The 231,150-nt window shown below is 37.7% G+C and overlaps 19 protein-coding genes across 34 annotated transcripts; 11 read left to right on the forward strand and 8 right to left on the reverse strand.

Moving 5' to 3' along the window:
- Nucleotides 1–4,988: 4,988 nt before the first annotated feature.
- On the forward strand, nt 4,989–6,155 carry LOC308682130 (G-protein coupled receptor 151 protein; the record flags this gene model as incomplete). The annotated part of the gene is made up of 1 exon (XM_081351620.1): nt 4,989–6,155. One exon carries the CDS (start codon nt 4,989–4,991, stop codon nt 6,153–6,155), a length of 1,167 nt encoding a protein of 388 aa, XP_081207746.1.
- Nucleotides 6,156–15,645: 9,490 nt separating this feature from the next.
- Nucleotides 15,646–24,584, forward strand: mavs (mitochondrial antiviral signaling protein). Of its 2 annotated transcripts, XM_081351237.1 has the most exons (7): nt 15,646–15,742; nt 19,728–19,793; nt 19,885–20,014; nt 20,132–20,312; nt 20,402–21,126; nt 21,747–22,525; nt 22,639–24,584. In XM_081351237.1, the coding sequence occupies exons 3-6, from the start codon at nt 19,892–19,894 to the stop codon at nt 22,515–22,517; spliced, it is 1,800 nt and encodes a 599-aa protein (XP_081207363.1). In that variant the 5' UTR covers nt 15,646–15,742; nt 19,728–19,793; nt 19,885–19,891; the 3' UTR covers nt 22,518–22,525; nt 22,639–24,584. The 2 variants fall into 2 exon arrangements, with proteins under 2 accessions (XP_081207363.1, XP_081207362.1); XM_081351236.1 differs by having other exon boundaries at nt 21,747–24,584.
- Nucleotides 24,585–24,595: 11 nt separating this feature from the next.
- pank2 (pantothenate kinase 2) lies at nt 24,596–31,051 on the forward strand. 4 transcript variants are annotated; one of them, XM_081351248.1, is made up of 8 exons: nt 24,596–24,765; nt 24,897–25,146; nt 27,167–27,519; nt 27,609–27,862; nt 27,980–28,156; nt 28,938–29,061; nt 29,272–29,397; nt 29,482–30,659. In XM_081351248.1, exons 2-8 carry the CDS (start codon nt 24,918–24,920, stop codon nt 29,530–29,532), a joined length of 1,314 nt encoding a protein of 437 aa, XP_081207374.1. In that variant the 5' UTR covers nt 24,596–24,765; nt 24,897–24,917; the 3' UTR covers nt 29,533–30,659. The 4 variants fall into 4 exon arrangements, with proteins under 4 accessions (XP_081207374.1, XP_081207372.1, XP_081207373.1 ...); XM_081351247.1 differs by having other exon boundaries at nt 24,641–24,799; XM_081351246.1 differs by having other exon boundaries at nt 24,596–25,146; nt 29,482–31,051.
- Nucleotides 31,052–31,173: 122 nt separating this feature from the next.
- On the forward strand, nt 31,174–48,429 carry loxl3b (lysyl oxidase-like 3b). 2 transcript variants are annotated; one of them, XM_081351233.1, is made up of 15 exons: nt 31,174–31,365; nt 34,170–34,505; nt 34,604–34,767; nt 35,055–35,272; nt 39,049–39,256; nt 39,366–39,546; nt 40,121–40,275; nt 41,436–41,606; nt 42,645–42,800; nt 43,824–43,983; nt 45,323–45,566; nt 46,618–46,733; nt 46,824–46,960; nt 47,059–47,170; nt 47,622–48,429. In XM_081351233.1, the coding sequence occupies exons 2-15, from the start codon at nt 34,178–34,180 to the stop codon at nt 47,693–47,695; spliced, it is 2,424 nt and encodes an 807-aa protein (XP_081207359.1). In that variant the 5' UTR covers nt 31,174–31,365; nt 34,170–34,177; the 3' UTR covers nt 47,696–48,429. The 2 variants fall into 2 exon arrangements, with proteins under 2 accessions (XP_081207359.1, XP_081207358.1); XM_081351232.1 differs by lacking the exon at nt 42,645–42,800.
- Nucleotides 48,430–49,055: 626 nt separating this feature from the next.
- Nucleotides 49,056–53,823, reverse strand: LOC308681917 (serine protease HTRA2, mitochondrial-like). Its single transcript, XM_081351242.1, has 8 exons — nt 53,098–53,823; nt 51,796–52,000; nt 51,399–51,593; nt 51,234–51,266; nt 50,896–51,004; nt 50,739–50,808; nt 49,679–49,774; nt 49,056–49,591 (listed from the first exon to the last, which is right to left on the reverse strand). Exons 1-8 carry the CDS (start codon nt 53,538–53,540, stop codon nt 49,426–49,428), a joined length of 1,317 nt encoding a protein of 438 aa, XP_081207368.1. The 5' UTR covers nt 53,541–53,823; the 3' UTR covers nt 49,056–49,425.
- Nucleotides 53,824–54,475: 652 nt separating this feature from the next.
- mrps26 (mitochondrial ribosomal protein S26) lies at nt 54,476–58,095 on the reverse strand. The gene is made up of 4 exons (XM_081351257.1): nt 57,626–58,095; nt 57,301–57,447; nt 55,826–55,949; nt 54,476–55,571 (listed from the first exon to the last, which is right to left on the reverse strand). Exons 1-4 carry the CDS (start codon nt 57,844–57,846, stop codon nt 55,440–55,442), a joined length of 624 nt encoding a protein of 207 aa, XP_081207383.1. The 5' UTR covers nt 57,847–58,095; the 3' UTR covers nt 54,476–55,439.
- A 456-nt stretch (nt 58,096–58,551) lies between these two features.
- LOC308681916 (piggyBac transposable element-derived protein 3-like) lies at nt 58,552–61,007 on the reverse strand. The gene is made up of 2 exons (XM_081351241.1): nt 60,963–61,007; nt 58,552–60,430 (listed from the first exon to the last, which is right to left on the reverse strand). The coding sequence occupies exon 2, from the start codon at nt 60,265–60,267 to the stop codon at nt 58,939–58,941; it is 1,329 nt and encodes a 442-aa protein (XP_081207367.1). The 5' UTR covers nt 60,268–60,430; nt 60,963–61,007; the 3' UTR covers nt 58,552–58,938.
- An 875-nt stretch (nt 61,008–61,882) lies between these two features.
- On the reverse strand, nt 61,883–65,358 carry neff2 (neuronal intermediate filament family member 2). Its single transcript, XM_081351250.1, has 3 exons — nt 64,241–65,358; nt 63,302–63,426; nt 61,883–63,139 (listed from the first exon to the last, which is right to left on the reverse strand). The coding sequence occupies exons 1-3, from the start codon at nt 65,219–65,221 to the stop codon at nt 63,079–63,081; spliced, it is 1,167 nt and encodes a 388-aa protein (XP_081207376.1). The 5' UTR covers nt 65,222–65,358; the 3' UTR covers nt 61,883–63,078.
- A 531-nt stretch (nt 65,359–65,889) lies between these two features.
- LOC308681929 (uncharacterized protein) lies at nt 65,890–67,184 on the reverse strand. The gene is made up of 6 exons (XM_081351261.1): nt 67,114–67,184; nt 66,874–66,966; nt 66,705–66,803; nt 66,594–66,612; nt 66,395–66,449; nt 65,890–66,115 (listed from the first exon to the last, which is right to left on the reverse strand). The coding sequence occupies exons 2-6, from the start codon at nt 66,941–66,943 to the stop codon at nt 66,005–66,007; spliced, it is 354 nt and encodes a 117-aa protein (XP_081207387.1). The 5' UTR covers nt 66,944–66,966; nt 67,114–67,184; the 3' UTR covers nt 65,890–66,004.
- Nucleotides 67,185–79,659: 12,475 nt separating this feature from the next.
- LOC308681912 (uncharacterized protein) lies at nt 79,660–89,408 on the reverse strand. The gene is made up of 18 exons (XM_081351235.1): nt 89,177–89,408; nt 88,779–88,822; nt 88,578–88,656; nt 86,201–86,385; nt 86,037–86,120; nt 85,875–85,943; nt 85,515–85,703; nt 85,270–85,425; nt 83,833–83,914; nt 83,671–83,761; nt 83,401–83,542; nt 83,192–83,296; nt 82,951–83,041; nt 81,537–81,687; nt 81,376–81,450; nt 81,185–81,287; nt 80,885–80,991; nt 79,660–80,463 (listed from the first exon to the last, which is right to left on the reverse strand). The coding sequence occupies exons 1-18, from the start codon at nt 89,202–89,204 to the stop codon at nt 80,340–80,342; spliced, it is 1,905 nt and encodes a 634-aa protein (XP_081207361.1). The 5' UTR covers nt 89,205–89,408; the 3' UTR covers nt 79,660–80,339.
- Nucleotides 89,409–91,544: 2,136 nt separating this feature from the next.
- alms1 (ALMS1 centrosome and basal body associated protein) lies at nt 91,545–106,924 on the forward strand. Its single transcript, XM_081351218.1, has 19 exons — nt 91,545–91,590; nt 92,476–92,635; nt 93,126–93,243; nt 93,347–95,225; nt 96,514–96,673; nt 96,791–97,765; nt 97,868–97,986; nt 98,643–99,585; nt 99,689–99,808; nt 100,505–100,630; nt 101,768–102,654; nt 103,311–103,431; nt 103,560–103,775; nt 103,871–104,130; nt 104,928–105,087; nt 105,220–105,277; nt 105,454–105,510; nt 105,894–105,993; nt 106,127–106,924. Exons 1-19 carry the CDS (start codon nt 91,555–91,557, stop codon nt 106,169–106,171), a joined length of 6,540 nt encoding a protein of 2,179 aa, XP_081207344.1. The 5' UTR covers nt 91,545–91,554; the 3' UTR covers nt 106,172–106,924.
- Nucleotides 106,925–107,564: 640 nt separating this feature from the next.
- bbof1b (basal body orientation factor 1b) lies at nt 107,565–114,808 on the forward strand (the record flags this gene model as incomplete). The annotated part of the gene is made up of 12 exons (XM_081351621.1): nt 107,565–107,605; nt 107,759–108,011; nt 108,995–109,060; nt 109,366–109,509; nt 109,681–109,761; nt 109,846–109,916; nt 110,039–110,183; nt 111,396–111,736; nt 112,571–112,711; nt 112,848–112,949; nt 113,297–113,350; nt 114,229–114,808. 12 exons carry the CDS (start codon nt 107,565–107,567, stop codon nt 114,323–114,325), a joined length of 1,536 nt encoding a protein of 511 aa, XP_081207747.1. The 3' UTR covers nt 114,326–114,808.
- Nucleotides 114,809–115,482: 674 nt separating this feature from the next.
- On the forward strand, nt 115,483–118,333 carry LOC308681923 (protein YIPF7). 2 transcript variants are annotated; one of them, XR_014029086.1, is made up of 7 exons: nt 115,483–115,589; nt 115,662–115,769; nt 115,899–116,032; nt 116,195–116,340; nt 116,468–116,649; nt 117,229–117,727; nt 117,813–117,881. XR_014029086.1 is itself a non-coding variant. In XM_081351254.1 (6 exons), the coding sequence occupies exons 2-6, from the start codon at nt 115,663–115,665 to the stop codon at nt 117,389–117,391; spliced, it is 732 nt and encodes a 243-aa protein (XP_081207380.1). In that variant the 5' UTR covers nt 115,483–115,589; nt 115,662; the 3' UTR covers nt 117,392–118,333. The 2 variants fall into 2 exon arrangements, 1 of the variants encoding a protein (XP_081207380.1); XM_081351254.1 differs by having other exon boundaries at nt 117,229–118,333.
- Nucleotides 118,322–120,283, reverse strand: grxcr1b (glutaredoxin and cysteine rich domain containing 1 b). Its single transcript, XM_081351260.1, has 2 exons — nt 119,773–120,283; nt 118,322–118,742 (listed from the first exon to the last, which is right to left on the reverse strand). The coding sequence occupies exons 1-2, from the start codon at nt 120,199–120,201 to the stop codon at nt 118,707–118,709; spliced, it is 465 nt and encodes a 154-aa protein (XP_081207386.1). The 5' UTR covers nt 120,202–120,283; the 3' UTR covers nt 118,322–118,706.
- A 1,572-nt stretch (nt 120,284–121,855) lies between these two features.
- On the forward strand, nt 121,856–125,374 carry pomk (protein O-mannose kinase). Its single transcript, XM_081351251.1, has 3 exons — nt 121,856–122,019; nt 122,298–122,587; nt 123,866–125,374. The coding sequence occupies exons 2-3, from the start codon at nt 122,312–122,314 to the stop codon at nt 124,631–124,633; spliced, it is 1,044 nt and encodes a 347-aa protein (XP_081207377.1). The 5' UTR covers nt 121,856–122,019; nt 122,298–122,311; the 3' UTR covers nt 124,634–125,374.
- Nucleotides 124,051–134,280, forward strand: wdr32 (WD repeat domain 32). 2 transcript variants are annotated; one of them, XM_081351239.1, is made up of 7 exons: nt 124,051–126,519; nt 127,338–127,451; nt 127,762–127,959; nt 129,778–129,980; nt 131,672–131,746; nt 131,909–132,054; nt 132,146–134,280. In XM_081351239.1, exons 1-7 carry the CDS (start codon nt 126,125–126,127, stop codon nt 132,515–132,517), a joined length of 1,503 nt encoding a protein of 500 aa, XP_081207365.1. In that variant the 5' UTR covers nt 124,051–126,124; the 3' UTR covers nt 132,518–134,280. The 2 variants fall into 2 exon arrangements, with proteins under 2 accessions (XP_081207365.1, XP_081207366.1); XM_081351240.1 differs by having other exon boundaries at nt 125,900–126,519; nt 131,675–131,746; nt 132,146–133,948.
- An 8,649-nt stretch (nt 134,281–142,929) lies between these two features.
- cpxm1a (carboxypeptidase X (M14 family), member 1a) lies at nt 142,930–155,630 on the reverse strand. The gene is made up of 13 exons (XM_081351234.1): nt 155,267–155,630; nt 153,780–153,889; nt 153,553–153,692; nt 152,927–153,011; nt 152,568–152,718; nt 151,353–151,441; nt 151,152–151,275; nt 150,424–150,620; nt 149,356–149,535; nt 146,585–146,879; nt 146,021–146,160; nt 145,815–145,917; nt 142,930–143,580 (listed from the first exon to the last, which is right to left on the reverse strand). The coding sequence occupies exons 1-13, from the start codon at nt 155,517–155,519 to the stop codon at nt 143,270–143,272; spliced, it is 2,178 nt and encodes a 725-aa protein (XP_081207360.1). The 5' UTR covers nt 155,520–155,630; the 3' UTR covers nt 142,930–143,269.
- Nucleotides 155,631–156,871: 1,241 nt separating this feature from the next.
- On the forward strand, nt 156,872–172,154 carry slf2 (SMC5-SMC6 complex localization factor 2). Of its 9 annotated transcripts, none has more exons than XM_081351224.1 (22): nt 156,872–156,996; nt 157,560–157,601; nt 157,779–157,865; nt 158,889–159,202; nt 160,089–160,298; nt 160,388–160,421; nt 160,534–161,510; nt 161,633–161,712; nt 163,770–163,880; nt 164,574–164,741; nt 165,043–165,145; nt 166,004–166,091; nt 166,175–166,316; nt 166,454–166,553; nt 166,673–166,849; nt 167,107–167,201; nt 167,340–167,427; nt 167,657–167,764; nt 167,884–167,961; nt 169,398–169,484; nt 169,583–169,651; nt 170,644–172,154. In XM_081351224.1, exons 3-22 carry the CDS (start codon nt 157,829–157,831, stop codon nt 171,172–171,174), a joined length of 3,597 nt encoding a protein of 1,198 aa, XP_081207350.1. In that variant the 5' UTR covers nt 156,872–156,996; nt 157,560–157,601; nt 157,779–157,828; the 3' UTR covers nt 171,175–172,154. The 9 variants fall into 9 exon arrangements, with proteins under 9 accessions (XP_081207350.1, XP_081207348.1, XP_081207355.1 ...); XM_081351222.1 differs by having other exon boundaries at nt 156,911–156,996; nt 158,820–159,202; XM_081351229.1 differs by having other exon boundaries at nt 156,911–156,996; nt 158,893–159,202.
- A 185-nt stretch (nt 172,155–172,339) lies between these two features.
- Nucleotides 172,340–211,474, forward strand: sema4ga (sema domain, immunoglobulin domain (Ig), transmembrane domain (TM) and short cytoplasmic domain, (semaphorin) 4Ga). Its single transcript, XM_081351231.1, has 15 exons — nt 172,340–172,461; nt 179,054–179,354; nt 194,169–194,317; nt 196,105–196,167; nt 196,242–196,340; nt 196,452–196,545; nt 196,663–196,776; nt 197,337–197,491; nt 200,217–200,392; nt 202,599–202,746; nt 204,250–204,472; nt 204,720–204,835; nt 205,012–205,166; nt 205,789–205,850; nt 206,455–211,474. Exons 2-15 carry the CDS (start codon nt 179,228–179,230, stop codon nt 207,366–207,368), a joined length of 2,595 nt encoding a protein of 864 aa, XP_081207357.1. The 5' UTR covers nt 172,340–172,461; nt 179,054–179,227; the 3' UTR covers nt 207,369–211,474.
- The last annotated feature ends 19,676 nt before the right edge of the window (nt 211,475–231,150 follow it).

The following is a 231,150-nucleotide window of genomic DNA, read 5'->3' on the forward strand; positions in this document are numbered from 1 at the left end:
CTTTCGTATGACATCCAGGCCCTAATGCGACATTTTCCTCCAGGAAGTGATTTTTTTGTTAGGGAAACCAAGCTAGTATTAGCAATGTGAATTCTAAAACATTCCATCCCATTCCATCAGAATTTCAAAAGATATTTACATAGAATTGACACCCTGTAGACATGTAAACTCACTTTGCAATGGAAAACTTAGTTCTAGGGGTGAATTCAGGTTGATTGGGCCACTTGATATGACTGGGAAAAAATGTCCCACTCAACCTGAATTCACCCCCTATATTTCTATCCTTTTAGGCAGCTGTTGGCATCCTGCTCATTTTCTTGAATTGTGTAAATGAACAAGCTATAATTTAGTATAATAAAGTTTAAGGGCTTGAGCTTGACTAGGGCATATTTCTGAAAGTTGAGTGTATTTTAAAGCAATATGGGAGGAAAAATAAAATCGTTAAGCTTAGTTACCACATACAGTGGCAATGGTTCACAGAAGGGCCTCAGTGTTTATATAGGGGACGTGTAAAGCAACAATCAGAGAATATTCAAAGAGTTTCAGGAAACGCATGCAGAGCGCCTAAGGGCAGAAAGCAAAGGAGAGGATTACCACAACTGAGCGTAGGAAATGACATTTAACTTGTTAATATTTCTAGCTTTAGATTAATGATAAATTGTCTATTATTTTTCCGTAAAAGAAAAAGATAAAACTGGTGTTTGGCCGTGGGCCCGAGCGCCGTTCGTATGCAAAGTGACAGCCAATTAATGAGCGCTGAGCTCGGCTAATGACGTCATGCCTTTCAGCGTCTAGTTTCGGGTAATGACTTTCAAATGAATCTACTGATTGAAATGTAACTTGCCTGGCCTCGGGCGAGCAGCTAGAAATAGCTAGAACAGAGGCAATCAGAAGATGGTTGAAGACAAAGGATACTCCCCTCCTTACAAATCAGTTTCTCCGTATAGAGCTGCAGCCAGCCGATGTTGGGAATCTATAGAGGAGATATGCATAGGCCTATATTGATGAAAAAATTATTACGCCACGGACTGCTTCCAGCAAACATGCATTAGCATATTCATAGTAAATATGAAGGCTGTTTACGATAATAAGGTCGGATTATTCAATTCAATGAATGTTAAATAGATGAGCAAATAGTGAATGCGTTATCTACAATGACTTCTATTTATTCTTCATCTCTTCCCAATTGAACTCTTCATTTCATTTAACTTTTCTCCTTTTTTAATTTCAGTCGATTTCTGTTTTTTTTTTTTTTTTTTTTTTTTTTTGTCTACCTAACGTCCGGGTTATGTGCTGAGTGTAGCTTATTTGTGGGAGAAAGCCCGGCCTGCGGCCAGCGCGCGGGATAAGCGCTTTTTATTATACACAACCACAGATAACCGTGGAGATTAGCGCGCGAATCCTGCTGTGCATAAAAGTATATGCGCGTGGATCAAGATAAACATTGTGCCATTTCCGCGCGTTTGGCGTCTCACTTTGTGTCACAATTACTCTGCAATTGTGTGAGGAAAGTTTTTAAAGCAGTGTGTCAAACTCAGTTCCTGCAAGAATACACTCTTAAAATAACCCTTTTTTTCTCAGTGTGAAGAACATTTTATTAATCAAAAGATTATTAGCTTATTAAAACCACTATGAAGAAACTTTTGTGCAAAGGTTCCATGGATGTTAAAGGTTCTTCATGGAACCATTAATGCCAATAAAGAACCAACCCGCTCAGAATTAGCCTACTTGAAAACAATGGCAAGTGGATTGGAGCAGGTTTGGAACAAGACTGTGGGCTGTGGCCCTCCTGGAGCTGAGCTTGACACCCTTTTTAAAGTGGAACTTGTTCTCTTGCCAAATGTAAAGAAAGGCTATAGCCTATAGAAATAGACCATGAGTTTAGCTAGGGTACTTCTGGGGCCGGTTACATACACCTCTAATATTAGTCTTAGTCATCACATTTCTTGTCTTTAAGACTGTTTAAACTGTTTTAAGTCAGTTACATAAAAACGTATTGGTCTAATTTGATACCAAAAAGTAAGACTTAAGAAGTCATAGGCCTACTAGTACTTAACACGGCTGTTTATGCAACTGGCTCCATTGAATATTTGTTCCAAGAAAAAAAAAAAAAACTTAGGCTACATTTGATTTAGAGCCATCATATTAGCACTAAACGGAATCCGAGTCAGAAAACGATGACCCCTCCATTTACCTCCTCAAAATAATTTCACATGCAATATTAAAATATTAAGGTTTATAGAGCCTCTAATGTAATTCTAATTACGTCATATGATAGTAATCTCTTACCTCTATGGTATTTGGCTTTATGGACTCTGCCTCCCTCTTCAGGATAACTACATGTATTACAAATATCTCTCTTTTTCATTCAAAATATTGAAAGCTGTGGAGATTTTAAACATTTGCAAATTATTGAATGGTTTTGTGTTGTTTAACTTGTTCTTAATGTATTGGTTATCATTTGGTGTAACCTGATAGTTGTTGCAAAATTGTCAGTATTAGGCCATAGAAAATCAGTTGGATAGGTTTTGGATTCATGTGATATATTTTATTTTAAAAATAATTATTTAAAGTCAATTGAATTAATTGTATCTTTATTTAATTGTTCATTATTTAGAGAACATTATGAAATATCAAATCTAATAAAAAAATAATAATACACTGAATGGTTTAAATTATTGTTTAACTTCTTGGCAGCATTATAATCACTAAGCAAATTTGCAAAATGGGGATTCAATCCCTTATAGAGATCACCTGTTAAAGTAAGACAAGTGAGAAAAGTGCTTTCGAGAAACTAAGTTAATATGAGAATGCTCAATATCATGAATGATTAATTTATAGCGCCTCAGTGTTGCTCAGTTATGTACTAGCATGTGTTTTTAATGAAAAATGGCAATAAAGGTCATGAATTAGCTACGAACCTCCATGATGGCTCAAGAAGCCAAAAAAACATAGCCCTATCAGTGGGTGTTTTTTTTTTTTTTGTTAGTTTGTTTACACTAAAAAATATATTTTATATTGAAAAAAGGAAAGTTAATTTAAAGGGATACTTCACTTTGAAATAAAATTTTGGTATGTTTTAGATGACCTCAAGGGCATCCAAGATGTAGGTGTCTTTTTTCCGCAGTAGTTTCAATTTTGATATTTTTAGGGCAAACTGTTCTTGACTGTCAGTCATATAATGCAGGTATACGGTCACTGTCTCAAAGAGCATGCACAGAGTCCAAATTAAAACAATTCCACATCGTCCAAATTAAACAATTCCCCATCGTAAGTACACATTGATGGCCTAAGACACGAAACGAGCGGTTTGTGTGAGAAAACGAACAGTATTTATATCGTTGTTACCTCTTGAACACAGCCGCGTCCAAATGATCTGAGGGCGCGGGCGGGTATAGATATATACACTAGATGTCGCCTTGGCTACGGTTTCGTTCCAATGAACTGCGTAGCCAAGGCGACATCTAGTGTATATATCTATACCCGCCCGCGCCCTCAGATCATTTGGACGCGGCTGTGTTCAAGAGGTAACAACGATATAAAAACTGTTCGTTTTCTCACACAAACCGCTCGTTTCGTGTCTTAGGCCATCAATGTGTACTTACGATGGGGAATTGTTTAATTTGGACGATGTGGAATTGTTTTAATTTGGACTCTGTGCATGCTCTTTGAGACAGTGACCGTATACCTGCATTATATGACTGACAGACAAGAACAGTTTGGCCTAAAAATATCAAAATTGAAACTACTGCGGAAAAAAGACACCTACATCTTGGATGCCCTTGAGGTAAGCTAAAACATACCAAAATTTTTAAGCACGAGTGTTTTCCTGCCTATGGACCAATACTCTAGAATAGGCTCCAGCATCCACACAATTCGGTGCATATAGGACCAGCATTTTGGAGAGATGAATGGGAAGTTTGATTATCTGTTTGTCTCAACCAGAGATCATATTTTGCTGTTTTCCAAATACATAAGAAACCTCTCGCTGAACCCCATTCCATTGAATATGCTGCCCTGATTTTTCACATTGTTTATGTCAAAGTGTTATTAAGAGATTTGTGATGCCACAGGGGCAATTACATACATACGTCTAAAAGCACTGACTGACAGCGGAGAGAAAAGGCAAGATTGTGCGTGTTTGTAGAATCTTATAAAAGCTGGTCCCTCAAGTAAAACCATTACTTTGACCGTCAGAGAAATTCTCAGAGAGGGATAAAAATAACCTCCCCGGCTGTCTTTGTGCACATTAAGCAAACATTTTTTGCTCTTTCTTTGTTGTTAGAAATTGCAAAAGCAAAGCCAAGGGCATTGTCAAGAAGGAAGTACATACACTGGACCTGAATTGTAAAAGCAGGACTGAAAGAGTGACTGTAGGGCCACAAGATTCCTGAATACAGTGAGAAAAAAAAGGAAAAATATGATAAAGCAAAACACCTTTTTTCAGTGGTAAGTCACACAGGAGATGCTATAGGCATGCTTATATATAAAGCAGACACTTTATTTTTATTTTTACTTAAAATAGTTTCCCCCAAATCCAGTAAGTTTTCAGACTCCACTGTAAACCTCAATTTATTCATAATTCTTGAAGTGGTAAAGATCTCAATGAGAGTTAGGCTATGTAGTCAATGTTTTGATAATTATCTGAACGGTTGTCTTCTCAAATGTTTTGTATTTATGATCAGTGACTTCAGTCACCATTTGCACAGTAAAAACACAATCCACAAAAGGTATAGCCTAAGATTTTTTGGGATTGTTTACTTCATTCAAGCTGCACTGGTGAGAAAAGGGGAATGCCATTAGTATGCTTCAAACACACAATAGGCAAATCTGGGTTTGTGTTTCCCTACAGCTACGATGACGTTTATGCTGGACGACAGTGAATGGCATCTCTTAAAATATCGTTTGTGCAGCCAAGCGCGCGCTCAAAAAGGTGCATCCACAGCCACAGCAGAGTAGTTCCCACTGGATTACGTCTGGCATTGGACATGGCAGCAAACAGCACATTTGTGAGCTTCAACGGTGGCATTCAGCAGTTAGAAGGTGAAGATACTAAAGTAATTGTACCGGCTATTCTCAGCACAATCAGTGGGCTTGGGATCGGCGGGAATTTTTTGGTGCTTGTGATACTAATGTACGTTTTTGCCAGCCAGAGTGCATCCGAGGCGTATATCATGCTCGCCAACTTGAGCGCCACTGACTTGTTAATACTCTCTCTGTGCGCTCCTGCGCGCGCTCTCACATACTACAACCGCTCTTGGACACTCGGACCACTGGCTTGCAGAACTACTGAGTGGATCCAGCATAGTTGCCTGGCGGTCAAAGCTTTCACACTGTTTGCGACGAGTCAAGCACGCCACGAGTTTTCCACCCATCCCGAGGACCAGTCGAATTTCCGTCAAAAGAACGTTGTGATCACCTTAGTGCTCATATGGACGGTTGCACTCGTCTTTCCAGCTCCTGATATCGTTTTTTCCAGGTTAAAGGAAGAGGGAAATATCAGTCTGTGCGTCTCTGAGTTAACCTTTCACTCCCAAGATGCTATGCGAGTGTTCAGTAAGATGCTACCATTGGGTATCTATGTTCTTCCCATCATCCTCTCTGCTGTGTTCCACATCAGGACCATCTTCCTCATCAAACCGAGTACCAACGAGGAGGTTTTTCTTTCCCGCCAATATGAGAATTCCTTGATGTATTTAAGTGTCATCGCCGTGAACACGCTCATGATGCTGCCTGAATGGGCCTCTTGGGTGTGGATGCATCATAGTTCTGGCGAAAGCTGCAAACCTTCAGCCGGTTTGCTGATTTTCTCTCAGGTGTGCATTTACTTGAGCAGCATGTTCTTTCCCGCCATCCTTCTCACCATGCATGTGCCGCTCAGAGAAAGTCTTAGCAATCTGTGTTCGCTGTTGGCTTGTCGAGGTGCCAAACACAGGCTGAAAATTGAGGGCAACGGAAATGAGATGCGCACAATGGTTATGAAGGTGTTGGATGAGCGGGGATGTGTGACCATAACTGAAAGGCATTCAGATGCATTCTGTCAAACTCTCCCAGATCTCGAGCATTTTTGGAGCGAACGGCGAAACACCACAGTAATGGAGGAAAGTGACCCGTTACCATGGGAACGACTAAATCAAAGTAATGTTGAACTCTAACCCTCGTTCCCCTGTTGGAAATTCCAGTTTAAGATGATCGCTGAATCTAGCTTGTCTAAAGGCATTAGCTGGTCCAAACTGGGAAACCATCAACAAACCAGCTGCCAAATGGTCATACTATCTTATGTTGGTCTTTGGAACATGAATAATGTAATTCTTTATTAAAAGTGATGACAGAAGTCTAGTAATATTTTGTACATATGACACCTTGGAAAATAAACTGTGCAGTCATATAGTGACTAATGCATGTATTGACTTTGGAAACCTTTTCTGCTTGCCCTGGATAGTTACACAAGGCCCAAAAGTTTTATTTTTATGAAATAATGAATGTTATTGTCATTAGTCAGCTTCTGTTTTGTCCGTTGTATGTTTAATTAATATATCATATGTTCTGACTCCAAAATGTTTTAAGTATGTAAACAATAAAAAAATGCTTTACAAATTATGATAATGTGTATCGTTTATTCCCATTGTTGGTTCATTTCAAATGCAACTTAGAATGTTGGCTAACATTTCAGAACGTTCAACATGATTTGTTGAAAAATGTTTCATAGAAATATTACATATTTACATGCATGCATTGCACTCTTTTTACCCATGCTAAAAAAAAAAATCTAATCCAGCATAAACCAGCATTAATTGCATGTCCAGGCTGGTTTATGCTGGTTAGAGCTGGTATAGTGCTGGTCTAACTGGTCAAACTGTTCTCAAGCAAAAACTGAGCTGGTGTACCTGTTCCACCAGAACTCCTCCTACCAGAAACCATAGCTTCCCATGCTGGTCCCAGCATGCAAAACATACCTTATATGCTGGTGACCCGCAATGCTTGAATTTTCAGCAGAGACCATACAGGTATATATATTTAATACTGAGGGTCTATATGTCTTTATTTGTGGTATCAAAATATGTGATGTAAAAAGATGAAAGGAAAGACTGTGGCCCACAAAAGCCATGTGATCATGCTGTATTATCAGTCAAGAGCTCACAGATGCTGTTTTAGTGGAGGCTCTATTAGTGCCGAATGGATGATTACCTTTAGGGGCTTTTTGCAAGAGAAGATTACGGTTCTTTCAGCTAAAAGCCTTCTTGGTTACTACAAAATACACTCTGACATTTACTCTTCCAGGGGTGAACATACTGTGCCAGCAATGAATGCTCACCACAAATGTGATTGGAATACAATAAGCAAATGCATATGTTTACTTAGAAGCTCTTCAGTTAGATGTGACCTTAACCAAGCTGAACTTATTTTGTACAGCTAATCTATAACCTATAGCAGCTTGGCAGATTATTATTAGGGCCCGAGCACCGATGGTGAGAGGACCCTATTGTTTTTGCTCCGTTTATTAGGGCCCGAGCACCGATGGTGAGAGGACCCTATTGTTTTTGCTCCGTTTATTATTATTAGGGCCCGAGCACCGATGGTGAGAGGACCCTATTGTTTTTGCTCCGTTTATTATTATTCTTCTTCTTCTTCTTCTCCAAAGTGAATCGCTTTTTAGAGGGCCTAAACATGCTCGAAAACTCATGAAACTTTGCACACGCTTCAGAAGTGGTGAAAATTTACGTGTGATATGGTTTTCAGAATTGGGGGGGGCAAATTCGGTAAATTATTGCCCCCACATTTTGCCCCGGCTCCTGGTTTCACGTACAGGTATGAAATTTGGTACATACATGTAATGACCCAATACCTACAGAAAAGTCTCTTGGAGCATAGCCCTAAACACAACAGGAAGTGAGCTATTTTGAACTTCCTCCTGGATTTTGGGCATTTTTCGTAATTTCCTGATGTTGTACTTTAACGAACTCCTCCTACAGATTTGATCTGATCCTCTTCAAATTTGGTGAGTGTAATCTTAAGGCCTTTGTGACGTTAAATTGCGAAGATCTAGAGTTTTCGTCGAAGGGTGTGCCCTCGGCGGCCTGACAAACATCTATCTATAAATTACAGGAACGTCTGTCTGTCTGTCTGTCTGTGTGTGTGTGTGTCTGTTCCTCGCATATCTCTCGAACCGTTAGTCCGATTGATTTCAAACTCGACAGGTGTCTCGCCACGGGCACGAGTAAGTGCAGTGCCAAGTTTGACATTGTTTGGATGAGAAATGCAAAAGATATCGTTAAATATATCATTTTTAGAAGGTTGTGGTTTAAAAATAAACATTCTGACATTAGAGAGTTGTATCGGTCAAAGAAGCCCCAAGAAGGTTGTGGTTTAAAAATAAACATTCTGACATAAACACTCAGTCAGCTACACTGTTTACTTCTGAATATTATAGTTTGGTTCCCGAACGTGATAAATCCATCTATCTATAAATTACAGAAACGTCCGTCTGTCTGTCTGTGTGTTATTCGCATATCTCTCGAATGTGAGATAACCACTAAATGTGTGAAAACCACTATTTTCTGTTTCAAACTTTCACATAGAATCTTTAGGTTATAACAACATTGAAAATCAAAATCTGGATTTGAATTTTTTAAGATTTATTATAAAAACGGATTATTTTTTCCCAAAAATGCAATAAATTCATGACTTTTTTTTTTTTTTCAAAATGCTATTAATCCATTGAATCAATATAAAGTTATTTTTGATCATATTGCCATCGCAAGAAATATCTCCTGAACTTTTTTGACGGCGATCAGCTCACAAAAACTGATTTTGCACGGGCACTTTGCACTGCTCCCTGAATCGAGGTGCTTATTCATTTGTGGATGTAAACTGAATCTGTAAGTCAGCTATGCTGTTAGTGTTTACTTCTGAATATTATATTTCATTCTGGTGCGCTTAACGTTGTCGCTACTGTGTAATAATAGCCTATGCTATTCACCAACTAAACATATCCTATTCAATGCGTTCACAGTCTCTTTCACGGGCATCATTTGTAGTTGCCTATTCACAAACTGTTTGCTCAAGCATAGCGTTTTCTCGGAGTTCACTGTGTGCTTTTTACCATGCACAAATAAAAATGTCACTGAACTTTTGCTGTGTAATTGTAACAATGAGCACACACCAAACCAACAATTACTAAAAACACACACAAAAACTGATTTTGCACGGGCATTTTTTGCACTAGTTCACCCAATTTCGGCCTTTTGGTGATATATGCATGATCAGATAAGTTCAATATTAATGTTGCTTGGAGTTCTGATGTTGCTAGGCAACCACAGACAGCCTGCAGTAACTCAGGCATACAATTTTCAATCTGCCCCAAACTTCACATGTTTGATAAGACTCCTGTCCTGAACACATGCCAATGCTCATTATGATTATAGCAATAGCGCCACCTGCTGGTAGCAGGAAGTGTGGCAAATACAAAACGTGCTCGAAAAATCATGAAACTTTGCACACGCTTCAGAAGTGGTGACAATTTACGTGTGATGTGGTTTTAAAAATTGGGTGGGGCAAAATGGCTAACTTATTGCCCCTACATTTTACCCCGGCTCGACGTTTCACGTACAGGTATGAAATTTGGTACACACATGTAAGGACCCAATACCTACAAAAAAGTCTCTTGGAGCATAGCCCTAAACACAACAGGAAGTCAGTTATTTTGAACTTCCTGTCAGATTTTGGGCAGTTTTTGCCATTTCCTGATGTTGTACTTTAACAAACTCCTCCTACAGTTTTGATCTGATCCTCTTCAAATTTGGTGAGTGTAATCTTAAGGCCTTTCCTAAAGGTGCCGGGTGGCGGTGGCAGGGGTGCGAGGGCCCTTTTCATCGCTGCTTGCAGCTTTAATTAGGGCCCGAGCACCGATGGTGAGAGGACCCTATTGTTTTTGCTCCGTTTATTATTATTCTTCTTCTCCAAAGTGAATCGCTTTTTAGAGGGCCTAAACATGCTCGAAAACTCATGAAACTTTGCACACGCTTCAGAAGTGGTGAAAATTTACGTGTGATATGGTTTTCAGAATTGGGGGGGGCAAATTCGGTAAATTATTGCCCCCACATTTTGCCCCGGCTCCTGGTTTCACGTACAGGTATGAAATTTGGTACATACATGTAATGACCCAATACCTACAGAAAAGTCTCTTGGAGCATAGCCCTAAACACAACAGGAAGTGAGCTATTTTGAACTTCCTCCTGGATTTTGGGCATTTTTCGTAATTTCCTGATGTTGTACTTTAACGAACTCCTCCTACAGATTTGATCCGATACTCTTCAAATTTGGTGAGTGTAATCTTAAGGCCTTTGTGACGTTAAATTGCGAAGATCTAGAGTTTTCGTCGAAGGGTGTGCCCTCGGCGGCCTGACAAACATCTATCTATAAATTACAGGAACGTCTGTCTGTCTGTCTGTCTGTGTGTGTGTGTGTCTGTTCCTCGCATATCTCTCGAACCGTTAGTCCGATTGATTTCAAACTCGACAGGTGTCTCGCCACGGGCACGAGTAAGTGCAGTGCCAAGTTTGACATTGTTTGGATGAGAAATGCAAAAGATATCGTTAAATATATCATTTTTAGAAGGTTGTGGTTTAAAAATAAACATTCTGACATTAGAGAGTTGTATCGGTCAAAGAAGCCCCAAGAAGGCTGTGGTTTAAAAATAAACATTCTGACATAAACACTCAGTCAGCTACACTGTTTACTTCTGAATATTATAGTTTGGTTCCCGAACGTGATAAATCCATCTATCTATAAATTACAGAAACGTCCGTCTGTCTGTCTGTGTGTTATTCGCATATCTCTCGAATGTGAGATAACCACTAAATGTGTGAAAACCACTATTTTCTGTTTCAAACTTTCACATAGAATCTTTAGGTTATAACAACATTGAAAATCAAAATCTGGATTTGAATTTTTTAAGATTTATTATAAAAACGGATTATTTTTTCCCAAAAATGCAATAAATTCATGACTTTTTTTTTTTTTTTCAAAATGCTATTAATCCATTGAATCAATATAAAGTTATTTTTGATCATATTGCCATCGCAAGAAATATCTCCTGAACTTTTTTGACGGCGATCAGCTCACAAAAACTGATTTTGCACGGGCACTTTGCACTGCTCCCTGAATCGAGGTGCTTATTCATTTGTGGATGTAAACTGAATCTGTATGTCAGCTATGCTGTTAGTGTTTACTTCTGAATATTATATTTCATTCTGGTGCGCTTAACGTTGTCGCTACTGTGTAATAATAGCCTATGCTATTCACCAACTAAACATATCCTATTCAATGCGTTCACAGTCTCTTTCACGGGCATCATTTGTAGTTGCCTATTCACAAACTGTTTGCTCAAGCATAGCGTTTTCTCGAAGTTCACTGTGTGCTTTTTACCATGCACAAATAAAAATGTCACTGAACTTTTGCTGTGTAATTGTAACAATGAGCACACACCAAACCAACAATTACTAAAAACACACACAAAAACTGATTTTGCACGGGCATTTTTTGCACTAGTTCACCCAATTTCGGCCTTTTGGTGATATATGCATGATCAGATAAGTTCAATATTAATGTTGCTTGCAGTTCTGATGTTGCTAGGCAACCACAGACAGCCTGCAGTAACTCAGGCATACAATTTTCAATCTGCCACAAACTTCACATGTTTGATAAGACTCCTGTCCTGAACACATGCCAATGCTCATTATGATTATAGCAATAGCACCACCTGCTGGTAGCAGGAAGTGTGGCAAATACAAAACGTGCTCGAAAAATCATGAAACTTTGCACACGCTTCAGAAGTGGTGACAATTTACGTGTGATGTGGTTTTAAAAATTGGGTGGGGCAAAATGGCTTACTTATTGCCCCTACATTTTGCCCCGGCTCGACGTTTCACGTACAGGTATGAAATTTGGTACACACATGTAAAGACCCAATACCTACAAAAAAGTCTCTTGGAGCATAGCCCTAAACACAACAGGAAGTCAGTTATTTTGAACTTCCTGTCAGATTTTGGGCAGTTTTTGCCATTTCCTGATGTTGTACTTTAACAAACTCCTACAGTTTTGATCTGATCCTCTTCAAATTTGGTGAGTGTAATCTTAAGGCCTTTCCTAAAGGTGCCGGGTGGCGGTGGCAGGGGTGCGAGGGCCCTTTTCATCGCTGCTTGCAGCTTTAATTATTCTTCTTCTTCTTCTTCTCCAAAGTGAATCGCTTTTTAGAGGGCCTAAACATGCTCGAAAACTCATGAAACTTTGCACACGCTTCAGAAGTGGTGAAAATTTACGTGTGATATGGTTTTCAGAATTGGGGGGGGCAAATTCGGTAAATTATTGCCCCCACATTTTGCCCCGGCTCCTGGTTTCACGTACAGGTATGAAATTTGGTACATACATGTAATGACCCAATACCTACAGAAAAGTCTCTTGGAGCATAGCCCTAAACACAACAGGAAGTGAGCTATTTTGAACTTCCTCCTAGATTTTGGGCATTTTTCGTAATTTCCTGATGTTGTACTTTAACGAACTCCTCCTACAGATTTGATCTGATCCTCTTCAAATTTGGTGAGTGTAATCTTAAGGCCTTTGTGACGTTAAATTGCGAAGATCTAGAGTTTTCGTCGAAGGGTGTGCCCTCGGCGGCCTGACAAACATCTATCTATAAATTACAGGAACGTCTGTCTGTCTGTCTGTCTGTGTGTGTCTGTTCCTCGCATATCTCTCGAACCGTTAGTCCGATTAATTTCAAACTCGACAGGTGTCTTGCCACGGGCACGAGTAAGTGCAGTGCCAAGTTTGACATTGTTTGGATGAGAAATGCAAAAGATATCGTTAAATATATCATTTTTAGAAGGTTGTGGTTTAAAAATAAACATTCTGACATTAGAGAGTTGTATCGGTCAAAGAAGCCCCAAGAAGGTTGTGGTTTAAAAATAAACATTCTGACATAAACACTCAGTCAGCTACACTGTTTACTTCTGAATATTATAGTTTGGTTCCCGAACGTGATAAATCCATCTATCTATAAATTACAGAAACGTCCGTCTGTCTGTCTGTGTGTTATTCGCATATCTCTCAAATGTGAGATAACCACTAAATGTGTGAAAACCACTATTTTCTGTTTCAAACTTTCACATAGCATCTTTAGGTTATAACAACATTGAAAATCAAAATCTGGATTTGAATTTTTTTAAGATTTATTATAAAAACGGATTATTTTTTCCCAAAAATGCAATAAATTCATGACTTTTTTTTTTTCAAAATGCTATTAATCCATTGAATCAATATAAAGTTATTTTTGATCATATTGCCATCGCAAGAAATATCTCCTGAACTTTTTTGACGGCGATCAGCTCACAAAAACTGATTTTGCACGGGCACTTTGCACTGCTCCCTGAATCGAGGTGCTTATTCATTTGTGGATGTAAACTGAATCTGTAAGTCAGCTATGCTGTTAGTGTTTACTTCTGAATATTATATTTCATTCTGGTGCGCTTAACGTTGTCGCTACTGTGTAATAGTAGCCTATGCTATTCACCAACTAAACATATCCTATTCAATGCGTTCACAGTCTCTTTCACGGGCATCATTTGTAGTTGCCTATTCACAAACTGTTTGCTCAAGCATAGCGTTTTCTCGGAGTTCACTGTGTGCTTTTTACCATGCACAAATAAAAATATCACTGAACTTTTGCTGTGTAATTGTAACAATGAGCACACACCAAACCAACAATTACTAAAAACACACACAAAAACTGATTTTGCACGGGCATTTTTTGCACTAGTTCACCCAATTTCGGCCTTTTGGTGATATATGCATGATCAGATAAGTTCAATATTAATGTTGCTTGGAGTTCTGATGTTGCTAGGCAACCACAGACAGCCTGCAGTAACTCAGGCATACAATTTTCAATCTGCCCCAAACTTCACATGTTTGATAAGACTCCTGTCCTGAACACATGCCAATGCTCATTATGATTATAGCAATAGCGCCACCTGCTGGTAGCAGGAAGTGTGGCAAATACAAAACGTGCTCGAAAAATCATGAAACTTTGCACACGCTTCAGAAGTGGTGACAATTTACGTGTGATGTGGTTTTAAAAATTGGATGGGGCAAAATGGCTTACTTATTGCCCCTACATTTTACCCCGGCTCGACGTTTCACGTACAGGTATGAAATTTGGTACACACATGTAAGGACCCAATACCTACAAAAAAGTCTCTTGGAGCATAGCCCTAAACACAACAGGAAGTCAGTTATTTTGAACTTCCTGTCAGATTTTGGGCAGTTTTTGCCATTTCCTGATGTTGTACTTTAACAAACTCCTCCTACAGTTTTGATCTGATCCTCTTCAAATTTGGTGAGTGTAATCTTAAGGCCTTTCCTAAAGGTGCCGGGTGGCGGTGGCAGGGGTGCGAGGGCCCTTTTCATCGCTGCTTGCAGCTTTAATTATTATTTTATTTTTATTTTTTTGGTGAACATGCCAATACTTTTGAAAATCTTAGTACGTATATTCATGCCAAAAGTATTTACTGCAGTTTAATTTAGCCTACAAATATTTATTCACTCAATGTATTTACTTTAGTTTAGAGAGTATGAAAAGGAACTGTTTGCATTGTTTGTTTTAACTAAAAATGGGAGTAGAACAGCTCCACTCTGTAAATGGCCATGCCCAATCTTGTGTTAACCCTATGGTGTTCTTCAGTCATTTTTGAACAAAAAAAGTTTTGTTTCTTTAAAAATTGTAACTTCATCGGAATGGTATGAAATTAAATGGCTTGTGGCACTTACACTTACATGTAGCTCCTCCTCCTCCTAGAGCTCCAGCGGCGAATGTAATTTGGGTCTAATGGGTGGAGCTAGAATATCCAACCACAACCTAACCCTACCCACAACTCTATCCCTCCACCCATAGAGCTCCAGAGAGCACGAGCTGGACTAATCCCTCCCCATTGGAGCTCCAGAGAGCAGGAGCTGAACTAATCCCGCCCCATTGGAGCTCCAGAGAGGAGGAGCTGGTCGTCATTTGACTCTGCAGAGAGCACCACTTGACTTTTTCTGTCAACTTTGCAAGCATAAACGCGCATGTCTGAAAACTCGCGTCTGCGCAGTGAGTGCACACACACAACCCGTACACAGTCTATTCATATCTACACATTTAATAGATATTTTTGATGGTATCTATCACCCGGGCCACAAAAACTTTGGCTTGAGGGACTTAGACCCATAACTGGAAGTAGCACGTTCAGCATATCTCTCTGTCGTTACCTCGGAGAGTTTATCAGTTTTTCATTGGCGTCTTTATCAGCTTTTACAGCTACCATACCTAGAGCTGTATAATTAAAATATGTAATCATGTATTTCAAAGTCTATCTGACCAGGCATAATTTTAGTTTACTTTCGTGTTTCGACCTCACAGTTTGTCCCCTCCATACCTGCCACCATAAGATAGCCCACAAGTAATAGGCTAATATTACGTTTTTAAAAGTCGTTCAATTCCAATAAGATTCCAAAATAATTTTATCGACACGGAAATACGAGAATTTAGTGGCGTAATGTAACAAGTTGAAACACAGTTCGGATATCCAATGAAAAAGACAAACAGCGTGTGATGACAGGGGAGGGTTGTGCCAAATGCTGAAAGGAAGACAAGCATATCGAAAGTGTCTCAGCCTGCGAAAGAATTGATAGACTGACCTTCCTCTAAAGGGTAAGCTCAAATACACTTTACATTTCAGGAATTTTAGTTGTTATGTGCGTTAATTATACTGTAGGCCGCCTACTTGTGTTTCATGTGTAAATGCATAAAGCTCGCGCACCAGTTATGCTAAGGGTTCTCCTTACAAACAGCCGGATTGTAGCCTAATACCCGTCGCATACTCAACATACTCAAAATGTTATACTTTTATGCTTGGGATTCAAAGGTTTGTTCCTTGTTGTTCTAAGTCAGGCACAATGTAGCATAGGCTAGCTACTTTAAAGTGTGGTATACTGCATATCAAGACAAGTAGGTGCTTCCTGGTCACCTCAAAATACTTGACAAGGTTTCTTCAAGATTTTACAGGGAAACGGTTCGGTCGTTTAGAGGACATTCCACATAAGTAGGTTTGCCAGTTTCCTTGAACAGAAGCCAATTAAGCAGTCTGTCATTGTGACCTCAACCTCGTGCTTTAAAGCCTATAATAATTTATTAAAAACTGTGAATAGTCTTGAATCTGGCTGGCTGCACCTGAATACTTGTCTAGTTTAGTGTGTCTTTATTAGAAGAGTGAATGGACCCTCATGTGCCTGTTATCATACAAGATGACAGATAATACACATGGCTCTGTTCCAGTTAAACTATTTCATGTTTGACCTTTGAGGGACATGAACTGTGGATTGACCTGCCAGTGCCTTAGTTTAGAAGAGCAGCACTGTCATTGAATCTGACAACAGATTATAATTGCTGAGCTGTTTAAGTGCAAACAGACCAAAGTCTGATGACCTGTTCCCACTTCACCGTTATTCTGTCGATTGAACCTGTAGTCTACTTGAATCCTCCTTTTGGCTATAAGGAGAATTGAAAACTAGATGCGAAAAGCGTGAACAAATCGCACTGCATATTGCCATGTGTCACAGATGGAGGTGATGCTTGTGTGACTTTGTCTGCTTTGGCAATCTTGTCTAAGGTAGGACTTTGGACTGTATTTGTGGGCTCTTTGGTTGGACTGGCTTCAGGTATGAATGTCAAAAGTTTGGTTACACATGACTGAATACTTTTTTGAAAAGTATTCACATTCCATCTCTGTTTTCAGTTGTTGACTTTCATTCTGTTATACTTTTTATATTGTATACTGTTATAAATTAGTATTATACATTACATACTATTATACTGTATATTTTTTCTATTATTCTATTGATATACTACTTATATACTAATAATCTAACGTGGAAAATAGTACTAATAATGAACGAGTACAGTAGGTGTGTCCTGGTAGTTTATAAAATGTTATATGGAGTGTATTGAATGGGAACATTTTTTATTTATTGCGAGTAAATAGGCAGACTGAACAGGTCAATGGTATATGTATCTGTTGAAGAGCAGGTCTTCGAGATGTCATTTTACTCCATTGGCTTTTGGCATGCCAGTTTTGTACATGATTTCTTTCCTACTAGGAACAGCATATATATGCGTAACTCGACATTTTGAGGGAAAGAGGAGCAATGGTTGCAGAACAGCAGTAGTTTATGCTTTGATGTTTAGAGATCATTAATTTTTCCACTAGCTGGGTAATGTCCAGGTCACATCAGTTTTGTGCTCTCTACCAAACAGAAATACTAAATTATTCATACATTTCAAGGTCACTTTGCTGTGTAGTTCTAGATAATATGCCTACTAATGACCATTTTAAGTGCAAATTATTTAAATGTTTAAATGGTAAAATGTTTAACACAAATGAAAATGATTTACAGATATACTGTACATGTGCTCAGAAGCTTAGCACACATATTGATTAACTAGTATATTATATGAGGTAGAGATCTGGGGCCTCATTTATAAACATTGCGTACGCACAAAAGAAGGCGTACGCCGCTCTCTACGCAATAATTGGTAGGCCTATTTATAAAAAGCAAACTTGACGGGAAAATGTGCGGTCCTTCACGCAAACTCTGACCCAGGCGTACGCACAAAAACGGGTGAAATGAGAAATGGCGACACCGTCGGCAGATGGAAAAAACACGTGAAAGTATGTGAAATTGTAGACCGTTGTGTAAAAAAAATGGCAATACTGCCTCTCATAAATAACATGAAGACTTCACAAAGCAAGTCTTACAATTAACAGCCTACACGAACACCCGCTTGATCGATCCGCAGTGTAAAACAAACAAAATCAAATGAAGATTACAACAGAAATGCAAATTAACACATATTTGCAAAAAGAAAAGTGAAATATGTTCTGCAATAATATTGGCATGTTATGCAATTCATCCTCATAACACATCTGTAGCTTGTCAGATGCAATCAAATGGATGGTAATAAAATGCCATGATGCCATCACAATGCGTAATGACCCACAATGGCTGATCTTGCACTCTTAGAAGATGTTTCTTGGTTTTCCTCTCTGTGTTTGCCATGATTTCACAATCGATGAATATTAACTTGTGGGCGTTTCACGGACTATTACCCATTAGACAAAAGCTGCGCTACATTTAGAATTGATTGTGATTTATTAAGGGAAAACTGCGTAGGATGTGCGTTTTATAAATCCAAATATTTCTGTGCGTACGCACGTCCTATGTTTCATCCGTACGCCACTTCTGACGCAAATCCTACGCAAAGTTTTATAAATGAGGCCCCAGATCTGTCTGTCCCAAAATAACATAAAATATATATGTCCTCTTTACATGATGGCACAATTTAGAAATACTTAATACATCCACATCAAGAACATCAAATACTTCATATTAGTCACATTACATTACAAAAGGGGGGGGCTGGAAGAAAAAGTTTGGGAACCACTGCAGTAGAGAAACATATTTTCATGCCCCAAACATGCACCCATATATAGACACTCTCAGACATGACCTTACTTGAAAAATCCTATAGGATTTATTTGAAACATTGTAATTTATACAGTACTACAACTTCTCAACTTCAATGGGCTTCTCTTTGTGTGATGTGAAGTCTCTAGGGCTATGTTCACGCTGTCCAATTATTTGTGTATCCGATTGGAATTTGATCTAAAATTAGACTGTCTACATTGTGTGTCACAACTGTTAAGATCCAATTTGTATGTCCCATGCTTCTTTAATTTCTATGGCAATAACGTTGCGTTGGTAGTTATACGCCAAAAACAACAACTGCAACATGGAGGGATTTGCAATGCAGATGTTGTTTATGTGTAGCCATTGGGCTGGACATTCATTTTGCTGTATTTCAATTGGATATACACAAAAAAATCGGATTTGGACTCACAGTGTGAACGTAGCCTTTGTGGCGTCTTAACATGTTTGGCTTCATATAGCCTACTGTCAGTAGCTAATATTTTGAGGTACACAACACACTGTGGTCTCTCTTCATTATTCACCGTTGTACTGGAGAATCATTTAATAATAAACTGCAGAGCAGCAGAGCCATATGTCACAGCAGTCTGAGGACAGCAGTCTCAGACCGGTTTTGGGGTGAAGCTTATAGCGTCATTAAGGGTAGGTTAAGTGGTTGGGTGGGGCATGGTGTTACCCTGGAATCCCAATATAGTGAATAATGTTGTACTCCTGTGAGTTTGGGCAAATATGGGGGCATTCAGGGACATCCCCTGTCCTGATGAGTAAATGTTGCAAAAATGATCTGCTTTTCATTCATCACATCTGCTCTACATTTCACAAACATTTATTTCTGGTTTAAGATTGCAGTGATGTCAGATGAATTCATTTTTCTGTTCTGTTCGAAAGCCAAATGGAAACTTAAGGATTTCCCTAAAATTCTCAATATACACCAGTTTCACTTTCACTTTTAGTTGAAAGCTTTCCTCATCCAGAAGTGCCATTCATGATGGATTATGAGATTATCATATTTCTAGCATTGTCAGTAGATTGTACTCTGCCTATCTGATGATAATTTAAGCCAATTCACAGTTAACCTTCACATGAAACTTTTTTTCAAAGTTTCACAACAAAGATTTGAATTAATAAAAAAAATCTAATTCTTTTCCCAGGGATAATTTGGAGTCCAGATTCAAGGAAACAAAGAAGAGGCTGTTGAATTTTACTGTTTAAAGCAGGTACTAATATTCAAGTATGTGTTTTTATTTAGTGTAATTGATGACAATAAATCACTAAATAAAACTCTTTTTCTATCACTCTCTTTCGAAGTGCAAAAATGTCATTGACACGTGAACAATTTTATAACAAAGCGATCAGGCCAAATTTGGCTCGCTTTTCATCAACGGTCAAAGTGAGAGATATCATAGTTCACCTGCCATGCCTCACACTCACTGATAAGGTAAGCCAGATCACATTAACCACAAATAACATCACCACTATAACCAGATATGCAAGAGTGAAAAGCTCAGTTAGCTAAATTGTTTTTGTTTACTAATTATAATTTTACATTTTGCAGGAAGAGATCGAAGCTAAGAGAGAAATTTCTGGAAACTTCACTGCTATGCAGACACTTCTGGACAATCTACGCAGACGAGAGAACTGGCCTAATGAGTTCATCACTGCACTGCAGAACTGTGAACATTGGGAACTGGCCAATGAGATGAAAACTGCTTATGACAGTGTCAGAGGAATCACAAGTAAGAGCTATCTTGCTTGTGTTCAAAGCAAATTTTGAAAGGATGGACATTTTTTATGAATGCCTTTTTTGTTTATGTTTTGTCTATAGATAATCCAGCTTCTGCTGCTCCTGTGCCCAGACCTGCACCTACTCCAGCTCCTTCTTATTCTCCAGCTGGTCTCACACCAACCGTAATCACAGCAACAATTCATACTGTCCCAGCGACCACTTCTTTGCTGATTCCACCCGCAGGAGACGTCCCAGCACATTCAGCTGCCCTTTCCAACATGGCAGCACCAGAACCATCTCCTGCTCCTCCTGCTCCTGCTCCTCCTGCTCCTGTTCTCGAAGTTCCAGAGACACAGCAAGTGCAAAAACTTCCTGCTCTGGTTCCAGCTCCTTCTCTTGAACCAGTATCCCAAGCTGAAAATGCACCTCTGGTTGTTGCTCCTTCCCAAACACCTCCCCCTGCTGAAGTCCCAGTCTCCAAAGTCCCAACCCACACAGGGCCAGCTGAGAACAAAACGCCTGTTTTAGATACTCCAGATGGCTTGGCTTTAACAGAACAAACCACCAACTCCTTATCAACTGGTGAAACTCTCTTCTCCACCTCAAGTGCTCAAGCATCCTCCTCAAACACCTCTCAAATTCAAATTACACAGCCTTGCACCACCTACCAGAGTTCTCAGATGTCAGAGAAGATCCAGGTGCCAATCGCAGTCAAGGACACCAGCACCTCTGTGAATGTCCCGGTCCAAGAAACGAATTCCCCATTGAGAGAGGAAAGGGCAATGCAGGGGCCTGAAGAGATCTCTGACCCAACTGCAAACGAGGTAATGCTCAAACCAAAGCAATCCACTGTTGTTCTTAGCCAAAGCTATTATATAGCAAGTTTGTTTTCAATTAAATTCACAATTATTTGTATAGCACTTTTCACAAAACATATTGTTTCAAAGCAGCTTTAACAAAAATCTACATTACGGTACAATTTAGAACAGGGGTGGGGAACGTTGGTCCTGGAGGGCCACTGTCCTGCAGAGTTTAGTTCCAACCCTAATCAAACACACCTGAACAAGCTAATAAATGTCTTCAGGATCACTAAGGCTACAGTCAGGTGAGTTTTTTTTTTTTTTCAGGGTTGGAGCTAAACTCTGCAGGACACTGGCCCTCCTGGACCAACGTTCCCCACCCCTGATTTAGAGTAATCTGCTATCAGATGTAAATGTGTGCCCAAATAATGCCCATATGTCAGAATGTACAGTTCTAAGATTAAACAAATCATGTAGTTAGCTAACATCATGTATTCATTTAGGCAGAAACAATGAGCTCATTAAAGCAATTATTACAAGTTGTGATCGTAATGATATAAAAAAACTTTCTCAGTAGGCCTTTCTCAGTTTTTCAGTGGTTAATCTGTTGTATTCTGTGCCTTAATCTTCTGTTTTCTCTGCAGCATGTTCAGAGGAACAACACTGCTGGATCACCAGTTTTTAATGGCCAAACAAATTCGACTAGAACAGGTCAGGCAACATCATCTGCACCTACTGAGGTGCACCCTCCCTCTTCCATCGACCAGGAATATTTCAGCAAACCTGGCATCCTTCAGCATCCAGAACCCCAGCAGAACAGAGTAGAGATTTTTTCTGTCTTGCCAGAACAGCCTTGCTCAGTGGTTTCAGGTGATTTGGAGATCAGCAGATCAACAGAGTGTTCCACAGAACCTCGACGGTCTCTTAGTCTTGCAGAGCAGAACTCCACTCCCATTGCTTCCCTTGATTCTGCCTCTCAGTCCTTAAATTACATTGCTGCTCCCTCGACACCTAACCAGCCTGAGGAAGACCACTACGAATCTGTATGTGAGAGTCAGACACTGGTCAATGTAATCCGGTTTTCTGAGGAGCCACCTGCTGAAAATTTTAATGGTCAGCTACCAAGCATGCTGCAACGTAGCAGAGACCAGCATACCCTGAACCATAGCGGCACAGAAAATGTAGTTCCTCTCAGTGATCCATCTGGGCATGATTCAGAGCCATCAGACCGTAAGAAGTCAGCCACCATCAACTACCGAGAGCAAGAATCTAATGCTAGGCCAGCAACTATTCTACAGCCAGAGCTGAGAGAAGAGGGCTATGCAGAGTTATTCAGGATAAACAACTTCCAACTCATTGCTGCTGCTGGGATTGCTCTATCTGCTGTTTTCTTGGCCTGGAAGCTCAAGCATTAACTGAAAAGGTCTTAAAATGATAGTTCACCCCAAAATGAAATTTTTGTCATTATAGACTCACCCTCATGTTTCATGAAATCAATATAATTATATATTTTTTTTTTTTTTTGAAACACAAAAGGGACTTATTAAGAAGAATGTCCAGGCTGCTCTTTTCCAAAGAACAACAGTGGATGGTAACCGCTGCTGTCAAGTTTAGAAAAGGACAAAATGTACCATAAAAATATACCATACCACTATAAACCAAGTATTTTAAAGCCGGAGCAGATTGAAATTCTAGTTACTCACTGAAAATCTTGCCTTCAATCCTACATAACTTCTGTCACCAAACTCTTTTGTGGTTTCATCCTTATGTATTTATTTTCATGTGCATATATTTGGGGCTATATATAATACTTGTCTGCCATGTGCCTAATGCATGCCTTGTATGCCAGGGCCGTTAATGAATTTCACTGCCGTTGCACCTGTAAAATCAGATTCACTAATGTACCTTTTAAATCAATTGGAAAAACTAGCTTGACAGGTGGTATTACATTGTACAACAATTGGTTGTATTGTCAATTGTAAAACATTGCAAGAATATATCCTGTGTGACTGACCATGAATATAAGGAGCTGTTGCATAACCCCTGTTGGACATTAATAGAAAGCTCATTTGGAGCACTTGCTCAAGCATTATGTAATAGACTGTACAATTGTTCCAACCCTCTCCGTTAGCCCCCTCACAGAAGATTCTGGAGCCGTGTTTGTTCTCAAACTTATCTTGTTTCTCATGAATCCTCATTCACAGACACCTTAGTGAACTCTCTATTTCATCACTGTCCTGTATTTTGAAGGCAGTTTGACCTCTGTGAGACTGTCCAACAGACACTTTCTGTTTTACTGGAACATCAAAGCATACACACATGCACACAGGAAGCATTTCACCATTGACAAAAATCTCATTTTTTTGGTGGGAGGGGGGGACTGAGTCCAGGGAGTGAATTTCAAGTGTGGGAAATCCATGAATTGGCCTCCAAAAGCTATTCAAATTTCATACATAAATGAAATAGGATTTTTCGGCATCTATGTATTAAAACTATACAATATGTCCCCAACTAGTGTCCCCTCAGTAAATCTTGGCCATGTCCACCACTGGCTGTAAGAGGTAGACCTACCTATAGCGGAGTAACTGTTAAGATGGATAAAACTAAATTCAAACAAAACCAAGTGCCTAATGTGTGGAGGGTAAAAATAGGTTAGGTTTATATCGCAGCCTTGATATATATAAGGTTTGTGTCTGTATACATGTTTATGTCCATTTTGAAGTATAGTTGAATAAGATAATTTTTGTCAAATGCATTTCTTACATTGTATATGTTTTTTGTTTGTTTTTTTAAATTCAGTTCACATGTTTTCTTGCATTAAAACTCATGTTCTATGGGGTTGCTAGTGGCATTTGCTACCGTCAGAGCTGGAGAATGTGATAAGATTCATGCTCATAGCATCAAATTATCTGTGTAAGAGTAAACTGAATTATTGTATGTAAACATTGTGAATGACTCTGAATGAACAGAGTACACTTAAATGCCCGGTTTCACAGACAAGGCTTAAGCCTGGTCCCAGACTAAAATGCAAGCTGTCTTCATTGAAAGCAGCTTGCACTGACATATCTTAGAATATATAAGTGTCATTGTTTTGTCTCAAAATGCACACAGTAATATGTTTTTCTAAGGTACGTTTATAAAAGCTACTTAAATGTTCTAATTTAACGAAGACCTAATCCTGGCTTAATCTAAACCCTTTCTGTGAAACCAGGCCTAAATGTAATATTTTAATCAGCAATTGCACTTGTATCTACACTTTTTGGTATGAAGTTTAGACATGTATGATTGAACATGATTTTAAATGCACTATGTGGTATTGTTACTACTGATCTTTTTAAGTATTGGTATTATCTCTGGGCCTTTATTTTAGGGGAATATTTATACTTACTAGGCTAAAGTTTTTTGTGTACTGGTCATTCTTGATGATGCGCAGTCTTAATGATTTCCTGAAATGCTTCTGAAATAAACTGTCCTACCTTGTGTCTTTCTGGTCAGTCATCATAAGCATATAAGACAGTAAGGGTTTTGACTCGATGATGCGTGTAGTAGTGTTGTTATTGTGAAGCGCGTCATCTGCTGGTTATGAAGAGAACTTGATCGCCAATGCCTGAGAACTTGATTGGCTCGATGCGATTTCAGTTGACAGGAGAAACGCATTCATTGGTGACTCGACTAACTGTGTTGTAAACACAGCGACGTAAACATTTTCTATATCGACCTAAATAACAAAATGAAATAATGACAATGCATTTATATGTGTTAACGGTTATTTTTCTGCTTGACAATCGATGTAGAGATTTTAGTCAAACGACATAATGGAGCTGAACGGCTTTAACTGTGACGGCGAGGGATGTGCCGAGGAGCAAGAGGAAGAATCGACAGCGCTCAAGCTGCCTCGATCAAAGACGGAGACGACATGTAGCATAATTGCTACACCGGGAGCAGACAGTGCAGCGGCCGGTGGCAGTGCACCCATAGAGCAGCGGATGTCAAAATCGACGCCGGCGATGCTGAGGCTCGATTCGCTGAAAAAGAACAGGCCGCGTAGGTGAACCATCTTGTGTTATTGCGATAAGTAACGGGGTTAACGGAGTTCATGCTCACATCACAGTGATAAAAAAATGTCGAATATAAATAAATAAAACCTGTAGTCAGATATGTGATAGCCAAGTTTGTCAATTTTGTACGCTCACACAATTAACATCGATTAACACTTGCTAGAATTATTTTTTCTTTTTAAATCGGAGGTTCCTTTTTATCGGCAAAAACAAAATAAGCATTAGTTGTGGAATTAAATATTGTTTAAATGATAGATGATGTATAATTGGATTTAGAAATAAACGTAACACAATTCAGAATATTTGCACAAGGAATTGATACAGTCTAATTTACAGTTGATGAATTTAGGCTAATAAGCAAATGGTTCTTAACTAGATTTTTTTCAGGTATTTTATAGGCTATTGGACAATAAGTGGCGACTCAACACTAAAGTAAAATTGTGCAGAAGTATACACAGTATATTCACACATACACATTGGCCACTTTATTAGGAACACCTTGTTAGTACTGGGTTGGAACCCATTTTGCCTTTAGAACTGCCTTAATTCTTCGTGGCATAGATTCAACACGGTGCTGGAAACATTCCTCAGAGATTTTGGTCCCTTGATATGATAGCATCACACAGTTAACGTTACTGCAGATTTGTCGGCTGTACATCCATGATACAAATCTCCTGTTCCACCACATCCCAGAGATGCTCTATTGGACTGAGATCTGGTGCCTGTGGAGGCCATTTGAGTATAGTGAACTCATTGTCATGTTCAAGAAACCAGTTTGAGATGATTTGAGCTTTGTGACATGGTGCATAATCCTGCTGAAAGTAGCCATCAGAAGATGGTACACTGTGGTCATAAAGGGATGGACATGGTCAGCAACAATACTCATGTAGGCTGTGGAATTTAAACAACGCTCAATTGATACTAAGAGACCCAAAGTGTGCCAAGAAAACATCTCCCACAACATTACACCACCACCTGCCTGAACAGTTGATACAAGGCAGGATGGATCCATGCTTTCATGTTGTTTACGCCAGATTCTGACCCTACCATCTGAATGTTGCAACAGAATTCGAGACTCAGGCAATGTTTTTCCAATCTTCTATTGTCCAATTTTAGTTAGCCCGTGCAAATTGTGGCCTCAGTTTCCTGTTCTTAGCTGACAGGAGTGTCACCCAGTGAGTTCTTCTGCTGCTGTAGCCCATTTGCTTGAAGGTTTGACGTGTTGTGCGTTCTGAGATGTTCTTCTGCACCTCGGTTGTAATGAGTGATTATTTGAGTTACTGTTGCCCTTCTATCAGCTCAAACAAGTCTGGCCATTCTCCTCTGACCTCTGGCATCAACAAGGCATTTTCACCCACAGAACTGCCACTCACTGGATATTTTATATTTTTCGGACCATTCTCTGTAAACCCTAGAGATGGTTGTACGTGAAAATGCCAGTAGATCAGCAGTTTCAGCAACCTCACCACTTTCAAATTCACTTAAATCCCCATGTGATTGGCTGCTTATATATTTACATCAACAAGCAGTTGAAATAGGTGTACCCAAAACAGCCGGTGTGTGTGTATGTGTGTGTGTGTGTGTGTGTATATATATATGTATATATATATATATATATATATATATATATATATATATATATATATATATATATATATATATATATATTTGTGCATCTGCCATCTCAGACGTTTTGATATTATGATACAATTACAATAATTTTAAAAATAACCTATTAAACTAATATTTAATTTTAATAAATTTGGCAATTTTACTCATTGTAGTATTGACATTGTCAAGTGCCACCATTCAACCCTGCCCAAGTGATTGTACGAATAACCATTATTTCTACTTAATTTATGAGAAATATAAGTTAATCATTAACTACAATTTATAAAAAAAAAAAAAAAAAAGCTTAAATAATCTTGTATTATTGTTTACTTGCATAAAATGTGTTTAGAAAATGCACAAGGTATTCAAGTCACTTACCTGTCATTGGTCCTCAGCTTTCCCATGGTTTGGCATGGACATTGGTGGCACATTGGTGAAGCTGGTCTACTTTGAGCCCAAAGACATTACAGCAGAAGAAGAGCAGGAGGAGGTGGAGAGTCTGAAAAGCATCCGTCGCTACCTCACCTCACACACCGCCTACGGCAAAACAGGTATTCGAGATGTCCACCTGGAGCTGACTGACCTATCCCTTTGGGGTCGCAAGGGCAGCCTACACTTCATTCGCTTTCCTACGCACGAGCTGCCTACCTTCCTGCAGATGGGCCGAGACAAGCACTTCTCCAGTCTGCACACCACCCTCTGTGCCACTGGAGGTGGTGCATTTAAATACGAGGATAACTTCCGTACAGTATGTCCAAGCTCACGTTGTTTCACTTTGACCTCTTCTATGCAATCTGTTTAACTAAATGGCTCACTGTGCTGTCTCTCTTCTCTTAGATGGCCAATCTGCAGCTGTTGAAGCTAGATGAGCTGGACTGTCTGATAAAGGGGGTTCTGTATATTGACTCGGTGGTCTCAAGCGGTCTATCCGAATGTTACTATTTTGAGCACCCAACAGAACCTGACCGTTGCGAGCAGAGGGCATATAACCTGGAGAACCCCTATCCTTTGCTGCTGGTCAACATTGGCTCAGGTGTCAGCATACTGGCTGTATACTCCAAAGACAACTACAAGCGTGTCACTGGAACCAGGTTGGTCATGGCTTTATAATTTTGCATTCATTTAATAAGTTTAACAAAACAGTTTAACAAAATAAAAATGGATTTTACTGTAAAGCTTTGGTCATTTTTTCTCAATCTCCCCTCCAGTCTTGGTGGTGGTACATTTCTAGGGCTGTGTTGCCTGTTGACTGGATGCTCCACCTTTGAGGAGGCATTGGCAATGGCCACTGAAGGGGAAAGTACACGTGTAGATAAACTAGTCAGGGACATCTACGGTGGTGACTATGAGCGATTTGGCTTGCCAGGATGGGCTGTTGCCTCCAGGTACAGGCATATACACTACAGGTCAAACATTTGTTATGTTTTTTTAATGTATTTTTTTTATTATTATGTTAAAGGGTTAGTTCACCCAAAAATGAAAAAAATTGTCATCAATTACTCACTCTCATGTTGTTCCAAACCTGTAAGACTTTTGTTCATCTCAAAACACAAATTAAGATATTTTCAATGAAATCTGAGATATTTCTGTCCCTCCATTGACAGCTACGCAACTACCACTTTGTCACTTCATAGAGTTCATAAAGAGATTGTAAAACTAATCCATATGAATTGAGTGGTTTAGTCCAAATCAGCAACATAAATTCATCAACTAACCATTCAGAAACGTCCTCTTGTCACTTCTTCTTGAGTCTCTCCATCATTCATCCGACTCCAGTTTAAACATAAAAGGCAGAACAGTTTCTGACATTTTAGTGCTTGTCTGCTGCTGACACACACAAGCTGTTGAAGGGACAACTTTAATATGCTGTACAAAATTATCTGTGGGGTATTTTGAGCTAAAACTTCACATACACTCTCTAGGGACAACAGAGACTTATTTTACATATTGTAAAAAGGAGCATTATACCACCCCTTTAAATGTTCTTCATGGAACCATAGATGCCAATAAAGTATCTTTATTTTTAAGAGTGTATACTACTAATACATGTAGGCCTATATGGCGAACAATTACAACGTTATTCATTATGTGATACTGTTATAATTTTAAAATGTTTCTGTTATGACACATATAATCAATATAATGTGTATGTATGTTTTTTTGTAGCTTTGGGAACATGATGTGTAAGGAGAAGAGAGACTCAGTCTCAAAGGAGGATCTGGCTAGAGCAACACTTGTCACCATCACAAACAACATTGGCTCAATCACACGCATGTGTGCACTTAATGAGGTACACATGTACACCCACACTATAAATCGCTATTATGTTGTCCTTGCCCTTGTCTGTCAGCCTCTTTACGGTGCTGCCTTGTGAAATCTGGATCAAGCAGCATTGTACAGGGCTATGAGAGACCAGGGGCCAATCAACTCGTTGGAAACTTCTCTTAAAACAAAATTGCATTTTCAGGATGAATGCTTATCATGAGTTTCTTCTATTTAGAACATTGAAAGAGTGGTGTTTGTTGGGAACTTTCTGCGAGTGAACACGTTGTCCATGAAGTTGCTCGCTTATGCTTTGGACTACTGGAGCAAAGGACAACTCAAAGCCCTTTTCCTTCGACATGAGGTGTGTGCGAGTCTGTATAATACCTCCAAAGCTCAAACAATATCTAAACAAATCACTCATAACCATTTTATTTTTGTTTTTCAGGGATATTTTGGTGCGGTTGGTGCACTTTTGGAATTAACAAACCCATTCTGATCTACTAATCAATCTTAGTTCATGTCTTTTACCAAAAGACATATTTATGCAAACAGACCAAAGTTGCCTTCAAATATCAGACCATGTCCTCAACTATAAAGACCAAGCCCTGTCATCTACCACATACCAAATATATTGTAGACACTATATTAATATTATACATTCAGGTCAAACAATCAGGATAAACCGCATGGCAATACTAGTTTTAGGAATTGCTGCAAGCTTTAAAAATGTTAAAGCCTTTAAACTTTTTCAACGTCTTATATTGTGGTATGTCAAAATCAACAGCTGATATGAGAATAAAGCAATAAGTTCTTTTTATATTCTGAAATGTGTCAGCTATCATCTTATACCGTTAATGGTTATGGATTGATTTTGCATCAAGCAGCCGTTTACTCTAAAGCATGCAGATTTTTCTCAAGCACTTTTTTTCTCTATTATTTATTTAACTGATGCAACGTAAATGCAAAATTAGTAAATATAATTGCTGTAGAGGTCTGGTTATTTTATGAGTGTTCAGAATCAGAATGTCATGGATATACGTAGCACATATTATGTTTGTAGAAAACAAGTGTTGTGTTGCTCGACAGCATTTTGCATAAAAAACTATTAGAGAGAAAGGGACCAGGTAAAACTTTGACCAATTATTTGGGAGGTTAACAAAAAATATTACAATATGGATAATTCTCCTCTTCAAAGATGAGAGCCTGACATATCGTTTTTTTGTTTTGTTTTTTACCTTTGGAATAATTTTGGTGTCCCTGTTTCTGTAACATTGTATGAAACAACACAAAACCAACATGTGCTCTGTTACCGTCTCATAGTCTTTTGTATATTACTTGCTTGATTGCTCATGTCTAAAAGTAATAGGCATTTTGTTCCTACATCAGTAAATATTTTGCCTTGCGTATTGTGTTCTACAACAAAATGTACTTTTTTAAAATCCAAATGATTGTACATTTTCTTTGTAATAAAAGATGTAAATCACAATATAATTAGGCTTCTTCATGCTTTTGACAGGAAGAAACATTTAAATCGAATTTATTACTGGTAACACTTTACAGTGAGTAATACATTTGTTACAGTGTATATTTGTTAGTTCAAAATAAACTGTTCATTGTTAGCTCATGTTAGCTCAGGTCCATCAAATAATATTTACAGATACAACTTTTGATTTTAATAATGTATTAGTAAAAGCTGAAATTTTAAAATGTTTAAACTAATGAATGCTTTAGGAGTATTTCTCATTGTTCATATAGTTAACAAATGAAACGTTATTGTAAAATGTTACCCTATTACTAGCAACATGTGATTTTTATTTTATTTTATTTTATTTTTTAAACAATTGCGCATTTGATTTAAATTTCATGAAGATCAAAATCCCTCCATGCAATTTTACAAACGTAAAACGTGTCTGACCAGAAGAACGTTCCGTTATGTGGACAGTAGGAAAATCTTTTCCTGAACTGTGAAAGGGCTATGTGTTTTTCCTCAAATAAATCCTGCCCCTTTTTCATTCGAGTGAAGTCGTCCACGAGTCAGCTCCACCTCTCCCTCCTGCTCCCCCTGTGCCCCGTCTTTCCCATCTCTCTCTCTCTCTCTCTCTCTCTCTCTCTCTCTCTCTCTCCCACCCGCACGACTGTCCAGCTGGCAATTCACTCCCATTACAGTCATTTATCACCGCTCATTAGGTGCCTTTCTTTGCTTCATACAATTTCTCGCTCCTGAAACAGGTATCCCATTCTTTTCTGGATGCTTTTCAGGTTCTGTGTATAAAAATAAACCGCTTGAAACTGTGCTAAGATTGTGTGGGAAGAAACCGACTAACTTGAGGTAAGGGAAAATGAAAATGGTCTGCCTTTTTTATTCGTCTGTGAGTATTGCAAAGTCACTAAAGTTTACTCTTTTGTGAAAGTGTCAAATAGGCTAACAGTTTCTGTTGAAAAGCGTATTTGATCATCTGAGAAAAAGCAGCTGGACGCCAAGTAGCCTACACTAGACTTTATATCTCAGTTTTGTCAATAAAATATGTCAATGCATTTTTTAACTATATAGGCTATGCATACTTGTATATGTTTTAAAGAATACTGTAACGGAAGTTTATTTTCTCCTCATCCGCTTGTATTGCTTTAGAATGGACAGCTGTGTTCAACGGTCCTTTCTTTACGCAGAGACGTTGTTTAAGACCTGAACTAGATTTGGGGTCACTGTAAAGTAATATATAAACATTTGTATTTCGCCGTCACATTTTTAGGAACTTGATGTTAAATAGTAAATTGGTCCACTTACTTACCCCTATAATCTCCTCATGGGATCCACATCTGGCTGAGTCTCGCCGTTACCTCAGCACAGTTGTTTATGTAAGCATTTAAACTTGATGTTTACAGATGACATGATTTAAAATCGTGTACTTAATGGTGTCAGTTTGATTTAAACATGATTACAGTTGAAATACCATTATAATTTCATGTGCTTGGGAATCATGTGTTCCTGAGCTACCGAAAATCTGTTTTCAATTGCGCGCCAGTTTCTTTACTACCTTGTATAATTGGATCCATCCACGGTAGGAAAAGTCGTTTGTCTATTCAACTTTGACATGCTTTGACACGTTTTGCACTTGTAACATTCTTGAAATTACTAATATGACTTGTCTTATAAAGATTGAATAGGCCTATGTGAATCAGCATTAGTACTTTATTACAAAATTGACAAAGGAAATATGAGACACTGATGTAAAATAAAGGTAAATATCTCTTGTGAACAGAATAGTTTATTTGTATTTCATATCCAGCCAAGCTTTCATGTTGACAAATTATGCAAGTATGAACATTTTTGTGTGTGTGTATACCATACATAAATGCTAGCTATGAAATTCCCATTGCAAAACAAATGAGTTTGCCATTTTATTCCCAAAAATGTTTAGGCTACATTTTGATTTCCATCACCGTAATTTCCATTGTACGTAATAAGATGTGGCGGAAATGACACCTTGGTACAAATGTTCGTAACAGAAATGAAAGAATTCCTATGGGATACATTCCCCAACTGTGTGACATTGTTAATGGTCACACTTTGTATTAAGTGGCCTTAACTACTATGTACTAACAGTAAAGACCTACAAGACTGTGGATTTACTGTGCAACTACATGTTGTTCTGGAAAATTCCCACATTTACTTCTAATGAGTTTCACTTATGGTTATATTTGGGAGTAAAGGTATAGGGTTATATTAGGGGTTAGAGTTAGATATTGGGGTAATGGTTGAGTTACAGTAAGAGGTAAAGTGTATTTACAAATGCTAATTAAATGCAAGTACTTTAATGTAATTACAATGCATCAACATGTAGCTACATAGTTGTATCAAATGGTATAGTTAAGGCCACCTAATATAAAGTGTGCCCAAATTAAGTAAAGCTAATTGAAAAGTGAGTTTTAAGAGTCTATTTTCTTAAAGTTCACTGGAACAAAAGTGTCTATATTTAAAGGAAATATTAGGGAATCACCCTTATATGAGGATCTGCATGTAAAGGCCATAGAGTTAGTGAAGTTTTTATATGGATTTAAGTCTGTGTTATGGCTTACTTGATATTCAAATGAAGGTAATGCAAAGATGCTGTCTAGTCCCAAAGCTGACAGTTGAAGGGCATGTGTTTGGGTAACGGGTCTGTACCCGCTCACAGCGCAGCGGTACTCAAGATTTACATTCCTTTGTGGCCTACAGGCTCCAGAGTGACTTGTCTGTTAAGCTGTTGTTACATTAGTGAAATCCCATAACCGCACTGGTGAGGGGCTGTTATATCATCATCACAATTTTCAGTCCAATGTTGTACTATATACAAAGGATTTAAACAATTCTGTCTACAAACACTATAAGATGAACCTCGTGTCATTCACACATGCAGTCAGTGGATGACTCAGTTAAATGTTTTATTGCTTCCTTTAAAGTCAATATACCAGCTGGTAATACTGGCTACTGAATCAGAGGAGAGTGCTGAGTGCTGTATACTGCCGTATTACATTTTGGCGTGTTTTATCGCTAAATGTAAAAATTCTGCTTTGAATCCAGAAAATGACAAGCCAGGTTTTTAATTCATGTACCTTTTTTGTAAACCCTGAAACAGCTTATGGTGTTCAAAATATCAAAATAGGTACTTGTACATGAAAGTATTGAGTATAAGTTTGTTGACTAGAATGTGTCAAAAGCAGTAGGCTAATTGTCAGTTTCCTACCCACTTTTTCTACAATACACCGGGTACCCCAGGGTGTGTTGGGAATTCGAGAGACATGCTAAATCTTTGATCTGTGGGTGAATCTCAAGAAATCATTTCTAAGACACATTTTTGTTCCAAATAAGTTATTATAAATCATTATGATTTCATGCTGACTTAAATTGTCTTTAAGTAATATACGATTTTGCAGTGAAATGTGACCCAGACATTATCCCAGGTTAAATTAGCTTCATCCTATCTCATCGAATTTGCTGTAGAAGTGATCAGCATACAATATAAATTTAACAGTGAGCTGGAACATGTTCTGTGTGGGCAATTTTGTACACATTATAGTGAACAAATCCAAACATAGTCGCACTCACACAACAGTAACTGTGTTTCCCCTCTTTGTTTTTATTCTCTGCTGTAGAGCCACACATGGAGCCGTGTCAGTGGTTGCTACACATTGTTGTCTTCTTACATAATGCTTGGATTCAATCATGCTTTGCCCAAACCCCACCGCCAGTACGCTCAACCCCCACACCGACCCCTCTGACGGCACAGGGGCCAGAGACTCTGAAGTTCCGTCTGTCTGGTTTCCCCAGGAAACACAATGAGGGGCGAATTGAGGTGTTTTACAAAGACGAGTGGGGGACCATCTGTGATGATGACTTCTCACTGGCCAATGCCAATGTCCTCTGTCGCCAACTTGGCTTTGTGTCCGCCACGGGCTGGGCACACAGCGCCAAGTATGGGAAGGGCACAGGTAAATATGCCTGCTCTCATTCGCACATTCACTCAGACCAGATGTAAAGCGATGTCTGCATGCCTGGTATGTGCTCAGAGAGTTTGTGTTTGTTTCAGGGAAGATTTGGCTTGACAATGTGCAGTGCAGTGGCAGTGAAAGGAGTGTGTCGGTGTGTAAGTCTCGTGGCTGGGGTAATAGCGACTGCACTCATGATGAGGACGCTGGAGTGATCTGTAAAGATGAGAGACTGCCGGGATACGTGGACTCCAACGTTATAGAGGTAAAGGACCCTACACCAGTGTTGGGGAAAGTTACTTTTTAAATCGTAGTGCTTCAACTTTAACTTATTTAAGTTAGTAGCCAAGGTAACATTTCAAATTTTTAGTTTAGTTGAAGTTTATCGTCTAATAGTTATATTTTATTTTATTTCAGTCTCACTTTTTTTTTTTATAGCTATAGTTTTAGGTTTAGTAAACAATAATAACCCTGATCTAACATGCTTCTTCACTCTGTTCTGGTTTGACTGTCCACATAGATTCTATTCTTTGCATTGTGCGTTTCTCTCAGGTGCAGGTAGATGAGAATAAAGTGGAGGAGGTCCGTTTGCGTCCTGTGTTTACCATAGCAACTAAACGGATGCCGGTCACTGAGGGAGTGGTGGAAGTCAAGAATAAGGACGGTTGGGCTCAGATCTGTGATAATGGTTGGACACCCAAAAATTCTCGAGTGGTTTGTGGCATGATGGGATTCCCCCACGAGAAGAAGGTCAACAAGAGCTTCTACAAGTGAGTGTTGATGACATGTTGAAGATAAGGCGGGAATTTTATCCATCAGGATTGTGATTGGCCATGGAAACATTGTTACAAAAAAAAAAACCCTACTAAAACCATTTTTACGTAGATGAATATTGCTCTTTTTAGACTTACTAGTCTGATTTGAGCATTTGTGTATTCATATGTCTTGTGTGTGTGTTTGTGTGTGTGGCATCTCACTATACTGTGGCTGTTTTGCCAATGTGAGAGGAAATTATGTTTACTTTCTCAGTCATCCGTGAAATGCAGTTTTGCCTAGCAGCATACACACAGTTTAAACCACAGACAAACACTTGAAGAAGGAAACTATTGCGTAGATGCACAGCATTCATGCACACTAATTAGCAGAAAGCACACTGGGGTCTCATCCCCCAAATCCAGTGGAATGTTACAAGAATATTCCACTAAGAGGAATAAGCCCTTTGTAAAACACATATGAATTTAGTTTCCAGACTTTGACAAGACAACCAGTGAAGATTTTATAATGATTAGAAGCTTAGAGGATGTCTGTGTGCCTCCACTGGATGACTGTCTGCATTTATTTCCCATGTGTTGTTTTATAGACTACATGAAGGTTTCATTTCTCAACCTCTCTCCCTACGGCACGTACGCACCATTACTGACCCTACATTCCTGAATCAATGGCACACTGTGACTGATGAGGTTTCCATAACCTCAGGAAATCAGAATCCGAAAAAATGTCATAAGTTGACATCTTTAAAGCATGACAAAAGATTATTAAAACTTAATGATTTAGAATGTACTTTAAAGTAAAACTTGACCATTACAAAGTGCAATTTTTAAAAGTGTGTTAAGAAACAGTGAAGGTATATTCTCTTTAAGTACACTTAAGTGGCCTTTTATTTCATTAATATTACATTATCTGCAAGTATAGCGCACTACAAATGCACATTCAATACAAATAAGCAAACTTCTTTTTTTACAATAGTATGACCATTTCTATCAAGTAAGTGTTATTGTGATGCAGATGCTACACAACCTTTCCTATCTCAAACAGCCTGAACTGTCCTGAAGTGGACAAAGAGAAAGAAAGATACAGTAGTCAGTGTGTATGTATGCTTGACCCCATTTTCCTGTTTTCAACAGGCTTCTCAGAAAGAGATCTGCTGAGCCTAAAGTTAAAGTAACAGCGGCCAGGTACCATCTGAGGGAAAGAAACCAGTAGTGTTCTTTCCCTAGAAGACTGAAGCACATATCGTAGCTTTAGTAGTGATCTTAAACGCAGCACTATTAGTGTTTGTCATCCTCTAACTAACTTCAGTCTAATGCAGCTTTAGTCAATTATCCTATTTTGTGATTTAGTTGTGTTTATTTGCTCTCTCAGTGAGGTGTGTGTGTGTGTGTGTGTGTGTGTGTGAGTGAGTGGGTGAGTGAGTGAGTGAGTGAGTGAGTGAGTGAGTGAGTGAGTGAGTGAGTGAGTGAGTGAGTGAGTGAGTGAGTGAGTGAGTGAGTGAGTGAGTGAGTGAGTGTATATCTGAGAGAGTGGTGGACGTAACATTTCCCCATGAAGAACTTATTACCATCTGTTAGTTTTACTGACTCACATAGTTTTGAGATGAGGCTGTGCTTGTGTAAGAGTTAAAGCTTTCGTGGGAGATATCTTGAAACAGAATCCCTTATAATAATACTAACACAAATCCCTTCTTCTGCTTACTGCATGTTCACCTCAGATATGTGCGCTTCTAACGTGCTTGTTTCAATGTGTATATAACAGGCATGGGAAAGTTAAATCACCTCTAACAATTTTTTTAATTGATGTGATATTTTATAGTTCTCATTTTACAAAGTTTCTGCTGCCAAATAACTTGTGACGCACTGCATCTTGTTAAAAAAAAAAAAAAAAAAATTTTTTTAATTAAATCTCATCGCCTTCTTTTCCACGCAGCTGGTATGCATATGTGTGCAAATGCATGCTGGATGTAGCAGTGGACATTTTAGTGTTTCTGAATGCTTAATGGATGTTTGCATTACAGGCAGGGCCCCAAAGCTAAGGCTATCACTAAAACTAGCTCTAAGCCTAAACCGGGCAAATCAGCTGCAGATAAAAGGTAACCTTGGTAAAAAGGGGAAACATACAGTACAATGCCTTCGTGTCTCAGACCTTTCTAACCTTTTCTTTTGTTCTCTAAATCTAAATGTGTTGCCAGTCAGAAAGGTTGCATTACAGGTGATTCTGCAGCCTAAACAAAACCTCTAATGAATTATAACGAATAATTGGTTAAAAGATTGAGAAGCCTTGTGGAATAAAAAATATGTAGAAATACACTGCCGTTCAAAGGTTTGGAGTCAAAGATGTATTTCAGAAATTGCACATTAAAGGGGCTATACGTAAAATGTATGAACAGCTTGTAACAAAACTTAAAAAACGAGATCTTCCCTGAAATCCTAGGTTTTCTATAAAAGCCTGAAGACTGATTTTTATGTGAAGGACTCGGGACGTTTTTACCGGGAAAATCAAAAGGATATGACTTTTCTGCCTGCTCCCGAGAGCCTCTTCTGTTCAATGATACATGAAGCGAATGCTGCTTATACAATGTTCAGGATAATGCGTAAAGAGCCATTCTGTACTGTAATGTCAGTGTTTAATGCAAAGAAAAGGGATTAATTCAAACTATAGTCTCACATAGCCAGATCTATAGTATATAGTCTCAAATATAGGCCCAAAATATCATAACAGTGTCATTTTAATTACCTCACCTGTTGACATGATGCCGAGGCAGAGATGGTGCAAACATTCACATTGTTATGATCAGATACTTTCTTAACTGCTTGCTGTTTTCTCACCACTGTCATTTTTGGTGTGTGTATTTTGTTTTTCTTAACAGTATTTGGCTGCAAAGGTATTTCCAACTTCTTTTTACTTATAAGCAAAGAACAAAAAAGACCTTCGCCATAAGTATATCGCAGTGGGCATTGAATCATGTTAAATCTCTTGTACGTAATGTTACGCAGTTCACTTAACAGCCACCGGTGTCGCTAATAACAAAGGTTTCTGAATTCTACATATAGCTCCTTTAAATTGATCAGAAATGCCATTAAAGCCATTTATAAAGTTACAAAAGATTTGTATTTGAAATAAATGCTGTTCTTTTGAAATTTGAAACTGTTTTTAACATAATAATTATTATATAAAAATAATAATTATAATAATAATAATAATAATAAATGTTTCTTGAGCTCCAAATCATCATCTTAGAATGATTTCAGAAGGATCATGTGACACTGAAGAATGGAGTAATGATGCTGAAAATGAATAATAATTTGAAAAACTATATATATTCAAATAGAAAAGTTATTTTAAACTGTAATATTTCACAATATTACTGATTTTACTGCACTATTTTGATAAAATAAATGCAGCCTTGGTTATCAGAAACTTCTTTCAAAAACAAAAAAATTGTACCGACCACAAACCTTTGAATGGTAGTGTACGTTATGCAATTTTGTTGTGCTGTTGTATGTCATTGTTAAGGACATGAAATGAGAATGAGATGAGTTTATTAAATATACTGTCCAAAATTAATATTAATGCAGCAAAAAAAGCATTTTCAATATTTCAATTTAAAAAAATCAGAGAAAAGATGTGTGACTACACAAGAATATTGCTGTAGCTGTTGAGTGTGTAAACATCTTTATCAGAATAAAGGCTTAACCTGATTATGGACCTTAATCTGAAAAAGATGTGCATGTAAACATGGTAAGTGTGTCTTTCACTTCTCCTCTCTCAGGCTGTATGCAGAGCGGCAGAAGAATCGTTTCCTGGTTCATTCAGTGGCATGCTTAGGCACAGAAGTGCACTTGGCTGCTTGTCCTCTAGAGTTTAACAATGGCAATGCCACAGAGTCGTGCCCTGGAGGAATGCCTGCAGTGGTCAGCTGTGTACCTGGTCCACTGTACGCTCAGAGCACTGCCATGAGGAAGAAACTCAAGATGCAGGTAAAATGTGTTCTTGTGTATGATACATGCAAAAGACTCACTTTTACATGCATTTCATTCGCTGTGGTTTACTATTCATTTGAAACTTTCTTCCTCTCTCTCTCATCAGTCTACTATACGTCTGAAGGGTGGAGCGAAACATGGTGAGGGCCGTGTCGAGGTGTTGAAGGGCAGTGAATGGGGGACGGTTTGTGATGATCGCTGGAACCTGCTCTCTGCCAGCGTCGTATGCAGAGAATTGGGCTTCGGCTCTGCCAAAGAAGCCCTCACAGGTGCCCGCATGGGACAAGGTAAGAATGCAAAGGAGAAACCAAATGTAATACAGAGTTTTTTTGTCTGCAGTGATGGAATGCACAGAATGCCTTATTACTTGATCAGTGACTTGGACTCTCATCTCTGAGGCCATCAGAGATAACAACCCATCACTGAATAATATAAATGCCCTATTTATATTACCCTACTGCCTGGAATATTTCATTCTGATTGGTCAGTTCCTACAATCTGATAATGACCAGGAAACTATAACTGACCATCGTCCCTGGCAAACAAGTCTCCTATATAGCTATGCTAGTTTTAAATCGTGTAACTAAAGCATTGATTTCTTTAATCTGCGCCGGACGTAACAGCTTAAAAGCGAATGGATTTTTGGACATCCATTTTGTCCAGCCTTTCATTTGGAAATGTATTTTGCATTGTAGCGACATTCATACATTTTTAATTGTGGCCTATGTATTTTAATACTTTTTATGGCCACTGTTTTACATGGGTAAAGTTATTGTTAGTTACACACTTTTATATTTGTTTTAGCTGTGTCGGTATGAATTTGACATTTTACTATGCATTTGCTTCTGTGTTTTCTCTCAGGGTTGGGGCCTATCCATATGAATGAGGTGCAGTGCACAGGTCACGAGCGGTCTCTGTGGAACTGCCGCTATAAAAACATCACTGCTGAGGACTGCAAACACACTGAAGATGCTTCAGTCCGCTGTAATGTCCCATATATGGGCTATGAGAAGACGGTCAGAGCAACACACATATACTCATACTCATAACCTTTCTTCTTTTAGTTTTGTATTTGTTAAACCAAAATTAAATAATATATTTATACGCATAGTTTACACGTGCAAAATAATTTTTACATGTGTTAATTTTATGGCATTTTAACACATTCATAGATCATGTGTCTGTCATTCTGATGTTTTCAGAAACTGTATATTAAACCCACTTGCATCTGTTGCTTGTTTCTCAATTCAAGGAGAACACAGCAATGATCAAATGAATGAATGATGTTGTGCTTAATATTAATTTTGACTCAAAATGGATGACTGGAGTGTTGGGTATCATTGTCTGTATCAAGAGACAATTACTGTAATTAATCATCTGTTGCGATTAACGATTATGATCTCAACAGATGCAACACACCTTAACCATTATGCCCCTACTGCTAGAAAACCTCCTTTATGCATGCAATGGTCACCGGGGATAGTTGTCACACTATTTATAAATACTTAGTATGTTGTTTCCCATAGCATGTCTTTATGAGTGAGTTACTGAATAATTCACTCAACTGATTTATCTTATATATGGTCCATTACACCAAAACAACAAAACATTTTTATGAATTATGTCTGTCAAATTAAGATTCAGAAATCAGATTTGCAGATAATTTTTTTATTAATAAAAAAAAAAAGCTGTTTGGAACCGCTTTCATTTTTTTCAAAATGGTAATACTTTCATTCAGCAAGCAGATCAATTACTTAATACAATTGATCAAAAGTGACAATAAAGACATTTCTAATGTTACAAAACATATCTACTTCATATAAATTCTGTCCTTTTGAACTTTTTATTCATCAAATAATCCTTTAAAAAAGGGTATCATGGTTTCCACAAAAATATTAAGCAGCACTATTTTAAACTTTGATAATAATAATAATAATAAATGTGTCTTGAGCAGCAAATCAGCATATTACAATGATTTCTAAAGGATCATGTGAAAAGACTGGAGTAATGGCTGCTGAAAAAAAATTGTAGCCAAAACTGAGTTTTAAAACAAACAAACAAAAATACAACCTGAGAAATATTCACTAGAGTAAAAAGTGTGACAATTAGCCCTAGTCTCCCCTAAAATCTAATTGAACTCCCTCTTACCTCTTGTCCCTGGTTGTGCCCTGCTCAGGTACGCATCTTAGGGGGCCGATCTCGCTATGAGGGCCGTGTGGAGGTGTTAAATACTGAGGCCAACGGGACGTTGCGCTGGGGCCTGATCTGTGGAGAAGGCTGGGGCACTGAGGAGGCCATGGTTGTGTGCAGGCAGCTGGGCCTCGGGTACGCCAACCATGGTCTACAAGTAGGATGCTAACAGTAACAGTAACACACACTTGCATGCTAACAATGCCTTGAACTTCCTGCTACCATCGAAAAAAATCAGATGGTGCTGGCTTACACACTCCCTCGAACATATTCAAAGCCTTGAACTTTGAAAACCACATGAAAACACAGAGTCAGTGCATGTTGTACCACAGAGACAGAAGGAAAAAACCCTGCTGAAAAGATCAGTCACCACAACTTGCTAATGAACAACTTGGTTATACTAGCTAGACCAACACCAAACTAGTACTAACCAGCCATGCTGTTCTATACTAAGGCCTCCTTTATAAAGACATGCATAGAATGATCCTAAATGTGAATGAACGACAATTTCCGAAATGTTCCTATGAAGGATTTATGAAATAGCACAGAGACCCAAACAATTATCATTAAAGGGGCAATAAATGATTTCTGAGAAAAGCTGTTGAAAATTTAAATCAACACCTTAACAAAAAAAGTTCTGTGTGCTGAAAAAAAGATTGTCTTTGTACATAGCCCTGGCTGTGTAAATAGGAGAGAAAAACAAAGTGGATCAAACCAATCCACGGAACACCAAAACACTCTTTTAGCCAATCAGCAATAGGGGGCGTGTCCGCTCATGATGGGGGATGAGCAAGCATTTGTAGAAAGACTGTAGAAAGAGAGATGGCTGAGAAATTAATTAATTAATGCATATCATTTATCTCACATTTTAATAAACAATGTTGATTATTTTGATTACTGGTATATACGTGGTCAAACAATTTGTACGCTTGCTCTTCAGTTGGCATATGCATAAGAATTGTTTGTTTTTTTTGTTTTTTACCTTTATAAATTCCAATTTGTTCCTCACTCTTGAAGGGATGAAATCCCGGGAGTTTCAGTTCAGATGAAATTCTATGTTTTATAAATGAGGCTCTTGGTCTTCTCAGCAGGGATGTCTGTCTTGGTATGTGGGTTAGCATTGAATGGCAGGAGCGAGACTGGTGAGCGTGGTAAGAAATGAGTGTGTTTGACGTTGCGTAGGTTGTGATTTCAGGTGCGTCTGTCGGGTGGGCGCTCACAATATGAAGGGCGAGTGGAGGTGCGGGTGGGGCAGCGTTGGGGCAGTCTATGCAGTGAGGGCTGGACCACCAAAGAGGCCATGGTGGCATGCAGGCAGCTAGGGCTGGGGTTCAGCATGCATGCTATTACAGTGAGTACATGACATACACACATGCTGACGCAGAAGCAGCTGTTTTCCTTCACCAGGAATGTTGTTTTTAGGCAACATGAATGATTAGGAATAAGATGTTTCTTGTATTATTTTTATTTATTATTATTTTTTTTTCAGGGAAATGAGTTGAACACTTTTGTGACAACTGTATAGACTAGAACAGCCATTGACGGTTTGGATGCTTTGCCCTGTTTTTGTCTTGACCCACATGTCTGGGTCATATTTTACCCCAAATAAAAGAAATGGTCTAATTGAAATAATATTTTAGGACCTAGATTTTTTGCATTGTGACATTTATTTTCATAACAACTGAGCACATTCCACAACCCTTACCCCTCCCCTCCACACCGCAAATTCTCATTACCGTGCAAAAAAAAAAAAATGTAAGGATAATTTTTCTTTCTTTTTTTTTCTTCTTTTCTTTTTAGAGTGAAGGATGACCTAATCATGTTTTTCCCTGAAATAAGGAAATTACAGAAATAATATTTTAAGGACCAAGATATTTTTTTCCATTGTGACATTATTTTCATGACAGTTAAGCACTTTTCACTCAAAATTATCATTACCGTAATAAATAAATAAATAATCTTTTTGTAAAGTATAATTTCTTTTTCTTTCTTTTAATTTGTTATTTTAATTTTGAGATTAAGTGTGACATGGTCATGTTTACCCTAAAAGAAAGTTTCTTTTAAAAAATATTTATATTTGTGACATTTTTATGACAATTAAGAACATTTCCCATAAATTCTCATTACCATTATGCAACAAAAAAAACTTTTTTTATTTTGATGTAAAGTGACTTGGTCATGTTTTCGTGAAATTCACACAGTTGTCATTTTTTATTGAGTATAAAAGGTACAGTACTCAACAGTAAAATCTTCAAATAGTTATGAAAATGATATTTACCATGTAGGTCTGTTTTGGATTTTCATTCTCTTCATAGTAAACACTTATCACTGTCTGTCTGTGTTTGTTTGTTTGTTTTGATGCGTGTTTGCTAAGGAAACATGGTATTGGGATAGCAGTAACGTGACAGAGATGGTTATGAGCGGAGTGAAATGTACAGGAGATGAGATGTCTCTGAGCCAGTGCCAACACCACAGAACGGTCAACTGCCAGAAAGCAACTGCACGATTCTCAGCAGGAGTTATCTGCTCAGAAAGTGAGTAATCACATGCACACACGGAAACAAAGTGACCCATTTAAAAGGTCCTCGAATTTGATTGGCTGAGCAGCTGATGTTATTATTAGTAGTAGTATTTAGACCAAATGCACCGGGACTTTTTGCTGATTTTGGCTCTTCATCTGTGTATGTGATTTACAGACAGTCTTTGTTTGGTGTGGTATAGTATTTTTCAGTGACTCTTTCTGCAGGTTACATTGTTAAACCAGTAGGTGACTGTCTTTATAAGTGAGTCATTGAATCATTTATTCAAATGGTTCATTCGCTGAATAATTCAGTGACTCTCTGAGTCCGAATATGCCTACTTCCCTACTATATAGTAGGGGGAAAAGAGTAGTATTTCCGAATTCATTGTATTCATAAAACAGTAGGCGAAAAGTACCCGGATGACCTACTGCTGGCAAGATTCTATAGTGTGCATCTTATGGACAATTTACTATCCCATGTGGCCATGGGAGAGGATTTGTAAATAGCAATGAAGCAACACAACTAAAAAGTAACTTGTCAAATGTCAAAAGTACGTCCAGAGTTCATTCATACTACATACATTCATACTACATAAAACACTTTTATTAACAGCCTCCAAGTAGGTTCTTAATTAAATGTAGTACCTACTTAGTAAGCGATTTTGCATAGTATGTCATTTTGACTACAGTCACTGAATCATTTTCTCAACTGATTTGTTTAAAAACCCTGATTCATTATAGGATCGAAACACCACTACTGCGTGTTGCTCGGAAACGCACAAAAATAGACTAAGTAATTGGCGATATTGTGTCTAAAATGTAGGTTACTCAGTATAGACTTATGGTTTATGGAACTGTCGTTTAAAAGCAATGTCATTTTCAGAATCTAGTTTTAGAGTAGTACATTCAGCCATTATACTTTTTATGGATGACTGGAATTCTCACCTCTGAGGCGGTCAGTCTGCTGATGCTAGACTTAAAAGCTGTGGTCAGTCTTGTTTATCTTCCTCTGAGCACTAGGCTTTCATTAGTGAACCTCACATGGCAAAGGCTTGACTTTAAATGACTTACACCTGTCTGGATTATGTATAAATGAGACAACATATCATTTTCTTAACTGTTGTACTTTGAGCAAAACTGTTTGTTCAGACATAAAAACCTCAGAAATCCGGTTCAGTTTCCAACATGCTATGCCATAAAAATAGAAACAAAACTCTAAATCAAATTCCTGGACCAAAAATATGTATTTATTTTTATCTTTGAACTTTAGTTTTAAATTGCCAGCATGCCATTACAGAGTTTCATGTTCATGTTTTAGCTTGATCTTGATATGTACAAGTTTATTTCCCCAGCTGCATCAGATCTAGTGCTGAACTCACCATTAGTGCAGCAGACGACGTATATAGAGGACCGGCCGTTACACATGCTGTACTGTGCAGCAGAGGAGGACTGTCTGTCCAAGAGCGCTGCTAAAGCTAACTGGCCTTATGGTCATCGCCGCCTGCTCCGCTTCTCCTCTCAGATACACAACATCGGACGAGCTGACTTCAGGCCCAAAGCTGGTCGTCACTCGTGGGTGTGGCACGCATGTCACGGGTAACCGTACTGTTAAAATGTCTTTTTTCAATAGAGTAAAAATAATTGTTAGTCATGTTGTGTTGAACATCTGGGTACGCCTTTTGTGTTGCTGGTCAAACTGACCCCTATTGGTTTCCATGCAATTTGTATGAAAGATTGTTTCTGAGATGAAAGATTGTAACTTGCAATTTCGAGTTTATAACTTACAATTCAGATTTTTTTTCCTCAGAATTGCAAGAAATAATCATACAATTCTGACTTGTATCTCAAAATTGCGAGGATATATCTATATTGTGAAATAAAAATTCGTAATTCCATGGCAGAAACAAGCTTCCATAAATTTGGCTAAATCAACACTACAAAAAAAAAAGAACTAAGGATTCATGGAAAAACAGAAAACCACTACTATAACATGACAGAGATTAAAAATATCACAAATGAGAAATTATAAACTCCTATTGTGTTAAGAAAAATTGTTCCTCCCTTTGTGTTTGGGGTATATTTTACCCACATATTTTTTGTTCAAAATTAGCTGCAGACACAAAATGAAAAGACTTCCTTGATGTGACTATTTGCACACTGATGTATTACAACTAAGTGTAAATAGTATCTAACATTTGTACAAAGTGTAAATAGTATGTATCAATAGGCTATTTGTAATTGGTGTAAATAGCCTCTGTCTTTTTACATCTGGTTCTCCAACCTTTGTGAGAGTAAAATGGGTTTATCACACTTCTTTTAGGTCTTTTAAGCGCAAGAACAGACTAGTAGTTGCGATCCAAAAAAGAAAAAGAAAGAAAAGAAACCAAAAACATAATTTCAAAGACTTTGTCAAATCAATTAGATGAAGAAACAGCTAATTTACTGTTTAACTTTGCATTTAATGTTTCACCAAAATGAATTGTTTATTAAGTGTTTCAAGCAGTTTCACAATCAAGTGTGGGTTAAGTTGACCGGCAACACAACATCCACTGCTTTTCTAGCTGGTTTCTTTTCAGTCAGTTTTGATGGGATATGGAAATACAAGTTTATATATGTTTGATATGTGTGTGTGTATGTGACTCCACAGGCATTATCACAGTATGGACATCTTCACACACTATGACCTGATGTCTGCCAATGGCACTAAAGTGGCAGAAGGACACAAAGCTAGCTTCTGCCTGGAGGACACTGATTGTGAAGAGGGTAAATCACACTCATCCAAAAACACCATTTACAGTCAGCTCTGTTTATTTAGACACATTATCAGCGATTTAAAATCTGTGTTAATTCTAGGCGTTTCCAAGAGATATGAGTGTGCTAACTTTGGTGAGCAGGGCATCACAGTGGGATGCTGGGATTTGTATCGCCATGACATTGATTGCCAGTGGATCGACATTACTGATGTCAAACCAGGAAATTATATCCTTCAGGTCAGAAAATAGGTGCAGATCATTGTCCCAATCCCCAAAACTCATCTTTTATTGATTCAAGAGTATCCAGACTTGTTTTTGCTTGCTTTTTCTCCTAGGTTGTCATAAATCCTAACTATGAGGTTGCTGAGAGTGATTTCACAAACAATGCCATGAAATGTAACTGCAAATATGACGGCCACAGGATCTGGGTCCATAATTGCCATATTGGTGAGAAACGAATACAAACAAAGCCTCAGAATTACTAGAAAATGTCTATGTTTGGAAGAGAATACTACTGTCGCTTACTACTTACTGAATTCTTTTCAATATATATTTTTAAAAGTAGGATAAGAAACAGAATTTTTTATTTTTTTTTAAATGCAGTAGCGTGACCTCATGTGATGCAATAACATCGTATGTAATTCAGATTGTTGTCATATCATCTTGGAATTAAACCGTTATTTCGCATTTTGACAAACTTTCTTGGCAGTCTGATGAAATAATGATTCAAGAAAAAGATTGTGGTTGATATCAATTGCAGTTCAAGTGTGTACTCTGTTGTAACAATATAGATTATGCACTGAAGATAGTATGGTAGTATGCTATTCTGAATATTGTCAAAGTGTTCCCACTGAATGTCAAATTCTGAAAGATTTCTTTTTCCGTGTCTTCATTTCAGGTGATGCTTTCAGTGAGGAGGCTGAGAAGAAGTTTGAGAAATACCCTGGACAACTTAACAACCAGATCTCTTAATCATATCTTCAGATTGATCAAATTAGCATATTGAGACAATCTAACATTATAGGTTAATCCAGAGTAAAATATTTATTCATTCAAACCAGCCATAAACTAATTATCGTCTCACATTTCAAGTTACAGAAACCCTAAAAACTACAATATCCAGTGTTTTAACACAGAGTATAATTGTATTGACATAAAAACAGAACTCCAAAAGACACTCTGGGCCACTGAGTCTGGCTTAAGTAGTGTGAAGATTCGATGTAAATGAACATTTGCCTCAGGCGTGCAGTGGTACAGGCACAGCCTGATCTGTGTTTACAGCGCAACCAGGTGCTTATTTTCTTAAAAGGTTTAAAAAGCCTTGTTGATACATCACAGCCAATGTGCTGCTGTCTCTGTGAGTTAAAAGTACTTGAATGTTTCGTATTCCAGATGAGCATTCGTGTGTTTAAAAGCTGTTGCAAAGTGTGAATGTATGTTATGCTTCAAAGCTCTGACTCGATGTAGGATCCTGTTTTACTTTCAAATGGTCTTTTATGTATGACTTGTTAAAGCTTCAGTGACGTTTTTTTTACACACTGTCCTGTTTATGCATTTATGTGTCCAACTACAGTAAAATTAACATTTCATAGGCAACTTTTAAAGATGAAAAATAAAGTTTTTAAAGTTGTAATACAAATAATTTCAAGTTTCATGAGCCATTAAACATGAATGGTCAATAAATGATTAGTCATACCTTACTTTACAAACGTACGGAAGCTTGTATTTGTGACTAATCTCACAATTCGGACTTTTCTCTTCTCATTCCATTCTGCGATTTACCTGTAGTGCGAAATGTGTTTTGACTGGAACTAACATTGGCGACGACGGTTGTGTAGAGTGAAAAGAACAGCATTGGACCTATTTCACACAAGTTTCCAGTTTTCTACTTCCAAAAGTTTTCTATATTTTCATAAAATAAAATAAATTATATATATATATATACACAGAGGTTTACCAAACTATGATGATTTCCACTTCTGGAAATGTGAAACGGCCCATCATACAACTTTGAAAGCTGTGTGTGGGTGGCTTAACAAGTTGATATTTTCTGGATCAAACTCTATTTGGTTTCATGCACATGCGCTCTTGCACATTCAGAATGGAAATTCAGTAACCACGAGGCAGGACTCAGGGTAACAACTCTAAAGACATCTAAACTGAAGATTCTACAACTCAAAATAAGTCAGTGGGAGTTGATTACTTCGAATATATAATGGAGATGAGCCAAATACTTTAATATTCCAATGTTTTACTGCAAAATCACAGCTGTTTTTGAAATTTATTAAAATACAAACGTGGAAAACGAGATAAATACAAAACATCTGCAATGTTGTAATAATAGCACCCACTTTTATTAGGGTAGTCAAATGTTCATTGATCTTTTGACAATCCCAAAAACCAATAATTAGTGGTTTTCCTTTAAAAACAATACTGATACAGTGTAGTTTGCGAGAATTCACATACGTCCAAAACCGTGGACAAACTGCACAATAAAAAGATTTCAACTACATGAATGTACAGCTTTGCTAAACAAACTAGACTGTTCAGCCTAGTCATTAGTTACCTTCTTAAATCATTTCCAACCATAATTTTTCCTCACATGGATTCTCAAATTATCTCTCGCTTCCCATTTCTCACCATCTATCCTCAGCAAAACCATTTCTTACTCTCTTTTTCAAATTCATACGCTTCACGTAATGTCACTCCGTGGACTCGGGGGTCATGTGCAGCATAAGGAGGTCTTCACCCCGGCGGACCACCGCGTTTAAGCTGTCACTTGTCCTCACAGCGTTATAGATCTCCTCTGACGTGTGCACCTTTGTCCCGTTTATCTCAACAATAACATCCCCTGGTTTCATTCCGGCTCTGTGAAAAAGGAAATGACATCAACAATAGGGGGCCTATATCAATAGACTGAGAAGAGCACAGTGGGGTCAGACCATTGCTGCTTACCTACTGGCTGGAGATCCTATAATAACACGGTGGATAAGAACTCCATGAGAAACATCAGGAAAGGACCCGTCACGCATCTTCAACTCTTCGATTATACTGAGGGGAGAAAAAGACACCATTTAAAGTTTTAAAAAGTCACTTGACTCAGTGTCCATCTCACAAATACTTAAGGTCCCGATATACTTCAAGCGAAACAAAAAGATTTTTCCAACAAAATCAGGCCAAAGCAAAGTTTGTTTCTGGAAGAATCTTTCAAGAAGGGTTCGCTCTGGCTTGTAAACGTCTTTCGAACAACCATGGATTATGTAATAGGAGTATTTGACACTGAGGGAACGCCTTCTTTGACATGGAAATCTCCAGGTGCTGATATACTTTAAGCTAAATAGAAGAATGAATTGATGTGAGTCATTTCGAATAAAAACAGGGCAAAACAAAGTTCATTTTGTGTTCGTTTCAGGAGTTCGAAAAGGCTAGCCAAAGCAAACTTTCCGGAAAAGGCTGCTAAACACCTTTGTACCACCATTGGTCTGTGGCGATTACGTAATAGGTAAGTGTGAGCAGAAAGACATTCATTCATCTTTTCTTTCACGTAAGACATTCTTTCTTTCACGTTGGAATTTTTTCCGGTTCACTTCGACTTCAGACGTCCGTGGGTAAAAAAACAAACACACTGAAGAGTCACTTTAAAGTAGACAATTAAAGTTGTACTTTTGATGACACACTGTTTTTCATGTTTAATACTGTAAATTTGCATGCTTTTCAGCAATCTTTTGTATTAATAAACGTGAAGTGCCGATTTGCAGAGCTCAGGCAAACATATCCAAATAGCTTTGATCAGATGCTTTTCTTAAAAAAAAAAAAAAAAAAGCTTGCCGTTTTCTCATTTATATTTACATATTCATCTAACCGTCGCTCTCAGCAGTGTTGGAATGTTCACTAACAGTCTATCACTGCTCACGTATTTCAACCTTCTTTTTAACCCTAAGTGAAGAACGAAAAAGAACTTCGCCTTGAGTATATCGAGGCCTTTAGGTTCTGGTATCAAAAAACAGTTTGTCACCTTGGGGTCAAAGTCAACATCATCACTCCAATATAACGCCGTTTTGATCCCGATTCTCCAAACCAGGACTCTGGAAACAACAAATACAAATCAAAAACAATCAATGAGCTCAAAACAAGTGATAACAAGAACCTCTGAGGTCAAGGGTCACTCTTACTCTGCTTGTCTGCAGCACGCTCAAGGAAGAGGCGGACTCTGTCTGAGGGAATAGCAAAGGAAATCCCTGCAGTCACTTTCATGGTATTAATTCCGATGACCTCCCCATCCTGAAGGTTACAAACATGTAATTTCATTCCATGAGGCTAACATGTGACCAGTCATTAGGTTCTCAGATAGATTGATCAGATATTTGTTCTTGTTGGTTATATTTGTTCTTCTATTATTAGTCAAATGAACTGTAAATGAAATTTGAAGAGCGAAATGAAACGCCTCAACTTCCTCCTTCTTAAATCCAAAAGGCACAAGCAGTATGTTATTTAAATGTCAGTGACTCACCAGGTTTATAAGGGGACCTCCTGAATTTCCAAACTGTAAAACAGACATTAACTATTGAACGATGCAATATATTTATCATTCGATTACTGAAATTGTAATGACACAAATATAGCGTTCACATGCAATTACACTCAAATTCTCCAATGCCATTTCCTGTGCTCTTACATCTATGGTAGCATCAGTCTGGATGTAGTCTATGTTGGAGTTGGACAGGCCAAGTTCTTTACCACCTCTATGGGCAGAGCTGACGATTCCAGACGTGATTGTGTTTTTAAGAGAAAAGGGGCTCCCCATGGCAACCACGAACTCACCCTGACGCACACTAGTCGACTGACCAAGACGCAACGTTGGGAGGGGATGCTGGGATGAGACACAGAGAACACCATGAGAACACTGATGCGTCCGAAATCGCATAATGAGTAGGTACAAACACACACACATAACCATTAAAAAGGTTTTTGAAAGAAGTTTATTATGCTCACCAAGGCTGCAATATTATTACACTTCAAAATAACTGTTTTAGATTTTCATATATTTCAAAATGTGATGAGCTGAATGGTACCTTAGCATTGATTTTGATGGTGGCGATGTCTGCAGCCTGGTCTACATCCTGGACTGTGGCATTGTAAGTCTCTCCATTGGTCAGTTTGACACGGACGCCACGCTTGTTGGCAACCACATGGGCATTGGTCACTATCAGGCCATCACTACTTATGATGAAGCCCGAGCCATTCGAGATGGGCACCTCACGGCCAGAAAAAGGGTGTCTATAAAGAAACATTATTTAATATAAGACACAAAGAATCAATCTACACATGTTAACAGATTCAAAAGTTCCCTGTTGAGAAAAACAACTTGAACGAGCCTAAACTGGTTTGCTCGACTCCAAGTCAAGTCAGGCTGTCTGGTCTGTTGGCTAGTTTAAAGAGTTAGTTCACCCAAAAATAAAAATTCTGTCATTAATTAACCAGTAACCACCCTCACGTCGTTCCAAACCAGTGAGACATTCGTTGATATTCAGAACATAAATTAAGATATTTTTGATGAAATCTGAAAGTTTCTGGCCCTCCATAGACAGTTACGCAACCAACATTTTGACGCTTCAAAAAGTTCATAAAGAGATGGTAAAACTAATACATGAACTGAGCAGTTTAGTCTAAATTTTCTGAAGAGATTCGATCATTTTATATGATGAACAGATTGAATTTAGGCTTTTATTCACAAATAAACATTCATCAACTCACATCAGTTGTGGTAAAAAGAAGCTCAAGCATGTTCGCTTGAGGTGCGAGAACCAATAAGGTTCATTATCCTGTGTTACACAGCAGTTTGAGCTTCAGCAAGAACCAATGAGGTTTGTTCTTGTGTATCAAGCAGGTTTGGTTGAGCTTCTGTTTATGTTCACTGATCAATGTTTATATGTGAATAAAAGCCTGTATTAAATCTGTTCATCATATAAAGCGATCGTGTCTCTTCAGAAGATTTTGGGCCACTCAATTCATATGGATTAGTTTTACGATATCTTTATGAACTTTTTGAAGCATCAAAGGGGTAGTTGCGTAGCTGTCAATGGAGGGACAGAAAGCTCTCAGATTTCATCAAAAAGATCTTCATTTGTGTTCCAAATATGAACGAAAGTTTGGAACGACATGAGGATGAGTAATTAATGACATAATTTTCATTTTTGGGGAAACTTTTCCCTTTAAGAAAGGCTTGGGTAATGTTTCAGCAGCTTGACCACGGTAGGAGACCACAGTTAACAGACTGCGAGACACTTTTAAACCAACTAAGACTATTTTAAGCTAGTTTAAGATGTTTTCAGTGGAGCTAATACACAGTTTCATTGTATTGTTGCCAGACTCACCGCCCAACGATCTCGATGTAGACTACAGCAGGAGTGGACTTCTCAACCACATCCGCGATGAAATTGTACTTGTACCGCGGACTGTCAGGTTTAAATGGAGAGGCACATTGGACAGTAGGTAGTATGCTGTCAATCAGCAAATTTCTGACCGAGACTGTCCTCTGTAGGGCATCTTTATTGTTCTCGTTTCTTAATGAATACAAGGCTGCTGCTCCTCCGAGTCCCAGTCCAAAAGCGACTGCCAGGCGAGCGGTGCGACTGTTGTCTCCCGAACTCCGGTGGGAAACTACAGTTCGCACTTCTACATGTTCCTGCTTACCTGAAGAGGAGTTAGGAAAGTGTCCTAAATGTCTTACTGTCATCACATTTGGTTGGCGACGGCTGTCCCGGAGACATCTCGTGATCGTCCTTATGAGACATCGATTTACATGTGTACTTGCCATGTTGCATCAGACGTACCGTAGTAGAAAACAGTCAATCCAGATGGAAGCAGGCTGAGACCGCTGGGTCTAACACATTATATTAGCAAAAGTTTCTTTGAAAATCTTTAAATAGTTCATCTTTATTCTATATAGGAATGTGTGGTTAAAATTGTCTTCACATACGCTGGTAGAGGTGACTGTCCAATCCTCGGCTCTGACTGTGAGTCTGTGACAGTACCGGAAGTGGTATGGTCAACGCATCTGCGCATGTATGGACTTGTCTGATGAGAGGATGAGAGTGGGAAATTCCCTGGAAATTCCTGCTAGAATTTATTAGAATATCTGACAAGTCCGGTGTGTAATATAAAACTTATCTCATCGGAAATATTTTCAATATTTGAATATCAAGTGTAATAAATATAATTACCAATTATCTAAAATACTATTCATGTAACTATTATTTAATAATTAATTTATTAACAATGTAGTATTCATATTAAGAGTGAATTGGAATTATTCGATCTGCATTTATTTTGAAAATATGTATATAAGTATTGTGAATGTTATTGCTATATCATGTGAACGAACTAAGAGCTGGTCTGGAATGTGGTGTGTGTGAAGCGGACGGAGAGAGAGTTCTCCTCCTCGCTTCTGAAATCAGTCCGCTCCAGCTCCGGATCCATTCCGAATTTTCCATGTCCTCTTTGCCTTCAGCAAACTAACGTAGTTCTAATTTTACTATAAACCCCGCTTTTCGCTCTGGGCAGAATCACACAAACTTAGCTCTGCTTGTGCACAGTAGTGATGGGGAAACGAAGCTTTTCAAAAAACCCGAATCTGGCAAAAGGATTCACTGTTTCGAAGCGCTCGAAACACTACAAGCTGATGACCCCTGCTGGTCAGACCAGTGTGTAAATGCTGCGAAACTCAGCAGATATTGGCATAAAACACCTTTTACAAACCAATTGCAAATGTTTTATTTAAGGTTTAATCAATTAAATGCAATTAACAAATAATCTAATACCATTAAATATTAAGTGTCTTTATAATATGTGATATTTTATTCAATTGTAGGGCTTGTTTTGTTCATTTTAGTAAATTAGACTTTTAAATACAAGTCTTCCTTTTATTATACAAATGTCATTAAATGTGTACACATTATAATTAATCCGAGATCAAGTAAAAATCATAAGATAGACACTGGTTCATGAGATCTCCCCTAGTGGTGAACCATTGAATTTTTGCTTTGTTTTTTGTGAATCATTTTTTTTTCACTAAGTGATTCAAAAAGCACTCATCACTACGGCATTGGGAACTTCACTTCTAAATAGAACTCAACCATAGTCTCTTGCTAACATGTTGCTGTATCCAAATGGTCAATGTATAATGTCTTTTTAAGAGGGTGTACGTTTCTTCCATAAATATTCATTACTCTCACTTCTGCTTTGTCTCTTCAACCTCTTTTTTCATTCAGCAAAGATTTTACTTCTTTTGTCCTTCTTTCTCTATACTCTCATCTTCACAATCTTTATCTGTTAGATACAATACTTTAGATTTTATTATAAACTAAATTTAAAAAGGCAGGTTGATTGATAGACAGATCCTCTGTGGTAAGTTCCTTTTTTTTCTACATTTAAGGTGAAGATGAATTCACCTGACAGGAGCTTTTTGGCAGATTCCAATTAAGACATCATTTGATGCATTCACTTCAACTAATGAACAAATCACTTCCAAGAGACTTTAGTATATTTGAGACATTTTGAAAATGAGTTTCTCACATAGTTCATGCACACACAAAGATATCACTCACCACAATTTTGAGAAAAAAGAAAATTGTCCAAACAAACAGTTTAAACTATATCACTGACAGTGTATATTTTATGTACATAGGTATTTTTTGTTCTTTAAATTGTGTATTTATCATTGTATCGCAGTCCGTTTGACAACACGTCCTTCTCTATCAATGGCAAAATTGTAGTTTTTCGGGTTGTCAAGAGCCTCTTCAATCCGTTCATCTAGATTGTCCATTGTGATGAAGTCCTTTGCCTCTTCCTGAAACATGAATGCAAAGGGTTGAATCATAAAACCATCCTCCCTCCAACCCACCTCTAAAAAAAAAAAACTGTACTTATTAACTGCACAATCATAATAAACATCATTTTCAAGGATAATATCAAATAACTTAAAGCATGCCAAAACAACTCATTCTTAGTTTAAACTTGGACAAAACGTATACAATATACTGTCTTTGTCAGAGGTCTGATATTTTGTTCTGTTGCATTATTGCACAGTACTGAAAGATTCACCTGCAGTTGAAGAATTTGGCTTTCTTTCTCTTTAATGTAGTCCTCCAGCTCTTGCTGGCGTAAGAGGACTGCTTCTCTCCTCTTCAGTTCTGCGGCCTCAGTCTCCTTCTGCACGCGCTGCTCTCTGGAAGACCCAAAATGACACACATCCATTTTAATCAGTAACAAAATGCAGTGTATCCGACTGCGTCTCGCAGTACTACAAACGAATCAGAGCGGTATTTAAGGCTAAAGGCCCGTTCGCACCAAGAACGAGAACTATAATGAACTATAATGACAACGATAAGTTCTAAAAATAGTTCACACCACTACTATAAAAATAATGGCAGAGAAACGATATAGTTAGAATAACTTTCAGAATATGTTTTTTTAATATATATATAAAAACACTGACAGCCAATTAGAATCCATCCTGCTTTAAAGAGCTCACACATTTAAAGTGGCAGACGATAAAACTGCAGCACACACTTAGAATAAACAACGATATTGTCTGCTGGTGTGAATGCTTATATAATTACCGTTCTTGGTGTGAATGGGCCTTAAAGGAATAGTTTAACCTAAAATGAATAGTAAGTAATTATTTACTCACCCTGGTGTTTTTTCTAATGCCGTATGCCCTACTTTCCTTTATGGACCAAAAAGGAGAATTTTAAATAAATTCCCACTTGCTCTCATCCTTATAATGGCAGTGAATAGTGACCAGCATCAAGCGTTTTGAAAAAGATGAAAAAGTATCACAGAATGACCCCGATGTGACACATATGTATTATATATTCCAAGTGTTCTGGGGGTAAACGATAGGGTTTGGTGAAAAACAAACAAAAATTGAATGCATTTTTTAATGAAATTCTTGACATTGGCCGTTGGTCTTCTCTGCACGATGTGTGCGTTCGTGAGACGCTATTAGCTCCACAGTTCACTTCACTCTGCCTCGCCCAGAAAAAGCACACAAGTTGTGAGAAATAAAGATAAACAAGGTACATGGGTTGTATTTTATGTCTTGTTTTTGTTCATCTTGATTTTCACAACTAGTGTGCTTTTTCTGGCCGAGTCAAAGTGAACTGTGATGCCAATAGAGTCTCACGAACATGGACGTCTTGCAGCCATGCAGAGAAGACCCAAGCCCAAGGTCAAGAATTTTATTAAATAATACATTAAATTTCATTTAGTTTTTCACCAAACCCTATCATATACCCCCAGAACACTTGGAATAGGCCTATACGACACGAGTCGCATGGGTTCATTCTATGATACTTTTGCGTCTTTTTAAAAAAAAAGCTTGATTTACTGACATTATAAGGATGAACATGAGTGGGACATTTTATTTTTTAATTCTTCCTTTGAGGTCAAGGGCATGCGGGATTAGAACAACACCAGGGTGAGTAAATGATGATAGTAAATGCATATCCCAGCCAGAACTCATCCCCTCATGACCTATATCTGATATACCACAGCATCTCATCTAAATGACTCACCGTATTTGACGTAATCTGAGGTTTTCAGCATCATTCCAGGCCATTAGTGACCGATGCTCTTCAGCCTCCCTTTTAGTTCTCTCCTCTGCTGCGGAACCAACCTCATCTTCATATTTCTTCCTCAACACCTGCTCCTTGAACTCAAGTCTACATGCATAAAATGTTCAAGTATGTTAATTCGTCAACCTCAAACGGCAAAAGTAATAATAAAGAGAAAATTAGAGGGATAAAGTGACCTTGGTTATCACAGGGTACATTCACTAGTCATCATAATCATGCCTGGAAATCATAATCAGTTTTATGATTTAATGTCATGCAGTCTTACCGCAGGGCTCTTAGGATCAAATTGTACTCAGTGAAACGCTCTTTTAGTACAACCATTTCCACTGGATCCACGGGAGGGGGAGTCTTGATTCGGCCCAGTTTTGACTTCGCTTTGGGGTCTGTGCGAGATTTTCTTCCCCTGACAGTTTCGATCAAAACAGTATTGCGAGGAGCGAGAAGACGGACTACAGGATCATGACACCGCGATAAAGCCCGCAACATGTTGAAGATTATATATAGTTATGATTAACGGTAAGCGTCTATACAGTTAAAAGCATTAATGAATGAATATAGTACAAACAACAGATTCCAGCATGGCTATATAACATTGAGCATCTTCACATAGGCCGCCATGTTCTTGAACTTTAACCACGGAAGATGTTTCTTCGCTCGGTGTAGTCACGGCTGAGCTGAACGCAAAGCGCTCTCTACTGCTGCGCGCTGGCAATGAACAGAACTGTCTGCGAACGCTACAGGGATGGAGATCGTGAGGTAATTAACGATTCTGTATCGATTCTGTTTCATCTTTATGATTTTCTGTTCCTTAACGGTCTATTAAATGTTCTAGCCTACTTCTGTGGAAGAAAGAAAGGGTCTAAAAGTGGTTGGAGGCGGCATAAATTACGGTAAGTTCGGGTAATCAAGTGGTCTTAACTGTCGGAGAAAAATACTAACTTAAACAAAGTGCATTTTGCAACATATTTCGATCATTCGTTTTTGATTAAACACCACTGACAAAAACGCATAATCTTTACACAATGTATTATGCACAGCCACTAATACTGAGAGACTGATTTATATCCTCCTGAGAACCAAGGAAAATATTGTTTTTCCTAATCATATTTTTTTGTGATTCCCTACCTGTTTAGGGTTAAAAAAACATCCTACAATTGTCACATTTTTATTTTTATTTTTTATTTTTATTTTACAGCATGTCCACTGTAGTGGACAACAGGATCATTTGAGTACGAAAACAGACACATTTGGTAGATACAAATTTTACCAGATTATAGAGTTTTTTTTTAACTAAGAATACATACATTTTGGGCTGTAAACTGATTATTATCCAAGAATACGGACATTTTGATTATACAATAGACAAATTTATCATTCTTGAATCATTTTCCTTACATTTTGCAAGGATATCTTTACTATTAAAGCTTTACACTTTGTTATGTCCGTATCCTTTTATTGGTCCCCTTGAATCCTTTTAACGTTATTTGAACAATGAACATAGAACTAATGTGAAACTGAATTTTTTGGGGATTTTTTCCTTCTGTCAATCAAACTGAATCCAATCTAGTATGTTCTTTGTTAGTGGTGATAGTCCTGGAAGCAATTTCTCTTTTTGGTAATGCAGAGGAACATCTTGCATTTGGTACATCTCATGTACGTCTTGCTCTTGCAGCCCTTATTTCTGCATCTTTCTGCATGCTTGGTATCCATCATCTCAGGCATGTGCATGGCTCCTAGTCTGCGCACAGATGGCTCTGGTTGTGGGATCCTCATTTTAGATGGTGGCTCATACTCATCCTCACTCTCTTCACAACTGTTATCCAGTTCCGGACTCTCCAACAGCTCTTCAGCTAGGACTAATTTGAAGTCCAGGTACTGATGTGTGTTCTTGGATGATCTGTGCAGAGCTTTGCTGTCAGACTTGTATTGTATCCAGGAGTTTGTGATGGCAACATCAAAGAAGTGACTGATCACACGTGATGTCCATTTCTTGGTCCTGCTTGACATACGATAGAAGCTAAGCATGCGATCACAAAGATCCACGCCACCCATGTTGTCATTATACTGCTTAATTACTGCTGGTCTTTTAACCTGGATCATGTGCTTTTCTTTCTTGGACCATCTGGTACAGATGTCTTCTGGGTCTTTCCCATGTACAGTGGATGCCATGAGCACTGGTTTGTTGTCGAACCATTTTGTGATGGCCAGCTCAGGACTCTTTCTGGCCACTGACACTGATGTTCCTCTCCCCTCTTTTTTCAACTGTTTGTCTTCTGGCAGCTGGCACACCTTTGGGACACGGTTCTTCATTATAGTTCCAGTTGCAGGAAGGCCCTTTGCCAGCAATGCGTCCAATAGATCTATGGTTGTGAAGTACCTGTCGAAGAATATGTGGCTTCCTGCTGGAACAGATTCAACCATGCGTAGAACTGCTGCAGCTCCAACTCCTAACCTTTGGACTGTAAAGGTATTCTTCCCTTGGTAGACTTCAAAATCAAGCATCAGACCATTTGGGGATGCGAGGACAAAGACCTTTAGGCCAGTAGGGTTTGGCTTGCTGGGAACATATTGCCTGACTGGACAACAGCCTGTGAATGGGATTATTTGCTCATCAATGCAGACCATTTCTGGCTTTGCAAGGCTGAGACAGCCTTGCCGCACACGATCGAGTATTGGCCTAACTTTCCAAAGAATATCTGCCTTCTTTGTTTCCTCTGTTACAGCCAGGTCATTGACAATCTTGAGGGAGTTTCTTATCCTGAAGAATCTATCCCTAGACATTTTGCTACTTATGACTGGCACTTTCGTTTTTTTGGCCCAAAACATTTTAATTCTGGGATAGCCAAGGCAAGCCATGTGGACTGAAATGCCAAAGAAGATTTTTATTTCTTGTGGCGTAGTGTTCATACACACTCCTCTGCTTTGCAGCTCTCTTTGATTTGTGTATGTTGCCAAATCTTCAAAGACCTTGTTGTCAATGTACTGTGAAAAGTATTCAATTGGACTCCAGTCTGCACGTGTTGTAGGGTCATCTTGACACACAGGAAGCCCAGGTAACACAGGTGCAAATCTGATATGAAGGAAAAAAAGAATAATAAATGATAAATAATAACAGTTTAAATACTCAATGCAGCTGAAATTAAAATTGTGGAATTGCAAACATACAGATTACTCCTGGCCCACAGAGGGCGTCGAGTTTCCTGCTCATCCCTGTCTGTATCTGTGTCTGTGTCTGCATCTGTCCCTTCAACTAAGCCTTCTGCATCGTCTTCCTCTTCTTCATCACTGTCTTCTCTCACTGGTTGAAACTCATCCTCATCTCCCTCATCATCTGACAACTCTAAATCTGAATCTCCCTCGATTATTTTGTAAAGAATTCTTTCTGCTTCAGTTCTGTTTCCTATAACAATGTGGGGTCATGATTTACATGAAGATAGTCCTGATGTCCACTATAATTGACATTCATAAAATGGCACATTTTTCAAAAGATACATAATGTAGTTGCTATCAGAACTAAATATATGATTCCTAACACCTTAATGAACAAGAAAATATATGATTATCATAGTAACAAAACCATAAACAAACAATATTTGACTCACCTCTTATCTTTCCATAAAATGTGCTTGTTCCTATGCCGTCCATTTTGGATTGAAAGATAGAGGGGGTTCCCGGCCTCCCAGCCAATCAAATAACATATCACTGAAAAGCCCAGGATGTCCTCTGTACAGTACAGCAGGAATTAAGAGACTTGCACAAAAGATTCCAAGGAGAGGGATGAAACTCAAATGTCCACTACCGTGGACATAAGTCAATGGGCTGGGTCTCAGGAGGATATGGAAGGTATGTTTTTTGTCATAATTTTATGACCTCTTAATATGTCATAATATGTCACAAAGATTTTTTTATTATGTGGTGGAATGTGTTCGTGATTTTATATATATATGAAGAGTTCAGATGCAAAAGCCTCTAAGTGCCATCTGAAAATTTCTTCTAGAATGGTCATTTTTTCAAGCTCGTATATTTAAGTTCAGTAATTTCACTTAAATGACAATTAATAGGTATTTTTCATTGCCTTTAAAGTGAAATTACTGAACTTAAATATACGAGCTTGATAAAAATGATCATTCTAGAAGAAATTTTGCATCTGAACTCTTCATATATATATATATATATATATATATATATATATATATATATATATATATATATATATATATATATATATAATTAGCCTATTATTATTATATATATTTTTTTTTAATTGGACATGACAAAACGTAGGTTCAGTACGTGAGTCAGAATGAATCAGTGACCGCGCTGGCTGATTTATAATGGTTTTGTTCACTAAAAATAACTGGCTCAAAAGAGCCACTTGCATGTTCTTGATTGAACTAAAAGCCAGTTCAGCATTAACTGAAAACCTGATTATCCATCAAATCCAGCATAAATATTCCAAAGAGGTTTTAATGAGCAAGTTTCTGACTGTCTTGCACACAGGCTCACACTCAAACACACAGCAGAAGAGGTACTGTTGCTTTATTCAGCGTGTATTTAGGTACAAACATACAGCACCATTCAGTTCAGAGACTGTCATGATAAACAGACTCGGTTTCTTGTTCATTTTCAAATTACTGATAATTGACTAACATAACTAAGATGACACAACAAAAGCAGATGCGAGCAGTTGTATTATAACCACAAGTCTAAAAACTCCAGTTCTAGAGCTTTTATTATTTCTACTCTCGATTTTTCAGTCATGCTTTTATCATGTCAAACATTGTAAATGCTAAAGCAAAATAATCAAATATCCTCAACAAAACAAAAATATGAGAAGCAGAACACAGACAGATAGCAAACTAAATGTTATGCTACTACAACGTCTACAAAAAAATAATACATTCTAACCTAACTAACATAGCTAAAACATAACTGTTGCACTTAATACATATAATCTAAAGAGCCAGGGATGGTGGACAGTGTCCTGATGGCTGATTCTTGGTCTAATTTCAATTTAACAAATTGGCTTTAGTCTATTCCTAGCATCCCAAAGCAAGCTGAGATCAAACAGCGATTCACCTCAACAAACAATTGGTTTAAAGTTTGCAGATAGGGGATCATTGGTGAATCAGATGCTCAATGGGTGCTGGGAATCAAACAAAGTTACAATTTTGTGAAAATTTCAATGGATTTATTTGCAGAACCATATAGTATATATTGTTCTTGGACTGGAACCTTCTATGGTCCTCCACGAGAATCGGCCACCATGACACTGAGCTCTGGCTGAGTGAGTGCTGCCCCTAGCGATGTCTCCAAGGTGGTAATTTTTCCATTTCGAGTGTAAAGAAGAAGGGGGACCTCCTTATGTGTACCTCTTGTGTGACACAAGGGCTCGTCTGACTTGAAAGCAATGATATGCTGAGGCTTAGTTTCATGGTTGGATGGTGTAATTTGGGTGCAAGTAACTAATAACGAACTAGGATCGGAGGTTAAAACAATGGTTATGGATGTGATTTGGACAAAGAGGGTCATAAATGGTGGGTTCAATTTAGTCGTTTTTGGAGAGAAATAGTAGGTTTATTCACCTATCAATTTTTTAATCTGGGAAATGATGTTGTAGGTTGGTATTTTAGGATCTTAAAGTGGGTCTCTCCCTCAGCGGAATTCAAAATATGAATATGATGAATGTGAGTTATTATGATTTTGTGTTTTAGGGAGTTAGGCAAGGGCTGGGAAGGTGGAATATGTAAATCGAATTTCTTCTCCCTCCAGGAGTTTCCTGTTAAGGCAAAAATGAAGGTCAGTTCATAACAAATTACACATCAATACCCATTTGTGATTTACCATCCAAATTACTTAATTCAAGTTAGTACTCCCATATTTGTGATTCTATAATCTCTGATTAAAGAAACTACAGGTGTCCTTCTGTCAAGAATATTACCTGTAAGCTGCAATTTCAACATCCAAAGCCATCTTCACGTTAAGCAGATCTTGATACTCCCGCAAATAGCGTGACATTTCCCCTTTCGCATCAGCAATGTCACTCTCTAGGTCACTTATCCTCCCCTAGAAGTTAGTCAGAGAAAATTTCAAAGCATCAATTCATGCCTAAAGGATTAACTGACAGAAATATTCCCTCATACTGGATTTGCGCCAGAGATACAGAGTAGTAGCATCATAGATCTAACAGATTTTGCTCAGCAATACCTTTTTCCTCTAGAGTCAGTCTCATTTGTTCTACTCAGTTTGTCAGTCATGACTCAGCACTGATGGAATGAGTCAGCATCAGTAACATTTCTGCAACTATCGTTTGGACATTACAATGACAAAAGCACAGCAGAAATAGTATTCCATCAATGTTGAATCTGTAGAATAGTAAAGGTCAGCACACTGACTTATGTAAAGACTTAAATGATGAAACAGACGTGACACAGAGACTCAGGAATATGTTTTCTCGTGAGGAAGCACAAAGACTTTGTGCAGAGAAAATTTGCAAAAATGTTACTTTTATGGGTACAACAGCTCATCACTGGGGCAGTACCCTTAAAGGGATAACTTTAAACATTTTTGTCTGTAAAATGATCACAGTAGTACCTTAAAGGTACATATTAATAAGTATCTTTTATAGGTAGATACGGTACAAAGTTGTCCTTTTAAGTGTACGGCCTTAGTGACAAGCTGTTGTACCCCTAAAGGTCAATCACATTTTGTGTATTATACCCCTAAATACAAATAAAGATTGTTTCATTTATTTTATGTTTGTATTAATCTTCTCTTTATGTTTCTGCAGTCAATATCAGAATGACTCTGATAGTGCCTCTACAGAGGCATTTATTTGGTTATATTGCAATTTTGATAAACGACTACCAGTGATCTATACCTGGTATTTGGTGACCTCAGTGTTCTGCGTCTCCTCTTGTTCCGCTAGTTGTGCATTCAGTGAATCGATGACGTTCCTCAGTGCTTCGACCTCAGCTGAATGGGACTGCAGCAGCCGCCGGTACTCATTGGTCTCCTCGCGTACCAAGCGCACAGCCTCCTCCTGCTTATCTGTGAGCTCCACTACGCTCGCCACCTTCCCCTGGAACCAAGCCTCTGCGGTTTGCATGTTGCGTCCAGCCAAGGTCTCATACTGCGCTCGGATCTCTCTCAGAGCGGCCGACAGGTCCGGTCTGCTTGTGTCCAGCTCCACGCTGAGGCTGGCGACCTGTAGCTGGACCCTCAGCCCCTCCTGCTCCTCAGCGAACACTTGCTTCAGGAAGTCCATCTCCTTTGTCAGGGAGACAACGCTGGCCTCCGCATCACAGCTGCACAGAGCGGCTTGGCCTGCCTCCTCTCGAAACCTCTGCAGGTCCTCCTCGGCCCGGCCACGCAGCCGTGCCTCTTCCTCCCAGCGCGCGTGCAGCTGTGCGTGCGCCTCCCGCAATGCCTCCCTCTGTGCCTCCATGCGCGCTTTAGCCTGGGCCTCCTGGTGCAGCTGCTCCCTGAGGCCCCGTACTTCCTGCAGGTAGAGCTGCTGCAAGCGGGACGGCTGACTCTGCCTGCGCCGCAGGGCCTCCAGCTGCAGGAGCAGAGCCCGGTTTTGCTGCTCGAGGTGTCGAACCTTGTCAATGTAGGACGCAAAGCGGTTGTTTAGACCCACCAGCTGCTCTCGTTCTTGGGCCCGCAGGTCTAACAGCTCGGCGTTCCCTACGGTCACCTGACTCAGGTCGCTCTGTTCCCAGCGCTGCAGAGGCTCCAAACGCATCGGCCACCTGGAGGAAGACAAGGGCCCCCGGGAGAGCCGATAGGTGGTGGTCCTGGAGTAGGAATGCTCCCTTCTCCGGGAGAGGGAGGAGGAGATGAATGGGTCAAAGCTCATGATGCAGGATTTTTTGTTGTATTTTTTTGGTTTGGTTTTCAAATGATGTTAATGTTTTGTTGGTTGAAGAAGTTTTTCTTTTTAAGTCCCCCTTGTTCTGCACACCATTAGTGGAGATGAACCGGCACTGCACCAGTTCAGAAATGCTGCAGAGCAGTCTGCTTTATACAGGACACACATACACACTCTCTCCGCACACACACACATAGATCCTCAGCCAATCAACAGCTCAGCAGTGTCATGATGCTGCCGATTGGTTTTGTGTTTCTTTTTTAGCTGGAGTAGCATATCAGGAGGAAGGGCTGATTTATATATTAAAGGGTCACTCTGCATGTTTTCAGCTTGAAATGTTATTCAGATGTCTATATGAATCTGTGTGTAAAACATATTTTAAAGAAATCCATGTAGTTTGATTTAAAATATGGGATTAATCAATTAGCAAATGCCATCGCACACCTGCAGGTGATAGGTGCGTGGGAAAAAAGACCAAATAAGTAGGTAAAAAAAAATCCACAAAAAAATTGGGAACAGTGGATAGTGTGCGGGAGTTCCTTGTTTTTTTTTTTGTAGAATATGGGATTAAAAATATAATGTTACGGTAATATTTGTTTCACTATATACAATTATATATACAATTCATTACTCAAAGAATCAGCAAAACAACATTTAATTGTACAATAATGCTTGATTTTTTAATATTGAAATATATAGAATTAAATAAAGTTTGCACAGAAAGATTAACATTAGCTCTTCATACAAGGAGTTATTGCTTAAACTGAGATTTTAAACCCCTAGTTCTCGCTCTCCCAGGAATGGTGCAGCCTCTGGCTGACATCTTTGAGTTTCAGAAAGGTGAATCTCTGAGAAATTATCTGATGCACCAATGTCTCCTTCCTGTAATGAACACACAGTTATTTCAGGATTTATAGGATAAATGTTAAGAGCAATATAAGTTTAGTTCCCCATTGAGGAGTTTTTCCACTAGATTCTGGCATCAGAGCCAAGATATTAGGGTAACCTATATTACAGCAATGCAATAACATGCTTTTAAAAAGTGTTTAACATTATTTTAGTCCCTTAATTGTGTTACAGAACAACTAAGTAGTAAACCAAACAACATAAACCTGTGACTTAACTCTTTGCTATCAAATATTCAGCCTCTAAAACAGTTACCTGTGATGTGCACTGTGCCGCAAAGTCCGTCAGCGCATTCAGCTCCTTCTGTACACTGAAAGACAATCAATTAACACTTGTTAAAGCAATTAAACAATGCAAAATAATGGCCTACTAATAAACTTTAGCTGTGAAAAATATCATATACTGCTGGCTTCAAATCCTGCAGAAAAAAAAAAAAGGAAACATTTAAACTTACTCTTTCCCTGCAACTGCCCCTGTAAATCAAGAGTAAAGACAATGACAGTGAGGTGTGTCATTAACATGAACAGCTCTTATACATGATTTCAAATATACCAATGAAACTTACAGTATGCTTGGATCTGTAAAACCAGCCACACACCAGACATAATGCTTTCAAACGGCAGCACTATTACACGCAGATCATCCACTGTTCTCTCTCCCTTGTCTAAACAGAAGAATTTAGTGCTCTCTCCCACAGAACCTTACAAAAATATCGTTTGGGTGTTGACACTTACACACTTGCTGTATTAATTCTGTGGCAAGAGAAACAGAGTTGACCACCGGCAGAACTGCCACCCCATACATGAACAAAGTAGTGTAAATGACATCTGCAAAAGAGAAAATGTAAGAATTACTGCAGAATAAGGATGCATTTTTAAGCCTTATTGATTCATTGAAATTGTTTACGAATGCTTTTGCCACAAAGTAACCAAAAATCTGTATGTTTTCTTGACTTTCTTATCCTCATTTGTTACCAGGAACTGTTATGGGGAATCGTGAGGGTGCAATCGCAGTCAAGACGTGGAGAAGAACTGTGACAAAGATCCATCCAAAACGCTCTATGATCAATAACACATTATAATAGTCAGGTTACAATTGCTGGAAAGCCATGCTATTGCATAAAAACTAACAAAAAAAAATTAAGAAAATGTTTGAATGACAAATTTGGATGATATATTAGCGTAAACAACACAAAATTTGTTAGTATAAACAACACAAAAAAGCAATTTGTTTTGTTTTTTCAAAATGAATAGGGCAACTGATTTTGCTGACATTTTAAACCAACTTACCATTAGTAAGTTGATACTCCAGAATCTTGTTAACATAATATAAAATAAATGCACTATGCCCAATGAGCGTGACAACCATAACGTTGACCCAAACTAAATCTAGGATAGCGAGAGACAGAAAGATCATCATTAATACAGCCAGCATGTTACTTTAACAAATACGGGGGGTAATTTTAGAATGGATATGCATTTCTAGTTATGCCAACCTCTAAAATATTTTTTCTATATTTTTTACAAATCTTATCCAGTAAATTAAGAACAATTGGCATTTTTTTTGTTTTTTGGGCCTTTGAATATTGTGGGCTTGAATTCAAAAAGGTTCAGAATCATGTCCTAAAGCATTTTTTTCCTGACCACAATTCTGTATTAACAACGAAATGGTTTAATATTCAATTTAAGCGGCCTAACCAGTCAGAGGGAACATGACAAATAAACATTTTGATTTGTGACATGTAAAATGAAACATTTGTTTGTGTACTTACAACATCTCCATATAAGTGCATAAAGTTGATTTTTGTCAAGTTTAGAACAAAGGTACTGTCGAATTGCTGGAATTGGAAGAACTATGAATGAAATGGCAGCAGATATTCCCCCAAAAGCATATGTCATTGTAATCATGGCTGAAAATTATAACAGACACATTTTAATGACTGTCAGTAAATAAATATCTAAAACAAGTGACAGATCCTGGATAACTTATAAAAACAATATCTACTTACATTCATCAACGCTTGGTGATCTAAAGAAGAGGAGACGCATTTGAAGAAAGTTGCTTAACTGCATGAGAACATGTCCTAACGACTCTACAAGGCAAAAATCACACATATGACCATTACACACAACATGCAGCCTAGTGGTTAAAGATCTGGAAATCTGGCCTTGTTGTAATTGAAGATGATTTCTAAAGCATAAAAAAATACAACAGAATACATTTTTACATATACCTGTTACAAATCGAAGGGAAAAATGAATATCAAAAAAACGTATAAAGAAAACGTTGCTTAAAGCTAGAAGAGATGCTGGCAGGGATGGCAGCAGAATAACCGCAACACTGACAAGCACAGCTTCACTCCACTGAGGTGCATTCCAAAGATCATGAAGAACAGCTACAGAAGAAAGATGATACAAGAATTACATCCATAATACAGGCCCAGGTTAATGTATTCTGCAAAATTGAAGTGCCCCAGCAGTCAATAATTGAATCCCTTAAAATTCGTCTGATTATCAAAATAACATTAAAGTATAAGTTTTTTTTTCCTTTGGAAATAGCTTGAATGTAACTATACCATAAATATGCAAATTAGACCCCGCCTCCACTCAATCACACCATCTGATCCACTCAGTCAACTGTAGTAAACGCAATGGTTTAATTCAGCCATACATGTTTGAACCAGAAACTGATTCAGAAGAGCGAATTACACTTGATCATCTACAAGTCGATGTATCCGAATGGTAATGCGTTTTATGTATCGCTGTCTAGTCTCTACAACGTCGGACAGAGGCTAACGGTAATTGATATGATTAGCTTTTGGCTTGACTACATTATCAAACAGCTAATAATGTGTTTTTAATTATGTAATTTTAATTATATTGTGCTTTTCTCAAACCCAAAGCACTACAACACAGTAATTATAATAAAAACAGTAATACAATTAAAAAACAAGATTACAAATACAAAAAAAGCAAACAAAAGAAAAAGACACTCAAAGACTAAAGAGATTTCTTAAAACAGTCCAGTGTTGCTCGACTGCCCCATAGACTTTAATTTAAATGAGGGCTGCTGAATAGTACAACCAGAAGAGCAGTGTATGGGAAGCCAGTGTAATTGATAAAAGTACAGGGGAAATATGCTGGCAAACAGTTGTATGAGTCAGTACTGTTGAATTCTGAATATTTAGCAGTTTTTTTATTAGGAGGACCACAGTAAAGTGCATTGCAATAATAAAGCCTAGACATAATAAAAGACATGAACAAGCGTTTCTGCATCGGGCAGCTTTTCGAGACCATTTTAATAAGGGCATCGAATGTCAACTATTTTTCCCAAACATACATACTTGGAAACTATCAGTGAGATAGGATTTTAAACCAATCAAACACAACACCAGAGATACCTAACCACCTTTCAGAGAGGATGGAATGGCATGCAGTGTCAAAAGCAGCACTAATGTCTAACAAATCTATAATGCTGCAAGCACCGGTGTCAGCAGAAGTTAGAAGGTCATTCGTGGCCCAGACAAGAGCGGTCTCAGTGCTGTGTCCTGATCTAAATCCAGAATGAAATGGTTCTAATAGATTATTTATGGACAAATATTTGTGTAACTGACCAACAACAACCCATTTAAGGACCTTAGCCAGGAAAGGTAGATATAGGCCTATAGTTAGATAAGCCTTCAGCATCACACCCAGGCTTTTTAGGAACTGGTGTGATAGCCGCTGTCTTAAGGGCTAATGGAACCTTCCCAGTCATTAGAGAATTATTGGTAATTGCAGTAATAGAAGGGCATATAGATATTAAGCACTTTTTAAGAACCCCAGAGAACATGTAGATGAACTCGTAGACAATTTTGAAATGTCATCAATACTCAGTAACAAAGTTGTAAAAGAAAAAATGGAAGGTGGATTTTTAAGATAAGTCCCAGGAGCCAGCCAGGTAGAGCCAGATTTAATGGAGCTCTACATCTTTTGGACTGTCTCTGTAAAGAATGTATGGAATTCTCAACAGAAGTGATTTTTGCTTTGAGGTTTAACAAGTTTATTGATGTTTAACAAGTTTTGTTGTTGTAAAAGTTGTTCAAAGCCCCGCCCCGCACGTTAATGGGATTTGTTACATATTTGTGACGGGCAGTATCAAACTGCAAAACTTGATTTTCACCACAGGAGGTCTTTAGATATTTGAACATAGTAAATTAATAAATTCTTTACATTAAGACTTTGAAACTGGCCACCTTACCTGAGCAACATGCAGTGGAAATCAGAAGATATGCAACAGGAATACCTGTATATTCAATTATTCCGTGGATGAAACCTGGAAAATCAACTGAAAAAGCAAAAAACAAAACACACATACATTTTTTTTAGATTTATAAAACTTTCCAAACATTTGAAATTTGTAAGAATGTCAGAGAACCATAATTTAAATGTAAACCATTTCATAAAAAATTAAATCATATTCATATAGTTATATTTACACATTTATATTAGCCGATTTTGTAGTCGGTTTAACAGCCTCTAATTACTGTAGAATTTTCTGGCAAATTAAGAATTCTTTTTCAGAATTCAAATTTGTGGGCTTATCACAGATCCACAAAGCATTAAGTAAGATGCATTTATGTACAATGCGATTTGAAATGTATTACATAATATATTTAATACAATGTACAATCAAACAATGTCTTTCATTAAAATGCACATACGTACCAGAAACTGTTGTATTCCAATTATAATAAGGGGCCACAAGAAACAATATAATGATCCTTGTCAGATTAATTATTGCACACATTGTTACCTCAACAACAGACCCTGGAAATAAGCAGTAACAAAACAAAGTCATCAGAGAAAAAAAAAAAAGGGTAAATAAAACCTTTGCTGACAATACATGCAGACTTAGAAAAGTTCATGTCACATACCTTCAATTACACCCCACAGAATAAATGCAATAGATAAACAGATGTTGGGACAGACAACTTGCAAATAATTTATGTACATAGGCTTTGTCCCAGTATCTGCAGAAGAACATAAACGTCATGTACAATTATTTAGTGTTACTGTTTATTATTGTCTTTTTTAGAGTTGCTCTACATCAGAATTGAGTTAGGTTTGCATTATTCAATCATTATCTTCCCGTTTATCACTGTAAGCTGCTTTGAAACAACTTGACTTGATGTTTACATATAAACAGATATGCAGTGGAAGAATAAAAGAACCACAGTTTAATATCATATTAATTTACATTAGCAATACATTAATATAACACTTTAAAGCATATTTCATATTGCTTGGCCTACCTTTTCTGCTTGTATAGATTGCGACTGGAATACTTAATACAAAAGTCACAAGGAGGGAAATAAAGCAAAGCATCAGTGTAATGATGTGCAGAGCAGACATTCCTACATAAGAGAGACAAGGATTTTATAGGCATTAGATTTAGTTCATGTTAAAAAGAACAATTCAACATAACATTTGATAAAAATAAAATGTTTTCACTATATAGAATTATATGAAAATTATATGTACTACTGTTAAATTGTTTGGGGCTGGTAATATTTATTTTTTAAATGTTTTTGAAAGAAATCTCTAAGGTTCAACAAGGCACTTTAATACAGTAAAGGCTGCAAAAATACATTAAAATTGAAAATTTATTGAAATGTATTGTTTTCTATTTTCATATATTTAGGATGTAATTTATTCCTGTGATGCAAAGCTGAATTTGCATCATTGCTCCAGTCTTCAGTGTCTCATCATCCTTCAGAAATCATTCTAATATGTTGATTTGCTGCTCAAGAAACATTTCTTATTATTATCAGTGTCGAACAGTTGTGCTGAGGTTATTTTAGTAGCCTATTATTTATATACAATTCATTATTATTTTGAATTAGGTTTTCATTTTAGTTTAAATATTAATAGTAGGCTAATCATTACATGCTTTTGACTTTTCTCTTATTTTTATTTTTTTTTAATATAACGTTTTAGTAATTTTAAGACCGTTCGCAAAGACCCGCCCCCTTTAGTTACTGTTGCTATGTCCGACAAGCCACGCCGCTCTCACGCAGTGAAAAATACATCGTGGAGCAGAGAGGACACTGACAACGCACTGACAGACCAGGTTACTTTTGATATGAAACAAAGTCTCACCTTTCAAATTTGGTAATTTTTAAAGAAATGTAAACAATAAATACCGTTTTGTGGCTCTTTGATGTGTCTGACAGATCGCTGTTGAGCCTCAGTTAAAGCTACTCGTGAACCAATCATCTCTTCCTGTTCTAGTTAATTAATAGCATCAAATACACATGAATGAACATAAGAAGTAATGTTGTTTTAACCGCGGAAAGACGTCAAACTTGTTTTTCAAGTTTAAATCCTCCAACGTTAATCTACTATCTCTCCTGACTGTTTTGTCGGACAAAAATGGCGGATGGCAGATTATGATTGGTCAGATCGCCTGTCAATCAAACGGACTGCTTAATATTTTTTGTAGAAACAATTATTTGAAATAGAAATATTTTAAATGTCTCTGATGTCACTTTTGATCAATTTAATACATACTTGCTGAACAAAAAATTATTTCTTTCAAAATCTTTTTTTTTTTTACTTTCGAACGGTACGGAGTATTTCTCAGATGACTTACCCAACCGCCCTATTTCCACAGTTGCAGAGCTCACTGAATATTCTACGTGGACTTCACACATGTATTCTCCCTTGTCGGCAGTCTGGACATTTTTTAGTCTCATTGAGAAGTTGCCTTTGGAAATTTCTTCTCTGAAGAACTCTGCTCTGTCGTTATGCTGTAATATTGTCCCATTTTGGAAAAGCAAGACAGGGACGATGTCTGACTTTTTGTCCACCTTCATCCATGAGACCTCGTCAAAGTGTTGAGGAGGAACATGCGAGTCAACCATGCAATTTAGAACAACCTCCTCACCAACATGTGCAAACACAATTTGATCTTCTCCTGTCACAACTACACGCTCTGTCATAAATAGGGCAAATAATCATTCTAAGAACAAAATAGGCATGTTTAAAGACTCTTTTAAAATTGCATACTTACCCACATGTTGAATTGTAACAGGGATTTCCCCAACATCCTGCTCAAAGTAAACTACACATTTGTAGATACCAGTGTCCTCGACTGTTATATTTTCCAACAGGATTGAAAAGTTTCCTTTAAAGATCTGCTCAGGAAAAAAATGTGCTCTGCCCCAGTAAGACGGATACTGAGCCTCGGGTCTGTCCTCACCATTCTGAAACAAGTGCACTAATGCCTCTTCATCTGTCTTCTTCCACTCGACCTCCAGCTCCTCCACAGGTAATGGGGTTTCCACAGAGCAGGGCAGGATGATGGAACCCCCCAGTTGTGCAACCAGAGACTGAGCAGGTCCTTGAACCAAGAGCCCTTCAAAAACAAAACATGAAACAACAGCAATTTAGATGGGACTGTTGGTAAAGAACAGTGCACAAGTCATAAACACATAATGCAAGCAAGTATGGAACAAAGCATGTGATCCTTACCTTCAGTTGTAAGAAGAGCTGTTGCTGATATCAAGACTCTAAACATGTTTAAGGTGCGCATATCTACAGAGCTCGGAAAATCTCTGAATTTAAGAGTAAAAATAAACAGCCCTAGTAAGAACTAACCAGAGGTGTCAAGTAACGAAGTACAAATACTTCGTTACCTTACTTAAGTAGAAATTTGGGGTATCTATACTTTACTGGAGTAATTATTTTTCAGACGACTTTTTACTTCTACTCCTTACATTTTGACACAATTATCTGTACTTTCTACTCGTTACATTGTAAAAAAAAAAAAATAGCCTCGTTACTCTCATTTAATTTCGGCTTGTTTTCATTCCGGCTAGTCGTCGTTAAAAAAAAAAAAAAAAAAAAAATTGGCCAATTACACAAACGGTTTAGATCTGACTCCCGCCTCCTGAAGACACATCGCTAAACTGATTGGCGTTGTGGTGTCTTTCTAACTTGTGAGAGGCTGTAGTCATATTTGGTTGTGCGCAGCGGCGAGAGAGAGAGAGAGAGAGATTTTTTCCTTACATTACTTTTATACTTTAAGTAGTTTTGAATCAAGTACTCTTATACTTTTACTTGAGTAAAAAGCTTGAGTTGATACTTCAACTTCTACAGAAGTCTTTTTAAACCCTAGTATCTATACTTCTACCTGAGTACTGAATGTGAATACTTTTGACACCTCTGGAACTAACTTACATTATCAAAACTTCTTCCTACTTTCATTTTATTCAAGTTGTGCAACATGGACTTTCAGTAAGGGTAAAATCTTTCCGTGGCAGGGGCAGCTGCCACTGGCGCCTGTCACTCGACCTGCCACCGCTTTACGTGCCTGTCACTCGACCTGCCACCGCTTTACGTGCCTGTCACTCGACCTGCCACCGCCATACGCGCCTGTCACTCGACCTGCCACGGCTATATGTGCCTGTCACTCGACCTGCCACGGCTATATGTGCCTGTCACTCGACCTGCCACCGCTTTACGTGCCTGTCACTCGACCTGCCACCGCCATACGCGCCTGTCACTCGACCTGCCACGGCTATATGTGCCTGTCACTCGACCTGCCACGGCTATATGTGCCTGTCACTCGACCTGCCACGGCTATATGCGCCTGTCACTCGACCTGTCACGGCAATATGTGTCTGTCCCGCGACCTGCCACCGCTATATGCGCCTTTCCCGCGACCTGTCGCGGCTATATGCGCCTGTCCCGCGACCTGTCGCAGCTATACTCGCCTGTCAGTCGACACGTCACAGCTATATGCGCCTGTCCCGCGACCTGTCGCGGCTATACTCGCCTCAGTCGCCTGTCAGTCGACCCGTCACGGCTATATGCGCCTGTCCCGCGACCTGTCACGGCTATACTCGCCTGTCAGTCGACCCGTCACGGCTATACTCGCCTGTCCCGCGACCTGTCACGGCTATACTCGCCTGTCCCGCGACCCGTCACGGCTATACTCGCCTGTCCCGCGACCTGTCAAGGTTATACTCGCCTGTCCCGCGACCCGTCACGGCTAGGCTATATGCGGCTGTCCCGTGACCTGTCGCTGCTATACTCTGTCCCGCGATCGGTCACGGGTATATGAGGCTGTCCCGCGACCTGTCACGACTATAGGCTACTCGTCTGTCACTCGCCCCGTCACGCCAGGGGCGACGCCAGAGAATTTTTAACGTGCTGAGGGGGTGCTAGATCATTGACAGGGGAGCTGCATTTAGGGGGAGCTATACTTTATATAGGCTACATGCATAAATGAGCAAAACTTGCCCACTAAATATTTAGCCTAATATTAAATAATTGTATTGACCACAATTAAAGTTTTAATTTTATTAAATTGAACAAGCCCACCATTCAGCATTCAATCAAATAGTTTTATTAATAATAATGTTATTTCAACATAATATCTCGTTATTCCGACATAATATGTGTGCGTGCAACAAACAGCTGTGCATTTGTAAATCCGATGACGCGTGCATTGATTTTTATTAATAAACTAGTGTTTTCTGACAGCGTCGGCTGCAAATAAGAAGTTGACGATCACCATATTCGTATAGTGAACGCGCCAATAGAGAGAAATGCACATAATGGATTGATTACATAATCAGAGAGTAGCCTTTTTCTTTTCGTTTTGAATTATTTCGTTTAAAGACATTTCAAGATTTTTGTATTTGATGTATTTCTCATGTCTTTGTGAGGCATACACTGAGTTTCGTTAAATTAGGATGAGATGCGCTCGAGGGCACGTGCAATTCAAGTGACCGCACGGGCGCCTCCATGATTATATTGTCTGATATTTGCTGCTTATTTATCCAGGTAATTGGTTGATGAAAAAATAATTAAAATTAAGATACAATTTATACAAAACGAAATTCACTTTAAAGAAAGGCTTTCTACAAAACAAAAGTTAATGAAGTGGTCAAAATCATGTCTGACCCGCTCCATGTCTCTCCATTTGCGCATCCTCTTACTCTGCTGTTCACTTTTCATAAATCAACGTAAATGGAAAAAAATAATACTATAATATTTTTACAAATATGAAACTAAATGCGCTTATTTAATGGCTACAACAGTAGGCTATAGTAGGCCTGAATTCTGAATTGTGCACGCACAAGTTGAAAGGCATTTGTTCAAATCAAGTTCATGGATAATTGTGCGTGCATTTATTATTCATTATGATACTAAAATCATAACAAAGTAGGCTATGCTATGTACAAAAAAAAAAAAAAAAAAAAAAAAATTAGGTGAGCCCAGAATATGAACGCAAAGTTTAATTAGGCTACACGTTAAGCATTTTCCGCCCATAGAAAACCATTATAAGAACGCCTAATGTGGCTTAATGCAGAGAATGTCCCCTTATTATGTCGAAATAACGAGATATTATGTCGAAATAACATATAGTATGTCGAAATAACGACTTATGTCGAAATAAGACTTCTTTTGTCGAAATAACGACTTAATATCTCGAAATAACAAGATATGTTTTCTTTTTTTCTTAAAAATGCGGCCCAGGGCTTTCATAGAATACAGCCTGAATATAATTGCTTCCAGAAATTATTTTTGGGGGTGCTATCGTGGTGCTTTGGTCTTTCTTGGGGGTGCTGAAGCACCTGCTAGCCCCTCGCTAGCGCCACCCATGGTCACGGGTAGGCTATAGCCTATAGGCTGTCCCGCGACCCGTCACGGCTATCGCCTGTCACTCGACCTGTCACGGGCACGGCTATATACGCGCCTGTCCCGCGACCCGTCATCATGGCTATTATGTGCAGGTCCCGCGCCCGTCAAGGCTATAGGCCTATGCGCCTGTCACTCACGTTTAAAAAAAGATGGCTATAGTTGTAATTCTACATGTAGCCTAGCCTACACAAAATAGTAGTAGGCTAGGCGGGCTTAGCCTAATAATAATAATAATAATAATAATAATAGGTAATAATATTGATAATGATGATAATAATAATAATAATAATAGGCTAAATAGTAATAATAATAATAGGCTATCTCAAGCCAACCTCACTGCATGCTATCTTGTAGATCTGTCATGTAGGCTATATCTTATAAACTTGCACTAGCGCTAATATGAAATAGCTTCTTTCATTGTAGCCTATTTTGTAATTCAAAGGATAGCCTATAGAATATTTCAAGACAGTGCAATAGGCCTACATATTTTCCAAAAATGTTGATAACTTTAGAATAAATCTGCCTATTGTAATGCCACTGGTAAGGTTTGTCATTGTCACCTCACTCTGACCACATCACATCGATTTCGTAACTGCGCCACCTACTGGTCAAAAGTGATATACCATTTAACCATCTTATAAGATAGGCTAGAACTGTTTGATTTTCAGATCAACAGCCGCATAGCCGTGACAGGTCGCGGGACAGGCGAGTATAACCGTGACAGAAAGCGGGACAGCCGCGTATAGCCGTGACGGGTCGCGGGACAGGCGAGTACCGTGACAGATAGCGGGACAGGCGAGTCTAGCCGCGACGGGTCGCGGGACAGCCGCGTATAGCCGTGACGGGTCGCGGGACAGCCGCGTATAGCCGTGACGGGTCGCGGGACAGGCGCGTATAGCCGTGACGAGTCGCGGGACAGCCGCGTATAGCGGTGGCAGGTCGCGGGACAGCCGCGTATAGCCGTGACGGGTCGCGGGACAGCCGCGTATAGCCGTGACGGGTCGCGGGACAGCCCTGTATAGCCGTGACGGGTCGCGGGACAGCCGCGTATAGCCGTGACGGGTCGCGGGACAGCCGCGTATAGCCGTGACGGGTCGCGGGACAGGCGCGTATAGCCGTGACGGGTCGCGGGACAGGCGCGTATAGCGGTGGCAGGTCGAGTGACAGGCGCGTATAGCGGTGGCAGGTCGAGTGACAGGCGCGTATAGCGGTGGCAGGTCGAGTGACAGGCGCGTATAGCGGTGGCAGGTCGAGTGACAGGCGCATATAGTGGTGGCAGGTCGAGTGACAGGCGCCAGTGGCAGCTGCCCCTGCCACGGAAAGATTTTACTCCCTCTCTGGACTTTGACCGAGGATGCACATGATTGACTTCATACAACCATAACTCAGAAGCTGAATTTGCTCTTAATCTCAGTTGATGGCTCTCTTGTTCTACTCTACATTCAAAAGCTTGGGGTTGGTGAGATTTTGTAATGTTTTTGAAAGAAGTCCCTAATGCCAGAGACAATTTTTGCTCAAGACTGCAGTTATTTGATCTAAAATATAGTTAAAACTGTAATTTTGTAAAATATTATTACAATTATATTACAATTTAAATGTAGCCATTTACTAGAATATATTTTAATAAGTCCTTTATTCCTGTGAAAAGCTGAATTTTCAGCAGTCATTACTCCAGTCTTCAATGTCAAACGATCCTTCAGAAATCATTCTGATTTGCTGTTTTCATAACAACTTAAAGTCAAGCAGTTAGTCAGGAATCTAGAATCCCACCTGATGTGCCTCATGCTCCATCTAACCTGGGATCTCGTATGTACTTTACCCTGAACGCAGATTTGCGGAAACAATGGATATAACGAAATCTACTAAGTCAGAATAAAATCAAATGTAACAATTTATTATTAGTCAGGTCAATATATTATGCCAATTACATCAGTTGAAAGATAATAAACACAAAACATCAAATGCTCTGGAATAATGGAAAAGATGTATAAGCTACCTGACATAATAAAAATACATGATGCTGAGTGTCTTTAGGTCACTCCCTGGGGCAGAAACTTCTTTCAAATGGAAACATTTGCTAACAATGGGAATTTGCAGAGTTTACACCTTTTGAGGGCAGGATACCATTTGCCTGGAAGACACCCTCCTCTGTAAGCAAGATATCTCTAAACTCTTAAAAACTTTATTACCTTTTTATTTAGCTCTTTGGGAATGAGACCTTTGTACCAGTCGCACTGACACATTTCAAATGACACCAAACATGTATAGTGCAAGTATAACTGTTCACATTGAACCATATAGCTTTTTGGGTTGAATTTCAGGTGATCTCAGCATGAGAGAGACGAGATGGGGAAGGGAGAGAAATGTAAATTAATACAATACTGAGTTGATTGACTGTGGTTCAGTCTTGGATGGGGATGCTAGTTTCTCAAGAGAAAGTTCAAAAGTTAAGAGATATGGAGAAATTTCACTTGAATATCTATTTATACCAGTCAGTTTACACAGACTCAAACACTAATAAGGCTCCAGTATTTAAATCTTTTATTGTTTTGATGTTAGACTTATTTGGAGATTATATCAATCAGATTAAAGCTAAAGTGTAAATATGTTCCCTTTTTATTATAAGAGTTTTGGAGGTCTAATGAACCCGAATATAAATTTTCATTTTAATGAACTGCAGTTGCAGCAGAAAGTCTATGTATATCAGTAACAAGAGAACATTTGTTTGAAATGTGCAGTCATTAGAATGGAAAAGGAGCCAGAATATTAGGACACAAACATTAGGGATTAAATAAAAGATCAACAATAAAAAGAAAATTCAAGATCTTCCTATTTTCAGGGCACCTTTATTGTATTAGAGAGCCATTTTCCATTGCTTTACAGGTATAATTACAATCTATTGCAAACTTTTCCTCATCAAGATATATGAAAAGATATTGTTTACGCCAAATCGTTTCTATATCAGACTTGGCACAGGGTTTTGAGAGATTTGATTTCAACTCGTGACACATTTAAACTTTTACAGAGGCAGGTTAATACTGCAGGTTAGAAGTCCAAATAAAACCTCTCAGAGAGAAACAATACTTTTGGTTTGAAACCCTCAGACTGGGTCATAAGTCAAATACTTTTCCCAATAGTAAAAAAAAAAAATAATAATTTGCAGTGACCATTCATAAAACTTTTGACAGCCTTAAAAATTATATAAAGCTTCATGCCACTATCTTGAAAACCATTAAAACCAATAACTGACTTAAAAGGGAATGTATTATTTTGTGGGGAAAGTTAAAATCGCAGCCATCATACCTTTGTCCAAACTCACTCTCTTTAACTTGTATATAGACTGATAGTAAGACTTGAACTATTTTGAAACAAAAATTATGAAATATTCAGATGAATGACCAAACACTAAAGCCCCACGCTGTTTTATGCATGTGAAGTTTTTTACTGTATCCAACTAATTACAATGATTTTGAGATGCTTAAATCCCTCTGTCAGTGTGCTGTGAATCAGGGGTGTGATTTGGCGTTGTGTCGCTCTATGCCTTTGTTTTCTGGAATATGCTTGTAAGTGCAGCGGTCATTCTTTAAGCAGCCAGTTGTCCTCCAAAAATAACATTCATCAGGTTGTTTACTGAAAAAAAAAAAAAAAAAAAAAAAGTAAAGACAAGTTTCAAATTACCATAAAAACATTGCATATATACCATTTATAATATTGCTCAAATACTATCTATTTGAATCTTGTATTGTATTATACTGCAAAACAGCATGCAATAACATTTATTGTATTGTATTATACTGCAAAACAGCATGCAATAACATTCATTGTATATGATTATATTTATTAAAATCATAAATGGATACTGCCTTATTGGGACATTACTTGTCCCTGTCCCTCCTGTACACCTAACCCTAACCACATTTAACCTTCTGATCAGTAAAAGTGTCCTTGAAGGCTCAGGAAGAAAGCCATGGTTGTATATGGCATTTCTAACTTCTAAACACAGTGATATTTAAGTTTTGTGCAACAATTCAAAATCAGCAAGTTTACTCACTCAATCTTCCCTGAGGACCCTGTAGATGCATCTCTGGACACTCCAAGACGCGTGTGAATCCTATCAGGATAGCGCACCACTAGAGTTGTCCCATCAATGGCATAACCCTGCAATACACAAGAAACATACATAAACTGTAATGTTTCCCTCATTGAAAAGACAAAATGTATTCCGTCCCCACTGCAAGACCTTCATTTGACCTCCAAAATCACTGGACAAGGGTTAAACATATAAGCAGCTATATTATCATCAGCATGTTTAACATTCAACTGAACAAAGCAACAGAGCAAACATACTTACATGAAAGTCTTGTATGGCCTTCTCACAGTCCTCCTTCTTGGTGTAGTTAACAAACGCACAGTGTCTCATTTGTAACACTCTGACACTATGGACTTGTCCAACACTGTTTCACAAAGATGAGCTCCATTACATCAATACTGAATTAGCATTTTACTAGTTTTACAGTTTTCAAAACCAATGAGGTCACTTACATGCTGAATAGGGCATAAAGCTTAGCCTCTGTTACAGAAGGCACTAGATCTCCAACCCAGATAGGGAATAGCTCTCTGTTTAGGGATGAAAGACACATCAGGATTCAGCTGATTTTAAGGAGAAAGGTTGTCTCATGAAAGCCTGTATGTGCGCATCTTACTGGGCATGATGACGAACTGGAGCAGCGACTGGCATACTGGGTCGAGGCTGATTCTGAGGAAGAGGTCTGAGAGGGAAGTTAGCTGGAGGTTTTGGGTGACGCTCTACAGACGTAAACTCACTTTCTGTGGGAACTAGGACGGGGGCTAAACCTAAAAAGAATGAGAGTTATCAATGCAATCTCAATTAATGATTTTTTTTAAATTGTCTTTCAGAGTAAATAAATAAATAAAAATTATATATATATATATATATATATATATATATATATATATATATATATATATATATATATATATATATATATATATATATATATATATAGGAGTGAAGGAAATATATCAGGGTCAGAAATACAGGGGTTTAAGCCAGACACCAAAATGAACATTAAATGCCCCCCGAATTCAAGATACAGGGGTAAAAAAAAAAAATAATAATAATAATCTCAAACCATTATGAAATTGTTGTGTAAATGCATTTATGCCACATCTAAGCAGAATTAAACGGTCTGTAAGAGTAAATAAACATATCAGATTCAACTTTGCAATGTAAAGATAGCATTAGTTGAACAAATTTTATTAGTAACAGACTACAGTATTCTAATTGAGTGAATTAATTTAATAAATGTAAATACTGGATACAAAAATCAATTATATACTTATTAAAAGAGAATTATAAAAATGACAAATGCTCCAGGAAATCACTTATTTTACTAATTAAAGGGTGGTATAATGCCCTTTTCACAATATGTAAAAAAAAGTCTTTGATGTCCCTAGAGTGTATATGTGAAGTTTTAGCTCAAAATACCCCACAGATATTTTTATATAGCATGTTAAAGTTGTCACTTTTTGAAGGTGAGCAAAAACGCACTGTTTTGTGTCTGTTCCTTTAAATGCAAATGAGCTGCTGCTCCCGGCACAGAGGGCAGAGCTTGAATGTGTCCTAGTGTCATTTCTGTATGGTTAGTTGATGAATTTATGTAGCTTATGTGTAGTTATCTTCTAGTCATTGATTAGCATATTCTGTCTTGATAATCTATAAATCGTGTTCAGGGGGCGGGTTTATATAAATTCTAGCGTTAGTGATGTCACTAACCCGGGAGGAATGTCGTGTAGTCCCTACCAGCCGTTTGTTATAGTCCTTAAAAAGCAATTTCTTTAAAAGCAAATATCTCCCTTTGCTTTGAACTTTGAGCGTTGTAAATTTGCAGATGTCCTTTATGCTCAAACAGCAACATTACACACTAAGTATTGTTAGAAAAGTGAAATCATAAAGAACCACCCCTTTAATATGAAAATTACTTAATACTTCACAATATTATTTACCCATAGGGTAAATATATCCCCTGAATAGAAAAGTTAATTTCTGTATTTTATAGTATAATTTCTCACTGATATGTAGATGCATTATCATACCTGATACCCCAGAGAGAGCTTCTAAGGCTTTTTCTACAGTTCCATAAAGAATAAGGGCATTCGAACTATGCTCTTTGGTGAATCCCATTTCCTGTTGAAGAAGCAAACGTATATTGATATGCACATTCAGGTGATTTATAACAAACGGGCAACTTAAAACCAATATTCAGCTGCTGACAACATTGAAGCAGTATGAACGCTAAAATAAAGTGTGGTCCTTTATTTACTCATATCCACTCACCATAAGCTGCATCATCTGCACCCTCATCATCTCCTCAGCTGCTTCCTTAATTGTACTGTCCAGTATTAACACTTCATTATATGTAAGTCTGGCTTCATAATATCTCTAACAGAGGGGGAAACAACAAGATTGTGTGAGAATAAAATAGCAGAGGGGAATTTGCTGTACTCTAAATGATGGATGAAAATGGCAAAAAGTTGCATCAATACCTTCAAACCAACCAGCGCTTTGCCTTTTCTGTAAAGCCCTTTAATCCATTTGGGGTTCATAGAAAGAGCAATATCAGCATCATTTAAAGCTTTCTCATACTCCAGCATCTGTTCATAGCAGTAAGAACGATTTCCAAACAACCTGCAAAGACAGACACACAAACACATTATAAATGTAACCTCTTCAAAGACATGCTCTGCTTGATTTATAACTAGTTTTTTTTATTCATAACTCATGTTTTAGTTGAAACTGTTGACATGGATGCTTACTTATACTCTTTAGGGTTGTGTTTTATAGCATCTGTAAAATATTTCACAGCCATCTGCAGGTTTCCTGAGGCGGCATACTGGTTACCTATAACTATAGAAAAGATGTGGGAATTAGGAGGGCATTTCATGACTAAACCATTTTTAAAGAAAAACCTCACACACCTGCCAGCTCCACGCTTCTTGTAATAAAATAATTTGCATTGACAGTCTCCTCTGACTTTTCCTCCTCTTTGTTGTTATCAATCTACAGGAATAAAAAATGTAATGTTATGGAAATACTGTCAAGAATTGGCAGCTTCAGAAAGGCTGGCTAAAAGGATCATGGTTATATGAAGATACTTTAGCAAGAATATGGTAAATAAGCCTCTTATGCTCACCAAGGCTGCATTTATTTGATAAACAGTAAAAACAGTAATAATGTGGAATATTACAGTTTAAAATAACCTATCTACTGTATTGCAAATTGTTATTTATATTCAACTACAATTTCATAGTCATCGTGTGAAAATCCGTGCTACTGCATCCTGTTCTGCGAGTGCTTATGTACACACTGTTAAACAGTAACTTTTGAGAAGAAAGTGGCACTTCTGCTTTCAAAGCTGCTCGGGGATACTGAAATAGCCTTCTTTGAGAAATGCATCAGATTTGCTGTATGAATGTTATTTTCATCTCTCTCTGGTTTCCCTTCTGGAATATACATGTATTCTTCTCATTGCCTTGTACAGGTATATCAATCATTTTTTCTTTTATTTGTTTTGATCTGATTACATCTATATTTAGAGAAATTATTAACCATCATCTCTGTCAGGATTTGATCTACTGCCATTTCAATACATTCTTTAAACTACCCACTTTTTTGTATAATGACAACTATTAACTTGTCCTCCTAATCTCCTATTTCAGTAATGGTTAAAGGTCAGTTTTATTACAAAGTATACTGCATCACGCCTATTCCTGTCTTTTTGTCATCTTCCCACCAATAAAAAAAAAAATATACAAAAAAATAAATTAACTCACAATCCTGTGAAAACAATTTGGCAGTTGATCAAAAATACTGGTCATAAGGGATTACATATCTCAGTTCATTTAAAAGTTGTTCAGTTTCAACTTAAGACTACTTTTATTTCCACTAAGACATAAGAACTGTAGCTATTACATATTCACCTGCTTGTCTCCAAAGCTCATTTGTATCGAGATCATTAAACATGATACAACACTGAATCACTAGGCAGTAAACCAGCTGATTTCTATTTTAGACACACGCCCAATAGCTATATTTTCATTCAAAGTTGTGATTTTAACTCAAGCACAAAATTGGAACATCGCATAAAACATCTGCGAATAAAGCAGTGTTTTCATCCCATGTGAGCAAGAGAACAAAACAGGCACTTACTGGGAAATTGATGCAAAATATCTAGTAAAAAAAGGAAGTTGCAGCAATCGGGGACACTACCGTGGCTCTTTTTTCCTACATCATAAATGACTTGCATGTCAGAGCGGATTAAACAAATGCAGGAGTTTCTTACTATCATATATATATCTTTTTTTTTTTTAAAGACTAAATTTTCCTACACATTCTCTTATTTCATCCTTTCCAACCTGTTTTTGTGGTGTAGTGGTGGCTTTCTGCTCCGACCCATGCTGTTTTCTTGAGTTTGCTTGAGCAGGTTTCTTGTCAGGTTTGGGTTTTTGTTCTAGTTTGCGCTTGGCGATAGCAGCTGCGTTTGACACAAAGCAGCTATTCATGTCAAGCTCCTAAGACACACATAAAGCACTGTCACTGAAGAGCTCTTCATCAATCATATCACTTTTGTAAATGACAAACATTAAATCATATTGCCCACCTCCGGTTCCATCGTTGTTTTTTCCTCTTCGTCATCTTCATCGTCATTACTGCTATCACTGCTCTCCATAGGTTTTGAGGTGTGTTGAGGACCAGAAGTCACAGATGAACAATTTTTGTTTTTAATTTTATTTTCATTTTCATCTTTATCTGTATGTTTAGTCTTTTCTGGTCCAGGGTCAACTTGTACCTTAGAACAAAGAAAGAAACACCAAGATAAAATTAAGTCTGTGGACTTTCGGTGAGACAGACTCAAAACGATGGAGGCATGACGAGTGACCATAAACCACAGCATAATTTTAATTAATACTTAAACCATACAACATAGCAGTCACACACAATAACATTTGTTTTCTCTTACCGGTTTATTTTTTTCTTTATCTGCATTTTCCTTCTCTAATTTTTCCAGCCGACGTCTCTCTTTCTGTCTCTGTTATATTTCAGAAAAATTTAACTCAGCAAAATATTCCTGCTTATGATAATCAGACAAAAATACTTTTTTTTTCTTCATGTATGCCCTCACCATCTTTTTCTGTTTCTTCTTCTCTGCCTTTTTCTTAAGTTTTTCTTCTTCATCCACTAGCTCTTTTGCATTTCTTTCTGCTTCCTAAAAAGAAGTTAAATAATAATATGTTAAATGAAAAGTTAAATAAAACAACGAGTGAATCACAGGTGTTAGACACAAACCTCAGCTGTTAAGTGTTTGGATGGTTTTGGCAGGCCTCTATCAAGGAAGTTGTGAGAAAAGCCACAGTATCTGTTGTTTGTACGGACATCATACTTATCGTTATCGTCGTCATAATCATAATAATCCTCATCTGATGAATCTTCATATCCTGTAAATTGAGCTGCAAACTGGTCCAGTTCTGGAACTTTAATACAAATAAATAAATAAAATTGCTTAAATGCCACACAAACCTAAAGTTCATTAAGTGGAAATGAGTAGAAAAACACTATAGTTATGAAGATTATAATGTGACCCAGTTAGGGTTGGGTACCGAGACCCGGTTCCAATAGGGAACCGGTTCCGACGTAAACGGTAGTAACCAGACCGAATAAGAACGAAACTTTCGGTGCCTGATTTCGGTGCCTGACGTTTTTTTACCGCCCCCTATAAAACATCTCGCGGCACGAATGATCCAATAATAAAACATCTCCAGTAAACCAGCAGAGCGAGCATTAATTTAGTTCGTTTGTTAAATAAGAGGCGATCTAGCGCTGAAATGCGTTTTTTAAATCAAGTGATCAAAGTGCTCGTTGCCGCTGCGATCAGTGGCGCGGATACAGTGTTTTCTCTTGTGGCGCGCGCACACCGCACTGTCACTCGGACGCGCGCTTCGTTGCGGAGATCGATCTATTTATGAGGCGCCGTCTATATGATTATGTGCGCGGAGAGTTTGTGTGTGTGTGTGTGTGTGTGTGCTCGCGTCTCAGATGAGTATGCGCGGAGAGTTCCGCGCGTCTCGTGTGTGTGTGTAGAGTTTGCGTGTTTGTGCGTGAGCGACTTTAGATGTGATGTTGAGCATTTCATATTAGTTTGAGCATTCAGCAGTATACATGTATGACTACTTAGTAGGCCTATATGTGTATGCAAGGGTTTCATATGTGCGTGAATGAAGTTTGATTTAAAGGGATACTCCACTTTAAAATGAAAATTCTGTCATCATATACTCACCCTCATGTTGTTTCAATTCTTTATGAATTTCTTTCTTCTGCTGAACAGAAAGGAAGATATTTAGAATAATATCAGTAACCAGACAGTTTCTGGTCTCATTTACTTCCATAGTATTTTTTTTTCCTAGTAGCCTATGGAAGTCAATGAGACCAGAAACTGTCTGGTTACTGACATTCTTCTAAATATCTTCCTTCCTGTTCAGCAGAAGAAAGAAATTCATACAGGTTTGAAACAACATGAGGGTGAGTATATGATGACAGAATTTTCATTTTAAAGTGGAGTATCCCTTTAAGCCCTAGACGACGCCTATCTATTCATTCTGGTGAAATCACAAAATATAATGGACACAACGTGTCCCTGCTTGATATACAACCACTGATGAGCATAATCGTAAAAAATAAAAAAATAAACTACGAATGCGGATTAGAACCCAAAACCTCTGACACGCCTGACTAAAGTTCAAGTTCAGCTGCCAGTGTTCCTCTTCGGATAAGTCAAGTATTTTAATGCCAACTGCAAATCTTGCATATCAAGTATGAAGTATATCAATATCAAGTATATTTATATGAGGCTATACTGTGTGTGTTAAATATTTCTGCTCAGTGTCAGATATTTCTCTGTTTTGTAAAAGTCATAATATTAGAAGACAAAATTTTGATGTTAACTCAAGTGTTTTCGGCTACATCAGTAGCCTTTTAAACGGCACAATTTTTCATTTAATCAGAAATCAGAAAATCACTCTCTCACACACACACACACACACACACACACACACACACACACACACACACACACACACACACACACACACACACACACACTCAGGTATTATTTTTTTGATAAAGTGTGTGCGGTTTAGTTTTGTTAAGTACCGTTTCAAGAACCGTTTAAGCACCGGAACCGTTTGAAAAATACCGAGTAGGTACTGGTATCGGATAAAACCCAACCGATACCCAACCCTAGACCCAGTTCATCTTTTACCTTAAAACAAAGAAAATTGATTTACAAGAACTTTAATGTTGGCATGAAATGGAAGTTAATATAAATAAGAGTGGTCAATAAGAGTAATTAAATAAGAGTGGTCAATTATTATTTCATGGTGACTTTCATACCATAGGGACATTTGTTTTTTGTATCCAAAGAAAAGACATCATGCATTCAGTCAGTTTTGAATATTTCAATCGGTATTGCTGAACAAAGCTCAAGTTGAAAGCACATTTTTGCATTTAAAACTTAAGAGCACTAGAACAAACAATATATGGAGTAGTTTTAAAGTATTGCAATTGCAATAACAGCCAAGTTTGAATATAAGACCAGCCCTACTATATAAACGACCATGTATGACTATCAGCCTAGGTCATGTTTGTGTAAAATAAAGACGTTTCTTACCAAATCCACAACCAAAACTTAAAGCATCTAAGAAGCTGCGGTTTGCCTGTCTACCGTTGATCAAATCGACCATAGCCTCCTAAAAAAGGGCAACACAGAAAAATATAAATTACGGACTCAAACTCACCACCCCAGATTAATTGGAATTTAAATAATGCTGAATAATGTGATCAATTAATACACAGAAACGTAATCACTCACGTGAGTCCTCATGAGGCGCTCATTATCACGCATCCGGAAGTATTCTGAAATAATCATTAGAAAAACATCTTTTAAAAGTTTGAACAGGACATACATTAACACAGATACACTAAAAGTGAATTGTGTGGCTTGATCCGCAGTATGTGATCAAAACATGGCTTCTCGTCTTTCGTATGCTGTTAAAGTTTGAGATATACAAAAACCGACAATATGCTAAAGATTAACAAGACAGTAGAAATAAAAATGGAATTGGGCAAATCTTTCAGAGCCTCCGCACAATTTCAGGCCTGTAATTGTTCAACGACACATCCTCTCTATTGTGTTAGAGCTACATGTGTTTGCATGAGCTGGCGAAGTTTTAGTAGTAGACGTCATGAAAAGAGCCGAGCAATACTTACCCGGTCCTATGGTATTCTTTCTTGACATTTTAGCGAATATATTTATATATGTTAAGTAATTCTAAATTATAAAATATTAAAGTAACTTCTATATGGTGTTACATTCCTTCAAATCGTAATGTTTTCTTGAGATTCGTCTCCACCTTTGCCCACACAAACAGTGCCCGTTTACACGCATGCGCACCTACTTTCTAGACGTACGTACGCGCGCAACCATGATGCACCACGTGGTGCGGTTGGGAAGAGAGAAATAATTTTATACATTCTGGATTGAATTCTCTAATGTTATAAATTGCAGTGTGCTCCAGGGTTTCTCTCTGCTTTTTAAGGATGTACTGTTTGGTTTCTTTAATATACCAAAAGATAAAATTAATGAATATTTTATTAACCTATTATTACTTCTTGCAAAATTTCACATTCACCGCAGTAAATTTACTCGTCAAAATCCTTTATTATTGTTTTTGAAAAAGAGGTTCAACAGCATGTCCAAACTATTTCATCTTCCAAGAATCTAATAAGAATGTAATATTTTTAATTTATTTTGTTAAAGCTTTTGTTTTGTATTATTTATTTACTGTTGCATATGTCTTTAAATGATGCTTTGCATGTAATGTCACCTTTTTGCACGTAATGTTGATATTTTCTGTATTTGTATCTTTGGTACCTTGGCATTAATAATAATAATAAAAAAGAAATAATTTTATACGTTAAGATAACTGCATTTATGCATACTGTGCAAATACAGTTTGTCAACTAAATATAATAGACTATATTTTAATGTAAATACCTTTTCTAATTTCTTTGTTTGTTATGAGGTTGCATATTTTAATTACACAATAAAATGCTAAATGAATCATTGAACCATGTACCAGCAGAGATATTATGTCTTTTTGGCTTGTGTTTTCTGTCAGTATTTGGAAACCTTTGAATTATATAGTCTTGTGGAGTGAGGTAATAATCATAAAATATATTTTAGAGGGTGGACTGTGGGTGTGCCAATGGGGAGAATCCAAGAATATAATGAAATAATTGTGGCAAGAGTTTAGGGATGTGCCAAAAAAAATAAAGGTCATTTTATTGAGGTCATTAATTGTATAAAAGTGAAAGCTGCTTCTGGGATTGGTAGATGTTCTGCAGGCATCTCAGCTTTGTTGTCTTTACCAATGAAGTCAAGCCTTCAGGGTTTGGCATCTGGAACTCCCTGACAATTTATTTATTTTATTTTTTTGAAAGAGAGAAGACAACAATAAGAGGTAACAACTTTCTACAACAACAATAAGTACAATATGAGTTTATCTGCTGGTTTGTTTGAGGGACCCCCAAGGGAAACAGCAGGATTTTTCACTAAATACACATTTGACACTTGAACCTTGCACTTTTGTGTTGTTAAGACTTGAACCTTTCAATCACAAATAGATTTTAGTGCAACTAAAAATTATATCTCCAAACCTGTCAAAAAACTGATTTCAAATTGGTGACCAAATGTTTTAAATCCTAAGTAGCCTAATACAAAAAGAAATGCTTTCCTGGCTTCAACTGGTTTGTATTTACATTATCTTTTCTTTATTTACTGCCATATGTCCTCTCCAAAACTAAATTTGCCTGTGTAACAACAATGGCGTTTGGTTTTGGTTATTTTATTATTTTAAACTATTTCCCAGTTTACTAGTTTGTACTCTAGGCACTACATTAATTACAGGACATTAAACATCTTTAGTTAAAATAGTTTAGTTTGTTTGCTTGGCCACTATAGGCCTATTTTTCTCTAATATATCTATGCAATTTTCTGAATCTGCAGCACAGATCAAGACAACTGCATGATGAAAACTGTTGTAATGTACAGTTAATGCACATTTTGTATCGATAGTTGTCAATTAATTAATCTAAAGTAACAAAAAATCGAAATTTAAGCAATTATCTTGAAATAACGTTTACACTTTTCATGCCTTGTAGCCTATTTCAGTTCTATGTCAAGATAAAAAGACAAAATACTCTTGTACAATGTAAAGTATAAATAAAGCTTAGCACTTTTTGTACTCTCACTTCCCGCGCAAAGCAGCGGGCTTTTCTTTTTGCCATAGCAACAGCGTTAGTTCGCCTCGCTACTGTCTGGATCTCATGTTGTCTATTCAGCTAAACCGTGTGTGGCTAGGGGGTTCTTGTGTTTAACATCATATTTTCGAGATAACTAAATTCGCTTAAGAAGCTAGCAAGTTATTAGCCGATGACTACACAGTAGATTTTGCAACTGGAACCGTTTTACATCCTGTTACACATTACAACCTGGTTGTATTTTATTAGTTTCACGGTCAATTCAAACTCATGCAAGTGCGCATGCGCGCTAACGTCTGCGTCAGTGCGTCCGTCACAACCACAGCATGGATTTAGAGGAGGATGCTGCAAACGTAAACAATGTAAGTGTATGGAAATTGCTGTCAACTATTAAAACTAGAAATATGGTTGCTTACGTGTTTTTTTTCTTCTGGAATGTGTGAGCTTTCGATATAATTTCTGCATAATAGATCTTAACTCGCTAATTGAGACAACCTTGTACTAGCTAGTAACACTGCATGGCAACAAGTGAGCTGTGCTCAAAGTCATCGCTAATGACTGTCCAGTGACTTGCTGGCATTCAACGTATTATTATTTATTTATTTAGTCAACATTCAACTGAAGGCACAAGAACAGACTTGGATGAACGTGGAAAGCTTTGTAACTTAGTCATCGGCTAATAACTTGCTAGCTTCTTCAGGCTAAATAGTGGATAGCAGACACAGCATCACTAAAACAAGAGTTTCTAGTGGTGTAAATCACTCTAACTTACTTCACTTAACTGATAAGGATTAATAAATGATAAATTCTGCCATATGTAATTGATGGCCGAAGTAATCACACACACACATGCACTTGCATAGATAATTGTGTGTATATTCTTGACACAAGGTAGACAATAAATGATGAGAAATGTAATTGTATAAGTAATAACCAATTTGAATAACGAAGAGAGTACTATAAATTAGAGTCTCATAATAATGATGATGTAGAAATACAATAAAAACATAAATCAGATTAATGACGAAATTCAACTACCTGTTGTAGCATGAAATGTACTAAGCTAACAAAATATAACAATTAGCTGATAATAAATGTATAGAAAAGTAATCATAAAATATACAAGGAAAACAGTGAATATATGGATATAGAAATGTGAATACAATGAAATAGATTGGAAAATAAAAAAATACAGTCTTGAATACACTAATTCCTTTTAATAGATAGGTATGTTTTTAACTCTACAGGCCCCTGCAGAGGCTCCCTGCCAGCAGCATGGACAAAATGTGCTTGGTTCAGAGGCTGACAGACCATACACAGATCCTGACAATCATGGAAGACCATTAATTAACACTCAGGACTTAAGTGTGCAGCCACTGATAGACAGATCTGAGACTTTACAACTAGGTACAGAAAGCAAGTGTATTTATACAGTGGGCTCCAGAGATCTGAGATTCAATCTAATTTAAACCTGGGTTTTTTGGATTTTGACATTTTCAAATATTGTGATCTCTGCGCAAATAAAATAAGCAAATCTCTTTGTACAGATGGTCAGATGTTATTTCAATCAAGTTCAAGATGCTCTTTGCATCATATCAAATTATTTTGTTTCACACAAACTTGTATAGTTAAGCAGCTTGAGTGATACTGTAATTAAAGCAAAGGGCGATTAACCAAATACTAAGACATTCTTGTAACGTTTCAGATATTCTTTTCACTCAGATGCTGACAAATTTGTCATGATTTTTTTTTTATTAAATAAAAAAAAGCATCAGATGTTTGAACCCCACTGTACATTACTTCGTGCTTTAGCGCAAGTTACTACATACATATTTATTTTAAATGTACATAATGACATATATAATCATTACATCAAATGATTTTCTTTTTTCCCCAGAGTTTCAGGATAGCCAGATGTCACCTGCACTTACCCTGCATCCCTGCCTGGACAAATCTCACCTTCTTTCTGACTCCGTGTTTTTTCAGCATTCAGATGCAGAATTTGTCCCTCTTCGGTATTGTTTGTTTAGTCATGTTCATGGTTTGGGCTTTTATTTCTTTCTTTACCTTTTTGTATTTTTTTACATAATATTTTCTTTATTGTGTTTATGTACACAGGGGATTTCCTGACCTCTCAGTTGTCTCTGACAGATGTCCCAGGATTTCACATGTAGTTGAAACTGATGCTTCCCATCTCCAACATACTATTTATGACCAGGCTACACTTTCCCAGCATCCTTTGGAGGTACCAGCATCCATGTCAGAGGGTGAAAAAAGCTGCTGCTCACTTTCCCAGCACAGCTTGTCACCTGGAGACCATTGCAAAGGACTTGAGGATCAAGGGAGTGTTTCATATGTTGCTGCGGACAAAATCAGCAGATATATGGAAGGAGAGGAGCAGACCACTGCTCAGCAGCTTAGTGAGGGAATGTCTGCTCAGCTCCTATTAGAGTACAGGGAAGAGGATGTTATTGTGGCTGTTAGCAGCAGTAGTGCTGTTTCCTCTGCTTCAAATACCCAAAACACAGACAAAAGCCAGTTGGATCCTTCCATGAACCTTCAAACAGGCCGAGAGCAGCCACAAGGAGGTTCACTGTCATCACCATCTTCATTTCAGAAGGCTGCAGGTTCAGTTGTTGGCCCAGATGTGTCAAATATTACTTTTCGTGAGTCACAGATGCACCCATACCAAGCAACTGACCATCTCCATGATCAGCTTCTGTTTGCAGGACAAACAGGCTCAATCTCTGCACCAGCAAGTATGCATCATAGTGGGAACAAAAGTGGACTATGTGTCACACCAGCTGATGAAGTTGTGATGCATGTACCAGGTCTGCAGAGAGCGCTTTGGAGCTCCGGTCATCTAACAGCGACAGATGGATCATTTTTGAGCTCGCAGCCTGTGTCTCAGTCCACACCTGCAGTACTTCTCATGAGACCCCCACCAGCATTGACCAAACTCTCACTCATACACTCCAAACAAGAGGCTGTTGCATTTGTGGCTGCATCAGCCCAAAACAGTCACTCCAAAACTGGCTTATTAACATCATTGGACCTAAGTGATCAACATTCTTCTCCCATCTACTCTGAAACAACAGCTACAGCCTTTGGTAGACCTTCAGAAACTGCACAAATGATTTCACGTGTCCATCCTGTCTCAAATGAACAAGTCTCTCTTCCGGTTTTAAATCCACCGACCTCTGATACACTTCACTCCGACGCTCAGCCCTTTTACTCTGGTACTCTTGGGAGAGTACAGTCTCTTCCCAGTCTGAGCTACTTACAAAAAGTAGATGCCTGGAAAGCCAATCAAAGTTCTAGCAGGTCATTTTATGATAATTTGGACCTACAGGGGTCTGATGGTGTGTTTCCCAAGAAAAAAGCACAGGATGCAGTGTCTGAGGCACTTATGCACATGCTTTCTCGAGACAAACGTCAGGCATTTTGTGCTAATGTTAGCTCCCAGGTGACTCAGCCACTGTCCTCTTCTCATTCTGGAAGTGGCTCACCTCGTCAGGTGGATGTAGTTGGGGCGGGTGCATGTAGAGGACAAGCATCTGAGTCACCTGTCAATCGCTCACATTCTCACTCCTCCCTGAGCTCTGTGGTGACCTCTATTCAGAGAGACACTGGCACACTCAGTCAGCGAGTTCCAGCGGCACAATCTGATGACATCGTTCCAGCCACCAGATCATTGGACAGTCGGCCATCATTACTTTCAGGTGGAAGTTCAGCTCCTCACATGGACAAAAGCTCCATCAAGATGTCTCCTCTCGTCAGTCTTGGTCGCTTCAGTGATGTATCATCAAGCCTCAACAGGAGCAGCACTCTCTCCAGCTCTCAAGGCAGTTGCCATGGCGAGCAGAGTATGCGGGCGTCAGTGGGTGCTGCTTCTTCTGTAGTGAGTCTTGAGGTAGATAATTATGCACCCTACTGGACCTCCAGACCTGCGTCTCCTCCTCACGCTAAGGAGCTCAACATTGAAGACAGAATCCCTGTAAGTTCACATAGAGATGTAAAAGAACTAGTAGGATGTACTTAAAGGAAATTTAAATTCTTTTTCTATTCTATTTTATAAATCCATCTTGATCTTATTAAGAACAATTTATACATGCATTACAATACAGAGGAAATTATCTGTTGCTACTTCTGTTACTGTACGTTGTGAATTTAAAGTCTGCATGAAATCAAAATTTATCTTATTTTTTAATGTGGATTTCTGTTCTTATAAAGCATGGTTCATCAGTGCATGTTATTCAAAAGAAAATATGTATAATTGTCTTCATAATCTGTCATCAAAATGCTTTACTTAAACACTTAACTTTTTATTGCTTAGGCTTTCCATCAACTGGGCTGCATGGGCTGTTGGTTAATGTCAACTTATTGCCAAATAGTTATTCAGATATTGTTTTAGGCTGCTGTTGTTTGTTACAGCATTTCTAAAATCTTGCCAGTAGTCAATGCAATGCAGTTTAATTAAAGTTGAGTTGTTCACCATTCACTGAAAACTCACATTCAGGTCTCTAATCTGGTATGGAATGCCCTACTTTCCATGATCACATAGATACAATCAAATGCCATACATTATGGTAGTAAAATGTCGAGTTAAAATATGACATATTTAGTTTTCAGTTATGCTCAAGTAGGAGGAACATTGAGGGCAGCTTTTCTCAACCTTTTTAACTCTTGAGGCCATTATTGTCAAAGTCAATATTCAACAGGCCCCATATGAATGAATATATTTATTTGTCCTCAAAGAGGAAATTATTTTCCACAGTGGTGCAATGCATACATAACAAAGACACTAGAACATCCAGACTTATGTAAAATTATACAATAATAAACACATCAAATCACAAACAATGACAAAGGCATAGCACACCAGTGGCTGATGCTCTATGTGCATTGACAGGATTGTTTGTTTTTATATTTATGATACTTCTGTACTGACAGCTCATTTTCAAACTCAATACAGTATATAAAATAATAAAAAGTGTATAATATGAAATTATTATATATCATAATTAAAATAATTACATTCCATAATTACTGAACTTTCAGTAACTGAATGATTTTTTTCCCCCTCAATATTTCTTACTCACAAATTTTTTTTTTTTTGAGGGGGTGAATTAAAATAAGAAATATCTTTGGTTTTATTTTAATGCTTGTTTTGTCTAATTTCAAATAATTTGAAGTAATCTTTAGGCCCCCTTTTTTGTCATTTGTTTATCTACCCTTATAGACAAACCTTTTAAAGTTGTGATTTTGTTTTTATATTTCTATAGTTGTACCTCCTAAATTTGGGCATCGACCAATCACCTTCAACAATCCTAAATCCATTTATTCGACGAGGACCAATCAGAGAGCCTGAATTCTCTCCTACTGACTTATGTACCATCAAAGGCTCCATAGGAACACCAACTAAAAGCACACAGCCATCTGAAGGTGAGCCAAAGACATCAGACATCTTGTTCACTGTGAAAGTTTGATATTGGTTTTATTTGCATTCTGTTGCTGGACATATTTGGTTATAAAGCTGTATGTTTGTTTTCTATGTGTAAGTTGACAGTCTTCAGAAGGAGACATTCTCCAGTTCTAGTCAGCTGTCAGCTGACTCCAGTGCTTCGGTCACACACCGCTTATCAGTGCATGAGCAAAGCCAGCCAGCCAGTGACAGAAGTGTAAAGATGATATTCAACCAGGCGGATACTCAATCACTTCATTCAACATCACATCCTTCATCAAGCCTACAACAATCTGATATTCTACAAAGTGAAGGAAGCTTTGGCCTCCCAATCCAGCTCAGCCCAGAATCTGTGCCGCCTCCAAATCCCAGAGAAATGGTAAATGAGGGTGATGACTCTTTTGTGGGCTCTGGCACACTGCATGAAATCAGGCGTTTGCTGGGCCGTGCAGAAAGCCTGGTTTCTGGACGATCCTCTCTGTCTTCCTCCCCTGCTTCACACCGTCTCTCAGGGAGTGACACGTCCCTTGTTTCACTAGGACGAAACACTCGAGGTTATCACGATGACACATCTCTGTCGGCTGGTGGGAACCTTTCTCTGCTGCTAACTCGATCTTCATCAGATTCGGCTTTAAAAGGAAGCTTGTCGTCCTCCCAGGGGCCACAACAGACAGACCACACAACTATAGAACCTGCTGCTCTCTCTTTGAGCAGAGAGGAAAGTTTGAAGTCACGTGACCTCTGTGTGACCCCTAGGCGAGCTGAGCCTGAGGGCTGCAGTGCTGCTGACCCAGACAAGGCAAAGCCACCTACAGCCACATCTGTCATGCAGATAAATGTCCCTTCGATACCAGGGAACCTTCAGCAGAACCAGGACAAGGCTGAGGATGCTGGGATTGGCTCCTCTGAGAATAGTTCGTCTCATGTCTCAGCTGAGGTTGGAAGTTTGGGCGACAGTTGCAGCGAGAGTTCATTGGCTGCCAGAGTTGCCAAGCTCCTTCAGAGTGAGTCACCTGTTTCTATGGTTACAAGCCGGCCAAGCACCGCTGACCCAGAAGATAGCCGTGCCCGAGGTAAACAATGTGTCGTATAGTCATTTACATGTTTTGTCACTACCAGTGGTGCTTTTCTTAAGTTGTCACTGGTTTGACATTGTGAAAATGTCTGTTGTCTAGATTGGATCCTGATGAAGGTTTCTGGCCGCCGATGTGAAAGTTTAGAACTAAATCCAGAGGACAGGGAGAGAATTGAAGACATCAAAAGAGAGCTTCTACTAAACACCAAATACACCAAGGTAACATCCATACGACAAAACAGTACACAGAAAGGTCTGCCGATTTTATTTCTGTTAATGATTAGATTAGATAAGATAAATAAGTTAGATAAATAAAATAACCAAGTAAATAAAAGAGATTGTGGTTATTTAATTGTTTATGCTCAGTTTCTCTATTTTTTGCACAATAAACCACTTAAAGTTTGCCTTTAAAAACACTAAAAACTATTTAATAATACCTTTAAATGTAATCTTTAGCAAATCTCCAAATATCCATTTTTTATACTGGTGCCTAAATTCACTTGAAGTATTTAAAACGATTGTCATTTTTTAACTAGTTTGGACAAATAAATAAATATATATATATTTATTTATTATTATTATTTTATAAATATTGGCCTCTTATTATAATTCATATTATGGCTGATAATCATCAGCCAGAAGTTTTTATTTTATTTTATTTTATTCTGAAATAATATGAGTTTTGTTTCTGGTGCGGCAGACTGCATTGTGAACAGTCCTGATAGAGAGTGTTTAAGGTAAAGCTGTTGTTTGCTCTCACGCTTGCAGTATTTCTTCTGACTCTCCCACTCAACACTATCTTCTTCCAAAGTCCTCCCCAACCCCAGATCTCATAATAACACATCTTTGTTTCATTCTTTTGCTTTGTTTCTCAGTGGAGCTCAGATTCTGAGGGCAGTGCTCAGTCGAGTGTTGGTCCTGGATATCAGCTGACGAAGGACTTTGTTGGACTGCGTAACATGGAGAATCATATCTCAGATCAGCTGCAGAAAGACACAGACACAGTTCCAATTTATAAGCCTTTACAACAAGATCCAGAAGCCAAAGTTTCCCAGAGAGAAGGGCTTACCCCTCAGCCTTTTACTTCTATTACTATTGCAACTAATCGCCGTACTCCATCTCCACTGTCACTACCAAATTGCCCTATCACAGGTACTGCAGAATTGGGAAATAGTATTGTTCCTGAGCATGAGACGTTAGAGCGAGAGATCCACCACAGAGGAGCAGATGCCAAATTGGGAACACAACTGAGACATCAGTCAGTTATTAAACCTTATGTATCTGACAGCAAAAAAGAGACAGAGAGAGAAGGACAACATAGAGAAGAGAAGGAAAGAGAAGATGTGACTGATGACAAGGAGAATGCTTTTACGAATGATTCCAAGAGTGTTCAGAAAATGCCTCAAATGGATTATCCTGTCACGGGCAATAACCAGCTATTATCCAGTGCTGCGTTGGTCTCGAACTTTGGCTATGAGTCCAACCACTCTCACATGCACATGACTTTATCACCCAAACCCAAACATCCATCCAGTCCTGTGAAATACCACTCAAGCAGACTATCCAGTCAGAACACCAGTAAAGATGTCCCACTTCAAAGACATTCACTTATGGTGTCAAGCATGACTGATGAACATCTGCAGTCCATCCCTCGAATCTTAACATCAAATCATGCCAGGTCCTATGAACATAGAGAGCTGGTTCAAGGCCAGAATGCAGGAACAGTCAGTGTACACTTACAGGCCAGATACCCACAAAACTTTGTTCCCTCTCAGAGGCTGGCTGGGACATCCAGAACTCTCTCTGTCCAAGCGGCAAGTAAGACAGCATTGATACAAGCTTTTCAGTGCCATTTGAATATTCTAACTCATTTTGGTAAATTAATCAGTTGATTTGTTTTCCCTATGTACACTTCCTGTAGCTGTCCCTGCACTATTGCCATACAAACCTCATGGCAGCTCCGAGCTGTTCTATGTTCCACAGGCAGATCCAGAGCTTTCTCCTGGTCGCTCTGATACAACTGTAGAAAGCTCTCACGCAGGTATATCACAGAGAACTGTACTCTGATTTTTAATAGTTTTAGTTAACTATTACAACACTGGTTCCATATGTCGGGTTTCTCCTGTCATTTAGTCTGCCCTTTTCTCACAATCGACTGCAAGTTTGCATTCAGATCTGCCTCCATCCAATCATCAACCAATGGATAGAACCAATTTTTTTTAACAATTTTTTCACTCGGATGGATGTCCCAATACAGAAGGAAAGATCTGTCACTACTTTTGATTTAAAACATGTTCTAGTTCAGATCTATCTATAAATAATGTAATTGGGAGGGAGAATGTAGAATGTTTTTTTTTTACTTGAACTATATTTTCAAATAGTTTTTTAAATTAAGATACAACATTATTTCATAAACCTCTACCGGTTATTCTAAATATCCAAGCAACAGAGGCTATTATGTATTTTCCATACATTTTCCTAAATATAACCTGCGATTGTGTATATTGGTTGTTTGCTCCTCTACTGGCCCCTCCTCCCGAGTCTTGCAGATGGTTCATACTCTCACCCAGTCCTGCATTATTCATGGTCTTTGTCCATGAGAAAGGCAATCCAGCAACACAAGCCTCATTTGATCCACATGCCAAACCCTTCAGGGGCCCTCTACTTCAGTGCTTTTTGAGTATCTGTCTGATCCAGCTCTCTCATGCTCCCTCCTTCTCTCTCGCTCCCTTTGCAGGTTCTGATGATGCTGTCCCTCCACACTTTCATATAGATGTTTTAGGCTCTAGAGAGATAGAAGACAACATAATTACACCAAAACACAAGGAAGGAATCTACAGTAAGAGGGCCAATATGAAAAGAGGTAAGATTCACATCAGTGTTTCTATTAGCTCTACAATATTTGCTGAATTTAAAAGAATAGTTCACTCAAAGAATTTAAATTGTCATCATTTACTCACCCACATATGACATTCTTGTAATAGAAGATATTTTAGATAAAATGAACGCATAAAGTGGCTGTGAAGCTCAGAAAAGCAGAAGAAAATTGGTCTATCCAACTCGAGCACAATATATCATGTCTTCTAAAGCCATACAAGCAGAATTTATTAGTATGAACTCCATTTATAGTCAGGTTTTTTGCTGAAACAAACTTGGAGGAAATGCTTCAAAATGTGTAAGGGACCATTAACACAACACGTTTTTGCGGTTAAAATGGAATAGAAATAGACGCTAGCTCTTGAGACGCATTTTTAAAAAGTTGAACTTCTTCAGCGTTTTTAGAGCACTGTCATATGCGAGACACTGCAGTGCAGTGCAATGATCGAACATGTCTGTCTACCTTGTGTTTACATATAACAAAAATTGATAAGTAGCGCAGTGGAATGCGGTTCATCTGTATGAATAGACCTTTATGTTCCATGGAAGTCAAGCCAAGTCACCTTTATTTATATAGTGCTTTTTACAATACATATTGTTTCAAAGCAGCTTTACAGTGATAACAGGAAAATAATGCAACAAAGTTTGTTTCTGCTGTACACCATCTAGAAGAAAATAGTGTCATAGTCCAGCTTAAGTAAATTCAGTGATGGTTCATTTCTGTTGTTAAAAAGTTATTAATTTAGTTCATTTATCCATACAGCCGCTCTGGAGAAAACAGTTATGTCATCGTCCAGTTCAGTTTAGTTCTCTTATAATGGTGCCAATGCAAGCAGATCAATAATATTGTTGAATATTAAGTGTCCCCAACTAAGCAAGCCAAAAGCCAAAGGTGACAGTGGCAGGGAACCAAAACTCCATCAGGTGACAGAATGGAGAAAAAACCTTAGGAGAAACCCAGACAAAAGTCTTATGGGTTTAAAATGAAATGGTGAATAAATGATGACAGAATATTTAATGTTTGGGGTAAACTATTCCTTTAATTAAAAATTAACTGTGGACTGATGCTATTACATATAAGATATCAATATACAGTAAGCATCTTTGTCTCTCCCGCCGTCAGTTTCAAGTGTGTCTGGAAATGGTCTTCCAGAATCAGTAGCCACCTTTGCTGACCAAAATGACAGGACTGCTCCTGAAGCTTCTTATGTCTGTAAAAACAACATGGAGACTGTTAGTATAAATGAGCAGTATAAAGATGAGGAAGAAAATTTTGTCCCTCTTCACATGGAGGCAGACTACAGTACAGATGATGTGCATCTTCACAGCAGCTCCATGCAGGAGCCACTAGAACCACTCCATTTACCCTCTCAACCAATCAGAAGGTCCTACAGGGGGAACAAGAAAAGGCAGGATAGAACACCTCAGGATACTAACATGGAGATTAGCAGTTCTCTGGATCAGCTGTGGCGTCGCTTCAATGAAAAATGGAGCATGGATGAAACCCGACTCACCAATGACGGAGAGATGTCTCTGCTTGATAGATTGGAGCGTCTGTCTCGTCTCATTCACAACACCACTCCAACTGAGCAAACTATACTACAACCAGACGGCAGGAATGGAGACTATGACAGGAGAAGGGGTCGAGAGGATGAGACCACAGAGGGAGGAGAGCAGAGAGAAAGAGTCCAGTTAGAAGCAGCTCCACAACAAGCATGGCCTGAGCATGAAGAGAGTCAAGAGAGAGTGCATCGCTGTCCTGCCGAGAGAGATGAGTCTTCGAGTGTGTCCATGGAGACGAGCAGTAGTAGCATGTCCACCGTTGACACAGAGCGCCTGCTGCGAGCTTTCGGACCTCACCGGGTCACCAGTGAAGGACTGAAAACCAGTGAAAGCTTGCTTAGAATTTACAACTCCATCAATATGCAGAAGACAGGCCGAAGGAAACCCAGTACTAAACATGCTGCTGTCTCTGTTGCTACCAATGATGTGAGCACGGATGACTCCACAGTAAGCGTCTGCCTGATTACATTTTTCAAACAGATGCTATTAGATATTTTATATTGTGTTATATATTATTAAAAACAACTCAGTATTTTTCAGCCTTTTGATCATAATAAATATTAATTAACATTTTTCTGTACTCTTAGCTTTAAAAAAACAAATCGCTTAAAAGGCTTATTTTTTCAAATAAACAATCATTTCCACAAACACATTGTAGCTCAGTGTAATGTAAAACAGTAAAAATCTGAGTAAAAAACAAGTAAAAATTACTAATATCACAATACATAGTAGTAATCTATGAAGCGACTTTGATACCACGCAGTGACTTCATTTTTGAGTATTGATGCAAATAATTGTTGAATAAGTGTTTCGAATCAGTTCATTCAATTGGTCAGTTTTAACTGATTCACAGAAATAAAAAAAATTCATCATTTTCACTACATCTCCATCTTAGCACTCTCACAAGAGACACAATGGCTAAATAAAAATGCATAAAAAAAATGCAAAAATTTTATACTGCCAGGCGCCAGCAAATTAAGCACAAATCTGTAACGGGTGTACAATATATTGGAAAACTCTAGTGTGAAATACAGTTGGAACATTGACTCTTCATTCAAATTTTCTTTCCTTATTATTTAGCTAATATTGTGTTGTTCCTCCAGGTCTCTGCTGACTCTTTGTCATCTTCAAGCATGTTTTCCCATCATTCTCAAAGAGGTGTCTCCCACAGTCTCAATTCCAAAAGGTCAAAGGTCAAACTGCTCAGTAAAGGTGTACAGGCAGGTCAGTCACACAACAACGGTCCACTCATTAAACAAAGCAACCTGTGTAAATTAGACAGAGACTAAAGAATATGTAAAGACAAAGAGTAACAAAATATGTATTGTGGGATATTGTACGTTTTTTTGCAGGTGATTTGGAAATTGTGAAAAACGCCACGCGCAGACACACTCGGGACGTAGGAACCATCTTTCCCTCCCCAGGTGCTTTCAAAAATGTCCATTCACCAAACATGTTTGGTAGTGGCGTTCCCATCCCCACTGCTTCCACAGCTAAACCCAGCCAAAGCCTGACAGGTCTGAAGAGAAACACTGGCAACAAGAGTGTCCGAACCCCTTACCCAAACGGTGCATATTGCATGTTCACAGATAAGGGCATTTTTCATCAACTGATCTGTTTTCTCCTTTTGTCTTACTGTTTTATTTATCCCAATCTCTTAAAGGTGTGTCATGGTTTGTCTCAGCTGATGAGCTGAAGTGTGACGGTCGCAAGGAAAACCAGCCACAGAGTGAATCAGCACCTTGCCTAACCCAAGCCTGGTTTGAGCCTTACAGTAAAGTCCGACCCTGGAGAGAACCGACCAGAGAACCTCTGAGAGAGAGACAGAACCAACAAGAGCATGAGAGGCCAACAGAGTCTAGAACAGCTACCGAGACAGATAACAGCGACAAACCCTCAGCTCTTGTTCGCCTTTCACTACAGGTGACCAAAGTGTATTTTAAGCCCTGTTCACACCAAGGACAATAAAGTTTTAATAATCGTTTTAAGTCTTTGAGAATAGCAGTCCACACCACAACTATAACAATAACAGCACAGAGGAACGGTATTCTTGCAATTACTTTTAGAATCATTTTTTTTCAGCTGATGAACGATAAAAAAAAAACTAATTGTCAGTCAATCAGAATCCACTCGAATTTAATGAGCATGAGCATTTAAAGCGGTACACAACATAACTAATTATAATACGCAGAACATTATTGTACGCTGGTGTGGACGCTAATATAGTTATCATTTTCTTCCATATTTTTGCAACACTGACATAAGCTGTTTTCTGTGAATGTGTAAGATTTGCCACATTTGCCACTATATGTAAATAACTAGAAGAATAACAAGTGCTGTAAACAGTAAAACTATTTGTTCTAAAAACCAGTGTGTTTGATTATTATAAAATTAAATGATAAATACCAGTTTACAATATCAGTCAGCATAATAATCTGTTTTTGTACAGACATTTTCATAACTGTAAGCGACTCACGCCAGAGGCCTTGCTCATTTAAGTTATTTATGGTAACACTCGCTTGTACATTAAAAATAAGGTGGATTATCATTATAGTTATCATTCTTTGTGTAAACGGGCCTTTACTCTGATTTGAAGCTTGGTCCTTTTTTGGAGCTAGTGTTCATTTTGGACCCTGGCTGTGTGGTTTTAGAGAGTACATGGATGTTGATTGTTAAATTAAGCGTAACATTAAACATTTGCATTGGTGGTTTTCCAACAGGAAGCTCTGGCGCTCCATCGGCCGGAGTTTGTGTCTCGTTCACGGGAGCGAATGAAGCGTTTGGGGTTGCTGGTTGAGGAGAGGAGGTTGCAGGCCGGCTTCAGCAGAGAGAGAGAAGAGCTCTTCAACTACCCTGGACCATCACGTCCACTCAGACCAGGTGACCAAATACACTAATATTATTATTACTTTGGTAAGATTACTGACTACTTAGTAGTCAGCTCAGTATATATTTTACAAGCTTGGTACAGCTTGCATCAAGATGTAAGCTAAAACATGCCTCTTTCACCAGCGCCAGTACCCTGTAAACGAGTCGTTCCAAGAAGAGAGATGGTCCAACGATCCAAAGAGTAAGTATACATTATCACCAAGACTATTTTCAAACCAACTGGATAGTTTATGCGGTGGTAACAGACAGAGCACATATTACCTAAACATGCAAATATGGGTCATTTAACTGATTTAAACAGGATTCCATAACTTTGTTTTATTTGCAAGTTGTCTTGTGCCTTCTACATGCTTTCAGTTGGGTAGAGAGGAAATCACACAGTCAGAGAATAGACAGGACAGACAGATTCATGAGGTAATAATGTGTGTGTGTTTGTGTGTACCTACTTAACCATGATTTGTACCCAGGCCAACTTACTTTTGGGGATGTTCCTATTTGTGAAAAACAGTATAAAAATAAAGTTTTTTAAAATGGTAAAGAAAGTTTTCGGTTAGGGTGTAGGTTAGGTTACCGTATTTATAAATAGCTGTATATAAAAACAATTGAATGTCCCCCTATTGTGTGTGTTGAGTGTGGGTGGGTGTGTGGGGGAATACCTGATGTGATTCAACTTCAAGTTAGACCCAGTCAGAGGCATGTGTACCCCACCTGCAGTCTAGTTCAACATTTTATGTGGATTTTATTAACGTTCCGGTAATTATGCATTTTAATTTTAAAATAAATGTGTATTCCTTCAGGAAATACGCTCAACTTCCTGAGGTCCAGAAGAGAAAGGAGGAGGAAAGGAGACAGATGGAGTACCGCTCCTACCGCCTCAACGCTCAACTCTTTAACAAGGTATACCAGCCGTTCTGGGCTACCAGTTATGCACAATAGGCCAGTTTTTAAATCAATGTTATTTCAAGAATTTCAGGAATACACATGACCGGTTTGATTAACAATTCAAATGCATTGCATCTTTCTTCTGCAGAAAGTCACCAATCGTGTGTTGGGAAAGAGAGCACCCTGGCAGTGAGGTCAACTAAAATATACTCAATTTCAAAAGCCTTACTGTTCCATTAATGTCACAGGTTTTTTTATTTTATATGGTGTGTTTTTTTTTAATAATGGTTGTGTGCATTCTGATTTTAAGTATAAGATTTTATTTTAAATAGTTGTAAATGTTTATTATTTATGGCGTTGCAGTGTTTGATTATTACTAAATTATTATTGCAACATGAATTTTTTATTATATCTCTTGTTTTAGTCATACTTTTTATGAAGCAAATAAACAGCTATTTGTAAGAGCTTTTGTGTGTGCTTTTTATGTGGCTCATCAACAACAAAAAAGCTTGTTTTCAGTTTTTGATTAGAGTTATGCATATAACATTCAAAAAGAGAATGAGGCCACAATATAATGGTCATGTTCACTACAAAAAGATAATGATAATAGCTTTTTAAAAAGTAGTTAATTGCAATATGAACTACATGTACAGTAAATGATTGTAATGTTATATGGAGGGCTGCATTGTTATTGATATCAACGCTAATCTTTTTTCATATTTCAGATTCACAAATGTTTGATACGACATTCAAAAGTTTTGTTTTGCATTTTTGCTAATATGAATTATTTTTAATGATTATTAAAGGTTTTATGGAAAAGAAAAAATGTTCATGTTTGGACCGTGTGGATAGTATAATGTGACGTGTTAAGGCGGGCATACACTGCATTTTCGTCCGATTTTGGGCCGAATTCTGACTCGTGAAGTTTAACCATTTCATCTGCAGCAAAAAAAACAAAAAAACAAAAAAAAAAAAAACGAAAAGAGGGAGATCTTTAAGTTCTGTAGTTCAAACTAGCAACAAATTACTGTTGCTTACTTCCAGTTCATGTTGCAAAATGGATTAACCATTACCCACGTCTTCCAAGCCGTGCCTCTTTTATTAATTTGTTAAACAATGTTTTTGAAATAAAGCTGTTTTTAATTTTCATTGATGACTAATTATTGCAGTGTTCGGACATATAATAGACTGTTAATAATTAATTATATGCCTATAATTCATTATAATCGACCTAAATGTTTTAGACAATTTTCAATAAGGAGGAAGCTTCTATGTAATATTTTATCATCCTCACAGCGCGTTGGTTTATGCGGTGATGTGCTATGAAATTATTGCGTGGCAAATTAATTATAATAGTAGCCTATCATTTTAATAATAAAAGTAGCCCAGGCCTTCCCTAATAATAATAATAATAATAATAATACAAAAATACTACTAATAATAATTCAGCCTGGCTGAATTCACACAAACATCGCACAGTGTCATGCCCTCCTTTACAGTCTCCATGGCATCAGTAAACAAAGTAACGTTAATCCTGCATGAGCACAGCACATTGAACACTGACTACGGCTGATTAAAGAAGTGAGATGCCGATTAAAAAAGGAAAGAAGGGAAAGAAAGGAAAAGGGTGAGTAAAAACATTCCTCGGTCTGTATTTCGAAGTAACCTTTGTAGTTTGTTTGAAAAACTGCGAATCCAACTGGTCGAATTTGAAAAGTATATACTTTTGCTTTATGATGATGATGATCATTCGCCTTTCTCTTAATTTTTTTTCACATAGAAAAGGAAAAAAAGATGGCAAGCAAGAGTCAAAACGTGACAAGGAGTCTGATATAGAGAAGGCGAAAGCAAACGCGGCTCTGTGGGAGGCCAGGTGTGATATGACAGAGAGTTCCCGCGTGGAGTATTCTGAAGCAGCGCGACGACTGAACAAAGCCAACCAGCAGCTCACTGATCTACAGCACCACACCGAGAAGAACACCATCGAGACCATCGCTGTTCTGAGGAAGAAACACCTGCAAAATGACGAGAGGGTATTTTGAATGCAGTTTCACGTGTCCTGTAAATTAATAAAAAATGTTGAGCTACAGGATACGTGACCAGTGTATGATAAGTTTTTTTTTAAAGTCTTCTTAATTTCATATTGTTAAAGGGGATAGTTCAGTCACTCACAAACGAATATGGTCATCATTTACTCACTCTCAAGGCCTTCCAATCATTTGTGTTCTGAAGATGTATGGGGTTATGGGTTTGGATTCCATTTTCACCCTCAAGTCGCTCCAAACCCATAACCCCATACATCTTCCGAACACAAATGAAGATATTTTTTAATGAAACTTGATGTTCCTCCATTGAAAGTCTAAAGCTTTGATGCTTCAAAAAGTTCAAGAGATATAATCCATAAAATTTAGTGTTTTAGTCCAAGTCCCACTCAATGTTGATGATGGTGGTTACAGCCATGACATAAAGTAATCATGTGTTTTCAGAAGACTTGGATTAAACGACTTAATGATTACTTCTATGATCTCTTTATGAACCTTTTGGATATTCAAAGTTTAGGTTGCATGGACTATCAATAGTGGCACAGAAATCTCTCTGGTTTCATGAATAGAGTTAAACACCTTTTCAACTAGAATTTTTTCCATCTGGAATTGAATGGATGGCTGTGGTTTGGTATTGCTGTGATGTCATGTGAGTGACAGGTTGTCCTCCTCGCTCCAGCAAACACGTAGAGAAGAGAAAATAAGTCATTGTAAGAGGGAGGGGGACTTATTTTGATTAAAGATTACGAGGGCACTTCAATAAAAAAAAATAATGATGTGCACGGATAAATCATTTGTAATAAATACTGCAATATTCCATAAAAAAATAAGAATTTTGATTTTTGACTTCATGATGACTTTAAAATATCTGTGTTTTGAAGATTAATAAAAATCGTATGGGTTTTTAGGGTAAGTAAATGACAGATTTTTTTTTTATTTGAGGAAACTAACCCTTAAACATGTTTTCATCTCAGATCACTGCACTGGAACAACAAATACAGCTTGAAAAAGCGAGGGCCTCTCAGGAAAAAGAGAATTTGGTAAGATGCCTTTCCTCATATGGGGAAACAGATATAAATTCAGTTATTGTGCTCATGGTTGGAGTTTTATTTTGTCCCTTTAATCTGCGAGCAATACAAAGATCGCAATATCACAGAAAATACATCATTCATAAAATCATTAATTTATTTTTAAAACAATAAGAAATTAAATTTCAGTTCGTAGTTTTACTACTACAGTAGTTTTTGCTAAGGCAACTTTCTTCATTTTTTTTGTTTTTTAATTTTAAGTTTTTAATGTAATATATTTTTTAAGTTTAAGATAACTATACTGATTGACATTACAGGTCACTGAATACACGCTGAAGATCAATGAGCTGGAGGAGAAATTTAAGAAGAGATCTAGCGAGTTCAGCATGATTCAGGAGGAGCTTGAGATCATCAATGATTTCCGTAGGAAGAAACCCCAAATGGAGCAAGAACTCAAAAATGTATAATGCAATCTGTTGATTTCATGTACACATTATACAGAAGATGTATTACATCTGTTTTAATCCTTGTGCTTTGTTGAAAATCCTTTACCTTATTTATCCTTTACCTTATTAATGATCAAAATGACCGGAGCACAACGTAAGAGATAACGGCACCATTGTTTTGTACAGATGAAAGAAACTATGGACAACGCTGATCTAGAACACAGGAAAACACTTGCAAGAATGGAGCAAAAGTTCTTCAATAATAAGGTACTTATACTGAAAAAAAAAAAAACATTTCAACAAAATCTTTTCTCATTCACTCTCTCAGCCTTTCTCCTACTTTCTCCTTAGGTTCACCTAGAGAAGGAAGCTGAGCAAAAGATTGCTTTGCTGGCAGAAAAAGCTCACAATGAAGCCATTAGGTAAGCATCTTCTCCATCTCTCAACACCACTAAACATTTCTACCTGATGCCACTGGAACTGTGTGTGAGATACATTTTACATGAGATAAATGAGATGACATCCTCCATCTTGGCCCCATCAGACAGCTGGATGACGCATCTCGCTCGATGTTCAAGGAGAATGTGCGTCTAAATAAAGCATTGGGTTTCCACATCAAAGAAGTGGAGGATTTACGGAAGAGAAATGCAGCGCTGGCAGAAGAAAACGACATCCTTAGTCTGCATAAGGTGACAACACAACACACCATAGTTACTATTTTTGCACTGTAGTTCACCTACACTACCGTTCAATCCGAATTTTTTTTTGCGCAAGAAATTCATACTTTTATTCAGCAAGGATGCATTAAAGTGGTCAAAATTGACAGTAAAGACTTACATTATTATAAAAATTGTTCTATTTCAAATGGATGCTGTTTTTTAAACTTTCTTTTCATCCAAGAATCCTGGAAAAATGTATCACGGTTTCCACTTTCTGCAAAAATACTAAGCAATACTCAACTCTGGAAATGTTACTAGGAAATGTTCCTTGTGCAAATCAGCATATTAGAAGGATTTCTGAAGGAATTAGAAGTGAAGACTGGAGTAATTTCTGCTGAAAATTCAGCTTTGCGATACTAGGAATGAATTACATTTTCAAATATAATAAAATGGAAAACTGTTATTTTAAATTGTAATACTATTTCCCAATATTACTGTTTTACTGTATTTATGATTAAATAAGTGTAGCCTTGGTGGTGAGCATAAGAAAAAAACTGGCAAGAAGTTGAGTGACACTTTTATTTAGCGTAAAGATAATGAAAGCCTGTTTTTAAGACAATATTTTACACTGTGACATCATTTAATTTCAATTAAGTACATGTAACCTCCATAATTTGTCAGTATTCTACTGTTAAAAAAGATATAAAGTGTAAAGTACATTTTTATAATTTTAAGTATACATCATGGTTCTGAATATCATTTGATTGAAAAAAAAAAAGATCCGGACAGGGTGACAATCATGAGAAAAGATTTTTAAAAATATTTCTTAAAATTGAACTAATGAGAATTTGAGAGATGTGCTTAACGTGCATATGAATGAAAATATCTTAATAGTTTTAAATACAGGTTTAATAGAAAGTCATGGTCAAAAGGTTGGAGGTTAACAAAAAGAGGCATTATGATTCTAAAAATAATAGTCCATTATGTCATTTATTTTATTAAACTATATTGTATTAATTATAATTAAATATAATTGATGTATATTATATTAATTATTTGATATAATTACATAAGAAACACCTTTCTTGTGCACCCACAAAAACACATGCATACTTACACACACTTACAAAGCCAATCAAATTTAAAACTTACTAGACCCTTGGAAAAAAGCAGTCCACTATAAAGCTGTCCTATGAAGCAGAAGATATTGATAATAAACCCACAATTTCATTCACCCTGCAGGATATGAGTCAGGACACCTCGAATGACACCATATCTAAGCTTACAGCCCAGCGGGCCACAATTTCTGAGCTGAGGGAGAAGGTGTTGACACTGGAGCAGACCCTGGTCAGCATGAGGGCTGAGTTTGAGTGGAAGAAGGCTGACATCAAGAAGCGTGCTGCGGTCAGAACTCAGGCCAGCGGTGTAGAGCTGGACAAACTGCAGAAGCTCCTGAGCGCACGGGACAGGGAGTTGAGCCGATTGAAGAGAGTAGCCCGCAGCGTCGTGGAGCAGTGCTCAGACACGGAGATCCTCTTCCATGAGGCTCTAAATCATGTGAAGCTGGAGATGTTAACGCACAGGTGCACTTCATCATTCATCACTTTGCAAAAAACAAACCAACACGCCTTGATAGTGCACTAGTTTTCAATCAATTAGATGCTATGGTCCCCCAAATATGATCATACTCATGTCATGTGAGAGAACCACCACATCCTAAAATTTAAAAGGTATCTGTTTTTTTAAACACAATTTATATAATTTATAATCTATCTAATTTAATATATTTAATAGATTAATTACTAACTAATATTTTTTTAATCACAATTTTTTATTCATTCATTTATTTTAATACATTTTTATTTACTTTTTTATTTCATCTTTTTCTCTAGACTTTTCCATAGACCCCTGTCACTCTCTTGCGGCCCCCTGTGGGTCCCTGGACCCCAGTTTGAAAACCCCTGGTAGAATGCAGTTTGAATGCATTGAATACAGGGCCATTTTCCCCCATGAGTTTTGTCTTATATTTATCACATGATATAGTTAAATAATATCACACGAGCTAGAGTGCTGTTTTCCAGAGAGGCGGCATGATTGCAAATGTCATATTGATTTTAGAAAACAGTTCAATAAACAGTAAGTTACCATTTTGAGTTACTTTATGTCAACAAAAATTTCCAAATGAAACCAGAGCAGGCCTAAACCAGTCAAGCTACCAGCACAAAAACGCACTCAGCAAAATAAAGTCTAACTATCGTTATCGATAAAATCCCAGAAAATATTGAGATATAATTTTTTGTCAATATCACAAAAACCCCAATTCTGTCTCGAGATAAAAGTTCCAGGCTCCATTTTACTGCAGAAACTTCAAGCCATTTGTAGATACATTGTGTTATAAGATACATTATGTTATCCAGACAGGAAGAAGAGGTGAATCGTAGCAGACGAATGGATAAGTTCTTTTCAGGCCAAAGGGCGTACAATCACGTTCAAACCATCAACAAATCTCCCCATAGTACCAACAGCATTTCCATTGGTATTGAAGAGGCTGAAAAAGGGTAAGAGTCTTAAACTTTTTTTGTGTGTGTTTTTGGACTATTTGTAAAATTCTGATGAAATGATAACTCAACATGTTATTACCTGGAAGATGCTTATCCATAACAAATCTGCAATAACACTGTGTTATTTCATCAGCAATCTAAAGAAAGCCAATATTAACATATCAGAGATGACCTGGGAGCAAAAAGAGAGCGTTCTCAGACTGCTCTTTGCCAAAATGAATGCCCTGAAATCAAAGTAAGTACTTTTACTTTTAAAGTAAGTATTTTGGATGATAAACAATTTAGCACAAATGTTCAAATATATGTGACATTTTAACCTTATTAAGCACATGAAACCACATTAAGATAAATGGTAAATTATCAAGTTATAATCTCCTAAATTAATTTGGTACAATTAACCTTGAAAAAAAAAACAGTTGGTGAGACAAAGATAGTGATAATGACCATGGCAAAAATATAAAATCCCAAGCTTATTGGCACTTCTTAGTTTAAGTAAAAAAGGAAAGAAAAAGAAACTGACTCAAAGGAGTAATAAATGTGTATTTTCTTGTGTTCTGATTTTTTTTTTCTACATTTCTGAAGGAAACCAATTCATGCTCCAGATTCTGAATGGAACCAGTGTAGCAGCAATCCAGGGTGAGACATGCCAACAGATGTATAGTTTTCTGGCTGATAAAACAAGATGAAATTTTTCTATTGTAGTTTTAAAGTGACCCTATTATGCTATTTTAAAGGCTCCTCATTTTGTTTTGGAGGTCTCAGTAGGTTTACATGCATCCGAGGTCAAAAAAATATTTTTCTCATAATATACTGTACATTGCAGCATTACCTCTTTTTACCTCTATCAGACTCTGATGTTGAATGACAAAATAACCTTATAAAATTCATACACTACACAGTTAAATGTGCTGTATGTAATTTCTTTGACTGTACTAAAGCATAAAATTACCATAATGTTTGCAGAGATTTTGGAAATATTCTAAGTTCAAATACTTGTTTCTCCGAAAATCAATGCAGCAACCAGTTATTCTCCTTTTAAATGTGCGTTCTGTGTCGGAATGTATGTTTTTGTTTTGGTCTGTGTGATCCCGCCCACTGCCAGTTTACCCAATAGTATTTCGACCCCCTAGGTTGCCAGTTGGCAGAGAACACTAGGTATTGCAGCCATGGAAGCCAGCAAACGAATGATCACAGATTGCACCAGACCCTAAAAATCATCTGCAATAAAACATTGCTAACATATACATTAGCTGATCAACTTACAGTGTAAGACTTGTCGCTTTCCTGTTGCGTGTCCTCAATCTGGCAACCCGCACGAGTGTTGATTCTGAGGAAGAGGGGGCGGGAAACAACTCTCTCCAATATTTTGAATTTGGATTGCAGTACCTATTTCAACCACTAGCTGTAAATATTACATACTGCACCTTTAAGTGCATAAGTACATAGTGTATAGTGCATAATTTGGGACACAACTATAAACTCATATTGCAGTGATCTGTCTGTCTTTTCCACAGGAATGAAGAGGAGGAATCACATGCAACATTTTTAACCCAAGCAGCAGTTTCCAGTATGAGCTCCAGTGATTATTCCAGTGCTCTGCCAGACCTGTAGATCACCTGACCTCATCACAGATAAGAGAGATAAATAATGTCAAAGTATAAGTTGGATATTGCATATGATATACCGAGAAGTGTTCATGAATGTCTATTCCACAACTTAAAAGGAGACAAAAGTTGTTGTTTTTTTACATGTAGTAATGCCCACGTACCAATACTGATATTATTGGCATTGAAGATAAAATAATTGTATTCAGGAAAGACTTAAAAAGTATTGGCACGACACAATTTTAAATTGCTATTTTTTATTGCAAACAACCAATTCAAACTATAGTTAATATAACACAGAGAAAAGAAGTTTGTGTTTCATAAACAATGAATAACAATTAAAAGTAATTAAAATAGTTTTTTTTGAGGGAGTATGGTAAAATAGTTATCATGCAAGCTAAATTTCCAAAGTAATGATGTATTTTTGAAAATGTAAGAAATACTGTACTACTTCATGTAAGTGACTCATATTAAAGTCAGCATTCAACTGAAGTTGCGATATTCTTTTCTTCTCTTGTGATGTATAAACAAGTGAAACGGCTTCTCGAACAAGAAAAAAGTTTGGGCAGGAATGGATTTTGTCAATCAGGAATCGATTGGATGGTTGTGGTTTGCTATTGCTGTGATGTCATGTGAGTGACAGGTTGTCCCGCCTCCTCGCGCCAGTAAACACGTCATCAGAAAGGAGATGTCGCTGCAAGAGGGAGGAGTTATTTTGGTTAAAGATTATGAGGGCACATTAATTAAAAAAATTATATTAATATGCATTGATAAATCAATCAAGCCTATAATAAATACTGCAACATTCCATAAAAAAAATAAGAACTGTCCATTTTGATTTAATAATGATTTTAAAGAAGGGGATATGTACTGTATTAGTTCCTTTGCCTACACAAAAGTGTGTGTGTTATTTTTATTATAAGTTTATCTTCAAATAACAAGAATGACAGTATTTTTTCCTACCTCTATATTTCTGTAACCATTTAATACAGAATATAATTTAATGGTACAGTAATTGTACTGAACAATGAGTGGTCAGCATGTTGTCAGTCAGTATAGTTGACTGGTCGGATCTACAGATCATCAGGATGGCGTTACAACATGACCTCCCTGCACAGTGACAGTGCTTCTCAAGTAAATATAGAGGACTATTAATAGCATCATATACACACATACAGCAAAACAGCTGCTCAGTGACCAAGCAGAGCCTCAGTACATACAAACCAAGTTCTTCAAATCAAAGCCAGACTGACTTCAAAGGACATATAAAGGTAAGAACATAAATTCAAACTTTTTCATATCACAACTGACCTTATGTACACATGTTTCTTTGTTTTAAACAGAATGGGAGACTTTCAGAACTTTGAACAAGACTTCTATCAGTCTGGATATTATACGGACAGTCAGCAGGAAGAGGTATATGGCTACGTTAATCCAGAATACCATGATGTGTAAGTGTAACGTCGCTAACGGCATACATGTGTTTGATATACCATTAATTAAATGAGCTACTTGTTTCTGTGTGCAATTTAATTGTTAGTTGTGCAGTTGTGATTCATTGTTTACCATCGGATTATCAGTGATAATTCCGCACACTTAGCAGAAGAATATACCAATCCAGCATCTTATACTGGACAAGTGTATCAACCTGTAGCGCCACCCGAGCAAACAGACTACATAGACTCATATGAGGAAGAACCGCCACTCTTAGAAGGTAATGAAAAATAGTTTATAATAAAATATCTTTAAGCTGAAGTGTGTAACTTCTGCACCACCAAATGGAAAAGAAAAAAATCTATATTTAATTTTATGCATTAATCAACCTTAACAAAAAATACACTTTTCAAAATGAAAATATATGTGTATTTTTTCTCAGAGTTGGGCATTAACTTTGACCATATCTGGCAGAAGACTCTGACAGTGTTAAATCCACTGAAGCCCGCTGATGGCAGTATTATGAATGAGACAGACCTCACTGGGCCTATTCTCTTCTGCGTTGCCCTGGGAGCCACACTATTGATGGTACAAACTTGAACCTTTTACGTAACCATAACTAGAGTACACTGTGATTTATATTGCACAGAGGAAATTAAAACATATGTCATGTCCAGAGCACACACCTGTGTATTTGTGTGAACTCTCTCCGCAGGCAGGGAAAGCGCACTTTGGATATGTGTATGGCATCAGTGCTCTGGGATGTGTTGGGATGTACACTCTGTTGAACCTGATGAGCATTTACAGCATATCCTGTGGATGTGTGGCGAGTGTACTGGGATACTGTCTCCTGCCAATGGTTTCGCTCTCTGCGTTTGCTGTTGTTTATTCACTTCAGTGAGTATCCATAACTCTATCGAAGCATTTTCCATTCCATTTCTTTGATTGTTTATAGCCACAACAAAAAAAAAAAAAAAAAAAAACGTTTTAGGCCAATAAATTTGTATAAGTCTATTTACATTTGCCATACACTTTTAAAAATAAAGGTTCTTTATTGGTGAACACATGAATAATCTTTTAACGTCCATGGAACCTTTCCATTGCCCAAACAGGAATGATTATATTATTAAAATATCTAGTTCAGTCATGAAACTGCTGATTATTCCTTTACATGCAATCTGCAAGCTATCTCACCATGGCACAAGCTGATTGGCCATTGCTGATTCTTCAGCCAATGAGATTGCTTGCTCAGCATTTAAATAGTTTACAGTTACAGAAGCGAGTCTGTGTATCTAATAGCAGTAGCAGATCAAGTCTGTCAAGACCAAATAACATTAACTGAAAAGATCTTTGGGGAACCCAAAATAGTTCTATTGCATTCAATACGAACCCCCCCATTTGAAACCTTTATTTTTAAGAGGGTATAATTTCAGGTACATTGCATTTGAATAACAAAAGGCTTTTATTTTAATGCAGAGGGCTCTTGGGAACGCTGTTGGCCATGTTTGTGGTTGGCTGGTGCAGTCTATCGGCTTCTAAGATCTTCAGTTCCACTCTTAACATGAGTGGGCAGCAGCTGCTGGTGGCGTATCCCTGTGCTCTTCTGTACGGGGTCTTCGCTCTCCTTACTGTCTTCTGATGATAACTCAGTTCAAATGTGAACTATGAGAAATTATCACTCTAAGATCAGATGAAAATCCAGTGCACATAATGCACATTGCTGTCAAAGTGGCAACACATTTACTGTAAATCAGGATTATCAGATGAATTAAAACAAAACTATTATAGAACTTCATGAACTAGGTTAGCAGAATAATTTTTTGATATTGGAATGCACACATAATCAGATACTATGAACTCAGCCACACTAATTTAATGCTGAGCTTGATCCCAGAGAGTGAGAGAAAGTGAATTTCTATCACTCTCTGGGATCAAGCTGAATAATGCAATGGCTGAGCTAAACCATTTTCAAGCCGTATACTATCTTATTCATACAAGATCTTGACCAAAAATATATGCAATGTTTTTTCCATCAAGAGGTGCATAAATTTTTGGTCAAGATCTTGTATTGACAATGCAAGAGTCCAGCACTATGTAAAGTCTCCTCCAGCACATAAAGACTTTCAATGAATTTAAGGTCTGGAATCTGTGAAAATGATTCTTCATGCTCCCTCCCAACCAAAGTTGGGCCTGATGAATCTTGACATTGTCATCCTGGAATATGGCCATGATGTGTCTTTCTACATGGTTGTTTAAGAAATGAAAAGTTTCACACTTCATCAATTAGGGAAGAAATGTTACCAAACATATAACATGCTAGAAACATAATAATCACAGAAATAATGATCAATTCATAGACTCTTAGGCATTTCCTATATTTCAATCCAAACAGTGACTTTTTTTTCTGGGTCAGGCAGTGTATATAATGTTTATTCTTTTTCATTATTGAATATATTTATGTATGTGGAGGAAGCAGCTTTTTTTGTTTGACTTAATTTATAAAGTTATTAAGTTAATTGCTTATGCATAATTATTCAAAAATTAACATTCAAGTATTAACAAAAATAAAAAGGTTGATGTGACTTTTTTTATTGCATTAAAACATAACAGAGATGTATAAAAACATTTTATTCTCTAAAAAAGAATCTCAATAATTTCAATCACAAACAATGAAAGGTAAAAATAAAGAAAATGCACCACAAACATAGGCAAAAAGAACATTCCAAGCAACCATTTGACTTTACATCTCCATTTGGTTCCTTTATTCAAAAATGCTTTTGCAAAAAGTTAATATAAAATATATTTACAGAACTACAATATACACAAATGTTGAAAATCACATAAAAGCAAAAACGTTGGCCGCTGTTCATCACTTTCACTCGCTTAAGCCTGCTGCACATCCACCCAGGGTGACGCCCTATTTTGTGACCCAGCATCCTCTGCTGCAAGCAATCTCATGGTCTTTTAGGCCGGTTCAAAATAAGCGAGTCCTTTGAGAGACACATATTTATTAGATATTATAGATCAATGGTGTTACAGTCCTCAATAATATAACAACTGGCAACTAGTAACTTAGTAAGAGTCTTAATTATAAATAAATCTGAAATTTGGTTATGTCATAAGGAGGACAAATAATACAAATAAATTTTATTTTTTAAGAGTAAATAATGTAAGCCTACAGGTTAATTATAACAGTACATTGAAAACACTGCCAAAACATACCTAACTGTATTTATTTATTTTAAAAATCCTAAAAAGTCTTACAATTTCTTTAAAGTTCTAAAAAAACAATTTTGTACAAAAACATACATTGCAACACAAAAGAACTTCTTTAGAAAATTTAACTTTTTTTTTTTTAATAATAATAATGAAAAGAAGCCCGGACTGGGTAGTGAAGAGAAGCCAACACATATCCAGCATACAAATGAACTGTAGTTTAAAAGCACAGGGTGCAGTTATTTCATAGTTTGTATATTTGCTATTAAGTTAAAATGTTTAAATATAATAAGAAATAATGAGGCATGTCCAAACGTTTAACTGGTTGTAACACTTGAAAACACTGGTAATGAAATATAATAATTCTTATAATAGGCCTAATAAACAATCCACTGCTAATTGGGAATAATTAAGCAGGAATTCTATAATTTTCCTCCAAATGTGGCAATAAGACATTTGGGTACATTTCATGAAATCAACCCGAAATCAAAAGGTGAAATTATATATTGCATAAATGCGCAAGAGTCCTACAATCCTATATTTTTTTTAAAGAATGTTGTGATTTCTTTTTTTTTTTTTTTTTTTTTGATTTTGGGGTGAAATATAACCTGGACGTTCTTGAAATGTTATTCTGTAAACATAGCCTCTTTCTTACAGCAATTAGTCAATCATTAATTCTAAATGTCTTAATAAGGGTGATATAGGGTTCCTCTTTTTCCAGCACTAGACACTCACCCTTCCGTTTACAGCTGTTTTAAACGTCACTAAATGTAAAGTAATTATATTGCTCTAAATAAAACTTACCCCGTACATTTTGGACAGGTTGTTAAACAACACCTGTCCCGCGCTCACTTTGTCTCTCACGCCCCGAATAGTTCCGTTCTTGCTGAAGATTTTCACGCGTTTTCCGGTGAAAAGCTTCTTCTTGGTTGCACTAGCGTACATGAGCAGCTCGTCGGGTTCGCTGCCGCTGTCGTCCGGTTCTGGTCCCGGTCCCGGTCCCGCCAGGCCGCTCAGGTGGCTGTTTGCCTCAGAGATGACGGGCGAGCTCGCGCGCTCGGGCTCGGGCTCTGGCTCTGAGCTCACAGTGGTGTCCGTGTCCGCGGAGTCTTCGAGCGCGTGCTCTCTGAACACCTCCTGCAGCACGCGACCACTGTGCGCGGACGCCACGCGGAACCTCACTCTCTTCTCTGCTCGGTCCTCCTCAGCAGCCCTGGATGTGCGTCGCTCCATTCTGCCTTAAAAAATCTACATTATACAAATTTTGTTTGCCTTAAATTAGAGTGTGCTACTGGTAAAGTGCATTGCCATGACATTAAAGGTCTACCCTGATCTTCAGATAAAGGGTTCGTGGGTGTTAATTCGACACCACATTCTTTAATATTTAATAAACGTTATCCATGGAAACTGTGGAAGCCGACTTGTGTTCTCTAATGAATAAAATATATCTCACGTATGGGTCAAAGAACATAGTTTGTAGAACTAATAACAAAAGCACCTGAAGTGTAAAATGTTTTTTTTATTTAAAAAAAAAAAATTGTTAGGCTAGAGGCCTCTTGAAATTCATATAGCTACTTCAGTAATAAGCAGATCCATTTTGAACTATAATACTTTCCATATTGACATGAAAATATAAATATCCTGTTTTTAAAAATAAATGTTAAAAAATCTGTGCCATTTGAAGTGGCCCTAAAAAGTATTCTAGGCACTTAAAAATATTTTAATTTCATTGCATTATACAAAATATCAAACCATGATGTGGCAAACAAATGATAGAGCTTTTCTCAGAACTAACATCAACTTTTGTCAATCAGAAGGTGTCCTAAATGTTAGAAACAAATTTCATACTGTGAAATGTTTTTAATAAAAGTATATTACTGTATTCCCTTAAAATAAATCTATACAATAAAAACACATTTATAGACTACTTTTTGGGGCACACACACGCTTACATATATACATTTGCGATACACTGTCAAACACTTAGATAATGCTTTATTGCTTTACTGTATATACAGTAGCCTATATATGGGTCACTGACATGCATATTTTCGCAGCCAAGTGCATTATTTCCTTTTAAAATACTTTTATAAATTCATGACATATATCACTTTATTCTATAAAACCTATTTAGTTTTAATTAATTTTTAATACATTTAAATAATGCATATTATTTTATGGTTTGTTATCTTAAACCCCCAAAATGTCAGTTGGTGCAACTGTCCGAACAAATGAACAGACTAAGAAAACTATTTAAAATGTTGTCTTATAATAAAAAAATACTATGGCATAATTTTAGGTTTGAAACCTTTGATATAAACAGATTTGATAAATATCAGTAGTTTCAAGTCTGTTGAGATAATTGAAAAACTTTTGTCCAGTGATTTGTATATTCTCAAATGTCAGGGTTGCACAGCTGCAAATATTTTTTATCATATCTTTTATAATGAATTGACAAGGTAATAACAGTAAACACGACAATGCACCATCAAGAACACAACTGATCATTGTGGCATTGTGAAAAGTTTTGTAGATATCTCTCAAATACTGGTAAAAACTGCTAATTTTAAGTATGGGAAGGTTGGTACTTTCCATGTCATGTGGTTCAACTATATACAACTATTTGGTTACTACATAAAAACAGTCAAACAATGAATTTAAATAGTAATAGTAGAAATGTTACCAACTGAAACTTGTTGAACCACATTGTTCATGACTCAAAAATATGCATTACATCAGTTTTGAAAAGATTTTTAAAAACCTTTTTTTAAGCTTTATTTGTCAGTGGCCACCGTCATACCCTTTTTTGCGAGATCGTTACACCGTGATGGCGCTAGATGGCGATGTGACTCCGGGGGCCAAAGTGCTGCTCTTTTAATTATTCCATAGAGTGAGACAATCCGGAAAAACAACATTGAGAAATTTGACAGCGTGGAAACTTAACCACCAATTATTCAACGCTTGCACAAACGAAAGGAATTGCATTGGCATCGCATGAACAGGAGGACACTGCGTCTGGTGAACCAGTAGTACACATATTAATGCAAACTGGTGTGTTAAAGGCATTCATTCATGAAATCGTATTACTAGACAAAAAAACTGTGTGCAAAATCAAATGTTTCTGTTTGCAGTGCTCAAATTACTAGTCAATGCAGCGAGTAGCATCGTCAATATAGACAAAATACTACATCACTCCAAAAATCTCTTCAATTAAATGACTCTTTATGTGTGTGATCTTTTGTGGTGTTACCTTTAAATAACCCAAACCTCTTATATATGTTCTCCACTTATTATTTGTCTGAAATCTCTTCATTTGTTTTAATCAATAGGTTAAGATGTCATTATGGTTGGCACTGCTACCTATGGCCTCACTGGGGCGAGGTGTGGACTGCCCGCAGTTCTGCTTTGCCTGGCAGCTCTCCTTTGTGCCAATCTGCTGCTGTATTTCTACCTAGATGCCCTGTATCAGGACACTAACCCTCTCTCAACACACACGCAGTGCCCGCTTCGCCACTTTAAAGTGGGCACAATGACCGCCTGCACTCCTTGGCTACGGTGCCCGGAAATTCGCACCGAGGTCCGCCGTGTGAAGCTCATCGGACAAGGGGCTGTGAAGAAGGTGAGAAGTTGCAACTAACTATTGTTTTGATCAATTCATCTGTTGATTACTTTCTTGATTAATTGAAAAAAGATTTATAAATTTAGTTAAAATATTAATTGGCCCACGTTTGAATCCTTATTTAAAAATGTGCAATTTGAAGGCAATAAAAACAATTATAGGGAATGCTATACAATTAAACATTATGTGCAAAATAGGGTTAAAATTTAAACTAATTGCTTAACATTTGAAAGTAAAAGTTTACTGTTACGAGGTAGGAGAAGCACACATTTACTCATAGCAATTAATAATAGATCAATAATTGCCTACTCTACCTTTAACCAAAAGCCCGTTCAAAAAACATATTGACTTCAGGACGATGCAATTGGAAGTTCTAAAATGCTAACTAGGGTAACGCTTTAGATTACAGCCCGGAAAGTACTGCGTAATTAAAGCGATTTTACAGTGTAACTTTCTGTAATTATAGTGTACCTATAAAGTACTATGCAAGTATAAGGGAACAACATGTAAAGTTTGGGGAATAAAGGGGTAACAACCAGGAGAAATATCTCTTTTTTTTATACTGTAAGAATACTATTCTGTATAGTTATAATATAACTATATATTATAGTTATTATATTATTATATAGTTATATATATAGTATAATATTATACTGTAATTCTACTAAGTATTGTAGATCTAAGGGGTACTTATTCTACTATTATGATACAACAATCACATTTGGGACCAATTTATAAAGGTTTCCAAGTCAGTATTATAAGATTGTCTGTATGTATTTTTTATTGTACTTACCCTGTAACTACATTAAACAAGAGGGCAACAAGCACCACTTTAATTTACGGCCCGCAATGTCACACGTACCCTGTAACTACATGGAACAAGAGTATATTTCCCAGTATAAAAAAAAAAAAAAAAAAAATGCAATAGTTTTAGCTTTACTTGCCTTGAAGCATGTAAGCTCAAACTTAAATATCTGCACTTTTGCTATAAAACAAAAAAACTGTATAAATGCATAGATATGTACCCTGTAATTTTTAAAAAGCATATACAGTTTGTATTGGTACACAATTTTTACAAAAAGGTGCACAGTGTATGTTCTCGCTAAATTGGTCCCAAATGTAAGATTGTTGTATCATAATAGTAGAATAAGTACCCCTTAGTTCTATAATACTTACAGTATAAATATATATATTTTAATTCTCCTGGTTGTTACCCCTTTATTATTTTTCTTAATACATCCTTAGAGACTTACACTTATGCATAATTGTGTTTTCTAGGTTTATCTGTCGGAGTGGCGAGGGCAGAAGGTGGCGCTCTCTGTCTTGTCATCAGAGCAGTACACAGATGATTTCCTCCACGGACTGTCAATGCTACGTGCCTTGCAGAGCACCCACGTGGTGACGCTCGTAGGGGCGTGTGAGGAGGATGGTGTGTTTGTTACGGAGTACCACCCTCTTGGATCAGCGCTAATGCTCGATGCCATCCTTGCGCAAGACCGATATCACTGGCGAAACACTTGGCATACTCGACTACAGCTGGCAATAGACTATGTTGCCTTCCTGGCATACCTGCACAGCAGTCCAGCGGGCATCCGAGTCATGTGTGACTCCAACGACCTGCACAAAACTCTCAGCCAGTTTCTTCTCGCATCAGATATGCGTCTTTTGGCCAATGACCTGGATGCGTTGCCTGAGGTAGAGAGGGGAAGCCAAGGGGTGAAATGCGGTCATCATGAGCTCAACGGGGACTTTGTCGCCCCTGAGCAATTGTGGCCTTATGGCGAGGATGTTCAATTCTCAGATGAAGCCATGCCCGGTTACGACGAAAAGACGGACATCTGGAAGATTCCAGAAGTGACACGTTTCCTTTTGGGGAATGTCCTGGGAAGTGATGTCATTCATTTCCACTTGTTTCAGATCTACACAGAATGCAAGAGGAAGGAGCCTCACATGCGGCCCACGGCACTCGAGGTCCTCAGTGTGTATCGCTCAGTCTACGACAGCATGATAGAGAGTCAATCGCAGAGAGTTAGAGATATGTTGTAGAGTTTGGTCATTAAAGGGAGTGTTAACCCAAAAATTCTTGCATTAATTACTCAAAATCTGAATGACTGTTTCTTCGGTGGAACGTCAAAGAAAATATTTTGAGAAATGATCTATATAGTGGAAGTCAGTGGTCAGCAAAACGGTTTGGTTACCAACATTCTTCTAAATATTTTATTTTGTGTTCCACAGAAGCAAGACAGTCTTACAGGTTTAGAACAAAATTAAGGTGATTTAAATTATGACAGAATTTTAATTTTGGGGTGATTTTAATCCCTTTGACTTTAAGAAACTAAAGATAACAATGCAGTAACAATGAGTTTTGTCATACTAGTATTATCTGGCACTGAAAAGAATATGCAGCAAATGTATGACAACAATATCCAGCAGAGGATGAGATGCAGCATCTCAGGGTTTTCATAGGCTCCTTCTTCCTATGCTGACTAATACGTTTTTGCATAACTATACCTCATAAAAGTTCTTTTCAGTTAAGTGAATGGAACTTACCTTACTGATGCAGTGATTGAAGTGATCTTATTTGAAGTTTGACAAGATAATGATTATCATTCTAAACACAGAACCTGCTTTGTGGATATTTTTTGTTCTCAGAATTTGGAAGCCTTTAATAAATTATTTTCTCAAAAACACACTGGGATTGTGTTGTCAGTGGTTGTCAGGCATTTATGAATCTTTTGTTTCGAATCAGTGGTTCGAAGCTTGTTTTAATTAAACTCACTTGATTTCAGAATATACGCCATACTGTTTTAAAACGTTTCAAAATATAATTATTTGTAGGTTAAATTTAAAACATTGTACTTTAATGAAAACATTTGAAATTGATTTGTAAAGTGTTATACATGTTTGGGGTGAGCTGTCGTTGCATTTACGCCGTTTGCAAAGCCTGTGGTGTTTCGTTCTTCACTTGCTTAGTTGTCAGTCATGTGAATGAATCAACCGTGAATGACTAGATTTTCTGGAAATGGATTTTGTAGCGCTGCTTGATAGCACTTCACCTTGCCTTGTTATCCTACTAGAAAATTTAATGCAAGTCTGTGAGTGAATATTCACTCAGTGAATATAGTAAATTGATAGTCACCGAAAGCACTTCTGATATAAGTTAAAACATATTTTCTGAGCACATATGAACATTTAAAGTTAACACAATCCCAAAGTTAAAAGCTTTTTAATTTCTATATCGGAAAACATGCGGTGTGCACTTTTTTGTCTAAAAAAATAAATAATTAAAAATAGAAATCATGGATTTAATTTATTCCGAGAAGGAACCGGAAATGCGTAGTGTGTTGTATCCGCACCACTGATCAGTGATCCGCACACATCCGCATGACTCTAGTGGTTGTATTAATGGATGTTTAAGCAGTATCTGCACACATTGCAAGACAACCTGGCTCGCATATCCAGTGCCTGTCCCCCCACTGCAGGAGGGTGAGTTTGGAAGAGTCTCAAAACGGAGCCGCCAGAATCATTCGTGCAACAATGAGCTCGGAGCAGCCGAGCGACAATGAGGAACCCGAAGAGCCGCGCGCTGATGTGCTGCGCGAGGAGGATGAGGAGGACAGCGATGAAGACAGGGGCTCCACGAGACCATCATCACCCCAAGCGGGCCGCGAGAGTGCCGAAAAACTGGGCAGCTCGAGGCTCGAGTTGGCCGCAGACGGCGGGACGGGCTCTGGATGCAGGGGCTCGAGCGACTCTCTGTTCTCGTGGATTTGCAACAGGACAATCCGCAGGGGGCCGTTCGTAGACCCCGCGCGGGATCATTTCCGTACAATGACACGGCTTTATAAGTCCATGAGCCCGGCTACGGATTCGGTGAACCTTACTACACAAACTCACGGGGCTGTCTTCAACTTGGAGTATTCCCCGGACGGGTAAGCGCAGAGTCTGTGTTGCCCTTGTCATGAGTCCCGTAACGTTACTCAATCCAGTTATGAGTGTCTCTTCAATTATGTGCACTTACGACTAAACATTAAAAAGATGCTTTCATTGTTAAATCTATCGTATGTTATCATATGTGCTGGAATACATGGCCTTGAGCAATTTTAGTGTTTTATTTTACATTTTTGTTATTGTGAGGTAACATTTTACATTTTCAAGTTACTTGATACCATTAAGTAACAGTCAAGTCATTTTTAAGGTATAAAAATAGAAAGAAATTTTGTTTTTGTTTTGTTCAAATGCTGATTGATTTAGTTATGACAACTAATATTAGGCCTGGTTTCACAGACAGGGCTTAGATTAAGCCAGGATCAGGCCTTAGTTCATTTAAGACATTTAGTAGCTTTTATAAACGTGCTTTAGAAAAAAAACATTACTGGTGTGAATCTTGAGATAAAACAGTGGCACTGATATATTTTAAGATATGTCCGTGCAAGTTGCTTTCAGCTCAAATATGCATTTAGAATTGTAGACTTCTATATTTATTTACGTGGGGAAATTAAAATGCCTGGCTTGAAAAGTGTGCAAGGGAAAAGTTGATAGAGAAACTGTAAAAAGAAAGAAATAATAAAAATTAATAATTAAATATATTGAAATAAAAAAGAAAAGACATTTTCAGTGTATAGAATGTTGTCTGTTTAAAAATTAATGCTATCGCTATCTATTCTATATATTGAATTTTTATTGTAAGGTACATGTGGTACAGAAAAGCTCCGCTAATTGACAAACACCCTTACGTTTTTTTATCTAGGTCCGTTTTGACGGTTGCTTGTGAGCAGACAGAGGTGCTTTTGTTTGACCCTGTGTCTTCCAGACATATTAAAACACTGGTGGAGGCTCATGAGGACTGTGTAAATAACATCAGGTACATGTTCACACGTCATATAACCGATTGCAGTGTGTGAGTGAAAGCCCTTTTTAATAACTGCAGTTTATAATGTAAGAACTAATTCAAAACCATTTGCATGTAAAACACTAGGATTTGCATAATGCAAAATATTGTTTTTCCTTCTCTTACACACACACACACACACACACACACACACACACACACACACACGCATACATATATATGTATGTATATATATATATACACACTATACTGTCTAGTACCATCATAAAGTTCTTGAGGATGACCGCCATGTCGTCTGTGTGCAAAATTGTGTACTATTCAGGTTTCTTGACAACCGGCTGTTTGCGACCTGCTCTGATGACACCACCATTGCATTGTGGGATTTGCGGAAACTCAACTCGAAGGTGTGCACGTTGCATGGCCACGCCAGCTGGGTCAAGAACATTGAGTATGATACACACACCCGCCTGCTTGTGACGTCAGGGTTTGACGGAAATGTCATCACCTGGGATACCAACAGGTACTAATATGTGGTTAGATGTGTTTTCTAGCTGTTTCCTGTGTGTTCACACTTGACAGGTTTGTTTCAATAAAACGGACTCTGGTGCGACCGCTCTGTTAGTGCGGTTCATTTCAATAAGTCAATCATAAAAACATTCTATGAACATTTTAAGTGTTGTGTCATTATGGGAAATCACCTCTCTGAGTGGTTTCCTGTGCAGTCCGGAGTGAGACAAGGGTGCATCATCTCCCCTATCCTCTTCCTGGTCGCCATAGACTGGATCACAACCAACACCATAGCAGACAGACCCAGAGGCATCCAGTGGACTCTGCTCTCCCAGCTGGAAGATCTTGACTTCGCCGACGATCTTGCTCTCCTATCAACCAACCAGTACAACATGCAGGCTAAAACTGATAGGTTGAACAACTTTGCCAGTCAAGTTGGGCTCAGTATTAACACCTCCAAAACACAAGTGATGTGTGTCAACTCCATCCCCACAGCACCCATCCTTGTTAATGAGGAACCACTTGAGTGTGTGGAAAATTTCACCTATCTGGGCAGTCTCATCAGTAAGGACAGTGGGGCATCTAAAGATATCAAAGCAAGGCTCGGAAAGGCTCAGGGTGCCTTCTCCCAACTCCGCTCTATATGGAGATCAAAACAATACAGCCTTAAAACGAAGATGATCCTATATAACTGTAATGTAAAGTCTGTTCTGCTGTACGGTTCAGAGAGCTGGCCAGTTATCAAAACTGATATGAGGAGAATGGAAGTGTTCCATAATGGATGCCTCCGACGAATATGCCAGATATTTTGGCCTAATAAGATCTCAAACAATGAATTGTACAAGAAAACGGGAAGCTGGAGTATCACCAAGGAGATTACACGAAGACGCTTGAGATGGCTAGGACACGTGTTAAGGATGGAGCAGGACAGCATCACAAAAGTTGCCCTAAGATGGACACCACCTGGTAAAAGAAAACCAGGGAGACCCAAAACCACCTGGCGCAGAACTGTGACACAAGAGCTGGAACAGATGAACCTGTCATGGGGAGAGGCCCAACATAATGCCAGGGACCGAATACAATGGAGAGTGCTCATTGAAGCCTTATGTCCCATAGGGGATGAAGAGAAATGATGATGATGATGATTTCAATAAGTGTGAACGCAATAAGTGTGAACAAGCAGTTAGGTGGTCTCGTCGGTCTACTTCAAAACAAACTCTGTTGCGTTTTGAACGCATTATGGACAGAAGACACCTAAAAGAAAAACAGGACGTGATGTCACAAGATGCAACCCTAAAAGAACTGAATGCTTAGCGATACCTGGTTCTTCTTGTCAAAAGAGCTATGTTGCCCATTGCAGTTTGGTACAGGCATCAAAACTATCATCTTTGCTGCAGATTTTCATTTGACACTGTTTTTAATCCTTTGCACATTTTACAAGCTCTTCGTGAGTTTTCAGCTGATAAAAATACCATGATATGAACACACTTACAAAAGTAGCACATTTAGCCTAGCACACAACACTGTTTTGGATGTTTGGTAAGTTCCGTAGTAAAATAGGTCATAAAAGCTGTCCAGATCAGGTTGCTACCTTATCCTTATTTTGTACCTATACCTTATTTTTTTGTGTGTCTTTAGATTCAGAGTTAAAAATGGCAGTGTGAACGCTAAGTGAACCAGGACTAAATGTATTATTTTCTGTTTTGGTCTGGACCAAGAGAACCGAACTACAAGTGTGAACACGCGCCCTAAGATTGTGTGTGTTTCCTAGCCATCTTAATTAGGATCGCATTTATAAGTATGTGCGTCATTGTACTTTGTGTGCATTTAGGTTCACAGAAGATGGCTGTCCACACAAGAAGTTTTTCCACACACGCTATCTAATGCGGATGCGCCTGACTCCAGACTGCAGTAAGATGTTGATCTCCACATCCTCTGGTTACCTGCTCATCTTACATGACCTTGACCTCACCCAGAGCCTTGAGGTCGGGAGCTACCGCATCCTACGGGCCCGTAGGGCTCCGCTCAGCACAGGTACATACATGAAGCATAAACAAATAAGGTATATGTGAGTTGGGAATGAAGAATCCAGAGATCTGAAATCAGGAGAGAGGGAGGCGACATAGAAATGGATTAGTATTCAAAGGTTCATATTTGCTACAGGCAGGGTTGGGCAAAATTCTGAATTGTAAGAATGGTCTTCCTTTCAGTTCATGAGTTGGAATTTAAACAAAATTTTAATCGATATTTACTGTACTGCGTTTTAGAGATATTCAGCCCAAAGTCATTTAAACAAGGGATTTCATTAATCCAACACCATTAATACTAATAGTTTCTTGGCTGTTTTGTTTAAGGTTTCCATGTTGTAGAATACTTTGTTGTTCTGCTCCATTAAGATAAACTTAAGATAATCATCTTAAGGATCATTTTGGAAATGCTTTTCCGCCGGTCCATAAAACTAAAGTGAATTTATTAAATATAATGAAATGTATGTAAATGTCAAATATTAATTATCAATAACATAACAAACCCATAACAATAACACACACTATCGTTCAAAAGTTTGAGGTTGGTAAGATTTAAAAAAAAAAAATTTGAAAGAAGTCTCTTATGTTCACCAAAGCTGCATTTATTTTAAAAAAAGTAAAAACAGAGGTATTAAAATATGAAAGAACTGTTTTCTATTTTAATATATTTAAAAATATAATTTTATTCCTGTGATCGAAGCTAAATTTTCAGCATCATTTCTCCAGTCTTTAGTGTCACGTGATCCTTCAGAAATCATTCTAATATGCTGATTTGGTGCTCAAGAAACATTTATTATTATTATCAGTGTTGAAAGTAATATTTTGTTGAAATGCTTTTTTTCTTTAATGAATAGAAAGTTCAAAAGAACAGCATTTACTTGAAATAGAATTAGTATAGATGTCTTTGTCACTTCTGATCAATTTATCCTTGCTGAATAAAATTATTCATTTCTTTTCTTTTTTTAAATCTGATCCCAAATCTTTTTTAACGGGTGTGTATGATAACATGTTCATGGGTCATGTTCAAGTAATATTAGTTTTAATATTAAGTATTATTGAAAACTATACAGGTGAAATATATGGCGAATCAGCCATTTCGCAGCCATTTCGCCCTGTAGCCCAAGACTGGTAGCCCACTGACGCTAAGCAGGGTTGAGCCTGGTCAGTACCTGGATGGGAGTCTCCTTCTGGGAAAACTAGGTTGCTGCTGGAAGAGGTGTTAGTGAGGACAGCAGGGGATGCTCACCCTGTGGTCTGTATAAGTCCTAACGCCCCAGTTTAGTGATGGGGACACTATACTATCAAAGAGCACCGTGCTTTAGATGAGACGTTAAACCGAGGTCCTGACTCTCTCTGGTCATTCAAAATCCCAGGATGTCCTTCGTAATAGAGTAGGGGTTTAACCCCGGCATCCTGGCCAAATTTGCCTCTTGGCCTCTTAATCATCCCCATATATTTATACTGATTGGCTTCATCACTCTCTCCTCTCCACCAATAAACTGGTGTGTGGTGGGCGTTATGGTGCTGTATGTCTGCCGTCTAATCATCCAGATGGATGCTGCACATTGGTGGAGGTTGAGGAGATTTCCCCTTCCATATATAAGGCGCTTTGAGTGTCGAGAAAAGCACTATATAAATGTAACAAATGTATTATTATTGTGCCTATTATTATTATTAATATCATCTCCTTTCTTTCAGAAGGTTCATCAGCAGGTTCCAGGTCAGGTGGTTCTCGTCACACCATTGACAGCAAATCCCATCCACACAGAGAGGGTAAAGCTTTAGAATGATTTATGAAGTTTGTACATATAAGTAGTTTGGTCTTCTTGTTGTTTTTTATGATTGTCCACTTTTCTTTTAACCAACTACTGGTTTTACTACAGTTTTTTTTTTTTTTTTTTTTTACTCCTGTGTTCACATTTTGTCTTTGGCCAGGTTTGTCACCCAGAAACAGTCTTGAGGTTTTAACCCCAGAGATCCCGGGTGAGAGGGACCGTGGGAACTGCATCACCTCATTGCAACTGCATCCTAAGGGCTGGGCCACACTGTTACGCTGCTCCAGCAACATGGACGACCAGGAGGTCAGTGATGGAACCTAAACCAAGTGTGGAACGTACAGTCTGACAGCAGAATGAATTTCAACTTATTTCTGTTTATTTCTATGTTTCTCAGTGGACGTGTGTGTACGAGTTTCAAGAGGGAGCTCCACCTCGACCACCAGTGTCTCCTCGCTGCTCTCTGCGTCTCACGCACTACATCGAGGAGGCTAACGTCGGCCGCGGCTACATTAAAGAGCTGTGCTTCAGTCCTGACGGCCGCCTCATTTGCTCGCCGTACGGTTACGGCGTGCGTTTGCTGGCGTTCGATGAGCACTGCGCTGAGCTGACGGACTGCATGCCTGTGAGGACGGCTCTGCTGCGGGAGGTCCGCTCCATCTACTCTCACAGCGACGTGGTGCTCACCTCAAAGTTCTCACCCACTCACTGTCAGTTTGCATCAGGCTGCCTTAGCGGACGTGTAGCTCTTTATCAACCACACTTTTAACACATACACTGATCGCTGAACTATATCCTGCAAATGGCAGAAGCTTTTGATGTTGATGGCGGACGATGGGAGAAAGAAACTACCTTAAATGGAGTATTTTTTGTGTGTGTGTGTGTGTATGTATGTGTGTGTGTGTGAGGTCACGCTGCATGTGAATGACCTTGTACGTTTTTGTCATTTTTAGATGTAATTGTTCTTTACACTGTGTAAACTCTGAACTTATCAGTCTGTGCGAGAATGAAAGCAAAGAGCATTAGTTTTTCTCCGTGATGGAGGGAGTCACATGAGCGTTAGAGAATCGTGGAATGTGTTTTTGTTTGCTCATCCATGCAGCACTGCAGTAAATGCTTAAGCCAATCATTTTTATGAAACTGTACACAGTTTAAGGCAATTTTTGCATTTTGCCAAACATTTTAGACTTTGACAATGCCATATTCATTTTCAGAAACCTTTTTTTCTGAAAGTAAGTCACTTTTACTAATTGTTTGTATTTACTTTTGGACTGCTTGTCCTTAACACTAACTGAGGTCTGAGTTGTAGATTGTCAATGCAGTATATGTACCATGTACGTGTGACTACTAGGATGAATATGACTTCTGTCAATGGTTGATTTTGAAATCTTCTGATTTCATATGCTTCTGGATTCTACATGGACAATCAGCAGTTATGAAATGTTCTGATGCGCATCAGTGAGAGCTTTGTACTCTGGTCATAAAAACAATGGGATAGAGCAGTTTTGATGCAGGTTTAGCTGATGGATGAGTGTTTTATATGGCTGGACATGATGAGATTAGCCTTCTCAAGACTACATAGAGGACACAATCTGAATGTTCATCTTTTCTGGGACTATTATTAGTGGTTCCTCCTCCTCCTTAGCAGTTATTTAAATAGAGTGACTGTTTTAAAAAAAATGGAATTTAAAAGCAGAGTAACAGTAAAAGTTACCATAACTTTATTCATCCTTGATTCTCATTTGATTCACTCTATTTATGTTGACATTACTAAGGATGCAGTGCTACAGATATATAAAATAAAGAAAGTTTTTCATAGCTTGTGTTTGGCTTTCGGGAAGAAAAAGGTTGTAAACAAAAGAGCTGTTTGAGATTTTTAAAGGAACTAAGACTTGTATTAGCATTCCTTAGACTGATGGAGTACATAGAGAATATGTATTGGCGTCTGACTCGCCTAAACAGATCAGGGATGACCCTCCTTTTAAGTCTAGAGTTGCATTAAAGGTCAACTTGTGTGGGCTCAATTTTTGTGAAACTCTGGAGTAGACCATACATTGATTAGTTTCATATACCCCAGGGGGTTTTATGCTACCGTTCAAAAGTTTGGGGTCTGTGAGTTTTTTGTAATGTGAAAGAGTCTCTTCTGCTCACCAAGTCTGCATTTATTTAATCAAAACTACAATAAAACAGTAATATTGTGAAATATTATGATTTAAAATAACTGTTTTATATCTGAATACATTTTCAAATGTAATTTAGCTGAATTTGCAGCATCATTACTCCAGTCTTCAGTGTCACATGATCCTTCAGAAATCATTCTAATATGCTTACTTGCTGCTTAATATTTTTGTGTAAACCGTTTTTTTTTTTTTTTTTTTTTTTAGGATTCTTTAATGGATAGAAAGTTTAAAGAACATTTATTTGAAACTAATTTTATATTAATATTTTGCAACATTATTTACAAATGTCTTTACTGTCACGTTTGATCAATTTAATACATTCTTGCTGTATATCATAAAAGTGTACATTTCTTAAAAAAAAATCTTGCTGACCCCTGACTTTTGAACAGTAGTGTAAATAACTAATTGAAAGTAGAGGTGTGGAAAATAAACTGTTACCCACATTAAAAGTAATGTAAAAATCTTAAAAATGACCAAGCATAAATGCAACATTTTGAATCAAGATATCCAACTCACACACTGGTTTCCCTTTCTTCTTCATGGACTTCATTACACATGTCCATGTGTAATTGAAATAAGCTCTGCTTGACACCCAGAGTGATACTGTGTTTGTCGATCGAGAGCTGAGCAACAAGCTACAAGATGACTCCTGTCCCGTGAGACTGAAGTTGACAACCATGACCTCAGAGGATGTTGTCATGCAGAAACGGTGTTAGGTCCCAAAGTAAGAGAGATGGTCCTCACTGCGGAACATGAAATCCACGGGGAGGAGTCGGATAAAATCCAACTCCTCCCACCTTACATATACCTAAACCTACCCGTCTCCACCCCTTAATCCCTAAACCTACCAATCTCCACCCCTTATATCTGGATCCAACTCCGCCCCCTGGATCTCGTGTTCTGCATTGAGGTGCTACTGGAGTAAGAGGCTACAGCTCCCCCGTTGTCCTCAACCTGCCCCCTGCCTATACTAAGGACTCCATTCCAGTGAACCGTACTCACATTACCACTTGTGACACAGCATGACACTGAAAGCATCTCTCTACAATAGTGGATGACAATTTAATTAAAAGTAATTAACGAGTATCCTAAATGTTTCATTGAAACATTAATGTCATGGTAGTTGCGGCCCTGGCTGAAGTTTTTACCTTGGAGGTCAGGAAACCAAGTCTTGAGTTTTCTCTTAAAGTCAGCCTTCTCTTCTTCATTTTGGTTTAGATTCAGATACTGGTGAAATGAAAAAATAAAATAAAATTTAAGATACAATTGGTGGAAATAATATACTAATAACCTAAGAGAAAACTGTCTTTTGTTGTTGTGGACCTGGCTGATGTTTCCTTCAATGCCAGGAGACCAGGTCTGGAGCTTACTTCTGAACTCAGCCTTCTCTTCTTCAGCGTGTTTAGAGTCAGAAACTACTGAATTAACTAGTGTGCTTCCTGGGGAGGCAGTGGACATGGGTGCTTCCTCTTGGGACACAGTGGGCACTGATGCTTCCACTGAGGATGAGGCAGGCACAAGTGTTTCCTCTAGGGACATGCTGGGCAATGGTAACCAAATATTCAAGATTAAGAGAGAACAAATGTGTACTTTCAAGATCTGATAACAGAAAACATAATCAATGTTATTCTGAATGTTTAAAGGAAACGTCTTTTTTGGTGTCTATATTTGCAGCCCTGCCTTCAAAGACAGGAAACCAGATCTGGAGATTTCTCAAATTCACCATGGATGTCCTTTTTACATTTTTTTAATGTTTAATTTTATTTTATGAAATACCCACAGTCGCAGATATGTGGTCGGTGCCTCTTATAGGGGGTCTACAGTGATTCTGCAAGTCTTATAGTTTATCTCGGTTGCTTTGGTGCATTTCTCAGATCACAACTGAAATCACATCATCTTGTCACTTGTGCACCACATAAAAGCAATTTATCTTTTTTTTATACAAATTGCAAATGCTTCGGTACATTCATGCAATTGATAATGTACAACTGTCTGCTGTTTCCTACATTATCAACTCTTTATGTCATGATGATCAAAATATAAGCCTATTATACTATTTCTCTGTTGAATTGTCAAACTCCTCAAAACATCTAGGCATTAGTTCCTTGCATAAGTCATTAAATGCAAAATGGTTGACTAGTTGTCATAAACTGTTAAGCATGTTTTCAATACATTTCTATTACACTTTATTTTGTAAACGTGTCCTGAATTGATGAATTGCGGAGGTGTATTTAGAATTTCACTAATGAAGGAAATAATGAATTGATAAATTAGGAAGCAGCAAGGCAATTCATAATCAATAATCATTGGCAATTATGTTCAAAAGTAGTTATGAGAATTTCAGTAGTGATCTGAGAAATGTACCAAAGCAACTGTGATAAAAAATTAAGGATTCAGGAATTTTATACAAAATGTAACAGTGAGTCCTGCTGCTTGTCAATTTAACAAGATCAAATTCACCATGGATGTCCTTTTTACAATTTTTTTTAATGTTTATTTCTATTTTATTTTTATCCGTGAGCAGAAGCACTTTGACAGGAGGATAGAAAAACAGTTAAAGAAGAGTGGCAAGCCATAGGGGAGGCATCTACAGGAGTCATCATTATTCATAAATGGTGTTGATAAATAATGTTTTTGTGAACAACAATATTGTCTCTTTCTTCTTAATGACCCTCGGAATTTTAGAAAAGGGTTAAATTGTGTTTGTCTTCATAAAATGATATGTAGGACACTGTTTTGTAGCTGTATGATGACCAATAGTGAATAGTACAGCAGATATTTAATCGAGGATCCATTTAATTACACGGTGCTGTATGTCTAATTTGCTAAATATGGTTAATATCTAAATGTAACTTTATAGAAATTCACAACAACATATTTCACTCTGTATCACTCAGTCTCCTGTATATAAAAACATACAGTGAATATTCTATATTCAATATTCAATTAACTATTCTATAGTAGGTCATATATCATTACTTGTCATCTGATCCAACTGTGTATTATTTTTTAATTCACAAAAACAAATAGTCTTCTGTAGGCTGAAGTGAAGCCCAACTGAATATCTACAGATATTTTAATCCATAGTGCAGATCTACACTGTAACGTTTATATTTAAATGAACAAAAATCACAAAATTGGGCAAAAGTCTATGAACGGGACGGTTATTAATGTGTAAGTTTTGAGCTTCGATTTAATGGTGTTATTTCGCTGTATATCCCCCTACTGGACGCATCAGGAACAGCAGGGGCGTAAAACTGCTTGGGGCGTATATCTACCGGCTCCAGGTCTGCAGCCTCCCCATATAGTTAAAAAATGCTCTTCAGAAACCTACGGGTGACGTCACGGACACTACGTCCATATTTTTTTACAGTCTGGTATTGATTCAATAGAACGCGTGAGCGGCGCGGTGGCTTCACTGTTTATGACGTCATGAGCTGTCCAGTCATTCTATTTAGATCAGTCTGTCTTTAGACCATTATGATGTCAAAATAACTATGACGTCATAAAGAGGGTTTGGTAGCTATATAGACAGTGCAGACAAAATCGTATTTTGTAGAGAGTCGTCGAGTGAATGCAGGTAAGTTAAGCTTATACTCTTCATCTGGATGTTTCTTTTAATCAATTTTTATATGCTGAAATGTATGTAATTACATATCAATATTTGGTTATAATTATAATTAAGCCAGATGCAATTATATAATTGTATAATTAACCCTTAAACAGACAAGAGTGAAAAAATGATAAGCAAAAAATAAGTTCATGTCATTTTTTGTATCATCTGGACTTAAGTAAAAATATCCAAAAGAATCTGTGAAATATTTGATATATTTTGGATTTTAGGAGTTGTGACTCCCAGTTCATGTTGCCTGATAAGGGTAACTTAAGGACCAAGTCATTAATCTGTTAACTGGTACTGGCCTATCTGATCTAATGTTGACAAATTATATACCATTCGAAAGCTTACGAACTCAAGACTCCCAGGTCACCTTGCCTGCTTTAGGGTTAAGTAGGCTATAAATATCTATATAAAATGTCTAAATATTTGTATTTAAGACATTTTATATGTGTATTTATATGTGTGTATATATATATATTTGTTGATAATTATAGCCTAATTAATTATACAATTATAATTTGTATATATTTACTGATCATTAAAGTCTCTCTCTTTCTCTCACAGTTTTTCACAGATAGTTCACCGTTGCACAACGAACAGCCATTCGGTTATACACTTTTTTTGAACAACATGTCTTGCAGCCATCAAATATGCTTATCTATCAAACAGAGCATGTTCACCATGCCCACCTGTTTAAGAGAAATCGAACCCTTAAGCCCCTTAGATGAGCATGAGCTCGTCACAGCCCTCCTCGCAGGGAGGTGGTGGGCAATAATGGAGGTAGAAGATCGTTTATGCTCATCAATTGACAAGAATGGGTGTGGGCTCACTTCAGGCCAGGTGGGAATAGTGGAGGCCCCACAAGGAGTCCCAGACGGGTCCCCACAGGGAGCACCTGTACCTGCCAGGTCCCCATTCTGGAGAAAAGTGAGGATCCCAAATAACGTGCACACCACGTCCCCAGAGGAAGCACCTGTACCTGCCTCATCCTCAGAGGAAGCACCAGTGCACACTGTGTCCCCTAAGGAAACACCTGTGCCCAACTCATCCCAAGACGATGCATCCGTGCCCACAGCCTCCCCAGAGGAAACACCAGTGCCCACCACATCCTCTGAGAAGGCACCTGTATGCGCCTCGTCCCAAGAGGAAGCACTCATGCATGCAGCATCCCCCGAGGAAGTACCAGTGCCCGCTGCCTTTCCACAGGAAGCACCTGTACCTGCCAGGCCTTCATTCAGGAGAAAAGTGACGATCCCTGAGAATATGAGATTGCATCTGAAAAGGGATGTCATCTTGACTCCTTTGCCCTTGAGGCCCCCCAAGGGACCACCTACATTTGCCAGGACATCGAAAGGAGCACCAGTGCCCAGCACATCTCCAGAGGAAGCACCTGTACCTGCCTCATCCTCAGAGGAAGCATCAGTGCCCGCTGTGTCCCCTAAGGAAGCACCTGTGCCCAACTCATGCCAAGAGGATGCACTCGTGCCCACAGCCTCCCCAGAGGAAACACCAGTGCCCACCACATCATCTAATAAAGCACCTGTATGCGCCTCGTCCCAAGAGGAAGCACTCATGCATGCAGCATCCCCTGAGGAAGCACCAGTGCCCGTTGCCTTTCCACAGGAAGCCCCTGTACCTGCCAGGCCTTCATTCAGGAGAAAAGTGACGATCCCTGAGAATATGAGATTGCATCTGAAAAGGGATGTGCATCTGAAAAGGGGTGTCATCTTGACTCCTTTGCCCTTGAGGGCCCCCAAGGGACCACCTACATTTGCCAGGACATCGAAAGGAGCACCAGTGCCCAGCACATCTCCAGAGGAAGCACCTGTACCTGCCTCATCCTCAGAGGAAGCATCAGTGCCCGCTGTGTCCCCTAAGGAAGCACCTGTGCCCAACTCATGCCAAGAGGATGCACTCGTGCCCACAGCCTCCCCAGAGGAAACACCAGTGCCCACCACATCATCTAATAAAGCACCTGTATGCGCCTCGTCCCAAGAGGAAGCACTCATGCATGCAGCATCCCCTGAGGAAGCACCAGTGCCCGCTGCCTTTCCACAGGAAGCCCCTGTACCTGCCAGGCCTTCATTCAGGAGAAAAGTGACGATCCCTGAGAATATGAGATTGCATCTGAAAAGGGATGTGCATCTGAAAAGGGATGTCATCTTGACTCCTTTGCCCTTGAGGGCCCCCAAGGGACCACCTACATTTGCCAGGACATCAAAAGGAGCACCTGTGCCCAGCACATCTCCAGAGGAAACACCTGTACCTGCCTCATCCTCAGAGGAAGCATCAGTGCCCGCTGTGTCCCCTAAGGAAGCACCTGTGCCCAACTCATCCCAAGAGAAAGCACCCATGTCCACTGCCTCCCCAGGAAGCACATTTAATTCAGCAGTTTCGGACTCTAAACACGCTGAGGAAGAGAAGGCTGAGTTAATAAGGAAGCTCCAGACCTGGTTTCTTAGCATTGAAGGTAAAAACATCAGCCAGGTCCAAAACAACAAAAGATAGTTTTCTCTTAGATTATTATTAGTATATTATTTTCACCAATTGTGTCACTTAATGATTCTTTTTTAATTCTGTAGTTTCTGACTCTAAACGTGCTGAAGAAGAGAAGGCTGAGTTCAGAAGGAAGCTCCAGATCTGGTTACCTGGCATTGAAGGTAAGAAATTCAGCCAGCACCACAACAACAAAAGATACTGTTTTCTTTTAGATGATTAATATATTATTTCCACCTATTGTATCTTAATTATTATTTTTCATTTCACCAGGAATCTAAACCAAGAGAAGAAGAGAAGGCTGACTTTAAGAGAAAACTCAAGACTTGGTTTCCTGACCTCTGAGATAAAAACTTCAGCCAGGGCCACAACTACCATAGACACTAATTTTCCTTTCGTGGTCACACCGAGTTACGTCGTGACGACAAATGAGGTTTCGCTTAGAAAGCCTCTCACCTTCGAGGATTACAAAACGAGCCAATGGCAAGGAAATGCCATGGGTGTGCGTAATTTGCATAGCGTAACTCCGCCCCACCTCGTGGATATATAATAATAATAATAACTTTATTTTTATATAGCGCCTTTAAAGCAGCTTCTCAAGGCGCTTTAAATAATAGAACAAACAAATTTAAAATACAACACACAAAATAAAAAAAAAATAAAGATAAAATAAAATGTCAAGTAAAAGCTAACCTAAAAAATGCGTTTTTAAATGAGATTTGAAATGACTTAAGAGTCTGTGCATCTCTGATATTTGGAGGGAGTGCATTCCAAAGCCTAGGAGCGTAGGATGAGAAAGCCCTGTCCCGTCCAGTACACAAACGAGTCTGTGGGACTGCCAATAGACCAACTTGTGAGGAGCATAAATGACACTTGGGTGTGTATAAAGTTAAAGCGCAGACATATAGTGAGGTGCAAGACCATGCAGTGCCTTATATGTGAGCATAAGGATTTTAGAATCGACTCGGAACCTGACCGGAGCCAGAGCAAAGACTTTAAAATCGGTGTAATATGCTCATTTCTTAACAATGTACTGCACATAAGAGTCAAAGGACAGACTATCAAATATAACTCCCAAGTTTTTTAATTTAGTCTGTGCCTCCAAATCAGAGCCATCTATGTTTAAGATTAGTGAGCCAGCTTTATGGAGCTGATGAGGGGTGCCAATAAGCAAGACCTTAGTCTATACAAGGAAGTACGCTGGCAAATATGTTTTCACTTCAGAGCCAAGATAATTCTTCACTCCACAAGCCATTCTGAGATCTTCATTCTCTTCACACTTCGAGACGAGCTTCTCTCCAGGTGTTGGTGTGACGGCGATTTCCAGCGAGTGCACATTGCCTGCTGATCTGTGCAGTGATCTGTCAGTGTGTGTTTCTCCCTGGTCGCTTAAACACTCTGCTGAGTTTTTCCTTTCACAAAAGAGCTTGCGCATGGCACGTCTTTTTAAAGATGTCTCGCCCGTGCACTTCGGCACATTCTGCCCCGACGGCCCGCTGCTGCCTCCACCCAGCCGTCGGCACAGAATCCTCAGCTTGCTTGCTTGCACGCATTTCCTTGCCATTGGCTCGTTTTATAATACTCGAAGGTGAGAGGCTTTCTAAGCGAAACCCCATTCGTCGTCACAACGTAACGTCTCCATTCCCTACTCAGGGAACGAGGGTTACATACACAACTGAGACGATTTCTCTTAAACATTTAGGATACTCGTTAATTTGTTTTTTTTCCCCAGAAATAAATTCTTGAACGTAAAAATTTGTTCTGTCTTAATATTGATTATTTCCATCAATTGTGTCTTAATGATTTTTTTATTCCTCCAGTATCTGACTCTAAACCAAGTGAAGAAGAGAAGGCTGACTTTAAGAGAAAACTCAAGACTTGGTTTCCTGACCTCCAAGGGAAAAACTTCAGCTAAGGCTGCAACCACCATAGACATTGAGAGGGACCCACATTTCCCCCCAGATATTCAGGGTAATTGTCGAAAATGATCTCTTATTATGATAAATTATTTTCAGATTTATTAAAAACAAACAAACACGGTCTTCAACTAAGCTACTTTGTTTGTTATCCTCAATTTAGAATACTTTGTATATTTCTTTAAAATTCATAGACCCCTCATGGTAAAACAAGTAAAGTGATATGTCTTTTTTTACCTCTTTCCAGCTTATTAAACCTGTTTTTGTCTATTTCCTCAAAAGGAAAATGTAGGTGCAAGTCAGCGAAGTCCATGTAAAAAGCGGAGCATGTCTAAGGATACCAGCGAATGAACAAGGGAACGAAGCACCACCAACATTTGTACTTTGTAAAATGAACTGAATAAAAAAATGAAACTATTTATTTATTAGGACAATACACATGAATTAACAATGGTGTTTACATTTAAAGCCAAAATAGCTCATTTTCATGTATAAATAAACTATATTCTCTGTATTATAAATATACATTGAAGATAAACAGAGTATGCATGTATTTCCCGATTTGGTTTTATTTGATTTATATCATATTTTGTTTAATTATAAATATGCATAATGTGAAGATAATCATAGTATAAATGTGTTGCTTGAACAAAATATTAAAGTCACCATGAAATGGACAATTGGACAATTCTTGTTTTTATTGAATATTGCAATAAAGAAATGTATTATATAATTATATTAATAATTTATTATAAATGATTTATTTATGCACATCATTTATATATATAAATTAACGTGCCCTCGTCCCAAGGACGCAATTCTGAGAACCGCTTAGAGAAAACTGCATTGTATATACACACATAGGACCACTCCCACCATCACAATGCAATGGACATTGTGCAGGGATGATTTTTGTCCAAATTAATAAAGGCTAGAAATTATGAGAAAAAAGTCAGAATTGCAGGATATAAGGAGTTTAGAAATGTCAATTGTGAGATAAAAAGGCACAATTACCTTTTATTCAGTGGCGGAAACAAGCTTCAATACATCACTGAATTAAAACAGCTGACGAAAATAAGAGGTGGATCCTGTAAAATCTTTTATTAGCTTTATTATAATATCATCATCAACATCATATTCTGAGAGTAGAAAACCAGCTACAATCTCAGAGTCTTGCTCACATGAGGCATTCTTAAAAATCTAAGTGGTTAAAAAAAACATTCAAATCAGACAATCTCAAAATCTGTCTCTTAAATCGCAATGTCCCTCAACCTGTGACAGACCGGCTTATTGTTTCAAAAATGAGCTCCTCACTTCCGTTTAACTTTGTTAAGGCGTTGCTGTTGTTCTCGACGGCGATTAAGAATCTTGGTGCTGATGCGGAGTTTGCGCATTCGCATGGCTCGGATCCGTACCTGATCATCCCGGGGAATTTTCCCACCTCTTGCCAGGATGTGTTTTAGGCGATCCTGTGACGTCTTGGTGAGGGTGAAGTCACAGATGGTTGCGTGGGGCTCTGACCCTACAGAGCAGTGGCGGATGCGAGGGAAGTAGCCTTCAGCCCATACTATTATCTTGTACTCACCTGGGTTTAGCAGGCGCCAGTAATCACCATCTAGAGCTACAAACATGTCAATCAAACATTATTATATCCTGTATTGACTAAATGTAATTGCTTCAAAGAGGACCTATTAACCCTTAATCGCTGTTTGGGGTCATTATGACCCCACTGGACTTTTCTTTCATTTTTTAAAAATGTTACCTTCATATCAGAGGCATGAAACTCTGGGACTTTTCCTAAATAACCTATCTAAACATGCACAAAAAAACTGGGCTTGATTTGGTTGTTCTAAAGGTGTGTAAAAAAAAATTTACCGTTTAAGCTGTTTGGGGTCAAAATGACCCCACATTGAAAATGAATGGGAAAATGAAAAAAATGACTTTTTTTTATTTTGTTTGTCAAAAAAATAAAATTAAATCCATTATAAATCTGAAAATTTATACATATAAACCAAGGTCTGGTCCTAGAGCATAAATAAAAAGTAGAACGAACTTTCTATCTCATACACACACACACACAGACACACACAAACACATAAACAAACACACAAATGTATGTGTTTGCAACAGAGAGCATTTTTACAGAAATTGGTAAATAAAATAAACAAAACTGGCATAAATCTAAAAAAATTTACATTTAAATCAAGGTCTGGTCCTAGCGCATAAACCCAAAGTGGAACGAACTTTCTATCTCATACACACACACACACAAACACACACAAACACACACAAACACACATGTATGTCACTGCAACAGAGAGCATTTTTATAGAAATTGGCAAATAAAATAAATAAAACTGGCATAAATCTAAAAAAAAAATTACATTTAAATCAAGGTCTGGTCCTAGAGCATAAACCCAAAGTGGAACAAACTTTCTATCTCATACACACACACACACACACACACAAACACACACGTGTATGTCCCTGCAACAGAGAGCATTTTTATAGAAATTGGCAAATAAAATAAACAAAACTGGCATAAATCTAAAAAAAAATTACATTTAAATCAAGGTCTGGTCCTAGAGCATAAACCCAAAGTGGAACGAACTTTCTATCTCATACACACACACACACACAAACACACACATCTATGTCACTGCAACAGAGAGCATTTTTATAGAAATTGGCAAATAAAATCAACTAAACTGGCATAAATCTGAAAAATGTCACATATGCAACATGGAACAAGCTTGTTCACACACACACACACACACACACACACACACACACACACACACACACACACACACACACACACACACACCACAGTCATGTCATAGTGGTGACTTGTAATGGTTCTGCAAATGTATGTATAATAATTTGCAAAAGCAGATAATTCAAAATATATCAGAAAACAACAACAAATTCTAACTCTGACAAAAATACAGATTTTTTTATGTATTTCAAAATGTTTAAATAAATATTCACAAAATATATATATCAAAGTTGTGAGGAGAAGTTGAAGCATCACAAACAATAAAGTGAAAATGAATGAGTCTCTATGGCCCTCTATTGGATATATGTGGTCATTGCACTTTCTTTCTTTAATTATAATTTCTAAAGTTTTTCCACAAACTAGCAGATGTCAGTATTCTATCTCTAACACATAGAGCAATGTCCAAAAACTATTTAGATTTAATTAAGATCATCATTTAAGTGATTTTTTCTTTAAAAAATCATTTTTCATGAGCCAATTTATGGCCTAGTTATGTAATTGTGCAGTAAATAGGTAAAAAACTTCAAAATTTCCACAAAAACACAGCATAAATGTATAGTTGAGAAGTAAATAAAAAAAATGATATATAGTTTTCCATATAAAAAATGTATATTTCCTTATGCAATTGCTCTTTAAAAGTTTGGGGTCAAAATGACCCCAAACAGCTTAAATGTTGTCCTTTTTTAACAGCGATTAAGGGTTAAGCCCTTTTACAAAGATTTGTTTTTGGGGTCTACTAAAATCAGTGATTGGTTGGCTTGACAAGTGTGTTGTGATTGGTCAGCTGCCTCGAGCATGTTTCTGAAATGTCACATTCCTTGCCATAACTGCATATTTCAACTTGGATGGGAATTATTTAAATGAGGACGAAAACTCAAGACTACAAACGAGGCGTTTCAAAAATAGTGCTTACTGATATAGAGAATAACTCCCTTCCCTTTGGAGGGAACTTCACAGACCTTTTTCATGCTCAAACAGAAACATTACACACTAAAGAAAGTTGAAAATGTAAAAGAAAAAGCACAATATGTCCTCTTTAATGCAGTTTATTTGGCAAAGTGATTTTAGAGGTATACCAGATCTTATGTCATGGTCCAGGCCGTCCACCTTAATGATAGCATTTGCAATGCCAGCTTTAGTGTCCTTATCCCTGATGACGCCCTTTATACCTCTGTGCACCTGCAGTGGAGCGAGAGAGCAGATGAAAATGGAAAAGGTCAGGATCCTAGTAGGATCCATTGGGATCATGTTTCCGTACAGGACAGAGGGAAAATGAACTGACCTGCTCCATGTACAGCAGGAGGGACTCTTTGTTGTTCTCCCACTCGATAGGAAGCTCACTGGCATGTGGGAATTTATCACAGGACAGTTCTACAGTTATTTCGAAACAATTCGTGTGGAGATAACTAAAGTCATTCATGCCTATAAAGCAAAAATAAAATAAGAAAAAGAATATCATATAGAATATCATCAGTACATAAAGCCTTTTATGTAATGAGCATGAAACCAGGATTGACACTTAAAAAACAAAATGAAGAATTATCAGTATTAATAATTAAATTGTGCAATTAAATTGTTAGATTATAAAATTAGTAATTATTTCATTGTTTACTGTTTCATTTAACATTTTAATTCATAATTATTACATTAATAAACAATTTCTTCATTTTATTTTTCAATTGCATTTTTAGTCCTCCATATGGAACACAACTAATATCTGAATATCTTCAGTCTACATGCTCCTAAATATATTCTGTGGACCTCTATTTGAATACACATGTGTCATCTCTTAAAATGCACTTTTAGAAAGCACCCTGTTGCAAATGAATATTGAATATTTACTCACTCCCTGGAACAGTGTGCCAGTCAGCTCCATTGATGATGTTGTTGTGCTGTAGGAAGTCTTCTGAGTGGCAGATCCTCCGATCTGGGTTTGCCATCACTAGATTGGTCGAGGCATAGACGGTAGCCAACCAACGGAAGAAATCGTCGTCTGCGGTGGGAGTGTCCTGGCGAGGGATCCAGTCACGTGTGCAGTCGAAAGGGTAAGTGACCACCAGCTCCCCCCCGTGCAGATTAGCACTCAGTACAAAAGGAATATCTTGCATCCAGCTGATTACAGCACGAGTCTCCGGGGCAACCTTAAACATGAATGCACGAATAGTATAAAATATACAATAATTATTCATTTTTACATTTGTGTATACATACATTTTTCATGTCCCTGTAGCTCGGAATTATCCCGTGTGCATTTTGCCAGTACGGGTCACATATTTTGAAATCATTCTAATATTGTCAATGTTGAAAACAGCTGAAAACACGCAGCTTCATATTTTTGAGGACAACGTGATACACTAGCCTACCATTAAAAAGTTTGAAATAAGTAAGATTTTGTTTTGCAAATTAACACATTATTAATTAAATAATTTTTTTTATTGTGCATTAAATTAATCAAAAGTGACAGTATAGACATTTATAATGTTACAAAAGATTTCTGTCACAAAAACGTTCTATTCATCAAAGCATCCTTAATTATTTTTTTTTTTATTAAGGTTTCCACAAAAAATATTAAGCAGCAAAAACGGTTTTCAACATTTATAATAATAATAATAAATGCCATTTTAAAAATATATTAAAACAGAAACTAGTTCTTTTTCAAAATTGTAAAAATATTACTGTTTTTACAGTATTTAAGAAACATTTTTTACTTAATTATTCCTAACATCTGGTAGTGTATATGAAAAAATATTTATTTAATATATAATGTGTAGCCTACTATACAACAACTTTATGGACACAACTGCTATCTCAGAATGTGCTTTTAGACTGTAATTAGAGGGTCTGGGTCTAGTTCCTGCCCCCATTGCCCCTCCCCCTCAGGCACAAAAAAATCTTTGCCTGTAATAATAATCTCATAATCCACAGAAAAGATGATCATTTTGTGTTCTTTTATTACGTTTCTTCACTTTTGAGTCTCCCTCAAAGATCTTTCATGATGAAGAGTGAATTTCATTTCTAATCTGTGTATTGCGGTGTGTTTTCCTATCAGAGGCCCAGCACAGGGAGCTTCAGCTAAGAGGAAGTGCTCACATTCTTCACAGATCTGCTTGACCCTGATTCCCCTGTGCACAATGTGTCCTGCTCTACAAGGCAAAGACTATTATTGTCTATTGAAAGATTTAAAGTCACCATCAAATCTAAATGGATTTTTTAAGATTTATTTATGGAATATTGAGGTATTTATGATTTATCCGTGCAAATCTTTTTTTTTTTTTTTTTTTTTTTTCATGTGCTCTCATAATCTTTAACCAAAGTGTTCCCCTCCCTCTTACAGTGACATCTCTTCTCTTCTCTGATGACGTGTTTACTGGCGCAAAGAGGCGGGACAACCTGTCACTCACATGACATCACAGCAATAGCAAAGCACAACCATCTAACCATCCAATCAATTCCCCATGGACAAAATCAAGTCCTGCCCTACATTTGAGCTTGTTCGAGAAGTTTTACTTGGATATAAATCACAATAAGGTAAAAAGATGGACTTTAATAATTGTGACACTTAAATCTGAGATTTTCTGTGCCTCCAAATAAAGCAAACATTATGAGGATACACTGAGAGCAACGTCTGAAAGAGCTTAAGACTCTGCTTTTTTCTTAGGCAAACAAGATGGATTACTTTGCTTATCTAAAAATTACCACAAAAAAAAAGACTATTTGTGAAAACCAGGGGCTGGGGAGGGGCCAACTTAAAAAAACATTTTTATATATGGAGGTTCAGAGTAGTGACAACTGCATTCTATAACCAAACTTACACCCGTAAACTTTGAGACTCATAGCCTCATTTTCGGTGTGAACAGAACCGAACAGGACAACTAGTTTTCTGTAACGTTACACAGTGTGAGAGAGACACTCTTTGCTGAATGCACGTCCACAAAAATGTGGATATAACTTGCGTCATCTGAAGGTTCAAGTTTTGACTCAAATGCTCTGCTTTCACTCCGGTATTAAAGCTGCTGTCGGTTAATGGATGAACATGCATCTCTACATTTGTCGTTTCAAATGTGATAAGACAGTTTTATTTACGTCGCCATCTTTGATATGACTTTAGTCACTCTCACTGCGGTTACAGTTGACCGCTCCCGTTGCATGTTCATACAATCATGTTTTTATATATTTTTTATATGTTTTTATAATCATGTGCTTTATACAATAGAAATAGGTTCAAAGCAGCTTCACAATAATAAACAGGAAAGTTATTAATGATGCAAACTTGATCAAATATGAGACAAGTTCAAATTCTGCTGTAAAGCAGCTGTAGCAAGATAATAGTGTCATTATTCTATACAGACAGTGTTTAGCTGCTGTGTAAACAGGATATTTCAACACTCAAATTTTCAAATTATTCTCAAAACTGGCCTCATTTTAGTGACATTATCAAGGCCATTTCAGCTAGAAAAACAAGAAAGTAATGTTTCTAAAGTTATGTCATTATTAATTCATGAGCACAAACGGAAATGTCTATGTATTGACTAATGACGCACCCCTGGAGACAACAGCACCCAAAGTTTATTATAAGTAGGCTACACATACCAAAAGAGCATGATAATGCTTACGTACTAATGCTTCGGTTGAGGTGTAGTACTCTGGCATGGGAATGTAGTGGTTGCTCACTCTCCTCTTGTCCGTGGCCAACTCCTGAGCGTCCCACATGATGTTGTTGAGGTCAGGGAAGTTATGGTTCATGTCAATGCCCTCAAAGCTGTAGCGTCCAAGAGCCCAGCCAGAGAGTTCTGAGCCCTGTAGAAACAAACACATGCACGATTTAACAATCTAAAGAAGCTTTTTCTACTATAAATGATCTTTTGTGCAATGGAAAGTTTCCATGGATGTTAAAGGAGAACTCCGGTCAATTTTAACATTGAGCTAATTTTTTTGTACATTTGGAGTGCTGTCAATACAGAGAACAACGACAAAAATCGGTGTTGCCTACACCGAGTTATTCTATTTTTAAAATTTGCACCCTGTTGACTTCAATGGGGCAAGTACTAAACCTGCTTTTAGCCTCTTAACATCCTTGATGTGTCATTACAAGTGCACAGGTCATGTGAGTGATTCCTTCAGAGTGAACACGAGTGAATCTGACTGCAGTAGATGTGAAAGAAATGTATAAAAATGATGTTAAGTTAAGCCAGCGCAAATACCTGTGTTTACATCCTGTTTTCGGGTGAAGTCCAAAGTAGTCGATTGCCGAATTCACGCGTGTGATCATAGGTAACTAAACCTATGCATGTGAACTCGACAATCGATTACAATGGACTTCGACCGAAAACAGGAATTAATATCTTTCACATCTACTGCAGTCAGATTCACTCGTGTTCACTCAGAAGGAATCACTCACATGACCTGTGCACTTGTAATGACACATCAAGGATGTTAAGAGGCTAAAAGCAGGTTTAGTACTTGCCCCATTGAAGTCAACAGGGTGCAAATTTTAAAAATAGAATAACACGGTGTAGGCAACACCGATTTTTGGCGTTGTTCTCTGTATTGACAGCACTCCAAATGTACAAAAAAATTAGCTCAATGTTAAAATTGACCGGAGTTCTCCTTTAAAGGTTCTTCGTGGAACCTTTATTTTTAGGAGTGTAATGTTCTTCTCACATCAATTTTTCAGTTTTGGCTTACCTTCTCATAGGCTGTTTCATATCCGTCTGGGTTCATAGATGGCAACAGATGGATGCGTGTGTCCTTTACCAGTTGTATGACACGCTGATTGCCTCGGTTGTATTCACGGCAGATGTACTGCATTAGATTTAGCAAGAGCTCCCGGCCCAAAACTTCATTCCCATGCATCCCGGCAACATAGCGAAACTCTGGCTCACCTATAAGCAAACAGTGAAATCATAAACAGTGAAAAGTGTGCAATTTGGAACAGGAATTAATTTAAAATCACACATTTACACCATTTTACATCCATTATGTGATGTATTTCAGAGTGAAACAGCGTACAAGAAAAAATAAGATATAAATAAAAAAATATAAAAAAAGAAGAATAAGACTCTTTATCCCTTCAGATTTGTATCATGAAAAAAATTATACCTTATAGAGATATTAAACAAATCAAATTGCTGACGATCTGAATTATGGAATGTTTATTCTGGCCAAATGAATGATGAAAAGCAGATGTGTGACACCAATGTGTTACATAAAAGTATGATGAATGTACAAAATAAAGCCTAAAAGCAAAGAAAACATCTTCTTCTATCTGTGTCAAAGGGAAAATATTAAAAGGGCATGCACAATAAAATTCTCTGCAAAAACACAATTGGTTATTTAACCAGAATATATGTGTGTGGACTATTAGGTTCAGGGATCTGAATAACAAGCCCCAGGGTCTTAAAGTGAACACTTACCAAGGTCATGTTTTCCTGGGTTATCGGATATTTCCATAACATAAAGCTTCAGTCCGGTATAGCTCCTCCCAATAGTGTAGATCCGTGTGATATTTGGACACTCGTCATTCACAGACTTCATTAACTAGAAGGAGAGTGACTTGTGTCAGTTCAGTTACATGAATAAGCAGGAAGACTAAGAAGGTCTAAGATCACTCTAACCTTCCTCATCTCGTTGTAATTATGGTGTCTGAAGTCAAGGTCATCTGTGGATCTGCTCTCAGTTTCAGAAAATTGTGGGCTGTCAAAATCTACACATACAGACAAGTTTAGTCAAACTTCACTTTTAACTGAATGACTATTCAATTATTTAATACTACAATATACAATCTACCAATAATGCTCTGTCTCTGTGTTGCAAGACCTACAGTGGCGGTTGACTGACTTGTGGAGGTTTTTGCCTGACAATAACTGTAAAGCATTGTAAATAAAAAAATGAAAGAAATACACTACCGTTTAAAGGTTTAGGGTCAGTAAAAAAATCCTACTTATTCAGCAAGGACAGTAAGGACATTTATAAATATAAGGAGATTTATATTTTAAATAAATGCTGTTTCCACAAAAATATGAAGCAGCATAACTGTTTTCAACATTGATAATAATTATAATAATAATAATAAAAAGTTTCTTCAGCACCAAATCAGCATATTAGAATGATTTCTGAAGCATCATGTGACACTGAAGACTGGAGTTATAATGCTGAAAATTCAGAATTGCCATCAGGAATAAATTAAAATTAAAATACATTAAAATGGATAAAAGTCATTTTAAATTGTAATAATTCTACAATATTACTGTTTTTACTGTATTTTGCAGCATGAGACTTCTTTCAAAATCATTAAAATGTCTTACCACCCCTCCGAACGTATAAATTGGAGTGAATGCAAGGAAATACCTTTATATATATGTATATATGTATATGTATATGTATATATGTATATATATATATATATGTATATATATATATATATATATATATATATATATATATATATATATATATATATATATATATATATATATATATATACATACATATGAAGAGTTCAGATGCAAAAGCCTCTAAGTGCCATCTGAAATTTTCTTCTAGAATGATCATTTTTATCAAGCTCGTATATTTAAGTTCAGTAATTTCACTTAAATGTCAACTCATAGGTAATTTTCATTGCCATTTAAGTGAAATTGCTGAACTTAAATATACGAGCTTCATAAAAATGATCATTCTAAAAGAAAATTTCAGATGGCACATAGAGGCTTTTGCATCTGAACTCTTCATATATATACTGTATATATATATATATATATTGGCAAAACCTAGTTTTTACATGCCACGGTCTTGACCCAAATATTTCAAAGTACAGTAGTGTAATGTAGAACCTGGCATTGGGCAACCCAGCACTTCAGCCCGCAGACAAATGGTGCCATTGCTAAACCAGGTTTGTGGGTTAATGCGAATGTACTGGGCCACTGAAGGCTCAGGAAACAGAGCCAAAACCGGCGTCTCCAAATCTTCATTCCCGACAAACACCTGCACAGAGATTCTGAGATGAGGAGAGACAATATAGCACACATACAGAAAAGAAAAAACATGGCACATGCGGAAAATTCACTTTACAGACTGAAGGCTTTAAATATTTATATGCGCCTCGACTTCTTAGCCCTATCTTACAGGGAAGCTTAATGATGCAGATTTAACAAATGTAGGTTAGCAGGACTTATAAAACTCATAAACTTACGGCCTCCTCTGATCCATTCATGCAGGGCTGCCATACCGATGAGTCATTACTGAATTGCACCTTATATGTGCGGACCCAGTTCAAGCTACACACACACAAATAAAGATTTTTGGTAAGACATATATAATGAAAATAAAAGGTTTGTAAAAGCTGACTCTTGTGAAAAAGAAGTACACTTTAGCATACTTTTGAAAAGAGTACTTAGTGTGGAAATAATATACTTTAAAATAATAAACTAAAGTGTGAACTGAATGCAATGCAGGACTTAAGTACATCTTTATTTAATTTCGTAATTACTTCTATTGTCCTTATAGATGTGTACTGCCATATGTACTGACAAGCATATTTGTAATTACACATTTACACATTAGTTTAATTAGGACAATTAAGCTTTAAACGTGCCTTAGAAAAAAAAACATTACTGGTGTGCATCTTGAGTCAAAACATTGGCAAGTTGCTTTCAGTTAAAACAGCTCAATTATGCATTTTAGTTTAAGACTTGGCTCAAGTAATAATTATAGTAATTTCAACAGAGTGCCACTATTTTGCAAGAACTAATAAAAAAATGTGTGTAATATGAACGATGACAACGTTGATGACACTAATGATCAAAGACACACAATGACCTCCAGATAGAGTTTCGGCCCTGGAGGATGACGCCAGTAAAGAGTGTCGGTCTGAGAGCATCCAACTGCAACCACTGTTCCTGATCCTTCACCCCAGCACACCACGCTCCGTCATACTCATCATCATCCTCCAGACCGGACTGCAAACACACGTATGCAAATTCATAACATGCTCCCTCGAATCTACCTTCAAAATCTTCTTAAACAAGCACGCACAGTGGGCTGACCTGTATATTAAGGCGTCCTCTGTGAGGACCGAGCCCGAAACTCAAATCTGAGGAAGACTGCAGCTGATCATCCGAGACTTTCAGAGACTCCAAACCCAGTGGTGGACAACCTGATTGAGATTTAGTCAAACAAATTCAAAGCTGACGAAATTCAGAAACTGTTCATAGTTTCTTATTAAGCCAGAGACGAGCCTAAGAATGTTTGAATAAAAGATAACAGTAAATGTGCTGTAATGAATCACATGGCAGTAACTTCACTTTTAAAAAGTGAAGAACATTTTATTAATCTAAAGAACCTTATTCCACTATAAAGAACCTTTTGTGCAGTGGATGTTCTTCATGGAATCATCAATAACAATAAAGAACCTTTTATTTTTAAGAGTGTAGGCTATGCAACAATTTCTCTCTCTTCTCCAAGGGGTTTCATTTGGTGCACTTTTGAAATGACTTCAAGAACTGGTGGGAATACAGGAATGCTGAGCAAACAAATATCACACTGATTCACTATTGTTGCTTAAAACAACGCCTAGTGAATCAACATTATGTTTGTTGCTTAAGCATTCCTGTATTCCCACTAGTTCTTGAACTAATTTCGTCTTAAATATATAGCCTGATGAGAACAGATAACAAATGTAATTTTTTTTAACACAATGCAAACCATTAAGCACTGTGCATAGTGACTCTCAATAAAGGAATACGTATGTGCTGAATAGATACTAATAATACGAATATGTGCTGAATAAACGAATATGTTGAAGGGTAGACAATGCAGTTGGAACAGAGGGACAGTTGAAACACCTTAAATAACTTGCATGTGCATCACTCCTTACCTGTGATTTTTATTTTACACATGCATGGTAGTTTTCCACGATCAAAATGTGCATGGAAGTTATAAAGTTCTGCAATAGGATACAAGTAAGTGTGAACACAGGGTGATTGGGACACTTTTTGTCATTGAGATAAGTTGGAAAAAGCGTCCCAAAATCAATCTGAATTCACCCTATAATTTGCAGTTTCACTAGTCACTGTTCATTATAGGGAAGACTGTTATTTGGAACAGAGGCACAGTTGACACACCTTAAAGGCTTAATTTAATTGACCCAAAAATGAAATTTCTGTCATACCACTCCAAACTTGTGTGACTTTCTTTCTGCTGTCTGTGGAACATAGCAAACATTAAAGAAGATATTTTGAAGAATGTTGGTAACCAATGGTTTTGAATACTACCATTGACTTCCAATGCATTATCAAATAAAACAAAAATGACACATTTCTATGTTCCACAGAAGAAGAAGAAAAGTGCACGAAATTTGGGTGAGTAAATGTTTAAGTGTCAATTTTAATTTAAAATATCACTTTAACATAAAAAATATAGGCCTAATAGTTAATTTAGGGGGGAAGTGTTATAACGCCGTATAAAAGGACATTTTTTAAAAAAAATGGTTTGAATTTACTTCCCTCAACTCTCCGATTGATAATGAACTCGCCTGGTTTTACTCCATAGGTTTCTTTGTTCATCTGTTCTCCATCACTGGTATTCCTCTGCGCTTTTGTGTGGTCTTCAGCAGGGTTTGCTTTGTCCAAACTTTTAGTAACATTTCCATCCAGATTAAATATTGACTTTAAATCGTTCGATTCAGATTTAACATGATCACTGTCAGTCTGATTTTCAGATGAAAGACAGTGGTGTGTAATGCAAAGTATTATTGCAGCACAAATGTGTACGCTTTGCATAAGCATATTCCTTCTTCAATATATTTGTGTCCAAGGCTCCAAGCAGAATTTAAAAGTCAGAAATTGGACGCTTCGTAACATAATACCAGACTGCCACAATACCGTATATTGTAGAATAGACGCCGCGCGGACTTGATTCTTGATTGTGTTGTCAAGAAAAGTTTTAACCCTATAAAGCCTGTCATATTTGATACATGGATTTCGAAGACCTCTCTAAATTATCAACATGATCAAAACTTTGTTGCACACAATCTTCTACATGTCTTCTGGTCGACATAGACTTTTTTTAGTAGCCTAGCCTACTAATTAGGCTAAAAATAACGAATAACGCAAGATTTTTTTTATTGTAATAGCTATTTTATTTTATTTTTAAATCATGTTAAAATGTATGTCAAATGTAATACACAGGCTTTTGAGGGATGTTAATCTCAATCATCATTTTGCATCGCATTGTATGTTTTTCCACCACAATTTAAAGTAGCCAGCTTTGATCATAAAACTAAGCATTGAAATATAATTTACTTATGATGATTATTAAAAGATATAGTGGTAAAACTTATATTTACATGCATTTTATGCAAGTAGCCTGCTAAACTGTTATACAATTTTCACTGATTTACATTACAAGCTATCAGAATTTCATCTTTATTTTTAAAATGCCAATTAAATAACAACATCTGCACTAAATTTTGCTCAGTTTGCACCTCTGAATAAAATGTATAGGTGTTTTTCGTCCTCCAGTGTGAGGTCCATTTCCTCACTGTAACATATGGACCATAAAACCCTTATAAACATAAACATAAAAGACATTGGCTTTTATAATATTTGTCTAAAGATTCAAGTTCCATTTAAACTTTTTTCCTGACTATTATTTATAGGCCTATGTCAGGCTTTACAGTGTTGACACAGAAGACTCATGTTTGTATGTATGTTTATGCTACTAGTGAGGTGTTAAATGACTCCATGAAGCTATGTCACATGACATCTGCTATATTCACATCTCTTGTTTAGGCATGTTTAACAGTAACACTTTCTGGGAACAGCTGGTTTTGCAGTTACTCAGTGGTTTTTGCATAACCATCACTTTTCTGGAAAGTGTAGGCTATATTACCAGAAAAATTTGCTGCAAAAAAAAAAAAAGAAGAAAAAGAAATAGCCTAATAGGCTAAATAAAGGCTAGCCTATATTCTACAATTTCCAGTGATATTTTGGAGCATTCAAAGAATTTAACTCTTTTTTTTCATATATTTTTAATGTAAAATATATTTTTGCTGCTAAAATAAAGGTAGCTTTACTGTCTGCTGTACTGATTTTTTTTTTTTTTTTTTTTTTTTTGGCGCTCGATCTTAGCGCCCTCTAGTGGTCGTTTCCGTGAACTACATCATCCATCGCTCCTCCTACCTACAGATGGCGGCTCTCGACAAACACAACAGACCTTTCATCATGGTTATGGAGTGTATCAAATAGACTTCCACAAGGGCTGGTACGCATCGCATACAATTTGTTTTGTAAGGTTTTACATACATTTTATTATTTTTCAGAACTGAACTGCCGTGTACGGTCAGCGTCACTCTCGGTGTTTGACAGCTAGTACGGTGTGGTTTACTAGTGTACTTACAAAATGTATATTGTATACATACCAATTTGTTAGAATTGATCAACTAGACGCTCTTTTATAAAGTTAATGTTTTATCAGACAATTATTTTCGTTTGCCTGTGTGTCACGCTTCGTATAATGGTAAGTAGCGTCTTCCAACTAACAGTTAACGGTTGCATTTTTGAGAAATTGTTTGTTTATAATTTTTCATAAAACATCAAACACTTCGGTTAAAACAAACTAGGTCGAAGACTTGACGCCGAACTGTTGCCAGTACTTTCGTTTCTCAAGATTTGACTAGCATATTAGCTGTTCTGTTCCCGCCCATTCACGTTTCAAAGTACAAATATAGAAAGTCAACACAAATGAGAGTGATGCGCTGAAAATATGTCCTTTTTTCCCCCCAGTACCAGCGGCTAAAGTTTCCTCATTTGCCTTTCTGTTTGCAGACACACGCCCACCTGATAGAAAACTGGAAGCATGTAGCACAGGTCTGTTAAATGTAATCTCTTTCATATATTACTGCAGAGATGCTGTACTATGCACTGTGTGGTGTAATGGCACAGACTTCACAAAACATGATTTGGTTGTCTAAACAAATGATAGTTTTTGCATGCACGCATGTAAGTTCACTTGTTTTAACACTTGATGCTTCTTACTTTGTACAGATCACTCAGAAGACTTTTAAAGACACCTGTCTGTTTTTCATCAGTGTAAAATGTCAAGTTTCCTCAAGAAGCACATTACCTCTATGGGTGAGATGTAGATCACGAGTGTGGTATATATTGTACAGGGATGCTTGGTGTATTGGGCCGCTGTTGATCTGCGTTGTTGGTCTGCTTGTGGGCTTACTGCTGTGGTGGCTGGCTACAATGGTAATGTTGAATGGATTGGCTTGCAGATTTTGTCCACTATGTTGACATAACCCTGGAATACATTACATGATTATTGGAACTGATTTCTCCTACAATAGATTAACATGCATCCAAAGTCAGTTTTCTCATGATATACATCGCAGCATCACCTCTTATCTCACAGTGTCTGAAATGGTCAGTCAAGGATACAGTCTCTCTAAACCTAGTCTCGCATAGCCACCCCAGAAATCCACATTTACGAACGGTTATATGACATACTACATGCACCAGGCATCATACACTTTCAGACTTTGTAATAGAAAAACTGGGCATCATACACTGAACAAAGGGCAATCGCACACTGTCAGACATTCACGTTGTTCTGAACGCAACACATTTGCACAGAAACGCGTGACAAATGAAAACAAAATATGTTCTTTAATCGGCTCAAAATATCAAACATTTTTGATATCCTTCGACTGGATGGAATCTTATTCTGAATAAGCTTAAAATTTTATTCTGTGCCCATCTTACACTTCATGATTTTCTGCAATTTTTCAACTCTGACTACCCAAAATCTGCACAGACTTGGACTTTCTGCATCTATCGCCGACTCCAGACTGCAAAATCAGGACATAAATTTGTAGAAAAAGTTGTGTAGTGTATTCCAGCCAACTGTCATGATGTTAATGCTCTTTAATATTTGCCTGTCTGATTTGTGCCAGCTAACAATCTTAAGGCTCTGATATTTAATACAGGTTTGTGAGGTGATTCATCTTCCACGTTAATATGAAGGGGTTGTTTTTGCATTTTTTTTGTCTGAATTTCTGACAGTGTTTTTTTTTTTTTATATAGTAAAAGAAATTATTCCACTTGGTATACCACGATGCAACAGTTTAGATGCCACGTCTCATCCTGTGTCAGGTAGTCCATTTCTTGAACCTTCTGAGAAGACTCCAAAACTCCTGAGCTCACTGCCTAAATGCATCCCACCCACCAAAAACCCTGAGCTGGAGCAGAGGGACAAATCCACTTCAGCTGCACTCAAAGCCTCCAACAAGCGAACAGAACAGGATGGTATAATGAATTGCACAGTTGTTCTGAAAAAACTACAACCAAACCATGGCAACAGTAAGAATGGCTCTCTTAATCCCACGGTTAAAAAGGACAATCTGCGAAGGAACAGAGAAAGAGAACTTTCTTTTGCTCTCAGTAAAGAGCTGAATGAAAACTTGAGGGTAAATGCAACTATTCATTTCTTCTTAATGCATTTTTAAGTTATCTATATTTCTAACAATGTTTTTTGCAGGGATTCCCAAAGATTTGTCAGCTGAACACTTTTGACTTAATTGTATCCATTGACAAATTTGAAAGGTTTTATTCTACACAATCGCAGGCTATAGCTAATGAAATATTTTAGAGATGAGCATAAATCATAATAATAAGTAAAACAAATCACTGCAAAAAAATTCGCCTTGACTTTTATTAATTTCCATCACTTTTACATCCTGGAAAATCAAATAATTAATAAAAAAATAAATTAATAAATAAACAATTGAAGTACATCTGTAGAATGTAAGTTAATATTTCAATAATTAACAACACATTTGCATGTTCATGGTTCAATGCATTATTGAATACTCTTGAAATATATTTGAGGGGGAATTCAGGGCTCTCACGCTCATGTAAAACGTGGAAATATGGATTTTTTAAAATAGGGTTTTCCAAGATGTAAAAGTGATGGAAATGAATAAATCTTAAAAGTCATGGCAATTTTTTTTGCAGTGAATTTTTATTGTATTTATGATCAGATCTAAAATATTTCATTGGCTATTTATCTTGCCCTTATGTAGAATATAGCTTGTCCAATTTGTGAGCAAATTGTTCTTTTAAGATGGTTCTCAAATCAATCTGAATGATTCATTCGTGCATCCGTCATAAATCAGAATGATTCTTTTTATTTTAAAATGTCTTTTCTAGTCATCAACAATTGACTGGAAAGGCCAATGTACTGGAAATGAATTTGTCTAAAAAAATGGATTTGGTTATTGAAGTCATAATTGTTATAGCTTGTCTGCTTACTGGATCATCATGACCATTAATGCTCTGATGTTTTTTGTTCAGATTGGAGGAAGTTTGTTTCAGTCAGCTGTGAAGGATCGGAGACATACTCTTCCTCAGCCATCTCACCACAGGCGTAATCCTGAGAGCCATAATTCCTGCTCATTCCAGCAGAGACCCAAAACCTCCGTTCACCATCCTGATCAGAAAAAAGATAGATTGGAGAAAAGAGACCACAAAACCTCCCATTGTAGCAACATGTCCTTACAGAAGGTACAGTTCATGAAGATAGCCACAGATGCTGAAATGGCATTATATAAAACTATACTGATACTGTTTTCCCTTGTTTGGTTGTGTTACAGGAATCAAGCACCTCTCAACAGAAGACTAGTCCAGGTAAGGATTATTACCCTTTGTTATATTACTGCTACTGACCAGCTGTTTATTTGATAACTTTTCAAACTAAACTGGTTCACTTCCTATGTCAATTACCCCATTTTGCCAACAGAGGGCAGGCTGTCCTTAACTGCAAAGAGAAAAAGAGAGGATAGTACAGACAGTGAGAAGGAATTTAAACGGCCATGTGTTGATTTCCAACCCACCCCCAGCTCTTCCAATATAACCTCACCTTTAAAGTTTGTCAGACGTGCTTTTGTGAAGTCCAGCAATGACTCAGTGATAACTATAAATGAGAAACAGTCTCCTACAAAGCTGCCTTCCGCATCAAACACCAACAACAAACCAAGACCTTCATCCTCCATCCCCAAGCAGCTTTTTAAACCATGTAAGGACTCAAACACGGGAAGTGACAAACTTCACTCATTTCAACTCACCAAATCACCCACAACTGCTGAGCCTAAAGATGTTATGCCTAAAAATCACAAAACACCAGCCAGCCAACCACATTTGCGCAAAGTCTCTCCGAAGACAAACACAACGTTTGATAACATCGAGACCCTCTTTACTCCAGACTATTGCGTATCATTGCCTAAAGCTCATAACAAAAAAACAAATGGTGAGAGAGAAATTTGTACTGTCCCCACACACACAAGCCCCTCATCCAGCCATGAGGAGGGTGTTCAGATTCGCTCATCCCCCCATCAGACTGATCTAAGATCACCCAGCTTTGCGGAGCAAGCCAGTTCATGTAAGATAGAACCGGATGAAAGAACACAGTTGAAAGTGGAGCAGTCACGCAGCCCCAAGGCTATCATGCCTGGCCCAGCTGCGTCGGTGAAAGTAGAAGGATCAAGAGAACAGAAGTGCTGCCCCCAGTGGAAAGATCCCTTAGATATTGAGCTGGGAGACGACTCGGGCGATGAGTTAAGAGAACGCTATGCTATCAGCCTGAGCAGCAGTAGCAGTAGTCATGAAGATGAGCGGCTGCCATCCCTGCGGGACATCCTGGATTGGAGTGTCCGTGTGCCGGTAACTCCCGAAAAAGATGCTTTCTCAGAGCCCAACACACCGGTCCATAAAGCAGCTGTAAGTCTAAGAATATTCAGAAAAACACATAATGACCTCATGTGCCATTAATCAATCTTTGACATGGCTGATCTTCTAAAAAAACCCACAAATTTTCTTTTTTCTCCCTCCATCTGTATTAGCCTGAGGCAGTGAAAACCAAAGCCGTTAGTTATGTAAATACACTGGAGCAGATGCTGCAAGAGAAGGAACAATATCAGAGGTTGGTTTGAAAACCTGATTTGTTTTTTGTTTTTCCCCCACCTTAATTCCCAGTGTGTCTTATTTTGTGCTTGGCAGCCCTTGGACTGCTGTAGTGCTTTGAATTTCAATGATTGAGAGGTCAAACTATCAATGTTGATGCCAGTGGTGTTTACTAAGGCAAGCATAGCTATTAAAAGGATAGTTCACCTAAAAATGTGAAATGTGTAATTTACTCGCTTTCATGTCGTTCCAAACCCAAAGACTTTCTTTCATCTTTAAAACACAGATAAAGATATTTCTAGTCAAAACCTTATATCTCTCTATTGAAAGTCCATTCCACCAAATATAAAGACAAAAGTTCATAAAGACATCATAAAAGAAATCCATATGAATCGAGCAGTTTAATAAAAATCTTCAGAAGAGACACGGTCACTTTATATGATGAACAGATTTAATTTAGACCTTTATTCACACATAAATATTGATCAGCACACTTAGGTCCTGTTTACACCTGGTATAAGATTTGTTTTGGTTGATCGGATCACAAGTAGATGAGGGAGACACATACCTGTTTACACCTAGTGTTTTAATCCATCTCTTTTGTCCACGTTCAACCACTTTCATCCTGATTTCTTTGAGGGGAGGGTCTATGGGTGGGTAAATGTATGTGCCTTTTCAGATCTTTCGATCTTATCGACAAAATAAGCTTTCATAATTTACAGATAAACGCGGCAGAAAAACACCCGGAAGAACAGCAGATTTAGTTTCTTCACACCTAGTGCAGTGAGTGTGTGTTAGAAAATAGGAATGGTGAGAGAACGTTGTGCTTGGTACGTTTTTCATCTTCAAACAAAATTTGGATCTTCTGCTGACAAAGTTTAAATACTGTCTGGCTGGCGCGCTTCCCATAATGTTTACGCATTAGGTCAGTAGGCGGTCTTTTGTGGATGTTCGAACGCATTTGACCACATGAGGGTTTAAACTACGAAAGCAATCTGGACAAATACTATCTCTAAGTGGTTGAAAGTGGACAAGCTCAAAATGTTTTAGACCCCGTTTACACATGTATTTAGCATCGCCCACTTGTGATCCGATTGACAAAAACGCTTCTTAATACCAGGTGTATACAGGGCCTTACATGGAGCACATCAAATATGGTAAACTGAAGCTCAAACCTACTTCCATGATACACAAGAACAAACCTTATCAAGTAAGCATGTTTACCAAATTTAAGGTGCTCTACATGTATGTGTGTTGGTTTAAGCAACATGTGGATTTCTTGTACAAACTCTATAAACTTTTTGAAGTGTCAGTTTTTGTGGAGCTGATTTTTAATGGAGGGACTAAAATCTCAGGTTTCGTTAAAAATATTTTAATTTGTGTTCTGAAGATGAATTAAGTCTCATTTGTTGGAACGACATGAGGGTGAGTAAATGATGACAGCATTTTCATTTTTGACCGAACTATCTTTACATGTCTTTACATTGCTAGTATTTAGAATTAGGGACTTTTAAACTCATAAGTCTAAGTATTAAACTGGCATAACTCTGGACTACGGACATGAATTATACCTCAAATCAACAATGCAGTCATCTAACTTATGATTTTTGCCTGGTAGACAATAAGACCACAAAAAAATCTCATTAGTTTACATTATAGGAGATACTCACATTTTTTCTAGGGACCATACTATCATGGAGACTTAGGTGGGTTCTTTTGACTTTGAACAATTTAAGCAGCTGCCCAGGCAATATTAGAACCAATCCTAGAAACACCAGTAATGTGCTGAAAACTACCCAATACACCAGTCACAGCATTTGTTTTCTTCTGAAAATGTAAATGTATAGTCCTAATTCACTTATTTTTCCAAGAACTCTTGCTGTATTGATGTCAGGCATTCTGGCTGATTGTAACACTTTTGGGTGTGTAAAATGTTCATTCATACTGTCAGTCTCACAGACCTGTGATTATGCCATGACAGAATTTGTCAAGATGAAGCACGCTGCATTTAGCCTATAGTCTCACCCTAATAAATGTCTAATTACTTGACTCACTTTTTTTTTTTTTTATACACAGGTCAAAAGAGTTGGAGAGACAGTTACTTGAGTCATGTGAAGAGGATCTGCTGAATTTATATGAGGATGAGAACAGTGAAAATAAAGAGAAAGACATCTCACTTGAGCAAAGGTATTTTGTTAATGGCTGGCTGGCTTCATTCACACCATTTGTTTTTCAAATCCAGTGTTAATGACTCAATACCACAAAAAAAGGCTTTTAACATTTAATCTTTTTTTTATGCTGTTTTACACACACACACATACATACATACATACATATATATATATATATATATATATATATATATATATATATATATATATATATATATAAATAAACACAGCCATGTTGAAGACTGCAGTAATGTTTTTCATTTATGCTATGGCAGTCTACTCTGCTGTTTTTCGAGAACGTTGCACTCCTGTTTGTCATTGTGCACGAAACTTCACGCCAATAAATCATCAGGAAAATTTGCTGACTTGTGCGCGTTTCAAGCGCCCTCTTTACGTTCGTCCTAATGCCTGTAGTTGTCTGTGGATTTCCCCATATTTGGCGTTTAAAATGGAAACGTCTTTAGACATGGAAAATCGATTTTACAATCGATTCAATGAACACTTATGTCTCAAAAATCGAACATGATTTTTTCACAAAAGTGACAGCCCTACTATATTATATATATATATATATATGTGTGTGTGTATGGATGTATGTATGTATGGATGTGTGCATGAATATAGTTTGAATATGTATGCTGCTTAGTGTTATGTCAGCTTCTTGGATATTTATCATTAATCTGTGAATAATTTTTTGTTTAATTTTTAGGGAATTTTTGCAAAAGTACTCGGTCGCCTCATGTGCCATCAGGGACATCCACCCAGGAGAGGAAGTATTCATACCTGCTAAATTTGGTCGACTCTTCAACCACCAGACGCTGGACCTGAGGAAGATTAGCGTGACTCCGCACAACAGATCACAACAAATCCTCCTTCAGTAAGACTGGCAAAAATGTTACGCTGTACCCGAACACAAGTCATATCCAGTTTTCTCTTGCTTGTATGATACCTTTTAAGAGGTGTTAAAAATTAACAAATTGATTTATTCCTTCTGTTGAAATCTGTAATTTGCCATTGTTACTAATCAGACACCATAAACTCAATATCAGTTTGTCGGTGTGTTCACTTCTCAAAGAATGAGTATTTGTTATTATTAATATTTGTGTGAAAAGGGAATAAAATGAAAGAGGGGCTTAAGTTCTGCTTGCTATATGAATGTTTTGATTATTTTTCTATAGGGCCCGTACTGAACATGTGCTGTCTCTGATCAGTGCTGGCTTGTTGAGGAAAGCCTATTTTTCTTTCCCTTGTCAGCCTGAGGTTACATGCTGGCTTTTCCAGGTAAAATCATCCTCTTTCCTCATATTTTCTGTCTTACAAAACACTGTATGCTTAGTCAGTAACATCTGGAAGTATGTATAGTGGCCCAAAAAAACCTTAAACTACACTTAAAAATGCTACTTTATATTTTGTACTTTTTGGGGACACTGTATGTTTTGTCTCATGCATAATGTTTTTGATCTGTTTTTGATCTGTTGATCAGATTTTTTTATAAGCTGTAGGTAATATATTTATTTTCAGCTTTCATTTTGTATTGTTATATGAATTTATTGCAGTTGTAGGGCACGTTGTTCCCATGATATACATCTGACTTGAGTTATAAAATGTGCCTTGTTTAATGCCTGCTTCTATTCTCTCATGGGAAACCTGCATAACCTTAGGACATTTACGTTTAAACCTGTCAAAACGTATACATTACAGTCAGGTTACTTTCCTGAGAGCTTATGCTTGTAGCACTCCAACATGCATACAAATTTGTAGATTCAACTCGTATCTTACAAACGATACAAAATCAATTAAATTAATTCTATCTAATTGGTCACACTTTAGATTAGGATTAGGTAGATTAGATTAGTCCAATTCTCACTATTAATTAACTAACTTTTGGTATTGGGTGGATTAAGGGATATAGAATATGATCATGCAGAATAAGGCATTAATATGTGCTTTATAAGTACTAATAAACAGCCAATATCCTTGTAACATGCATGCTAATAAGCAACTAGATAAAAGTGAGAATTGGACCCTAAACTAAAGTGTTATCATATAATTTTCATAATTATTAACAACAGGCAATTATCTGCCAGAAATTTATGTACAGCTAATAACAATATTTTATTTTATTTTTATTTTTTTTAGATGATGTCAGTTCATCCAAACCCCGTCATATCCTCAATGATCCTGCAGTCCCTGCAAATCATCGCTCTGTCCGCTGCTCAACACATCGGTACGCTCAAAATACCTCATAATGGCCAACTGTGCTGTACCTGTAGTAGTTCTAAAGTAGTAAAATTGACTGTTGTGTTGTAGTTGAACACCACAACCAAAATTTCAAAGTGTGGGAACCCTCTATATGGGACATCACTATAGTTTTCCTGAACATGGGGGCGTCGTTCATCAGTCTTTTCCCTCTGGATGCCCTCCAACCCCCTTTTAATGAGGGAGACCTTTTGTGAGTATTTGCAGCATTATAACTTTTGTAGAACTATTATGTATTGGTCTTTCAAATATTTGACATAAGTCATGATTAGCAAAAGCTTCATAAAAATGCTAAGTCTGCATTTTTAATGCATTTGTTTGTTTTGGCAGAGAGGCCTTTCAGCCGGAAGACACCAGCCAAGACAGAGTGATATCTGACTTGAAAGACAGTGCCACTTTACCAATGCATAATTTAGAGAGTATTCTCAAGGCAAGCTGAATATTTGAAGAAATGTTTTATCATCGGTTTGTTTAATGCTAAAATAGCTTTAAATGTAATAAGTCGTTGTCAATATTGTTTGTGTCTGTATTTTTATTTTATCTGTTCAGTATCTCTCTCTGTGTACTGCGCTGTGTCCGAGAGCGTACACTGACGAGGAGCTGCTGTTGCTTCTGGCGGTGGTGTGTAGAATTGGACTGGAGACTCATTTTCAGCTGCTACCTACTGGAAACTTCAGCCTCCTGCTTCAGAATCTGCTCAAAAACATCACAAACTGGGATGTACAGGTCAGAAAGAGTGTTAGATATTGACCATAGTTATCCCAAAAATAAACATTTTGTCATCATTTACTCTCCCTCATGCCATTACAAGCAATTTTCATTTTGGAGCCTGAAATGCAGTCAATATATAATGAATAAAAGTCTGTACATACTTATTTTGTGTTCCGAATATTACAAGTTAAAACAGAAAATGATGACAGATTTTTAAAAGTGTCAAGTTAATTTTCTCACATTTTGCTTTCTCTCTTTTTTTAAATGTGTAGATATCTAAAGCTTGCCAGATTCTGACTGATTTGTCAGAAGATCATCACAACCTCAGGAGACTCGTTTATCTTCTGCCAGATAGCACTCGTGGAAAGTGAGTGAAAACCTGTAATGCAAAATGAATATTTATTCTACTTGTAGACTTTTTAATGTAGACCATTGAGATAATTATGTGAATCAGCGTTTGCTGTAAGAGCTTTCTGTAATTATTCATCTACTGTTTCATCAACAGGCAATTAAAACGGCACCTAAGTGTGTCTATCATCTCAAAGCTTTTGAATCACACCTGCACTTACAAACTCTCAGGCACAGAGTTTACGGTGAGAATAATCCATAGAATATTAGCAGCTTTTCAATGTTCAGACAATTTATCTCTATAAACCCATACCCCCAAATGGTATATAAATGCTTTATGATTTGTGATGGGTGGAATTATGCAAATGTATCATTTACCAACTACACTTGGCAGGCCAGGCTTTTGTCAAACCTCTTTCATTTTTGAAGTAATGAGATTGACTCGTCTTTGTTTCTGACCATGTATTTTTCCAGCTATCTGAGCTGAAACCTTTCCTACCTCAAATGCGTCCCTCATCCCTGCTGAAAGTCCTCAGGTCTGCAAGGAGAGCAGAGGATTGTGATGCCACTCTAGACCAACAAGTGAGCAGACAGTCATCTAAAGGCTGAGAGCTATTGGATCATTACTTTTTTAATATCCAAGAGTGATATAGTGGAACCACTTAGTTTAATAAGCTGATAAATGATCTTCTTTCATACAGGCATATTACCTCTGCTACAGCCTTTTGACTTTGACAAATGAAGCCTCCAATTTTGAGTTTTTACCCTCAACCCAGAGAGTAAGTGTCCAATTCCTGTTTTTATACCATTTTATAGTAAGGGAGCCAATCTGCACAATTTGATTCAATTTCAGGGAGATAAAATCCAATTCCAAAACAGTTCTCTATGCATCTTAATTTTCACTGTTGTGCCGCTTTCATGTTGGGTTCTAAATATACTTTTCCATCCATCAGAATTATTAATAATGGGTTTAGAAATCAGATTCAGATTTTTTGTGGATCGATCCAGAAGAATCGTGATGCGTCTCTGAATAGATTTCCCCCCCCAACCTTATTTTACAGTGCACTCATAAAGGAGCAGTGTTAATGAATCAGTCACAGAAAGAGCCTGTCAGTGGACACAGCCCTACTCTGTCTTCTGGTACCACTCTCACCCTCAGGGACCAATTATGAATATAACTTATTTTACTCTCAAAAGAGAAAAGAGTTGTTTGAATTGAAGTGAGGGATGATTTTACTGACTAGAATGGTGATGTTTGGAGGGCTGTGGTTCAGTATGCATGAGTGTATTTATTGCCTTTCTTTCCAGGTCTCTCTCATTTCTCATTACATCTTGAATAAGATCGGTTTCAATTATTCATTTTCAGACTATTGACAGTATTCAATACAGTATGTCAATATTTGCATGTTTTCTCTGAAATGGCTTAACTAGATGAAAAATAAATCAGAGGAACCAACATTTCAAAAGTAATTGTTGCTAATTAGAGATAAATGGGTTGCATGATTGATTAAAATCCTGTTCTTTTAATGTTTAAGAACAGTAATACAGTCAAAATAATGACTATTAAATAAAAATGTATAAATAATAATTTATTAAATAAAATCAAGGTTGTATTCCACTACATGAAGACAAGGAATAATTATGTATTATAATTTTCATTTATAAATGGACTAACATTATTAAATGAGAGACAATATATAGTTAGATGGTCAAATAAACCTGACGGGGTGAGCAGAACTCGTTTGATCTTGTATCATCCTTAATGGGCTGACTGTCCATGATCTTATTACACAACTGCTTACTAAATAATGCAGTATATTGATTTCATTTGAAACTGTTTGATTTTGTAAGATGAGATAGAGTGCTACGGGAGACATGGAACTGAAAGTGTAGGAAGTGGTTGTCAGTGTCATTACGCAAATGTCATTATAAAAAAAATTTTGACTACAGAATGTCAAGAGTTGAATATTTATATTTAGGAGCCTTGTAATAGCCAGCAATATTATCACCACATATAGAGTTTTGACTCAAACTTAACAATTCCTAATGGTGTTTTTTTTTTTTTTCTGAAGATTGAATCCAAGTGCAAAAGCTTAATGCATCAGGGGTCTAATTTATTCTCTCAATATTGTTTAAATATTCATCTGACTGTGCCTTAGTCTTGGTCTTGTCTGTTTTCTTAACTGGACTAACTTTAGCCCTCTTTCACTGCCAGAATGATCTGCGGAGTCTTTCTTCCCAGCTGGAGAAGCACATTAAGTGTGACATAAGGGAGAGCGAGAAAATGCTGTACAGAAGCAAGGTGAAGAGCAGCTTTATTCTGTTCTCTGAGAATCCCTCATTTTGCTGATATCAAAGGGATTCAAATTTTTATTGGCCGTGTTTTTCTTTTTTCTGTAGGTGAAAGACTTTGTGGCAAGAATATACACAAAGTGGCAGGTGCTTCTCAGACGAACAAGACCTCAAGAGGTAATGTGAAAGAATACAGGCAACTGATGCAGATGAAAGCTGTTATTACTTTTAGCTGCCTGTGAAGGCAACATTTTGCTCACATGTGTTTCCATAATTCAAGCAGCAGGAGACTTCAGCTAAAATGTCAGACTGGAAGAATTAGTTACATTGAATATTGAAGAATTTGTTGTGCCAGTGATGTTTTTTAACGGTCATGCATTACCAAGAATAGTTCACTTAAAATTGAAGTCCTCTTATTGACTCACCCTTATGTTTTTCCTAAACCTAATTACTATATTTTTTCTACAACACAAAAGGAGATTTTTTTTTTTTTGAAGAATGTCCTGGTCGCTCTTCAAGCTTGAAAAAAATAACTAGCAAAAGCACCATAAAATGATCATAAAAGTGGTCCATATGACTTTTGTTCTATTTTCTTATAATATGATGACTTTGTGTGAGGAACAGAATTAGCTGAAAATCTGTGTGTTCAATAAATAAGTTGATCGCAAACCCGTTATAAGCTATTTATAAATTGAATCTGGTTGATGCTGAAGCTAATGTCAAGATATTCAGTGAAAATCATATTATATGACTTTGAAAGACTTGGAAGAACATGTTTTTTAATTCCACTGCTTTGCTTTTTGTTTGTTTTGCTATACAAAGGTGCTAGACAGATATGTTTGAGTGTTGTGATGGTGTCTTTTACAGTATCCTGTCCATGACACTGCATCCTAAAAATTTAGCATTCAAGTTAAAAAGTAGCTTTTAAAAATGTGTCTCTAAACCTTGCATCTCGCTTTTTTTTTCATATGCACTACTTTTATTATACTGTTAATTGAATGGAAAAAAGAGAAGCCAGAATGTTCTACCAATTTTTTCCTTTCGTGTTGCATGGAAGAAAGTAAGTCATGCAGGTTTGGCACGACAGTTGAGGCGGGTGAGTAAATAATGACTGCATTTTCATTTTTGTGTGAATTATCTCTTCAGTTGGCCTCTTGTGTTATTCACAGGGAAAGCTGTATGATTATTGGAAGCCCCCACCGGAGGATGAGGTGCCCAGCAGTCCTCAGGGCCAGTCCTGCATCAAAGCACAAGACACTTCAGTGGGTGCAGAAGAAACCTTGACCACGGAGTGGAGCAGTACAGAGTCAGACGAAGATGCTGAGAGCAGAAAGGAAGATGAGTGTGAGGAGAATATGGAACAAGGCAATGAAAATTGTGTGGAGGACATCAGCGATGTAGAGGAGAAAAGTGAAGAGCCAAAGCAACAGCTGGTGGAGCTAGGTGATGATGCAAAGTTGGAAGAAATATCTGATGAAAAGCTGTTTGAAAGTCACGAAGACTTAGAGAATGAGGATGACGATGACGATGATCTCATGAACCGAGAGGAGGAGCTTCTTAAAGATGAAGAGCCTCATGAAGAAGACAGAAAGCACATACCTGTAGAAGAAAACACTGAGGCATTAGAGGAGCTTGAGGACTTGTTAGAGAAAGATAAGGAGCTGTTAGAAATCAAAGGGGGAATGGAGAAAGGGATTTGAGAGGGGATGTATTTGGATTCGGAGAGGTCTTGAGAAAGAATAGTTGAAACATTCTCAGGTCATGTTAAACTTTTACACCACACCTTTGTTGCCCTCCATTTATATGCACATTATTTAAGGATCTTTCCATTAATTAATAGTTATAGTCTTTCAGTGACACATGTGACGCTTGTAGTTGTTTACATCTTGTTAATAATATATATATTCTGAGTATATTGTTTTTACAAGGTTAATCTCTTTTAAGAAATAAGGTCTATTATTAAATGTTTGGCACTGGTTTCTCTGAAAACGAGACCTTACATTTTTTTTATGTACATATATTTCATTTGTTGAAACGTAACATCTATTAGGTTAATGTGTACACTGCTAGTTTTCAGGATCTGCTCTTTATGCTGCTGTGTAATCTCTTTCATTCATTTTTTTTAGTTTGCCAAAAACCTAGGGTATCTTTATCCAGACAATATAACAGCAAAAGCAAGGGCTTAAATCTTTATCAACTTCTTCTGTAGGTTTCCGGATGTTTAAGCATCCCATTAGGTAAAGTGGATATAGTGTATTTTTATTAATTCTTTGTTGTTGTTGGCAATCCAGTCTTCCTCAAAAAAGAAAAAAAATCACAGTGATGTTTATCACAAGGATTACTTTTTAAAAAAGGCTGTATTTCTTAAAAAGATAGAAAATCCTTTGGTTATTTTTTATGAAAATAAATACTTGTTCTGATAAAAAAAGAGGGTCTGTGTGTTTCCACTCACACCCAAGACCAGCCTGGTCTTACAAGTGTTTACATCATAGTCTTATATTGTTCATCTCTTCCAAATGATGGTGGACGCGTATGATAAAAAAGAAGGTATGCTTCTTTCATGGATATTCTCAATTGTGTGTTTTGTGGTGAGCATCAGTCTATCATGTTCTTTGATCTGTTTTGCAACAACATATTCTACACAGTGAACAGACTGCATGCTTTAACAGTGCTCTTTGTTTATTATAATAATTGTGTAAGCGTGCTTTGTACAATAGATAGCGAAGGAATGCGGTAGCCCAAATGTTTTTTTTCCCCAATATGTTTGTTGCTCGACTCGAGCGTATTGTGAGATGGTGTCGCAGGAGGGCGTACAGTAGCTGTACCTGTGACGAGTGACGAGTCTCGCGCGCGGGCACGCTCAGCACAGAGACTATCACAGTTGAGTTCATTCTGCGCCTTTGCTCTTTCTTACGTTACTCGGCTTTACAGTAACTACTAGCCGACTTTCCTGCGTTTTTGGACGGTTTGTGACGAAAGGCATTTCAGTAAGTAGACCACTTTGATACTATACACTTTTTCTTTTTGTGATATTTGTTGTCGATAATGCACGTCTGTACCTTAATGGTGAGCTTCGCACGAAAGTGAAGTTCTCTCCGACAGATACGTATGAAGTCTCTTACATGTTGTTGAGTGAAGACAACATCATATAGACGACACGAAAAAGCTGAAAATTATAATTTCACACAGACGAAATACCGCCGTATATGGCAAGCCGCCTTAACATTTATTACTTAAAAAGAATTGTTTTACTAGTGCACAATTATTAGGAAGAAATCCAATTGCACCCTTTTCTGTTTTAGGCTACTAGTATTAAATTAGTCACTAATGCTTATTTGTTTAATACTAGTCACTAAAATTTCAATTTTTTTGTAACTATTCAAATATTTACTAGTATTGTAGTCTTCCTAATACTACTTGGACAGAGTCTAATAACTATTTATTAGACAATACTGGGTATTCAAATTGTTAATGTTTTATTCTTGCTAGTTAGGTTTTTGATTGAACTACCAGTCTGACTACTCATTTCATATAACTCAACTCAAACTTTATTTATAAAGCACTTTCAACACCACAATGTGGAAACCAAAGTGCTGTACAGAAGGAATAAAAAAAAAAACTTAGAACCAATAAAACATACCACACAACAACAAACAGCAAAATCCTAAACATTTTCAAATGCTAATGAAAACAGATGAGTTTTTAGCGCACTCTGAAATACACTAATAATAAGTAAAACAATTAACTGGTGAGATAAAAATGTTGCTGTAACAGTCAGGATATATACTAATTTTCTCATAAATAAAGTTCTTATACACTAGAAACTTTTGGGGTATTTATATTGATAACTATAAGAATATTATGAATATATGTAAATACGTGCCAAGAGCAATTAGAATAGTCAATATCTGAACCATCTCCACTGAATTTGCTATTTGTTACAAGTAAAAATGTAATACTCACTTGTAAGTATTGGTAAGTGACTAGTGGTAAAGTATTAAGAGCTAGCAAATGGTTGCAAGTATACGTACTATAAGAGAAAGCAGAATAGGAAAAAGCTACACTTGGAAAACGTACTAGTAGGAAGTGAATAGTTACACTAGTAACATAAAAATAGATTTATGTATCGCTTTTAGCGATAAATAGTTTATTTCTGGGAATACATGTGAGAATAGCTTGCCATACAATGTAAAAAAAATCTGACAAAGAGCAGTTCATTAAAAGTTAACCATTAAACTGTGTTAAAGGGCATATGACTGAGAGATAGGCTTCTTCAGGCTACTGGTACGTGATGTGAAAGCGTGCCAGAAGATGTGGACATGTCTGCGTTTATTCAGATTAATGCGCAAAGTATTACTCACCTGACAGTGAGAATTTCCTGGGCAGTTTTTATGGCACAAACACATTTAACTGTCCAATTGAAATGGCATCTGGGAGAAGAAAGTCTTTTAGTGACACACCAGTAGCAGAATGTACTTGTCAAGAAAATAACCAAATTGAAATATCTAATAATTGCTTCATAAATATAAAAACACATAATTGACATAATTCATAAAGTCTTTAGCCTTTAATGCTGAATCTTATGCTGAAGCATTGCTGATCTTGTGCTGTCTTACATATTACGATTTTAAATAACAACATACATGCTTTCTCATGGCATCAACAAAGTTTAAAGCTGCATCATTTTACACAGATGCAAAGCATCATCAGAGCTGTCACTGAGACTATAGGGGCTGATGTGGGTCAAAGCTGCATTTTTACTATGACATTTATGTGGTATTGTTTTTTGAAGCTGAATTTGAGGCAGACACAGAGCTGCTCAGATCAGCTATAACTCCGCTGTGCAAAGAAGCCTTTAGAGACGGATTTGTTGCATACTGCCATATGATTTTTCTTCTCTATTAACTGCTTTTTATAGTTCAACAGAATGTCTTTTTTATTCCCAACTGAAAAAGAGACAGTCCCTCATGTGATTCAGCATCCGGTCAATGACCCAGTGTACAATCGGGCACTATCATTGCTTATCCTCATGGTCTTATGCATGCAAGAATAACATTTTTGTAAAAGACGGCTTTCATAATCATGCAATTCGCATTCATAAGCCAAACATTGATTTAGTTATTATATCTTAGGCTAGCTTCATTGGTCTGCCATCCTCTATGAAAAGTTGATTTATTTATTTACTTTCTTCGTTCATTGCCTTGTGCTAGAATATTGATGGATCGTGTTTCAGTGACGATGAACTAGATGGCGGATGTGCTGTTGAATTTCTGTGGAAGATTATTAGGCAGATTTGTAGACACTCAAAAGGCCTTCGGCTGGTCTGCTGTTTTAGACTGCTAAGGGTCTGTAAATTAAGAAAGGCAGTGTTTAAATGTCAAAATTTTGGTTATGCATTAACTCACAAAGACCCTGCAGGTCATTAACGCATGGAATATAGCATGTCGTTGTCATTCGATTACATTCATGAAATCATGATATGAAGTTAGTGTGCTTGTCGGTGCTGCTCTCTTTTTAGAGGGACTCGGATGTAAATGTGCTCGAAGTGATTGACAGCTGTTTAAAGATGCATGAATCTTTAAGTCTCATGCAGTCACCATTGAGCTGAGCTGCTTGCAGAAACAGAGCTATCGTTTTCTCTCTGCAGCTGCTCAATTCTTTTCACTTGATTCGGTCCATCCTACAGCCTGATACCATGTACCCTGTTGTACAACTCAAAACTTTATTTTTAAATTAACTTGCAGCTGATTTTATATTGTTTCGAATTGGCTTTGGCCCATCTCTGCTGCTCTGTAGCAGAATAAGAAATAGCAGTGTGTGTTTGACTGATCTCTTTCTGTCTGATGCGACCACACAGCATAAGACCACTGTGCTGAGCCGTGGGCTACAGTGGACGCCAATTAATATGCTTTTTTATGGTGTTAGTGCTAAGAGATTTTCCACTGGGAAGATCTTGCTCCTTGTGTGCCTGACCTATTCTATCTTTCTTTCTTCATAGTTCTCATTCTCTCTAGGACATCTGAATTGGCAGAATAATAATACTGCTGATGGTTGTGCAGTTATAATCCTGTAATGGATTTCATTCATAAACCTCTTACACTTGAACTGGATTCTAGTTTTGGACCAAACTGTTTTTCAAATTTTTCTGTTCTCTGAGCATTTCAGCAGAAAAGTTATTTGATTCCTGAAACATTCAGTGATATTTAATACCACATTCTGTTATATCTGCTAATGCTTTGTTGACATAAATCAGACCCTGGAGGAATTTTTCCACAGACCTTTCAAAGCATATTTTTGTGATGAAAAATCAATAATTTGTGATTATTATTTTTCCAAAACGATTTGAGCAAACTATGGATATGGCCTAAAAAAGAGACTTTTTAATGAATTTATAAATTATATTACAACATTTTAACTATTTACATTTATTTAAATGTTACTTCAGCACCAAATCAGCATATTAGAATGATTTCTGTAGTGACATTGAAGACTGGAGTAATGATGCTGAAAATTCAGCTTTGCCATCAGGAGTAAATTATGCTGATGCGATGAACTTCTCTGGCATAGTGCTGCTGATTCCCGTGCTATAGCAGGTGTGAATTCAAGCACATCTGTGCAGTTATGTTTGAGAGAGTTTTGTTTTGTGTGTTTCATTTAAACAGAGAGGAAAGGAGTGAAATAGTTTTGAATGAACAAGAATACTGAGGCCTAGAAAGCCTCTGGGAATGTTCTCTCTGAAGTGGAGATAGAGGGAAAAGAAAACAGTGCTCATCTGGTGCGTAAGCTTGTTTAATGGAATGAGGGAGAGAGAGTGTGTTTATCTGAGAGAGGGGGAGAAGTCTGGAGTGTTTACAGAAGAGAGGGATTGAGTGTGTTAGAGTAGTGGGCGAAGGGAGGCGAACAGTTGGATGCTCAGGCCACTGTCCTCCTAAATCACATCAGACTGAGTGTGTGTTTGTGTGTCTGTGACACAATGACTATTCCTTTTTAAGTAACAACCATGTCCTTACAGGTCAGTGACAACCTAATGAACCAACAGTAGGAAGGATAGTTAACAGTGCCAATGTGGAGAAAATGTTTAAGAACTAAAGTGGTTAATAGTAGTTTTGATAGATATGTTTATTAAATTGATGTTCGGACATTAGATCCAGTGATCCATAACTCAAGTGGTATTAGTGGCTTTCAAAAAGTAGTTTTATTCTATTCTAAGTTGAGCAACATTTAGTACTCACGTCATCTCGATGACCCCTATCACTGGGTGCTTACGGCACTTCATAATTTACTGACGTTAACTTGGATCATTCCTCGTTTAAAAAAACAAACAAAATGGTAATGGTCAGATATGATGGCCTGAATCCTGACTGAAAATTTTCATAAATAACTTTTTTTGCAAGAAGGAGCACTATTGAGCAGACACAACTTTTTCTAGTATTTTAAAGTTACAACGCTCAAAGCTCAAAGCAAAGGGAGATATTTTCTTTTAAATTGCTTTTTAAGGACTACAACAAACGGCTGGTAAAGACTACACAACATTCTTGCCGGGTTAGTGACATCACTAACCCTAAAATTTACATAAACCCGCCCCCGGAACGCGATTTATAGATTATCAAGACAGAATATGCTAATCAATGACTAGAAGATCACTACACATAAGCTACATAAATTCACCAACTAACCATTCAGAAATGTTGCCTACATGTTGTCACTTCTTGAGTCTCTCCATCTTTCTGACTTCGGTTTGAACATAAAAGGTTAAAAGTGTTTGAAATGTTCAGTGCATGTCTGTGTGAGATAAAGGACACAAGCTCTTGAAGCTCCGCCCTCTGTGCTGGGAGCAGAAGCTTATTTGCAGACACAAAATCATTGTGTTTTTGCTCACCCTCAAAAAGTGACAACTTTAACATGCTGTATAAAAATATCTGTGGGGTATTTTGAGCTAAAACTCCACATACACACTCTGGGGACATCAAAGACTTATTTTACATCTTGTGAAAAGGGCATTGTACTGTACCACCCCTTTAAACATAAATGGAAGATTTTAAATGGGCATGTAATTTGACAATTCATCTGGATTTAGTTGAGGTTTCTTAATGAGAGGCTTAATAACTGCCAGGTTGAAGGGTCTTGGGACATGACCTAGAGATAAAAACGTGTTAATAATATTGAGAAGAGGCTCTTTTGCTGTAGGTAACAACTCTTTCAGTAATTTAGTCGGTATTTGATCTAATAAACATGTTGTTGGTTGAGATGCAATGATAAGTTTGTTTAGCTCTTCCTGTCCGATTGAAAAGCACTGTAATTGTTCTTAAGGGGCAATAATGAGGCTGAATCATAAAACGCTGCCAAAGATCGTACAATTGTTTTTCTGATGCTTCCGATTTTCTCATTGAAGAAATTCACAAAGTCATTATTACCAAAGTCCCTTTAAGACAAGTCATTTCACTCGGTGGCCATCTTTGAAACGCCTCTCGGGCATGCAAGTGCAGCTCCTATCTCTTTGAATGGGGAAACATCAAATTCTCCAAAACTGTTCAACAAACTTATGAATAAATTTCTTATTTGAAATGACCAATGAAATCTTACAACAACTGTCTCATAAATTTTGTTTATGCATGCTCGAATCATGACAGAAAACAACATTTTTAAGGCTGGATTAAGCTAATGCGCATGCACAGTGGAAGCTCGTGTCTGACTGTTTCTATGGGAACCGGAGCTGCAGTGATACGATGACTTTACCAATCGGCGATTGGCTCTTATTTAGAAGGCGGGACTTATTCCGCCATATTGAGCGTTGCACTTTTCCCCATTCAAAACAATACGAGTGGCTAATCTTGTGTTATTCTATAGTCTTTGTTATTACTAAACTAAACTGTGTTGGAATATTCAGTTCAGGTGACGTTAACTTATGTAGTTAGCTCCTAAATTCTCCCGCGCACAGTTTATTGCAGTATTCTCTTGAACTCTGAACATGAAAACTCTAGAGCATTTCCAGACTAAGCCACTCTGCTTTTGATGCAAGGTGAGAGAAGTCAGAGATGAGCTCTGGTTGAGTTTGTGATATTTGGATAAAGTCATGGCTCTTTTGGATTAGGACTCGCACTATTCAGTTGTCATACTTTAATCACTGGCTTATTATTCTACACAGTCACCTCAGACTGAGCTCAGGATTAAAGGCCTGAAAGGTCGGTGTCATTGGACGCGGTGATGCATCCAATAAAGCCTTTGATCTTTGTTTGACGTGTCTCTGGGTGTCCATGTGCTTTGTGCATGTGCCACTCAGGCTTTTTTATATTTGAAAAGAAGAGTTCATTTCTATTAAGGTAACCATTTAGTGCCACAGGGTGCACTGGTTTCCTTTTAACATGCCCACGTTCCTTTGTTCCATGCAAACATGAGAATCTTGATAGTAAGTTGTCCTTAGGCGATATGGGCAGGGAACCACAGATGAATTGTGTTATTTAAGAAACCTGATTTAACTAGAGCGTCAGTGCACACGCTTCACCTGATCACCTGTCAGCTTAACTATGACATCAGCACTGACTAGGCATTTTAACCATCTTGTTTTTTCTTGTTTTGCAGAGTGAATTGCTTGAGGGAAGGACAGCTGTTCTACTTTTTAGATAAGAGTAAAACAACAGCATTTGTGCACACCTGAGGAAAGGGTCTTCAGAGACGGCGTGAGTGACTTCCTGCTCCCTTCTAAGGGGGTGGGCGGTGGTCTTGTGGTACTGACCCCTCCGGGTCAGACTGAAGATGATGACCCATAGTGCATGGCTGCTGTTCCTGCTGTTGCTGTGTATTGTGTCCACTCTATGGGGTTACCCCTTCAGACCCCCGCTAGACCTGGATGTGACCCCCAGAACTACGGTCTTCTCCAACGGTATGATACAAACGGTGTTTTCTATTTTTTAAAAAAATGCTTAGCGAGAAACTGCGCGTTGCATTTATATTCTGAGTTTGAATATGCATTGAATTTGGTCTTCTAATATCACTGTCTTACTACATTAGTACTTTTATATTAGTAAAATGACTGGCAGGCAATGGAGGAAAGTCTTGTTTTAGCCCTCCAGGTGGGTGTTCCTATACGTCTGTCATGTCATGTGAAAACTATTAGTTAAATTGAAAATTTAATGAAATGAAATTGTCATTCATTCATTACCATGGTAAATATCAAAGTGTAATCATTTATGTGTCCATTAGAATCACTGTAAGATGGTACTACTGTGGCACCTCAGTACTTTTCAGCACAGTTAATTTTCAAGTAAATAAAAATGGGTGCTTAGGCAGATGCAGTGAATCGGCTGTGTGGTTACATGAGGGGGAGTGGGTTCAGGGACTGTTTACAACTGTGCACTTAATCATTCAGATGTAAGCAAGAGCTCTATCACAGCCGTTTAGATGACTCGCTGCTTGCCAGCTTGAATTTTGTATCTCTCTTGCTGTTGAACAATAAAACCGCTTTCTCTCACGTCTGTGAAGCAGAAATGCAGGAGAGAAGGCACAATAAGTCAACCTAAGGTTTCCTTTATCGCCTGCGTTTAGTTACACAATCGCAGAGATGTCAGAGGACTGAGAGACTTGAGGCCTGTGTTGAGTGTAAAAACATTTAGAGAGCAGCAGGTTCACTCTCCAAGACTCGTCCTACCTTTTCCTGCCAGGTCAGTGACCTAGAGGGGGAGCGTTGCAGCAGATTTTCAGTGCAGAAGACGATTACAAATAGTGTTGGAGGATTATATTTGCATTAAGTCACAAACTACGTTAAACATGTGGAAAGCAACATATTATTTACTATTTATAACCAATTCTCACCTTCAGGTGATTGAAACTCTCTTCCAGTACAATAATGCTGTGCTTTGTTGAAGTTGAGTTATGTGTTGTGAACAAGTTAGTTGCTTAAAAAATCTCTTGAGTTCAAAACATACTTACTTCAATTATGCATTCATAATCAGTTGCAGTCAATCCGTTTTAGTATCATTGAGATACTATAGGTTTTAATAATATTTTGAATTCGTTTTTATTTTTCCTATTTTAATTTGAAAGTTTTAGTAGTTTTGTTGTGTGTTTCAGACATTATTATTTCTTTGTATTTTATAAAAAAAATCTCTATTTAGTTTATATACATTTTTATCAGTTTTACTTCTTTTAGTACATCGACTAAATAAAAATGAGCAATGTTGCTTTGAAAACCTGCTTGAAATAAAACGTTTTTGTTTTAATTAACTATAATTTAACCCTGATTTGTACTTTTGTGCCATTATGGTGTGTAGCCCCGCCCCCAGTGAAATTTAATTGGTCCAAAATCTTACTCCATATAACTGTATAAAAACAGCTAAAGTTTTGATTGGTTGCAGTTGTCTTGCGTCAAGCAGTGTGCAACTTCACTGTGTACACATTTATTACATTTTTATTGAAATACAATTTTAGGGTATCTATAAACATGACCCATTACTTTGCGTGGTGAGAAGCAGCTGAGAGGGAAGTGCACTAAGAAAAAAGCAGGTTGGAGTGGCTGGAGCCTAGCGGGACCATAATCCTTCCCTGTATACATCAGTCTGACAGATCTTTTCATCAAAGTACTTAGCAGCTTCTACTGCATTTACAGAAACCAATGGGCTCATCTCTCTTCATCATTTCATCAAGCCTCCCTGTGCAGGCATGAGCTCAGATTATCACTGTGAGTGGAAAATGAGATATCAATTAATCTGAGTTCATATCAAACCCCTGCTCAGCAACAGGCAAGAGATGAAAGTGTGTGAGAAGGAATACATTACACTTTAGCATTCTTGGATCACTTGGTTCCCTAAACCCACTTAAACCCACACTTAACGACTGTAAGACCCATAATGCATGTAATTTGATACTTACGACTGATCATGCCCAGACGCGCTGAGTCAGAGACAGTTGCGTTAAGTCGGTGTTCACAGTCGGTTTTTAAAGTCTGTAAGTGTGTTCAGTTCAGTCTTGGAATGTTTCAGCTGGTCGTTAAGTGTGTCCCCGGCATAAGTGAGATAAGACATGACCAAAGGAAAAAAAAACTCTAGAATGCATAAAGCGGGTCAAATTGACCCGGAAGGCTATGTTTTAAAAAATATTTTATCTATAAAATAATTGATTTCAGATTTTGTGTATTCCCCAAAAAACTTGTTTCTGACACATATAAAAAAATGTCATTTTCATATTTTTTGGTCATAGGATGGAAAGAAATTCAATCTGTGTATCACTACCCCAAGACTTTATTCATTCCTTTCTTAGTCTTTTTTGATGCGTTTTTGTCAAAAATAGTGTGTGTTTGTCTGTTGTGAGATATATATTGCCTAAAATATTTTTTTCATCAAATATTTAATGACCATTAAAGTGTATAATTGGTATATAAAAGTTTCATACATAGCCGTGTGTCTCAATCATAACAATCTGTGCTCTCTTTCTTCTAACATGTAATAATTTAATGTTTTTGTTTAGGAATTACATTAATGGACATTTTTAATAAAGTTTATCCTGGGAAAATATAATAATTTTTATCAAATAACAAATTGAAAGATTTGCTATGACTGTTTATTGTTGGTGGTGTTGTTGTATTTATTTATTGTTTTGTTTTTGTTTGTAAAGATAATATTGTTAAATTATTGTACTATTCATTTTCAAGTATTATTATTTTTATGATTATTTTAAATTTTATTACTTTTGAGTTTACAATGGATATACTGTTTATGCTAATATGGTATAAATAAATATTTCATACAATTTTTTTTTTGTAAGCACTATGTACAGCTAGTCTGTCATTATTGCAATTTAAACCCTTCATGTTGATGCAAGATCATTTAAATTTAACATACAAACATTTAATTTGGACTGTATGTCTCAGGAACCCAAAAGCAGATACAGAGTCAGTATCCTGCACCTCTAAAAACCAATGATTACTTCTCTGAGGCTGCTTAATCATTAATGAGTTCAGAGAGCTCTGTACTTTAGTTTATACCTAGTAACCCTCAGAGACATGAGAAAGAGAGAGAGAGAGATAGTGACAGGCTACCTGAGGGAGGACAGTGTAAATTATATTTACACTGTATGTATTGTAGCCTACTCCTCAAAGACACACTGAGCACACTCATTATGCTTCTGTCAAATATCAAAGCTCACACTGCTGTGAAACTGCATGATATGACTGGTTGAAACATGACGGTGAACGCCGTGTTCCTCGCTGGTTCTCGGGAGACCTTCATTTGTTTATTTAGCAAATACACACGTCTCTCTCTCACAACACATGCACAAGGCCTCTGGGACGACAGTCTGAATCATGTTGTGGATGTCATATTGATTTGTTAATTAGTTAACCTTTACAGTTCAGGAGACAGAGGGAGGTGTGTGTGTGTGTGTGTGTGTGTGTGTGTGTGTGTGCAGAGCGCAGACTGGATGGGAGTGTCTTAAGTAAATGTACTACTGTAATGTCAGTTGTTAAGGTCTGATGTTATTCATTGCATATTCACCACATGGCTAGCTGCATGTTGACATCCCCTTCTAACTGACAGGTTCGGTTAGGCCCTTAATTCCAGTGAAGACAGATTTTAATGTTACAGCTTACAGTGATATTTTAGAGAATTTTTGAGCTTCCAAGTTTGGTGAGGGCCTGTTTCTCTTTTCATTATAACAAGATCTAATGGAAAATGAGTGATTTTAGAGTGGATCAACCCTCTATTAATATACTGGTGGATGATCAGAACATTCAGAAGAACAGCATTAATGAATACTTGCTGAATAAAAGTTTTTTTTATCTTTTTTTCTTTCTTTTTTTTTATCTTACTGACCCCAAACTTTTGAACACTAGTGTATATCGTGAGTTTCTTGTTAGCAATGTTGTGTACTGCAGTGGTTGACAAATAAAATATGCTACAGTCAGATGGCGTTTCTTATAGTGGGTGAGTCATTTTGGTCGGCTGCTGCCTCACCTTACCTGTCACAATGGTTGGATTATACTTCATCCACAGAACAAGAAATGCTAGTATTGTTCTCTGTTGCTTCATTGTTACACCACAGTGGATCTTATACCAGACTGAAATACATCGGGTAAAAGCAGGAGAGTGTATCAGTTGTCATAGTTCTGAGATATTGTTTTTAGAGTCATCACTATATGTTTGAATAACAATTAAATGCCTGTTTATTCCCGGAATATTTAGAAAGAACATTCTTAAAAATATCTGCTATGGTGTATTGAACAATAATGTCAGAGGGTTATACCATGGTATTGAATGGTTTCATATACTGTACCTGTGTATATAAATGCAAGGGAGTTGTAACATCATCCGTTGCACCACATCAAACAGACTCTTTTATGTTTTTAGAGTTGTTAGTCTGTTTTATGTATTTAGTCTATTCATTTGGTCTATTTATTTTGAATTTCTTATAAGTGTATAATTTGGGGGGGCTACTTCTACGACTACTATCTACTGTGTAAACATTGTTACAGCTAGCATTTTCTATTAGCGAACAACAGCACTCGGTTACACTTTATTTTAAGGTGTCATTGTTATAGTGTAATATATATTTATATATTATAAAAAAATATATATATTTAAGTACTGAGTAATTGTAATTAACACGTACTTTAGGGTTAGGATAGGATTAGGGTTTGGTTGAGGGTAAGTTGCGTGCAATTATGCATAATTTACTGTTATTACTAGTAAGTACATGTAACATACTGTATGTAACAAGTACTTGTAAAGTCTTATGCAGCATTCTTTGTACTTGGCATTCATTTACACAATTTAGTGAACAATTTTAGATTTTTGAACAGTTGTTGAACAATATGGGAATTTTTATGGGTTTACGACCCAAAACATTACCATTGTATTTCTATATAAAACAATAGTATTAGCATGGTGTCATGTCCAAAAAGATATGGTAAAAACTAATTTATAAGCAGTGTTAGGTAGTAAAGTTTTTCTTTCTTCAAAGCAGAGACCAGGAGACAGTTGGGATCGCGTTCAACGGAAGTTATTCTTTATTGAGAACTCCTCTGTACACGGCTGTAGAAACTTCCAACATGATCTGATCTAACATAACTTTACATGTTATCTTATAGGCATTTTAGGAGGAGGGACTTTTTGAAGGTGGAGACAAATACAAACAAAGCATGTAAATGAGGTATACAGGTTAAGGTAACCTGCCCCAGACCCCGGCGTGTTTACCAGTATCAATTTAATCAGCATACCTATTCAAATGCTGATACTGGCCAGGAAACTCTGGTTCCACGGGCCATCCCAGAGCCATTTAAGACAAAGGGTGCATCTTGGAGCTACTGGCTAGAGCCATTAAAGACTCATTTAAAACACAATAGAGAAAACAGGTCTGGTAGGAATAGGAGACTCTTGCTAGAGACTCAATAATCACTTTCTCAGTTTATATACTATCTAAATTAAAACCTCAAATGCTAAAATCAGTATTCTTCACCGTGATGTTATGTAAGGAAACATATCTGAAATAGATTCTTAAATTTGGATCCCTTCAGTCCCCTCTTTGAGAGTTCTTACAAACTCTCACAAAAATACAAATTTAGACACATAAAGTTCATTCTTGTAACTGGTGTAAGTTACAGGCACATATAACTTGCTCTGTGTTGTTCATCTGTAATTGCATGCTGACACAGAAACAAACATGCAATTTAGGGTCCGTGAATTTTCTGCGTTGTGTATTTTTCATTTTCTTTTGTGATAGTTCGTTCAGCAGTGGGTCTGGTTGTCTTCTTGAGGTTGGGGCTTCATACGCAGATGAGACGGTCGCTGCATATGGATCTTGAAAAAGCCATCAAGTTTTATCTGCACACTGTAAGACAGAAAACAGAAAAACAGAGAGCAGTATTTCTTCAAAACACTACGGTTGTAGCAGTTTAAACACAATGGTTCTATCGTTTTCAGAGTGTACTGTTGTCGTTTCATTCTTTCCCTATTTCTTAATTGATTTGACACCTATGGACCAGTGAGGTAAGGATGGACTAAATGAGGAAAGGCCTATGAGGTAGTGTCTTCACCCTGGATTGGCCCCCGACGCCTGTTGCGTCAGTTCTTTCCAGGGCCCTCACTGAACCGTGTCCTATTCTGTCCCTGTGTTGTGCACACACTGTACAGTGTGTGAGAAAATTGGCACATTTTCATTCTCCAGTGAAACATCAGTCTTAATAGACATCATATAGAGCATGGAGGTCTGACTGTAGTGTTCTGCAGTGTAACATTTATGGCTGTGAGTTTTCTGAATGTCCCCCAAACAAAGGCTGTGACAGTCACTTTCCTTTTGTTCTATTAAACAAAAAAAAATAAGTCTTTCATCTTTGTTGTAAGTTACTGGGGAGATTAAGCAATCACAGCCCAAATTGTTAACACCTCAAAAAGCTTACCCACGAGTCCAGTGACGAGGGGAGGGGTTGCTTCAAAGTAGCAAACAAATGTAGCAAGAGCTGCATAACATTGTTAACTTGTCTTAAGTTATTTTTATTTTTTCAACATTCTTTTCCAAAATGTCCGTGCTTGCCACAGTAAGAACAACTGGCTTCTCTAGGACTTTTGCGTTTCTTTGGCTTCTCTGAGTTAACCTTAAAGGATGCTGCTGCAATTTTTACTCTTGCCTTGACATCAAAGTCTCTTTCCCAAATAGCTAAACTGTCCAAGTTGTCTTGCAGGGTTCTATTTGACCATGTAAGATCTAAGAAAGGCAATGCATTTCTATGTTCTGACAAAAGACCATCGGACCATGCACGAACTAGAGGACCATTATGACCTAACACTTTCTCTGAAGTGTCGGCAATTCCGCTGTAAGCGGCAGCGGTCTGGCAAAATCTTTCTGTGTACTCACAAACAGTTTCATCCTCCTTCTGTACACAATTAGTGAGCTTTGACCAGTCCACCTTCGGTCCAACAATGTTTTTTAACACTTTAACAACTTCCTCTCTCAATTCATCTTTACTGGCCTGTTGCAGTTCAGAATTATTTACAGCACTTTCAAAATCATTGAATTCTGACTCAGTCAAGATCTGTGATATTAGCTGGGTGACTTCAGCTAGAGTCATATCATAGAGCCGCATTTTGCTGATCAATGCTCTTCTAAACTCAGAAAAATTTCTTTGCACTGATGGCAAACTTTCAGCAATTCTCTCAATCTCTTTAGGACCTAAAGATGTTTTGATTGCTTGTGGCTGCAATATGGGGGTTGCAAATGGAACTGTATCAACACCTTTTCCCTGAGGCTTTTGTCTAGCTACGCACACTTCAACTGCATTTACATCTGTATTGACATTGTCCTCTATACTATCAAAAGACTGTAAATCAGGATAGCTTTCCTCTGACTGTTGGTCTTCTAAATCACATTTGGTTGAGGCTTTGTTATGGCCCACGTTTGTCTTGAGACAGGACACCTGAGTCTGCAATTGTTTGATCTGTTCTTTCAACTTAGCAATACACTGCGCTTGTTCTTGTGCAATGGATAAGCTAAATTCTCGGTGACAACCGATGATGCCTTTCAGATTTTTCTTCCTGATACATGCACTCAACACTTTCTTGCAATCTTCAATTGACCACACTTTCTCTGGATCAATGCCAAATTTCTTGGTTAAATTCAATCTGACTGGCTTAGTCACGATGGAGTCCATGTGCTCTGATAACAAAGACTTGAATTCACTATCTGTCCAAAAAGGTGTAATCTGTCTAGTACTTTTCCTAAACATTTTGTGAATTTTTTTGTTACCACAAACAAACACTAAAAAAACTTCTCTCTACTGTCTTGCAAACATAGGGTACAATCTTATTAGCACAAGAAGCTAAATCTAATTCTAAAGCTAATTCTCTAGCTTACAGATAGGTCTTCTCTAGCAAGAGCATACACACAATATTAACATGTAACTGTTAATCTTCCCTGCCAACAACAGGGGGTAAATTTCATCTCTAAAAGAAAAACTTTTTTAGAGGCTTATCTTTAGTTAACCAAACTCTACAGCTGTTTGTTAACTTCTTCTCTGAACGGCGCAGAGGAAAACATTTGTACTGGTCTGCATTGGTTCTTTTAATGGAGTGAAACTCACCGAGTCTTTCATTTGTAGAGAAAGATTCCGTCTGGAAAAAAATCAGTCTTTGAGATCTTTTTGGAGCTTGAAGTTTTCAATCTGGATTCAGAAGATTCAGTCTGGAACTCAGTCAGCTTCGTTGAGATCTTTGAGCTTGAAGTTTCAAGATGCAGTTCTTTGAGTTTCCTTTTTCTCCATCCGGGTCACAAGGCACCATCTGTTGTAAAGTTTTTCTTTCTTCAAAGCAGAGACCAGGAGACAGTTGGGATCGCGTTCAACGGAAGTTATTCTTTATTGAGAACTCCTCTGTACACGGCTGTAGAAACTTCCAACATGATCTGACTAAAACATTATACATTGTAGCTATATACATTCCAAGGGGGAGGGATTACATAGAGGCGGGAACTCTGAATAAAGCATGCAAATGAAGTGGGAACACACCCTACTCTGAGTCCAATTGAATCAGCATAACTATTCACATGCTGATACTGGCCAGGAACTCCAATTCCAAAAGCCATCCCAGAGCCATTAAAGACAATAGGTGAAAGTCAATCAACCTAACGACTCAACGTCTGGGCTCCGAAAGGTGAGAATCAAGTGATCTGACTTATTTAAAACACAATAGAGAAAACAAGTCTGGCAGGAAAGGAGACTCTTTGCTGGAGACTCAATAATCATCTGAAATCAGTCTACTAAACTTTATCAGTTTATATACTATTGCAGTGGAAAAACTAAATTAAACTTTTAATAAAAATGTAATCCAACAGTAAGTTACTCTAAAAAGGTAATTAATTACTAGCTACTTATTACATCTTCAACAGTGTAGATTGCTGTACTAATTACTCTCTCTAAAAAGTATTGCATTACTAATTACTTTCTAAATCCCATATCAACCTCCACCAGCTGAACAATGCTTGAAACCGCTCTTTTAATTCTTTCAAATAAGTAATATAAAATTGCATAAATTATTATTGGACTGTATTTAAAGGGAGAAGGTTACATTAAAAATGTTACATTTTGATGTTAAATCCACTAATGTTTTAAATATAATTGTTCTATGCAGTATGCATTTCAATTACACCAGCTTGTAACTGTAATTAAATTAGAGAAAGGTTAAGAGTAATCCCTTACTTTACTTTTTCAAGGGAAACACTGTTTATAAGTTGAGCTGCACTGATAATCCCAAACTTTATGTTGATAGAACTTTATGGAGGTTAAAGCCAAAACTCATTCCCACTGAATAAACTCATTGTCTGTCTGTTTAATTTGCCAACGTTTCAATGATCTACATCAGTTCCTTGTAAGATCTCATGACCATGTTGAACAGACAACCATTTGTACAGCTTTAAAATCTTGAGACGCTCTGTTCAAGCATTTAGGAAAACAAGTCATTCCGGTTTGGGGAAATAATAGCGTTCTTCCACTCTGCACTACCATGTGCCTGAAAATGACAAGCACTTGTGTGGTTTGTGTCTGCGTAATAGCAGGCCTGTAGACTGCTGTCAGTCAGGTTGCTGGGTTAGGAAAGGCGTTGCTTTATGCTGGGACGGTGCCATTTTTACACATCTCTTGACATTTGTTTGAAGTTCAAAGCTGCTCTGCTCACCCCAGCACGGGAATATTGTGGAGGTCTCTGTGCTGTGCTCACGTAAACCTTGGTTGTGTTTGAATAACCTTGGCTTGTAATTCGTTTACCATTTTGAACTTCTGTTTGTGTAGAAACTGGTGCCTAGTGGCAAAGTACAACCTAAATGTGATGTGTCTGTCAGTATGACAACGTTTAATATGTGTAATGCGTTTTGTGACCAGACATATTTTACATTGCTACACTAATAATTTGTGGAACTCTCAGCTCAGTTGGGCTCCGTGGGTTTGAGGTTGTCATTATGCTTCTCCAGGCTAACACTGCCCACTGAAGAGTGGCGATATAACATCCTGGAGGACTGTGGAAAACACATTTTGTAATCTGATAGTGAATGTCTGAGTGAATCAATCTGTTCTATTAACATTGTTGGCTCTGTTATGGGGGTTGGAGGTGAAGATATTAAAAGGAGAGATGACAGCAATTGGAAAAGACCACAGAGTAGATCATTCTTCTATGTAACTTTGAGCCAGCGGATTAGACTCATAGCTTTTCTTCAGGTTCAAGAAATTGGTTTGATTAATTAAATCTTCCAGTCTAATGACCTCTTGCCCACTAATTATTATTTTATAATTCTATGACTGTTCGGCAGAAGCAGAGTTTTGAAGCAAGGCCATAAGCACCATTGAAGGGAACAGTATTCACAGTAATGGTTATGTTTTTTCAATTGTTGATTTTTAAATTGTCATTCACCCCAATCAAATGGTCAAATTTCATTTGGTTAACATTGTCAAAATCCCTGTAAGGTAAGTAATTTGATGGCTATATTCATAATGCTATTTATGAATCAAAGTACAGCCCTTGAATAAGGAAAACCTGAAATCTATAGATTGTAAAATGAATCTGAGGGAGCATTGAGCCAAGGTGGAGCTGTTGGGTCGGTGGACTGAGGTGGAGTCCGGGGCTCTTTGGTTGGAGGCAGAGAAAGTGGATCCTCACGAGGCAAGGCTGGGGACTGGAAGACACAAGACGGATCCGCCGCACTGCAGGGGACCAACTGTGGATGAGCCCGAGGGACTGACAGGGACCAGCGGAGGAAGGGCTGATGAATTGGCTGGATTTGGTAGAGGAGGTTTGAGAGGGACGCAGGAAACTGGAGACACAGGAAACTATGGGCTGGGCGGGACCAGCGGTAATGGGAGGTACAAGGGTATTACTTCCTCAAATAAATCCAAAAAAATTACCTCTAGGTTGGGTGGGGCTTCCATTCAAGTCCACAAGCTCCACTAGTACTCCCTCAGGGACAGGCGTTGTTGCAGTCTTGCTTACCTGGTCAGATGTGTCGATGGGCACAGGCTCCGGGCGGTGGAGTTCTGCTGTAGCTGACTGGCCTCTGCGTCTGGAGTAGGACTTGAGTCCTCTGCCGGGCCGATGGTGAATGCTGAAGCAATGTTCACCAGTACCCACTCCACACATGCAGCCAAGTTGTCACTGGGACCACTCCCTGGAAGGCATACCCTGGACCACTCGAGAGGTAAAACACGCAGAGCAAGCGGTCCGGATAGTGCGTTTGGCACGCCAACTCCAAAAAGTCCCTGGTATGTGGTTCCTGAGAGTGGTCTTTCTGCTCCAGGCATAAAAGCTGGTCAGTGGGGAGGTCCGTGGTGACGAGAGGTAGAAAAGAAAAGACACTGCAAAAATGATCACTGCATTGGTCCTGTCTTCTGTGTCGTGTGGCTGTATAAAGCGCATGAAGACAAAGGCAAGGAAAACTTATGCCGAGTTCAGACTGCACGATTTTAGCCCCGATTTTGGCTCGCCGACAGGTTTTGAGAAATCGCCGACAAATGCCCGAAATCACAGGCAAATCGGAGCTCGTACACGCGAGTGACAATCACGCAGTGTGAATGAGCAAAGACGCGATCTGAGAGAATCACCGACGAGTCGCCGACGCCCGTGAGATATTTGGCATGCTAAATATCTGGACCTGTCGGCGATTCAAAATCCTGCTGTGTGAAAGTGTTCTGACTGAAAACTACATCGGCGATGACCGACAGCCAATGAGAGAGCAAGATACAGAGCAGCGGGGAGTTCGGGGAGGAGTTATAGGTCACAATATCAGTATTTTAATAGATATATTTACAATTATATCAAACAGAAACAAAGCACAAACATTTGCTTGACCAGCAGCAACAGCAGCACATTGCAAAATTATTTATTTACCCCCTCTTTGCAGAACACACAGTCCTTGCTCCCTTGTCTTCCCAGCCATTTCCTCACGCATAATGTTTTTCTTTTTCTCCTTTTCGCTGCAAATCCGTGCACAGACAATTTGGATCGCAAGCTTCTTGCAGGCTATAATTTTTAATAACAATTTCAAACTCGCGCGAGAACTGCGGTCTTACGCACGCGGGATTTTGCTTTATTTCCTTATCACTTCTCGCGTGTGTTTGGTTGCGAAACGTAGTTTGCGGACCAGACAGGAGTGTCGGCGATTCTTCCTCCTGAAAGTCATACAGTGTGAAACCTCCTGTCGCCGATGCATCGTGCAGTGTGAACACACCAGCAACTGAATGTTACTCTGGATAGTCATGCAGTGTGAAAAGAACAGTGACCCGACTTCTTTGAAAATCGTGCAGTCTGAACTCGGCATTAGGAACACTGACAAGACTGGACAAAGGAGTGAACAAAACAGGGACTAAACAAGGGAACTAATGAGATAATTAATGAACACCAGGTGAACAAAATGAAGCTGACACACACTTGGAAACTAGGTCACACAGGAAAGCAGGGATAACCAAAACACAATGAAACCTAGCAGACATATTTGCTAACAATATTTTTGTTTCTCAACCCATGCAATTTTTTTGGGCGATTTCAGATAATGCTGATATGCTGTAAAGGCCTGTTGTCACCCACAAAGAACGTTAACTATATATAAACAATAACTATATTAGCATCCACGTAATGGATAATAACGTTCTGTTTATTATAAGCGCATTCTGCAGTGCCACTTTAAATGGTCAAACGCGTCAAAATCAGGTGGAATCTGATTGGCTGTCAATGTTTTTATCATTCATCAGCTGTTCTAAAAGTGATACCTATAATATCATTCCTCTGAGTAATTATCGATGTGGGGTGGGCTTCCATATTCTTACAGAATCAGAGTGATTATTAATATTATAGAATAGTTAGGTTATCATTTCATTAGAGAGAAGTTTAATTAAGTGTATTGAGCATGTGTGTGTGAGAAGCATTGAGGAAATGCAGACGGTTCTGCATGTTAGTGAAATACAGCAGTGCTATGTCAGCCGGGAGTCACAGGGCACAGCCACTTTAAATGCTCAAACGTGTCAAAATCAGGTGGAATCTGATTGGCTGTCAAATGTTTTTATCAGTCATCAGCTGAAAAAATATAGTTCTGAAAGTGATTCCTATAAAATCATTCCTCTGAGTAATTATGGATGTGGTGTGGACTTCCCTATTCTTAGAGTCAGAGTGATTATTAATATTATAGAATAGTTATCATAGTCCTTGTTGTGAAGTTGTTTGTCAAGAATTGAGTTGCTGATGGTTTGAATGTATTTGATAAAGACGGTTTTGTCGTAAATAATATAATTTGTTTGTTTGATGTTAATACACGTAAAATCTCAGAGTAGGTTATCATTTCTACCACAATCAACCTACACAGTCAGACACAAAAATAGAAGAGAGAGTGAATTAATGGCACAGCTTAAGCATTAGAGAGAAGCTTAATTAAGTGTATTGAGCATGTGTGTGTGAGCAGGAAGCATTGAGGAAATGCAGACGATTCTGCATGTTTGCGAAATACAGCAGTCAGCCGGGAGTCACAGGGCACAGCCACTTTAAATGGTCAAACACGTCAAAATCAGGTGGAATCTGATTGGCTGTCAATGTTTTTATCATTCATCAGCTGAAAAAATATAGTTCTGAAAGTGATTCCTATAAAATCATTCCTATGAGTAATTATGGATGTGGTGTGGACTTCCCTATTCTTAGAGTCAGAGTGATTATTAATATTATAGAATAGTTATCGTCCTTGTTGTGAAGTTGTTTGTCAAGAATTGAGTTGCTGATGGTTTGAATGTATTTGATAAAGACGGTTTGGTCGTAAATAATATAATTTGTTTGTTTGATGTTAATACACGTAAAATCTCAGAGTAGGTTATCATTTCTACCACACAGTCAGACACAAAAATAGAAGAGTGAATGAATGGGACAGCTTAAGCATTAGAGAGAAGTTTAATTAAGTGTATTGAGCATGTGTGTGTGAGAAGCATTGAGGAAATGCAGACGATTCTGCATGTTAGCGAAACACAGCAGTGCTATGTCAGCAGGGAGTCACAGGGCACCTTAATTAGCCTCTCTTTTTTTGTGCATCTCTACTTCCGTCTGTCTCTCTTACGCTGTGCCTGTGGCCGGCTCCCATCTTTCTCTCCATAGCTGTATTTGTCAGCTCTGCTGTCATTGTAATGCTCTGGGTCGTCAGCCAAATCTGGCTGTGCTGCATAACCTGTCCTGTCCCTGCGTGCAGTTCTGCTGCCTACACACGAATGAGATGTGTGTCTGTGTGTTGATTCTCTACAGCGTGTGGTGTTATTTTTGCAGTGCACATACCGAACGCCATGTGTCGTGAAAACATCATCACATTAGTGTGATACACAACAAGCAGTTGTGCAAATAAGGAACCAGAAATGTGCGTGTGTGTGTATTACCTCACCTTTATGTTAAAAGGGCGTTCTACCTCCTACACTTATGGAATGAGTGATTGTCTTTTACTAATATTGGTGTCTTATCTGGTGTTATACATGTTCATTTGTGAATGATGGGGACACACACAGTATCCACAGCATGCATCCCTCAAGATTAATTAAAGATTTGGAAAGCAAAGCTGAAGTTGAGTGACAATAAGTCAAACATGGTCTCACTGTCACAGGAAACAGCTCGTCTTCTCAACACACCAAGCACCCACAGATCTTACTGAAGTGTTTACAGATCCCTTTTATGGATAAAATATTTCTTTAACTGGTATGTCCTGTGTGTTTCAGGGCTGTTGGGCTGCAGGCGCTTCAGAGGCTTGACGCTGAATTACAGTTTATTGCTGCTGGAGGAGGAGACAGGCATGTTGTACGTGGGAGCTAGAGGGGCTTTATATGCCCTGCAGGCTAGTGACATCTCCAGCAGCTCTCCGCAGACCGTATGTACCTACAAACACATCAGCACTTCATTACAGAGCTTGCTAGCCAAAACTGTATTAATATTCCTGAAATATCCTATTTTATTCCTCTTCCCCTCTAAAATATTCTGTAATTAATTCATCAAAAACTGCTTAAGATGCAGACTGCCTTCAAACATTATGTGAATAATTTCAGTGTTGCCATCTATTTTTGGTTTATGCAAACTTTATACTTTTTGAGAAATGTAGAAATTTGAAAATCTCCTGGGAATGTACATTGCTAGTGGCCTTTCAAACATGATATGGAACAAAATGCACTTCTTGAGCTGTATTTTAAAAGTATGTTAAGTTGATGCTTTGTCAAAGACAACCTTCTAGAGCAGTGGTTCTCAACCAGAGGGCCTCAAGATGACTTAAATGATTTACACAAATTCAAGACAAAACAAGCATTAAAATAAGCTAAAACAACTAAAAATCAAGATGCTTCTTATTTTAATTCAACCCCTCAAAAATGGATATGTCTTGACCTTCTAGACATGGAAATGAAATTTATTAATGAAATGAAAATTATTAAAATCAAACTCCATAGACTTTTTGGGTGCATTTCTGAGGGGAAAATGCAGAACATTGAGTTTATATCTCACAATTCTGATTTTTTTTCTCTTGCAATTCCTTGCAATTATATCTTACAGTTATGAGAAGAAAAATAAGAATTGCAAGATATAAACTCAATATTCTGCTTTTCCCCTCAGAATTGCCAGTTTATATCCCACAATTCTAAGTATTTCCTTCTCAGAATTGATATATAAACTCGCAACTTCAAGAAAAAAGTCAGAATTATGAAATAAAAATGTTATAGGTTTAAATATTTCATGCTGTAACTATAGGGCTAATACATAATGTACTGCATATGTGAATATAATGTAGATTAAGTGAAGTGAAGTATGGTAACCCATACTCGGAATTTGTCCTCTGCATTTAACCCATCCAAGTTAAACACATCCTTGTTCAAGGGCACCTCAAGTCATTTCCTGCCGGTACTGAGAATCAAACCCGCGAGTCAGCGACCCTCGGGTTACAAGTCCGATTCTCTAACCAATAGGCCCAAACTGTACAAACTATTGTGTACTGTGTTTTTAAAAATAAGAATTCTAAAAAAATCCTTAATCAGCTCCTTGACATCACGGCCACTATGACATCACTGTGATATTTGCATGCTGATTGGGATTGGTCTTCTTTCTTTTTTATCTGCATACCGAATTTTTTTCTTTTTTTTTCTTACATAATATTGGTGCATGAGCGCTGCAAAGGAGAACAGAAGTAAAATTATGTGTTGCAGTATCCTACACTTAAAGGGATAGTTACTTACCCTCATGTTGTTCCTAACCTGTATAACTTTCTTTCTTTTTTGGAACACAAAAGAAGATATTTTGAAGAATGTTGATGACCAAACAGTTTTGGTGACCATGGACTTCCACTGCATTTTTTGTCCAAACAATGGAAATCAGTGGGAACCAAAACTGTTTAGTTACTAACATTCTCATTTTTGGGTGGACTATCTCTTTAAAACTTACAAATGGTTTTTAATTTTTTATCATTTGTAAATTCCTTTCCTCCTGAGAATAGATTCCTTAGATTTTTTTTCACTGTGTTCCACTTCCAACTAATGCACAGTAGGTTAATGTGAGAGTTGTTTGCAAACACCAGCGAGTACAATTTGGCACTGCAACCTAGAGCAGGAAGTTGTTTTGCCAGGAAAACACAGTCTTGACATTTCAAGAATTCTTGTTAATCTTTTACTTGGACAGATTGACTGGGAGGCATCAGACGAGCAGAAGCAACAATGCTTGAACAAAGGGAAAGATAACAAGGTTAGTCAAGATCTCCATCCAGTGTGTTCTCATCTCTAGTACACATACTGATGTAGACTTCCTCATCCTTACAGACGGAGTGTTACAACCACATACGATTCCTGCAGAGGTTCAACAGCACACACTTGTACACTTGTGGTACACATGCTTTCAGCCCTCTTTGTGCATACATAGTAAGTAACTGTAATGGCTAAATTTTTAGTCACTTAACACCCAGAACTCTTACTTTAAGATGAGAACCTTCACATTTAGGATTGTCTTAATAATTTGTTGCGTTTTTTCAGGATGCGAGGGAGTTTAAAATCTCGTCAGCCTTCGAGGAGGGTCGAGAGAAATGTCCATATGACCCTACCAAAGGCTACACTGGCCTGCTAATTGGTATGGCATCAATTAATAAGCAAAATACATTTCGTCCTTGGATATTAATAGTATTAAAATCTTAAGATATTAAGCTAAACATTCTTGAGCTATATTTTGGCCCTCTGTTTCCCTTAGATCAGCAGATGTACACAGCATCTCAGTATGAGTTCCGGAGCTTTCCAGATATCCGACGCAACTCTCCGAATCCCACATTGAAAACAGAAGAGGCTCCAACTCAATGGCTACAGGGTGGGTCTACTGCAGCACATTTTATTAGTAAAATATTTCATCCCTCACCATCAACATTACCGTATGTTTGGATCTCTCAAGTCATAGTAGGTTAATAATATTTGGACATTTAACAGTACAGTGGCGTCCACAAGTCTTGAGTCCACCGTTTCAACTGGGAAATAATCAAAGTTGTAAAATGATTTTAAAAATGTAAAACAAAAAAAATGTGGATTATATTAGGTCACTAATCAAATGGTTCTCCACTGTATGTTTACAAGTCAAAAATGAAATTTTAAATGCAAATGTAATATAATCATATATTATATAGATGTAGCAAGGTTAGATGTTGTGGGAAGGAGGAGGCGGGAACCGGCGAACGTTTCACAACTTTTAATAAAATAAATAAACAAATACAAAACGAAAGTAAAGGTGTAGTGTAGTTACTTTAGTATAATAATAAAAAAAAAAATATTTTTAACTAAGCATTTTAATGTGCAGCATTGCAGTATATTTTTATTTCACTTGTCAGAATTGTGGCGTGATGTACTAACAGCAATCTACTGTCATGTCCCACACAGAAGCTGATTTTGTGGGCTCAGCGCTGGTGAATGAGAGCGTGAGCAGCTCAGTGGGAGACGACGATAAGATTTACTTCTTCTTCACCGAGAAGAGCCAAGAGCTCAGTCCATACTTCAGTCACAGCAGAGTAGCACGGGTCGCACGTGTGTGCAAGGTACGAGGCTACAGAGGATCTCTTCACTCCACCCTTTTTCATGTGACTCTAAATTCAATCATTTAATTGAATTCTTAAAATTAGTAGGTGTAAATCCAGAGTGTGGTAAATATGCTTTGCATAGTAAAGTGGAACAAATGGTTGAGAGTTTAATCTCTTCCACACGGGATGGAACAAATGTTTTATTCTCTCCACAAAATAATAATACAGATGGTTAGACATGGTTCTCGCATTTAATTTTTTCAGAGACATCCATTGCCCTGCCCTGAAAAATAACACATATACACAAAAGTTATTCACAAATCTGTTTTTAAGTGCTAAACTGTTCACAGCATTGTAAGGGTTCTGTCTTAAAAATGCTCCTTTATTTGTAGTGTGGTTTTCTACAGGTTTTCTAACAGGGTTTTACAGCAGTGTGGTTGCCAGGCATTTCTCTCTTTCTCTCGGTGGCTCCCTTCCCACGAGACTTGCCTCTCTGTCTCGCTTCTCAACCCATCAGTCTAGCTCAACACATTCAGATCAAAGTGCCAATTGAACATGTCTGCAATTTCACATTTTTTCAAGACTGCTACTCTACAGTGTTTATTTACCATCCAATCTAGCTGTCTAACATCTAGCTGTTAGCATACGAGATGTAAATTGTGAGTGTATTTGAGTTCAGCTGACATTATTGTGAAATTAGACATTACCACAGAATTAAGTTGCATTTTTCTTTCAAATTCAACTTTTCTTTAAAATGGGTTAAATCGTTTTTACGATAATATAGGCTACTACAGTACATATCATATGGAGTACACTAAATATACAACAAAAGTCTATAATTTGATACTTTAATGAAATAATCAATTTGTTTTTCAGTTTTTAAATCAGTCGTACAATTTTTATTTTACAATTACCCCTGACCTCCCAGCTGTGATACATTTTTGTAAAGTAGCCACCAGCAAACTGATAGCAGCTGTCATTCATATCAACTTTTACCCAAATAACCTGCACTGTCATTTAAATGTTTGAGGATTGTTTTTGAAAGTCCCATATGCTCATCAAGGCTACATTTATTTGATGAAAAAAAAAAAACAGTAACATTTGAAATATAATTAATTATTAAGATTGAAAACAGTTCATATTTTTGTGGAAATATGTTTTCAGGATTTTTTCAGAAAATCTTTTTTTAACATCATAAATGTCACATACTGCCACTTTTGACCAATTTAATGTGTCCTTGCTGAATAAAACTATTAATTTATTTCAAAATGAATAATAGCAGCTTAGATAACATAGACTGAATTACACTGTATTCAAGTGGATTGAGTCCAGGGCTGGTGAAGTGTGTTAAGCAGGCTGAGGATTGAGGGTAAAAGCAGTTCTCTGTGGCAGTTCACACAGCAGGGTCACATTAATGAGTAGATTATTGTTCATTATCCACATACTAGTGGGGCTGAGTGCTGTTAATACACACTAACTGACATTGAGCTGGGAGGAAAGACATAATTAAGGATACCAACTCTGTTGTTGTGAGTAACTCTGTAAAAAGTCTCAATAAAAGCTTTCAGTTTCTTCATACTTGTGTAGGCTAGGCACATCCTTATTTTGAGTTCCTGGGTCAACATATTTCTGTTTGAAAATCTAGTCCTAACCCTATCCATAACTTATCCCTAAAATCAGAGGGAAATTATAGGTGAATAACACCTGATTGTAAGCCTAAACTCTCCTGATTTGGTTGAATGGACTGTTTTTCCAGGATCAACTAAGATGTTGATCCAGGAATATGTTGTACTTGGCGAAATCAAGTTCTGCATAGGTTATAAATCACTAGAAATCATATTATTTTTTAAATCTCCAAAAAGATCTGCTGTGGATTATTGTAAAGAGCCAATGTTTTGTGCTCTGGTTTCATATCACCATACATCTGCTTCTGAATATCACCAGTTGAGAAGATGGCATTATGAATCAACAGTCAAAAGCCTTTTTTTTCCCACAGTGAATTAAAAGTCATTACATTATAATGTCAGTGTTATTACTGAAAACTTAGTACTGGAGAAACCAAGAATTGCTAAGAGGCTTTGGGTCCCGTCAAAGTCATTCCTCCATGAAGATTTATTTTCCTCTTTGGAGGCAGCATGGAAAATTCACTTTATCCCCCTGACATGATGGGGGATTCCTTTACATGCAAAAACCCCCATCCAATTTAGTGCGTTTCCTTTTCCCACAGTCACACTGATAATAATGTTTGCTTCCAACAGCCATGCCAATAACCAGTGATCCATGTTAAAAATAAGTTATAGGCTTTCTTCAGCTGGTTTCACAACACACTTGAGTTTTTCTAATAGTGTTAAATTATAAACGTTTTTTTATGTCACTAAGTGCGCCTAATGACAATTATTTTTATTGTGTTTACTTTACTTTTACTGTTTACTTTCATTTGAAAGTGGTTTCATATGCCTAATGAATACATGTTAAATGTAGACCCTCTTTCAAAAGTTTAGGGATGGAAAGAAGTCACCAAGGCTGCATTTATTTGAGAAAAAAACATTTAAACAGTAATATTTAAAATGACTGTTTTCTATTTGAATATATTTTATAATGTAAGTTATTCCTGGCAAAGTTGAATTTTCAGCAGCCATTCTTCAGTGTCCAACTTTTGAATGGTAGTGTTGGCATACCTTCTGGAATCTGCTGTTGCTTCTTATGATTTTCTTTCAGCTGTTTTCTGTTCTTCATCTTGTAGAGAGACAGAGGAGGTCTTCTCACGCTACAGAAGAAGTGGACCTCCTTCCTGAAGGCACGACTGACGTGTTCTTTACCGGACTATGAATTTCACTTCAACGTGTTGCGGAGTGTGTTTTTTCTGGAGGGCTCCAGCTCTCAGGACTCTGTTTTCTATGGCATATTTGGCCTGGAATGGTAAGATCACTTTTGTACAATCCTTCAATATCCGTTTTTCGCATAATGGGCTGTTTATTTACTTGCAATTGTGTTTTGATGTCCATTACATCTGTTATCTGTCATGATGATCGCCACTTCTTCTGGTTCTACTTCTCAGAAAGACTGGATCTTAGTGATCTGCAGTGGGTTCAAGCTCTTAAACTCTTAAATGAAAGCAAACCACCTTTCTTAAATGATCCTGGCAGTTGAGCATGTTGTGTTGCCATACATGGCATGCAAATAACACCTCAGTCGATAATGATTAAAGGATTCTGCGAGGTAGCATCATGTAATTTTGCTGTGACTGTTGAGTTGGTTGATATAGATTTTGTCTATTAGTAAGTTCATCTGTCAGCCTGGACACACTCTTTGCTTTGCCTCATTCTGGCCGTATACATCAAGTGAGGCGACAGTATTTACAGTCCACCAGGATCATCAGAATGAAAATCGCTGACACTTCCTCTGGCTGTCTGCAGCACAAAGCATGTTTTATTCATAAGCAGGTCACAATCTCTCAGGAGATCAGAAAATTTGCTCTGGACACGTATAGCCAGGCTTTGACTCGTCATTGCTAAAACTGTAAAAATCCTAAAAGTTGTTCTTTGAAGCTTGAGGTCCACATTTCTATTTTTGTAAAGAATTTTCTTTTTATTCAATTGTTTCCTTTCACACATATTTTCAGCGCTAAACTGGTTATAGCACATAGGTCGCACGCGCGTTACGTCTGCCGTTGTGACTGACGTGACAGTTTTGACGCCCTGCTGAAACCAGAGGGGAGGTTCTGATGAGCTGCCAGGCAATCAATCTGTGGGTTGCGGCTGCCTGAGGCGCAAACCGCAAACAAACGAGTAACAGTGATGAATGACAGGACTGGATGAACCATAATGTCTTCTACGCTAGAAAATAATTAGGAAGCAGAAGAAGAGCGAGCAAAACAAGGACAGATAAATAAAATGAGAGTGAGTGCGTCAGCTGAGCTCTGATGACCTGACCACACTGACCTCTGGCAGCGTAAGGTTGAACGACTGCTGTGTCACCATGTCATCAGCTTGGGTGTAAAGTTTACATTGACGTGGGTGTTTGTTTTCCTGAGTATTAGGCAAGTCTGAATCAGACATGGAATCTCAAGTAAAAGACCTTTTCTCTTAAAGGTATAGTTCACCCATAAATGAAACATTTTCATTGTTTACATCATGGGTGCCCAATCCTGTTCCTGGAGATCTACCTAGCTGCAGAGTTCAGATCCAAACCCTGACACAACACACCTGTCTGTAATTATCAAGTAATCTTAATTAGCTGGTTCAGTTGTGTTTGATCAGGGTGGGATCTGAACTTTGCAGGAAGGTAGATCTTCAGGAACAGGATTGGGCACCCCTGGATTACATCATTTGATCATGTTGATGATTTTTTTGTGGACTCAGGCTCCATAAAGGTAGATTTTATGTGCTATATACTGTTTTATAGACATTAAATCTTATAAATCATATATCAAATAAACCCACTGATCTCTCAAGACAATCTTGAAATTTCGCTAAAAATCGCAAAGTAACATTACCCTGATGATACATTCAAATCAGCATAATTTGCAATGCCTAGGCATATTTCAAGGCATAATGTCACATGAACTTTCCACAATATCCGACATTCGCGTACGATTTTCACATTCTACTGTCACTTTTAATAAGTGCCCCTTCCTCTTTTTCTCAATAGGTTTGCACTGATCACTTGAGGAGCTTTGTCTATGTTCCTGTCTCGCCCCCTTCACCCACTCACTGTCATCCCTCACCTCTCTCACACGCTTTTTAATAAATTTGTATTCTATTTTTCTTGTTTCCATGGTTACACAGTGGGCTTATGAGGGTTCTATGCTGACATGCCAAGACCTTGAGAAACAATGAGCGCAGCACAAGCTGAGAGGCTCTTCGGTTAATAAACCCAAGTGTACCAACTAGAAACTGGATCAGCTACAAAGCGCTCACACCTAGGCTGATTCACCACTTTCATGAATGCTCCTTCTATTCACTAATTTTCTTTGTGCTCCCTTGAAATATATCCTAAAGAAATGGCTGAGTGTGGGTGTTCATAGTCCCAGCGTTGGTTCAGGGTTTTACCTGACATCATGTAGTGTTGGATTTCTCTCCTTTGTACTGCTTTGAAAGAATACTCACCAGAGCTTCTTTTTCAGGAAAAATGTAAAAGCATCTGCTATCTGCCAGTACTCCATTTCGGATATCCAGTGGGCCTTTGAGGGGCCTTACATGGAGAGCAAAGAAGACTCCAGCTCTAAATGGGCACAGTACACAGGGAAAGTGCCAGAACCTCGACCCGGCTCGGTAAGGCCTATACAGGATTACAGCTATACTGATCCCCTGTTTCATCTTACACTGGCCTGATTATCCTCATCCCTGAAACTCTGCCTGCCTGCTGATTCTGATGGGGAAGCACAAGTCAGCACTTCACAGGTGGAGCTACTAAAGCTCTCTAACCGCTGTGCATGGTACAGGTAGAGCCTTGATCTAGTTTCATCCAGAAATCAGACGCTGATGAGCAATTTTATAGAGTGCACATGGAGAAAAGGGGTTTATTTCATCAAAGCTTTTGCCATGGAGATTAGCAGCAGGCAGAAAATCATTGCTGATTGGCTGCATTATGAATTTTGAATGTGTGATATTTCTAATGAGTGAGTCTGAATGCGAGTGAGGGTTGATATTGCACCTTTAATTGATGTTTGGAAGTTTTCAGAAATGTAAAGGAAAGAACAATTTTGGTTTTCCCTGGCCTATTTTAGGTTTTTGAAAAAGAAGCCTTTCCTGCAAAGTTTTCTTTGTGAATGCTTAGCAATTTCTGTCAGATAATTAAAATGACTGTTAAATTGTACATTTTCAGTCAAGAGACTGAGAAAAGCTAAATGTCCTACATTCTCGATGGGTTCTTGGAAATTAGTTGGTAATCCCACTGAGCAAGAAGAAGGGATAATTTCAGACCCTGCATTGTTTGAGTCTGCTAGCCTTTCAAGGCTGTGAAAATATGGCTGCGTACAGTAATGGCCAAAAGTGATGTCTGATGGGGACATTTGTTTTTAACTCTTTTCCCACCAGCGTTTTTGAAAAAAAGTTTCCAGTCATCACCAGCATAATTGCATTATTATCAACATTTGAATGTGGGAGTTTAATAAAAAAGCAACATTTTGAGCAAAAAGGCTGAGAAAATCGCATTTTTGTCAAAGGCTATGTCTGGATCGGATTCAGAATGATTATCAAAACATAAATGGAGTAGATCGAGTCCATCAACACCCCCAAAGCTTGCTCAGTCCTATAGCTCATCCTGGGTCGACATTTCATTCAGTAACGTTAGACATCAGTTTTGATTTATATGTGGTTTAATGTTGATGGTTGCATTATTTTACATATGCATATCATATGCTTACATAGGCTATTGCTTGTTTCTGCTGCTTCTTTGCCTGTGTTTTGATCAGGTGATCAGTCTTTCGGAAGATGCATAATAGCGCCCCCTACCGTATAACAGTGAAAACACGGAAAGCTGGAAAATACCTTTAAATCATCAAAATATAAGGAAAATATTAAATACATATATATATATTTTATATTTTAAATACAATGGCATTATTACGTTATCACAAATAAAAACAATTGACTGGACTCCAAGCACAACTATGCAAATGCTTACTAAATCATTAACAAATTTGTAATAATATTTGAATAAAGGGTAAACAGGTCAATTTTCCTAGGACAGACATCACTTTTGGCCACTACTGTGCGTGTATTGTTGGAAGGTGACTTTACCTCACTTGTGCTTTGCTTTCCATTTCTCTTCAGTGCATCACAGATCAACTTAGAGCAAGAGGCATCAACTCATCCACCAACCTGCCAGATGACGTACTTCATTTTGTCCGTCGCCATCCGCTCATGTACAGGCAAATCCTTCCTCAAGGACAGCGCCCCCTGCTGTTTAGGAGGAATGTGGACTACACTAAAATTGCCGTACACAAAGTGACTGCTCTAGATGGTCAGATATACCACGTACTCTTCATTGGGACAGGTACTGCAGTGACCTCACTTTAGCTCTTATCTATCAAAAACCTGGCAGTTTATTTGAGGTTTTTTGATCTGTTGTTGTGCAGGTCCAAATAAAACATAATCTGTAGTGGTAATTTACTAAATATATTCAGTGAAGCCAAAAAATATTGCATTCTATAACAATTTTTATTAAAGTATTAAATCATTTATCTGAAATAAAAGTGGTTTGACACTGGAATGTCTTTAATCTGGTTTCTATGTTCCTCCAGATGAAGGTTGGCTACAGCGGGCTGTGATGGTTAATGGTCAGCTTCACATCATTGAGGAGCTGCAGCTGTTCGAGGAGCCCCAGCCAGTGGACAGTATAGTCATCTCTGAGAAACAGGTGAGAAAGAAGTGTCTACACTCTTGAAGTTGTAAATACATTATTACAACAGGTTGTTCCCATTATAAAGTTTGCAAGTCCATTATATCCTGTTTAAATTTATATGGGTGTAATTTGATTTTTTTGCACAGCCCACAATGTGAATCTTACTACCCACTTGAACCTTTCTTTGTCAGATGAGTGTGTATGTGGGTTCGCCCAGCTCAGTGGTGCAGTTGCCCTTGTCCACATGCAGCAGATACTCCTCGTGCTTCGACTGCGTGATGGCACGCGATCCCTTCTGTGGCTGGGATGGACTGGAGTGTGTGGACATTACATCACACAACAACAGGTACGAATGCATGGTCATAAATGCTAGTACCTCTGCTGTCCTTATTAACTATTTAATTAACTGAATGAAACTGTGCAATTGGGATTGACATCATATCTCAATGCAAGTACTCTGTTAATAAGGACAGCTTGATTTTTTTTATGCATGTCATGGAACATGGAATGCGTATTGGAAAAGGCCAGAGTTGGTGAACTTTGATCAATGAAACATTAGTAACGCACAATATGTGCCATATTAGTTGTCAGACAATTTAATATTTATTATTTTCTGCATCAGAATATTTAATTATATTTTATATTGAAATATTTCATTGAGCATGCTCCTTTCCCATATTTTTACATTTACTGTAGATTACCTTTGCTGTCATCTAACGCTCATTTACCTGAAGTAAATCAAGCACTTGAATATCCATTTTTTTCATGCTGTACATTATATTGATGTGATACCTAGATTCACTTGTTGCATTAAAAATCTCTGTTTAAAGTTTTTAATGTTTTTAATTGTATTTTTCATTTAGATAATCACACATTTATCAGTGACCGGCCATTGTATGAAAATAATTAGTATCGGTTAGAATTCTAATGCCGGTGTGTCCCAAATAATAACCTCTCACTATCTACAGAGCTAATCTGACCCAGGATATTCTGAATGGAAACCAGGGCTGTGAGGAATCCACAGCAGACGGTATGAAACACATTTTTTATATTAGTCAGTGTTATGGTGGTGATTCAGTGTTATTTTAGTTTTATACTCTTATGGTATTTATTAATATTTTGAATGAGCATTCATTTTTATATTCTCTGTTTTCATTTTAATTTCTATTGTCTTTGTTATTGGTTTTTGTTTTCTTAAAAAATTATATTTAGTTTTAATTGATTTTTATTTCACTTTTTGTTTTAGAAATTTAGTACTTCAACTTATTTCAGCAACATTTGTAATTTTTCATTTAGGTTTTTTTTAATATCATTTTTCAATATTTATGTTTTATTCCAGGTTTATTTCAGTTAATGAAAACTATTTTAAGTTTTAGTCAACAATAACAACTCTGTGATTGTTGCTTTCCAAATCAGTGTAGTCAGTTTGTCTCCTTATTCCTCAGTTAGTCATAGCAAATGGTATATGTCAGATAAGTCGGGATGGGATGAAGTAGATATTAGCCAATATCTAAGGTTACAGGTTATTCCTAATTAGAAGAGTCCAATGAATTACCATTACTGCAGTGATATTATCAAGCCAAGTAACCCTGAGTGACTTATATCCCTGTTACTGATGTTTGTGTGTGTCATAGACCAAGTGTTACACCGCTCTCGCTCTGTGATGGCGGGCGATGACGTGCTGCTTCAGTGTGAGCTCAGCTCCAATCTGGCAACCCCTGAGTGGACACTGAATGGAGAGAAACTGCAGGGTTACGGGCTGGACTCTGGCTACCGCGTCGGCACTGACGGTCTCCTGGTCATCGAGGCACGGTCTTACCAGAGCGGCCGCTACTGCTGCTTCGCCCTGGAAAACAGTGTCCATGTTCCTGTGGTGATCTACAGCTTAACAGTTCGCCAGGAGCTTCCTGCACCTCCTCCTGTGGAGCCAACACAGCCACACTTGACCACAGCGATCTACTGGTCCTTTCAGACTTCCCAAAGTGACTCCCCGGAGGACTTCAATCCAACCCCAATGTCTCCTCGCTTCGAGTTCCTGTCCATGAGGAACATGGAGGCCATGTACCTATCCCTAATCACAATCCTAGGAGGCCTTTGTTTTGTTCTAACAGTCGTCCTGCTGTACGTGGGATTCTGTTTGCAAGGGCGGAGAGGTAAATACTCTTTGCGGGCCGCTTCTCATGCTGAAAAGAAGCGAGGTGCTCACATGGAGCTCAAGACCATCTCCAGCCACTGCAACGGGAAAGCCGACGCTCACGACGGCCTGCTGCAGATTGTTCCCGGAGAAGCAGCAACGTCACCCAACAAAGAGCTTCCTCCCGCTCCACCTCTCCCACCGCCTTCAGAATCAGAGTACGTCAATGGACTCTCTGCCACCTTACCCAGCGTCTTACGCAAGATGAATGGCAACAGCTATGTGTTACTGAGACAGACGGATGGAGATACCACATCTCCGCTCTATTACTCCTTCACGGAGGAGCTCAACAGGATCCTGGAGAAGAGGAAGCACACGCAACTGTGTAGTAAACCTGACGAGAGCTCGGTGTGAACCGTACCTACCCTGTGGAGATGTTTTCGAACTGCTGGTGTCCTCTAAAATGTTCAAGGGATGTATCATTGTCTAATACCCCCTTTTTTACTTCAACGGGATGCTAATAAGTAGCCACAGCAGCAGCTTTTATTGGAAGATAAACAAAACATTGGTGTTCTTCTAAAAGGACAAACTGCCTCTCCGTTTACATTTCAAAAGTAGAGCTTTTGACTTTCAGCAGACTGAGGAATGCCCACCGGTTACAAAATAGCAAAGAACGAACACATGGAAATTCTACCTCAGCAAGTTATATCACACAGCTCTCGGCTTATTTCAGCGTGCTTGTGTTAAAATCGGGGTTGGAGTTGGGGATGTATAGTTAGGGACACGCAGCAAGGGAATCTTCAAAGCAAGAGTCCATCTTGGGGAATCATATAAATGATTCCGTTACAACTGGTTAGAAGAGACGTTTACAAGGAAGAATTGTAAAAAAGCTACGAGATGAACTCAAATTGAGGTTTTGCGCCTGGTCAAGTCGCATGGAAACTCTAGTGCTGTAAAGCACTGAATGTGTCTGATATGTGCTTTATTTGAATATTTTCTAATTTATGCCAACACTGACCATATCAGTAACAGCTTGTAATAATAATCTTGATTAAGAAGAGCAGGGATAACAGACTTTGAATACAATGAGAAATGCACTTGATGGTACTAACTGTGTAAAAAAGGCTTTTATTAATAGTTTCACAGGGGTGGGAACCAGGGAACATGACAGTATTAACCACTGAGATGCACTTTATGTACCGGTAGCATTTGTTTTCCCTGAGGTGCTGCTTATTCTGACAGATCTGGAGAGGATGGAATGGATTACAAGGACGGGAAGATTGCGAATTATGTGAAAGTGACAATACGATAAAACTGTGTGGCTCTCTGATTTGAAAATGCTGCGAGAGGGAAGACTACAGTATGTGGACAGAATGAGTACCTGTATGACCCTGAAAAATGGACCACTAAACATGCTAAATCTGGATTCGGATCTGTACGTCTCTAATAAGTCAACATGCACAAGAACTGACATGATTCCTTATTGGATTCCTTGATCAGAATTCCAGTCATTAGCTGCGAGGTTTCCATGGCAACCACAGAGTAGAGGTAAAGCTGATGCTGACCTTTTTAGATTATCCTTTTGACATGACCAATTATTTCAGCACCTCTTACAGTCAGGTCTTAACAGCTTGAAATTGGGCTTCTGCTGCCAGTAAATAAACTAAATTCAGTTCTAGTCGGGTCATGATGAACAATGAGTATTGTAACATGGTTATATTGGGGTGGTTTGATTATCCTATCTCTTCCAGTAAGTCCATTAAACTGTTGTGCAAATGTTCGTCCTGGAACTGGTCCAGCTTCAGCTGCCCACACTTGCGTGCAAGAGCGTTTTGGCGTATCTCCCGCCACTTAAGGAGAGCGTAGCACCTGGTTCTGTCTGTTTAGATCAGAATATGCAGATTGCAGCGGAGCCGAATGGAGAACATTAAGGCCACATGTTCAGAACAGAGCTAAGATGAGCACTGCTGATAAGTGTAGTTTGCTTTCTTCCTTAATCTTTGTGTTCAGACTCATTGTTTTTGTCTTGTTGAATGATTCTGTCTTTTTTAGTAGAGTTGGACTTATTTTTTATTTTTTTTCACTTTATTTTTTATTCCAAAGTGCTTTGTTGAAGGCATAGTGCACCTAAACATTTAAAATAATGTCATAATTTAATTATTTACTTGCCTTCATGTCTTTACAAACCTGTACAGTATGTTATTACTTTTTCATTGGGCTTAGTCATTTTGAAGTATATTCCCTCAGTTCTTTCCATGCAACAACAGTTCATAGTGACCAAAAAGGATGCAATAAAATAAAAAATACAACACACATTTAAAATCTTCCAAAGCCAGATTCAAAATGTATCACGATGCTAAAATCTCTTGAATATTCTAATTTTAAAGAAATGAGAAATGCACTTGATTAATAGTTAGTGCGAATAAAGCACATAAGACACGTGGACCACTTTTATGTTGCCTTTATGGAGCTTTGTCATTTTTGGAGCCATTCCTGCCATTAATCTTTCATTTTTTACTCCATCATCTCTCCATCTCTGAATCCCCCACAATTTCCATTTGACAAAGGGCATTCATGTCCGTGCATACACCTCCATCATAGTCTCTAATGAGAGCAGAATAGATCTGCATCCACGTCTGACCTCGACTCTCCCAGAGGGTCACAAGCTGTGATTAGATGCTTGTCTTCATGCAGCTCATACGGTCTGTGCTTGCAATGTTTACATCCCGTGAGACTTATATTCCTTCGAGAGAGGCACTCCTGCAGAATCTTCTAACATGCCAGGGCAGGTTTGTGGATGAGAAATATCTCGACTGCTGCCCGCATTCAAAGTGAATTTCAAGTGCACTAGAGAGAGAACGAGATTGACAGAGAAAGATCAAAAGAGAGACTGGAGATTGCATTGAAATAGATTGGGAAATGGTCATTAAGCCTTTTATCCTCATTTAGGGCAACTACACAAAGCACTCAGCAGTGCTCATATCTCCTTCCAGATTCAAAAATGTCACGTTAATGTTGCTAAAATGCCATTGGTTCTCCTGGGTGAAGTAACTGAGCAAGACATGGTACTTTTGAATTCTAGGCATGAGCAATTTCGCTCTGTTCATCGCATATTGCATGGCTTCAGAAAAGTTGATATACCACTTTTTTTGGGGGGTCTTTTTTCATTAAATACAGTTTTTTTAATGGCAAGCTACATAGTGATTTCAATTTTAGCAAATAATAGCAGCATACATGTTTGGAATGACACAAAGGAGACTAAATAATAACCAAATTCTTGGGTAAAATATCCCTTCAAACAAAACAGAACCTTTAGCCTTTGGCCATTGTGGGTTTCTTTTTTGACAGATGTCAAAAGAGTCGGATCAGCTTCTGTTTGATGCACAGTCCCAAGAAGTGAAATGAATGGATCAAGACAATATGACATTGTCAAAATATGAGATTTTCAGACAAAACAATAGATCTCTTTGCCGTGTAATCCATAAAATATAATGGAGTCACCGCTGAGGTATATGGGAGAATTGTTATCAATCAAGTGTGTTACATTGTTTTGTTGTTGTACTATTAAGCCATTTGCTATTTTCAATACGAACTACATAATTACTTAATAAATAATTAAAGAGGTTTATGCCCTGTATAGATGACCAGAAAAGACATATATTGAGTTAATGGTCCCTTCAGTCATGCATACTTTATTCCAGTATATACAGTATAATTAAAAAATGTGTCAGTGGAAATATTTATTTTATAGCTTTGTACAGTTTTATGTATATTTATTTAATTAGTGTTTCAAACTGGGATTTTCTAAATTGTGGTTAATGGTGCATGCTATGCATATTTGCAAACATTATTTACAATTTTCGAAAAAAACTAATAATAATAATAGATATAATAACATAGATGATGCTGATCATAATAATAATAATAATAATAATAAAGGAAATGTAATACCCATAGCATGATAAAATTCCTATTATTACAGTATTTTCCAAAATTGTAAAAAATTGTTTCCAGTTGTACATGTGCTACAATGTTACTCAACATTCCAACCAAGATTGTATGCTTCCTTGTGTAAGGTTTCTTGTGTTCTGAAAATATAGTTAAATCTCCTGCAGAGCAGACCATGTCTCGAGTCACTTCAGTCCACAGTTGTATGCCTCTTCAGTCGTGGGTAGGTTTGTGTGGGCTGCCTCTGGAACTGCATTTAATGAAGCTGTTTAGACCTACGCCTGTCACCATGGTGAAAAGACCATAGAATTATTATGAATTTGCTTAATGTTTCATTCTTGCCACGTGTTTGTTCAGACAGTCAAAGCCCAAGGTATGAATTTAATGTGTATTTTTTCCTTTGGCACAGTGTTATGTTTTGTGTTTAATTAACAGTAACACTACAGGGACATGCTTGCAGGGGAGGAGGCTGAGAAGTGTGAATCCATTATGTTCAACATTGGAAACTTGTAAGTCTGACATTTGTTTTGTTTACATTTTACCTGGTCAATTCTTTTAATAAACAGTATTGAAGCTTCTGTTTGTGTCTTTTTGGATTGGTATTACATTAAATAAATGCAGCTTGGGCACTTTGGGAAGTCTGAAATGCAGTCAAGCATATTCAAAATGAGGTTAGCATACCTCACCTGTGTTGACATGTAAATGCCACTTGATACATCAAACACAGCTGGAACAGGTTGTTCTGTGGTCAAGTGGTATGACAATGTTTTCTGTTTGAGAGGTGCTTCATTGATGAGGGTGGCCACAAATCCCCAGTTCATCCATTAAAAAAGGAGTAGGCTACACTCAGAAAAAAAGATATAAAAGCTGTCACTGGGGAGTTACCTTTTCAGAAGGGTACATATACAGTGAGGAAAATAAGTATTTGAACACCCTGCTATTTTGCAAGTTCTCCCACTTAGAAATCATGGAGGGGTCTGAAATTGTCATCATAGGTGCATGTCCACTGTGAGAGACATAATCTAAAAAAAAAAATCCAGAAATCACAATGTATGATTTTTTAACTATTTATTTGTATGATACAGCTGCAAATAAGTATTTGAACACCTGAGAAAATCAATGTTAATATTTGGTACAGTAGCCTTTGTTTGCAATTACAGAGGTCAAACGTTTCCTGTAGTTTTTCACCAGGTTTGCACACACTGCAGGAGGGATTTTGGCCCACTCCTCCACACAGATCTTCTCTAGATCAGTCAGGTTTCTGGGCTGTCGCTGAGAAACACGGAGTTTGAGCTCCCTCCAAAGATTCTCTATTGGGTTTAGGTCTGGGGACTGGCTAGGCCATGCCAGAACCTTGATATGCTTCTTACAGAGCCATTCCTTGGTTATCCTGGCTGTGTGCTTCGGGTCATTGTCATGTTGGAAGACCCAGCCTCGACCCATCTTCAATGCTCTAACTGAGGGAAGGAGGTTGTTCCCCAAAATCTCGCAATACATGGCCCCGGTCATCCTCTCCTTAATACAGTGCAGTCGCCCTGTCCCTACCACCCCCATGCTTCACAGTAGGGATGGTGTTCTTGGGATGGTACTCATCATTCTTCTTCCTCCAAACACGTTTAGTGGAATTATGACCAAAAAGTTCTATTTTGGTCTCATCTGACCACATGACTTTCTCCCATGACTCCTCTGGATCATCCAAATGGTCATTGGCAAACTTAAGACGGGCCTTGACGTGTGCTGGTTTAAGCAGGGGAACCTTCTGTGCCATGCATGATTTCAAACCATGACGTCTTAGTGTATTACCAACAGTAACCTTGGAAACGGTGGTCCCAGCTCTTTTCAGGTCATTGACCAGCTCCTCCCATGTAGTTCTGGGCTGATTTCTCACCTTTCTTAGGATCATTGAGACCCCACGAGGTGAGATCTTGCATGGAGCAAGATGTTGTTTAGCTTCATGTTTAGCTGCTTCCATTTTCTAATGATTGCTCCAACAGTGGACCTTTTTTCACCATGCTGCTTGGCAATTTCCCTGTAGCCCTTTCCAGCCTTGTGGAGGTGTACAATTTTGTCTCTAGTGTCTTTGGACAGCTCTTTGGTCTTGGCCATGTTAGTAGTTGGATTCTTACTGATTGTATGGGGTGGACAGGTGTCTTTATGCAGCTAACGACCTCAAACAGGTGCATCTAATTTAGGATAATAAATGGAGTGGAGGTGGACATTTTAAAGGCAGACTAACAGGTCTTTGAGGGTCAGAATTCTAGCTGATAGACAGGTGTTCAAATTCTTATTTGCAGCTGTATCATACAAATAAATAGTTAAAAAATCATATATTGTGATTTCTGGATTTTTATTTTTGATTATGTCTCTCACAGTGGACATGCACCTACGATGACAATTTCAGACCCCTCAATATTTCCAAGTGGGAGAACTTGCAAAATAGCAGGGTGTTCAAATACTTATTTTCCTCACTGTATTAGTTCCTAAAAGGAACAGAAGTGTACCTTTTGAAAAGGTACTACCTCAGTGACAGCTTTTGTACCTTTTTTTCTGAAAGTGTATTTATTGTATTATTAATAATGACTAGTGTGCTATAATCTAATCTGGTCTATACACATCCTGCATAAACTGGTATTAATCTGTCACCATCACTCACAAACCATATATTCATATTAGTTGTACCCAGAGTCGAGGAGGGAACAGTCACTGTGATTTTGCCCAGTAAGACATGTTCCCCTGGAACAACTTTCTAGTCTGAAAATTTAGTCCTAACTTATCCCTATAAAATAAGAGATATGTGATATATTTGATCGAAATATGTGAATAATACTGATGTAGAAGCACCTAACCTTGGTTGCAAGTCTAAACATAAACTATAAACTGGTCCCTCAAATCTGATTGGTTGATTGAAATGTTGTTCCAGGATCAACAAAGATGTTGATCCAGGAACATGTTGTACTTGGTGAAATGATGTTCACCATAGGGACATACTGTAACTGTAAGCTCTGAAAGAGCAATCATATGAATCTCTAAAGACTTTCAAACATACGGCATCATAGTAAACCATGATGTCACATGACAAAAGAAGTGTGCAGGGTTATGCTGGTCCTTACGTTGGTTATCGCCCGGTGGAATGATACAGGAGAAAAGAAAGGTAGATAAGCAGTGTTTGTACGTGAGGAGTGTCGTTTTTTTTTATTGCTGGAGTCTCTATGGAAAGTGTCTCATTAAGGACAGAATGCTCAAGCATAGGCCTACCTGCTTTTTTCCTCGTCATCACGATGTTGCCCATCACAGAAGATCTTTGTTTGTGTGTATGATGGGGGGGATTTCTTCTTCTGTTTTGACTCCTTTACACATTTTATAGACCTTATGTATCCCCGCTCCTTTTCAGCGCTGCGCTCATAGAGAGCCTAAGTCCCGCCCCTACGCTTCCGGCTCATGGGACCTTCGGAAAAAAATATGTATGGAAGTCAATGGCGAGAGATAACTTATCTTTTTATTCCGTCTGAACTGTGCCCTGAACTACACATATGATGTTTGTCAATTTAAAAGATAATTATGAAAGTCAAGAAAGTTGCAGTTTGTCATAAAACAGAAGAGTAACGTTTAGTTTTATGTGAAAATCGCTCAATGAACTACATCACTCGTCTCCCATTATGTAGGCCTACGTCACAAGATCCGTTGCTCGTATGTGTGTATTCTGGCTCAAAACACTCAGGCATGACGGCGTAACGTTACGATTATAAGGTAAGACTATAGAAAAAATGACAGACGTTAGCTTCAGTAAAGTTAGCTTCATTCATTGAGAAAAAAAGGTATGACGTCGCATGTGCGCCTTCTGGGTTTGTAGTCTTTCTAATTACGTATTTTCAGTCTTATACCTCAGCAGTTTTACATCAAACTGCGACTTTCTTGACTTTAAAATGTATCTTTTAAATTGACAAACATCATATGTGTAAATCAGGGCACAATTCAAACGAGATCAAAATATTTGTTGTCTCTTGCCATTGACTACCATACAATATTTTTCCGAAATAAGGTCCCATGGTGGTCGACCGGAAGGGGAGGGACTTAGGCTCTCTATTGTCTTTTGACTTCCGGTCTGTATTTTCACAGCGATTCTGCGTGTTTATTAATGAACGGCTCGTTTTAAAATATTCTCGGTCGACTGACATTTGTTAAGAATCTGCTTTAAACATCACAGTCCTCATGATAACTTTCGTTAACTTTAAGTAAATCCACTTCAAAAGCTAATTACTCCTGGACAGCAATGCCATAGAAATATGCAGAAAAAAAACAGAAGTTAAAACAAAAGACAATATTCTAAAGATGGCTCTGGCGCATAAGGTCTAACGTTATAAGCTCTCCACAAGTTCTCAGCTGATCAAAATACCATCATATGTAGGCATACGCACATAATGAGCGCATTCCCAGATAAGATGTCTGTTAAAAGCATCTGCTGTGTAGGCTACAAACATCTGAGAAACGTCTTTAAGATGTCAGTTTTACATTCTAAATCATAAAAATCATAACATTTTCTAAATGTCTATTTAACATCTTACAGGAAACGTCCTACGTATTGCAGATAAGCAAACAGCAAACACGCACATCAAATAGACATCTCTGAGATGTATGTGTGATAGTCCAGCACACAGCATTGTTTTGGAAGTTCCGTCACGAAATATAAATAATAAAAGCTGACCAATCAGGTTGTGAACATATCCCGATTCCCGACCCCTATGCCTTTGGTTCAATGCTAAAATACCAATGTGAACGCACATGTGACCACATTTTGTCAAGGCTCAAATTCTCAAAACAGAAATTTGATTATAGATTACGAGGGCAAATTAATTAAAAAATAAGAATTTTTTAAATACTTTAAATACTTAAAGTAGGCCTATTTATAAGTTGGACAATGTTAATACTTGAATTATACAGTACCATCTTAATAAATAACACTAAAATTGACTTAATCTCTGACAAACTTAGTGGGTCACTTCTTCTGGAGATTCTGGACTAAAAACACCAGATAGACCTGCATTTCTTCTGCAGTCACATTCATGTATAATCTGTCCATCTTGAATTATGATAAGGCAAGCAAAATGATTCAAAACAACGTCACTCGTGACTCATGCCCTTCTGCATTCTTTACTTTATTTGCTATTATGTCAGTTGTTTATGACTCACTGTAGTGATCAGCAACTCATTTGTGTGTGTGTGTGTGTGTGTGTGTGTGTGTGTGTGTGTGTGTGTGTGTGTGTGTGTGTGTGTGTGTGTGTGTGTGTGTGTGTGTTAAAGGTTAAAGTGCAGTGATCCATATTGGAGACTCAAGAATTTATTCAAGCAGCCCGCTACACTTACCACACTTTAGGTATCACTGACTAATCAGGTGTTTGAAGGTTCCAGCTGAGCTGTGTAGGAGAATTGCAGGTAACCTCACTGTAAATTCTCTGGAGGATTCTCATACTCTGGAGGAACCCAACATGCTTCTACTGTGCGTGTGCTAGTAGTTACCAAGCAACAAAGGACTGTTTTAAATTTGTACCCTGGTACTGCTGTGAACTGTGAGTGGAGAATTGCAGGAAAAGACTACTTTATACTCTATGCTGGTCCTGGTGGAAGCTAAAGGGCAGAAGCAATTATCTAGTTTATAAAGGTTCCTATACCTTAACTTTAGGATTTAACTCACCTGTTAATTTATTTCCATGGCTTATGTCATGTCTGTAAAGATATTCATTTTCTGTAACCATAGGCAATAAAGTGACAATAACAAATTATAGTAAGATATTGTCCTTTATAACATGTTCTTTCCTTTCTTTTGTCTCTGTCTCAGATGCATTTGTTTGTTTTTGCAGGCAACACCCTGAACCAGAGGAACAGGCTATTCCCATTGCAGTAGCCTATATATATATATATATATATATATATATATATATATATATATATATATATATATATATATATATATATATATATATATATATATATATATATATATATATATATATATATATATATTTTACCATTATTTAGAATCACGTATTTGCTCTTCTTTTTTCACAACGTTTGTTTTGACACTGCATGATGCTTGACAAGAATTTGTTACTCCTCAGAATATGATAGACATGCAAGATCCTATTACAGTTGCCTTTTAGACGATGCCTGATCATATAAAGGGGAAAGTAGGCTATGAAGGTCTAGTGTCTTTTCTTTCAGATCTCAAAAATATGTAAACTCTCATATAGGCTACATTTGGTTATCCATATTTGATCTCGTTTCTAGTCTCTCGCTCTCTGATCGTTTTATGGTCGTTTTGCGCCACCTAGTGAAAAATCATGTAAAATACAAGCACTGCACAACACGAGTTCAGAGTATGCATCATATCTGAGGGGTATATGAGTGACGTGTTTGATTTTATTGACAACAACGAACAGAACAGATTATTAATATTATAACCATAATATAGCTTACTTACTCTCTTTTTTTAAAGGAATACTTCTGGTTACTGATAAAAGGTCATGTCATTTGTGCAAAAAAAAAGAAAGAAAGAAAAGATAATTATGACATACAGTTATCAATTCGAACCCTTGGGCTAAATTATTTCAACCCTATCAATTTAAGTTTGGAATATAAAATGTATCAAACATAAATTCTGGTATTATTAATCAGTTTAAGTTGTTATAGTTATAGCATTAGGCCTACAATTGGGAAAAATATGAATAACCCTTTGCATTTTCTTCATTTTATTGAGCTTACGAGGCCAATATGAGCATAATCATAATGGAATAGTGAAAACTTGAACCATATGATCGCAAATATGGTGTCAGAAATATCAAACTATAATTTTTAAAGGCAAAAAAGACAGCATAACGGGGACTGCAAGAACAAAAACTGCATATACAAGGAAATGTGCAAAGAATTTTAGAAAAAATGACAGTGAACAGTGAAAATAGAATTCTTTAATATGTGGAAATGATAATGAAATCCAAATAACAAATGATGATTAAAAATTATTGACAGCAGATTTATGTTTTGCAATGTATAGGCTACTTAGTAAAGTCGGTATGAAATGGAAGTTGCAATAGTGTTTTCTTCCGTATATCCAAGAGAAACGGCTTCTCGAACAAGGAAAAATGAAGTGCATAACTTGATCCATGAGGATTTGATTTGATCGTTGGATGGTTGTTGTTTGCTATTGATGTGATGTCATGTGAGTGACAGATTTTCCCTCCCTCGCGCCAGTAAACACGTCATCAGAGTGAAAGATGTCACTGTAAAAGAGAGAAGTTATATTGATTATAGATTACAAGGGCACATGAATTAATAATAATAATAATAATAATAATAGTCAATTTTATTACATGGTGACTTGAAATACTTAAAGTAGACCTATTTATAAGTGATTTGTCTCAGAAAATTATTCAGCTATCCAGTGCTTATTTAAATTAGATGGACAAATGTTATATCCTTCCATTTGTGTGACTCAAAACACTGAGGCTGAATGATTGCCTGGAAAGCTGGACAGTTTTCTTGACAAGGAGATACATTAGATTTAAAGTGGACTTTTTTAATTATACCAATAACAGTGTTTAGAATGTGTTGTGTCTGTGAGGTAAACATTGAGAAAAAAAGAAAAAAAAAATCAGTATGCCATTTACTTCCGATGTGTGAAGACAGCTGCAACACACTCATCCCTTTACATCCATGTGATCTATATTCAGTGTCATTCTCTCCAGAGAGATCAAACACAGCAGCTCTCAGCAGAAGCTTACGGTTTGAGTTCTGACCGCAAATGAAGTTAACTTTAATTGAGTTAGATGATCCTGCTGCAGAAAAATCCTGGATTAGAGATTATCTCACAGAGCGTTTATCTCTCAGAGGATGTTCCAGAGGGAATTGACCCAGTTAACAATACAGGCGCACTGTGTGCCAGTGGAAGCAGATGGCAGTGTAAACTCAACTGTATCAACCTGTAACAGTGCTGTCCTCAAATAAAGTTCACTTAAAATTACTAGAGACTAGTTTAGAGTCAAATATACTGACACTTGCTGGCTGGGTGGTGCTTGTATTTAGGTGCTTGACTGCTATACCTGTGAAACCTATAGAAACGTGCTACACCATCGTTCAAAAGTTTTGGGGTCAGTTTAAAGAAATGTTTTTATTAAGAATGGATTTATTAATTTGATCAAAAGTGACAGTACACATTTATAATGTTACAAAATATTTTTATTTCAAACTAAATTCTATTTCAAAAATAAATTTTAACAAAGTTTAAAAAAATTATAATATTTTTAGATTCGTTGTTACACATGAAATTGGTTGTTCATGTGTTTTAATGCATTATACTTTGTGTACATTTGAAGTATTAATGTATTATAAGTGTGGTTACAATTATTAATGAGATAATGTAATGCATTACAAGACATACAGTAATGAATGCATTAAGTATATTTTTATAATGCCTCAGATACAGGCTTGAATTAAAGTGTTACCAAAACTTTCAAAAGTTAATAGGATCATATATGCAGCTAAATATAAATATAGTTGAAACTTAGTTAAATAGTTAAACTGGCTGCTGTTACTCACTTTATTCTGTTTCCTCCTGTCCACTCACTGAACCATGTTATCTGAAACATCAGCAGTTTTCAGTAAACTGCTTTGAACATACTGATTTAACGGTGCAATTATAAACTATTGCTGCAATGACCTTTGTAAAATGGTACAGACACATTGACTGTCTGGATGTTTTATTTTAATGTAAATGTCTGATCTGTTTCTATATATGCTTAAGAAATGTGAGAATCTTGTTTTATGATCTGAGACACACGATCTCTGTCTCCAGCATGCAGAGAGGTTTTCTTTTCTTTGTGTGTCATTCTGAACTGAAGCAGGGCCTCAATAATGACACAGTGAGGAATCTGAACCCCACATCTGCTGGAAGCTCAGGCAAAAGACTGGGGCATTGTGGGAACCATTATGAAGACCCCCCCCCCCCCTCACCCCAGTTTTCCACAGACCTCATGTGGACCTTACAATCTACCTGACAGTTATTTTACTTTACATTCTTAAAGGTCTACTCTGTTTATACTTTTTTGTTTTAGTCATTCACCCATGTCTATCATGAACAAACAATCAAATTAGAATCACATTGGAAATAATTTTGAGTTCATTTTGAAATCTACGACTTACATACTCTTGGTGTCCCCTCTCTGAGCCCTTTTTCAAAGACCCATATTGTCCAACACAATATTCAAAGCCCCCTCCATATATACCGGCCCTATAAGATATTTAGTTTTTTTCCCCCTGCCGGAATTATGACAAAACTGCTTCTTTTCAAACCTTTTTAATAAAATTATATTAAATTACATTTTGTACAGGACTTTTTTCAGAACGGGACTTGCTACTACCTATACATACAAGACACGCTGCTGTGAGCAAGTAAGAGATGCTGCTGCTGTACAATATAGCATACATGAATTACCCGAAGCAGATCTATGGTGGAGCTGGGGAAGACAGACGAAGGGTTTCTGAAACCGCGCAGCGAATTGCTACGCAGACGCTGAACAAGTATTTGAAGGAAGAGCAACGAGCTCATTGGCTGCTGATACAGCAGGAACCAATCAGCTGTGCCCTGTAGAGAAAGATGTGATTGCAAAAAGATTGAGTTTAGGACCTATCACCTTGCGCCATCTAGAGTTTCATGACAGAACTTTGTATTTATTTAGGGAAAATAAAAATGATTTCAGTTGATTTTATGTTTTTTAAGCATTTTAATTTAGACGATATATTAAAGTCCTATGGGAAAATACCATAAAGTGAACACAGCGAAGTGCAATAATGTATTTTTAATGCAGCAGTTAAGATCCAGCCTGAAGATGTTTATATCTCAGCATTTCCACATGTCTCGTATCAACCGTACTCCTTCAGTATTGCGAATGAAAGCAAGTGAAGGAAAGGGTTTGTTTTTTTTCCTGGTGAAAGCCCACTGGAGAGAGATGAAGGGGTGGATAATAGGAAGAAAAAGACAGAGTGAACAGCTGCATGTACCGAAGTGTTCTTGGAGATTTCTTCCCATGTGGATGTACAAATGCCAGGGATGACAAACGCACAGCTGTTGAGGTGGTTAAACTCAGTTCTCATCCTGAATATATGAATGTGAGCGCAGTCACGCATATGTAAACTTATAAACACATAAATAACTATGTTAACACATAAGCTCTGGTTGTGTTTTCGGTTCACTGCACATTCCTCTGCAGAAACAGCCCACCCCTCCACATCCTCAGCTACAGACAGGAAACAAATGCAACCGAGCTAAAAGCCGTCTCTGACTATTCCACTGAGATAGGACCTAACTATCCACACACACACACACACACACACACACACACACACACACACACACACACACACACACACACACACACACACACACACACACACACAAACACACACAAGTAAAAACCTTGCTACTTGTGCTAGGATAATTTGAAAAATGCTGGGTTGTTTTAACCCAATTTGGGTCAAATATGAACAAACCCAAACGTTGGGTTAAAAATGTAGTTAAAAAATGTAACCCAATGGCTGGGTTTGTCCATATTTGACCCAAAGTTGGGTTGAAACAACACAGCAGTTTTTATGTTGTCCTAATGTTGGCTATACTGCTTCTATTGCTCTCCTCATTTGTAAGTCAATTTGGATAAAAGCACCAGCGAAATGATTAAATGTAAAATGTAATATATAAAATATATAAAATGCCTATATAAAATGTATCCATAAACTGTAACACTTTATAATAACGTCCTATTAGTTAAAGGTAGGCTACACTAGCTTTTTTTTTTTGTTCAAAATTTAAATAATGAGACAATACATCATCAATCCTTCTTCCAAAATGTTTATTTGTCTGAACCTTGTTCACTATGGTAAGCCTATCATAAGTGTTTACTGTATATATTTTAGAACTGTTGTAAGGTTTTCACGAGATTTGTTACTTTAATTAACGTTAATAAACATACAACAGTTTATTGTTCTCATTATATATATTAACATATGCAACATTTGGTGTTGAAAATAAATTTAACTAAGACTAAGCAATGCTTTATAAGTATTTTAGTATTTTATTTAGTTAACTAATGTTAACTTCATGTTAACTATAATGTAGTTAACTAACTAGGCTAACTAACGTTAACAAATGGAACCTTAATTTAAAGTGTTACCATATTTTGTCTTCTATTTAACTACTTTTGTCTTTATTTTTCCTAACTTTTCATTCATTGAACTTCTTAGATAACTTTTATACATTCTTTCATTTTCTCAAGACATTCATTCATTTAGCTTCACAAGGCTTAAGGAAGGGTCAGTAAGCTGTGGAATTAACTTCAGTCTTAGACCCATATTTCTCCATACTCCTTTTACACCAATTATGTCCTTTTTCATCCTTATTAACTCTGATGCTGAATTAATTCTTTATAAAAATCCAGTATAATTTGAAAATATGAGTGTGCTGTGCTGATGTGGCTGGACAGTGCTTACAGTAGATTAAAGATTGGAATGTGCCTCATAATTCCCATGCTTCTACCACGAAGAGTGTAGCATGCTGTATTTCTACAATACAATCGTTATTTAATCAACATGTCTTGCAGTTAATTTAATTAAGTTAAATCAGTTGGCGGACCTATAAACAACAAATGATGCTGATGCAATTGGAAAGCAAAATCTTTGTTAGATATGCTGATAATTGTAAATAATAGCATGCAAACAACACTATGTTTGAAGTTGTACTTTATGTGTGTGTGTTGTGTCTGATAAGCATATGCGGCAGTTTTACAGTTAAGCAATGTCTCTTTAAATGCATAGTGCCTAAAATAGTCTGTAGTCTTTGTTGCTGGATATAGCGCATGTGGATGTTCTCCATGGGAGTTTCAGCCGTTCCACATTAAGAGCAGCCCTTTACTTCTATTCCTGTCTTTTGTTCATTTGTCATTCACCAAACTTTCTAAGCAAGTCCAAGCTCATTCTTTATTCATTCATCCATACATGCACCCTTTAGTTACAGAAGAATAGCTTTGCTCTTTTTTTTTTTTTTGTATTTGCTGTAAATTAAACTTGTTAGGTAACGCAATAAAATAAATCGGCGTCTGTTCAGGGCATCACCTCTTGACCGTCGCTGTAAAGGTGAATTTTAGCAATATTATATATTTTTCCCAATACACTACACACATGATACTTGTAAAATGTTCATCTGAAATATTTAATAATATCCACTGTAGACTATAGTAAGCAGTATAGATATTTATGCAACCAGATTGTATTATGCAATTTGGTCGTGGAAACAGCATGTACAGTAAATAATGTACAAAACAATTTTCATGTATAATACAAGTAACAGACATTGTAATGTGAAGTATTAACACCTTTTCTATATGACTGATAATATCTAACCAGTATCCAACCAAAGACATACTTTAAGTAAGTTTCCACTTTTAATAAATGTAAAAATGTAATTGTACTATTTAAGCATACAATTTTCTTAAATTTCTTTCGCTTTGCTTCAGGAATAGCAGAATTTATCATAGTAAGTAACTTGAAAATGAGTTGAATTAGATGTAATTCATCTCCACGACCTGCCAGATGTCCAACTAAATTATTATTTTACATTTTTTTTTTTTTTTTTTACATATATGTCTAAATAGTTGTTTTCTTGGAAATGTAATTAATAAAGTATTCTCGAAGTATTCTGTTCAATATACTTCAGTTCAAATTGCCCAAAGTAATCAAAATACAGAACTCCTGTTGTTGATACAGTCTGTCCTGAAGCAACTTTCAAACTTATTTTTACACTGTATGTGAGACAGCTTGGATGGGCCCTCACTGGTCCAAGCACTGAAGCGAATGGACAAGGAGGTGAAACAGAGGGAGGAAACACTAAAAACAGATGCTCCCATGCCTCCAACCCGTCTCCTCTCATCAGTGCATTGAACGATCAGTGCACTTACTCCAGTGCTGCTGTAGGCACCGCACCATCATTTGAAGCTTATATCCTTGAATGAATGACATCCCTAAATGGATTCAAATTACCCTTTACCCTCAATCTCACCCCTGCCTCTGTATTCATGCACTTTCTATGCACTGTATTAATTTACTGTTGCTTTTATACAAGTGTACAAGACTGCCAGTAGTATTATATTTAATTTATTATACATAACACAAGTTATTTACAGATGTGACACTATTCAGAACATGTATTTTTTTGTGCAACTTTACCAAAATACAGTAACCTTTTTATTATACAACAGTTAGGTTTAGTCCTCTAATGTGATTGGTCGAGCAGCATTCCAGGAGTACTTGTATGCTGCACTGCTATGCTGTCTGTCTATGTACTGCGTCTTTTTCTTTGTATCACTCCGCTTGTTTGTTTGTTCCAGACTTTCAGTCTCTGCATTAGTGGGGGGGATTTTTCAGTGACAGTCAGAGTCATTTTTCAGGTTACATTGTTACGCCTGCTTTTATGAGTGAGTCAATAAATCATTCATACTGATTCATTCAAAACCAGTTTTAATTGTTTAAAAGTGAGTCTGTGTTTAAGTCCAATGTTTTTATGCCATTCCCTTGGTATGTCACGGACATTATTTATTTGTTTATGTCTTAGTTTCATTGTTATGGACTTTAAAGGCTCGTTTACACCTAGCAGTACGGTACAGTACAGTACGGGATGCAATTATTTCCGTTTCGATTGTCAGAAGTTGTGAATGGTACCAAAATACTGAACCATAACCATACCATTTTTTTTGGGACCCTTCCATTGTGGTACTTGGCACAGTAGTCTGGTACCTGAAGGGTGGAGCTAGACTCACTGCAGAACGTTTATTGGTTTACAGAATCGTCACTTGCGCGTGCTGTAAGGGGAATGAGTGACAACACGAGAGGCAGCATTTTTTAATATACAGTTTAATGTACAATATAACATAATACCGTTGCAACACAAAAACGTTTTTCTTTTTGACAGCCACATGCCGAGAAGAAAGAACAAGATCTGCTGTAAGTCCTCCATCGTTGTTTACTGTGTCGCTTTCATCTTCGTGCGAGAAGGACGTACGGCATAGCCTACACCACGCTTATCAAGTAAGGAGTTAAACGCAGCCTGACTATCACTACACTCAACTGATTCATTCTAAAATGCTGATTCATTCTGGAACAAATGAAGGGACTTTACGGTTGAGTCACTGAATCATTTATTTAACCAAATCATTCAAAATGCTGATTCATATACAACCGTCGGTTCTATTGTGGCTTAGTTTAGTATTATTTTTTGTTGGCAGAGCAAAACAGAATAACACAAAGCAATGTTTTGTCTACAATGTAAGTTACTCAAAGTTAACTTCTTGATATTATATAAAAGCAATGTCACATTCACAATCATGCTATTTTTTTTAAATACAAACACTGCTATGATTGATTAGCGGTAGCCTAGCCTTGTGGCTACAGAACAACGACAGACCTGGTGATAATTGATAGCTGCCGCACAACTTGTGTTATATTGTTTAAGTGTGTCACCAGTCCAAATATTTTGTTAACACAGCAGCAAAATGCTATTCTAATATCCCCCTTTAGTGCATACACGAACCCTGAATCGTTTCTCAGTGATTGTTGGCACTAGAGAATGTGCCCCATTTAGCTCGATTTAGCTTTCTATCACTCCAGATAATGACAGTGCTTTACAGGTCACTCACCAAAACACCACTGAGCATTAACTACACTGTGTGCGTGTATGTGAGTCAGGTTTTACCTAGATTAAACTAAACCAAATGTTTCCAAGAGGATAGTAAACCCTGAAATCACCTACTTTGTGAAGCCAACCAATAGTCCCAATGAGGAAACTGCTTGATAAAAATATCTCACACTGTCACACAAACGATTTATATAATTTGGAAATATAATTTGCTATAAAAACAAAAGCAGTTCAAAGCAATTCAAAGTTCCCACCATGATAGAAAGTCTCAATAGGTTGTTTTGTAAGGCCCGATATATTGGGCCAAAGCCGGTTCGCCAATACACGGGGAAGGTTATCACGTGTTCTGTCCTCACTTATGCAAAGTATTGGTTGGTTAAAATCAATACATTAATCATATGTATTTACTCGTTATTTCATCTGACTCCATAAATGAAAGGTTTTAATAATATCTGTGCCCCACTAAAAGTGAGCGAATGCTTGACTATTCCTTTTAACCATTAAATGAACAATGTCAAAATCAGTTAGAATAATCACATGTAACAATTTAATATTTCAGATATCAGAGATCAATTCCACAATCAATTCAAATATCTAGAACATGGTTATACATCGGTTACACCAAATAATCTTACCCAGCTTGTACCTGAGAGAGAGAGAGAGAGAGAGAGAAGAGAGAGAGAGAGAGAGAGAGAGAGAGAGAGAGAGAGAGAGAGAGAGAGAGAGAGACCACTTATTCCAGTCCTGTCCAGCAAAGGGAGCACACCTTCATTTATCCTCCTTGACCAGGTGACATGGGGGATGGGGGAGACCACCCTCAAATTTTCTCTAAACTTCTATAAACCTTATTACCTTTTATTTTATCTATCTACCACTCACTTTGAGACATTTCAAATGACACCAAAAACATAAGTCAATGATAAACATTCACATTTAACCATGTTCTTGTGTGAGTTCTTGGTAGTTTGTGAGAGGAAGTGAGGTTGTATGGGGGAGGTCGAATGTTAATTAGCCAGCAGGGCCCTTTTTTGTCTCTAGACCAGGCCTCAACCAGTATTTTCAGTCTTACAGGTTGGTGGTGTGAAAAAAAAACAAAACTCCAATTTTTTCCAATTGCCTACACAAAAATAAACCAAAAGATGAATAAATGTGTAAAAATATACCCATCACTCCTGTGGGTTAAAGTTAACGTGTCAAAAAAGTGGAAAGCCCATTTTGGTGAACAAAGCCAGTGTTTGAGCAGACATCAATGCACCATCCATGGGAACTTTTGGCTGTTGGTGCTTGTCTCAGCCAAGCATAACATTTCCACAGCTGCTGTGGCAGCTCAGGATCCAGCTCTCATTCTTTCCCCTGTTGAGTTTAGGGAGGCCGTGTTCAGCCACTGGCACACTACAGACCTGCGTTCCACAGGATGGAAAAGGCCAACTGCTTAACCCACTTTAGTCCAAGTGTTACATCACTTATTGATGAATCCACCCATGTTATTTAAGTAAAGCTTTCTGTAATGCTGCCAATTGAGCAGGAGAGGAAAAATCCACTGGACTCTTCCCCCCATTACCCGTTTAATGTGCTGGTTCATTTCAGTCATCTTCTTTTCTGCAACAGAAAGTTCTAGCTGTAGATTCAAATACCTCGCATCCTTTTTATGTGTTTGTGAAAGAGAGAGATTTCATTCACTCATATCGTCGTCCAAGTCAAAGCTGCAATTAAAGCTGCGACAGTTGATTGCATGAAGTGTTCAACATTCCACACTTGGTTTATTTGGTTAATTAAGTGCATCATGACATTTTAAGTGCACTTGTTCTTTCTGGAATCTTTATTGTGAACACATTACTTGCACTATGTATACTACAAATCGGCATAGTATAGTGCATACGCGATTTGGGGCGCTTCTTCTTATGCCAAATATGGCAAAAAAACAAATGTCATTAACACAGAATTCTCAGATTTGCTTTAAAAAAGCTGATGGAAAACAAAAAATAAAGTATCTTTATAAAATTGTCAAATGACACTTCACAAGCTCATTCCAGACATAATTTTCAAGTAAAAGGTGAGAACATTCTGAGTATATATATTGTTGTTAGGCCGATTGTTTTGTACATTTGATTATTATTGATAATATTTTATGTTCACATATTTTTATTTATTTGATGAGTAGGGATATTTTGCCATTACAACTGACTAACTTACATTACCTTATCCCTAACACAATGACCACTAAACTATGATTGATGTCCTTGGTAACTGATTTCCTACACATACTCTTTCATGTATCAATATTTCAATTTTTCAGCACAACTGTAGAATTTAATAGATTACACCTTAGAAAGTCTGTAGGTTCCATCTGGGCCTCAATAAGACTAATGTAAATGCTCTAATACGAAGTGTTAACACCTCTTAGTATACTAATAATATTGTATTGTATTGTAAAGGTGTAATATTATGGCAATACACACTCACCCATCACCTATTTCTCTACAGCCCACACCACTGTATGCCATTCTAAATCCATCTACAGAAAAGAAATGATGATAACGTTTGAAATGGCTTGAGTTTTCCCTGTGGCGAGTTCAAAATGTCACCATGGTTACGCAAACAGTGTTTACACCCAGTTAAGGCTGCTGATGCCTGTATGTCCTTGTATTTGTTTGGAGGGTGCTAGCTCAGTGTTATCATGCTAATGCTGACACCTGCTCTAAGAACAACACAAGCAGGAAAAGTGTGTGTGTGTGTGGTTTGTGTAGTGGCAGTGTTATGTGAGATGCAGACAGATTGAGCCTCATTTTTTGATAAAGTTCAGTTTTATCTCTGTCTGCCCCATGGATTTCAATAACATCACAGAGACGACTCTTTGTGCCCCACTTCCTCAATTTAGATCCTATCACCTTCACTGTATAGGAACATAAACTAGCCTTCCCACTGCGCCATATCTTTATCTCCCGTTTATATGCTTCTTCATTATATGTCCTCCAAATTTTCTGCAGATTTTACTGAGAATCAGTACAATGAAAGCGTTTTGCCACTTCTAACAGTAGAAGTCCTCAGGTATTTCCTCAACAGCTTTGAGGTGTTTTTAGAATTGAAGATAATTTAGCTAAGCGTTCAGTTTTGAGATAATCTGATATAACAGAAGCTGATGATGAAGAAATTGTAATGGTCCAATCCCACAGAGAAAACTGATGTGAAAAAAAAGTATAATTATAGCAGTTTAGGATGTTTTGCACTTGGGATTTTAATTATCTGTGGGGACACACATCCTTGCTCAACCTTGCAACATTTTCACCGTCTTTGAATCTGTACTTGCAGTTTTTCCCTTAAAATCAGTGCAGAAAAAGTCAGAAGATTCTGTGTGCGCCTGACGTTTCATCCAGTGAGCTGCAGCTCTTGGTATTCACCACCCTCAGGACAGCAGTGAGCTCTTATGTAATGGTGACACATACGCAGCACACACATGTGCTCACACAAATGTTTCCTCACATTAAAAAAAGCCCATGTAGATCCACTATGCAACAGAACACTGTGTGCATACAGCTTTGGCACCCAAACAATGCAGGATTCAGCTGCTTAACACTGCACTCATTCCTCTTCTACATCTCTGCAAAGAACTGAAACAAAGTGTAAACGGAGCCTTAGTGTCTGAAATTCTCTCACTGCTGATCTGAGGCTCCACTTGTTCCTCTTTGGTTGTCTGCAATGGCATAATCAAGTAGTTCACCATACCATGAAAAGGGGCCAGATACTCTTAACTATACGCACAAAGCTCCCCTGTAAGCAAAGACACTTTTGTGGTGCTACTCAGTGGGTCAGTTGGGGCTTGGGTGAGGGTTACAGACTGGTTCTTTGAATTGAAAGGGTGCTTAATTTAGCCACACAATGGCTTTGCTTCACAATGAGCGACTCTGAACTTGTCTACTTTGACTAAAACTGCTCACTGTCAAGTTGCTCTGCAGTGCCCGACTGAAGCAAACCCTACTGGGAAAACATCCATTTAAATAAATGTATAATCCTATTTTGTGGCCATGTACAATCACAGGAATGGCAAGAATGTAGGCTATTGGAAAGAGTTTTCCAGAGGAGCTGAAGCAATTAAAGTCCGGCTCAGACTCTAGTGTTATTCTGCACTCATTATGTTTGGATTTCCTTGAAGTCGCTTGATAGAGTAATTATGATCCTGCTCGGATATTGTACGGTATGCTGCCCAGTACCCTTGGTGCTTGCACTCTTCTCACGTATAGATTAATTTAGCTTTATTCTCCATGATTAAATCTTTGACTTTGTGTGTACCTCAATCTGCAAAGCATTACTGAGATTTTCCATCTGGAAAATCTGTAATAAATTATAAATTAGAACAAGCATGATTCTGTTTATTCCTGGTACTTGTTTGACAAAAGTCATGATGGCGTTTTTTGTTCTGGTTCATTATTGGAGCATTTGTGAAATGGGCAATTGACCAGAAAATATGGCAGGCATTATAGAATGTGGCAATGCTTTTCATCCTCAGAAACCCTAAGGGATTTCTGTAAGCTCTCTCCAACAAAATGACTAAAGATCCTGTCTTTATCAATCAGATCTGATTACAATATATTCACATTATTGCATGCCATTGATTATGCTGGCCACTTTGTTTACATTTTTGTTTTTTGGTTTCTGCTCTTTCATTTAAGGGTTGAGTGATGTTTCTGAGGAAATGACTGGCTTAAAAAGTGTCCCAAAAAAAGTGTGTTTTTAATTGTTATTCACATAATTATCCATCCATGTATCATGAGCAACTTACAGGAAGTAAATGATACATTATATTTTACATGAACATGATAACATCCTAGCATGTAATAAACACATGGACTAAACACTGGACCAAATATTGTATTCTTAACCATAACCAATCGGTCCAATGAATATTCACCAGAATTTGATCAAGATATGGAAATTTTTTGTCCTTTAAAATTTAATTTGCCATCCTATCAATGCTAGTTTTTAGCGTTCTGTTCTGTTTTATTAAAATAAATGTTTGGACTTTGACTGATTACAGTTTTCCCCCCATGGCATCTGCAAAATCCATATTTATGCATCAAACTCTGAACCTGAGAGACTTTGAAAAGTTAAAATGAAGCCAGAAATTAAGGTAAACAGCTCATTATTTCTTGCTCTCCCTCTTTCTCTCTATCCATCTTTGTCTTCAATATTGTAATGATTGATAAATTGGATGGAGAAATGAGATGCCCTCTGCTGTCGGTTTCTATTTGAAACGGGTCCACAATTTACATTTACACTTTTTTTTCTTTTTTTTTACTTTCTAAGACTAAAGATGAATTGCAGAAGAGGTTCTCAAAGTTTCTGAGATGGAAAATTAGACAAAAACATTTTTTCAACTGACTATTAATGCCTCACACAATATGTTAGGAGTGAGGTTTGTCCTTTATGTCAGTGTTACGTCTGCCATGTTATTGTCTGTAACATACATATTGAAAGGTTTGAAACTGATTTAAATAATCTTCAATGTGGAGACTACAGTGGACAGTT

The sequence above is a fragment of the Scardinius erythrophthalmus genome, assembly GCF_964197995.2.
Source record: "Scardinius erythrophthalmus genome assembly, chromosome: 21".
NCBI classification, from domain to species: Eukaryota; Metazoa; Chordata; class Actinopteri; order Cypriniformes; family Leuciscidae; genus Scardinius; species Scardinius erythrophthalmus.

Excerpts from the sequence above, each read along its gene's own strand:
- mavs (XM_081351236.1), top strand. The coding sequence starts at position 19,892 with ATGTCATTGACACGTGAACAATTTTATAACAAAGCGATCAGGCCAAAT. Across the intron at positions 20,015-20,131 it reads GCCTCACACTCACTGATAAG|GAAGAGATCGAAGCTAAGAG; the intron begins GTAAGCCAGATC and ends TACATTTTGCAG. Across the intron at positions 20,313-20,401 it reads CAGTGTCAGAGGAATCACAA|ATAATCCAGCTTCTGCTGCT; the intron begins GTAAGAGCTATC and ends TTTTGTCTATAG.
- pank2 (XM_081351246.1), top strand. The coding sequence starts at position 24,918 with ATGGAGCTGAACGGCTTTAACTGTGACGGCGAGGGATGTGCCGAGGAG. Across the intron at positions 25,147-27,166 it reads GCTGAAAAAGAACAGGCCGC|CTTTCCCATGGTTTGGCATG; the intron begins GTAGGTGAACCA and ends ATTGGTCCTCAG. Across the intron at positions 29,398-29,481 it reads CCCTTTTCCTTCGACATGAG|GGATATTTTGGTGCGGTTGG; the intron begins GTGTGTGCGAGT and ends TTTGTTTTTCAG.
- loxl3b (XM_081351233.1), top strand. The coding sequence starts at position 34,178 with ATGGAGCCGTGTCAGTGGTTGCTACACATTGTTGTCTTCTTACATAAT. Across the intron at positions 34,506-34,603 it reads CAAGTATGGGAAGGGCACAG|GGAAGATTTGGCTTGACAAT; the intron begins GTAAATATGCCT and ends TGTTTGTTTCAG. Across the intron at positions 42,801-43,823 it reads TCAGCATGCATGCTATTACA|GAAACATGGTATTGGGATAG; the intron begins GTGAGTACATGA and ends GTGTTTGCTAAG.
- LOC308681917 (XM_081351242.1), bottom strand. The coding sequence starts at position 53,540 with ATGGCAAGTACACATGTAAATCGATGTCTCATAAGGACGATCACGAGA. Across the intron at positions 51,267-51,398 it reads AGACTGATGCTACCATAGAT|TTTGGAAATTCAGGAGGTCC; the intron begins GTAAGAGCACAG and ends TCTGTTTTACAG. Across the intron at positions 49,775-50,738 it reads ATGTTGACTTTGACCCCAAG|TATAATCGAAGAGTTGAAGA; the intron begins GTGACAAACTGT and ends TTCTCCCCTCAG.
- mrps26 (XM_081351257.1), bottom strand. The coding sequence starts at position 57,846 with ATGTTGCGGGCTTTATCGCGGTGTCATGATCCTGTAGTCCGTCTTCTC. Across the intron at positions 55,950-57,300 it reads CTCAGATTACGTCAAATACG|AGAGCAGCGCGTGCAGAAGG; the intron begins GTGAGTCATTTA and ends TGGGTCTTCCAG. Across the intron at positions 55,572-55,825 it reads GCCAAATTCTTCAACTGCAG|GAAGAGGCAAAGGACTTCAT; the intron begins GTGAATCTTTCA and ends TTCATGTTTCAG.
- LOC308681916 (XM_081351241.1), bottom strand. The coding sequence starts at position 60,267 with ATGAACACTACGCCACAAGAAATAAAAATCTTCTTTGGCATTTCAGTC.
- neff2 (XM_081351250.1), bottom strand. The coding sequence starts at position 65,221 with ATGAGCTTTGACCCATTCATCTCCTCCTCCCTCTCCCGGAGAAGGGAG. Across the intron at positions 63,427-64,240 it reads CTGAGGTCACCAAATACCAG|GGGAGGATAAGTGACCTAGA; the intron begins GTATAGATCACT and ends ACTAACTTCTAG. Across the intron at positions 63,140-63,301 it reads GTTGAAATTGCAGCTTACAG|GAAACTCCTGGAGGGAGAAG; the intron begins GTAATATTCTTG and ends TTGCCTTAACAG.
- LOC308681929 (XM_081351261.1), bottom strand. The coding sequence starts at position 66,943 with ATGTATGGGGTGGCAGTTCTGCCGGTGGTCAACTCTGTTTCTCTTGCC. Across the intron at positions 66,804-66,873 it reads AGAATTAATACAGCAAGTGT|ACAAGGGAGAGAGAACAGTG; the intron begins GTAAGTGTCAAC and ends TCTTCTGTTTAG. Across the intron at positions 66,116-66,394 it reads CGGCACAGTGCACATCACAG|GAAGGAGACATTGGTGCATC; the intron begins GTAACTGTTTTA and ends TGTTCATTACAG.
- LOC308681912 (XM_081351235.1), bottom strand. The coding sequence starts at position 89,204 with ATGTCAAGAAAGAATACCATAGGACCGG. Across the intron at positions 88,657-88,778 it reads AGCGCCTCATGAGGACTCAC|GAGGCTATGGTCGATTTGAT; the intron begins GTGAGTGATTAC and ends GCCCTTTTTTAG. Across the intron at positions 81,451-81,536 it reads CCAGTTCGTCATCATGCCCA|AGAGCTATTCCCTATCTGGG; the intron begins GTAAGATGCGCA and ends ATCCCTAAACAG.
- alms1 (XM_081351218.1), top strand. The coding sequence starts at position 91,555 with ATGGATTTAGAGGAGGATGCTGCAAACGTAAACAAT. Across the intron at positions 97,766-97,867 it reads AGAAGATAGCCGTGCCCGAG|ATTGGATCCTGATGAAGGTT; the intron begins GTAAACAATGTG and ends TCTGTTGTCTAG. Across the intron at positions 105,994-106,126 it reads ACGCTCAACTCTTTAACAAG|AAAGTCACCAATCGTGTGTT; the intron begins GTATACCAGCCG and ends TTTCTTCTGCAG.
- LOC308681923 (XM_081351254.1), top strand. The coding sequence starts at position 115,663 with ATGGGAGACTTTCAGAACTTTGAACAAGACTTCTATCAGTCTGGATAT. Across the intron at positions 116,033-116,194 it reads AGAACCGCCACTCTTAGAAG|AGTTGGGCATTAACTTTGAC; the intron begins GTAATGAAAAAT and ends ATTTTTTCTCAG. Across the intron at positions 116,650-117,228 it reads GCTGTTGTTTATTCACTTCA|AGGGCTCTTGGGAACGCTGT; the intron begins GTGAGTATCCAT and ends ATTTTAATGCAG.
- grxcr1b (XM_081351260.1), bottom strand. The coding sequence starts at position 120,201 with ATGGAGCGACGCACATCCAGGGCTGCTGAGGAGGACCGAGCAGAGAAG. Across the intron at positions 118,743-119,772 it reads ACCTGTCCAAAATGTACGGG|GACTCGCTTATTTTGAACCG; the intron begins GTAAGTTTTATT and ends TGTCTCTCAAAG.
- pomk (XM_081351251.1), top strand. The coding sequence starts at position 122,312 with ATGGTTGGCACTGCTACCTATGGCCTCACTGGGGCGAGGTGTGGACTG. Across the intron at positions 122,588-123,865 it reads GACAAGGGGCTGTGAAGAAG|GTTTATCTGTCGGAGTGGCG; the intron begins GTGAGAAGTTGC and ends TGTGTTTTCTAG.
- wdr32 (XM_081351239.1), top strand. The coding sequence starts at position 126,125 with ATGAGCTCGGAGCAGCCGAGCGACAATGAGGAACCCGAAGAGCCGCGC. Across the intron at positions 126,520-127,337 it reads TTGGAGTATTCCCCGGACGG|GTCCGTTTTGACGGTTGCTT; the intron begins GTAAGCGCAGAG and ends TTTTTTATCTAG. Across the intron at positions 131,747-131,908 it reads ATCCCATCCACACAGAGAGG|GTTTGTCACCCAGAAACAGT; the intron begins GTAAAGCTTTAG and ends GTCTTTGGCCAG.
- cpxm1a (XM_081351234.1), bottom strand. The coding sequence starts at position 155,519 with ATGCTTATGCAAAGCGTACACATTTGTGCTGCAATAATACTTTGCATT. Across the intron at positions 152,719-152,926 it reads TGAATGGATCAGAGGAGGCC|GTGTTTGTCGGGAATGAAGA; the intron begins GTAAGTTTATGA and ends ATCTCTGTGCAG. Across the intron at positions 146,161-146,584 it reads CTGGCACACTGTTCCAGGGA|GCATGAATGACTTTAGTTAT; the intron begins GTGAGTAAATAT and ends TTTGCTTTATAG.
- slf2 (XM_081351222.1), top strand. The coding sequence starts at position 157,829 with ATGTCAAGTTTCCTCAAGAAGCACATTACCTCTATGG. Across the intron at positions 157,866-158,819 it reads GAAGCACATTACCTCTATGG|TAAAAGAAATTATTCCACTT; the intron begins GTGAGATGTAGA and ends TTTTTTATATAG. Across the intron at positions 165,146-166,003 it reads TTACATGCTGGCTTTTCCAG|ATGATGTCAGTTCATCCAAA; the intron begins GTAAAATCATCC and ends TATTTTTTTTAG.
- sema4ga (XM_081351231.1), top strand. The coding sequence starts at position 179,228 with ATGATGACCCATAGTGCATGGCTGCTGTTCCTGCTGTTGCTGTGTATT. Across the intron at positions 196,341-196,451 it reads GCCCTCTTTGTGCATACATA|GATGCGAGGGAGTTTAAAAT; the intron begins GTAAGTAACTGT and ends GCGTTTTTTCAG. Across the intron at positions 200,393-202,598 it reads GGCATATTTGGCCTGGAATG|GAAAAATGTAAAAGCATCTG; the intron begins GTAAGATCACTT and ends CTTCTTTTTCAG.